A 270,235-nucleotide genomic window follows, 5' to 3' on the forward strand; every position below is an offset into this window, starting at 1 on the left:
GGAGGCTACAGCAGCAAAGGAAGTGGGGAGGCTGCCCTGGCCAGTGCCATCCACGATGGAGCTGAATCAATGCCACCAACAAGCAGCAGCAGCCCTCCAAGAGCAGTGCCCAAACTGCCTGCAGCACCTTTCAGGAGGACCAACACTGCTCAGGCAGTGCTGCTGCTCCACACTGGCAAATCCCAGCTCCCAGTGAGCCACCAGCATCTGTGTGCCACAGCCTGGGGTCAGACTTTGCCAGTGGTTCTACATGTGGCATTGAAACTGAGAAAAGCCAGGATGGGAGCACAGCTGTTCCTGTTCTTGAGGTGCTGCTGTCCCACCTGTCCCTGCCCTGGCCTGGGGCACCCACCATCAACAGCTCAATGCAAGAGCAACACTTGCTCAGTGGACACAGCCAGGGACTCCTGAGCAGATGTGGAGCTGTCCCACTCCAGCCTTCACAGCTGGGATTTGTGGCTTCAGCTCCTTTCCTGAAACCCATGGCAGGACTTGGAATGTGATGAGCACCAGATAATGCAGGAGCAGGCACACAGCTCCAGCTCACTGATGTGTTGATGCAGTTGGGTACAAGCAGAGGTTGGAGCACCACCAGCAGCCACAGATCTTGGTGACAATGACCCACACACTGCCCAGCCCTGGCTCAGCCACCACTCCTGTGATGAGTGGGAGTCCCCCACCTTGGCCTCTGTAGGGCCACAGTCAGCAATACTGGCCAGATGCTGTGCCTGGCCAGCAGGGCCTCTGCCCATCGACTGTCATCGCCAACATACAGTTTGGACATACCTCTCTCCTCCTCCAGCTGGGCTGCCAGGCACCTGGAGGCCACCAGTGTCACTTCAGGCACATACTGCCACCACTCCGCCAGCCTTTGGCTCTGCACCGTCCTGGCAAGCCCGAGGTGGAAGAAGCACATCCATGCCCAGGCATGAGCCAGAACCATGCCCCACAGCCCCCTTGGAGCTCTTGGTGTGGTGGACACTGGGATAAAATTCTCCAAGGAGAGCAGGAGCAAGCAGCTGGACACCAGCCAGCCTTTCTGGGATGCTTGCAATCTTCCACGCTCCCTAGGAGCAAGGCTGGTCTGGGCACAAATCCCCGGCACAAGGTGAGGAAGCAAAGCCCTGGGCAGGGGTACTGGGGAGCCATGGTTTCCCAGAGGCAATGGGGGGACCATGGTTTGGCATTACCACAGATAAAATTCATCTGTGGGCAGAGAGAAATAAGCTGAAATCAGATCTTTGGGAAGAAGAAATTGTAGAATTGAAGGGCAGTTCCACCCCAGGATTTCAGATGCCTTGGCCCAAAACCACATGCCCAAGGAGCAACACAGAGCCCTGGGGCTCTGCAAACCAGCCACCACCCAGGCTTCTCAGCCTGGGCTTGGGTTTTTTTTTTCTCCCTTCCCATTCAGGAACTCAAGCCAGAGCCTACATTGGCTGCAGCTGGGAAACAGCCTGTCCTGGGGCTTTCTGGCAGCGCCTCAAGCACGCTGTTCCCTGGCGACGCCGTTGTCACAACTGCGGCAGCACACTTTAACCTTTACGTTTACCCTGGGAAGGGAGGCTCTGCGGGGCCAAAGCCGGCCCATTCCCGGGAAACCCGACACCCCTGCTAAATCGAGCGGCAGGGAAGGCTGAACAACATCCCCACCTGAATCCCAGCCATGCTGCTGAAACACAAACCAGCCGGGCTATCTGGCTTCACTGCTTCCATCAGAACCAGGGCTTCCACCATCGTGTCATGACAGGTGTCAGCAAGGTGATGGGGAAAGACAAGGAAAAATCCCAACATCATCAACAGAGCATCCAGTGATGTGGCTGCCAGAAGCAGCACCAAGACCTGCCCAGACCCAGGAGTTGCCAGGTTCAGGCCAGGTCACACAATCAGCTGCAAAGGTTTCCCAGTGGAGACAGAAGGGAGAAGCAAAGCTGTGATCTGAGAGCATCATCAAGCCTTTTCATAAGAATTTATTCACCAGATAATTTGATCTTGCAATCAACATGGAAGTCCAGGAAAACATTGGCTGCCTTTAAATTCCAGCTCTAGTCTGTGTTCAGGAAATTATTTTGATAACAAATTGAGTACAGCCCAACTAGCAGAGCAGAGGAAGATTTTGTGCCCAATCTCCTCTCTCCTCCTCCCAATCCTTGCTCTCAAGGCATGCACGTAAGGGTGATGACCTTTGAGTACTGGAATACAAAAATGTGTCTGCAAAATCCACACAGAGAATATAGATTTCACATCAGTTTCTCAACCTACCCTGACTCTAAAGGGAGGTGTTGCAACAGCACTTAGTTAAATCCCAGCCTGTTGCTCCCATCCTGTAAATTTGTTCTCTCCAGCAGAAAAATCACCTGCCACCCTTTTCCTGCTGAAGCATTGGCCAAATCCCATCCTCTCCAACATCCAGCTCCTTCAGGACATGATTTTTATACTTTGTACACTCGAGCAGTTTTCCCACCATGTCACCACTTCCCCCCAATTAAGAGAACAGGTCCCACATCCCAGCCCATGAGAACTTGGTGGGTGACTCCAAGCCCATACGAACACCCCAGAGCCTTGGAGGCACAGCTGCCTGAGGCTCCTGCCCCTGTTTGCAGTGGGGAATACAAGAGCCCATGTCTGGGGGAAGATGTAATGTCTTTTATTAGACCCAAATGATACCATTGGGGAAAAAACACTGCCAAGCTGTCAGGCACACAACCCCTTCCTCAAGGCAGAAGAGGCCATGTAGGGCCATCAGGGAAATCCAGCTGCTTCATCCTTCAGGGCTTAGTGGCTGCTCCAGTTCCACGGCCTCATGATCCTGCTTGCCTTCACATTCTTCAGCAGCTCATCATCATTCCAGCTTCCTCCTGACTCATCATAAATATTTGCTGCTTCTGCTGCCCACACGCTGCCTTCTCCAGAGCTGGCACTCGAGGAAAAAACATCTGAGGTTCTGTGATGTCCCCAGCCAGTAGCAGATCACAGGGAACAGCCCCACCATGACAGAAATGGGGTTAAGGCAGACAGGTCAGATCCACATGGATTTTCATTTTCAAGAAGAGGATGCTGACATGTCCCTTGTGCTCCAGCCACCCTGCAAATTGTCACAGCAGCAGTGACAGCAGTTTTTCTGGCTGTCCTGTAACTCTCAGCTCAGTGACACGGGGCTATCAGCAAAGTCAGAAAAATGTGGCTGAAGGCAGACTGGGTAATTAGATCAAACTTTTGGGCCAACCTCTGCCACAGCTACACAAAGATGCTCAAGAGAAGGGAAGGAAAAGCTGAAACTTGAGCAAAATGGAGCCATGTCTGAGCTCACCAATTCCAAGAACCCACACTGCCATGGGGTCATTCATCCTTTTAGTACTTCCCCAAGGCTCTCATTCTCCAGCTCCTCAGCTCTAGCTACATAAAACCTTTAATTTCTTTGAAGAATCCTTGTATTTCAGTGTGAGTGGCTTTTCCTCTTTTAATCCCAGCACTGAAGTTTGAGGCTGGTACTCTTGAAAACATTCCCATAGAGACCCCAGCTGTTCTGCAATGACTTTTCTTGGGCATCCCACTTTTTAGGAGAATTCCTGCAGAAACATCATCTCTTAGGTCCAATAAACATTCATCTTGGAATTTAGGTCTCTAAGGACTTGCTTCCACTGCTATCTCTCTCAATCTAGGATAAAATAGCAATTCTGTGATGTACTTTGGCAAGAACGAGACAGCATCTCTAAGCACCCCCTTAGGTGGAATCTAACACCTAGTTTGAACTCTCTTTTTCACCCAAAAATCTGAACAAAAAGCTACACATTCTGGGAATACTTCTTCAACAGTATCCCAGTTCAGAAGAAATGAAAGCAAATGTTTTCCATAACCACCAAATAACCAAGTTTGTCCAATTAGGACAAATTAATTCTAAATTTCCATTTCTCCCCCTCTACTAAGCAGCACAACAGTAGCAAGCAGCCCTGCTCATGGGTGTAAGCAGGTATTTCAGCAAAATATAAAAGTAAGAAATCAGAGCACAATATCAAGTAAGAAATAATTATTAAAACTTTAATCTAGATGTGTCCACTCTTCATAATGCCAGCAGTTTTGTCCTCCAACACAATTGAGCACTTGGGCTGTTTAGTTCTGCTTGCTGCCCAAACTAGCCAGAGATGCTGATGGCTCTGTAGCCAAGAGACCTGCACTAGCAGAAGCTGGGGCAGCAGCTCACAGCAAGTCACTTGCCAGATAAATGTCTCCCCAAACAGGGCTTCAGCTATAAAACAGCAAGGTGGTTTAATACTCTAATTTACACAAAGAATTACCTTTAAGCATGGGCAAGATTTATATTTGTGGTCATCTAAACATCAACAAGGAAGGCCAGACCCGCGCTACACTGGCTTGAAGGAACCTCACTTAACACAATTCAAGCTAAATGTAGACTAAAATGCTAAAAAACAAGACACTTGAAAATAGCACTTAGTGTAAAAACATAAGACAGCTGTGCCAGATGCACACATCTGTGTGGCCAGTCTTTATCAAAAACTCTTCTGCAGGAAAGGGCTTCAGCCCACTAGCCAGAGACAGCGAGCAGATTAGGAATTTTTATTTAGTTAGGTATAAAATATCTGTATGCAATATCAAAACCTGGTTTAGTCTCTAGAGAAGATGGGGTCTGTATACACAGCAAGGCCAGGAGGCACTGCTGAAATGCCACAGGCTCAGGTGGAGTTTAACTACTCAGTACAACAATGAAACCAAGCATAGGAGTTCAGACTGAGCAGTCATGGAAAAACAATTGCTCCCTCTCTCCCTACCAAGGGAGTGGAGAGGGATGGGATCTCCCAGCATTTGTCACATGGATGTGGATGCTCATCAGCATCGGAATCTGTCTGAGAAGTTGGGAGACTTTGGCACAGTCAGTGGTTGATGACTGGACTTCACTTCCAGGCTGCGGTATTTGCGTATTGGGTTTGCCTTGTGAACCTGTGGAAAAATAAATATGAGCAAGGGCAAAACAAAGCAAATGGTTGCAGTTATGATGAAGCTGAAATTTGCAGGTGAGCTGTGGATGAAGTGAAGGTAAGCATCTGCCTGAGACCACCACACCACCCTGGGCACTGGAGTGAGGTAGTGGGAAAATGCACAGCACATGCTGGGGTTGTGAGTTTTACTAAGATCATTCTGCTTTGATAACTACACATGTGCAGCTCCAAAACTCAGCCATCTCAGCACAGCTGCCTTCTTTGTTTGCATGGTTTTGTAGGTTTGGTTTTTTTAAACCAGTTGTGAAGTTAGTGAGTCATCAATTTGCAAAAGGGAACCTTGAAAAGGCAGTTTTAGCACAGCTCAACTGTGACATTAGCTCCATAAGGATATTCCCACATTCCTTTGGGTTACTTTATAGCCCTTGCTCACAAACAGCTCACTTACCATTTCTTGTCTTAGCTTAGCAACTTCTTCCTTTTCACGCTCCTCTTGCTCCTGCCTGATCTGCTCCTCATACCTCTCCTTTAAGGCTTCTGCGTCTGCCAATCGCTTTTCAAATTCTTGCCGTTCTCTTGCTCTTCTTTCTGTTGCCAGCTCAAAGCTTTCAGGAACTACAGAACCAGAAAGGCTCTCTAAGTTTAGAAATAGAGGAGATAATATTGGTTCAAAGACAGTCAGGTAAAGCAGAGCAGCACTAATGTCAATGGAAGCCTCCCTTTGGAGAGCTTCCCCTTGGCAAGGGTGGTTAGGAGATACCTCCAGGCTTCAGGAAAAGAGAAAACTTTACTCCCAGACGTGAGCAGTGTTAATGCAGACGTCACCCCATCATGGGTGTTCTCATGGGAGGGAGCAAGCACACAATTGTTAGTACAAACAAGCTTTTGGCTGGTTTTATGCTCTACAAATCTCAGCCTACCCAAGCAGTAAATGCCTTCATCTCACTAGAAACGGGAGGGAAAGAGTGACAGCGCTGCAGAAATGCCAGCTGTCTCTGCAGGGAGCTCCTCACATTCTCAGTACCCTTATCCTGAGCTGGCACACATCAATCATCTGCCAATTGCAGCAGAGCTTCTAAATACAGCTGCCATGCTGGAGCAGGACAGGGGGGTGGAGAGGAAATCCCCCTGCTCCCAAGGGACACAAGCTGTTAGGCAATTAGTTGATTAAATGCAAGGCACTATCGGCTGTGCTGATGAAGAAGAGGCAACAGCCAGAAAAAAACATGACTTAATTGCCTCAGTTCTGAGCTATCAGCCAAACCCGTGCAGCAAGTACTTGCAACTCCACCTGATAGCATCCTATGTTCCTTTTTGGGCACAAAAGGCTCCTGGTAAACGACTGTGTTGGGACGAGCTTTAAAACATGCTGCCTCTTTCTGCCTTTTCAAGTCCTCTTCAAGCTGCAAGAAAAGAGAGCACATCAAGTGCAGGCAGAAAGAGACCATCTCCTCCTGACCCAGACTCCAGCACTCCCTACACTGGAAAAGCCATGCTGACTTAGTCAAATAATTTCCATACAAAATTATACTAAAGCCAAAAATTGGTGTCACTTGTTGCCTGACAGTTGCTTTGCCAAAAAATAGCCTGAAGAAAGTTTCAGGTGTCCACTGCAGACTTCACATGAGAAAATACGTATATTATTTATGTGACAATAAATTCCTGGAGATAGTCAGCAAAGAGATTCAGCTGCACAGAGCTGGTGCTTAGAAAATGCCCCACAGCTGTTCATACAATTGTGGTAAATCCCATAATTTACCACTAAGTGAGAAAAATAAAAACAAACCATTGACCAATCCTTAACCCAATAGCACAAGTCTCATGCCAAGTACAGAAAAATTCCAACTCAGCTACTGATTCACTTCAAGGAGGACAGTTTCTCTAATCAACCACAACTCCAGTTGATTTAGGTCTGGTCATTCCCATTACCCTTTTCATCCTACCTGCTGTTTCCAGCTCTGGAGTTTGGCAGCTCCCCGTTCATCCACCTGCAGATGGAATGGCTCAGGCTGAGTTGCAGTTTTGACCTTCTTTTCTGGCAGTTTAACTTGGTCAAAGTAAGGCAGAGGCAGCGCTTTGAACTTCGGCACCTGAAATAAACAACTCAAAATATTTCTTGTCCTTTCCCCGGAGGTTTAATAGACAACAGCAAATCCTATCACACTCTTTTTACTGAAGGAGTAGAATCCAAGATAGCTTTTGTTTCTTACCTCTTCCTTCTGTAGTTCTTCTATTTTTTTCTCTTTTTGTATTTGTCGCTCTCTGTCCCGGGCATCAAAAGAGAAGGGGCAAACTTCCACGTGCCTCTGCTCTGGCATTTTGGGTTTGAAAGGAACTCCATAATGTGGCATAGGATTAGCTTTGATCACAGCCACCTCCTCTTTTTCCTAAAGGATATTAGCATTAGGATCTGATTTTTTACTTTTGTATAGGCTGCAACTCCTGCCAAGCAAAGCCACAAAGAGTTTTGAATGAGCTCCTTTGATAAGGGGCACAGCAGGGTCACACAAACAGTGGACACTGCAAAAATTAGGAATCCAAGAAGTACCAATTTACTGGCATCCTGAACCACAGGCCCAATTCTTCCTTTTGTGAAACCACTCTCAATTCTAGTACTCATTCAAATTAGACTGTAATTATTTAATATCCCCTTGACAAGAAGGAAAGGAAGAAGGATGTGAAGCTTTCAGAATCCTGCTCCCCACCTCAGGGAGAAGAAAGGTCATGTGTAATATTTGCCTTCAGTGACAGAATAGGGAAGGATGAGAAATCTAAGCAGTTCACCTTCCTCATTTATAGCAGCAACACCTCAGAAACCCTCATCAGTGCCCTAGCATTTAAATTATTTCATTTTTAATGAGAACTTAGTTTCTGTAAAATGAGTAACAATAACCAGATTGTTTCAAGTGAATGGCACAGGCAAAGGTAACCACTGGAGGAACTGCTCACAGGAGGGAAGGAAGGGGCTTCCAGCCCCAGAGCATCCCACCTACATCCAGAGGCACAGCAGGCACTGCAGTGAGAGCTGGGCCTGGCTCCAGCCTCGTCACAACTGTTACCTTTTCCTCCTCTCTGCCAGACACACGGGTCCTGCTTCTCAAGGTAAAGGCTGGAGACTTGGCGACTGTAATAGGAAGTGCTTTCTTCTCTGGAACACCCTGTTCAGAAAAGCCAGTAAGGAGTTACCCAAGGCCAAGTGCCAAGAAAACGCCTCAGAGAAACAACCTGACAGCACAGGATGTACCTACTGTGATTCTTACCTAATGACAGGCACTGTTTACTGAGATCGTTAAACACATAATGCAACATAGCTACAAACATTTTGAAGCTCATTGCCACCAATTCCCAAGCCTGGGTATTATTAAACCTCTTACCACAACATCCTCCAGGATTTTTGTGGGACATGGCCTGGAATGGAATTCGAAGCGCTCTTCCTCCTGCTGCTTCTTACTCTCACGCTCCTGAATCCTTTTTTCTATTTCCAGCTGAAAGCCAATAGGTTGGGTGAGCTTCTTCACAGGGGGTTTCTTGGGCAGGAGTGGCCCACCCTCAAAGATTTTGTGATTGACTTCTCGTGCTTTGAATTTGTACCTATGCAGGAACAATGGAGACAGTCACCAGTCATACACTGTATGTTAGTGTGCAACTACAGTTAGCAATTCTTCCTTTGCCTTCAAAACAGCAAGATTAATAAGGAAAATCTTATGGATTGTTTTCCTAGAAATCCAAACCTTTGCCTACAGGCAAGTTTTGAAGTGCATGCAGGCTGCATTGCTATATTGGGTTTGCTTTACTCATCATATACTGTACTCAACCCAAGATCAGCTCTCCTAAGAGCACATTCTTCAAAATGAATTGTTTATATTTCACTCCCCTACAATCAGAGCTAAAGAATTATGAACAACCTAAAGGAATCTCAATCATTCCCTGGAGGACTAGGGTAAGCCCTTACTTACTGTTGAATTTTCTCTATTTCCTCTGCTTCTAACTCTGCAGCAGGTTTGCAGGTGACAGGTCTCGAGCGCTGCTTCGTTCGCAGCACTGGTGTTTTGGGGTGTGTGGGCCCAGCCTTCACTGGCTTTTTTGAAACTGAGCCTACAAATTCAAGTCACAGAGACCAGCAGTTAATGGCAAGGCCTGCAACAATCACAGGCCATTTGCTCAGAGTAGTCAAAGCATCTCTTGCTCTGGACACAGCCAGGACAACTCACCTTCCTCAGATTTCCTGCTCCTCAAATGGTAACGAGGGGGTGTGCGTTTTTGGAACGCTTCTACCTGTTCAGCAATGGACACATATTCTGTTGTGGGTTCTTCATGTTTTCTTTTGTTTCCCTGGGACAGATTGAAAGGTTTGGGGACAGTGTGCCCCTTTGGCATTCGCACCTGGAGACAGAAAACCACAGTCAGTATTGGCCAGGAGGTTTTGATGACGTTTCCTTTCCCCACTGATGCACAGTATCTGTCCCTTCCTCTCACTGCAAAGAACACCTCACCTCACATTAAGCACAAGTGTTAACAGTCAGAAAATGCACAAGTTATATTGGGAAACTCTATTGAGCAGATTAAAGCACAAAGTGGAATGACTGGAAGATCTGACATTAAAGGGCTCCTTTTTCCACAAGGTTTCTTTGGAGTCTTGTGGCAACACAGAGACACAGGAAGTCTGCAGTCACATTTGCACAACACCTGCCTCCTGTGGTAACCTCTCTGCGGGTATCAGCCCAAGCATTGCACAAGCAGCAGGGAGGTGATGGCAAGAATCAGTGAGCTGAGTGCTGGCAACACTCTGGCTCTCACCGGAGAAGGGGGATGCTTCCTCAGGACTGCTGCAAAATCCAGCTCCTTGTACTCGTTCCCAGGCTGGCTTTCTGCATTCTGTTTAATTCTATTCTCTGTGCAGAAGTGGAAATTAATTGGCTTTGTTACTTGACCAACAGGTTTCTTCACGGGTTGTCCTAGAGAAAAAGAACATGTAAGGACTGGAAGACTTTTGCTGTGGGGTACAATTTGTGGAAATAAAAAAGCATTTAATTTCTAACAACTAGGTAAATTTTTAGAGAACTCATCTTTAACATTTCAAAACATGACATAATCCAAACCCACCTGTTTCCAGGCAGTTTAGGGGCTGATCTACATTAAATGCCTCCTAATAGTTATTGCAAAGTCTGAAATGCTTGTTTTCAAAGGTACTTGCACAGCTCTGTGCAGCACTCTCCAGCTGAGCCCAGTGCAGCTTCATTCAGCAATTCAGGCAGAGCCCACCTGCTCCAGCAATAGCTGCTTTCAGAGACTCCTCGTTCTTCTTCCGCAGCTCCATAACCTCCTGCTGCAACTGCTGCATCTTTTCCAGCTCCTGCTCCTCTGTACTCTTTGCCTTGCTAGAAGGTTTGGTCCTCCTGCATAAAGACATTAAAAACTAAGATATGCCTTTCTGCTTCCCTGGTTATTAGCATGATGTTTGTGCAAGGAATATGCTTATGTCCAGCCTCGCTGTAGGAGCATCACCAGTTATAAAAAGAGATGTGCTTGGGTTTTGTTTGTTCAAGAAATCTCACAGCCAGCTGCTATTCTGCAGACTCATTTGCTGTGTGCATTCTCAACCCATTAGGAAGAACAACTTTTTCCTCAAAAGAAAAGCAAAAGCTTTTCTGTGCAGTGGTTCAGCCAGTGAAGTACATTTCATCCTAATACTGTTGCCTTGACCCAGTGTTTACTAAATGTGATACCATCACATGCTAAGTTGAAGCTGAAAACACACAGCCAGGACTGTCACCTAAATCAACTGTGATTAGCACACAAGTCACAAGAAAGCCACGTACTTCAACATTGTTGGCGTGGAGGGCATGGTCTGTTTGCTTTTCCCTCTCCCTGGAGAGAGGTCAGGATCCTGCAGGGGCTCTTTCTTTGTGGACGTTTCTGTCACCTTCTCTCTGCTACCAGAACTAAGAGAAAAAGTTGTTAGGGCAAACCCCTTGAATTAACTGTGTTCTAAATAAGTTACTACCTGCAGCTCTCACCACCATGCATAACATCCCAACACCTGGTGAGGTCTAAGGTATGCCAGGCTGGCCTTACCTCACCCCAGGCCCAGGTATGGACCATCCAGCTTTCTCTGGTACTCTAAGGCTGCAGAAGGGAAGATGAATTACTGAGTTTTTGGAACTTTTCTGGAAAAGGGATGTACACTGTAGATCACTGAGATACAGCAGTGTTTCAAAGATCACACTTCAATTTCCTGACCTCAAGCTTATCACCATATACTTTAGTGGTTAAGTTAATTTGAGAAATATTTTGGCTGTGACTTGTTCATAGCTAATGACTGCCTGATGACTTCTGGATGGATAAGTTCAGACAAATTTAAAGCTGACAGACACTGAGTAAGAAGGTGAAGAAGCCCATGCTTATTTAATTCACATGTCCATCTCCAAACAGAGCAATGCCTTCAGTATTTACAGCCATTTCTCGTTCATGAAATCAGTATCAGCAACCAGTTCCAGCCACTACCCCCTAACTTTCCTGTAAGAACCATCTCAGACAGGCAAAAACCCTTTCCAAAGAAATAGTTGTAGCCCTTTTCCCAGCCCTAAACAGAAGGACTTGGATGACATACAGTCTCATTTTCTTCAAGGGTGGAACATCTTCCTTATTATCCACGGCATTAGCAATTCTCTCTGCTTTGATTCTGCCTGGCTGCTTGCGCTGCTGGGTCTTCCCCTGCTTTGCAGCCAGTCTCCTGCCTGGTCTAGAGTAGAACAGAAAGTAGAAGTCAGTTTTCCCACAGATCTGAGTACACACCTGACCTGGATAACACATTTATGCCAGTGCATCCCCTAACTCCACCACACAAATTGTGTTTGACACAACAATCCAAATACAGTATGATTTATTAAAGTTTAACAACCCATAAACTAAATATTCCTTTCTATATATGAGCATGCAGAGCCCCTTGCATTCTTATCAAGAATGAGTTCTGCCCAAGTCAGGCAGATATAAACAAAGAAACTTTATAAGCCACCTCAGTTTCAGATATCCACACATTCCAGAAGAGAAGCTCCTGGTGCTGCTGAGTCTCATTTGACAAGTATGTGAGACACTGCATTACATTTCCACCCTAGAGACTGCCCCTCCAACTTAGCCAGCAGATCAGATGTCCCAATGCACCATCTCCATGTTGGAAAACTCCAGCCCCACAGGATGTCCCAAGAACAGCTTAGAACTGCAGATCCTGAGAGCAAGGATCTGCTTAGTTACACCATCATCAATCACTGTACAAACTGAACACAAATATTTCACCTCTGAGGGGCCTCTGCAGGGGCAGCAGCTCTCCAGGTTGCCAGGGACCCGATGATATTCTGAGGGACTGTGTTGTCCTGGGCACATTCTGCTTCACCATCGTTTTCACCTGAGAAAGGGGCAAGTGTCAGCTCATCTATATACACATATACAGAACAACAAGTAAAACCACAGGAGACCTTGTAGATAATGTAGATGTAGAGTTTATGAAGATGGCCCCACAAAAGCCAGACAGAGGCCTTTCCATTTTGTCAGTGAAAAGCAGGTAAAATTTATTCCCTCCCTGCCACACCATGCCAGCTTACTCATTGCTACTTCTTGTGATGGGACAGAAGACAGAATAACATCAGGCTTTGAAAAAGCAGGGCTGCAGTGTGAGACCTTTGCCAGATTTTCTGCAGGAGGGACATTCTCCAGATTGGCTTTTTCATCTGTAAGGAGAGAAAGACTTTCACTATACACACTGTTAGGAGTTGTTAACAATACCCCAGAATATCATTATGAGGTTAACAAAGGCAAGTTACAGATGACAAAATTTAAATACAAAAAAAACAGAACAAAAGAAACCCCATACACGATGAATTAAGCAGTTAACATAATGATTAATTGGCACAGAAGCCAGGCCTAAAACAAGGATCACACCAAGGTGTCACCCAACAAGGAACACCTCAAGGGGTTGGAAGCAACTTACCAAACCAGGAGTCTGCATTGTGCACATCATCCTCATTCAGAGTTGCAAAATCAATGCAGATGTTTGGGACATCAAAAGAATAACGGGATTCTGGCTTAGACATCTTCACAGTCACACTCTCCCCAAGAGTCCTCTGTCTGCACTGCTACAGCCCTTTAGACAACAACAGGGAATCAGTGGAATCATCCCCCACCCCTTTTCCTCTGCAGAGTTGCTAGGGACAGGCACTGGGACAGGCATTGGGACATCCCCCCCTTCTTGCACTTCACACCTTTGGGCAGAACTCCTCATAAGCAATGCAGAGTTTTATCCTACTGCTGATCTGCAAAGCTAAGGATATTTCACCACTGTTGACATTTGCAGGTACAAAACTATCAGAAAGATCAAGTTTTGATGGGATTTTTTCTGTACCTGTGGGTGCCAGAATTGTATTTTTTAAGGAGTAAAGTATAAAGTTTTTCCAGAAAGTGATTGATTACCACTTCCTTCCCTCACCACACACAAAGAAGAGTTCTTACCCTTACAAGATTTACAAACCTGATGAGATACACTCCAGAGCACTGTAATGCACAGCCTCTCTCTCTGAAGGGCTACAAAAAAGTGCTAACAATACAAAGGTGCTCTTCAGTATAATAAATTGATTTTCAAAGCAGGAAGAGGGTTCTCTAGAACACTGTAACTGGGCAAACAGTCAGAAGGAGGGCAGTGTCAAGCCCTCTTGCATTCCTTAGCACTAGCCCAAGGCTGGCCAGGCTATAAACAAACTGAGCACTGTGACCCATGTCAAACAGTCCCTGCAGTTAATTAATGAAGCACTGACAGCAAGAGGAGTCCCTGTGTCAACAGGTGATATTAAACTCAATGGAACAGGAATAAAGCCAGTGACAAAGTTATAAACTCTGAAATTATACAAAACCTTCTTGCAAAGGTGCTTTTGTGATGCCTTAAACAGCTGTGAGGCAAAGCCCACAAGGATGTTATTAAACACTCTCCAAGGAAATCACCTGAACTTTTCTTTGATGAATCCAAGCAATTCCAAAGCAGCATATTCCTAACCCACAGAGCCTCAGCCCTGAGCCACCTGTCTAGGCCAACCACACATGGTTCAAAACCCAGATGGTGTTCCTCAATAAATAAGAAAATGGTCAAGAGTACAGCAAAGCAGTGTTTAGGGGGTACCATGCTGGTCACAAACACTGTGGGTGCACTGAGAAGCCTCCAGCTCCCCAGAGCAGAGCTGTGATAGTTAAAGGCAAGAACGTCATTAGAGAAGCACCAGCTACATGGCTGGGAAGATGTCAAGGTAGGGCCCAAAGAAGGCAAACAGAAGAATTAGAGCCAAAACCAACTGTAACTGAGCTCGAGACTCGGCTGGAATCAAATGCTTTCCTACTGCCCTTAATCAAGATAGAATTTCTGTCAACACTTTAGACTTTTTTAAAAATCAAATGCGTCATCTGCATTCTCCCCTCACCCTCTCCCTCTCCAGTCAGAGTCAGAGCTCTGGGCATCATGTTTCACAGCTACTTGTGCCCACTGCTACATTGCTGCAGTTTGCAGCTTTTTACTGAGTGGAGCCCATATTCCATAGTGTCACCACCCTCATCACCGACCTCATTGCTGACCCCTTTCTCTCTCCCCTCTATCCCAGACAGAAGAGAATAATCAGGAAAAGGATTGTATTACTGCCTGTTTCATACTCTGTTTCTTGAAAGAGACAACAGGGAGATAAAAGTTATTGTGACTGAACTCCAGAAAGTCCATTTCAGTCAGATGAACTCATGGCATGTGCTTCTCAAATCCCTACATATCCTCTAAGTCCTGCCTGGAACAGGACTGATGGTGAAGCAGCAGCTCACTGAGAGGCATCCTGCTCCTCCACCCACCGACTCAGGCTGGGACAGGGATCAGCCAGGAATGCTCCAGTGATTTATCACTCCTGTGCCCACCACCAGGCATCTGCAAACCCAACAGGCTCTGCCAAGCACAGCCCACTCCCTGCAGGCATTTTAAAACACCCCATCATGATTCTGACAGCACAACCACATTTATCTCCATCCAAAATTCTTTCTCTCCACCGCAGCATTCATCCACCGGAAGGGAGGCGTGGAAATTTTCCCTCATTAATAGGGACGTTCCCTAATTAGCAGGCAGCGTGTGCATTTCCCAGGCGTGATTACAGGCACGCTGTAATCCTACACAGCTCGGCGTGGATTTAAAGCATGACCCTGCTCTCCCCCACATCCATCACCTCCCGTGTCGACGCGGGTGTCTGCAGCCAGCCAGGGGAACCCTCACCCCCCTTCTGCAGGATCAGCTTTCACCTGCTTTGCAGAGCTGCCCAGGCAGGAAAGGGGGATCTGATCTTCTCTCCTGCAAAAAGACCCCCCCAATTCTTAACTTAATTAAAAGCTTCATTTGCTTTCTAGGTCTGCTCTCTCACTGACCTAAATGTGCCTCCAGAGCAGCACAGCTGTATCCACAGGGAGGAACGGGCAGTGGGTTCCTCTGGACATCAGGTTTCTTTTGAGTAACTACACTTTGGCACGTTCCAGAAGAGTGCCTTGGCGTGGTTTAGATTAGTTAGCTTTGAAAAAGGATTACACTAAGTTGGAACAAGCACTCCTATCCCAGAATAAGACTGATCCAACAGCAAGTGCAATAGGTATTTTGGAATAACTTCACACCTCTCTCTAATCCAAATTAGCTTTAAAATTCTGACACAATTCCATCACAGATGTGTTCAGTGTCTTTGTCTTAATGTAGTTGGGAATTTTGTGCCAACAGCACAATTTGCCCGGACAAAGAATCCTCCCAGCCATTTAGGCCATGGTGTTGGAGATAGGATGCAGCATTCCAAGATGAGAAATCAAGGACAGAGGGAGAGAAAATGGAGGAGTGTAAGAGAGTAGCAAGGACAGGATAGGGACACAGAAAGGTTGTGATAGGACAAGTGGGAATGGCTTTAAACTAAAAGAGGAGAGATTTAGATTGGATATTAGGCAGAAAATCTTCCCTGTAAGGGTGGTAAGGCTCTGGCAAGGGCTGCCCACAGAGAAGCTGTGGCTGCCCCATCCCTGGAAGTGTTGAAGGCCAGGTTGTACAGGGCTGATCCACTGGAAGGTGTCTCTGCCCAGAATGGTGATGGGGGCTTGGAAAAAGATGAGTTTTAAGGTCCCTTCCAACCCAAACCAGTCTGGATCCTGAGGAAGGCAGAGAGATCTGCACTTTCTGCAATGTAGCTAAGGCCCTGGTGAGCTGGAGATAATGCCTTATCACAACACACCACTGGAGCTTCACAAGTTACAAATGTTACTTATGGCAAATCCTACCAGGGACAGAAAGCCCAATAAACAACAACAGACACACAAGAGGCTACTCTAAGTTACACCGGCAGATAAACACAAAGCCAGCTGATCCACATGCCTCAGAACCCAAGACAGGCAACCAGGAATAAGCAAGAGAAGCTTCCCCAAGGCTGAGGCAGCTGCATGGGAACCTGCTCCAGCAATTCCAGGGCCTTCTGCTGGGCTTCAACCCCAGCTGCCACTTAAACACAGGATGCTCCACTAACCAGGCACCTTTAATTCCACCTGGCAGCTTCTTCATTGCCCTGCAACCCAGAGTTTTCTGTTCTTTTTATTGGGATAATAATCCAAAGGTCCTGGATGCTTTTCAGGGGTTAACATGTAAGTTGGAGCATTAGAAAGGGGTTAATACATAAGTTAGAGCATCTCTGAAGCTACAGTCCTGTCACAACAGCCTGCTGAGAACCATCCCACCACAAAGCCATCACCTGAACTCCCCCTGCATGACACTGGCAGCCTCAGAAAGTCACCTTTCATCCTTGCATTTCCCTGAGCAGGGTTAAGTGAACACTTCCAATGCTCTGGATCTACAGCTTCTCCCTCCTCTCTCAAAGTGCCCCTTACTCAAAGTTCAACTGGGCTTTTCTGCAGCACAGAATCAACAACGGATTCACCATCCCCCAAAACGCTTCTGTTCCATCATTTGATGCTCAAACTGGGAGACAAAGCCTTCAACTACCCCCAGGTGAGAGCTGAGCCCGCAGAAAGCTCCGCAGACCACCCCGAGCGGCAGCCAGGGCAGGGGAAAAGCTCTGGCACAGCCCTTGCTGTGCTAACGGCCCAGACCCGCCCCCATTCCCAAAAATAAACAGCCCTGACATCTCATGCTCCCTAAAAAAGATCCCACAAGTTTCAGAAGACATGAAGATGGGACATTCTAAGAATAGATGTTCAAGGAAAATAAAATTATTTTTAGCTAGCACAGCCTCAACTAATTGTTACATTAAGTTGAAGGTTAAAAAAAAAGCTAGCTTAAAAAAAGCCCCGCATAAAAGTAGCTCCCCTAATGCTTTTTTTTTTTTTGTTATTTGGGCCAGGTTTTGCCAGGTTCGCTTCCCTCCTTTTCCTGGGAAGCGGGATTTGGACTGAGAAGAAGTTACAGAGCTTTCCGTCGTGAAATATAGGGTTTCATCAGATTTCGTGATGGTTTAAAGACTTAAAGCTTTATTTCACTGCCGAGGCACCCACCCCACCGTAAGGCACACGCCCAGCGCTCCAGTACCGGGAACCCCCCGGCCCCGGCGGCTCCTCCCGTTACCGGCCGCAGGCTCCGGGCTCGGCTTCCCCGGGGAACGAGGGCTTCGCAGTCACTCCCCAGGGCTCCGTTACGAGCCCGCCCGCCAGGCGCCGTGATAGCGGCTCCGGCCACGGGCTGAGCGGCCGGAGCCCACCTTCCGCCTCCGTTTCCCAGCCGAGGCCCCGTTATCAATACCTGGGCTCGGAGTAGGCCCGAGGAACAGCCGCGTCGCCACGGCCGGAGCGAACGACCAGATACAGGGAAGGGCTACGGATCAGGGAAAGAGGGGCGAGGCCGGGGGTATCCGACCGGTGGCCCCGCACTCACCTCAGCAGCGCCGCCGCCACTCCGCGCGGGGCCCCTGCCGCCGCCGTTAACGGATTTCAAACAGGGCTCGCCAGTCCGAACCCACCAATCACCGCCTGGCACACGCCCTTTGAGGCGCGATGATTGGCCGGACCGCTTGAGGACCCGGATGAGCAGACGCCGAGCAATGCAGTAGCGCTCTTCCTGCAAAGCCTGGCGGGAAATGTAGTAAGTGCGTGCACAGTGCACAATGAGCGGGAGGGAACCGAACAACAACTCCCATAATGCACTGCGGGACAAAGTAGACCAATCAGAAAAGGCAATTCTTTGAATGTCGTTTCAGGCGGCCTATCAGTGGCTGGTGGGCGGGCCCCCAGAGCCAGTGTCAGCCGGTGCGGCCGTGGGGCCGGACTCTGGTACTGCGGCTGTATCAGTGTCCGCTGCCCGGCTTCCACCCGCTGCTTCTCAGCAGATCAGCCCTTCTGACTGCTGGGCCCAGGGAAGGCGGCTTACACCGCCTGGTAAGACCGGCTAGGTTCCTCGATGCTGTGAGGAGAAAGTGCCCTTTGCGCAGTGTCGTTATCGACCCCAAGTGCTGCATAATCTTCCCCGCGGCCTTGCAGAGGAAGGGGCAGCCAGCTGTTAACGCCGGGGGCAGGACTCGGCTGCCACAGTCGCTTTCTGTGCTCCAGCACTACCCGCATAAACCTCCCCTCACACTCCGCCACGGGCTCCCTGCGCACTATGGAGACACACAACACCCCACATTAGTACCAGACTGCTGTGAGAGCTTTGCGGTCGTGTCAGTGGCAGGGCCGTGCCCGCAGGGCGCGGTGAGAGCGGAGGCCCGAGCTGACCCCGCCATGGCCGGCAGGGGGCGCCCGTACTCCGCCCTCCTCCCGGCACCTTCGCGCCTGCGCACCAGCCCAGCCGGCACGGCGCGTGCGCTCCGTGCCCCCGCGCAGTCCAACCGACGCTCCTCGCCCAGCCTCGAGGCGCCGTGCGCATGCGCAACGCCCCCTTCCTGCCCCCTCCCACCCCACCGCACCCCCCCAGCCGCTCGGCGGGCGATGTGGAAGGAATCCCGGGACTGCTGAGCGGGCCGAGGCCCGTTGGGGCACCCGGCGACCTCCGGCGTTGCTGCCAGCCGGGCCCGCGCGGCAGAGCCGGGAAGGACGCGGACCCTCAGTCGAGCGCTGAGGTGAGGGGCGGGGTAGGGTAAACCTTGAGTGACGGACGGCTCAGCCAAAGGGAGAGGCCGCAGCCGGGCCCCGCCCCTCCTGGCCGCTGATTGGCTGGCGTGTCGGCCGCGCGGGCGCTGTGTCGGCCCTCGTGCGCGGCCCCGCCCCCCAGGTACGGCGACCGGCGGGGCCGTCCGGGGACCTGGGGGGGGCGATCCGGTGCTTGGGGGGGGGTGGTTCGGGGGTCTGGGGGAAGCGGCCCCGTGATTGGGGGGTGCAGTCTGGTGGCCAGGAGGACCGGCTACCCCCTGCGGTGCTCCCGCCTGCCGCTGCCCGGCGTGTCACCGTCCCGGCCACAGCGGCAGCGCGCCGCTAACCGTGACTGGAATCGCTGCCGTAAGGACGCGGGGCCGTGCGGCGGCTCCCGCGGTGACGAGCGCTCGCCGGTTTCAGCGGTTTATCCTCTCCGCCTGCGGGGAGCGAGGAGCTTCGGGGCGGCGGGGGCTGCGGTTACCGTCAAACCGGGCCACCCTGGGGCTGCCGTGATCCCTCGGTAGCGCAGCCCGTCCGCTGCCGCCGCCGCAGCCGTTGGGTAACGCCGGCGGAGGGGGCGGAGGCGCCGGGCCCTTTAACGGGCGGGGCGAGGCGGGGGCGGTGCTGTCGCGTTCCGGGCCGACCCGAAGCTCCAGCAGAACAAGAACCGCCTCCGCCCCGGCCCGCAGCCGGCCTGCTAGGCGCAGCCCGCACCCGGTGAGATCTGGGGTCTGCTCGGAACGAGCCTGGGGGTCCTCGGGGCTCGAGGCTGCTTTCCGGGGGAGGGGGTGTTGTGGTCGGTTCTCTGTGCGGCTTCAATCTGGTGGCCCTGAGCCTCGGCGTAGAGCTGCGGGGTGATCTCAGTATAACGATAAGCTATCGGTGGTAATGGCGCGGGTGCATCTAAGAGCTGTGGCATTAACCGTTTCGGTGCCTCTCTCCTCCTCTGTGCTAAGGTCAGATGCTTCCATCGGTCGCGAGGAAGAGGAGCAGAGTCGGGACCTGCTAAGTGCTGATCTGCTTGTGCTCCGGACCATGGACTCATTGAGGGCGTCCCAGGTGTGAAAATGTACAGCAGTAACCGGGAGTTAGTGATTGACTTTGTTTCCTACAAGCTCTCACAGAAAGGATACAGCTGGAGTCAGCTGGAGGAGGAGGATGAGAACAGGACTGACTTTGCAGGGGAGGAGGACGAGATGGACGGGGTCCTCAACGGGAGCCCCTCCTGGCACGCAGCCACCAGCCACATAGTGAACGGTGCGACTGTGCACCAGAGCAGCCTCGAAGTCCACGAGATCCGTCGAGCGGCCGATGTGAGGCAGGCGCTGAGAGAGGCGGGGGATGAGTTTGAGCTGAGGTACCGGCGGGCGTTCAGCGACCTCACTTCCCAGCTCCACATCACTCCCAGCACGGCGTATCAGAGCTTTGAGCAGGTAGTGAACGAACTGTTCCGCGATGGAGTGAACTGGGGCCGCATCGTGGCTTTCTTCTCTTTCGGAGGAGCCTTGTGCGTGGAGAGCGTTGTTAAGGAGATGAGGGTATTGGTGAAACGCATCGTGTCTTGGATGACCACGTACTTGACCGACCACTTAGATCCCTGGATCCAGGAGAATGGCGGATGGGTAAGAACACCTCTGTGTGCTGGGGTGGCTGCCTGTGCCCTCCCTCGCTCCAGGCTGGCAGTGGGGCCGGTCAAACCGGCAGCTCCCTGCAATGTTTGTGCTAGAGCTTGTCCTACCCCTTGCAGGGAGGATAAAAGGGTGTGTGGTCTTTCCTTCTGTGCTCTAAACACTGTCTCAAGAGGGTCAGCCCACCATGCTCAGATACGTCTTTCTCCATCCCTGCTTTTTCACCTCTCTGGATGTTATGTAAAAGACCTGTTTTTCCAAGAGCCTTTGGAAATCTAATGTCATCCAAGCTTGTTCTTCAAGGAGAGCCCTGGTTCTGGGGCATGTTCCCAGTGTCATTAATAACGGGGAGTGGAGCTTCCTCCTCTCCAAGGCAGTGTTGTGATGGGCTGGCTGGTGGTTTGCAGAGGTAGCAGCTACTTCTTCATTCTGGAAACAGCTTTTGCCTTGCTCATGGTGAAGTGAATCCCTCAGCAGATCTCTGTGGGTGGGTGGGCTTCTGGTACTGTCTGAGCTGGTGTGGTGGGAGCCAGGGCCAAGGTGGAGGCAACCTCTGTGCTGGGGAGCTGCTAAGCCTGCAGCTGCTTTTCCCTTGGCAGGGAGCAGTGCTCCCAGCTGCCCCAGCAGCAAACCCTGGGAGCTCTCAGTGGTGAGGTATTAACATGAATAAGCATTTCTTCAGGAAGCATTCTTGAAATGCCGGGTCCGGCTGTGCGGTGCAGCCTGGGACTGCCGGTGGGAGGTATATGACCTACAGATGTCTGAGTTTTTATTTGGCTTCTGCATCTTAGTGATTCCCTGCTGCTGTAACCTTTACCGGTTCCCACTGGAAAGAGTTCATGCTGTCAGGCATTGGCATCTAAACAGTGGGGAATTGCCTCCTTGCTGGGAGCTGAGGCCTCTCGGCCCCTTCAGCTCGCAATCCATTGGCAGAGCCCAGCATTTTGGAAGGGGACAGGAGCCTTTGAGCCCAACGTTGTGCTCTGCACCCTCCTCGCAGAGAGGAGGTTCTCCCCAGCTCCCAGTGCCTGGCCACCAATGCTGGGTATCCCGGAGAAGAAGGGGAGCTGGTGTACCCAGGGAGAGGGAGCCGGTTCAGGAAGAGTGAAAAAATTCCAGGAATGTGACCGCCCTGGGGCACTGCCTGGGTGGGGCTGCTCAGGCAAGGAGAGGAGCTTGGTTTCGATTAATAGCCCAGGATCTGCTGGCCATTTCATCTGGCTGTATGTGGCCCATTAGCTCTCTCATCCTGCAGATAACCCTGGCCAAATACAGAGTTCCTTCCCCCTCCCTCTGCTTTTGGCTTTTAGAGCCACAGATTAGTTTTGGAATTAAGTGATCAAACTCGGGTTTCCAAGCTAGTGTGGCTGTTGCTGTTAGTGACGGATTGGGCTGTATCCTGGAGACCTAGGCGATAATGCAATCTGATTTTTTGTAAATGAACTCTCTGGGGGATTTAGATTAAATCACTGGTGGAAAATCACTGGTCCCTGCTTGTGGGGAATCAAACACCTCCTCCCTCTGTTCCCCACCCCCAACCATCACGATTCAGACTCTTCAATTTTTTTGTGTCTGTCTCTAAATTAATTGTTTGGAACAAATATTTGTTCAACAGATTGCGGGAGGGTCCGGACTCCTCTCTATCTGACCCGCCCACCAGCTCTCTCTTTGAAAAATGCCGTTTCCCACTCAGGGAACCGCCTTGCTCTCTTGTTCTAACCTTGAACCGGGCTTTTAACTTCCCTGCCCAGGCTGTGCCGCTGCCTGGGCTATGCTGGCAGCTGAATGGAAGCCAGGCAGGGTGGTGAAGGCCAGAGTGTGGGGAGTCCACACCACCAGCCACCAAAAACCTGCTCTGGGCAGTGTTGCTGCTACCAGCCTGTTGCAAACCCTGAGTCCTCATTTGACATCTTGGCTGTAGCTTTCTTCCACTCTCAGCTTTCATTATGTTCCTTCCTGTAGGAAGCCATGCCACTCCACACCAAGGGACAGAGGCCATAAGAGCTCCTGAGTGCCTCACGTGTGGGGTGTGCATGGGGATGCTTTGCTTTCCTTCACTCTCGCAATTCCAGCTGCAGGGAGAAAGCCACTGGCCTTCTGCCAGCTCTCCCTGCAAGAGGAGTGCCACCCTGCCCTGGCTGTGATGGAGCCATCCCTCTCCTGCTGCCCTGTTTGCACAGGGAGTCTGTTTGGTGCATTGGAGCTGTTAGAGCCTGTCCCATTCAAACAAAGCACTCCCGAGAGGTGCAGCAGGCAGATCCTGGTGAGAGAGATGCAAGTTCTGGCAGGCCTGCTTGGCAGGGCCCAGGTGGTTTGTGTTTTGGAGCACTGCAGCACTTCTCTTCCTGGAAAGCCCCTCTAAAAGGGAAGGAGCATGGCTCCATAGCAAGTGCTGCACAGCCCAGTTGTGCAGGAAGCTCTGTTTCATTCCCCACCAGTGGAACAAAGGCAGCATAGGAGGGCCATGGGGTGCAGGTGCCTTTGGAGGTTGCTGTGTGCTGGGCTGTAGCAGTTCTCTTGAGAAATCGAAGTTTTGAGGCAAGGGGAAATAGTAAATCTTGCTCCATAATGTTAACATAGAAGTGTTTTGTCACATTTACTGGCTCTGCCTTGCTTTGCCCTCTGCTCTGCAATCTGGCACTGGGAAAACAAACAAACAAGAGCAACCCAAGGGGAACATTTAATAACCAGCCAGAAGGGAGCTGCTGCCTTGGCAAGCCATCAGATCCAAAAAGGAGGCTTTCCTGGGCTAGTTGCTTTGACCAGGACCAGGTCCCACTAGCTGTGAAGTTGAAATGGTGGTGCCAGTGGGGATTGGGAATTGTGGAGAGAGAAATTTGGTGAGTGGGAAGGAAGGAGGGGGAAGCACAGGGTGAACAGGGAGACAGCCTGGCAGGCAGAGATGTACTGACCGTGCCTAATCTGTTTGAGAAAGGAAAGTGAGCAGTAGTTCCTTCCTGGCTGTGACCCTCCAGTGCGTGACAGCTTTTCCTTCAAGGCTAAATCCACATTCAGACTGAGATTTAAAGAGGGTTTTCTGGATGAGCTTGGAGTTATTTCTGTGGCTATAGAGTCAAGAGGTTTGTGGGGCATATGGTGGGGACCCACATGAAGGGGCTGCATCAGGCTAGAACTGAAAGCACATAGCATCTTTAGCACCAGTCTGTGATGTATATAAATCCCAACAAACTGTACTAGGCTGATGGAGAATGAGCTACTTCCTGCAATAGCTCAGTGCTTCCTGGGCTCTCAGTTGACCCTGGCCACACAGGACTTGGTGTGCTGGGACATGTGTTGTGTCACCCTGCAGAGGACTAAAAGCTTGTGATTTTCTTTGGGGAAAACCCTTTGAGCATGTCAATATAGCAAGCTCATTTTTATCTTTTAAATTTTTTTTCTGAATGATAGGAAATGACTCAGCCTGGGTCATATGACAGCTCACAGCTGGGATTTCGTCCTGTGCTGGCTCCAGGCTCCTCAATGGTTTCAGGTTGAGAGTTAGACTTTGATTCTCAGCTCTTTGAAAATGCTTTTTGGCCTTGTGTCCCAGGTATCCTGCACAAGCTGTCCTTGCCACTACCACATTTCCTGGGAGTGTGGTTTGCCAGAGTTCTGCCCTTCTGAGTGTTACAGGTTGGGTTTTGGGGATGTCCTGGCATTTCTAATCCTGTATGACATCACAGCCATTTGTTCCATGCGGTGGTCAACGTGCATCAGAACTGACTCACTGGAAATTATTGAGCTTAGCCAAGGCCATGCTTTACTGTCTTGAAGATGAATCCTATGGCTTCATCTCAGGCTGAGAGAACTGGGGTTCAGCCAGGAGAAGAGAGGGCTCCCTGACAGTGCCCAAAGAGGCTCCAGCAGAGGTGGAGGGGGACTTTAGACAATGGCATGGAGTGACAGGGCAAGGGGGAATTCCTCCCCACTGACAGAGGGCAGAGTTAGATTGGATATTAGGAAGGTTCTCTGCCCTGTGAGGTTTATGAGATGCTGGCACAGGTTAGTTACCCAAAGACGCTGTGGCTGCCCCATCCCTGGAAATGTTTGTGGTCGGGTGGATGGGGCTTTGAGCAACCTGGTCTGTGGTGCTCAGCTGTACTGTTGCTTTGCACTTTATCCTCGGTAATTATTTTACAGCCTTGATACCTTGCAGCTGAGATGATGGCCCCGTTGTCGTGGGGTGAAAAAAGTACTGTCCTCCTGCCACTGGGGTTCCCCATGTCCCTTCACAGTCCTGGGTGTTCCTCCCTGGCTGTGGGAGGTGCCAGCAGTGTCCTGACTCAGGTTGTCCTGCCTGGAGCAACCAGCCCAGGTAGCTGTATCCTCACTGACAGCTGGAGATCTGGGCTCAGCGTGCAGATCCCTGGCAGCTCCTCACCCAGCCTTCGACCTGGGAGGCTTTTCTGCAGTGCTCTCCAGGAAATGCCATTGGAATGACTTCCACTGCAGCTTCCTGCCCGGCCCACAGCAGCATTCCTGCCGCTAGACCAAGAGCAATGCAGAGGCTGATTTCAGAGCTTTGCTCTTTACCCCCTTTACTCGTTCTCCTTCTTTGGGGCCCTGCCTGTTTTCCTTGCTGCCTCTCGGTGTGTGGTGCAGTTTGATTACGTTCCTTAGATCTGTGATTACAGCAGGCGCCTGGAAAGCCAAACTCCTGCCCGTGGCTGGCTGTGGCTCAGAGCAGCCCACTTAACCCCGGGGTCTTTGAGCGAAAGGGATAGCATTTCCTTCACTCCCAGGGGAGCCACTGGCAACTCTGATTCCTAAAGCACTCCGAGGCTCTTTAATCCGAAGAGCTGAGTGTCATTTAAAAAAAGACCTGTGAAATAATTAACAAACTGTTTCTTGCTGCTCTGTGTTCACAGCTGCTCTCAGTAATGTCATTCCGCCTGCTCATCCTGCTCCTCTCTGACGCTGGAGCCGTGTCCCTGGAGCGCTGCCCGGGGTCTCTCTCTGCTTCAGCAGCAGTGGGGTGTCCCAGCACAGCAGAAAGGGTGGGTGGGAGCTCTCTTTTCCCCAGTGGAAGCTGCAGCTTTCTCTGTGTGTCTGGGCTGCTGTGCCTGATTTCCGTGGAGCTCTGGTGTGGTCTGTGAACATGGTTTCCCCCCGGGAGCAGCAACACGCCTGCAGCACACACTGTGTGCAGCTGAATGGTGGTGTGGTGCTCTGAGACCTTTGCTGAAGCTGAGAAGGTTTGGTTTCCTTTGGTTCTTACCAGGCTGATAGCTGTAAGCACAGTCCTATCTTGACATTACAAGGAGTATTTCTCTAGCAGCTCTTTCCCCACTAGCTGTAAAACCAGAGTATTCCCAGGAGGAGCTGGGGGAAGGGAAGGGATGGATATCAGTTGTAGAAGTGTTGCAGACCTGCTGAACCGAGAGGCGAGGGATTAATGGTGGCTTCTGCTGTGGGAGCAGGAGGGGGCTGAGGGCAGCCATTCTGTTCCCTCTGGGGACCCCAGAGCAGCCAGGATGTTGACCTACCTGCTGATTCAGAGAGAAGTTATTCACTGAGGGTGGCTCTGCCTTGCAGTGGCAGGAGAGCAGCCATTCTCCTCCACCCTCTGCTCTCCTGCTCCACCCTCCCACAAGGGAGGGATGTTGCCCTTAAACACTATTGTTCTGAGCCACTAAAGATTAACGCATAGAGTGGAGACATGAAAGGGAAGCAGAGTCCCTCAGTGCCAGGGCATTCCTTGCTTTATTGCCCTGACCTTGGACAGGGAAACTTCTTCCTCCCTGCTCCTCACCTGGAAGGATGTGCAGGATGGGTTCTTGGTGCAAGATCTCTTTGAAGTCCCGCTCCTAATCATTCTTGAGATGCCAAGAGCTCAAGTTAGGGAACACGCATTCCAGAGGCGTGGGAGAGCTTCTCCCACAGTGCAGCCATGGAGGGGGGCAGCGGGGCAGGCTCAGGGCACGGGCTGGCACCCATCCTGGTCAGGTGGGGAGAAGGGTTACTCTGCCACAGCAGAACAGCCCAGCGGAACGAGGGTGCCGAGGGCTGCTGGGAGGCAGAGCCGTTAGCAGATGGCTCCAGCTGGGCTCACCGGAGAGCAGGTGTGGGTTTCGGGAGCAGCCTTTTAAGAGAGATGTCAGTTTTGAACCCGGGAGGCTCAAGGGGCTGAGCCATAGCTGCCACAACTCGCATGCTGGGGAGCTGTGACCTAGTTGTGCTGTAGAAATGCTCGGTTTATTTTTTTATTTTTAGGTATTTTGCTTATTTTATCCTCATGTTTAATTTAGTTAGCAAAAAAAGAATCGGAGGGCTGAGCAGTGCTGGGAAGGACTGCCTGCAGGCGGGAACGCCCGCTGCAGCTCCGTGCAGCCAGCATCTCTCCAGCCGCCCGTGTCTTCTCTCGGACACGTGCTCACGTGTACCAGCCCAGTGCTGTCTCTCAGGATCTCTTTAATGGGAAACCCAGTGCACTCAGCGCTGCTGCCTGCCTCCGGGGTAGCGAGGGAGGGAGGGAGGAGCGGGATTCAGAGCGTTAGCCAGAGAGGCTCCCGTGGCCACGGGGACTGTTTGAATGTTGTGATGTAACTGGTCTGCCTTCCCTCTGCTGCTGGGAGCAGGAAGCTGGGGGAGTTTGGTGTTTTGGGGGGCTTTGGGCTGGTTACTTTTTCGACTGCTGCTTGCCTCTGCACTGGCACAGCAGGCCCAGGGAAGGGTAATGGGCTGTATCTGCAAAGAGGGAAGTTTCAGGGGGTTGTGCGATTCCCTTGGGGAGAGCTGTTTGAATTTATTGCATTATCCTCCTTCCTGCTCAAGCTTGTGTTTCAGCTGTGTCTGCAGACGTAGCTGCTGATTTAAGTAGATCCAATTAGTAGCTAGCTCCTGGCATCAGTATCCTGCTTGGGGAGATGAGCCCTGGAGATGAGGAGCCTCCAGTGGGAGCAGGGCTGGGCTCAGCCTTTCAGCCCCCGTTCCTGATCTAGGATGGACCCAGAGTTCCCCAGCTCACAGCCCTGCACCTGAGCTCAGAGGGAAACCGAGGCAGGTGTCCTGCTCTGTGCTCTGCCTGGCCAAGAACAAAGAGCAGGCAGGTTCTCCCTGCTTGTACTGCTGCCAGACAGGTGCTCTTAAGAGTGAAATCAAATACTCCAAAACGTGGCAAGCTGGCAGCAGGCAGGGCTTGGAGCAGGAGCTGGAGCTGTTCATGCTGGGACTGTGCAAGGGGCCTATGGGCAGAGCCATGCAGTGCCCTGGCTCCTGGGGTAGGATTCTAAAGGGAGCTGCTGGAGCTGCCTCCTGAAGGAGCATGGAAGCGTTTTCTCCTCTGCTGGAGGATGAAGGGCTCTTTGTGAAGCTCAGAGAAGAGGTCTAGGCTGGCATGGAGCTGGTTTAGTTTAAATGCAGCTAGTGCCATGATCAGGTGGAGCAGGACAGCTGTCTGCATTGCTTCTCTGAACAGTACCAGTGCCATTTGCCCATCTCCCTGGTTTGTGCCACGATGGAAGCTGTGGAAGGCTGGGGACACTGCCTGTGTTGTGCAGGGAGCACGTCTGGTGGCAGTACGTGGCATTACTCTGTGTGTGTGGCTTGTGGTGAGCTGGCTCAGGGTTTGGGCTGGGATGTGGGTGCTGGGTGTGTGTGTGGCCCTGGGTAGTGCCTGGGTGACATATGACTTATATATGGAGAAACTGAGGCGTTGCTACCTGTAAATCAGCCATTATGGAGTGTTGCAAGTGCCTTCATTCTGTACTTGTATGGCTCACCAGTGTATTAAACTTGCTGGAGAGCTAATGTCTTTTAATAGAGCAACTGACCTCATTTAGAAGCTTCCAGTGCACCAGCCAGTGATTATTTCATGCAACAACATGCATGGAGGAGCCCAGGGCAGAGCACAAAGTCTCCCTCTCATGCTGCACTGCTCTCTCTCGCATTTGCTGCATCAGCTGCCTACTGTGCTTCCTGCCCTCAAGTCAGCAAGGATTTTGCTAAAAGGGACTTTGTGGCTTGAATAATTTGAGATTTCATGGAACTAACAGGAAGTGAAAACAGAATGAGCACATCTTCCTCCTCTTCCTGCACCTCCACCCTTTCCCCTTTTTCATTCAAGTGGCATGTAAGAATTACAGCAGCCTCGTGAGGGGCCGGGGCTGAAGTGGGAAGTGGTAAAGCTTGGCTGTAGCTCCTCCAGGATGCTGGTGGACGAGTGGCTGAGGCAGGAGAACCAGGCAGCTCTTCCCCAGGATCTGTCTCCTCTGGGGACCATCCCTGCACCCAGCCTGGCTCCCTTGAGCCCTGGTAACACCAACATTCCCTGTGGGGTGGGTTTGGTGAGGCTCACGGTGCGGGTGAGGGCCAGAAAGAGCTGTCAGCATCGCCCACTCATCCCCTGGCAGGAGGGAACGTGGCTCGGCAGCCGGGCACACGTGAGCATGGCTCGTCTCCCCGGCACAGGTTTCCCCACGGTTACACAAGGGCACGATTGCACAGGAGCTCTGACGTCCAGGAAGAGCAGTGACAAGGTGAAAATTGAGCTCTGTTCCCTGGGTGCCAGTGGCCCTGCTGAGGTGCTGTCCCTCTGCTCCCCGGCAGATAACCGGGACATGAAAGCAGGAGCCTTCCCTGCCCCCCGAGCGTGCCCCTCGCACAAAGGCTGCTCTGCTGCGGGGCTCAGACACCATCTGTCCGGTGGGGAGAAGCATCAGAGAGACCGTCTTTCCTCGGACTATTCCACTTAATGCCCTTTGGAAAACAATCCCATTCCCAGCAGGTGCTAATCTCTTGAGTGGATCCGGCTCAGCCAATGTGTTCTTCGCTGTGCCTTTGTACCAGAGCCGTGTCTCCTGCCATCCTTGCCTGCCCTCCCAGAGCAGCCCGGTGCTGGCCAGGGCTGTGGTACCTTCGGGAGCCCTCAGCCTGGTTAGCTCTGGGAGGAACACTGATGAAAGATGGATGCAAATGGATTAGTCATTCACATCGTCTCCGGCTTTAATACACATGAATGTTTCAGCAGATTTCTGGAACGGAGAGTGCGATTCCCTGCTCTCCATCTCGTGCTGTGCACAGCAGTCTCCCGGGGCAGGGACGGGGGTTACAGCTGTCACCGTAGCCTCTTTCATGTATTTGGAAAACGCTGAAATTGTGCTGAATGGTGTGGGGTTATTGCAGGTTCCCTGGAGCCGGTGATGAAACCAGTTTGACAGAAGGCTGCCGCGGCAAGGATTAGGGCTGGAATGTGCTAGTGAGGGTTTGTTTCTGGTTAGAAAAGAGCTGGCTCTGGCCTGGGCTAGGCTGGAGCCCTGCAGGTCTGTTGGGCTTTGGCCCAAGGGACAGCTTTCCTGCTGGACCCCCAAGCTGCAGTCCCACAGCAAAGCCCGAGTGAGAAGAGAAAGAAGAGGGGGTGTTCTTATTTAATTGACTCTTTTGAATTGATGGCTGCCTCCTTCCCAGTCGCAGGTTTCATTGAATGCCCTGGGATTCTGGGAGGGCCAGCACCCCAGGGTCCACAACACCCCAGCACCAGCTCCAAGGGCAGGAAAGGCAGGAGGGGCAGTGGGTGGGTGGCATTCCCTGCCATTGTCATGGAGATCAGCAGCTGCTTCCCTGGAGGTCACCATTTGCATAACAGTTAGAGCTGAGTCTCTGGAGTATTTGCACCTGCAGCTGCTGTCCCCAGAGCCCCTTCCTCTCTCTGTGTCCCAGAGCCCCTTCCCCACCCCATTCTGAGCCTGCCTGGGGTTGCTGGTGGGGACCAGTGGGGTGAAGCTGCAGATCTTCTGTGCCCATAGAAGGGGAACTGGAATTAGATGATCTTTAAGGTCCCCTCGAACCATTCTAGGATCTATGGGGAATTGTGTGTTTCTGTGGGGAAGGTCAGACCTGCCTTGGATGGCAGGATCCCTTGCCATGCTCCTGAGTCAGGTGCTCACCTTGACCTCCACTGCCCAGCACTGCAGGCAGTCCTGCGACCTCTGCAGTCACACTCTGTCCCTGCTGCCCTCCTTTCAGGGCTGGGAGTGGTGTGGGCCACATGTGGATACAGCATCAGGGGGAGCAGGGCAGAGGGAGAACCTCTAGGATGTCTCTTCCATTCATATCACAAAGGGACCCACAGAGCTGTGTTTACAGGATCCCAGTGGCAGCCTTTGGGAATACTTATGTTTTCTTTTATTCTTAAAGCTCTCAGCTGCCTTTTCTCCCCTGTGCTTCACCTCCAGTTCACATATGCCAGCCCCATGTGGTGAGCTGGCAGCCCAAAGGGGCTCTGGGAGCAGGTTGCTGTCGATGCAGGGCTTTGTTGTGGTCTGTGCTGAGCTGCTGCCTTTCTTTTTCCCTCCTTGTCTTGCTGCTCAGCACAAAACTGTTCCCAGCATCTCATTAACAAATGTCTGGTCATCCAGATGACTCTGCTCCCGGCCAGCAATTGCTGTTAGACCTCTGAGCAGGAACACAGCTGTACTTACGGTGAAGGTAAAACAGAAACAGTCTTGTTTTCAAGGGAAACATTGCCTCGTGATGAGAATGCCTGGGTTGGGAGTCAGATGCTGTGGCTCATGCTGCTGGCTCGCACACAGCTCTGGGAAAGGCACTTAACCTCCCCATAGCTGTTGATCCATCTGGGAGCAATGCTCACTTATCCCACGGGAGGTTCTGGGGAACCAGATCATTTTTGCTCAAACACACCTGGGTCCTTGGGTTGGAAAGGCTGTTGTGCATGCTGAGGTGGGTGCTGGGGGTATCTCTCTTACTGGGCTGTGGCTGGGTATTGGAGCCCTGGGGAAGCTCCAAAGCTTCTGCTGGAGTCCAAGTCTCCATGTCTAAGTTTGACCAAGTTCACCTGGATACTCCCAGTAGAGCCTGAATCTTCTCTGCTGGTTTTCAGAGCTTTGTCCTGGTATCTCAGTGACCTCCATACCCCTCACCCCCTTGTGCAGGGCAAACTTTGAGCCCCAAACTGCCAGAGCCCTCCCCTCTCTGCTCTCCTGCTTCACCACAAGCCAGATGGGAGTTTATTGCCCACATCTGCTTCCTTCACCTGCCCTCATGGCTCAGTGTCACCGAATCCTCTTTCCCCAAGTGCTGGGGCTTATCTTGAAAGAGGAACCTGCTCTGCTCTGCTCACCCTGAATGGGATCCAGCAACTCTTCTCCTCCCGCGCAGGCAGCACTGGTGAATGAAACCAACCAAACAAATGAGAGCCTCAAATTTTTGGTGTTCCCCTTCCCAGGCTAGGATGTGAGTATTGTCTCAGTCAGAAGTTGTGCTTCTTTAGTCTGCTCTCCCACTTGAGACAGAGCACTTCAGGTCAGACCTGCTCCTCCTGCCTTTTTGCCACAGGGTTGTGTGTGGGCACTGGGCAGTGTTTATTTAAACACTGCATCCCCACAGTACTGGGTTGCAGTTTGGGGCTCTGTGAATGTCCAGAGAACTTTTGGCACTGCAGAACCTCCCTGCCACAGCTCTGGGGAGTGGTGGAGCCTGACTCTCCAGGTTTCTCTGCCTCCTGCAAGCAGCATGTGCAGCAGGAGGGAAGCATGCCCTGCCCCAGCTCCTCCAGCAAGTGATGTTTTAGGCTTCAACAAGAAAATGTGCATTCCTTCCCCAACTCTGTGGAGGAAAGGCAAAGGCAGGGGATTGCTTCTTGCATAGGAATAAGATCTCTGCTTACTCATTGCCTGCCCTGGAGCATCCTCCTCTCGGACGTGTCAGTGACCCGGGGTGGGGAAGGGGATGTGACGGCCGTTCTGATGGAACAGCCTGTCCTCTCTGGCCAGGGATTGAGACACTGACGTGCTGTTGCTACCACAGTCCTTGTGATCAGCTCAGGAATTCCAAATATTTCCTCTCAGATAAAGGTGACTGGGGGAGGCCAGAAATATCTGGACGTGTCTGGGCAAGCCTGAGATCCAAACACCAGGCCAGAGAGGTCGGGATCATTCCTGGGAGTGCTGGGCTTCAGGTGCAGAGCGGCCAAGGCCCGGGATGGTGTGGGAACAGAGCAAGCTGCCTTTCCCTAACCTTCAACCCACCCCCAGCATGGGCAGGGAGGACGTTCCCTGCCTGTTTTCCCACTCCCTCTGGTCTGGGATCTGATTCCCAGGGGACACATCTGGGATCAAAGTTGTGCAGAGGCTGAGCTATCACAGCTCCTAGGGTGGTTTCCCTGGGGAAGGGCAAGGCACTCTCCTCAGGTCCCCTATAGCCCCCAGCTGTGGCTCCAGCAGCTGCTGCTCCCTTCCCAAGGGAAGGAGAGGGGCTCAGCTCAGGTCCCTCCCTGCCTGTGCTGGACTCTGGCTGTGCTGCTCTCCGCCTGTAGCACCCGATAGCTCTGCGCTCACTGTGCGCCATTTATCTCTCCTTCAGCAAACACTTCCTTTTCTTGGAAGCAAGGGCTTCTTGGAACTGCCTTTCCCCAAAGGCACCACATGCCATGGAAAAAGCAGCATGGAGAAGCGGCTGCCAGCCCTCCTTGGCTCCCTGCCCTGCTGGGGGGGCCTCTCCTGGTGCCTGCCCCACAGAGAGGCTGGGTGGATGTGTGGCCCTGTCCAGCACTGCAGCCTTGCTGGGCACAGTGGGGACATCCCTGCTGTGGGTCAGGAGGAGCCTGTGGAGATGTGTGGGACTCTCAGTGGGGCAGGTCCTACTGGATTCCTGAGGAAAGCAGATCTTCTGGGGAATACATCACGAAGGTGCAGCCACCTTCGTCCAGCTGAGCATTCTGCATGCAGCCTCAGGTGCTGTGAGCAAGTGGCTGGGATGTGTGTCCAAGGGAAGGACCATCCCAGGAGCGAGGGCCCTGGCACTGAGAGATCAACACATATGCTGAGTTGGAAGGGACCCACTGGATCATCAAGTCCAACTCCTGGCCCTGCACAGGACAGCCCAGCAATGCCACCATGTGCCTGAGAGTGTGGTCCAAATGATCCTTAATGCTGTTTCAGGCTTAGTGCCATCACCACTCCCCTTGGGAGCCAGTTCCAATGTCCAACCAGCCTCCTGCTGAAGAACCTTTTTCTAACATCCAACCTAACTCTCCCCAGACACAAATTATGTAGGGGTGGTGTTTTTTGGACAGGTGCCTTCTGCCCCAGTTCCCTGTGCCCTCCATCCCTGCCAGCCTGCTCTCAGTTTGCTGCCACTGCCATGCCCTGTCACAGCTCCATACTCATCACCACCTATCAGCAGAGAGATTTCCTGTGCCAGAATTTAAAATATCTCCTTCTTGGGTTTGGACTCTGCTCCTTTCCCTCTCCTGCAGCACATCACTCGCTGTTCTCTGGGTGAGTGGACTCACCCTTCTCCCTGGACAGCATCTGCCTGTGAGCTCCATGCTGCCCATTCCTTCAGGGCCAGGACACAGTACAACACCTCCACAGATCCCATGCCAGCTGGCAGGCATGGTGGGAAGTGAGCTGCATTCTGCCACTCTGTGTGGGTGGGAGTCATGGGGATGACTGTCATACCCCTGAAGAGGACTGTAAGTGAGGTGGCAGCAGTGACATGCTCCAGGGTGAGTTAGCAAAGTCCCTGTGTCCCAACACTCTGCATTTGGGTTTGTGAGTACCTCCTCATGGTCATGGGGTGTGGAAGGCAGCTGGGGGAGGTGTCTGGTGGGACACGGAGAAGAGCTTTGGTGGCAGAGGCAGATGCTGAGGTGCACAGCTTATCAAGGACCTGGTCCCCTGTGGTGGGGAGCCCTGTGGCCATGGAGAGGCACACAGCCCAGCTCCCTGGGAGTAAGCATGCAGGTCTGCTGCACACCCTGCTTTGAAAAACTGTCTGAGCTTGGTCATAGGTATGTGGCAAGGTGAGGAGATACCCCACAAGCTGTGACCATCCTGGAGCTGTTTGGTGGGAGCCGGGAGACTTGGCACCACATTCCATGGGAGAGAGGCACCTGGATGCCAGCCATGACCTGGGCACCAAACCCCCGGAGTCCTGCGGGCACAGGCTGTGGGCAGGTGTGGGAGGCAGAGTGCTGGCAGAGCAGGCAGGCAGGAATGCTCCCCCTGCCTGTGCAGAGGCTGTGGTGAGGCGTGACAGCGTCAGCCGGGCTTATCTCTGCTTTCCCAGGGCAGCTGGGTTACTGGAACTGCACTCACTTACCAGGAACCCGGGGATCTTGCTGGAAGATGGGCTTAAGGTGCGACAGCATTGAGCCCCTGCTGACGCTGAGCTGCTGGTGATCCCTGAGCCTGGAACTCACAGCTTCCTCTCCATCCAGCTCTGAGCCTCCTGCTCAGCCCTGATAAAACTGAGAGATCCTGGGCCACGTGTTTCCCTGCTGCCTGCCCTGCCGTGTGCGGCTCAGGGACCCCAACAGCTCTCCTTACCATGGGCTGAGGTCTTCCCAGCTCCTGCTGCTGCTGGAGGCAGCCGGCTCGGACGAGCCGGGCCGGAGTGACTGCATTCCTGGCCAAGCCTCGTGCTTGGCCTGCTCTCCTGAAGCCGTGGGAAGGCAGTAGCTTGGCGACCCAATGTCTGCCTTCGCTGCAGGGATTCGTGAAATCCAGCTCGTGTTGTGGAGTAACCTGTGACGGCCAGGATGTGGGAGTGGGAGGTGGGAGGCTCCGCTGTGGACACAAAATCACTGGGAGGATGCACGGTGTGGGCTCCTGCAGCTGTGGGCACCAGCCCTGCTGCTGCTTCCACAGGCCTCGGCCAGGGAATGGAGCCCAGCGGGTTCCCACTGCAATGATTTCTGTCACACTTGGATGCTAATTTTAGAGAGCCAAGAGCACGTGATGCACCCCCTGCCCTGCCCGCGTGGTGTTCTCCTCACAAATCCTTCCTGGCATCCTCTTCTCTCATGACTATGCTTGTCCCTTTGCCCTGTGTGCATGATTCAGAGCGAGGAAGCACAAGGCATCTGTCATCTGCCTGGTCCCCACCACCACTTTCCTGCCAGCCCTTCCCTCTCTGCTCCACTCACACCCCCGTGCTCACCACTCTCCTCTTTCCACAGGAGCGCTTTGTGGACCTCTATGGGAACGATGCTGCTGCCGAGATGAGAAAAGGCCAGGAGACCTTCAACAAATGGCTCCTGACGGGAGCGACAGTGGCTGGAGTGCTTCTGCTGGGATCCCTGCTGAGCCGCAAGTGAGCGGCCGCCGCCGAGCCCCCGTGGCCGGGACGGCTGCGCCTCCACCGCCACATCCACTACACTCCGCCCCCGAGCACCGGCACCGGGGCAGCCCCTCCATCCCGGCCGAGCACCCTGCTCCATGGAGTTTTCTCCCTCGTGCCGCCAGCTCCTTTTATTGTAGCCCGTCTTATTTACTGTTCTGTTGTGTTTTAAAGGCGCTGAGGCCAATGCAGCACTTCAGCCACCAGCTCCCAGTGCAGCTGGGGGGGGGCACAGGCTAGAAGGTGTTCCAGCCCTGCAGGGTTCTCCAAATAATTTGGAAGAGAATAAACAGACTTATTTTTGCATGTGTGAGTGCGTGCGTGTGTGTAGATGTGTCACTAATATAAAGTTCCCCAGCCAGAGCAAGGGTCAGGCTCTGTGCCCCCGTCTCTGGCACGCACAGGCACCGGGGAGAGGCGGGAGCTTCCCTGCAGCATCCCTATCCTGTCCTTGCTTCTCCAGTCAGAGCTCATCCCTGTGCAGGGGGAGGAAGAGGAGGAGGCAGAGGCCAGAGGTGAGGGGCTCTGCCCTTGGTCAGAATTCCTTTCTCCCCACATTCACAGTTTTTGGGAGCTGTGGCCTATCCCAGGTGAGGATGGTGTGCCAGGCCCAGGGCTGTGCATGGTTTGAAGCGTTCTTTGCCCTCTTCCTCCTCACTCCAAATGTAGATGGCTGTGGGACAGTGCTCATCCCTTCCCGCCTGTTCCTCTGGGCTGGCGAAGGAGGGAGGCAGGAGTGGAGGGGGGAGTGCTTGTCCCTGGCACAAAGGGCTTTGCAGAGAGCTGGGGCTGTGGTGTCCAGGAGTCCAGAGCTGGCGATTGGAAGGGTCAGGGGAAGCACCTTCACTGGGGTGGCAAAGCCCAGGGAGCAGCTGATTCACGAGACGAGCAGGGAAGCAAGCCCAGGGGAGATGGAAGTGAGGGCTGGCACTGGCTGAGAGCCATCTCCACCTCTGGGGAGCCTCTTTGGGGACAAAAGGAGCTGTTGGCCTCTCCACTGCTGTTCCCCATGTTCCCAGTCCCATAGTGCAGGCAGTGCCCATGCGTGGCTGTGATGGCTGCATGCAGTGACTGAGGTGTCTGGCTTCCCTCCCCCTCATTCCCACGCTGCTCCTGCTGCTGCTGGAGCAGGGAACCTCCGGCCTTTGAGCTGAAATTAGCTTCCACAATAAACGCCCTCATTCTTCGAAGCCCACCGCGGGCAGACACAGCTGTCCACAGCTTGTCCGTGTACATACTGCCCGCGCTCTGCTGTACATATACGAGTAGTTTTTAATTCATTTGTGAATACTATTAATGCTATTTTTGTTATCTTGTCTGTCCGTATTTATGTGTGGGACCGTGCTCCCTGCAGAGGCCAAGCTGGGGTGGAGGTGAGGGGAGAACCGGAGATTCCAGGGGGGCTCACTTGGCCACTGAGCACGGACTCGCGCTCCTCATGTCGGAGCCACTGATCCCGCATGGGGAGCACGAGGATTAGCATTAGCCCATTGAACGCTTCGGTTTGCAGGTGGAGGTGAATCCACAAATAAATAAATTTGTCATTCGAGTTGCTGCTGGTGCTGTGGTCTTTGCAATTGTTGGAATTTGAGTGAATTTGGGGCCAAAGGAGTTGGCTTCAGTGGGAGGGATGGATGGATGGGAATGAGGTCCTCTCCCTGCCCAGGGAAGGGTTGGGGTGCTCCAAGGGCAGTTTGCTGTGGTCCAGAGGGATGGTGGTGGGGTGGGGTGGCACTAAGGGGTGATGGGGACAGGAGAGCCCAGGGCAGACTCTTAGCTGGGCTGGGGGTGCTGGTTTTGGGGACATGGGCTCAGCACCTATGAGGAGGGCAGGGGACTCACAGCCTCGCTGGAACCCACAGCCCCCTGCATTCCCGGGGCTACCCTTCAAAGGAGCCCCTTTGTGCGGGGCTCATTCCAGCACGGTTTGGACCACACAAACACTCGGCCTTTTTTGGGATGTCACAAGCATGGGGAACGCCGAGCCGCCCCACATCCCTCCCACGGCAGGACGCGCCCAGCTCAGCCATCCCCAGCCCCCCTCCCCTGTCCTTTCCGGGGGACCCCCGGAGCGGGGGGGCAGCGCCGGGCCCTGGCGTTGGGCTCCGTGGGGCGGCGGGAGCGGCGGGAGCCCGCGGACACGAGCACCATCCCGTGGGCAGCGGGAGAGCTGCGGCCGCAGCGGCTGCGGGGAGCGGCAGCGCGGGGACCCCCGTGACCGACAGAGCCGCGGGGATTGGAGGCACCCCCGGTCCCCGAGGGCCACTCGCGCCGTCCCCACCGCCCGGAGCCTCCCGGAGGGGACGGAGCCAACCACGGCACAGCCAGAGCCCCTCGCAGCAGAGGACGCAGAGATGCCCGGTGGTGGAATCGGGAATGGGAGCGTGGCTGGCAGACAGCGTGGGGGGCTCCCCGAGACACCCCACAGCACACGGGGCTGAGCTACCGCCCGCTTTAATCCCTGCCGAGGGTGGGGGCTGTGGCTCCCGCGCTTGGGCGCTTCGCCAGCCACGGGGGCACGGTGACAACGGGACGGTGATGGGGACAGGACTGGCGGGTTCCCACGAGGCAGGTGGTCTCACGGCTCGTACTGCAGGTCCGTGGCGATGAGCACGAAGCCCTGTAGGGAGTCAGGGTGAGAGAGTGGATGTGGGGGACATGGGGAACCCCGGGGTAAGGGGACAGTGGTGGTACCCACCTGGTGCAGGGAGAGCCGGGGTCTGAGCAGGCTGAGGCCATGTGGGAGAGGCAGGGGGATGCCAGCCTGGAGCCACTCTGCGGGGAGACAGAGTCACAGCAGGGGATGGCCCTGGTGTGGCTGTGGGAGGATGGGGACAGGACAGGGACAGCACTTACTGTTTGCCCGGGGAACCCCAAAAAGCCACAGCCCAAACTTCAGCAAGGTCTCCAGACGCTTCACCTGTGGGACAGGCAGGCCCTGAGCCCAGCTCAGCACAGGCAGAGGGGTCCATGCTGCAGGCACGGCTCAGCCCCCTGCCAGACTTGCCATGCATGGGGTCCACAGCCCCCCAGATCCCCCTCAGGGTGATGTGGAATCCAAGGCTCCCCTTGGCTTCCCTGGCACATCCACTCACCTCCACTGGGCCCACGTTTGATGCCACTTGTGTTATATGGAGCCTGTAGGACAAGATCAGGGTCAGAGCCAGGCACAGCGATGGGAACTGTCCTGGCACAGATATGAACTGGGGGCAGGATGGGGTCTGAGCAGGCAATTCAGGACTCAGGGAGGCAAATGGACAGAGGAGGAGAGTGGGGGAGCTCTTCAGGTATGTCCTAGGGGAGTTCAGGGTCGGGCACTAACCCTGTCAGTCTCACAGTGCCCCCCAGTCTGTTCCTGGTGATTGTCGGCTTCCCTGTCACGTTGGCATCCTGCAGCAGGAAGAGACATTGGGGAGACCAGGGCAGTGCCTGCAACCCAGCATCACCCAGCTGGCCCCAGTATCCCCCAGCATCACCCAGCTGCTCCCAGTATCCCCCAGCATCACCCAGCTGCCCCCAGTACCTCCCAGCATCACCCAGCTGGCCCCAGTATCCCCCAGCATGGCCCACCCCAGGAGCACACCCACACCAGCCCCAGCCAGGTCCTTTGGTGTCCCCTGGCTCCCTGAGCTGTGGCAGCAGCAGCCACTCACGATGTTCAGCAGAAAGGCAGGGACACGGGTGGCGTTGGGCAGCACCACGAAGGCCTCGGCAGAGCTGAGGAGGGTCCCATGCAGGGCATCAGGATGGCAGGAGAGCAGGGGCTGCTGGCGGGCCCAGAGGTGCAGCTCCATGGGCCGGTCTGGATAGCGCTCCTGCAGCTGGGAGGGACAGGGTAGGTGTGGCACAGAGCCATGCTGGCCATGCCCCCATCAGGTCCCCATGTGCCCATCACTGCCCTGCCCACGTCCTTGTCCTGGGGTGTTCCCTTCTGCCCGCATCCCATACTGCCTGTAACACCTGCCATTTCCACTGCACCCCATTCCCTGTCCTGTCCCTCGTGCATCCCATTTGACCTCTGTGCCATCCCATGTTCCATCCCACCTGCAACCTTTCCCTCCTGCATCCCATCCCTTTCTATCCCTCCTGCATCATTTCATTCCCATCCTCCAGCATCCCATCACATCCTCTGTTCCTCCTGCCATCCCATCTTGTGTCCCATGTCCCATCCCACCTGCATCCTGTCCTACTCCATGTCCTGCCTGTGTTCCCTTGTCCCTGTGTCCCATCTCACTCACCTGAGGGGAGAAGACCTCCATGCTCTTGGTCCTCAGCTGGAGCGGGAACCGCCGGGGGAGCTGGAAGGCAGGGAGGGATCAGGGGGCTGGGGCTGAGCAGGGGTGGGCATGGGGACACCCCAGTGGGGACAGCTCTGCTCTCCAGCCACCCCTACCATGTCACTGGAGATGTTCCTGCGCAGGGCCCCAGCTGTGAAGTAGGTGAAGGCGGCTGAGTTGGCAACGAACTCGGTGACAGCCAGCAGCAGCGTGGGCTCGTGTGCCATGGACGGTGGGGTGGGCAGGGGTGTGGGCAAAGCCACAGGCAGTGCCATGGGGAGTGCCACAGGCAGCACCACAGGCAGTGCTGAGGGTCTCTGCTGGTACGTGCCCACCCTGAAGATCTCTCCCTGCACAGACACACAGGGGGATGTGAGGATCAGCCAGGCTCCCCTGTTCCCAAATCTGGCCCAGGGATGCCCAGGATGACATTACCTTGAGGGCAATGTCCCCATACTCCTCTGTGAAGGCTGGCGGTGCCAGGAGGGAGTGGTCGATGGCAGCAATGGTGTCCAGCTGGGTGAACACTGCAGGGACATGGAGGTGGACGGGAGGAGTCAGACCCCCAGCCCCCTCCCACAGCCTGGCTCTGTCAGGATCCAGCCCCACAGTGGGGTCCTGCAGACCCTGCTGGGCACCAGTCCTGTCCACAGCCCCCCAGGACCACCCTGCCTGTCCCCAATCCTGGGGTCCCTTCACCCACCTTTCATGTGCTTCAGGGCAGTGTCCAGTTTGTCAATGCCCCTCTGGAGCACAAGGCAGAGCTGGAAGCAGAGCAGGGTGTCAGAGATGAAGGTCTCTGAGCCTCTCACTGGGCTGGGGGGGACAGGGACACCCCAGGGCACAGGGGCCGAGTACCCACCTGCTTGTTCAGCTGCTGCCTCAGGGTTCTCTGGAGCAGAGGTGCCAGCAGGTTGTAGAGCCAGCTGCAGGGCACAGTGGGGTGCTCAGATCACCTCATGGCCCCCACCCAGCCTCCCCCAGCCCACCCCCCTGGCTGGGCACTAATAGTCCTTGCATGCCAGAGACATGACAGAGCAGAGGGCCTGGCATCACCTGTATCCACGGTGGAACTCCATGTGCAGGTCGGTGCCATGGGTGTCACAGCCGGCGCTCCAAACCGTGGGGTGGCCACTGCCGTCCTCGCTCACCCCCAGCACCGCAGCCACGGCCACGTCCTGCATGCCCAGCTCCACAGAGCCACTGTCCTGGCTGGGGACAGAGCGGGTGAGCACAGGGACAGCGGTGACACTGGGCCACCCGGCTCCGGTCCCTGTCCCCATGGGCACTCACATGGCTCCCAGCTGGGCTGCCCAGTCGGCGCTGAGCTGGACCCGGGCGCGCTGCACCGTCAGCCTCAGCCCCACGTCCTCAGCAAAGTCCAACGTGGATTCGTTCATCTGCAGCTCGTGGATGTGAATCCTGCACAACACAGGCGAGCTGTGCTTGTGGCTGTGGCACAGACAGGGATGGGGACAGGGACAGGGAGCCCACAGGTGGCTCCTACCGTGGCACAGCGTAGGTGAGAGTTCCCAGGAGCGGGGTGTTGTAGGAACCTGTCAGGTTCAGCTCGTGCTCCTTCTGCAGCATCGACTGGAGCAGCTCCAGCCCAAAGCGCCGGCCTGGGGCAAAGGGGGAATTTGGGGTGACACCAAGGAAGGGGCTGGGGTACCTGGGGTGTCAGCAGAGTGATGGTCCTTCCATCCCCCATTCCTGGCAGACTTGCCATCATTCCTGGGGGTACCCACTGGTTCCCTCCATTCCCCATCCTTGGCAGTCTGGGCATCATCTCCCACTGGTCCCCCCCCATCCCTCCCTACTCAGGAGAACAGACTCACCAAACTCCAGTGTCCTCTGGGTCAGCCAGACCTTGATGCCAGGGCTGGTGATGGTGGCAGAGACACAGGCAGGCATCAGGAGCAAGAGGCAGAGCCATACAGTACCTCGAGGCTGGTCCTGGGACCTGGAGGCTGGAGCAGAGGACATGTCTGGGGGACACACAGCAGGTGTAGAGACCCCCTCCCTGTGCACCAGCACAGCCAGGACTTATACTGGGAGCCCTGGGTGACATCAGCACACACGGGGACACCACAGTGCTCCGGCCACCGAAAGCCCAGCCTTGCCCAACCATGACTGAAAGGGGAAGCCCCATCGTGGGAGCAGGGCAACGCAGGGTCCCACACCAGCCCTGCCAGCCCCTACCCTGGGGGTACACAGGAGCCAGGGACACCAGCTGGGGCTCCCCACAGGGACACAGGACATGTGGGGACACACAGAGACCCGGCTGGGCCAAGGCCACAAAGAGCTTCAGCTGTGCCCTGCCTGGGAGCGATGGAGCAGTGGGGGACAAGGACACAATGAGCAGGTCCTGGGGCAGGGGGGCTGCACCAGGGCAAACGGGGCTCAGCCCATTTGCACCAGGGGGCAGCAGCTGTTCCCGCTTTGGGAAGGGCTCTGGGAACCCTGTGTAGGGTTACCTACATTTCAGTGGGGCTCAGGGTGTTCAGGGTGCGGAAGCAGCCCCCAAGGAAGTGATGGAAAAGGGACAGTCAGAGTGAGAGCAGAACTGTGCAATCCCCTCCAAAAACCTCAGCTATGGGGAAGGAGCCTCCCGCAGTGCCAAACCCACCCTCAGAGGGACCGTCCCCTAGCCAGGGTGAGCCCCTCCAGTGCCCTGGGCTATGGATGACTGGGCTCCAGCTGCCCTCCTGGATCTAGCCTGGCAGACCCAGAGGTACCTCTAGAAGGGCCAGGGCCTTATCTCAGCACAAGGGCACATAGAGCCCACGGGCAGCCTCACCTGAGGGACCACAGCCCACATAATGCACCTCATGGAGGTCTTGAAAGCAGCTGCCCCCTGGCCTGGGATGCCCAGTGCCACCAGCCATGGCTGCTGTGGTGACCAGTGCCCCCAGTAGTGACCCAGAGGCCAGCACTGACACTGACCCCCAGCCCAATGCCTACCAAAGCCCGTCCATCCCAGGGTGCCCCTGCCCTGCAGCAGCGCTCACCGTGCCCGGTGGGTGCAGTGCCCCACACCGCAGCTCCTGCCATGTCTCCCGCAGCTCCTGCCATGGCTCCCGGCTCCTCCGTGTCCCGGGGACTGTACGTGGCAGTGAGCAGCAGGGACCAGTTCTGACGCCAATGTCCATCCCGGGTCCTGGTCACACCACAACGTCACCAATTTCCCCCGTCCCTAATCCCTTCCGGGATGAATCAGGTCCCACGAAAACATCGAGGGACCGGTTGGGGCGCAGGTGCCCGCGGGCTGGGCGCTCCCTCGGGCTCTCCGGTGCATCCTGGTGCTGCCGCATCCGGCATCCCGACACGTGCAGGGGCTCGGCCCAGCCAGCCCCGCTGCCAGCCCGGGCTGGCCCCGCAGCCCCTTCCCGTGCCAGGTACCCGGGGGTGCCCACCCCGCGTCCCCTGAGGAGGGGATGGCGGCCAGGGCTGCATGGCGAAGGCTCGGTCGTGGGGCACACAGGGCTTGGACAGGGGTCAGGCAGAGACCTGGGGACACACCTGGACACACACGGAGCCCCTGTCCCCACCGCTCCAGCGGGAGCTTCCACATCAGCGGCAATGAACAGGTAAGGGCGGCACCCGCGAACACGGCACGGGAAGAGCCCCAGCGCCTCCCGCGCTGCCCCCGGCCCGAACGGAGCCCCCAGCCCCGGTTCTCCTGTCCCAGGACCTTCCAGGCTACTCCAGGAGGGCGGCCCGAGCCGTGCAGTGCGAGCGGACACCGGGAGAGGGACCCACCGCCCCGTCCGCGCCGCGCTCGGGGCTGGGAGGAAGGCGGGCGGTGGAGGAGACACCGGGGGGGACCTGGGGGATGATGGAGGGGACCCATCCGAGGATGGACAAGTTCATCCACAGAGACCCAGAGCCCCCGCCCCCCCCCCTTCGTGTCCCCTGCTGCTTTGTCACAGCCAGGACAGGGGTGGACAGCGAGGCAGTGTCTTGATAGCCCAAGTCACCTGTCCCCTGCACAGGCCCTGCCAGGGGCTCGGCTGGGCTGGGAAAGCACGAGTGGACACGCATGGACACACAGCTGTGAGCACACAGACACACACAGAGGCTGTGCAGAGCCTCACACACGCCTGTGCCCGGGGCTGCTCAGCCCCTTCCAACCCCAAATCCCCTGGCTGCAGGACCCTGGGGAGGGGGGGAGCCTAAAGGGTCCCACCAGAGCAACAAGAGCCCCTCCAGGCACCCCAATTGTCCCCTGCCAGGCCCGTAGGGAGGTCTGAACAGATCTGGGACAAGAGGCTGTGAGATCCTCGGGGTGTTTGTGAGTCACAGGGAAGCTCAGGTCAGGGCAGCTGCCCGGGGCACCCCCAGCCCTCAGGGTTGCACAAGCCCTGATGCAATTTCCTTGTCCCAAGCGTTGTGTGTCCCCACAGGCAGGGGTTGCACCAGGAAGAGCAGGAACCACAGGGAGAAGCACCCCAGGATTCGTATCTGCTCTTCCCTGTAAAGGGAACAATTCCTGCATCATCACCCCTGCAATCCCCCAGTCCTGACACAGCAACAATCGTGGGAGCCTCAGAAAGGCTGCTGGGCGCGGGTGGCCCAGCTGGAAAGGAGAGGGAAGGGAATTCCAGGCTGCAAACACACCACTGTCCAGGGAGATGGGGAAACCACACTCCCATGGGGGCACAGAACCCCACAGCTGGCTCACAGCACTGTCCCCTCTGTCATCATCCCATTAGGTGCCTAACCACGGAAAGATGCATCCCCGTGCTGCTGCATTATCCCACCACAGAAGATAGGGTGCCAACCATCTTCCCTCCTGTGTCTGACCCTCAACACCCCACTGAGCCCAGGGAGTGAAAACCCTCAGGAACCACTGGGAGAGGCTCTGTGGGGGCAATGCTGGCACACAGGGAATTGGGACCAGCCCTTGAGAAATCCCTTCCCCAGCACCACCACAGGGTCCCAGACCCTGTATCCCCCAACATACCCACCCAGCCCACAGTGGTCTGCGCAAGTTGCCCTCTGTTAAATTGGGCACAAACTCCCGGAGCAAAACGCACCCAAAACCCTGGGGAGGGGGTGTGAGGAGCAGGAAGAAAACGCGCATGTGGTCATCAGGGCTTGTTTAATAACAAAACTCCAGCTATTGTAGAACAATATTCTCCAGCATCATTGTAATATACAATACGGGGAATGCTCTCAGCAATCTGAGAAGGAAGGATCCGGCCCACAGCACCCCCTGCCCAGGCTGGGGAGCCAGGGATGCGGGTGAGCCGCGGTGCTCGGGGACAGGGTCCCAGGGACGATGTCCATGGTGGGACCGGGATCCCGGGGACGATGTCCGTGGAAGGTCCAGGGCGGTCTCAGCGGCAGAGGATCCGATCGGCAGCGGGAATGCACGGAGCCTACGGGAAAGGGACACGAAGCGGGCGGTCAATACTTGCCAGAGGGTGCCGGAGATGGAAAGGGAGCAGGAGGAAGGGACATCCCCGGGAAGGAGAGGGCGCGGATCGGGGGAAGGAGATTCCAAGGAACGCCGGTGCTGCCCGTCAGGAGCGCGGGTCTGAGCCGGTGCCGTGGGGTCCGCACTCACCTCGGGGGAGTCCCCAGCAGCGGCGGGGCGGGGGGGGCCGCACTGCAGCTCCAGCTGCAGGTCCCAGATGTAGTCGATAACGTGCTGCAGCAGCTCCACCTTGGAGACCCGCCGGTGCCGCGGCAACGTCGGCACCAGCGCCCGAAGCCGCGAGTAGCAGCCCTTCATATCGTACAGCAGCGCGGCGGCCGCCTGTTCCGTCGCCACCGGCGACACCCCCGGGACCGGCCCGCAGCGGGCGGCTTCCCCGGGCCGCACGGCCTTCAGCGGGCCGCCAGCGCCCGCGGGCAGTGGCGAAGAAGCAACAGCGGCGACCTTCATGGCGAGACGCTGCGAGCGCGGAGAGCAGGACGGGGACGCGGCGGGCGGACAAGGAGCCCGCGCCCCGCCGCGCACTTATAGAGCGCCGCCGGTGGGTGGGCGGGGCCGCGGGGAACCCTCGGCCAATGGCAGCGCGGAAAAGGCGGACAGAGCCCCGCCCACTCCATTCAAGCGCCCCAAAGGGCAGCGTCTTAAAGGGGCAATGGCGGAGGGAGTGCCGTGACAGGCTTGGGCTGCGGGGCAGGGAGGTGCGGTGGCTACAGCGGTGCGGAGCGCCCACCGTTCCCGCAGTTAGCGCGGGTCCTTGCCCCGCGGGCTCCCGGTGTCGGGCTCCCCGCAGCCCCGCTCGCCCTTGTCCCCTCCGGGGCTCGGCCCCCCCGCGCTCCCCGCGGCCCCCCCGCCCCGCGGCGGCTCAGACCGTGAGACGCCAGGGTCGTGACGTCACCCATTCATAAAACGCCGCGCGCTGTCAGCGCGGCGCCGGGCGGGCGGTGCCCATGGCGACGGGGGCGGGGCGGGGACACACACCTGCAGCGCCTACGGGGGGCACCAGGACCCCCACGGAGACACCGCCACCCCCACCGGGACACCGGCACTCCCACGGAGACACTGGCATCCTCTCGTGGATACGGGCACGGGGACCTTACAGGCGGCACAGGGACCCCCGGGGGACATCTGCACTCTCAGGGGAACACGGGGGCCCCACGGTGGCACAGACACACGGGCATCCTCACACGGGACAGCTCTGCGCCCCCTCGCCCAAGTTCGGAGTTTCCCGTTCCCCCCCTCTCCCGGGGCTCAAACCTCCGCAGAGCTGCTCGGTGGCGGCTGCCGGGGCGGGGGGCGCCCGGTTTGGGACCACGCGAGGGACGGGCTGGGTGCGTGGGGCACCGCGGGGCTGCGAGCACGGTTCTGCCGCGGGGGAAACCCGTGGAGGTCCCGCCACCGTGCGAGGCAGCCGGTCCTTGCCCCGAAGGGTTTCTGGTCCGGGCTGTAATTAGCGTTCCTGCTAATTACCCCGCACCTGCGGGGAGGGCAGGCAGCGCCCGGGGAGGGCCCCCGAGCGAGACCCCGGCACACCCCGAGCAGCACGAAATGGTGTGGGAAGGGAGGGAGGTAGGGAAAGCTGAGCCTCTGACACTCCCGGGTGTGTGCACAGACAGACACGCAGGGTGGGTGTGCGTGTGCACACAAAGGCGTGGACACACACGTGCTTGCACACACAGATGTGTGTGGGACATACCCAAATATGTGCACAGGAGCGTTCACATGCATACACAACCCTGTGGAGACCAAACACAGCCACAAGTACCCGCACACAACAAAGGCACACACGGATGGACGCACACACAGGTACACACACACACGTGTACAAACATGCACGCTCATGCACACGTACACCCTGCCTTGCACACCAACACGTGTGCCCGAGTGTCAGCACAGCTCTCCCAGCCCTTTATGGGGTTGGGCTGGGGGGGCCAGACCCTGCCGCACGTCCGCAGGCATTCGGGGAGCTGAAGGCCTCCCCTCTTCTTCCTCTTCTGGGGAGGGCAGCAATCTTGGAGATCATGCATGAACTCCAGCCCTGCCAGCCTGGCTGGGGGGAGCTGGATCCCCCTGTCCCTCCCTCTGTCCCTCCTCCTTGTGTCCCCCAGCCTGGTGCGGTGGCGGTTCCCAGGGTGGGCACCGCGCTGGGGTCGCCCCCTCCATTCAGGGCTCGGCGGAGGGCCCGGTGCTGCCCGGTTCCCACCGCGGCTCTCAAAGCTGCTAATTAGCCCCCATCTGGCGGCAGTGGCCGGGCCGCGGCGGGAGGCCGGGGACATTGTGCACAGGAATGTCTTTCAGGGCCGCCGGCCGGCCGCCGCCACCGCCAGCTGCGCCGCCAACAATGCCAGGACGAGCCGGACCCCGCGCCCCTGCCACCGGCCACCCCGAGCGGCGCGGGGACAAGGACGAGGACGGATTTCGTGGTCGTGGTGGGTGTCGTGGCACACATGGCACAGCCGCCCCGGCACAGCCGCTCCAGCCGCCCCAGCCCACTGGATGCCCCGACAGCAGGACACCCTCACCCCATCCCTCTGCATGTTGGGGTGCTGGGGATGGGGTGCGGGGCTCAGGGCTGCCAGCGTGGCACCGGGACGCTGCCTTGGCCACAGCTGGCCGCGGGGTCCTGGCCTGGCACGGCGAGCGGGCCGGCGCAGCAGTGTTGTCCGGCAGAACACAGAGCTTCATTTCCATCTCAATTCTGGGAACGGGGCTCACGGCGCGGTAACAGCAGCCTCGGCCATATGGTGCTGGCGGGGCTCAGCCCGGCCGGGGGGGCAGCCGGGGGGCGGCTGCTTTGCGCTGAGCAGGGGTTGCCCGGCAGCCGAGCACATCAAAGCCCCCGGCCGCCCCCGCCCCGCCGGGACCACACAGGGCACGGCCGGCCAGGCCGCCGAGGGGCTGCCTGTGCTGCTGCGATGGGGGAATGGGGTACAGCCGGCACCCCAGAAGCGGCAGCACCCAGCCCCACACTCCGGCACGCAGGGCTGGAAGGCAGCACGGACACCGCAGGTCAGGCTGCGCCCCCATCAGTGACCAGGACTCCCAAACTGGCTGGGGTTGGGCTCCATCCAGATCCCCTCTCCCGGTGCCATCCGCAGGTCACCCCTGAGGCTACACAGAGCTTCCACCCCCCCATGTCCGCACGACACTGCTGAGCCAGGGTTGCAGATGTGCCGGGGCCGCCGGCACAGCTGGAGCGGGGCCGAGGCCTGAGAAAGCCCCTGCGCATTCCCCTCCCGCCTTCTCCCTTCCCGTTCCCAGCTTCCATCCGCTGCAGCCCAGACCAGCTGGAGCCAGGCAGCCCTTCCTGGGATTTATTCCAGCTTCCTGCCCCTCCTCGCCGGCCGACCGGGACTGGGGCTGCCTTGGGCTGCTTCCTCTCCCTGCTCACAGCCGCCGGCCGGGCGCCACTGTCAGTACCCATCATCACACGGGACCCCAGCTCTCACCACCAGCACCCACCACTCCATGGGACCCCAGAACTCATCACCAGCACCCACCATTACAGCAAAGCACCCCCTATCCTGCATGGTAGAGCATGAGGTACAACTGCAGCACCCATCACCCGTCATCACCCAGCCGAAACCCTGCTGTGGTGGGGAGGCTCCACAGGGCTCTAAAGACAAGCAGCCCTGGTGCGTCCCCCCTCACACCAGGCACCAGCACTCCCCAAACATTAAACCACCCTCCCCTTGCCTGGCGTTTGCACCCTGTGCACCTCCAGTTCAGCCCATCCCACCCCATTGCAATTCCTGGTGGGAGCCTGGCACAAGGGGTATGTGCCCATGAGCTCCCCTGGCCAAGGGGCATCTACACCACTGCCATGAGGTGCTGTGGATGGGTGAAGATCATCCCAAACCCCACATGTGCTGGCAGCAGAACAGGCAGCTCTGGCCCCTGCCCGAGCTGAGCGCAGTGAAGTGGACAGAGGTTTCCTGCTGGAGTCGGCACATCCCTGTTTCCGCAGTCCCCACCGAGCCGGAGGGACCCTGTGGAGAGGGGAAAGTGGCCCAGCAGCGGCGCAGACACAGCGGAGCCGTGTGGCCCCAGCCCGGCCGGGACCGGAGGTGCCACAGGCCCAGGTGCAGCGGGCGAGGGAACCCAGGAGCGCTGAAGTGCCGGCTCCAGCGGCGGCTCCTTGCAGGGCCCAGCACACTTCCTTCCTCCTGGCCGGCCCCGGCTTATCGGCCAGGCAGGGTGAGGGGTGACCCTGCTCTCCCCTTCCCAGGCCTTCCGCTCCCTGCAGCCCTGGGAAAGCTCCCGGCCACGCTTCCACCACACCCTAGAGCAGGCAGGTGCTGCTCAGAGCTCTGCAGGGCAGCAGGGTGATGCTGGCATAGGGGGTACCCTGTGCACCCCCCAGTCTGCTCCTGCACTCTTGGGGCCTCTGGAGGCTGCATGAGGATGCAGCTCCTACCACCCAAAGCCAGGGAGGATGCAGTGCCAGCCTCAAACCAAGGGACACAGCAGGCTGGGGAGTGGGGTCCTGACTCAGGGTAGGGTCCTGCAGCCCACGGCAGAGCCCAAGTCCTTCTCCACGGAACACTGGAGGCTGGTGAAATCACATCTGGAGTCTAGACTCAGTGACTCGGTGGGCTGGGCCTGGCGGCCGCGCTGTACCCAGACCCTGCTGCACACTGTTTGCTTAGCTGGAGGTATTTAATTGGAATTAAAGTGGCCCCTCTTGTTTTTGCGGACAGGGCTGTTGGAAAAGGAGCTGTAAGTCATAGAAAACATCTGTAGGAGCCTGCGAAGGGTCATTAGATGGCAGAATGCGAGGCGCCACTTTTAGTGCTCGCAGCCGGCGCAGGGAATAATGGTTCAATACGGCTTTTGTGGAGGAGCTGCCAAGCCAGCAAACACTTTCTATTTATTCTGGCAGTGGGCATGGCCGAAGGGATGCAGGATCCTCCACATGTGGGCCTCCAGGAGGGGTAGGGAGGACACTGCCAGTGCTGCAGGACACAGGGCAGCTGGTCCCAGTGGAAGCTGCGGTGGATGCTGGAGCTGCCCCTGCCTGCAGCCCCTCCAGCCCCCATGCCTGCACCAGCATTCTCTGCCCATCCCAGCCCTAAAGGGTGCAGGATTGTGCCTGGCTCCCTGCAAGGATGGGGGACAATCCATACTGTCTTCACCCTGCTCCAGGGCTGGGTTTGAGGTTACCCACTCCTACCCCTCCCATTCCTGCTCCTCCAGGCCATGGGGCGTTAGCCTCCACTTACTGAGCACCCCAGCAGCTGAGGCAGAGCACATTCCCATCCTGTGGGGTTCCTACATCCCAATCCCTGATCAGCCACCCTTCTCTGGGGCCAGATCCCAGCTCAAACTCACACAGGGCTCAGTGGCTCCGGCCCTAAATCTGGGTATTGCAGAGCAGGGGCCAGGCTGGGGGAAGGCCCAGTGCCAGAGAAGTGGGAGGGGGAAGGGGACGGTCACTTGGTCACTTGGAAACAGCCAGACAATAGCCACCAGCTCCAGTGGGAGAAGGCGGGTGAGCTGATGCCAATCCCAGTGCTGGCTGAGCAGGGGCATGGCCACACCAGCACTCCTTCCTTCAATATGGTTTAATATGAGAGAAAGCAAATGCACAATACAAAATTTAAAAACCGGCATACATCGATACCCCACCTGGGTGGCTGCTCCGACACACACAACACGATGCTCTTGCACAATTGTTTCGTCGTCTGTCACTTGCAAAGGGTCTTGAAGGGCCCCAGCCCAGCAGCACCGGGCACGGCCCACGGGCAAGGTCACTTCTCCTTCTTGGAGGCTTCTGTTGGCTCTTCTTTGGAAGCCCCTGCTGCCTCCTTGGGGGTTGAGCTCTCCTCGTAGCTGGGGACAAGAGGGACATGAGTGGGGCCAGCTATTCCCTGGGGACAGAGCCCTGTGCCACATGGGGACAGCCCAGCCTGTGGCCTCAGCTTCTGCCCTGCTGCTGTTGAGGACAAGGTGGGCTCCAGCCATCAGCACCCAGCACAGGAAGCCCCATGGGGCAGAGCCCAGGCAGGGAGATGAGGGATGTGTTCCCCCCAGACATCTCCAAGGGTAGGGTGGACCCAGCCAGGGGCCAGCTCTGTGCCCAGGATCTGTCCTTGCTCCCAAGAGCACTATTGGATATCCTGGATAGCACATGCTTTCCTTGGCTGAGCACTGGTGCCAGTGGGGCCGGTTAACAGGGGAACTGCAGCAAGACCAACAGCAGTGTTCCCTCCCAGGGTCTCACTCCTCTGGCTGCAAACCCCCTCCAGCAGTGGCCCCAGGGCTCTGGCTAAGGAAATGGGAATGCTGCTCCAAGCAGAAAGGACAAGGTCTGGGATATCAAATCTTCTTGCCCTTCCCAGACTTCTCTCTCAGAATGGGAGAGAAGCAGACCCACAGCAGCACAGCAACAGCTCCAGCCTCTGCCCACAGAGTGAGGAGAGCTGGGAATAGGGAGAGCTTGGGCCAGGGAGAGCCAGGACCTGTCCCTACCTGGCCAGAGCAACAGACAAGGGGCCCTGGTGGCAGTGCTACATGGCACTGGGGCTCTGCTGCCGGCGTCGGCGGGGACAGGACAGTTTCTGCTGCATGGAATCAGCCAGGCTGGCCGGCGAGCCAGACACCGTGGGGAAGTGGGTAAGTCTTGGTGTGTGAGGCAAGATTTCAGCAGAAGATTCATAGCTGCAGGAGAGAGAGGAAGCAGGAAGGGAAAGACAAGGACAGAAAGGAGGGGGGGGGAGGAGAGAGAGAAAAAGCAGAAGAGTTTTGGAGTGAGAGCACCGAGAATGCACCGCCCTGTGCAGCCCCTTCACCTGCTTGCACCCACTGGCCTCTCCTTGCCTGCAGACTCCAGGACAGGGCTGCAGCATGGAAAAGTGAGCACTGAAACTCAGGGATAAGACAGCTCCCACTGACATAAGCAGAGCCAGGCAGCCAGAACCTAGGGAGAGCAAGCCTGGGCAGTGGGGAGGTGGCAGTGGAGCAGCCCAGGGGCTGGGCAGGTGACAGAGGGATGCAGCAGACCCTGTCCTGCCGCTCAAGGACAGTGTGCCCACAGCAGATGTGGGGAGCAGGATGGGTTCCCAGTGCTGAGGGCGTTTCCTGCCTAGCCTAGGGAGGTTTGGCAAGGCTGAGAGCCATGGAGCTGATCCCAATGTCACCGACCTCTGCTCCACTAGCACACCTTCCCTGGGTCTGCAGCACAGTTCTGCTCACTCCCACCCTGCCGGCAGACCCTCACTGCTGTGAGACACCATGTGCAGACAGAGACCACAGGAACTGACAGCTCTAGGGAGGATCAGGGCACAGCAAAGCATCACAACAGAGCAACCTACACCTGGTGGGATTCCTGCGGTGGGAGCCACTGCCCTCCGGGCATTGGTCCCTCCACATCCCACTTCCTCTGCCTGCAACTGGAGCAACTTCAAGGGAGGTCTGGCCCCCTGGGGCCATCAAGTTTGCAACCTTCCAGCATCCTGCTCTTGCCCTGGCAACACTTTGCTGCTGGAGCAGCTTGTGCTACTGCTCTGGGAGGGCACTAGCCCCTGGCTGCCAGGCTCCCTGCGCTCCTTGCTGCCCAGTGGGCCCGGCCTCACAGCTCATCTCTCCCCAGTTTCCTGGCAGGAGCTGCTGCTGCTGTCAGCTGGTGAGTCAGAGCACTGGGGAAAGCGGCTGCAGGATCCCAGGTGCACAGGAAGGACGATCCCAGGACACTCAGTGCCTGCAGCAGCGATTGTCAGAAGCAAACATCAAAGGAGGGGCAGGTGCGGCAGGGCTGGGGACGGCCCAGCTGAGAGCCAGAGCCGCTGGGAACATGCATACCTGCATCTCCCAGGGGAGGGGAGGGGAGGGGAGGGAGGAGGGAGGACAGCTGGCTTCCCGTTGCGCCCAGTTTCCCTCTGAGGAGGCTGGGAGCTCAGGAACGCTCCCCAGGCTGGGGCACTGGGGAGGCTGGAGGGTACACTGCCCTGCTTTAGGATGTTCCCTTCCTCCTCTGCATCAACCATCATTACTGTGCTGAGCCACCACCAAGTCTCGAGCATGACAGAGAAACAGCTCTCAGGCAGGAGGCCAGAGCTGCCCACTGACAGCCTGGACAGGCTCCAAGAACAGCTGAGCACAACAGCCCAGTCCCCCCTCCTCTGTACCCACAGTCTCTGGGGCAGGAAGACTACTAAAAACCAGGAGATTCTGCCCAATTGGGGAGGTTGGGATGTGCTCCAAGCAGCCTTGGCAGCTCTCACAGCCGGCTCTGGCTCCGTATCTCCCCACCCACAGGCCCTGGGACACAATGACCAAGTATCTCCACACCAGGTGTGCAGTCCCACCCTCCCCTGCCTGCCAGCTCATGGGAAGAGTCTGTCACTGGGGCGTAAGGCAATCCCAGGTGCTGCCTGCTGGTAGCACAGCACAGCTCCCACCCAGCTCCCGGGAGGCGGCTGGAGCCAGGCCCGGCATGTACAAACACAGCTCAGCTCCCTCCACCCACGCACGTGCCGGTGCACACCCAGAGCATGCCCAGATGAACCCGTCCCTCCAGCTGTGCCCAGGCGTGGGAACATCTGCACGCTTCATGGGCTCCAGCGCCGCCGGCAAAACAGCTCCACGGCCAGCTGAGGCTCACCTGAACATTTCGGTTACTTCTCCCTTTGCCAAGGCCACCAGAAGCGGGAATCCAATGCAGGCAGGGACCAGGTACAGCAGTGCAGGCTGTGGGGAAGGAAAACAACAGTTAAACCAAACCACAATCACCCTGAGGGAGGAGTGCAAGGTGAGCTCATGGCCTTGTCCCCTCTGCACCCATGATCCTGCATTCCTTTGGCTACACAGGGAGTTAACACCCCAAAAAGCAGCTCCAAGAGCTAAGTTAGAGCTGCAGCAGCATGAAGCTAGATTGAATATTAGGAGGAAATTCTTTCCCGTGAGGGTGGTGAGATCCTGGCACAAGATGCCCAGAGAAGCTGTGGATGTTCAATCCCTGGAAGTGTTCAAGGCCAGGTTGGAACAGGGCGTGGAGCAGACTGGTCTAGTGGTTGGTGTCTCTGCCCATGGCAGGGGAGTTAGAACAAGATGGTCTCTGAGGTCCCTTCCCAGACCATTCCGAGATTCTGTGAAAATCCTTGTTGTAAGGTCCCAGTGGGCTGTGAACACACTGAGAGCCCCACAATGTATGGGCTCCCAGAGCCCCCTGCAGCACAGCCCTGGTGCTCAGGGCAGCTTGGTTAAAGAGCCAAAAACCACAGGGCCCCTGGCTGAGAGGCTGCTGTTGGAAACAAGGAGCCTTGCCCCAAGCAGGCCTCTGCTCCAGCTGGGCACAGGAGCTTTGGGAAGGGAAAGGCACGGGCAAGCACTGGAAAATCAAAGCCAAGAGAAGGAATAAATCTACTTTTTCCTGGCAGGATGCAGGAACTTTGTGGCCAAGCTGGCCTGACCCACTTGGATGTGCATCCACAGGAGGCAGCAGGGTGGAGCTCACCTGGGCATGCTTGAAGATGTGCATGATGAATATGGTGAGGCCCAGCCCAAAGATGTAGGCCACAAAGCTGGTGTAGAAATACGTGTGCGTGTTCTTCTTCAGGCTGTAGGGAAAGGGAAGAGCTCAATGACCTCTGGTCTGGAATGCCAGTGACCAAAATGGAATTGGCCTGGTACTCTTAGCCATCTCCCACCACAATGGAGTGTGCAGAGCAATGCTCTGCCTGTGCCGCTCCTGGTGTTGTGGGAGCAGTGTGGGACTGAAGGCAGTAATACCCAGGAGAGGGGCTGGAGAAGGGAAGAAGGCAGGTGATACTGCTGCTGGATGGCAACTGGGAAGGGAGGAATTAGGGCTAGGACCCAGGGAGAAGGTCCCATTGTCTTGGTGGGGCCTGTCCCTGGCTCTCAGCAGTTACTATTTTATCCCAGGGCAGGCTGCAGGAACTGGGATTCCCAGCAGGTGCAGACAGGATGTGGGTGGTAACACCTGGAAGAGCTGGCACAGACCAGAGGGTCTGTGCAAGAGCAGTGGGAGTGGGGCCACACCACTACAGTCACAGAGCACCCTGTTCCCCAGAGCCTTTCAGTTTGGGGCAACTGCTGCAGCCCAGCTGTAGGTGCAGCTTCCCTGTGTGGGAAGGAGCTGCTTCCTCCAACATCAGCGGCAACCTGGAGGCAGCCAGCACTGCCAGGCACCCATTTGCATCCACGCGAGCATTCTCAGGTGCCAGCACCTCCTGCTCTTTCCCACACTGTCACTGCTTCCTCTCACTGCCCTCCACTCCTTGGTTCCAGGGAGCTGGTGAGGCTCCGTGGGGCTGCCATCTGCTGCTGCCCTAAGCCCCATCCCTCTGCTGCCCGCCCTTCCTATGCTTGAACTCCACCACTCGCCCCAGTGCTCAGGACGTACCCTGAGCCAGCCCCCTCTTCCAAGAGCTTTTCCTTGCACTGCCTGGTGTGTCTGCACATCCAGCTCCAGAAGGGAGCACACAACTGCACTCCTGGCTCCCCCTTCCCGTTTTTCCTTGACAAAAGCAGCTCAAATATGCTGCAAGATCCAACCTGCCAGAGACCCTTCCCTGCCGCCTGCTCACCTGATATCAAACCGCAGCAGCAAGGCAATGAAGATCCCTGCAGGGAGAAGGAAACAGTGAGGGGCTGGAAGTGGCACAGGAGGGACAGCGAGGGGCCAGAGGAGCAGGGCAGGGACAGCGAGGGGCAGGGCAGGCTGAGGGAGGCAGGGCAGGCCCCGCGGTGCTCGGTGCCGTGCTCGGGGTGACAGTGCCCTCTCGCGGCACGCGGCACCGGGACACTCGGGACCTGCGGGGACGCTCCCAACCCACCGGGACGCTCCCAACCCACCGGGACACCCGCGCGGGGCTGCGCCGGGCCAAGGGCAGAGCCAGGCGCCTGCTCGGCTCCCCGCAGCCCCCTCAAAGGAGACCCCAGTCCCGTCCTCCCCCTTCTGTCCTCACCCGGAATGACAATGTCTCCCAGTCCCAGCATGGCGAAGTTGTCGGCGTCCAGCCCCTTCTCCAGCAGGTCCTGAGGGAAAACCACTGCAGGAGCAGAGCGAGGCACAGTGAGGGGGAGTGTCCCCACTGAGCAGACCCCAGCCCCACCGGGCCTGGCAAACAGGGACCAGAGCCGGACAACCTGTCCCTGCCCTCAGCCCCCTCCTTCCCTGTAGCTTTCCTTGTTCTTTCTGGCACAATTCCAGAACAAGAAACCAGAGACCAAACTACAGCATGCTACACAGCAGCACCAGTTCAGCCCTCCTGCTGTTTTGGGGCTCTGTGGGGTTTTTGGTTTTTTTTTTTGTTTGTTTGGTTTGGTTGTTTTTTCTTTTTTAAATTTGGTATGGACTGTTTCTACAAGCAGGTGGAATTGCACACTCCAAAGGTGCAGAATGACCCAGACAGATCAGGGCACTGCAAACCATCCTTTTCCAGAGACCTGCCTTGGCTTGAGGCTGGCCAGTGACAGGGAGGAGGGGTCACTAGCAGGAAATGCTCCTGCACACATCCCAGCCTGAACCATCTCCCGAGGTGGAGGGTGCATGGGGCAGGGCTTGCAGCAAAAAGGACCCCAGCACACAGGGAAGATCTACTCACGTTTGATTGGGGCCTCAAATGATTTGGCAACTGTCACCATCACGTTGGTGCCAAAGACCTAGAACAGAAGGAGACCAAGGTGACCACAGCTGCACAGGAACACACACACACACAATGCTCAGCTACAGCCTCACCCCAGGGCTAGGAGTGGCTTCAGTGGCAGAAAAGAGCCACTGACCTGCCAAAATGTGGGCACAGGAGCCCTGCAAGCAAGCCCAGGGAGGAGGCATACGGTGGCACTGGGGGAGGTGGCTGCTTCATGGCTGTCCTGCTCTCAGAGCAGCATGGGGACAGCACTCCCATGGCAGAGCTGCTGCCCAACACCCAGCCCTGCACCTCCTCAGTTCAGCTTTAATCAGTCAGCTCCATGTAACATCCAATTGGAGGGCAGGAGCTTCCAGCAGGGACAGGGCAAGTGTCAGATCAGCTGCAGTTTGCTCTGAGGTCATTTACTTGCACGGCCCTATCAGCTGTAAATACTGGCAGCATTTGGGGGGTGGACTGTAAACACTGAGGGCAGCCACTCTGATCTCTGCACCTTTGCCATCTCTAAGCCTCCAGTCCAACAGGCACAAAAACAGGTGTTGGTTAGCACTGGGTGAGCAAGATCCTGGAGCTTTGGATTAAAGAGAAATCTTAAAGCATCAGACTAACTCCCATAAGGTGCAGCAAATTCTGAGCACTGCCATGGAGTGACAGGACATGACACTAGGATCAGGGAAAAGCATCATGTGTACCCCCAAACTATGTGGGGGCAACAGCATCAACCCACTGAGATCTCCTTCCTCCTTGAAACCCTCCTGGGATCTCACTGTGATTGAATCCATGCCAAGATCCAAGTGACCAGTTCCTGCAGGGGTCACAGTACCAGGGCCTCCACTTCAAGGCAGCCCTTCCCTAAGCCTTCAGCAATACTCTGATCCATGGGGAAGCCAAGGTGAGACACAGCCAGCAAGTGGAGAGCAGAGGGGTGCACTCAGTGTCCCCAAAGCACTGGGAAGACACTCACACACTAAGCAGGGCCTGAGGCACCAGGTGTACTAAGGCAGAAGGCTGAGTCCCCTCCAGCTGAGAGCTGCACAGGAAGTGGCCCACAGGCTAAAAAACCACAGAGCCCAGACTGTTAACGAGCCCGGGAAACAGAGGCACCACCAGCCAAGTACAAAACAACCCACAGTAGCCAGGCATAAATATGGAGGGATTACACAGGCAGCTGCAGAGCTGCTGGACAGACCTCAATGTATACAAGGCTCTCAGACATTTGGAAACATGGTGATTCAGAAGGTGAAGGCAGCAGGAAGGACTGGGGAATACGGACATTACAAGGAGAAACATTCTCTCATGCATGGAACAGAGCACACAACCACATTCCTGCCTTCCCTGCCCCCCCTTTCCTCAACAAAAGCAGATGAAATGCACTGCAAGAAATAAGGAAAACCTCAAAATGAAAAAGTTAGGGTGCAGCACTGGCTGAGGAAAAGGGGCTGGAGGCATTCCAGCTTCTGGTCCTCTGTGCAAGAGAACAGAAGGACACTAACAAAACCAGCAGATGACAGAGCCAAGGCACAGCTCATACAAGCAGGCTCAGTGTGCCCCAGAGCAGCCTCCAGCCCACCCAACAGCTGTCAGGCCTTGGGGAGACCGTAATGGGGAATACAGGACCAGATATGACACACACTGAGTACCCCACAATAGCTCTGATGAGGTCCCTGCCAGCCCTGGGCTCACTGAGTGAAAGAATTAAAGAAAACACACTTGATGAGCCACATTCTGCCACTGTGGATTCTGTCATCAACCCTGCCACACCCCTCTGGGCTGAGAAACCGAAAATTCTGACTTCAACTGTGTGTCCAGCCAGCATGGTGCCTCCAGAAAGGCAGAATGCCAGGCACACACTTCCACCAATGGCCTGCAGAATGCTCCTGCTTACCCAGAACACATCGTAGATGAAGAGGCCCCCAAGCAAGATGCAGCCCGTGCTGACGTTGTTCAGGTGCAGCAGCTCCACCCCGTTGAGGGAGAATGCCAGCCCGAAGAGATTGTTGGCAATCCAGTGCTGAGGAGGAGAAAAGGAGATCTGGGTCCTGCTGTACATGGAACCCCCACCCTGCACGGAAATGAGTCAGTGTCTGATCCAGCCCAGTCCCCAGCTGTGCCTCACTTACCTTTCTCAGCAGGTACCAGACCCCCACAACACTGCTCAAGGCCAGGCACACGAGATCCTTGGTGTCAAACTCATAATTCACTATTTCTGTAAGAAAACAGAGAAGTCAGATTTGGGGCAGGCCGGGCAGCTCCCCTTCCCATGCAGGGCTGAGATGAGTGATTCCACATCTGGGGAGCCCACAGCCCAGTGCTCACATCCCAAACAAGGGGACTGTACCCGTGGTGCACACGTGCAAACTGCCTGGGAATGAGCAGTGGGCTCTGCAAAGCTCAGACCTTCTCCTTCAGCCAGACTCTGCACATGGACAGCATCCACGGTCCTGCTGTCAATAAGGAAATTGGATTCAGGCACTGCCTAAGGCAGGGAGAGACAAATCTTCTCCTTCTTCCTGTGCCAGTTAACTCCTGGTGGTATCACCAGAAATACTCCCTTACCAGGAAAGCTACTACAGGGCAGGACTTATCAAAGCAGGATACTTATCAAAGCATCTTCTGCCAGTGCAAAGACCCAGATAAGGCAGCACAAACCAGTCAGGCCTATGCTTTCCAAGGGGCTTAAATAAAAGCTGTGCATTTAATGACAGCCACAGCTCCATCCCCACAGCACTCTGGGAGGTGTTTCTGGGGTCTCCCTGCCAGGCAGAGGCAGCGCAGAGTGCCAGCCCAGCTCTGCAGGGATACATGGGGCTCACAGTGGCTATGGAAGCTCAGTGGGGAGCAAGAGGCAAGCCTTTGAGAAGGTTGTTTCAATGGGCTGAGAGTAATAAGACCAAAAAAGAAAAAAAAAGAAAAAAAAGAAAAAAAAAAAAAAAAAAAAAAAAAAAAAAGGAACAATAAAGGCAGAAAACATTCAGGCTCCCCTGAAAGACTGGAAAGCCAACGTACCCTCCTTGCTCTCCCCGGAGCCCTGGGTGAAGAGGAGCTGGTACTGTTTGTTGGGGAAATTTGCAGGGAAGAATCTGTTCATCATGGGGCTGAAACGAGAGGTGTAGAGAAGGGCAGTTTGACAGAAACCTCACAAGCTGCCCAGCACCTCTGTGTTTAGGGGGCCCCACACCCCCTCCCAAGAGGGGAAACACCATCTGCTCCATCAGGGACTGGCAGGAGCCACAGCAACTCATCCTGCACAGAGATCTGATCTGGCTACACATGACAGTCCCCCAAATACTCCAGGCAAGAAAACAGAGCATCATCCACAAGAAAGGAGGACCCACCCCAGACCCCAGCAAATGCCCTATGCCCCCAGCAACCCTCTGGGTACCCAGCAGTGGCTGGGCCACCACTGACTGGCTCTGCTGCAGAGTCAGGAGCAGAGCAAAGCCCTTGCCCAGCACCAGTCTAGGGAAAGCATCTGGTCCCCAACACCACAGAGCTCATGAAACAGGAACCAGTTCAACTTTTTCAGTTACTGAAACAGCCTGAGCTTTCAACACCTCGTGCCACACACGGCCATGAGAGGCCAGGGACATTACCATGAGCTTCAGCTGCCTGGGTCACCCATCCCAGTAAGGGTGCTGAAGAGCTCTCCCCTCTGCAGGGCAGCAAGGACTGTGCCAAAAGGGGCTTGAGTTGGATATAAAGAAAAGGCTCTTCACCAGAGGGTGGCTGGGCACTGTTACAGACTCCCCAGGGAAGTGGTCATGGCCCTGAGCCTGCCAGATTTCAAGAAGTGTTTGGAAACCACTCTCAGGAACACGGTGGGATTTTTGGAGTTGTCCTGTGGAGGGTCAGAAGTTGGGATTCAATCCTTGCGGATCTCTTGCAACTCAAGATTCTGATTCTGTGATTTTGAGCCAGAGAATCTCCTTAGGGTGAGCTGGCTTTGTCCCAGTACTGGTGTATGGCTTCCCAGGACCCCCAGGGCTTTGGTTCCCACCACCAAGGAACAGCTCCTAATAGGTTGGGCAAATAACCCAAAGACCTGGCTCTGCTTCAGGGCAGTGGTGCTCTAAAAATCTCACCCAGTAAGGGTGCTGAAGAGCTCTCCCCTCTACAGGGCAGCAAGGACTCTGCCAAAAGGGGCTTAAGTTGGATATAAAGAAAAGGCTCAAAAATCTCAAAAATAAAATTAACTGCAGCTTTAGGTAGCCCTGCCCCAGTCACACCCATCCTTGTGCTGTACCTGATAGTGTGGGACAGGGCCAGGATCCCCAGCACAAAGAAATACATGGAAAGCAGAAGATTGATGTACTCTTGAGAGAATATCTGCAAGACAAAACCACAGAGGAGTTAGTAACCACAGCATCCTCCCCATCCTCATGCTCCTCTTGGCAGCTGCTGTGTCAGTGCTCCAGGGAAATAAGAAGAATAGCTAGAATAACCCAAATTCCTGCATGCTGAAGGAGAATATGTTGGAAATAGCCATGTGCTCAAAGAATAAGCACAATGGGCCCGTGAGCTGCTCAGGTCAAAAAATAACTCCAGTGCTGGAGAAAGGAGGCCAGAGCTTCCCCTGCAGAGCAGGGAGAGAGGCACCACTCCCAGGGGCTGCCCGGGCCCAGGGGAGCAGCAGCATCCCCTGCCCTAATTAAGCAGGGCATTATTAAAACTCCTGCCCTCCAAGTCACACGCTCCCTTACTGAATCACACTCCTACAAACCAGTGTGGAGGGATCCTGGGGCCCTCTGTGCCCTCCTGGAAGGGGGATGCTGGAATAGGAGAGCACAGGGCACACAGCCATTGGCAGAGAAGGGACTGAACTGCACCATTCCCAACTCTGCACCTTAACCCTCACCTCCTGGCCAGCCAGGAGCACCCTGGCACCTTGCAGGGATCCCAAAACAGCACAGCTTGGAAGCTGCCATGCCCACAGGACCACTCTGCAGCTCCCCAGACCCCTCTGGGAGCTCAGCCATGTGCCAGACCTGTATGGGCAGCCCAAGGTGCTTGAGGCCAAGACATCTTCTCCACACCACCTAAAGCACGAGCTGCTGAGAGCTTCCATCCATTTCTCAAGTCATCTGACTCTGCTGTGGGCTCTGAACGTCTAAAAGTCTCCACCTGATCACACAGGGGCTCCCCCAGGCCTGCAGCTGAAATGGCTCCAGGAGCACAGCATGGAGCACAACACAGAGCCAGCAGCATTTGCCCCTCAGAGACCCTGGCACCCTCTGGCTCCAGCCTGTGCCCTGCCAGCTTGGCCCACGGAGGCAGGAAGAGCTCAGGGCTATTTGCTCCTCGGCAGCTCTCCAGAAACAACCTGTGCACAAACAGGCTCTGATTTCCCCCAAGCTGTGACAATTCAGGCAAGAACTGACGTCCTCCTGCACGGTGACACCAAAGAGCTCGATCTGTGCGGCTTTCCACACCTTCTGTCCCAACACTAAGGGCCAAAAACAGAGTCACCCTGTTATGGGAGCTCCTGCCAGGCAGGAGGATGTCCTGCCCCAACTCCAGTGCCCCTCACTTACTTTAAAGAAGAGGTAGAGCCCCAGGAGGGTGCAACTGGCAACAATGGGAAAGCGAGCAGCGTCTCGGCTGGTAATGGTCTCTGGCATCTCTGAGGAGTTCTGGGGAGAGAAGGACAGAAGAGGAATGGATCAGCCCCTGCCCTGGCTTCACACCTGAACAAGGGGAGAACAGACACAACACGTAACACTCCACAGTGATTTTGGGAGGGACAAAACACCCACTGGCGCCTGCTATATCTGGAGGTGAGGCTGTGTCAGAGGCAGAGCCTGAGCTGGAAAACACAAACCTTGCACTTGTCCTTCCCAGGGCAGCCAAATTTTACTGCTTTTCTCCTCCTTGAGAAGGAAAAAATCCTTTTCTGGCGTTGCTCTGCTCTCCCCTGCCCACAGGGGAGCTGGGCTCCCTCACCGCTCACGCCCAGCCAGCCCCATCTGTGCCACCATCTGTGATCACCCCGTGCACGAGGCCTCTCTCTAGCCACCTTCTCATCCCTCACCTTGCTCTTGGGACACTTCTCGTGCTCAAAAGCCCCAGAGTTATAAACCCCTTCCAAGACATCTTTGCACCACCTCAACCAGCCCCTTTCAAGCCATTTCCCATGGGAGACCTTCGGCTTTCAGAGGAGGCAGAGGGCTGCCTGTTTTCTGCCTGTTCCCTGCCCGCTCCAGGCCCAGCTGGCTGCTGCTCAGAGATTTAATCTCACTCAGGCAAACACCTGCGGCCAGCACAGATCCAGGGCACCTCAAAAGCCCTCATGCAGCTTATCCTGGGCATGGCAGTTGTCACACTGTGCCCAAATTCCTGCTGCTCCCTGCAGAGTGAGGGATGAGAACCCCCACCCTGAACCATGGCTGGGCTTTGCTCACAGCCCCCCACTGCCTGGGCTGCCAGAAGCCCCCCAAGATCAGCTGAAGCCCCTGATATGAGGCTTAAGGGCACACAAGGAGATTTTAAAAATAGTAATAGATCAGACTGTGTAAACCAGTCCTTCCTCCTGAGCTACAGCAGCCCAGCTGTTGGGATTTAAGTCCTTGCTATGAAATGCAGAGAACAGCGAGAGGAATACCAGGGCAGAACAGGGTGTGCAGACAGGAGAGCAGCCCCGGACCAGCCCCAGTGCCGCGGGGCACAGCCACACACGAGTCCCCCCGCACAGCTCCTCCCGAGGAGGGACAAGGGACGCTTGTGTTTTGCAGCACTTGAATTTATCGGGGCGCTGAGGAGTGGCTGGAAAAGCCCCGGGGGAAAAGCCAACTCTCTCCCCGGGCTTCCCTGCGCCTCCAGACCCAGGGCCGGAGCCGGGGCCATGCAGCTGCCGGTCCTCCCGTGAACGGGGCACCCGGAGGGGACCCTTGGGGAGAGGCGAGGCCCATAGGCCCGGCTGCCCCGAGCCGCGGGGGTACCTTGCTCTTGGCGCAGCTGACGGAGCGCAGCGCCCCGAAGAAGATGGGCAGCAGCGCCATGAGGACGAGGCTGCCGTAGGCCAGCGCCATGCCCTCGGGGGTGGCGGGCGGGCGGGCGGGGGTCCCGGCCCCGGGCGCGGCCCCGGCGGCGCTGCCGTTGTGCGCCGCGGGCTCCTCCATGGCGGCGGCTCCCACCGCGGTCCGCACCGACACGTCCCCTTACCGAGCGGAAGTGCGTCACGCGTAGCGGCGCTGAAGCCGGCCCCGCCCCGGCGGCCCCGGTGCCCGGAGAAGGGCAGAGCCCCGGCCCGGCCCTCGCTGTGTGCAGGGCAGGGAACGCCCCAGGTGGGAAAGGCTCCCAGTTTGCCGCAGCCCCCCGGAGCACCGGCGGGCAGGCGGCAGCTCCTGGTGCCATCGCCCCGAGCAGGTCCGGGGCTCCTGCGCTGCCCGGGGTTTTCCTGCCCTTCACCCTTTCCACGGACCTGCACCCCTGTTCTTGAGGCTGCCCCTGACTGCTCCCAGCCCAGCCGTGAGCAAACAGCCCTTCTGTAAAATTCCCTATAAATGGCAGCAAATTCTGCCCACGCGCTGGACTGGGACCAGGCTCTGCTGGAAAATTGGCCAAAATGTGTGTTTTCCTCACAAATACACTGGCAGCTCGGCTGTGCCACCAAGCCTTCTCCTCCTCTTCCTCGCCAGGATGAAAGTGCTGAGGGGCAAAAATTGGTGAAGACCTGAGTACAGTGAAATGGTGCTGTCCCCAGTTTAGATCTGAGCCATGGGCAGGAGATGGGAGCACAGCAGGGATTAAAACATAAGTCTTTAATTTTCTTTAAAAAATGTCTTTTAAATTTTATATTTTAAATAAAAAGGATCTATTTCAGGAGCGGGGTGATTCATAGTTCCGTGTTTCAGGCGGAGGGCAGATGGGAAAGCCTCCTGGGAGCCCCTCTCTGCGGGCTTGGCCGCCTGCCCGGGATGCTGCCGTCTCCCTGCAGCTGCTGTTCCCAGAGCGGGGCAGCACAAGGCAGCGTGCCCACACATTCCCCCTGCATCCCAGCCTGGCACAACACAGCTTTCTGCCCCTTTCTGAATCCCAGCCTGGCTTGGGAATCCTCACAGAGGGCAGTGTCGCTGTGCAGAGCGAGATGGAGAAATCAAGGGCTGCTGTCCCATGGTTGCCACCGGGGCTGATGGCACCAGGGAGCCCTTGGGACAGGGGGAGACTGTGCTAGGGCTGCTGGGCACCCAGGGATGGATGGCACTGGGAGCGATGGCCACCCAGGGACAGACAGCACTGGAGCCAGGGGCCACCCAGAGGCTGATGGCACTGGGATAGCCCCGAGAGCGCTCGCTGGAGCAGCTGGTGCCGCCGAGACCTGGCACCACCTTCCCCAGGAGCGGGCCCAGATGGGGAGCACAGGCAGCCCCTGGCCCCCTGCCAGCACCTCCTCCTCCCACCCTCTCTCCTCCCACCCTCTCTCCTCCTCCCACTCTCTCTCCGTTTCCCAGCGCCTCACCGTGGCCCCCCTTGGCCTCTCCTCCCACCCTCCAGCACGGCCGCATTTTTCTGGGTTTGAGCTCATTCTTTCCACTCCCCTCTCTGCCGGCTGCCAACTTTCCATGCCGTGGCCCCGCTCCCCCGCCTCCTGCCACAGGGAAACACCGGCTGCAGCTGCGGAGGGAACGGCAGCAGCCAGGAGCCCCCGTCCCTCGGGTGCAGCCCCCAGCCCCGGCGTGGCTGACGCTGTGTGAACCTCAGCATCGCCTCCAGCAGCGCCAGGAACCGCCGAGCCGGGAGCAACAGGGCAGAGCAGCGGGAGCAGAGCAGCAGCAATGCCATGGGCTAAGCAGCACGGGGAAAAAAAAAAAAAAAAATCTGAGCGCCCACCTCCCCATTTATGAGGGCAAAACTTGCACCTCTGGAGAAATTAGTTTCCCATAGGGACAGGGTGCTGGCACATCCCAGTGTCCCATCTGTGCCAGCCACAGCCAGTGGTTCCCCACAGTCTGCCCACAGAGCGAGTGGAAACTCCCGACCCGAGTAGGAGGCACAGCTGATCCTCCCTGGCACCGGGCCTGGGATGCTGAGCAGGTTCCCCCATGGTATCCCAGCTGCTGGATGGCAGCGCAGCCTATAAACAACAGGCAAAGCCCACACAGCTCCAGCATTGCCTCCCTGGGTGCCCGGGGTCATTCCCTGCTTGCTGCAGCCAAGCACGTCCCTTCCTGGCTGTGCCATTCTGCTCCCTGCCCCTTCCTGGAGCCACCAAGCACCCAGATCCCTGCCCAGGCTGCGGCTCCCACGGTGCTCAGGGCTTTAAACCTGCAGCTCAGCAGAGCTCAGCCCTTCCCACAGGCTTTTCCAGAGCTGGGAATGCAGAGGGCTTCACAGAGGACAATGCTAGACCACTGGGTGAGGAACTGGGACCTCCACCAAGGTGGAGGAAGCCCTGGACAGAGGCTCTCCCTGCCCCAAGATGCTCCAGCTAATGGAGGAGCCAGCCAAGGCCTGGCCAGAGCAGGAAGCAGATCCTCAGCCCTGGCATAGGCGAGGAACAGAGCTTCAATCTGACCATGTGGCTCTGGGATGCGGCTCCCCAGGGGAGGGACCCAGCAGAGAACAGCACCTCCCTGATGTGGTTTATTCTGCAGATCAAGGGTTTTCCCATCACACCAGTACAGAGAGAGCACAGAAAGACACTGGTGCCAGTGAGACATGGCACAGAGCCCTGGCACAGCAGAGTCAGGGTGCCACGTGATGCCGCTGGTGCTCCCCTGCCCCCTCTTCCCAGCCAGGCTCCAGGCCATCCAAGGTGGACAATGCCCGGTGCCCTTGCCAGTCCCTGCTGCCCTGCGAAGGACAGCACTGCGAGTGGGACCTGCCACACTCCTGGTAGCCTCCAGCCCAGCTCTGGGGCACAGCCACCCCTCACCTCCGGCTCTGCAGGAGCAGCTGTGATCCAAAACCTCACCACTCCAAGTGCAGGTACCCATCCCATCCTCCACTCCACGGACCTGATCCCACTTATCCCCTCTCCTGGAGGGAATGGCCGGATCCAGAGCACCTTCACATCCCTCAGCACCAGTGAAAACAGCTCCATGTGCTCAGCATCACTGCAGCCCAGTCTGAGCTCTGCACAGAGCCACTGGCCACACTGCTGGCAGAGAGCAGAGTCCCAGCCGGCGCGTGGGGAGGGACAGGAGCGTGGCTCTCAGAGCACAGACAGGTCATGGCAGGACTTGGAGCGGACTTTGAGGGCCACTTTGCTGCTGTTCCTGGCCACCAGCCTGTCGAGGAAGTGCCGGGCTCTGCTGGCGAGGCTCTCCTTGTGCTTCTGGCCGGGCGGGGGGTGCAGGTGGGACTTTTTGCCCCCTTGGCGGAGGCGGATCTGCCGCACCACCCCCTCGAAGAGCTCGTCCACATTGTGCTGCAGAGCTGCCGACGTCTCAATGAACTTGCAGTCAAAGACAGCAGCACAGGCCTGGCCCTCTGCAAGGGAAGGGCAGGGAGAGGGCACAGTCCTGCTGGCACCTCAGGTGCTGTGGGACAGGCACTGCCACATGCACGACAGCAGCTGCACGTCCAGGGACAAGGGGACAGATGCAGGGGAAGCAGCTGGGCACGGAGCCCCCTCAGGAGGTCTCCACCAGAGCCTTCACCCCCTACTCACCTTCCTCAGACACCTCCCGGCAGCGCACCAGGTCGGTTTTGTTCCCCACCAGGATGATGGGGATGTCCTCGGCCTGGCGTGCCCGGCGCAGGTGGATGCGCAGCTCCGAGGCGCTCTCGAAGCTGTCCCGGTCAGTGACAGAGTAAACGATGATGTAGGCATTCCCTATCTGCAGGCAGTGGCTGCGCCGCTGGCTCTCCTCATCCTGTCACCACACGGGGAATGAGATGTCACCAATCTGTGGCCATGACCACTTCCAGGGGACAGCAGAGCACCCTGGCACTGATGGGGCATGCCCCACCGGCCCCCACACTGTGGTGAACAGGTGTGTTACCCTATTAATTAAATGCAGATTAAACGCTCTTGATTTTGAGGGGAGTGTTTGGGAGTTTTCCTCTCTATCAACAACAAACTGGAGCTGTGGGCTCAGCTTTGGTGGAGAGAGGTGAGGCTGAATCCCCTGGGAATGCCCTGGAACAGTGTGGTGGGTGCTGCACCCTGGCAGTGCTGGGCAGTGTGGGAATAAGCCATAGCGGAAAAAAATGGGCCATTGTCGGGGTGTCACAGTGCTGGGGCACCTCTGGGCAGTGCAGGTAAGTGCCAAACAGCTCAGTCCATGTGGGTGCTGCACCCCCGTCCACAGCTTGGGCACTGATGCTGTTCCCGCTCCCGGGTGGCACCTACAGGAATGCAGGGCCCTGGCAGGAAGGGAAGGAGGGAGGTGTTCGGAGGGAGGCAGTGACAGCAGCACTGGTATTTCTGCCCAGGAGATACCTCATGTTCTGGGCATGAGGAATGCCCCATGCCAGGCTCTTGGGTGCACTGTTCTGTCTGTTAAAGTGTTCTGGCTGGCGATACCGACTCGTGGATTTACCCAGTTGGATCTTTCAGCCCCATTCCCAAACATTTCCATGCATTTTGAAGTGGGTTATCACATAAGAACCCACACCAGTGAGAATATGGGGAGCACCCACCGGGAGGGTGGGCACAGAGCTGTGCAGAGATGTGACCCCAGCCTGTCTTGCCCAGTGTGTATCCTGTGCTCCAAGGTGGAGAGCCCCAGAAACGGACAGGGGGGGCCCAGGTTGCCCTTCAAAGAGCTCAGAGGCCCCAAGACAGCACTTGTGCCCATGCAATGTCCCCCGGGCATATCGTGGCTCGCCCAGCTCTCCCCAACACCCAGCCCCGCCGTACCCGCTGCTCTGACTCCCAGGTGTCCAGCACCAGCAGCGTGGTCTCCTCACCATCCACGGTCAGCCTGCGCTCGTACGCGACCCCTGCGGGACACCGGGAGGGAGAGCTCGGTCAGAGCCGCGCTTCCCAGCAGGGTCCGGGGCTCCTCCGTCTCGCACATGGCTTTGTCCCATCATGGGGCCACGGGATGCCCCGCAGGTGACCCTGCAGCAGATCCCCCCAGCAGACACCCACCTCCGTGCTGGTCCAGCGGGTCCCTCTCCTGGACGCCGGCGAAGAGGTTGACCAGGCTGGTCTTCCCCACGCCGGGGTCCCCCAGCAGCACCACTCGATACCGGGGCTCCCTGAGCCTGGGGGAGCCCGCGGAGTCGGGGCACAGGCTGCTGCGGGGGGCCCTGCCGCCCGGCTCGGAGGCGGTGTGGCCGAGCTGAGGGTGAAAGGGCTCACTCCGCGAGGCGGCCCCGGAGCCTCCCGGCCGCGGGAGCGGGGTGCTGGCCCTCCGCCGCAGCGGGCTCCTGCTCCCGGGCTGCGTGTTCAGGGTCATCACCAGCACCGAGGGCAGGGGGGCTGTAGGGTGGGCGGGGGGTGTCGCCCCGAAGGGCACCCGCGCCCGGCAGCCCCGACCGCGCCGCTGCCGCTCCTGGAGCCGCTCCGAGCCGATGGCAACGCGAGCACAACTTTCCCGCACCCCCGTCCGCTCCGGGCTTTAAGCCCCGGGAGGTGGAGCCCCTCGCCGCTCCGACCCCTCCCACGCCGGGCACATCCCCGCCCGCGCTGGCCTCGGTCCGGCCCGGCCGCCCTGTCCCGGTCCCCTCGGTCCCCTCGGGGCTTGCGGTGCCGGGGAAAGGCGAATTCCCCCGGGAGCCGTGCCTCGGTCATGGGGAGAAGGGTTACATCGGGATGCTGCGGGATGCGCCTCCGCGGGCGGGGGCTCCACCACGCTCCGGGCCTGCGTGGAGCTGCATCAACCCGGTTCCTGGCCCTGGTCTCGCCACCCTAGGCTCAGTTCTGTCAAGGAAGGAGCGAGCCGAGCCCGGTCCGGTCCAGTCCTGCCCTGCCCAGGGGAAGATGTGCTTTTTCAGGACCTAGAAGCCCAGAGCCCGGCTGTGCAGCTCAGTCTCCAAGACGCAGTGATCGAGTACAAGGCTGGAGATCTCCTGGCACGGGCAATAGCAGGAGCTGTTTTGATTTGAACCTGTCTGTAGATCCTGGACACTGGCAGCACTGTCGAAAGTGTCCCAGTGTGGGCACTGTTCTGACCCTACACTGGGTCACCAGTCCACCCACACTGGGATATGCTGGCAGAGCCTCATGGCACCAGGGCTGGTCCCAGGACATCCCTCATGATCAGAGCACAGCAACGGGGAGGGCAGGAGTGACAGTGACACCTTTATTGTGCCATAAAACCACATCTGCAAATGCCCAAGGTGCTGAGCAGGACTGGGGGGAAGATGGGCTGAAGGCAATGGAGTCAGCTTGGCATCTCATCCAAGCCTGGCTGCTCCAGGCTCTGGGCTGGCATCAGATGAGTGTCCCTCCTTGGTGGGAGTGCTTGGTACCCAGCACATACCTGAGAGAGAGGAGAGGTAGGAGGGGAAAGCACAGAGGGGAATGAGCCTCTGTGCTTTGGCTGCTTGGGTACAGGAGGAGCAGAAGCAGGAGCAGGTTGGCTGCTCAGATGGACTGTACTCAGAGGTGTCCCATTCCCCGTGTGGCAGTCCTGTCATCAGGGGGCACAATGTGGCTAGAGGGAAGCCAGCCTTGTGTCAGCTGTGCCACCCTCTCTATGTCCCCAGAGTCCTGCACTGACTTTCAGTGGGGTCAGCCCAAATGCTTGTTCTGGGATCCAGGATCATGCAAGCAGCTAGGGGAAGGGAGAAATCCTTTTAAAGCAGGTGAGGGTAGTGCCCAGCTCCTGTTTAGTGTAAACCAGAGCCAAACCTGACCCCCAGTAAACCCAGCAGTATTTTCTCACGCCTCGTGGTCTGCCACAGTCACTGACCTCTCTGCCAACCACCAAAATCGGTTCCAGCCCAAGCCCTGCTCCACCACCCTCAGACCACCCTCTGTAGGGCAGGCTCAGCTCTTGCCAGCCTTCCCAGAGCAGCAGAGCCAGACACAACTCCTGGGCCTCTGAGAGAGAGAAGGAATGAATTCAGCTGCTCTTACTGTCAATCCTGAAAGACAAACAGAAGCAGAGAAAGCCCGTTGGAGCAGCCAGGTACATCTGCTTTCTCGCAGCGGGGACAAGTGCAGCAAGCTGGGCTTGCTCAGAGCTGCCTCATCCATCTCCGTCTTAGCAGAGGACAAACTGTGCATCCAGAGTGTCCCAGCATAGGGCTCAGACCTACCAGCAAAATCCACCCAGGGCCTCTGGAAACAGGAGGATTTTTAAGGAGGGGAAGCTGAAATACAGATGGGAATGGATACAAGGGGGTCACAGCTCTTCTGGGCTCCACATGCTGCCAGCGACACGCAGGGATCCAGGGAGGGCCAGCACGAGCACTGTGCTCCTCTGCACCCTCACATTCCCAGGATGAGCAACTCGTGGCTGAATTTGCTCTTTCAAGATGCAAGTCCAGTGTCCGGAAGCAAAGGGTTAATTAGCAAAACGAAGGGCTGGTGATGTCGTGTGAAAAGTTGCCGGGAGGTCAGTGGGAAAGGGCTGAGGATGGTGGAGAGGGCTCTGGCACAGGCTCCCGCCTGTCAGGGCGGGTAAGCACCAAATGCCTGACTTGTGATGTTACAGAAACTTTCCACTTGCCCTTCCTGCTATTTTTAACTCTTCTCCCATCCACCCTCAGTAACCCCAGTCCCACCAGCTGCTGAGGCTAATTAATTCCCCTTTTTTATCATTTTTTTTTAAACAGAAAAAAAAATTAAATTCCTCTAATCTATCACACAGCCACTCGCCTCCTCCCTCCTGACATGTTCCAGGCTTTTCTCCTCCTTCAGCTTGTGCCTCTATAGCTACAGCCATACCTGTCTTGCAGCTAAAACCCAGATCCTGGTGCAGAGATGCAGTCCCCCTTGACACCCACACCACTGCTGCTCTGTGGGGTGAGTGTCTGCCCAACAGGGTGAGATTTTCATGAAAAATAAGCCTGTGTGCACCCGGGGGGCAGGGGTTGGGATACACCAGCAAGGAATGATGCCGTGAGCAGACCCCCCCTGAGCACAGGTTGCCGTGTGTCACAGGGCTCTCTCCCTCCTGGCAGGCTGGTGGGAAGATCATCCCCACAGAGCAAATGGGATTCATTCTCAGAAATGGAATTGTTTGACATTTATAAGATCAACACAGTGTCTTTAGCCGAGGATGGAAAGCAAAGGTAACATGACTGTATAGACTCATTTCACAGTGATGTGTGCAGCTAGCTTCCCAGATTATTTTCCATTGCTTTTTCTATTTCCTGGAGTTCTGCCCTCTCTGTGTCCAGCCGGTTCTGACAGCAGGTCTGCACCACTGCTTTCATCCTCTGCACAGGGAGAAATGCAATCACTGCTGATTCCTCAGAGCTGGGAAATGTCCCCTTGCACCAACCCTGACCTTACCCTCAGGCGCTGCTGCTTGCACTGGCAGCACGGAGGAATCTGTCACCGTGCCTGGTGCCATTCCACACAGGAGTGGCTCTGCGAAGCAGAGTGGTGTTCCAGCAGCCAGCTGGAGCCAGGGGCAGTATGGAGGAATGGATTTAGTCGGCTATGGCAGGGGTGATACCGCTGCTGGTCTATGGAAACCCCTCCCGGCTCGCTCTTTTGTCCATTTGGCAGCTTCTGTGCCTCCCGGGACACCCCTACATCCCACTGATCCTCACCACCCTCTGCCCTCCGGGGACGCCCGGGCCCCATCGCTCTCCGGGAACCCCTCTTCGCTGAGTCCTCTGGGGATGCCCCGTGTCCCCGTGATCCGAGCCGGTCCCCGCGGCGACAGCGGCCGGGCTCGCGGCGGGCGGGGCCCGGGCTCCCGGGAACGGGCGGAAGGGACGCCCCCTGCCGGCTCCGCCCCAGCACCGCACCGGGACAGGATCACCGGGACGGGATCCACCGGGCGGGGTCTGCGTGTCCGGGATGGAGGCGGCTGTGACAGCCCGAGCAGCCCGGCGGGACTGAGGGGAGGCTGGGGCCGGGAGGGAGCAGAGGAACGGCTGTCGCGGGGAGCCCGGGTAGAGGCGGTCCCGGTGTACGGGACCAACGGGGATGGGCAGCCGCCTCCGGCCCCGCAGAGCTGCTCGACGGCACGGGCGTTCCGCGTTAATGTGCACCCAGCCGGTCCTGCCGGCGCGGTGGCAGCGAACACCGGAGGTGTGTGGGAGCGGCCGAGCAGGTGCTCCGAGCCAGGGCCGTGCGGGTGACCCGTGCCGGGCATGACCTCCGGCTATACCGAGCGGGAACGGCTCGGGGAAGCGCCGCCCGCAGGCAAAGCCGCGGTGGAGAACTGTGCGGTGTTCCCCGCGCAGCGCGGCTCCGGGACGGCGTGGGCAGCGCCCGGGGCTGCGGGCCGGGCCGGCAGGAGGGCAGGCCCCGGTGTCCCGGCTGGCCTCAATGTCGGAGCAGGCGGCAGGGTCGGGACAGGCCACAGTTCCCGCTCAGAGTGCAGGACGGGGACAGCCCGCGGTGCCCGGTGAGCGATGGTGCCCGGTGAGCGGCGGTGCCCGGTGAGCGGCGGTGCCCGGTGAGCCGCGGTGCCCGGTGAGCCGCGGTGCTCGGGCGGGTCGGGCGCGGCCCCGCGCCGTCCCCTGTCACCACAGCAACTGGCGGCGGCGGCGCAGCCAATGGGCGCGGCCCCCGGCGGGCCCGCGCGCGGCAGCGACAGCCAATGGGCGCGGCCCCCGGCGGGCAGCCCGCGGTCTCCGGGGCAACAGCGCCGCCGCCTCTGCCCCATTGGTGCCGCCCAGCGGAGGGGGCGGGGCCCGACCGGGAGGGGCGTGGCCCCACCCGCGGCACCGGGGAGCCGCGTGTCCGCCTCGTGGGCTGCGCGTTCCCCGCCCGGCGCTCCCGTCCCCGCCGGGGGCCGACCCACGGGAAGACACCGCTGGAAGGGGTGGCGGGGACGTGTTCACGAAGGCGTCGGTGTTGCCACAACGCGTGGCGCCGAGCGGTGCCAGCCCTAGTGAGCGGCCCGGGGACTGTTCCGGGCCGGGCCTCTGCCCGGATGACCGGGAGCAGTGGGTGTCTCGGGAGCCCGGTGGGGCAGCAGGGCAGGGTTCAAGCGCAGCATTCCGGGGTGATACTCGGTGTTCCGGCCGGTCACACCCATGCACAGGCTCACGGCGAACCGCGAGGGGTGTGGGTGCTCCCGAGGGTGTGGATGTCAGGCTCACCGGGGACACCGGGGTGCCTAAACCGGGGGAGAAGCGGGTTACTGCCAGGAGCCGGAGCACAGAGAGGTACCGGCGTACCGGGATGCTTGTCTGAAGGTACCGGGTGTCACCGTGGGTTCTGTGCTGCTCGGGTCGGGGTACTGGGGGCTGCCGGGTTGCTGAGGGGGCAGTATCGGGGATCGGTGTGCCCGGTTATCAGGGGGTAGCGGAGAGTGCCGTGTCTAGCGGGGGGTGCCGGGGAGTACTGGGTACCGGGGAGTACTGGGGTACCGGGGCGTGCCGGGTAGCCGGGCGGTACCGGGGGTACCGGGGCGTGCCGCCCTGCCATTCTCTCCAGCAACCCCTCTCGGCGGGCGCCCATTGGCTGAGCGGGATCTGCCCCCCCGCCCTGCAGCCAATGGGCGACGGGGGGCGGGGCCCTCCATTGACAGACCCGGCGCGGCGGTGTTTACCGGGGGCGGCGGGGGCGGAGCGGCCGTGTCTATAAGAGCGGCACCGGGGGGCGTGCGGCTCCCGGGCTGCCCGCACCGCCCCCGCACACCCCCGACCCGCACCTGGACCCGCCGCAACCACCCTACACCATTCCCGACCGAAGCATCTGCCGACTTAACCGGGTGGCATCACCGGGGCGGCGGGGAGAGGAGCAGCCCCGGGGCGGAGCCCTCACGGCGTGCAGCATCCCCGAGCCGCTACAGAGCATCCTCGAACCGGCGCCGAACATCCCCGGGTTGGTGTGGAGCATCCCCGAGACGGTACAGAGCATCCCGGAGCATCCTCAGACCGGTACCGAGCATCCTCGAGGTGCTACAGAGCATCCTCAGACCGGTACCGAGCATCCTCGAGGTGCTACAGAGCATTCCGGAGCATCCTCGGAACGGTGCAGAACATTCCGGGACAGAACCGCTGCAGAGCATCTCCGAGCCGGAGACCACTGGGCCATCCCGGGGCCCTTCCGGAGCATCTCCGCGGCCGCCGCCCCGGCGGAGCCGGCCCCGCCGTGCGCCCCCGGGCCCCGTCGCGGCCGCCTGCGCCCCGCCCCGCCGCCGCCCGCTCCGCACAATGGGGGCGGCGCGGCGCGGCGCGTAGCGGCGGGCGGGGAGGCGGCGGCGGGCAGGGAGGCGACGGCGGGAGGGGAGGAGGAAGAGGCGGAGGCGGCGGCGGGATACCCGGCTCCGGGATGGTGCAGCGCGGCCCGCGGGGCCGGGGCGCGGAGGCTCGGCGGGAGCCGTGCGCCCCGCTGCCCGCCCGTGACACCGAGCCCGCCTGGTGCAAGACGCCGAGCGGGCACATCAAGCGGCCCATGAACGCTTTCATGGTGTGGTCCCAGCACGAGCGCCGCAAGATCATGGACCAGTGGCCCGACATGCACAACGCCGAGATCTCCAAGCGCCTGGGCCGGCGCTGGCAGCTCCTCCACGACTCCGAGAAGATCCCCTTTGTCAGGGAGGCCGAGCGCCTGCGCCTCAAGCACATGGCTGACTACCCCGACTACAAGTACCGGCCTCGGAAAAAGGGCAAGGTGGGCACCGGAGCAGCCCGCCCGCGGCTCCCAGTGAAGATCAAGCCCTCGGTGTTGGGCCGTGTCTCTGCCAGCCGCAGGCAGCCCGCCAAGCTGCCCGCCGGCCCCGACACCCCGCAGGAGCCCGCACCAGAGGTGCTCGCTGAGGACAGCCCTGTGGTGCCTGGCACGGCTGCCTGGCACTCGGCACCCGACGGGGAGCAGAGCCCCCAGGAGCCCCCTGCACCCCTGAGCCCTACCACACCCTGCCCGGAGCCAGGGAGGTCCCCAGAGAGCGGGTCCCCCTCTCCCATGTCGGCTGGGTCCCCTCCCTCTTCCTTCAGCTCCTCTGACGAGGAGCTGGAGGAGGAGCTGCTGGGGATCATGCCCGGGCGGGCGCCTGCCAGTGCCACCTGTGGTGCCCTGGACTGGTCCGTCTTCGACAAGGACCATGACCTCTACCCGCGGGGAGGCTCCTCGCACTTCGAGTTCCCGGACTATTGCACGCCCGAGGTGACGGAGATGATAGCAGGGGACTGGCTCATGTCCAGCATCTCAGACTTGGTTTTTACCTACTGAGTCCCACGCTCTGCAGGTAACACTCATTTTTATTTTCACCCACAATCAGGTCATATCAAAAAACAACCCAGGAAAAAAACCAAACAAACCGAAACCAGCTGTTTACATGCAGGAATCAGGTATTTTGCCTTGAAGCTGCTGGAAGGCAGAGCCCCTGCTCCCCCCACCCCCTGGCACACACCCATTCTCCATCCGTCTGTCTGTCCGGCTCTCGCCTTGTGCCCGCAGGACGCATGGCCGCCCGCTGCGGTTACTTGCCCGTGAAATGCATCTCATCGGGTTTTCATTGTCACACCCGGCCGCTTTCCCCCACGGCCCCGGCGCTGACAGCCATGGCTGCTCCCGGCCGCTCCCATCTGTGCCAGCACCGTGTGCCCTCCCGCTCTCCAGGAAGCAGGAGCATCCACGCCACCCCAGCTCTCGGTGCCCACCCCACCTTCCCCATCCCTCGGAGAATGGCTGATTCCGTTTGGTTTTTGACTGCATTGAACGCATGGCTTCAATTTTCTCCTCTTCCTCTTTGCAGCCGTTGGGGAGGGATGCCGAGCCATGCCAAACTGTCCCTTCCCAACTCCCTGTTTTGTGAGGGGTCCCTGGTTTGGGGGTTCAGTGTCCCACAGCAGCGACTCCTTCCCTGTGGCGTGTGCTCCCCGCCACTCGCTTTGGGAAGAGTGAAGTTGCACACACGTGACGAGCACGTGGGCGCGGGAGGCTGTGTTGTTTCTCTCGCCAGGCAGTTGTGCAGGGAAAGCTGTGCCACCGAGAGAGCCCCTGTCCGGAGTCACCCCAAAACTGTATGGGGACCAGCCCTTCACTAAGCAGCCAGCCCTCATTTTAACCTTGGAGCCTGTGCCCGTGCAGGACCTGCTGTGGGCTGGCTGACCTTGGCCAGCAGAGCCAGGTATCACTGTGCCCAGACGGGTGTCACTGTGCCCAGCCGTGGCACCTGGTGCTGCCGGGATGGCAGGGAGCAGCATGGAGGGGCAGGGTGGCAGCGAAGGGCAGCTGTGGGAAATCTGCCTTAAGCAACCACCCAAACTGGTCCAAGAGCAGCTGCAGCCAGTGCTGGTGGGCGTGTGGGGTGTGGGTGATGCTCTGCCACAGGGCTCCTCCACACAGCACCGCGCTGGGCTCCGCTGCCGGCCACGCCAAGAGCGGGGAGATGCTGGCAGGGAAGATGCTGCTGCAGCGGCTCCTCCAGCTGGGATTTTCCTTGCTTTTCCTAATGGCTCCTTCCTGCGACAGCCGCCTCCTCCCACTGCCGGGAGCACGTGGCTGCAGTGCTGGCTCGGCAGCTGCCGCAGGCTGTGCTTGGGGGGGCAGGGGCTGCGCTCTGGTACAGCTGTGCTGGGTGGGGACCCCACACATCCCTGGGGACGTGGTCATGGCTTGGGCTCGGCAGCAACCGCTGCTTGAAGCAGCCCCTGCAGTCCCCCACGACCTCGATTCCCCAGGGACTCTGGATTTGTGGGGGCCCCTCGGATCCTTCCCTGCCAGTGGGGTGCTGGCAGCAGCAGAGCACCCGCTGCTTGGGGCTCTGCCTCCCTGTTTTGGGGCTGCCGGTTTCCCCCAGTCACAGGCTACCCCGTGCCTGCCCCTTGCTGTCAGGCTGGACTGAGCCGTGACCAGGGGAAGGACATCCCTCCTTCCCATGTGCTGGCATCCCCTGAGGGTGCCTCGGAGTAGGTGCCTGGCCCTGCTGCTGGAGCTGCTGGTGGCCCTGGCTCAGCCGTGGGGATGGGCACTGCAGCGCAGGGAGAGGTGTGTCCCTGGGCCCTTTACAGGGATGCTTGATGTCCCTCAGCCCAGTCCCTGGGGACCCCTCGAGGCCCCCCGCGATGGTCAACCATCAGCAGTGTAGATGTGTCGGTGTGTAGCGGTAGCTGTGCGTGTGTGTTGGCATTAGCCACGGTGTTTCAGTACCCCCGTGCGGGTGCCAGCCTGCGGAGCCAGGCGGGCATCACGCATCAGACACGTGTTCCCTGGATAGAGCGCGTCCTCTTCTCTGCGTCCCCTCCCTCCCCGGCCGTCCCCCACCGGATCCAGTCCCGCCCCCAAAGGTGGAAAAGCCAAATAAGCGCCGGGACAGCCGTGATTCTGGCAGCCTGCTCCCGCCTCACCGCCGCCTCGGGGGGATTTTGCCTTCCCACCCCCTGGGCAGCCCCGCTCCAGGAGCATCTGAAGCCGCCTCCCATGTGTGAGCCGGGTTTGGGGTTCCCGTGGGGTCCGGCGGTCCCAGAGCTCTCTAACACCCACGGATCTCACCCAGCACCTTGGTGCCTTCTTGGGGTGCACAGCCACCCCGTGCTGTGGCCAGGGCTTCTCAGGGAGGGCGCTGAGGCTGACAGTCACCTGCCCTCCATCCCTGTCCATGGGGAAGCCAAAGCCCCCAGGTACCAGCAAGACCTGAGGCCCACACTGAGGGTCTCGCATCACACGTGTGCTTTGCTGACCCTGCAGCTCAGGGCTCAGCTTCCGTTCCTAGGGGGGACACGGGTCCCAGTGGTCCCCTACGTGCTGTGCATCACCCTCGAGCCAGGGTGATCCCTCCACAGACTGTCAGGCGAAATATTTCCTCAGGAGCAGGTTCTGGGTCACTGCCAGAACCGGAGCCAGTGCCGGGGTCTCCTGCCCTGGCCGCAAGCACAACATCATCCGCTTTGTCCCCGTCCTCACCCCTGTCCCCCTCCTCGAGTCTCGCCGGGTGTATTTGTCAGGGAGAACCGTCGTGGACAGTGGTGGATTTTCTGTGCCGTGTGGTTGTAGTGCTTAGAGACCCCCCCCCAGCGTGCGGCCCCTCCCGCTGCGCCCCCGCTGCCCGGTGCTGGCTGGCGTGCGTGTGCGAGCGTGTGTGCGTGCGCGTGCGACATCCCGTCATCACTCCAGACAAAGCGAATAATAATAATAATAATAATAATAGTAATAATAGTAATAATAAATAATAAAAATAAACCAAACCTCTCTCAGGAAGCAGCTGCCCTGGCGGCGGCCGAGTGGGCCGGGGGTACCCGGAGCTGGCGGGGCCCCGGCGCAGCCTGCGGACGGGCGCCAGCGCTCGGGGTCACCTTTGTAGTGTTGTGTTAGTGAAGGGTCCCTGTGTCTGTTATCTTGGAGAAACAGGATTTTAGCCGAGGGGCAATGACGACCCCATCTGGGTCCGTCTTGGGGGTGTGACATGGCTGGCCCCTGCTCTGCAGAACCTCGGCTAACAATGATCCTGACTGTTGTGATTATGGAATAAAGTGTGTTGGTCTGCTCTCCGTGGCTCTGGCTCCTTCTGTGCTGCCTCACTCCTCCCAAGGGAATTTGGGCTATGTGAGGTCTCCAGGGAGATGCGGGATTCCCAATGGCCAGCATCCAGCTCCAAGGCATATCAGTTCCCACCCTGAGCCCCGGTTCCTACGGGCTCTCCTGCCGCGGGGAGGTTCACCCTCATCCATCAGTGTGGGCTGGGCGTCCCTGGGAGCAGTGTGAGCATGTGCACGTATGTGCTGTGCACATGCAGCCCCTCGCCCCACCCGAGTGTGTGTGTGGGCAATCCCGGCGCCGCCCCCGACTCCGTTCAGCCGGGGGAGGGGACCGAGGGTAATCGGGGAGGGGGAACTGGAGAGGGAGGGAACTGTGGGTGCTAATCCAGACCCACAGGGGGGGCCACGGGGTCACGCGCCACTTGCATCACACGCAGACCCCCGCCCCCAGTCTCACCGCAGCTGTTGCCACGGCAACAAGAGGAGCCCAGAGCATCCTCGGGTACTGCCAGCCCCTCCTGCTGCCCTGGCGCTGCTGGGAACCGGGCTGTCCCCGAGGAGGGAGAAGTGCAGGGGTTGCCCATGCCACGGTGGCCCCCCAAGTCTGCAGGCTGCCCCCAGCACCGCCCGGGGCTGGGCGGTACCGACGGGGGCAGCAACGTTCCATTGCAGTGGTGTCACTGCAGCCCCCGGCAATGGGATTCCTCTCTGCACAGGGGCACTGCTGGGAGCAGGGAGGACCATGGGGCAGCCAAAGTCAGAGCTCACTGGCCATCACCACTGCCCCCATCACTCTGGTAAGGTCAGGGCCGCATGGGGCTCTTGTCTAGTGTCCAGCATGGCCCACACAGGCACACGCACACATTGCCACTGGCCTGGTTCTAAGTCACATGAGGCAGAGGCCTCTTGGCTACTCCAAAGGTGCCACATACCTCCTGCCACCACTCTTCCAAAGGGTGTTCCTCCCAAAGGGATTCAAGCACTGTTGAGAAAATGGCTCCTGGAGAAGCCACAGGCAATTAAAATCAGCCAGCAGGGCTGCCAGCCTTGAGCCATCCAGACAAAAGCGCTTCCAGCCTGGCCAAGGTGGCTGCATCACCCCAGCTCAGTGGAGTGTGCCCTGGGAGTTGGGCACCATGCCCAGGATCTCCTCCTGCAGCCGGGCACCCAGCCTGGGGTACAGGGCAGCCTGGCAGGTCAGGCTATTTCCAGCCCACGCTGCTGATGGGGGGGACACCCTGGAGAGCCAGCAGCACACACGAGGCCTGGCACTGGCCCAGAGGGAGGCAGATGGATGGAGAACAGTGACCGGGGCACGCACACACCCTTTGGCTCTGCTCCTGCTCCTCTTCCCACGGGGCTGCTGGGTGTGAGGCCACACTGAGCTGGCCTGGCCATCGCAGGGAAGGTGCCAGTTCTGGGCCCCAGGGTGCCACAAGAGCAGATCTGGCAGCCCTGGTCTGTGGAGGGCAGGAAGTGTGTTTAGTAACTGTTTATTTTACAGTTTTAGGGCTTGTAGAAATCTGCATTTACAGGGGATGTATAAGTCTTTGTACAGAGTAACTGAAGCACCCTGGTCTCCTCCCAGGCCCTTCTCCCCCCACTGGGGACAACACAAGAACTAAAGTGCATCATGGCCAGGGAATGGAGGGGCTGCAGGGGCTCCTCCTGGGGGGCTCCAGCCATCCTCTCCTTCAGCAAGGTGTACAGAGCAGTCCTGGGCCCTCCAGCAGCATTCCCAGGTCACCACACTCTCCTGCACCAATGGTTTCTAAAGTGCTAAGTGACCCAGCCCCCAGTCCTGTTCTGCTGCTCTGGGGGTGCCAAGGGGCCAGGAATGGGCTCTGCCTTCAGCCACACTGCAAGGAGCCCCTGAGCAGCCCCAGGTCTCTCCAAGGCCACTGGCACCATTGAGGAGAGGAGGGAACAGGTCTTGCTGCCTGCCTGGACAAGGGCAGTTTCAGTCACTCCACATTTTACCTGCAGAGGCAAAGGGAACTCCTGCTCAGAGCTTCATGGGAACACAAGTCAGGAATGAAAACTGCCCACCTGCCCTCTGGCCAGAAAGGCACATCCCTTCCATGAGCAAGGGCCCGTGGGGCAAACCAGAACACACCCAGGGCGGTTATGGACCAAGATGGGTGGGAGTGGGGGGTGCTGAGCTTTGCAGGGCATGAGTTTCTTCTTTATCCCAAAATCCCTTCAACCAAAACCTCCTTTTCAGGTATGCAGCCCCTGGGCATGGCACAGATGGCTTTGGGCACAACAGAGCAATGATGGGGCAGCGGGAGGGAGCCGTGAGGGACAGGTAAGGACACTTGAGGGAGATTTAGCAGCTTGGGGGAGAGGTAGAGGCATAGAGTGTCTATTGGCTCTGTCTCAGTGGGACACTGAGCTGTCTAGAAGGATTTGCTGCTTAGCTTGGAGGGCAGGGAGCGCTGGGACTGCCAATGGAGCTGGTGGGGAGATGGGAGATATGCAGGGGTCAGGGTGGCCTTTCTGGGAAACGCTTAGTGTTATTTCCAGAAGTGATGCTGGAGCCTGATCAGCTCGTGGGGGAGGTTTTTGTCACACTTCCTAGTGCAACAACTTCTGTCCTGTGTAAAGTGTTTCACAAGGTGAAGAAAGCCTTTCTCCAAGTGGGCATGGTAATGTCCACTTCCAGAGCTATTAAAGAAATCTGCAATGGGTGTTTACAATGGGACTAAGAATTGTGGTAGCATAACCTGGCACATGACAGTACACACCCTTGGCAGGGTGACTGCACTCTTGCTCACTTCACAGACCCCAGATATGGTCACAGTACTGCCAGCACAGCAGTGGCAGTGCCCGAGAGCTGAGGGGAGCTAAGGTCTGCTCCTGGCCCCTACAAACAGATCAGGCTGCAAAGATGTGGAAACAAAAAGAGCCAGGGAGTGTTACACACTGAAGAGAAGCTGAGAGCATTGTGCTGGCCAGTGTGTGGGAAAGGTTTGGCTCTGCTCAGAGGGTGCCCAGAGGACAGGGAAGAGCTGGAGCACCGGCAAAGCTGAAGGCAGATTGTGGGGCACACTGGAGCAATGAAGAGCCAAAGGGCTGCCCTGTTCCTCAGGAGTGCGATGCCCTCCACCCTTACACACACAAGCACCCAGAACAAACCCTGTTGGACACTCCTCCAGGCAAAGATCTGCTCTCACTTCCACTAGTTTTCCCCAGTGGAGAACACGGGATCATTTGGGCACAGCCCACACACAGCTCTCCCTCTGTCCAGTCACCTGAGCACAGCCTGAACAGCCAAATTTGTCCATACCTCTGGTTCCTCAGGAGACAGCAGGAGTGCCTGTCTGCTCACCCTTGCACAGGGAGAGGGGAACAAGGTGAGCATGGTGTGGGGAACTGTCCTGCTGGGCTGGTTCCCTCAGCCTCTGTCACAAAGGCCAAAAGCGTTACTGGATGCAGTAAGAAAAAAAAATAATCTTCAGACAGGTCGTTTCTGAACACGTCCTTCATCACACATCAGCCCTTCCTGCTGGGGATGGATGCAGTGACAGCAAAGGCCCTTCCTCCGGCTTCAGGGGAAAATCTGCAGCTGAAACTTGGGTGCCCACTCCAGGGCACTCTTCACCATAGCCAGGGCAGCTGCTCCCAGTGCCACCGTCAGCCCCATCACTGCCAGCTTGACAAAGCGGTTGGTCCGGGGCTTTGTCAAGATGGATTTTGTCCTCTCCTCCCCTCGGAGCCGCTCCTCCCCTCGGAGCCGCTCTCTGAAGCGTTGCCTCAACACAGTGTCTGGTCTCTGCTGCACTGACGCCAACTCAAAGTCCTTAAAAGTGGAAGCCGCAGTTCTGCAAGAGAAGGAACAGGTCAAGGAGTGTCCTTGGCTCACCCCTGGGACTAGCCTCCGGTCAGGAAGATCTCCACAGGGAGGCAAGACCTGGCAAGGGGCTGTAGGGAGCACATGGGCTGCCCAGCACTCACCGTTCCGCCTGAGCTGCCTGAGCTGCCTCCTTGGCGAGTTCAGATGGTGGGAACTGGACAAAAAGGTCCCCGGCTTTGCTGATCAGAGACTCATAAGGAAGGTCCTGTGGGATCTGGGACAGGAGGTGGTGGACAGAGGCCATGTCACACTCACAGTCCAGAACTTCCTGCTCCCGGTGCAGCACGATCTGCAGAGGAGTGAGAGGAGGACAGACAAGGAAGTGGGGACAACTCCTTGGCAGATGCTGGCACTTGTTTCAGAGCCAGAAGAAAAAACCACTTTACTTCCAGCTGAAAGACCTTCTTCAAGAGGACACACTGCAGGGAAGAGAAATGCCAAACCCCTTCTAAGACTCTGAGGCCATGGGAAGCCTCTTTCAGGGCAGTAAGGTCTGTCTGCTGAGCAGAGCCTGCTATTGGCAAGTTGGAGATTGGGGCAGAACCTCAGCAGAGTTTGACTTCATGACTTGCCCTCTGCTATAAGAGGATGGGCAGGATGGAGGCATGAAAGGAAACAAAACCACTGTGTCCTGCTGCCTCCACAGCACTGAACTGGTAAAGCCTGCACATTTGGACACCCTCAGGCTGCCCTGATTTCCCCTGGATCCCACCTGCCCTTCACCATCACCAAGGACATCAGTGACTGCATGTGCAGAGTAGGGTACAGCTGGGGACAGCATCAGCACTGGGTTTGCCAGCCTCCCTCTGCAGCCCCAAACTCCTACCACCTCAGAACAGCTCATTTAATCCCTGACCATTCCATCAATACCTACCACAGCTGCAAAATAAATGGGCATCAGTGGGTGGCAAGCCAGGAAGAAGTCATATAATCGCACAACGTGCCTGAAGTCAGACAAAACGTGGCCAAACCAGGTGATCAGCCAGCTGAGAGCAAAGATGGTTCCCACCTCCGCACTACACAGAGAAAGAGCATGAGGTCAGCCTGGAAACAGGGATGAAATGCTCCCAAGCCAGCCCTGTGCTGCACAGCCATGCCTGGGGAAATAGAGCTGGCAGTCAGTGGAGTACTGAACCCACCCAGAGCAGGAACTGCACCTCTGGCAGAAAAAATTGTTTATCCCCTGTGCCAGACCCTGCTGCAAAGTGCTGCCACTACTTGTGTCACATCCAGTGGGGGACATAGCAGAGGCCAAACGCTGCTTTCAGGAGACCCTGAATGTGTCATGTATCATGGCACTGTCTGGCTTGCTGGCCTGAGGGCAACTGAAGTCCTGCAGCACAGACTGATGTTTGGGTTCCTTCCTACCCTGAGGGCTTACTAATTCTGGGAGTTTGCAGTCAGGGTTGGTATCCAAAGACATTCTGGCTGTGAAAAAAACCACACACCTGCCCAAAAAAAGGGCTCTGAACTGACTCTTCCCATTCACCTTCCTGCTTCTGATTTGATCTGCCCAGACACACCTGTGTGTCCCTAATGCAAAACCTGGGAATTATCCCCAGAACTAACAACAAACTACAGCAAGGTCCCACCAGCCACACAAGTGGTCACATGAAGCAGTTGTAGCATTTGTACAACACTGTCCCCAAATCCCCAGCCCTACCAACACAGACTGCAGACAAATGGGTTGAAGATGGCACCATGTAAAACCCCTCCAGACAGGCATCACAGGTTTGAGCCTGCTCAGAAGTGAGTGCCACATGCCTCTGGGTGCCACCATCAGCTGTTGACTCCCTGAGGAAGCCACTGTGGTGCTTGGGATGTGTGGGTGAAAATGGCCCTGTGAACAGTAACCAGGAGAGCCAGGAGGCTCTAAGAGAACATTTGCATACCTCTGCATGAAGTCATGCACCTCAGGGTTCACCTGGTCTATGATGGGCATCAGGTAATTTAAAATGTGCTTGGTATTATCCATCGTTGAGTCCATAAAATCCCTGAGGAAAGATTTAAAAGAAGCTTTGTCAAGCAACAATGTTAGCAAGCTCTCCGTCTAGGGAGGCAGCAGAAGGTGAAGTACATACAATAAACAGCCTTGCTGGCAGGTGGCCCCCAGCCCCAAGGAATTCTGTCCCTTTGGAGCAGCCTCCTTCCAGCTTGTCTGGGACACACAGGGCTGACCTGCACACAGAACCCAGGCCCAGACCATCATGCTGCTGTCAGCTGACACTTCTTATTTTGCTGCAGTGCACACAAGAACTGTAAAGCCTTTCCAGCATCCAAAATCTGACTCCTGCCTGGGAGAGGAGAGATAATCCCTCCAAACCACACTCTCCAGCTGGAAGCTTGCTTTTATTTCAGTGCACAAACAAGAAAGACTCTTCGTGTGGGGTACAGGACACTGATAGTACAGACCATGCTGCCCAGGGCTATGCAAGGACAAATGGGAGGCAGGAGCTGAGCCAGCCCACAGGACTGGAGAGGCCCTGACAGCCACACAACCACGGATAATGCATGTGTGTTGGCTTTTCCAACTCCAAGAGATACTACAAATTAACTGACAGCCTTCAATTATCCCTTCCCCAGGGCACAGCTCTCTGCAAAGCCACGTGCTGTTGTGTGGTCAGGCTGCTCTCAATCACCCTCTGGGTACAGGCATGACAGGCAGCTGCTTTAACCCAAGGCGCTGCCTTCCCAGCTCCCCTTCCAGGCCAGCTCTACCTGCACAGGTGTCCCCACAGCCCGAGGACACGCAGTTGGCTCCTCTCCTCCCACTGAGTACCTGAGATGATGCGTTGAGAGCTTCTCCACCAGTGCAGTGGCCAGCCTGTCCCCCACCACCAGGAGGAAGGTGACCACGATGTCATGGTATCCCTGGTAGTAATGCAGCTGCGGGTTGCGCTGGAGGACGTGGAGGATGATATCAATGAGCTCCTCCTGCAATCCTTCCCTCTGGTCATCTGGCATCCCTGTGGGAGGAACAGCAAAGGTGGCACAGCTGGGTCACCTACCAGTGCCTGCCGTGGTGTGCAAGGAGAGCACCTGTGCATTTACTAACCTGCCTGATCCCAAGGGATGTGCTGTATAAGGGGAGGGTGGTAAAACTGGCAGAAAAAAACTATCCAAAGCCCTAATGCTGTCTCCCAAAACTCTGCAGGACCAGGGGAATCTGGCCAGTTGCTCAGAGGTTTACTCTTTAGATCTGCAGAACCCTTATCTGCAAGGAAGCTACTGTAGAGGACAGGAGCAGGATTTACAGATGTTTGCACAGTGCTGCTGTGAACAGAGAATTGTTCTACACATCCAGCACAGATGAGGACGTTTTAGTAATTTTTAATTTCCCAGGAGTTCTAGAAAAAAAGTCAACAGGGCCCATTTTCACAGAAACTATGCCAACTGTATCAGACTGCGAGGCTTCCACCAGCACAACTTTCTATCAGTCCCCTGCAAACAGCACGTGTTTAGGGACAGGATGTCACAGGGAAAACATTGTTCCTGCCTTGCACAGCTGCAGCCAGTTTCTGGCAGCCCTTGTCAACAGATAAAACACCCAAAGGCCAAGCAGAGAGTCCCAGCAGAGATCCTGCAATGACAAAGTTCTCCTTTTCCTCTGCTTCACTAATGTGGCTAAAAATAGGCAGGAGGCTGCCATTCAAGGGCAAAAAAATCCGTAGGAGCAGAGCCTCCAGGAATCAGGCCTGCACGCAGCATCCATGCCTGCAAGAATCAGAGTGAATCAAGTGTTTATACAAAATAAAAGTGGCAGAAGGGGGAGGCAGATTCTGGCCAGAAATAACGACTGCTCTGCACAGAGAGCTGCTGGATTTAGCATTTTATAAATAACACAAGGCACCAGCCTCCCATCAGAACTAAACAACTGCAAAATCATTTTACTTCTAAATGTTTTTAAGTTCTGTTAAGTTTGGTGCAAGAACCTGATTTTGAGACTGTTTTATACCAGAGGTTGTTCTAAGCACAGCCAAACCTGCCTTCCCTGTCCCTGAGCAAGACCATGGACTAAAGTAAACCGAAGCAAATGGCATGTTTCTTAAGCTTTCCATCTGTCCTAATCTCAACAGGTCATGGTGCACAAGATCCATGCAGGATCCATCCTCTCTCTGCTGCAACTGTCTGCCAGTAGCAGCCTCCTGGCAGAGGGGCACAGTGGGGCAGGGGAAGTGGAACGTTGGAAAAGCCACATCAAAAACCATCTCTGCAGAGACAGATGAAGGAAACTGATGGCTGTAGAAGGGCTTCACTGCAAGAAGCAGCTGCTGGGAGCTCACATGGAAAACGTTTCCTAGAGGTCAGGCCCTTGGAGTAATAATGGAGTGTCACATTCTGCAGTGTCCCAGGGAGGTGTGAGCCAGGAGAGCCCCATGGCAGAGAGGGAAGAGCAGAACCCCCCTCACCTGGCGGGAAGCGGCGCAGGGATCGCCGCACATCCAGTAACACCTGCTGGTAATCCTTATTGTCCTCTCGTAGCTCCTTCCTTGCTGAGGAAAAGAGGAACAGGATTAACATGAAGCACTGCAATAGTACTGGGAAAAGAGTGAGGTGAGGGAGCTGGGAAGATCCCTGCTCAATGTGGACATAAAGTTGCACACACCCCCTACTCCACTGTATATCCCTTTTTTCATTTCACACCTCAGTCCTGTCCCTGCACTTTCACTGCCACACAGTCTGACACTAATAGCAAATGAGACAATTATTTCTTTAGACAACACATGTTAAAATGCTTAAACTGACAGCAGCACTCCCAGTACTCCTAGAAACATCTCCACTCCACAGTTTTTCTGTCAATTCAAAGTGTACTCAGCAGCAGCACTGGAGGAGTGCTGTGGAGACCATAACGAATTATTTATAAAATAGAAACAATTCAGAGGAAAATCTCACCCAGGGTTAGCTAAGACAGTTAAAATAGAAAAGTTCAGTGGGCCAGCAAATTCCTTCTATGTGATCATGTAAAGTTAAACCTTGTCTTCCAGCAGCTCTGGTCACCTCACATCACCCTAATGCTACCTGGCTCTGGACTGAGGTGAGGGGATGCACATTTCCAAACAACCACAGAATCAGGAATAACAACAAAATCTGTCCTGGGTGACTCTAAAGCTACAGGACCTAGAACTCCTGCATTGCTAAGGTTCAAAAACCATGTGGGAAGGTTGCTGTCCCTGTGCCTGTTCTGACCAAAAAACCACATGTACTTCACACAACAAACTGCTGCCTGGGAGAGACACATCAGGAGAATTTTGGCCACACCGGGGCTCAGAACAGCCACCTCTTCATGGGAGCAAAACAAATAAAGTCTGATTCTTTCTGCTGCATGTGAACTTACATATGTCAGCTAATGCTCAGGGCCACGCTGACTGCATCCACAATGAACTGATTCCATGACTATCGCTAAAGAAAACAACAAACGTTGTTTTTAGAAGTCATGTATTGTTTACATACAACACAGTATTGGTGCTGCAGTGAGTCCCCTTTGTACATGAGCTTAGTGGGAAATATAACACACACACAGGGAAAAGACAGGTCAGAAAGCACGTCCCTCCTCTAGGGACAAAGTTCACTGAGCTGTTCCTCCTAAGCAGGTGAGCCCAGGCTGTTCCATACCTGGAAGAGGGGGCAGGTCATCTGTGTTAACACTGAGCAGCTTTGGCCACACTTTGCGCCGGATCTCGTCGGTGAGCAGCCCGCCCTCGCTGATCGCCATCCGCCTCAGCGTTGCCACGTTGATGGGGTCGCTGTTCAGAGCCTGGTAAATCTCTGCCACTTTTCTTTTTTTCTTAGCATCAAAGTCTGCAAAAGGTCACAGAGACATGAGCTGACAGGCAGTGGCAGCACACAGTGGGGGCTAGCAATAGCCACTCACAGTGATGTCACACACACACCCAAGGGAGATGACACAGGACAGTCACCACACTGTCAGGACAGGGATGACTCTGGTGGGGACCCCTCCAGCTGAGTGTCCCCATTTCTGCAGGCTCAGCACTGGGAGGACCTCAAAGGGCATTCTCACTACTTCCCTATCCTGGGGGTCCCACTGCGGGGGGCAAATGCTGCTCCTCCTGATACCGGAGCCACCACCAGTGCCCAGACGGAGCCCTTGGCTCCTGTCCTTCCCAACGGCTCATGGCTCCATACAGGATCAAGACAGCCCTGCAAAGCCATCCTGAAACTCTTTGCTCTCTGATGCAGCTGCCAGCTCAGATGCCACATGTTTCCTAAGACCAGGACTTAGGAAAGTGTTCAAAAAAAGGTTAGGAAAGTGTTCCCAAAACTGTATTCCTACCGACTCCCAGGTGCAGCCGTCCTAGGAAGAAGCCTGAGCATTTCCACTGACAGCAACAGACACAAGAAAGGACATAATTATACCAGAGTTAAAGAATCATAAGCACATTGACTTGTCCTACAACAAACACATACCTGCCAGCCATCAGTACACACACAGCTCAGCCAGTAGGAAATAATTCCCACTGTTTTGAGGAGCACAGAAACTCGGGGCAGGGAGGGAAGGGGTAACACACAAAGCACACAGTGCTCGGGTTAGACACACTTACAGGACACCAGAGAGCTTCCCAGGGAGCGGAGAAGGGACACTACTTCACACCACATGGTGGAATTTGTCACCGCTGCCTCATGTGAGGAAAGAGAGAAGCAGCCGAGAGCCACTCGATATCCCACACTGGAGGAGTTCCCAGTAAGGAGGCTTTGCTGAGCAGCTGTGGGACTGGAGTACAGGATGAGGCCACAAACGCTGCCTTTCCCTAAAGGCTTTTCCCATAGATGCCACAACTTCTGGGATCCAAACAGGATTCGTTCTACAAGGGACGTGTCCAAATAGGATTTGGGGTGGGAGGAATTAAAAGGACTCCGATGGAGAAACAGCTGTTTCCCAAGGCCGCGCCCTCCCGGCAGATAGGGGACCTCGTTCCTCTGCCCACGTGGCACCTCAGCCACTGCCCCGGCCCTGTTCCTGCGAGCTCCTGGCTGGAAGTGCAGCTCTCAGCGAGGTCTGAAGGCAGCCGGCAGGTCGGCAGGCTGTTCACACACAGGGACGCTAAGTAGGTCGAGCAGTGGATGCTGTTCCTTCTCAAAGACCCTTTAAAAACACTTCTTGGATCAAAACAAGCTGTAACAGCCTACGACTGAGTTCCACCTCCCTCCGAATTCCAAGATCCTGGTAACATTAAATCTCCTATCACTCACACAGTGACTACAGTTTCTTTTATTTCCTTTCCGGGCCCTTGTGCAAGCAGAGTTATTTGCACAACAGAAGCCAGCTCTGCTCAGCCGGTTCCCTATTCCCAGCCAGTTCCCTACCCCCAGCTGTTCCTGATCCCCTGCCACACGCACACACTGGGCTGTCACATACCAATGCCTCGGGAAGGAGGAGACAAAGCCTACGGGAGAAAGAACTGTTCACACACAAAGAACTTTAAGCAGTAGTGGCAAGGAAGAAGCACATCTTGCGGGCTCCTCCTCTCAAACTTACTAATAAAGACCGCAATATTTACACTTTTCAAACACACAGGGGACAATAGCTGCGAGTATTACCAAAACCAGTGCATTGCAAAAAATGTTTTATGTAACCACAAGACCTTAACTCGCAGGTTCACCCTAGGAAGAAGAGACACAAACGCAAAGTGAGGGCGGTCTAAAACCCACATGAGTCGGTCGGGGTTTCTGCAGCGCTGCAGGCACCGGGCACCGACACACGGTCTCGCCAGGTCTGGCCAGCCCGGCGCTGCCGCAGAGCCCCCGGTCACTGCCGGGGACCGCCCTCGATTTCCACCCGCCCGAGCCCGCGGCGGCCGCACAGCCGCGGGGTGGGCCGGGCCCTTCGCTCGGTGCTGGGCCCCCCGGGACCCCCGGGATCCCCGGCCGCTCCCGCGGGGCGGCTCCGAGCGCAGCGCCGGCCCCGCCCCGCCGCCAGGGGGCGCCGCCGCGCCCGCAGGGGGCGCTCCAGCCCCCGCCCCCTCAGCGGAACCACCGCCCCCCGCCCGCCGGGCCCGGCCCAGCCCGTACCGTGGCCGCCGACGCCGTTGCGCGGCGGGCTCTGCCGGCCCATGTTCCCGGGCGCTGCGGCGCATTCCGGGCCGGACACCGGACCGGACCGGGCCGGGGCTCCGCGCTCCCCGCGCCGTCCGGTCCCGTCCCTCCCCCGCCCGCTCCCCCGCCCCCCGCCCGCCGGCGCGCGGGCGGGACGTCACGGCGCCGCAGTGCGCAGGCGCGGCGCCGCTAGGCGGGTCACACCGGCGGAGGCAGCCGCGCATGCGTGAAGTGGGGTGCGCGGCCTGGCTGCGTCCGGCCCGAGAGCGCCTCAGGGGCTGCTCAAAAGCAACAAAAACCAACCCCGAACCCTCCCCGATGGCCGCCGGACGGGTCATTCCCAGCGCTGCCGGGGGCGGGTAGCGCACCCACAATGGTGCTGCACACAGGGGCTGCTGCCACCACGCAAAAAAACCCCGAAAACCCTCCGAACGCCCCCGTCAGTGCTTGCAGACAGCGCAGTGGGAGAGCGAGTGCCCGGCACTGCTGTGAGGGCTTGTCAAGGCCACAAAGCTCCTTCCATGCACAGGGGTCCTTGCAGGGGCTGACAGGCACTGGGGCCATCCACCACTCCCAGCTTCCTCTTCCATTCTTATCCTTATGCAAACCTCCCTCGCTTGGAATAACAAAAGAACTGGGTAAAATGTCCTGCATAGCTCAGAACCAGTGCAAACAAGCTGTATTTTGTCATACTGGGTGCTTTTACGGTACAGCACATTGAGGTAACAGTCAACACAGTCCAACTTTCACATCACTTTAGGATATAAAAGATTAAGTACAATGGATTTCCACTGGATGAAGGCATGGAGGAGAAAGCTATCCTGGTGTATGTGAAAAACTTCATCTCCCTGCTGGCAATCCTCACAGAAAGGGGCAGTGTTCCATGTCCCATAAATCAGTTTAATCCAGCCCACATGCCCCATCCTAAAATTAACTAAGCAATGTGGAAGCACATGTCCATCCTCTCCACAGAACAGACGAGGGATGGGTGCCTGGGACAGGCAGGAGCTGCAGGCCAAGGCGTCAGCACCCACTGAGGAACGCGAAGATCTCTCAATGTCCACGGGAACAACTGCTGCAATGGCTTTGGGATGACAGGTCACTGAAAGGGACAGGTGCCATTGTGCCTGCAGCCACACCAGCTGAGCCAGCCTAGCATTAGGTGACTGAAAACAAGTCACAGAAATCCAGTGAGTTGCAACAGGCAAACAACTAATAATTGGTTCATCATCTCAATTCCCCACCATCACGGCTGAGACAGAAGAGGAGGTTTTTTTTGTTATGGCAAAAGATCCTTCTCCCAGGAGATACTTTGGCTTTGTGACATCTGTGTAAGGCTTCTCTGCACTGCTCCCCATGGGTGTGACAGGGACATGGCCTGCCCAGGGCACATGTGGCTGTCACCACTCCTGTGTCAGTGCATGACCACCCCAGGGAGGCCTCTACACAGGGAACTTAAATCTAACCTCGATAAATAAAACCAAATGTTTATTTACACCAAAGAATTCCAACACTGGATCTTTCACATATGAAGGACAAAGTATATATACACAGCAAGGGGTAGCAGGGCTGTAACAAGGGTGCTTTTCAGTTGTCAATGATAATATTTGTCCACAATTACTGATCTACCATTTCAGTTTAAGTTAACGTCTCCTGGCTCCTTCCTCTCAGTGCATATTTACAAGACTGTGAGGTAACTGGTATTCTCACCACATGGCACGTGAGGGAGGGGATGGTGGGTGAAGATGTGGGATCGGACTTGGCGCAGTCTGATTTTTCCAGCTTTTAAGTAGCCACCAGCTCGAAACCTATAGAAACAATTTAAAAACAATATACCCAATAACAAATTAATTCCAGAGATCCAAGCCAAGCAATGGCTGGAAGAACCCTCCACGAGAAAGGGGCTGATGAGAGCAGGGCTTACTCTACAGGAGCACCTGTCTCAGGAGGTGCCAAGGACTCCAACTGGATCAGTAACTTCATTTTTAAGACTAAAATTACATGCAAGGGGTGAGTTAGCATTCTGGTTGACTCCTAAGGAGACATTATCCAATCCAATTAGGGGTTTGGACGCTATCTGCACTTACTCCTTTTAAGCTTATCCCACCTCTCCCTACTGGAATTGTCTCCTCAGTGTACCCTGACTGGGACATATGCAGGACTTGGGGTTCAAGTAAGTGGTACTTTAAGAATCCCCTCCCCTGCCTCATGAAGACTTGGTTTGGTAGTCTCTGGAGAACAGCACAATCCCCCAAGGCTTGTGGAGGAATAATGGTGGGAACATGAAGAGAAGAGATTTCCAGCAGGATGCAAGAGCTTGGAAATGCTGTTGATTCATCTTTGTTATTACATGAAGAGTTGTTTTGTTGGTGTTTTTTTTTTGTTTTGTTTTGGTTTTTTTTTTGGGAGGGGTGGGGGGGGAAGAAAAACTGTCCAAGAAGTATTCCATTTGTAGGTATTTTCAGGGAATCCCCTGAGTTACGAAAAGTTCAAGTAAAAAAAGAAAAATCAGCCTATAATAATTTTGTATATAATGACTGAACTACTATAAATCCACAAGCAACAGTTCAGACACGGTGTCTCCAAAGCGTTCATCCCCTCCCTTCCCCTGCCAGGCACGAGCTGCGTCCTGAGGAGAGGTGGAGGGGGAAACCTCTTCCCCACCTGACTCAGCTCAGGCAGCAGGAGACAGAGCCCGTCACTACTGCTGGGCGCCCGCAGCAGCTGGAACCGGCATCCCCAGGGTGGTGGTGGCAGAGATGACGGGGGAGCCTGCTAGAGGTCCAAGGGGTGAAGGTGTTGGCACTGAAGAAATCCCTGGAAGACAGACAGGTAAGCAGGAGTTAGAGTGAAAACAGCACACTGCTATCCAGGACAGCTTCTGAAGTCAAGCGGGAGCTTTGTGGGTCAGTTACGTTTTCAGAGCTGCCAAAATAATTAAAGAGAGAAAAGATCTGTCACTATTCTCTGCAGCTCTGGGAAGGGCACAGATTTGCACACCCCTCAGTGTAACTGATGGGCAGAGATGTGGCAGGATCACAGAATGGTTTGGATTGGAAGGAACCCTAAAGCTCCTCTTCTCCAACCCCCCTGTCACGGGCAGGGACACCTTCCACTAGACCAGGTTGCCCCAAGCCCTGTTCAACCTGGCCCTTAAACAATTCCAGGGATCTGACAGTCACAGCTTCTCTAGGCAGCCTGTGCCAGTGGACTGTCCTTCAAGCTGCTGCCAGAAAATCAACTGCAAAGAGCTTCTTAAAATGAAACCAGAAAAACAGGTCAGGCTGCCCAAGGCCTTACTTATCAGACTCTCCCACCCACTTTGCAGCTCTTCTTGCCCTTGTCCCCAGTTCTGGGAGATGACCCAACACCGCCCTCCCTGCCTGCTGAACTCTCCCTCCTGAGTCCTCCCACCCAACCCACACATGGAAATGCTTCAGCAGCCCAAGCACCAAGAGAGTTGGCAGAACTGACCTGACATCATGCTCGCACTGCTGACAGGAGTGCTGCCACCCGCCATGTTGGACGAGCCCATCCGAGCCTGGTCTTTCACAATGGGGTCTAGGAAGAGCACACTACCAGTAAGTGCTGTGTTGCCAGAGAGCTGCTGAGGCACACAGACTGCCTGTGGCCTCTGTGCTCAGCCAGTCCTGGCACTCTGCCTGTGCCAAACATTAACCACCATCTATTGAAATACAGACATTTACACCAATGCCAGTGGGAAGCACTCAAGAAGGTACCAAGGTCATGTGATATCAGGGAAAATCAGCTAAATGATGTGATTTGGGGTTCAGCAGGACTATCTGACAGGAAAAGACAAAGGTTATTATGGCAAAGTTGATCTTTCTGTGCTAAGCAACTGTGTAATTGCAGAAAGCCAAACCCAGAATACAGGTGCAGCAAGCAGAAATATTATCATTGATTACAATCATGTGTCATGTCCCTATATACATCTTACATCTCTGTGAGCTGTCAGGTGTGTCACTAGAACCTGTCACCCATGAGATGATCACAACTTACTAACTCTTGATTTTCAGCTGCATGTAAATAAGGCTCTCATCTGAACAGGGACAACTCCTTCCTGCCTCCCAGGCCTTCTGTGTCAGACAAGGGAATTCCAAACTTTGCTGAGCTCAGCACTATGTGTATCTTTTTGTGAACACAAGTTAATGAACTGTTTGTCCAGCTCTCACATTCCAAGCTATTGGCTTCTCTAATGCTCATACTTGAAAAACATTTCCCTGGGATTTTTCCAACAGGTGTAACACAGATCAACAGTCTGTTAATTACACGAGTCCCTTCAGCAGCAGCTAAAAAAACCCCAAAACCAAACTACTCGAGCAAATATTGACATTCTGCCTTGTTGCAGCTGCTTCAAACCCCTAGATATCAATATCTGTGAAAAACAGCAACCACTTAAAAGCATTTACTAGTGAAAGTAACATTTTTGCTTGCAAAATCAAGACCTGAATATAGCAGTAGCTAAGCAATTTAGCAACAGAAGGAGTTAAAACACTTGTTTATCAACAAACCAGAATTCCCTGGGTTTATCCAAACAGAGGAATCCATGCACACCTGCAGAAAGCAACCCCAAATCACATGAGTTAGGTGACTTTCCTTGATATTACTTGCTGATTCATGGGCCTGACACAGGCACCCAACACTGATCTGATTCCTTGGTTGGCAGAGGTGGCACACAGAGACTAGCAGCCTCAGCTCCAGCACAAATATTTGCAGACCAGGCTTATCATTGTTGCCATTCTCAGCTCCCATCTGCACAAGGCATGGGAACAGAGATTTCCCAGAGGCAGAACTCTCAGGACAGCAGCTGATACTTACAGAAGTAGGGGTGTTCCATGGCTTCTCTTGCTGTGAGTCGTGACTGGTGATCATATCGCAGCAGCTTGTCTAAGAAATCCAGAGCTTCTGGACTCACCAGGTGTTGGTTCTCACTGTGGACAAAGCGCTCCCATCGCTTACGGGAGTGTCTGCAGGAAAACAGACCCAAATCAGGCCAGCCAGGGGACAGTGATGCCAAAACTCACTTTCTTAAGGAGCAAGAGCTGTGACAGATGTCCAACCCTGAGGGAGGCCACTGCTCCGTGCAGCAGCCACGGGACTGAGACATTCCAGAAGATGAAGCAGTGTCACTGTGTCTCCACGCGGTGGCACAGCAGTCACAGCCCCAGCACAGCCACCTCGGCCACCTCAGCCCCTGCATGGCCCTGCCATGACCCCAGACAGCAGCAGGACTAATGCATAGAATGGATTACAGGCCTAGAATTGCAGGTTCTGTCATCTCTTCTGCACCCAACATGAGTTCCTTAAATTTTAGTCCTACTATGAGGAGAAAAAAAAATATAAATTCCATCTTTAGCAGCACCTGACTTTCTGCACTCTAATGCTGAGAAACATCATTTTGTTTTTTCCCCTCCAGACTGAAGAGAGCATTTGCCCTTCATGGTTTCTGCTCCAGTAGCTCCTTTATTGCCTGAATGACATTTAAAAATCTTTCCTCAGGTCCATTTCCATATAAAGGACTATGGAAAGCACTGGCAAAAGGGACCAAAGGCACAATGTGTCAGTTCTCCAGAATCCTGGCTCTGATTTCTCCCACAAATTTTTGTTCATTTCAAGGTCTGTTGACAAAGCTGTAACTGTCTGGATCTACCAAAGAGACTCCAGACCTTGGCTCACCTGCCCAAAATGTCATTGAAACGTGGATCCAGCTCAATGTTGTATTTGTCAATGTAGTCATACAGATCTTCTGTCCCCAGAACCTTGGCTATCCTCACCAGCTGGGAACAAACACAAAAACAAGTCACTGCTGTGAAGGTATGATAATACCAGAGCCTGCATGAAGATATAGCAGCACAATCCCATGGGAGCTGGAACCTGATCCCAGCAGTATGAATCAGAGGCCACAGGGTCAGCCTGTGGCTCTGGCTTCCCCAGCCACACAGTCCCAGGCATCAGGAACATGCCTCCACTCACAGCTGGAGCTCAGTACCCCAAGGCAGCCAGGAGGGAGCCACAGACCCTAAAATCTCTAAAACCTGAGACCTTGCAACACTACCTTCCTTAGTAGCACGAAAATATTCAGAACCAACAGAGGGGAAGGCAAGAGTAACTGGTAAAAAAAGAAACTCTGGATCTTGCATGTGAAAGGTGAAGCACCACCCCAGAGAGCTCCAGAATAAAGGTTTGAGAATAGAAGGTCCCTGTTCCAGAATATTTGCATGGCAGTCACATGCTGAGCATGTGATAAAAGTTTAAAAATAAAAATTTTGGCCCAAAGGCAACACATCAAAGATTTCAGAATCTGTATAAAGCTGTACCAAATTCTACCAAGTTTCTATATAGAGTGGGGGGAGAGTGAGTAGTGGCAGGGGCTTTCCACATAACATAACCTCAGGAATAGTCAAACTATGTACTAGAACACACCAGCCTTAATATAACTATTTCTACAGCTTTTCTCAGACACCTACTGAGGAGCTCCTAAGTACAAAGCTCTATAAATCCATTTCTATTTAATTGGTTACATAATCTTGCACACTTGAGAAAAGGAATGTGGCTTCAAACTGAGCTAAGAAGCCATTAGAGAAAGGCTTAAAAATTCTCTGGATGACTCGATAGAAGCCTAAGCAGGAAATCTTCATGGTGCTAAAAGAACAGACATTGTACATGACCAGCTCTCACCTGATCATAGTTGTCATGGCCATGGAAAAATGGCTCCTTTCGGAATATCATACTAGCCAACATGCAACCCAAGCTCCACATATCCAGACTGTAATCATACATCTGTACAAAACCAGAAGGACAATTCAATTTCTAATGAATTAAGCAGAACAGACCTCCAAAACTAACAGGGTTCCCCCACCCCGCCAAGGTGATATGAACACAGCCATGTCATGCTGGAAACAAACTGAACTATCTTCATGTATCTTCATCCCTAAACCACTGTTCAGCTCAGTGTTCCAGTTACTCAAACTGGGATACAGCAATTAGCAGGACAGCAGGTATCCTAATTCCATCCCTGTCTGCCAGGATATTAAAAATCAGAGCTTTCTTCTATTTTCACTGCAGACTCTAATGCTATAAACCACTGAGAAATGTGTGTTGGGAAAGGAAGCATTGGAACAAACAACAAAAGGTGTGGACTCCCCAGGGTCCATGGACAGGTAAGGATGTGTTTTTTTTCCAGAACCAGCATGGTCTGAAAGTCACCAGGAACACTGTGATTTCCATAATGCAAACTGCCATCAGATAAGGGGATGCTTTTATAGCTTAATTTAGAAGTTCATGCAGTACTTGCTGTTCCCACAGGGGCTTTGTTTCATTCCTGTACCTTACTGCAAACACAGCCTTTCTAAAAAAATATTCAACATTTGTATTCCAAGATCCATAATGATAGTTCTGCAGCTCTTCCTCAGGTCCTGAGACTACTCATTTCTTTCATTCAGTGGCTTTATGGCCACTGCTTTCTGCCATACATTTTGGAACAGACTGTCTTTAGCTTCAGCTCTCTAGACATTTGAATTTTGGGTTTATTACCTTGAAATGGCACTGACTTTCCATATCAAAGTCAGTAAGAAGTCCTGGTAACTCTTACCTGATAATCTACAAGAAGTTCGGGTCCTTTGAAATATCTGGAAGCCACTCTGACATTGTACTCCTGGCCAGGGTGATAGAATTCAGCCAAACCCCAGTCTATTAGTCTAAGCTAAAAATGGTAGAAAACAAAGAAAAAAGGCTCAAGGGATGCTCCATCTTACCACTGGCTGAATGACACTGCTGAACTTAGTATGAAGTTAATTTATAAGTCTTCAATTTTCAATTAATTTGATCAGTGTCTGGTTACATATTCTCCCCAAACCCACATCACCAAGCAGACTAAATAAAATACCTCTCCTTACAACCCTGCCTGAGGGTTACATGTGACCAAGTAAAGCCTCAGAAAGCAGCACAATATTCTCATTTTACATTTGTCCACACCATTAGAGCAGAGTCTTCCTCAAAGAGGTCTGCTAGTACCACTACACAGGAGTACCCAAAAGAAAAGCAGGACCCTGCCCTGCCCCCCAGCCACCCCACACTACCTTTCTGTGCTCATGGTCAATCATGACATTGTGAGGTTTGACATCTCTGTGCATGATTCCCATGCTATGGCAGTAATCTAGAGCCTGCAGGTGAAAGGAAACAGATGCTGGAGTCACAAGAATGTGTCAAGTTAACCATATTCAAAAGTATTTCCACACATATCAAGTCTAACTAGATGACAGGACTGTCCAGTGTTAGATCCTGGACTAGACTCACTGATCACAGAAAATGCTTCTAGAGCCCCCTCCCAAAGGGAGGTCCCAGCAGCACAAGTGTCTTTAGTTTACTTCATGTGCTTCCTCATAACAATTGGAATTTCAGAGTCTCTAAGAGCATAGTTACTAGGCACTAATGATCACACAAGCCCCCTTTCTCCAGACTCCTAAGGAGAAATTATTTAGTTCAGAAGAATGGATGAAAACATTTGACTCACATTATATCTGAGCACAAACCCAGCCAGTAACAGCTCACAGTTTTCTTTTTTCAGAGGCTACATGTACTCCTGATTTAGGATTTTAAGGTATCTCAATATAACAAAATGCTGAAAAACAGATACTGACTTGATATTTTTCTGCCCAATTCTTCCATGGATTCTCCTTCCCTTAGTGATATGATGTCACTATCACCAGTGACATGAGAACCATCTCTACAGGATTAGCTGAGAGTAAATACTAGAAAGAAACCAACAAAACAGCGAAACACCAACTTACCTTCAAAATCTCATACATGTAGAATCGAATATCATAATCTGTTAATGTCTGGTATAATTGCTGTGGGACACAAACACATCATGTCAGTGTTCAACATCCAAAAAACCCCTGTTCTGGGCTGCTGGCATTCTCCAAACCCATCTGAAGGTATAAACCAAGTTTCTCAAGTTACTCTGATCCCACACCTGACTCTGTTCCTCTCCCTTTGCAAATCCCATACATAGTTTACTTCCAGCTCTGCTCAGACAGCACATCCTGGCTCCTGTCACTATCTCGCTCTGGTTGTACCCACCCAGCACAAGCACAATGGATGGCATTGTACAGCTTTTCTTCTTCTGAGGCAGGTCAGTATGAAGGGACAAAGAAACATTTAAATCCCCATTCCCAGGAGTATGGAAGGCCACAGAAACAGCTGTCCACATTTAAATAGGTTCCAATAAATAGTTGTACACATAAAAGCCAAATGCCTCAAAAACACAGGCACTGATGGGCCACAAGGTAACAGATTCACTTGCTCCCAAGGTTAAATACCTCTTGGAACCTGCATTCTCATCTTGTAACTTTTGTGGCAAAATGGTACTGATGGGCTAATTACAAAGTTCTGTCCCAAATGCATTTACCTTTAAAAACATTTCCTATGCTGGAAGGAAATGCCCATCCTATGTACTTGCCGTTCCCCAGAAAGTATGGATGGTTTTCAAACACCAAAAAAAAAAGACAAGTCACATCTCACACTGTACCTTAAAGTCTGTGTTGTTTACATGTTCAAAAACCAGAGCGGGTGTTCGAGACTGAAAGAGAAAAAAAGTATTCAGCCATGTTAAGTTATGTTTCCACTTAGGATAATGAATTGCATCTTTTTTTTCTACAAAAACCACACAAAATCCCTCTGCCTTGGACATATTTATGATTCCCCGCAGACAGACAGAGCAGAGCCTAAGCCCACAGCCTCCAGCAGCACTGTTTGCAGAGCGAATTAACTTGTCTCAGCTCGCTGGTATCTCTTCCTCACAGAGTGAGGGGCTGCAGGGACCTGTGGGGGAAGGGCCCTCTAAAAGAAGTTTATCAGATTAAGAGCTGATCTGATCAGTCAATTCAAAAGCAGGATTTAAGAGCAGGGGAAAACAAAAAGCCAGGTCAGAGCTGAAATCAAACAGAGCAACTTCCCCCATAACCCCAGTGTACCCCCTGAGTTTCTCCCTTACTTACCACAGGATCTTTTACTATATCTGCAAGAGTGATTATATTGGGACCGCCTCGCAAGTTCTCTAAGATCTTGATTTCACGCTTGATTTTCTTCTTTTTAACAGGCTGAAGAATAAAAACCCAAAGTGTAAGATAAAGCCCTGCAGTAAAGTGAGGCTAATAGCTCAACAGCCAGATGACAACACCCAGGTGACTGCAGATCAGCAGAACATATTGAAACATTTGCAATTTAACCTGAGTATGCATCACACCAGTAAAGGCTCAAATATCTGCTGTCTCCTTTCTAACCACACAATCCTGACAGCTACAGACAATAACTCCAAGTGAAGGAGAGGCTGGAAGATGGCATTTAAAAAAAAAACAACAACTCTCTGAACATAATCTGATAGACCAAGAGGAAATGGCCTCAAGTAATGCCAGGAAAAAGTTTCTTCACAGAAAGGGTTGTCAATACCTGGAACAGGCTGCTCCAGTGGTGAGGACACCATCCTTGAACAGATTTTAAAGATGTGGCACCTGGGGACATGAATGCTGGGGTGTTGGCTGGACTTGATGATCTTTGAGTGATTTTCCAACCCAAACAGTTCTGTGATACTCCAAGACTTCTTAACTGGCATATGGCAAATGTTTAACTATGAGAAGCCTATGGGCTATTGGAGGGTCACTAAATGAAAGTCAAGGCCATGACAGCCTGCCAGGACACCAGCACTTAGAGAAGCTGAGAATTTTAGTAGTAGTCAGCTGCTGAAATGTTGTTTAGTTCCAAGTAAAAAGGTGTTGCACACCAGGGTTTCTTTAAGACAGAGCCTAATTCCTTACAGGCAGAGATCTGACTTAACTGCAGGGCTTATATCAGGAGGCTCAAACCCATGGCCTGTTTCACTGAGTGACATTCCAAAGCCAGGCTTTAAGGATTTCAGTTTTAGAACATCAAAAAGCCCTTTCTGGCCTCCTGATCACCTCAAGACAGATTTTATCTTTTGCCCAATCCCCAGCTCACCTTGAGAATTTTAACAACTACTTTTTCATTATTTGTAATGTTGATGGCTTCAAATACTTCACTGTATTTGCCTCGGCCTAATTTTCGAACTAGCTGGTAGTCATCTTGATTTCTGTGAAGAGAAAAGGTTAGAGTTCCAAAGGGCTCAGTCATTTCCATCATCATTTATAAACTGCTCCTTAACACTCAATCACTGCCTAACTTCACAGACAAAGGGGATCAACTAGTGCCTTACCTCTCCTGAACTGGATGATTTAAGAACTACAAGAGAAACAGGGAACTTCTATTTGCCAAAGACAGATTCAATCCAACAGTATGGATTGAAAGCCCAACTATGTATTTCAGCATTAGCAAACTTGAACTATCCCTTCTCTCAATATTTGGAAGCTCCATTTTTCCTTGTATAATGCTGGTAAAATTCAACAAAGCCAGTAGGAGGAAAAATCTAAGTGCAAGGTTGTTTAAAAACAGTCTGGGCACAAAGCAGCACTTATGCTCAGATGAATGTGTACATTCCAGAAACTGGGAACTGCACAGCTGAGGGCAGAACTCTGTCTGGGCCCTCCACATCCCAGCAGGAACGCAGAGCTATGAAGCTGCCTCCACTGCTGTCTGATTCTGGGACACTTTAGTCATGAGCTCAATTTGGACACCTCTTTCCTTCAAAGAGAGGCAGCCATGTCTTTTCCAGGCACTTGCAGAGAGCTGAGCAACAAGTCATAAAATAGCATGTACCTATTTAAGTCTGTGGAGTTTCTTCACTTATCCAAGTCAGCAGCAACTTCAGTTTGAAAGTCTTTTCATTTCTTTTCAGCCCTGCACTCAAGGACTGTTTGGATTGTTTCAGAAATAGATTTTCTTCCCTCTGAAAGGGGATGTTTCTCTACTACCTGGCAAAACTTCTTCAAACTTTTAAGGAAGCTGCTATAAATGTTCTCCCACAACTGGGAATTTAAAAGTTTGATAAGAAATATTTTTCTGAAGAGAAGTTGTGATCCTTTCCCTTGCCATCTGCCAAGAAGCATGAAAAAGCCTCACGCAGCATAGTTGCCTGAACTCCCCAAATACCACTAGGCAGGCTCCACAGGGACTGCTCCTGGTGTAGGGACATGCAGAGGCAGCCCAGACTTACCCCCACTCAACCACGTGAGACTCATAGTCCCAGTACTCCCGGGGTCTGTGTGTGTTCACATCCGTGTAAACTCTGGCCCTGCTCGGCACGGGTCCCGACATATCAGACAGCTTGGCAGGCGGAAGCGAGATGTGAAATCAGAGGCGACCTGCTCTGCAGTGCTGACAGAGGAGAAAGGCCTCAGATTCCTCCACCTGCAGACAGAACATCAACCACAGGTTAAATTCTCAAGGTACTTCAAAAGTATTTAAGTTAATCATTAAAAGCTGCTGCAAAGGCTGGAGCCTGCCCAGCCACAGGCCTGGGATTTCTTGAAAGCCATTTGTCTGCTCTCCTTCACACAGGACTGGCCCCTAGCAAACCAATGTGCTGACCTGGTAATTTTCAGCACCTTATTTCCAGCTGCTGGTTGTGGAGGTAACTTTCCAAAAGGAAAGAATGCCATGTGCTCTCTATCTGCAGACAGATCCCTTCCTTTCAACTCCAGACTGAAACCAACAGCTACAGGCTGCAGTCTCACCCCCATCACAAGTCTTGGGCCGTCCAATGTAACAAAATCAATTCTGCTGGGATGGAAACCAGCTTTAGTCACAACTTCCTACAGTCAAAGCATTAAATCTGACTGTCCAAAGGACAGCAGCATCTGTGTTGGATTATGATGCTTTATTCAAGCATGAAAGAAATGCACTGCTGTGAGGGTCTGAAGATGTTCCTTTGCATTCTGCTAGCCCAAAGTACCTTCAATCCTTCCTCCTTCCAAGGCAATTTTTGCAAAGCTTCTGATAAGTTTTATCAGTATTGAGACTGGTCAAAACCACTCAAAACAAAGTTCCTTTGTAAAGTTGTATATCAGTGACAAACACTGTATCTTTATCCTATATGTCTGAATACTTTATCACCCAGATCTGAATATTTAGGATAGCAGTAACTCACTACAGTTCTGTATCAATATTGTCCTACCCAAGATAAATGTGGTGCCTTTACATGTCTCAAATCTTTCACAAGGGGAAGATGTTTAAATACAAGAATCCCCTTGTCAGCTTTTGAAATAACTTACAAGAAAGGGAGCTGTATTGGAGCAGGGAACAGCATTGTTTGGTGTGTAGCAGCACGTGGCAGGGCCATCCAGCCCTGGGTATGTGCTCAAACAGTGGGCAACACTGTTATCTAAACTAATACACTTATTTGCTGTGCCAATCTTATCCCTTCAGAGAAAATGGGCAACTGCCAGCCTGCAGAAGGAAGTAACAGCCCCATTAATCACACATTAATGAGAAAGACCAAGAAATCTGCTCGGAGCAGTTGGCTTAAGCTACTAGGGCACGTCACAAGAGAAGAAAACTCTAGAAGCAAAATCCTGCTCTACAGGTGGAGTCCTGTTGTTTATTTGAGGTCTGCAGCACTTCAGCTCCTGTGAGGACCTAGCAAGACCCACTGGCTGTGAAGGTGGTGGAGGACCTGGGGGACACAAGTCTGATGTCCTTCACTGTGCCACACAACCTGACCAGCAGCTGGTCCTGCTTCCAGAGGCACAAGAGCATGCAAGGGCTCTCTGACATGGACAAAGCCTCCTTGGGTGGGACAGGGCTCAGCACTGGGATATTTTTTGACCTACTGACACACAAATGGTGTTGGTGGCAGCTTCAGGTAGACAGGGTTGCAGTAATCCAGTCCAAAGGGCAAACAGGGACACAGCACTATCCCAAAATCCAATATGGAAAAGTGACTGAGGCCTTAGCCCCATAAAAGAAGGATGAGGCACTTCAGCTGTGTGTCCACCTAATGGAAGAATATGTAGCATTCCTCAAAATATAATAAGTCTATTCCTAGATAAAATGCTAGTCCTCTCACAAAATACAATTTCAGAAGATGAGGCAGCAATCATCTAAGACCTCAAAGCATTTATGTGGCATGACTCAGACACTTAGAAATTAGATGTCCCCAGGCATTACTAGAGCATGAAAGTTTACTAGAACAGTTTAGTACAGTGAAATTTATTAGATTTCAAAGTTCAATCACTGTGTTTGTGTTTCTTCTCACTCCCTGTCCTTCTGGCAGGAGATGCACTGGCCCATTTCCTCTGCCCAATACTCCTTGTGAAGGAATTAACTGAATTTATACATGTCTTAGATGACTTAGCAATTTTAATTTTTAAGCACAATCCAGTATAAATAAAGCACACGTGACTACTCCCCTCACCCAACTTAGCAAGATCAGTTTCAGCACCAAAAAAAAAAAGAAAAATCAATCACATTATCTAAAGATAGATCAAATTTCACAGTGGCTATTTTTTGTCACGTAGCTCTAGCCTAGCTCAAGCAGCACATTGTAACAGGCTGTTCAGAGAAAGCCTTTTTCAGGAAATCATCAACTGCAGCTTCTAAGAATGGCACACAATGTCTATTTACGAGGGTAGGTATTATTGTCTACTATTCTTTACACAGGAAGGGGAGAGAATCTGCACAGATAACTAAATTTTAAAGCAAACAGACTTACAGACATACACAAACTTACCCTGCCTGAAAGCTGCTCACTCTCTGCTCAAAACTGCCAAGGAATTTGTATAGATTTTTGCCTTCAGTGCCCCTGGAGGGGGATTATTTTGCACTGGATCCAAGCTCCTTGGCAGAAGGGAATGACACAAATAAGGACAGATAATGGGGACAGGTGTTGACATGCAAGCATCAGTTAAGCCTGCAGTTTTAAAGCAGAAAAATCTACAGCATGAGCAGCAATTGCACCTAGAGAAGTGCCCTAAGCTTGTTATAAAGGATAAGTTATATTTCTACAGTATCCAAACAAATTTTGTCATTTATTAATTTCTGCATTGATGACAGGATGATAGAATAATTTATATTGGGAGAGTCTGCTCAACATCACCTAATCAAAGCAGATGTGGTGAGATCAGGGTCCAGTGTAGCCTTAAGCATCTCCAGAAACAACATTAAAATTTTAATTGCTCTGGTAGAGAAGTCTTTAACTTGGAAACAACCATGAGCTTTCAGGCAATGTACCAGAGGTCACAAAGAGAGGAAGACAAAGCTCCCAGCCACAGCCTGACATGCTGTTCACTGCCAAGGCCTGCGTGTGCAAGGACACAGAGCAGGGCTCCTCAATCAGCCCCTGTGGTGACACCCCTTGGACAGATAGCACCCAAAAGGGCTCACATGACAGCTACAGCAAAGGAACACCACGCCAAAGTTTCACTGTTGGCTTCTCCCACACAGGCCTGTCCTCAAAAATGCCGTTGGAGTATTAACAAACTGATAATTAGCTGATTTCTTACGCAGCAGCCTTATCAAGAGGAGCCCTGCTCATCCCAGACAAGAACAGAGGCAAACACAGCTCCTGTCCTGCTGACAGACTCCAGGGGACTATCCAGAGCCCCAGCCCAGAGACAAATAATTGTGCTGCCACCATATAGGAATTTTTTAATTGGAAGGCCTACTAATTAAAAAAGATCAGTTCTTAAAAGTTTGAATTCTTCTAACAGTAGCCTGTTGTCTGAACAGCTTGGCAAGCTTAGATATTTTGTGTCTAAAGTTCAATAAAACGGTAAAAAGCCTCTCAGTGTTCTCTTCGACTCTGATTTTTAAAACATTTCAATCTCAACCAGTTACAAATCCCCTCATTTTTAAAAAGGGATGTTATCATCCTTACAATGCGCTCTAATTCTAAAGGCATCCCTATAGGGAATTTGATATTTGGTGAAGGATCCATACTTCCAGCACCTACTCCAATTAGTACAGGAATTTCCTACACCCTCTGTCCTTCCAGATGCATGCACTTAGAGCAAGTAGCAACAAAACACAGTTAAGAAATCCATGCAGATTAGTTTCTGAGAAACACACCTACTTCGCCCCTAGTAAAATTTGCCTTTTTTTTTTCCCCCAGAATAACTGAGATACCGGAATGATTTTTTTTTCCTCCTTTTAAATGGAAATGTTCTTGGCATGGAACTTCTCTCAAGCAATTACTCATTCAGAATTTAAAACCTATGAAGTTGTCCCAGTATGATGCAGCACTTATACAGGCTCCCAGTGAGCTGAAAGCCAAGAGCTTCCCAGAAGACTGGTGTCCCAAGGAATTCACAAGTGCTATCCAAGTGATGACCTTTGTGAATAAGGTTTGGAGTATAAATAATGTACCCAAGAACACAAACACTGCTTGACACTGGCTTCCCTGTGGATTGCTGTTAACAGCATGCCTTGCCCTCAGTGTGAACACTCTATTGCCAGGAAGATCCAAGTTCATCCAGAGAGAGTGGAGTGAGCCCAGAAAACCTTGTTCAACACCACATAAACCTGGTTATTCCCAATGACCCACCTGAACTCTGCTTCAGTGAGCCCACAGCAGTCCCAAAGGAGCAAAACAGGCCCTGAACTGTAGCAAGCTGAACTCAATGAGCCAAGAAAACATTTCTGTAGCTTTATGAATTCCAGAGAAGCTCACCTTCCTCTCAAGGAGAAAGCAAAGTGGACAGATTGGCCAAACAGGTCTAGAGACTTTCCTCTCACTTCTACTTTCCCCACGTAAGCTCATTACAGTGGTGACTGTGCCAGCCTAAGACTGTAAACAGGCTGAGACAGCAGCGGGTTTGTTGTTAGAGAAGAAAAGCTCTGTCAGTGGAGAAGAGCAGAATTACAGCACAGAGTCTGGAATCGAAAGGTTATTCCCCTTTTTTTATCTACAACTGCAAGCAAGATGTTACCTTTCATAGCAGAAAGCTTAAACCCAGCCTCTGAAATCATGAGTGTAAAATGTGATTTGGTAGGGTAAGCAAGAATTACAATTATCAGATAAAATTGTTGATGATTTCCTTCACACAGCCCTGTAATCCTCCCAGGGAAGCGCACTTGCTCCTTCAGAGTTTGGAGAATACCTAATACTGGAAAAACACTGAAATTAAAAAATCAAGACATGCCTAAATATTACAGTACTGCCTGCTGGCAGTCAACATCAATCAACACTCAGCTTACTTTTAAAAGAAATAATAGTAATCAACTCCATTAAAAAATATGCTCTATCTCACAAAAGAAACCTGATTTCTATGTTCTCATGATGCTGAAACTTCAGCAATACAAGTACGGAACAAATGACCTCCAGAAGTCCCTTGCAACCTATATTTTTCTGTGATTTTACAGCTAAAATAGAAACAAGCCTGGATTAAAAAAATTGACATTTTATATCCTTTCCTGAAGATCATTTCCCTACTAAAGGGACAACATAGACAGAAAAGCAGATTTTAAAATTTGAGTTAAAAAAAAAAAGCTTAGGTTCGAAATCAAACTCTTTTCTGGGTATTGTTTTGGAACAGCACAGTCTGATTTAACTGCATTTTCCACTAAAATTATTTTCCAGATTTCTTTTAAATAGCTGGTTGTGTCCGACTGTAGAGAAATAACAAATGATAACGTAATGACCTCAACATTCCCTTAAAAAAGAAACATGAACTGTTGTAATTAATTCAAAACAAGACATGGCCAGTCTGCAAGGAAAGCAGTTGACAGGTTTAGTTATACTGGAAGAAACATCTTGGAGTAATTTTGCATTAGAAACATCCTAAATTTAGATTGGCTCTTCCTACATCAGCTCCACTGATTCCTCTCTGAATTCCTCACGATTCCTGCCAATGAAGAATTCATCCTCTGTAATGAGGATCACAATCTATATGGAAGCCACGGGAATGGTTTTACTGTAACTCCATGTTTTATGATACTCTTCACAGTCTTGGGGCAAACTTCACTGTCCCACTTTCCCACCTCGGGAAGCAGCGTGTAACATGTCTGTCACCCTCCAGGGTGCCCTGGCAGTGGCTCTGGTGCCACACACTCTCCTGGCAGAAGGTCTGTCATGCTTTGTCTTCCTTTTCATTCAGATCTCTAACAGCTGAATTTTAGCAGAGCTCACACAAACCCTCTATGGGTCTCCAGCATCTCAGCCTGGTTGGGCACCTGTCCTTTGCCAAATATCAGTACTGGCAACAGCACATGGACTGGGGCAGAACACTGGGATCACCTCCAGCAGCAGTGACAGGCATTCTATGCAGACAATTCCCCAAGATCATGAACACTATTATTTTCAGAGCTAAGTTAGTCAACAGCACATGGAGCAAAGGGTAAGACCCCAAAACTGACCTTGGATGAGGCCATGTAGCCACAGAGGGCAGCAACATCAGCAAGACACCCAAGCTCTAGCAGCTGAGTGCAGGCTCTGCCTCTTTCCCATGCCTGCAGCTTCTGCCACCGCTCCCAGCACCCATAAACCCAGAGGATATCCTCACTGCCAGTGCCAAGGACTCCTGACACAGCCCGATAAAAATGGCTGCAACATAACCAGGCACTGCCAAACCAACTTGTCTGTACACACACACCAAACAGAAACCAACGACAAAACTCTTCTGCTTGCACCTCTTCCCCAAACTGACAGTTCAGGCTGAGCAGGGAGTGCAGGAAAGGCAGGGGGATTTTCTTTGGAGGAATATCCCTCCAGGTCTGCCCTAAAGCCAAAGCAATATTTCAACAGGAAGCAGTTCCTTTTTCTTCCAAGAGCAGTAACAAAACAATCTCCTACTGCTGGAGCTTTGGACAGGATTCCAGTTACCAAAACTATAGTTTCTGGGACCCCAGCAACATCAGGGAACTCTTCCTGGAGGCTCACAAAGGGGAATGTTTCAGCAGCACTATGGGCTGACATCAGGTTCCACTGGCAGCATCCTCTGGAAAGTTCTACCTCCCTAATTGCTGCTAAGTGACACAGTTGTTTTCCTCATTAATTAGTAGGCACAGAGTACTGCCAGGACAATCATTCAGCTGATTTGGCTCCTATGGGTCATATACAGAGAGGGATTTAGGCAGAACTCAGAAAACTGACCTGTACCGACCATCTGTAAAAGTTACAGAGTTTTAATTGATCTGATCATGCAACTCCTAGAGGCAGGAACAATTACCAGAGCCAAAGGATAGACCAGAGGACACTGCCTGTAACTATTTCTTCAGGAAATCCCTGTGATCAGCTGTTCCATGGAGCAGGCAATGCACTATAAACCATCTCCAACCCTCAGCCAGCATCGAGCAGGCTCAGCAAGAGGCACTCAGTGCAAACCCCTGCCAGCAAGTGAAGCTCTGACATAACTCTCTAAAAATTTATCATTATTAACACAAGATGAAACTAGCTACCACCATTCCAAGAATCAAATGGAAAAAAAACCCCAGCTATTAAACTCCAGCAATCAGCACTCTCCTTCACACCTTACAAGCCCCCAGTAAAGCCATTGTGCCAGAACTTGTAACTTAATTTGTAAGCTCAGTTGAAATTAATCTAAATGCTGCAGAGTGAGGAAAAAGCCCTCTTTTTCCTTCTGGAGTACAACCAAACGTGGAAGAAAGGCTGGAATTCAACAGCACATTGGTAACAGATAGAGAAACCTGTGAAAAGGCTGCAAGAGAAGGAACACTGCAGGAGCTCTTGCTTTTCTAGACTGGAAATTAATTTGTTGTGCGCGTCCACGCTCATCCATTTTCTGAACACTAAAAATAAAGACTTTCTGACAACTCACACGCACATGTGCAAATATGCTCTGAGAAAATGCCTTCTCCAAAGGCTTTGGTAACAACAGGGAGAGGCACCTTTTCAGCTCCCTGGACACACAAGAGGATTTGGGGCCACTTCTTCCCACCACAGGAGGACCTTTCCCACCCAGGGAAAGCAAGTTCTGGCACGTAATGCTGTATTAGCACGCTGGATTCTCCCTGAACTTGGCTTAATTAAAAGAGGACTAATTTAGCCTTTGGTCGTTCCAGAAGGTGCAAGGGCAGAGCCTACTTCTCTGCAAAAACAGAGTGAGTAGCTTCAATTTTCTAGGTCTGCTGTTAACACTTCAGACTATCCACTTCAGACTAACACTGCAGCCAAACTCCTGCCTTGACTCAAAGTTGTTTTCCATCTAGCACAAAATTTATTCACCACTCACATGAAATAAACTGCCACAATATGATGCAGCCATTACATAGGCAGGAGCTGGACAGCCTGCTTTAGAAACCACCTCTCTGTAAATGGTAATATTAATTAAAAAATAGAACTCAGTAAGGAGGACATAACCTAAATCTCAGAACTCAACTCCATGGAAAATTAAAATTATTGAAGTTGTAACCTTCCAAATGTGAGTCGGTGGTGGTACCAAGTCCACAAAGAACTCCAACCTTCCCTTCTGCTTTTCAGCTTCCCAAAGCAGTAGCATGAAATGGTAATAAATGGTAATAAAACCATTTGTCCAGAACAGTGTTAAAACAGGAGCAGATGAGACTTGGGCCAGGCTCATGTTGCTTTTTCTCTACTGGACTCCTAACCAGAAAACATCCATGAACCACTGATCCCATGAGCACATCAACAATCCCACTTCTCATCAATCTTCCCCACCAATATGTAGAGTTTGGCACCTTGATGGAAAAAGGGACCAAAAGCCAGCTTGGAAAAACTCTACGTTCAGCAACAGCACTAACACCAGCTCAAAAAGCTGCAGCCTCCTCTTCCAAGCAGTTTTTTCAGGTTCAAAGGAGAACTCCCTTTCTCCAATTACATTCTGTAAATTCCAGGGAAGTCAGCTCTTGGAAGCCCCTGGAAGGAGATATCCAAGCTTAGAAAAATTATTCAAGAGCTGTCTTGCAACAAATGTTTGTAGCCAGACTAAGTCAAGGCAGTGTTTCCTGATCTTAAAATCTTGGGGTTTTTTCCCCTCTCAAGACCCTTATGGGACAATAAGATCTAAGATGGCAACAATCTCATGCAAAGAGTTCTAAAACAGATATCTTAATGTAAGCAATTCCATAATGGAGGAACGGTGGAGGTGACAGGTCTGGTAACCCAGAAATAAATCCCTGCCTCTTCAGAAATGTGACACTAAATTAATCACACCACCACAATGTCACCCATTTGCTTCTCCTGTCTTCCTTTCCCTTATTCCTCAGAGGACATGAGGAAAGACAAAGAGAAAATTAGTTCTGTAAGGAGAAAATGGAGAAGAACTGAAATGGAAGTGTAAGGACACCCACCGTTTAATAAAATTGGGAAAACCTGGGTACACGTCCCTTTCATCAGAGCAAAAAGTTTCTTTCTCTACAACTCCACAAATCTATAACCACCTTTCAACATCCTTTATACCACGAGATTCCTACTTCCAACACATTTCATGCTGATGAACCTAATCTGCATTACTTGAAAATGCCCCAAATATCAAACTCTAAGTCTTTCCATGTCTCACTGTTAGGAAATGGCATTTTACCAAGTCAATTCCTAATCTCAGGTTTGCATCTTCATTCTCACATCTCACCAACTTTTTTCAAGCAAACAAGTACCATTAACTGCCCCTGCACAAACCTCAGCAACCTTAATGTGATGCAACATCCCATGATCCAATTTCCTCCACGTTTGCTAGAACCTACTGCCAATTTTAGCATCACTTTTCCAAAGAGCCATAATCCCATCATCCAACAAGCCTCACTTTCCCTCCATCTATGAACCCAAGAGCCCTGCCAAACAAAGAAAACCTGTTCTGACCCTCCCACTTGGAAGTGTCTGGTTTCTCCTCCAACATCTCCCTCTCACCACATCTGCCCATGCTCCGTGCCTCATCCCCTCACCCAGGCACACCACCCAGGTCTTCAGCTGCATGAGCTTTTGCTGCTTTGCTGCAGCCAAAGCCAAGACTGTGTTCCCTTCCTTAACCCTGCTGTAGGCAGCAGCTGACTGGCCAAGTTCTCTGCTCTGAGTGCAGGACATGCACACCCAACTCTGCCACCACACACACTGGGAACAAGACAGCAAATTTCACTAACCACAGAAATTATGTTACCAGGTATTGGCATAAATCACTAGAGAAAGGTGAAATAATGGAGACTTCTCCCCATTGGCAAGATGAAAGGAAAGGATCACTGCCTACCACCAAAGATGGACATTCTTCATGCTCAGGGAAAGGTCTGGCCCTCTACAACTACAATTGTACAATGTCTGGCCCTTTACAATTACAATTTACCTTCCCTGTCTAGAGTCATCCAAAGAGAACAGGGATTGCAGCCACAAGGCACAGGCTGAGTGCAGAGCCTGCCCTGCACCTGGGATCAGACATCCCATCCCAATCCCAATTTCCATCCTCCAGTTACAGACACAGTGCCTGTGCTCTAGGAAATGGAACATTACCCTAATCCCAGTTTTAGGGATAATTAAGGAACTCACAAAGCTTCACACTTTCCCCAAATATTGCCTTGAGTCTTCCCAAGCTCACTCTCTCATCTCCTAGCAGAAACTTTGCCCTTTTCTACATCACACCAAACCAGCAACCACAGGATGAGCGACTCCTCTGCCCCAGCTGATGATGCACCCAGAATCCACCCTGGATTGACATCCAACACCCAGGTTGGCTGGCAGGATGGCACAAGCCCCAACTCAGAGTCTGAATAATTTGAGCAATTCTGTTTCAGAAAAGAGAGTGTGTTCAAAGAACAAAGAAATCACTCCCAGCCCCAAGCAGAAATGCTGGGTGTCCACTTGCTCTCCTCTGAACAGCTGCCACTGTGCCCAGTCCCCTCTGGCAGGGGCTCTTCCCAACCCATTTGTGGAGTGCACCCATGATCGAGCCCCCATGAGGAGCCAGGTGAGCACATGGCACAGCCCTCTCCAGGGACACGTGCCCAGTCTCAAAGCCTGGCACCAGGGTCAGTGCAAGAGCAGCTGCCCAAGGCCCCAGCCCAGGGTCAGGTTTGAGCAACACAAATCCCAAATCATGAGACCCCTCTCAGGAGTACCAGGGCTGGAAGTGACCCACAAAGAACATCGAGGCCAACTCCTGGCCCTGCACAGACACCCCAGCAATCCCACCCTGTGCCTAAGAATCATGTCAAAGTGCTCCTTGAACTCTGTCAGGCTTGGGGCCATTACCACTGCCCTGGGGAGCCTGTTTCAGTCTCCATTCACCCTCTGGGTGAAAAACCTTTTCCTAATATCCAACCTAAACCACCTGCACACAGCTCCATGTCAGCCCCCCAGGTCCTGCAACCGATCACCAGAGACCACAGATCAGAGCCTGCCCCTCCACTTTGCTTAATATTCACAATCCAAACTTTATTGGTTTTACCCAAAAACCTCAGTAAGAAAAAAAATTAAGTGATCTGACACACATGGAGTTCCATAATCTTATCTTACCCCTCTCTTACAAACCACATTTTACCAACAGACACGCTGCTCTCGGTCCCAAGGCACAATTAACTAAATTACAGCGAGGGCAAGACTGACCACCATTGCTTCCACAGACTGGTGTGGAAAGCCGTGAGAACGACCTTCCCCTCCACCCAGAAAGGCCCAGAACGGAGTCCCTGCGCAGCTGGGGGTGGCAGCGAGCACTAACAGGCCTTTCCATGCCCCTCCGCATCTCCCCGCTTCTCCGGGCAGGGCGGGGAAGAGGCAAAATCGAGCAATTTAAGTAAATAACACCTACACGGCCCGAAGGTGCGAGCTGGGAGAGCTGGGGGAGGGGACGGCTCCCGTTCCGCGGGGCTCTGCCCTTCCTGCGCGGCCGAGGGCGGCCCCGCACCGGGCTGGGGGCAGGGGGGCGGCCCCTCCACAGCCCCTACCCGCTCCCCCCGGGGACTCGGAGCCCCTCCGAGGGCAGAGGGCGGCGGGCCGTGCCCTTTCCGCCGCACCGGACCCGCCCGCTCTGCCCGCTCCCCCTCAGCGCCGCCGCGGCCCCACTCTCCTAAGGGGCAGCCGCGGCCCCCCGGCCCACACCGCGCCCGCGGCGGGGGGGCGGAGGAGCTCAGGAGGCGCAGCGGCGCCTCCCCCCCGCCGCCCGCTCCGCCCGCCGCCGCCGCGGGACCCCGCTTGGGCGCCGGAGCCGCCGGTACCTGGCGCGGCCGCTACCGCCGCCGCCGCCGCCGCACACAGACAATATGGCGGAGGCACAAGGCTCGGCCGCCGCCGCAGGGACCAGAGCGAGGCGCGCCGGAAACGGAAACCGCGCGGGCCCCGCCACGCGCCGCGGGGGCGTGCGCAGGGAAGGGTGGAGCACGCCGCGGGGGGCTATGGGAGTTGTAGTCCACAGTGGTGGCGGCAGTGTGCGAAGGGCGCGGGTTTGTTCCCGCTGCGTGTCCAGGTGTGTCCCCGTGAACCGCGGGAAGGTGGCGGGGTCCGCGTCGGCCTCCGCAGCGCCGCCGGGAGGCCCGACCGTGAGCGGTGGCCGCTTGGGCCCAGTCCCTCTGCGGGGCTGTGTGCAGGACCCACCGCCAGGGGGCGACTGTAGCCTGCGGAGGTGGCCCGGTACCGGCGCTGCCCCCGGTCCCTCCATCGGCCCCGGTACTGGTCCTTGCCCCGGTCCTTCCCAAGCCCTTCCACGGTCCTGTCCCCGCCGTTCTTCAGCCTTTCTCTAGCCCTTCTATCAGCCCTTTCGCAGCCCTTCCACCGGCCCGGCCCCGGCCCTCCCAGACCCCGGGGCTGCCGCAGAACGCTGGGGTCCCGCCCGGCCTGTGGGCGCTGTTCGTGGAAGGGGCTTATCCCTCTGCTAAGCCGGCAGTCGGGCCAGCAACCAGGCTAAACCTTGACCTAGTCCAGCGCCCCGTGACCTTCTCTCCCTGCCTTTCACCTTTTTAGCCCAGTTTCTTGCCGTGCAGCCCAGGACATCACTTTTTCCCCAAAGGACTGGCTGGAGCGAATGGTCCACCGACCCATCTGGCACAGGCTGAGCTGGGGGAGACCCTGAGGTGGGAGGAAAGGCATCCAGGTTCAACCTGAGGACGAGCAGGAGCCTGGGCTCATGGAACCCGGCCCAGGGCTAGCTGGGGACATGCAGCTCTGGGCTGGTCACCCTACTCCCACCATGTCCAGGCTCTGGCTCGAGCTGTGAGCCAGCCTGGAGGAGAAGGGGTTGTGCTGAGCTATGCCTGCACCCCTTTGACCCCCCCCCCCCCCAGATCTCCCCATGCCCTTCAGAAGGGAGCCAGCCTGGCCCCCCCTCACCTCGACCTCATGGAAAGCCGAGCACGGCCAAGCTTCACCCCCCTTCCCTCCCGGTGTGGGAGTCTCCCCCAGGGGAGGCCGCTGGCCCAAAGCTCGCAGCCCCTCACCCCGGGTCACTCCCATTAGGTAAAGGAGCAGCTCGTCCTGGCGGGGGTATCTCCCTCTCGCGCTTTCCTTGTATTGTATGGGCCTGGGTCATCGAGGAAATCTTACAGGTCCTTCTGCTGCCGAGTGGTCACGGGGGAAGCCCGGCCCCCTTCCCCCCATTGTCAGCGGCAGGGCCGTATCCTCGCTCCGAGCCCCGGCCCCTAAAAATAGCTCTGTGTCAGGCGATTGTTCCGACACCTTCACGGCGGCATTGACGTGGGCCGGAGCGGGAGAGCGGTGGGGTAGGTGGAGGGGAAGGGCTGGAGGTCCCCCCTGGGAGCACTCGGAGGATTTGCCGCTGATAACGGCCCCTGTTGTGGGGAAATGGGCTCCCGGCGCGAGGCACGGTGCCGAAGGCCTTCCCGTGCCGCTGCTGCCCGCTGGTCACCTCTGCCCCAGCTGCCCCAGCCTCCTGCCAGCCCCACACCACCCTGGGGCACCAAGCAGGGGACGGGTCTCCCCAGGGCACAGGGGGGGATGGAGCCCTCCCAAGACCCCAGTTCAGATCCGGCAGGGTGGGGTCAAGCCCTGTCCCTCCCGAACCGGCTCCGTGCGGTCAAGCCCTGTTCACCCCCAAACCAGCTCCCTGGGGTCAAGCCCTGTTCACCCCCAAACCAGCTCCCTGGGGTGTCCCCACCATTGGGGCCAGGTCAGGCAGGGGCAGCCCTGGGGGAGTGGGGTTGTTGGTGTGTGGGATGGCCACATTTTGGAGGGTTTAAGGCCATCCCTGCAGCACTGTTCCTGCCCTGAGCACCTGCAGGCATTCCCTGCAGTGAGACCTTTTCCCACCCCCTCTCAGAGCCCCATCTCCAGCCACAGTGCCTGTTTGATTGAGTGTGGGCCCTGCTGTGGGATCCCAGGGAGGCGGCACCACTGCAGGGCTTGTGCTGGGAAAGGGGCTGTGCAATGGAGACATCCTGGGACAGCCCCCTCCCTTGTCATCCCCTGCCACCCACTGCCAGCTGAAGGTGACGACCCCCCCGGGCCCTCTCCTGCTCAGCCACCCCAGCTGCAGAAATAGGATTTTATTTCCCATGAAGAGGTTTGGATTAAAATAACTTCCTGGCCCAGATCCCTTTTTTTCTGATATGGCTGGAGATGTTTGCCCACAGCCCTGCTGGGTATCCAAGCCTTGACCCTCCAGGCTGCTGTCCCCATGGTGGGGACATGCCTGTGCTCTGCCAGGCCTTCAGGGACGTATCCCTCTCACATCCATGCCCGGCCTCACTGACTCAGAGCCTCTGGCCCTGCTCACCTGCTGTCCACGGGCTGAGCTGAGCCCCCAGGGCCGCTGGCCATGGGGCAGGGCACGGGGCCAGCCCTGCTCTGATTACCCCCAGCGTTTTTTCCTTTTTCTTCCTTAATTTACTGAGGGCTAAATCCAAATATTACAACTTCCCCTCCACGCCGCTGGTTACGCAGGCGGCCCCGGCCGGGCATTGTCTTATTGTTTGCAGAGGGAAGCTCCAGCGGGAGATTAACCTGGCGTTCACCCCGCACCACGGCCTCACACCCTGTCCTTGCTGCGGGGCCCGTGTCCCCAGGGACCCCAGCTGGTACGAGGTCCCAGCAGGGAGAGCAGCTCTGAGGGCTCCTGTGCATGGGGGGGACGTGGTGGGGTGGTGGCAGTCCTGCAGCAGCACCCACTGCACCCTTGGGATATGTGGGACCTTGGGGCACTCTTGCTGTGCATCCCTTGTGATGGTGAGGATCTGGCAGGTGTCTTGGGGGTCTCAGGCAGACCCTTTGCCCATTTTCTTCCCCAGGGACCCTGGAAGGATGCTGGAGGGTCAGTACAGTCTGGGTCTGCTGGCACAGGGAAGCAGGGACTGCCCAGCACCCCCACCTGCAGGACCATCGTGCTGCCCCTTGGTCGTCCCATCCCATCCCATCCCATCCCATCCCATCCCATCCCATCCCATCCCATCCCATCCCATCCCATCCCTCCCTGATCCTTCTCTCCACCCTGCCTTGGGCAGCAGAGATGTGTCACCCTGTCCTCACTCAGTGGCATCTGGACCTGGGGGGTCCCTTTGCCCTTTGCCCCCAGGTCTGACAGGGCTCAGAGTGACCTGTGACACTCAGTTGATGCCTGTCACTGTCACAGGGAGGATTCCCCAGGCAATAAGCAAAGCAATAAGCTTTGCTCTAGGATACTCTGTGGTCTTTATCACGAGCCTCCACTCTGAGAGGAGCCCAGGGAGGGTCAGGCAGCACCCAAAGGTGTTGCCAAAGGACAAGGAATGAGTAGGGCTGAACCCTGGCCCCAAAATCTGTCTTTGTGTCCTCTATCCCTGTCTGGCTCCTCTTGCTCCACTGACTCAGACTCAGACATGGTTTGACTCCCCAGCCCCATCCTGGGGGCGGTGGGTCGGGAAAGCAACGCTGCCCACGGACTGCAGGCTCTGCCTGACCCCTCTGCCCTCTGTCCTCCCACACCCCATGGCCAGACTGACCCTCCTGTGTCCTTGCTTGGCCATGGATCCCTTTCCAGCAGCACAGCAGTGCCAGGGGCTATCAGGGCCTGGCCCCTGTCACAGGGGGTGAGCCCCAGGCTGACCCCTGCCCACGGCTCCAGCAGCTCCTGCCTGGCCAGACCCAGCCTCATCTGTCCCACCAGCAAGGCAGCTCCTGGCACCCGTGGGTGCAGCCCTGCTGCATTCCAGCCTGGCTGGCCAGCCTGCGGGGAGGCTGAAATATTTGGGAGGGGAATGGAGAAGGGAAAGGGGAAAAAAAATAATAAAATAAAAATCTATAAAAAGAAAGTTTAAAAACACAAGTTAAAAAAAAAAAAAAATACCAGGCACGGAGTGCAGCTGCGGTTCTGGTTCCAGTTCCCAGGTGATGTCAGGCCTGGAGCCTCTCCAGCCCTGGCCCCTCAGAGACGGTCTTTGTGGGTTCAGCACTGAGTGTTTTTCCTTCCTGAGACTCGGGGACACCTTCCTGTCTCAGAGAAAACGGCCAAGAGCCTTTCCAAGGGTGTCTGCACGCAGGAAGGGGAGAGGATGGGAGGGGAGCGTGGCTGGGCTCGGCGCGGGGCTGCCGGGGAGCCGGCGGTGGCCACAGCACTCACCCCTCACGGGGCAAAGGGGCACCCGGCTCCCACCAGCCCGGCAGCTCTGAGTCACCGTTTCCCCTCTCATGGTGCTGGGAGGGGCTGGAATGTACTGGGACCCACAGGCTTGTCACTGGGACATGCTGGGAGCTGTGGCCCCAGTGCTGGGACATGCTGGGATCCATAGCCTCAGCAGTGGGATGTGCTGGAATCCACAGCCCCTGCACTGGATGTTATTGGGTGCCCAACTTCTGGACTAGCACATGCTGGCACCCAGGACTGTTACACTGGAGCTTGTCTTGGGGTCATTGTGCCATCCTTGGCGCTGGGGTGCGGTGACATCCATGGCCCTAGCGCTGGGACATGCTGGATCCCACAGCCTTGGCACTGGGATGTACTGGGATGCATTGCCTTTATACTGGAGCTTTCTAGGGCTCCAGTCTCTGGCACTGGGACATACTGGATGCACAGCTTCTGTGCAGGGATTCACTGGGGCTCATGGTCTTCATATTGGAGCTGGCTGAGGCTCCAGTTGCTGGCACTGGGACATCCTGGAACACTGGTGCTCAGCCCTGGGACATACTGGGACCTATACACTCAGTGCTGGGACCTGCTGTGCCCCCAGCACTGGGACCACCAGCCCTTGCTGACCCCCTGGGGGCTCCAGAGCTGCTACTTCACGAGGACGTTCCCCTTTTATGTGCGGGTCGGGATGTTTGCAGAGCACAGCATCCCCCACGGCCCCTGCCCCCCGATAAACCCGGGGGCAGGGATTCTGTGTCCCAGGCTGTTTGGAGAATCTCACGGCTGTTTATTGGGGTCTGGGACACATTAGCCACGCTGAGAACAAACCTCTCCCACCCACCCCGGTCCCTGCTTGGGACCAGCTCTCACAGCTGCAGTGCGCTGTCAGCTCCATAAATCAAACCCGGGGGAGGGAGCCCGGGGCAGGCTCACCTCGGTGAGTGGGGGGCCAAGAGGTGCTGTGGGCTCTCAACAGAGCTCCTGCCCGGGGCAGGCTCCAGCGAGACCCCAGCATGCTCCCCCTGCTCCATGTTGGCTCCAGGACCCTAGGGAGACAGGGCAGCTCCAGTTCTGCAGCCCTTGGGGGGAGCCCCCAGCTGCCCCATCCACAGCTGCCTCTGCTCCGTGGGACACGCCGGCCCCTGGGAGCCGCCAGCCCCGGCACTGCACCATTCCCAGGCTCAGCTATCTGCACTGGCCAGCCAGTCCAGCCCCCTCAAACAGAATCCCATGTGGGGATCTGGCCTGGGAACCCCCCATGTCCCCACCTGACCCCATGCAGGTGCTGCTGCCTGCAGCCTCACTGTACAAGGCTCTGCATGGTCATCATGGTGGCAGTGGCAGTCACAGTGGGGACAGTCATTGTGCTGGTGGCAGCAGTGGTGATGGTGCAAGTGACATTGTGCCAGTCACGATGTACAAGGTGGAGGGCAGGGCACAAAAGCAATTACACCAACCCTGACCCACCACTTGGGCACTCGTGGCTGCAGCACAGGGCTGGCACTGCCATCCCATCCCATGGCATGGCACTGACCCCCTTGGGACTTCTGCAGCCTTTGTGGGGCTAAAGCTGTCATCAGGGCCTGGGGACACAGGGACAGCTCACCCAGGGGTCTTACCCATGCTAATCCCACTGTGGCACAGGGTGGGATGGTTCCACTGTGGGTAGAGCTGGGATGGTCACACTGGTTCCAGCAGCACAGAGCAGCAGTGCAGAGCTGGAGGTCCACAGCCATCTTGGGGATCCCCACCTCACCCCACATGGGGGTGACAGGCAGGCACTGGCCCATCAGAAAAATAAGGCTTTATTTTCCAAGCGGCTGCACGTGCACAACCCCAGGGCCACTGTCCCCCCGGAGCGCCTCCACGCCGGCCGCACACAGGCCCCTTCCAGTCCAGCCCCGGGGCGCGGGGACCCCCTCCCCGGCCCTGCCCCGCGTGGGCAGCCTCGGCCACGGGAGCGTCCTCCCGCCCCCCTGCCGGCTCCAGGGCCAGTGTCGGTGTGCTGCCAGCCTGGGCTCGGCCGCTGCCATCTCAGGTGAGCAGCTCCCTCCCTCCCCGCTGCGGTCTCTGGGCTGGCGTGTGCGGGCTCCGTCTGCCTCCGCCGCTGTGTCAGGTGGGCGCTGCCGGAGCCCGGCTCATCTCCGCGACACTCGCAGGGGCGTCACCCCTCGCACCTTCAGGCAGTTGCCCCCGAGGTCCCTCCTACTGCCCTGCAGAGAGAGGAGGGAGAGCTGCAGGTACCATGGGGTGTCTGGGTGGGGGGCACCCCGCTCCTGCCTGCTGCCCACCACACTGACTCCTCCTTGGGACCCACTGTGAGATGGACAGTGGCTCAGTCCTGGGGTGGCTCTGTGCTGCCTGGAGTGGACAGACAGACAGATGGGGCCATGCCTGACAAGTGGTGGATTGTGTGGCTGAGGTGGGTGCTGTGGTGGAGCCCTACAAGGTGGGTCCCCCTCGGCCTTGTCACCCTGCAGGACACAGCCCCCATGGCTGCTCAGCACCGCAGGGCTCAGACCTGTGGCAAGGGCCAGTCGCACCTCAGGACAGACACACAGCCCTAGACAGATCCACAGCCCTGACAGACAGAGTCCAAACTGGGATGGGGAGACTCAGCTCTGCCTCACAGTTCATGAGAACATCATCAGCCCAGTACTGCCCAGTATAACCCAGCACAGACCAGCACGGTGCAGATTTAGCCCAGAACATTCTGGTATAACTCAGTGCAGATCAGCAGAGCCCAACAGAGCCCAGTCCCAACCCAGCCTATTTCCAGCCTTGCACAGCCAAGCATGGTCCAGTACAGCCCATTTCCAGACCATTTCCAGCACAGCACAACCCATTTCCAGCCCTGCCCATTTCCAGCCCTGTACAGCCCCTTTCCAGCCTCAGGGCTGGGATGCAGAGTCAGATACCAACCCAGCTCCCCCCACTGCCCTCCAGCAGGAGCTTCCCAGCCCCAGTGCCTCCACAGGGTCCCCTGGGGGTCCAGCACTGTGCCAGACCCCTGGCTCCAGCCCCAGGAAGCAGCTCAGAGGATCTCAGCTCTGCCAGGGACCAGGCCTGGAGGACCCCAGGAGGGCTGGAGAGGCTGCTGAGGGGGGCAGCAGGAGCAGGGGAGCAATTAAAAATGGAGCAGCAAAATGTGAAAAAGCTCTGAGGGCTGGACTGTGACCCATGGCTGTACTGCTTGGGGTCACACATGGGACATCTTGAAGGTCTGTGGAGACAGTAGCAAATACAACAGCCCCTGCTCACAGCCCTGCCAAGGGATGTCCAAGAGGTTGGGCAGCTCCCAGCCCCTCACCCTGCACCCCATATCCTACACAGCTATTCCTGGGTCAAGCACACCCTGGCATGAGCAGCAGGGTGGGCTCACCACAGGAAAGGTGTCCCTTGAGCCACAGGGTGCTGGGGGAATCAGCTGGGTGGGCAGGACAGGGGTGCTCTGCCATGGCCCAGCTCAGCCATGTGGGAGCTGTGCCAGAGCTGCCAGCAGACCCTGCATGGGAACACTGGATGGGGAACTGTCTGGGCCCCCTCGGGGGGTGTCTGCTGGGCTCCTCCTGTCCTCATCACATCAGGGAGCTGCTGGAGTAGCCCTGCTGCAGTGCTGGTGGGCTGGCAGGGCTGGGTATGGAGATGGGGATGGGGATGGAGAAGAGGTCAGCCAGCGAACTCTAAGCCCCCCTGGGACAACCAGCGCTGCCAGCTCCGGGGTGACTGTTTAACCCCTGAGACCTCCCAGCCCGGATGGACGTGGGGGAGCAGCCCAGCCCTCTGACGTGAGCAGGAGCTGTAGGCGTGTGGCTACAAGCAGGATTTGGCCAGGAGCAGCCAAAACCTCCAGTGGGAGCTGGAGTCAGAAGCTGTGGTTCTCACTGAGCCATGCCAAGTCTCCTGCCCCGCTCAGCCCAGGCAGGGTCTGCTGCCCCCCATCCCTTGGGCACATGCTGAGCCTCCTGCCTCGCTCAGGCCAGCAAGGGGAGGAAGAACCCTAACCCATCCCAGAGCCCCGCTCACCCCTTTCCGCTGGTTGCTGAGGCAGAAGGTGCAGATGCTGCGGGGCTGTTTGCTGTCCAGGTCGCCCTTGGCGCCATAGATGGCACTGAAACAGGGCTGCCCGTCCTCGCAGCCCTCGCCCAGCAGCAGCACGTTGGCCAGGTGGGAGATGTAGCTGGAGGCCAGGCGGAGCGTCTCGATCTTGGACAGCTTCCGATCCACCGGCTCGGTGGGGATGAGGGTCCGCAGGGCGGTGAAGGCCGTGTTGACGCTCTGGGTCCGGTCCCGCTCCCGCGCGTTCGCCGCCTGCCTCTGCTTCACCATCACCATCGGGCCCGGCTTCCGCGGCAGCTTGCGGCGAGCCTCGGCGCCCTCGCAGCAGCCGAACGACTGGTCCGACGTGTCGCTCTCGCTGCGGTTCTCCTCGTCCTCCGAGAGCATGCTGAGGTCGGGGTAGAGCACGCGGGCGGCCACGGGGCGCAGCATGGTGAAGGCCATGGCGGGGCGCCCGCCCGCACCCCCGGCCCCGCTGGGGGCACCCCCCGTGCTGCGGGGAGCCTTCCCCCGCCGGCACAGCTGCGACGGCGGCTCCGGGCGCCTTCCCGCTGCTGCTCCGCCGCGGCAGCTGAGCAGGGCTGGGACGGCTGTCTGCAGGGGGAATCGGGATTTATACGGCCGGGGAGGGGCTGGCTCCGGAGCCCACCCCCAGCCGGCCCCCGCGAGCTCCGGCCAGCGGCCAGTGGCCAGCGGCCAGCGTCCTCACCCCAGCCCTGGCTCTGGCCACTGGCCTGGCCCCACTGCGGCACGCTGGCCAGGCTGCGGGCACCTTGACCCCGGGTCATGCCCGCGGTGGTAATTGAGCCGTGGCAGTGCCCGGGGCACTGTCTGACAAGTGCTCCCTGTGCCGTGGCCTCTGGCACCTGCAGAGCAATGTCACACACAGCGCACAGGCAGCGTGTCCCCAGCCCCTGCCTGGCTGTCCCTTGCCAGCCCTGGGTCCCACACAGGGTGGCATGAGATGAACCTGGGGCACAGGAGCTGGGATGGGGAAGGCAACCAGGAGCGGGTGGCAGTGGTGCAGTGCCGGGGGTGTTTATCAGAGGAATGCCAGTGGGGGACATGCTGCTGCCCACACCCTGCCATGCCCCCCTGGGACAGGGTCTATGCCCAGGAGGAGCAGTCAGGGCAGGCAGCCTCGCAGGGATGCACTCCTTGCTCCTCTGTTCCCAATGCCTCACCCTGGGAGGTGACAGGGACACATGGAGAGGCAGGGGCAGCACTGCCGGCAGCGCTGCCAGGAGCATTTCCTCCCGCCCAGGAGGAAGGTGTGTGCCGGCAGTGGAAACACAGAGTCTTTTCCTGATAGGGGAGCGATGAGCTGGCAGCAGCGGGAATCACCGGTGTCCTGGGAAGGGCTGGGGGTGCCCCCCAGCCTGACCATTGCTCCTTGTCATTCCTTGGCACTCAATACCACAGACTGTGGCCCTGCTCCTCCTCCTCACCAGAGGGGTCTCTGCGGGTCCCACTCTGCCTTCAACCCCCCAGCCCTGAGCCCAACCCTCCCAGGAGCAGGCAGAGGGATAGCCAGCTGAACCAAGCAGGCAGGAGGCTTCCTGCCTGCCTTCCTCCCCTTCCTCCTCCTCCTCCACGATACTCCAGGCATAATGAAGGTCAAGCGGCAAAAACATGTGGAGGGCAGGACCTGGCTCCTGGCAGATGGCCCCGGGGCTGCTGGGGATGTGGCTGGGAGACTTGGCAGTGCCAGCTGCAGTCCCCACTGTCCAGCAGCTCCACAGCCAGAGAGGGATGCTAGGGGAAATCTTGGAGGCTTGCCAGGGCTGAGACAGTGGCCGTGGGATATCACAAACACCCCAGTGGGGTGCCCTGGGAGCCATGGGATGGGCTGGCATCATGTTCCTCAGTGCCCCATGGGCAAAAGCAGATTGCAGGACTGCAGCTGGTGGTATGGCTCCTGGGGTCTGGGTCCCTCCATGGGCTCTCCTACTGCTTCCAAGGGTTTGTGGCTGCTGGACCATATCAGGGGCAGCTGTGCTGCCTGGCACAGGCACCACTTCACTGCCTCCCATCCTGCTGGCTGTGAGCAAACGGCCCCTCTGCCCCCCGCAGGGCACAGGCAGCCCCTGGCTGGCGGGACCCCCCGCCCTGTTTTCCTTCACCATTTGTCTGCCTGTGCAGAGCCTGTAAATCACGCAGTGGGGGGCAGAGAGATGGGCTGGGGGCTGGTGGCCTTGCTGGGGCTGGGGACATGTAGGGCTACACCAAGGGCCAGGGGTCCCACTGGAGCAGGGGACATGCAGAGCCACACCAGGGGCTGGGGACATGCAGGGCTGAGCAAGAGGACAGGGATCCTCCTGGGGATGAGGATGGGCAGGGGTCTGCACTATGTCTGCACTGGCAGCTCTCACCATGCATCAGTCCCCATGAGGGACCCCAACCTTCTCCTGTAGCATTTGCCCAAGTGCAGACCCCCACAAAAGGGTATGTGCAGCAGTGCCAGGGGCAAAGCTGGGGATGGGCAGGCCCTTGGCATGACAGGCAGGGAGCAGGCAGGGAACAGGCAGGAACAGGCAGGGAACAGGCAGGTGCCTGTACAGAGAGGGGAACCCCCACTCTGCCCTCCTCTCACCCCACAGCCTTGCTGAGCCATGGCTGGGGGTCCACAGCAGCCCCTGGCTCTGACAGGTGGTAAGACGGATGGCAGGGGCTGTGTACTCAGCTGCACGTCCCACACATGGCCACCAGCTGGCAGGGACAGGCTGGGGGGGTCACACAGTCCCCACACCCAGCCAAACTGCCCCAGGGCTTTTCTGGGGGGCATGGCCACGTGTGGGGTGCTGGTGGCCTGTGGGGTCTGGAACATGGCAGGGCACAGGCAGGGAAGGAGCAACAGACAGGAGATGGCTCAGTGTGGGGTGGGGACAGTACACGTGTGTGCCCACGAGTGTGTGTGGGGGTGTGCAGCTGCACACATCTGTACATCCCAGCATGCATGGATGTGTGCACAGGGTGTGCACAGGGATATGTGTGTGTGTATGGGGCTGTTTGCACGTGTGTGTGCAGTGGCACATGGCTGTGTGCCTGTGGGTGCCATGTAAACCCCAAATGCCACCACCTCCTGCTGCAGTGACACCTCTGTGTTGGCACAGATGTGTGCATATGTGACCACCGCCTCGCCAGATGCTGCAGACAGAAGGATGGACGGACAGGAGCTGTCATCCCTGGCTGGGAGAGCGGCAGGAGCCACGGGAAGCAGGGAATGCTGCCGGCTCCCTGCCTGTCCAGCTGCCTGTGCAGGCTGTGGCTGTGGGGCAGGAGGACGTGTGGCAGCAGCCAGGTTTTCCTGTGCTGCCCAGTAGGCATCTGGAACAGGACATGAGCCCCTGTGCCTGCCCCCCCCCCCCCAGCTCCCCCAGCACTGTGGCCTGGGCTCTGACTCAGCTGGGCAGGTGCAGCTGAGGCATCACAAACCTTCTGCCAGCTTGAGTGGGTGCCAGGACATGGTTTGGTTTGGCACCACAGCTGATCCAGCCAACTAACTGACCCCTGGGCAGAGGGCAGCACCAGGCAGTGGCTCAGGCATTCACGGGACCCTGCATGGGACACAGAGCATGGAGGGGACAAGGCAGGGGTTGCAGCCCTGACTCCAGCCCAGCCAGGCATCTCCTGCTTGCCGGGCATCGTGGGGTCAGGGTGCTGGGCACCCTGAGGGCTGGGTCCTGCCTCTGCTGCCAGGGAAATGCCCCCTGCCCCCCACACCAGGGAGTGCTTATCTTCGAGGTGATACTTAAGTGTAAGAAAATAAACAGGGAGCAGATGGGGCAGGGGCCAGGGCTGCCCCCAGCCCCACGGGAACGCTCCAGCCCTGCTGGGAAAACACCACAGCCAGCGAGGCAAATGGATTCCAGACCCAGGGCAGTGCTGGAACATGTGGCCACCAGGACACTGGGCCTGACCCTGCCGAGCCCTGGTGAAGCAGTGCTGGACTGATCCATTCAACTCCACCCCACCCCATCCCATTCCATCCCACCCTGTCCTATCATGTCCCATCCTATCCCATCACAACCCATCCACGCCATCCTGCCCCATCCCATCCTACTCAGTGCCCCAAGTCCACAGCCCCTGACCAGACCTTGGCTCTGGGGGATGTCCAGGACTGGCCCCTCTGCCTGTGGCTGCCCAGTTTCAGGGTGCTCACACCAGTGAAGCCACAGACGTGGGAGCTGCCCCATCCCAAATACACAGTCCTGTCCAGCTGAGCCCAGTGAGGCAGGGGTCTCATCCCAGGGGAGTCTATCCCTGCTCCCCAACACGGAGAGACCAGAGATGGCAAATCTGGGAGCCCCTGGAGCCCCCTGGGTGGGGAGGAGCAGTGAATGCCATGGGGACTGGGCATTGTGAAACATTTGGGGAACAGAAGAGTTTCCCCATTTTCCTGGATCAGGGCTGTATCAGAGTGACCTGGTGGGTCCCCAGGCAGTGTGGGAAGCACCAGCCCCCCCTGCCCCTGGGCTGTACCTGAGGGCTGGGGCTGCTGGTCTGGAAGGCATTACACGCCTGTCGCGCGGGGAAGTCTGTCCCAGTTCCGGAGCTGGGACCCCTCCCCACCCGGCCCGGGCTTGGGGGAGCCCACAAAGCTCCTTTGTTCCTGCCCTGGAACGAATGGATTGGAGGCAGCCGGATCGGCTGTCAGTCGGCGACACCAGAGACCCCGCGGGTCAGGCAGAGGGAAGGGGGACAGGTGGAGCACGGATAGAAGGAGGCAATGCAGAGACCCATTCCTGTGCCAGCCAGGGGCTTGTGGCACCAGCAGCCCCAGCTGGGAGCCAGCTCCCACTGCCCACACCATGCCAGCCCCATGGATGCACCAGTCAGCCCTGGAGATGCTCACACAGCACCTCGGACACAGCTCCAGTGCCAGGGAGCCCTGGGAGTGATGTCAGGACACCCTGGGACTGGCACGGGCCTTTGGCACTGTTTGCAGGGGATGGCAAGCTGGAAAAGCAGATCCTGCAGCAGGCTTCCCAGCTGGAAGAAGCCTCCATGGCTTGCAGGAAAACGAGTTGCAGGATCTGGGCAGCCTCAGTTCATTCCCACTTTGTGGAATTCCCAGTTTTGCTGAGCTGCCTCTTATCCAAGGGATGAGGGGCACAAGCCCGGGAGAGTGGGGCAAACAGCGTTCATATGAGATGCCCAGCAGTGGGGGCACACAGGATATGGGCAGACATCAGTCTCTGCTATGGGACACCCATTTGGGGGCACTCTGGAAATGTCCACATTGCCCCAGGAGCCGCTGCAGGAGCTGCTACCTCCTGCCTCCACCCCCCGCTCTCTAACAAGAGGAAACTTTTTAGCACGCCACAATTCTGAGGAGAAATTTATGGCCCATCAGGGAGCCGCGGGCCAGGGCTGCTCTCGGTGAGTGCTTGCAGGGCTTCCTCCCGGCACACAGCTGCTTTCATGCGGCACATGCAGCTCTGGAGTCTCCCTCCCGTCCCTTCCCCTCGCCCAGCACCCCCAGCCCACCCTGCTCTTCCTCCCCAGTGGATCCCGCGGAAACGTGGAGGCAGCGGGAAATTGTGCCCTGTCCCGTGCCAGCACTGCCAGCTCCTGCCATGCAGAGGAATCGGCCATGCCCTCCTCTCCCAGCCCTAGGGGAAGAGGATCCGCTCAGGAAGGAGCATGGCTGATGGGGCAGAAGTGTCCGGCCGCAGTTTCCCAGTCCTTCTGCTGACTCACGGCGTGGTGAGTGAGTCAGTGGCCTTTCCCCTCCCTGGATGGAGGCTCTCGACTTAAGAGGGATGCTGGGATGCCCAGGGGATGCTCGAGGCGTTTTTTCAGGCTGCACGTGGGGTGACGATGTGGTGCTTGCAGAAATGACAGCATCCCAGCATGGCAGGACCACGAGTCCCCACAGCTGGGCCAGAGCTGACCCTGAATTCAGCTCCGTGGCAGGGTGGGCTGGCAGAACATTGTCCTGTCACAGCATCCATCCCCTCACAGAATATCCATCCCCTTGCAAAGCCTCTGTCCTTGTTCTGTGTGCCCACAGCCACTGCTCTTGCTGGGGCCAGGCCATCATGCTGTGCTATGTTGGACCACTGCATCCCCGCTCCCAACCCCAGCACCCTCTAGCACCATGCCAAGGAGCTGCAGAAGTTTTGATCATCTTTATTCCAGGTGCAGCAGTGGCTGTCCCCACCACAGGATTTTGGAGATGTCCCCCATGGAGACTGGGACACTGGTGTGCCCAGAGTCGCTGAGGGAGGGCTGGGGACTGGCCATGCCAGGTCTCTTCCCTGTGTCCTGATTCTGTTGTGTCCCAGTTCGCCTGTACCCCTTCCCGGTTCAGCTGTGCCCCGAATGAGCTGTGACTTGTCCCAGTTCCAGTGTGCTCCGGTTCCGCCATTCCCGCTTGAGCCATGCCCCGGTTAAACCCATTCGATCCCGGTTCAGCTATTCCCGGTTGAGCCGTGCCCCGGTTTAGCCTGTTCCATCATGGTTCAGCTATTCCCGATTGCGCCATGCTCCCGTTCATCCCTCCCCAACCGGTTCATCCCGTCCCGGTTCATCCCGTCCCGGTTCGTCCCGGTTCCCGGTCGTCCTGGTCCGCGCGGTCGCTCCGGGCGGCGCAGCGCGGCACAACACCGCCACCTGCCGGCCCCGCCGGGCGCCTCCCGGTACCGGTGAGAGGCCCGACCCATCCCGACTGCCGGGACCCGGGGACCCTCCGAGCCTGGGGGACCCTGACCCATCCCGGCTGGAGGAACCATGGGGACTCCCCAGGGCTGGGGACGGCCGACCAAATCTTCATGAAGGGCTCACGGGTCGGAGCCAACAGGGATAGAAGGGGCTGCTGGGCATCCTCAGGGTGCTGGGCTAGCGCAGGTGAGGCGTGGAGGAGCCGAGGTAGGTACGGAGGTCGCTGAGGGTGGAGGGGATGATCTTGGCGGGGATGGTCTCCCGGCGGAGTGCCTGGTGGGCAGCATAGCGGTGGCAGCCCCCGAAGGAGTAGAAGTAATCGCCGCCCTCACTGCCTTTGATCCAGAGCACGTCGATGGGGGGCACCCGCTCGGGATCCTCCTAGGAAGGGGAAGAGACGCCCAAGAGCAACACACCCCGGCACTCCCATCCTGCCCTGACACCCCCCGACTGTGCCAGGGCTTGGGTGCTGACAGCTTCCCCAGCAGTGCCCTCTGAACGGGTGCAGGAGGGGCTGCCTCTGCATCCCGGGGGCTGTGCTCACCTGCAGGGTCTCCATCAGGCTCTGCACCTTTCCCGGCTCCAGCTCTGGCGGGATGGGCCGGATGAGGACCCGCATGGGCACGTTGTGCACGGCCGCGATGTGCTGGGTGTGGATGCTCCTGTCCTCGGCCTCTGCCATGGCTGTGGCTGCCGGCCGGTCTCGGCCGTCCTCTGTCGTGCTCAGCCGAGCCCTCCGCTCTGCCCCGAGCAGTGCAGCGCCCAGCCGTACCCCTCTACTTCCTCCTTGCCCGGCCATCGTCATCGTCACGGCCTCCGCCCCGGTGTTTTGCAGAGTCACAGTGAAGGGGCAGGACAGACTTCCGGGCCGGGTGCCAGAGCCGCTGCCTGCTCCGGGGAGCCTGCGGTCAGGGCTGCCCTCGGCTCCTCCTTCCCCTGGGACACCCATGGGCATGCGGCAGCTGAGGTCCCCACCAGGTGTGCTGGGGGTCCCTGTCCTGCCCCCTGCGGGTCCCACCTGGCCGGGGCGGGGCACTGAGGATCATCCTGCAGCTGAGAGTTGGGATATGACCCCACCTGCCTGGCTGTACCAGGAACATGTCCCCAACCCAGAGCCCCCTCCCTGCTGACACCGATGGGGTCCACAGCAAGGAAGGTGAGGCATGAAATAACTGCAGAGCTGACCGGTGATGCTGGGATGCTCCACAGCTGGGCAGGCACTGAAGAACTTCAGCCCTGAGTCCGTAGCCATGATATTTTCTGAAAAATCCTTTCCTTAAAATTTTTCCTCCTGAGAAGCTGAGAGGCCTCAGGAACAAAATGTAAACAATGATTATCTGCTGCTGTGGAATGCAACAGGTGGATCTGTTATTGGTCTCATGTGGTTGTTTCTAATGAATGGCCAATCACAGTCCAGCTGGCTTGGACTCTCTGTCTGAGACACAAGCCTTTGTTATCATTCCTTTTCTATTTTTAGCTTGCCTTCTGATGAAATCCTTTCTTCTATTCTTTTAGTATAGTTTTAATATCATATATATCATAAAATAATAAATCAAGCCTTCTGAAACATGGAGGCAGATCCTTGTCTCTTCCCTGTTCCTCAGACCCCTGTGAACACGGTCACACTGAGTCTTTCTAGGTCATTTCTTCAGACCAGTGTTCCAAACAGGGAGAGGCTCCCAGGAGGAACTGGGTCTCCCACCCCTCTGGCTGCTTCAACCAGGACACCCTGAATCCACAGCAGGGACACGATGACAGGGGATGGCTGCTCCCAGTGCCCTCACCCTGGCTCCCTGGTGTCATGGAGGGTCCTCAGCCCCAGAGCTGACTTGGAAGCGTGCAGATGATGGTCAGGGATGGTTTTTGTGAGGCTCTGGAATTAGTTTCTTGCAAGGTGAATCTGGTAATGACTTTGTGGGTGAGGGATTGCACTGATGTCACTGGGAGCCCAGGGCTCAGCTAGGTCTGTGCTGACAAGCTGGATGCTAAAAATAATTTGCCTTCCCCCATTGGCACCCACATCTGGGAAAGGATGAGGAGAGAGGGGTGGGGAGCAGGAATGCCTGTCTGCCCCTGGGAGCAGGGGCTCTATTGGGTTGTCATCACCGGTGAGTTCAAACAAAATGTGCTCACAGAATCCTCCCCATCCGGCGCAGCGGCGCCCCGGGGTGTGGGAGCGTTACCGGCGCCCTTGCCGGGCTGCCCGCCGGGCTCTGCGCCGCTGCCGGGATTTCACACGGGATTTACTTCCAGGTCAGCGCCCAGCCGCGCTCGCTGCCCCCGGCGCTCTCAGCAGCAGGGTGGCACCGTAACCCCTCCTTGTCACAGCAGGGGCTGTCTGGCTGCTGCCCGCTGGCTGAGGGGCTGGAATGCCCAGGGTGCCTCAGCCACCCGCTCCCAGCGGGCTGCCAGGACATCACCCCTCTATTTGGGGCAGTTCTCTCCAGGATGCTCCAGCCCAGGAGTGGGCATGGGCACAGGGCACCGTGGGATGGGCAGGGTGGCGGCTCGCCTGCCACCACCCGCCACCGCCGACACAAATCCCCCAAGACACGTGGTTAGTGGCAGAAATCCCTTTTATATCCCTGAATTGCATTACAAGTAATACTGCGGGTGGCCGGATCTCAGTAGACTTGTCATACTGGGGCTGGCGAGTACAAAACCTGGCAGAAAAAATCTATCATGCACGGAAAATTATTGCTGTAGTATCTGCTATTTACAGGAGAGAGGGGCAGCAGCGCAGTGCTCCAAGCCTGCCGGCCTCAGGACACCGTGCTCCGCGGAACGGCGCGGGCATCGCGGGGAAAACCCGGCGGGGCGCCTGCGTGGCCAGGGCGATGCTCATCCCCTCCGTGGGGTGCGGATGTGTGGTCACCGTGCCATGGCAGTGAGGACCATGACAGGGACATCCCCACTCAACCCGTGACCAACACAGGCACCGAGGCAGCGGGAGGAAGACGGTGCAAGGGAGGAAGACGGCGCAGGAAGACGGTGTGGGGGTGCGCGAGTGCGGCCCCGCGGGGCGCCGGGCTGAGTCCCCAAGTGTTGGGGACCGGCACAGGGTGGTGGGGCTGTGGCAACTCGCGGCCCGAGGTAGGAAGCGGAGGCGTGGGTCGGGCCCCGCTCCGGAATGCCGTGCGCGGAGCTTGCTCCGGGGCCGGTGCGGGGGCGCTCCGCCGGGAGGTTGCATAGAGTGGCTGGTTTGTCCCCGCTGGGCTGGCGCGGGGCACGGAGCAAAGCAGGAGCCCGTGGAAGCAAGGAAGACAAAAGAGAAGGGCTTTGCCTTTGTGGGAGGCTTGCAGGACATGCAGCCTGGGCTGCCGGGCCAGCTCGTGCCCTCCTGCCTCCGTGCCCGCCACGCAGTCCGCTCTGGGGTCCTGTCCCCGTCTGTGTCACCGTGGCTGTGTCCTGGGCACGGCAGTTCTGCTGCAGCTCTGCCACCTCCTGCGAGCCAGCGCTGGCATGGCCCGGCCAGTCTTGACAAATAAATAGTGAAAAGCATAAGTTATAAATAATATAAATAAGAACATTTAAATAGACTCACCCAAACTTTACAGCTACTCTGACCCCCTCCTCCTGAGTGCAGGTGGGGGGCAATGGCGAGGGAGCCGGGAGACGGCTGGAGAAGGGGCTGGGGATACGTGGGGGGGTGGTTGGGGGTTTGGGTACTACCTGCCCCAGGGCTGGGTCTCCAGCCCAGCTGCCAGCCCAGCCCTTTGCATGGTGAGGGGAGCTGCACCTGCCTGGGGGGGCTATTCCCCATCACCGAGGCATGGGCCAGTTGTGCCTGGCCAAGCTGGGAGCTGGGAGCCAATGGAGGTCGTGTCCTGTGGATCTCTGCTGGAAGCCCCTGGCTCCTCCCTTGGCTCTTCCCCTGACTCCAGGGCTGTGGATCTGCAGTGCCAGGGTGAACGCTGTGCCACAGGGCAGAGGGGCAGCCGGGTGCCCTGTGTGGTGGGCTGCAGGGACCCGAGGCTTCACGGGTGACTGGCAGCCCTGCCCTCTGTCAGCCTCAGTGGCCATCAGTCCTGCCAAGCTGGCAGTAACACCAGCCTGTGGTCTCATCAAGATTAGGGTCAAGGGGAGGGTTTGCTCCTAGCGGGGAGCAGAAAAGTGTCTTTTCTCCCCCGGGGTCCCCCGGGAAGAGAAGCAGCAGCTCTAAATAAATAATAGTAATAAATTAAATAAATAGAGGTGAAAGTCACAAGCTAGGGGAGGAAAGTCTCTCCTGGGCCAGGAAGAGGTCCCCAGGTGAGTCCCCCGCAGAGAGACCTGCCTGGCTGCGGGGGGGCTCTGGGACCCAGCGGAAAGGAGCTGGGTCCCACCGTGGGGGGGACCCCCTTCCCAGGGAGCAGATGGGGAGTGAGTCTGTGGGGATGTGTCCTCCAGTCTGAGCACAGCAACAAACCAGCTGGCTGCAGCTGCAGGAGTGCTGGCACAGGGACTGGGACCAGGATGGGATGGGGATGGGGACAGGATGGGATGTATAGGGGAATAGGGATGGGCATGGGATGAGATGGGGATGGGGATGGGGGTTGGATAGAAGGATGAGGTTGGGAAACGGGATGTGCCACAGGGCTCGGGGGGCTAGTTCCCTATTGCACAGCTGTGTTCGGAGCCCTTGAAGCAGGCGGACTCGTAGTGCTTGTTGAGGTACGACTTGAGGGCGAAGGTCTTCTCGCACTGCTTGCACTTGTAGTGCTTGAAGGCGGAGTGGGTCTGCATGTGGGCGCGCAGGTTGGAGCGGTCGGCGAAGGCTTTCCCGCAGTGGGAGCAGCCGAAGGGCTTCTCCCCGGTGTGGGAGCGCATGTGGCCCTGCAGCAGCCAGGGCCGGCTGAAGGCTTTGCCGCACACGTCGCACTTGTGCTTGAGGTTGTGGGTGAGGACGTGCATGGCCAGGGCGGGCATGGAGACGTACGCCTTGCCGCAGGTGGGGCATTTCCTCGCCATCTTGCTGTCCAGGCTGCGGTGGGTCTGCTTGTGCCGGCTCAGGTTGGAGGAGGTGGCGTAGGTCTTGCCGCACTCGGGGCAGGAGTGGCGGTGGCTGCCACGGCGCTGGCTCTCGCTGCGCCGGCGCGAGCGCCCGTCCGTGATGAAGAAGGCATCCATGGAATAGCTGTCTGTCACTGCCGCCTCCCCATTGAAGTAGCGGGCGGAAAAGCTGGACTGGGGGCTCTCGGGATCGCTGTACTCCTCGTGGCCGGGTGCGTAGGCCGGGTCTGGTGGCGGTGGTGGCAGGCCTTGCTTCTTGTCAGTGTCATAGCCGGCTGGCGCCAGGCAGTGCTGGAGGTACCCTGTGGGGACAACACAGTGGGGTCATTGTCCCTCCAGAGCAGCCACACCAGGGACAGGAAAAAGCCACAAGCTAAAATTTCCCATAGAAGGTGCAGAATCAGGGTTGTCCCCCTTAAATTAGTTCCTGTCCCAGCTGAGCCACTGAGTACCAGAGCTGCATTGTCCTGCCCTGGCTCCTGTCTGCATCTGTCAGCAGGATGGGTCCCATCCCGCAGGGCTGCCTGAGATGAGAACTGGGGATGGAGCTGCGGAACGTCCAGCTGCGCCTGCCCCGCAGCCCCCAGGGGCTATTAGCTGCCAGACAGCTGTCGGTGCCGGGAGCTCATTGTTCACCGGGGCCGTGCCGGTAATGAGCTACGCTCTGTGGGCAGCCGGGATGAGGGGGATGAGGCTGCTCCAGGTTTTCCTTCCTCAGCAAAGGGGCTAGAAAAGACCCCCACCTCTCTGCTGTCCCCAAAGGGCCTATTCCCTGGAGATGGGACAGCACCAGGAGGGCAGCAGCACCGGGTCCCTGGCCTCCTGCCAAATTGAGCGACCCACAGCCCGCCAGATGTGGAGCCAGGCTCGGGTACCACTCCACTGGCGTCACACACATGTGACATTGGTGCAAGTCAGCTCATGACTTGCTCCGTATGTAGGTCTCCCAACCTGTGTCAGAGCAGGCACTGCGTTGGCATCCCAGTCCCTCTGTGCTGTCACACAAAGGTCACAGCAGGAGCAGCAGTGCAGCCCTCTTCCCATGAGGCCAGCAATCCTGGGGATGTACTGGCACCCCATGACCCCCAAACTGGTCCCAGCAATCCCCTGCCTTGTGCACCCTGGTCCTTGCAAGCTGCTTCAGAGGCCTCATCGCCACTGATACTGACAGAGGGGCTATCGGGGGCCTGGGGTCAGTGCACAGCTGGTCTGACCCATGTACACCATGGGGCAGCAGGGACATCCCACCACAGCTGCAGCTGAGCATCCCCTAAATCCACACAGCCTCTGGCAGCACCCACAGACCTCTTGGCAAGCAAGTGCTGCCGTTTGTCCCGTGGTGGCCAGGGGTGTCTATTGTGGGGAGGGGGCTGTGGGGCAGGGGCAGAGCCGGGCCCCCCCGTCCCCCGCGCCGTGCTGACAGCGCGGGCTGTGCAGAAAGCGCTCTGCTCAGCAATTTCTCACGCTGCCTCCGAGCATGCAGCAAGGTTATTTCCAGGAGAGCAGCGTCGGCAGCTTCTGCCCAGCTGCAGCACATCCCTCCCCCACCAGCTCCTGCTTGATAGGGGGAAGCAGAGGACCCCCAGACCAGACAGGCTTCGTAGCCCAGTCGCTGGCAGGGAATGCCCACCAAGGGCTGGGGGGCACTAGAAAAGAGGGCACAAGCACCGCAGCGGCTTGATGTTAGCTTGTGCATGGATCAGGCCCATTCCCGCATCCTGCTCCGTTTCCCAACCCACGAGCAGCCAGGACTCCCTATCCTATGCAACAGAGCCCCCGACCCACGGCCAGCCCCTCTTTCTGGGCAGGTGCCTGGGCTGTCCCGTTGTGGGGCTGTGCCAAGCTCGGGGAACTCCGAGCCCACCCCAGTGTTCCCCCGCAAGAGGACGGGATTCCAAGGACCACGGGCACCCCAAGTCCAGCCTTTTGCATCTCTCTCGCTGCCGGGGTACCCCCTAGTCTCTCCCCCCCGCTCCCCGTGCCCCGGACGGCGCCGGCTCCCCCCGCGCTCCCAGGGGGGCTCGGGGCACCGCTGCGAACAATGAAACCCTCCGGCACGGCGAGGCTGCCGCCCCCCGCCGCCCCCCGCCGCCCCCGCAGACCGGTTGCTCCTTTACCCCCCCAACTTGCCGTGGGAAGGAGCCCACCTCGGTGTCCCACGGGCGGGGGGCACTCGGGGCTGCCCACGGGGCTGACGCTGTCACGCAGGGGATGTTTCCCCAAGGACCAACTTCGGCAGCGGCCGGTGGCCCGGAGCCGGGGACAAGACGACAGCGAGGGATGACACACCCCACCCCGCACCCCTCGCCCGCCGCGGGACACAACGCGGGGACCCCCTCCCCGTCCTGCCCCGCGTCCCCCCGTGTCTCCCTCCCGGTGCCCCGCCGGGCGCACAGACAATAGAGGCGGGGGGGCCCCTCCGGACCCCCGGCCCCGCACTCACCATCGCCGGCGGCGGGGCCGGGCAGCGTGTAGGGGGGCTCCAGGGGGGCGTAGGGGGGCGCAGGGGCCCCGGCGGCCGGGAACGCCTCCGCTTTCAGCTTCTTCACCAGGAAGGAGCGGGGCATGGCGGGGCCGGGCAGCGCTGGACACCTCCGGTACCGGCACCGCCACCGGCCCCGGCCCCCGCACCGGCCCCGGCCCCCCCCGCCCCGGCCCCGGCGCTCGGCCCCGGCGGTGCGCACGGAGAGGCGCGGGGAGGCGAGTGCGAGGGGCGGGGAGGCGGCAGGGCGGCGAGGAGGAGGAGGAGGAGGAGGAAGAGAAGGAGGTGGGGAAGAGGGGGAGGAGGAGGAGGAGGAAGGCAGGCGGTCGTGGGGGGGAGGGGGCCGCTTCGCCCGGCCGCGCCCGGAGCCCCTCCAGAGCCCCCCGAGCCTCCGGTAGCGCGGGGTGCCCCGGGCATCACGACACTGTGGGGTCCCTGGTCCCTCCCCCTGGTTCCTCCCCCCACCCCGGCCACGGACAATGAGGACACAGGGGGACGGGGGGGGAGACGGGAGGGGGGGGCACATGCCTCTGCCTCCCACCGCCTTTGTCTCCCTGCCGCCAGTCCCCGGGGCCAGGGAAGGACGGGTCTGCCGGGCGGGAGTCCTCATCTCCATCCCTGTCCCCATCCCTGTCCCCTGCCCCATTCCTGTCCCCTGTCCCTTGTCTTGTCTCCATCCCTGTCCCCGTTCCTGCTTCTTGTCCCTTTCTCCTTTCCTTGTCCTTGCTCCCTGTTCCTATCCCTGTTCCCGGTTCTCATTCCCATCCATCTTCCCTGTTCTCATCTCTGTCCACAGACCCTTTCCACTGATCCCTTTCTCTTTCCCTTCTCCTTCCCCTGTATCTTTTTCTCTGTCCTCACCCCTTTCCCCTCTTCCCTGCTCTCATCTCTGTCCCATCTCTGTCCCACCTCTCTCTTGTCCCCATCCCTGCTCGCTGTTCCCATCCCTCTTTTCCCACCTTCTCTCCCCTTCCCATGTCCCTGTCCCACTCCCAGTCCCCAGGAAGCACCGTGACCTTCGGAGCCACAACAATAGCAGGCTCGTGGCAGTTCATTGTTCCCGGCCAGAGCCCCCACTCTTGCTCCCCCCTCGTCTCACTGGAGCCCCCACTCGCACTCCCCCTCCTCTCTGCGCTCCGCTGCAGGCAGCTGCTGCTCCGGGGCTGCCTCTCCTGCAGTGGTGCCATCTGAAGGCTGGACTTGTGCCATCTGAGGGCCAGTGGGTGACACGGGGACCTGGCTGGCAGCTGGCTGTGTTCTCCCTGAGCCTTGTGCAATGCCCAGAGTGTTGCAGCACTTAGTAAGGACGGTCCCTCTGCTGTCACCACAGGCAGAGCGCTGGCATGGCTGGCACAGGGCAGCCCTGGGCACACTAGCTCCTTTGGCCAGGGATGTGGCACTGGGTCTGGGGATCAAAAGCAGCATCCCCACGGGCAGCACCATGGGCCAGCCTGCTCACAGCCATGTCTGCTCCTTCTGTTGTGCCTAGAGCCACATCTGGAGTCTGCATCACAGTGCCCCTGCTCACTGCTTTGTGTGGTACTCCACAGCCCAGGGCATCCCACAGCATCCCACAGGATCCTATAGCCCAGGGCATCTCACAGCCCACATCCTAGAGCATCCCACAGACCACAGCATCCCACAGCATCTGATATCCCACAGTATCCTACAGCATCTGACAGCATTCCACAGCTAAGTGCATCCCATAGCTCACAGCATCCCCCCATCCCACAGCATCCCATATCCACAGCACTCACATCCTACAGGATCCCAGGGCTGCTCCCCATGTGGGCTGGGGTCTCTCCACTTGCTCCCGCAGCCCTTGGCCAGGGACTGCCGGCAGCACCACGAGTCCCATCTGTCCCTGCAGCGCTGCCCTGACGTCAGGGCTCTGCCAAGTTCAAGGTCACCTCTCCCGCAGGGCTGCGGCCCCGAGGGGACATCGCCTGCCGGGCAGCTCGCGGCATCCCCGGCACACACACCGGGCTCCCGGCCTCTCTCTGCTCCCTGATTTATTTATCGGTGCGTGTGCCTGCTCTCTCCTGGAAGGCACGCTTGCAGAACGGGCATTACTTACGCCCTAGTTGGGCCTGCCTGCCCGCTGCCCACTGCCCGCCCGCCCGCTGCCTGCCTGCCCGCTGCCCTGGGATTTTGTCTCTCCAGGCTGCGGTGTAATAAGGGAGGTAATTAAGTGTAAAAGGCAGGAGGAGGGAGGGCTGGGAGGGGGGAGCAGCCCCGGCTCCTTTCGGAGGCAGGGGACTGCGATAATGTATGGTAATAACCGCAGCCAGCCCTGCCGAGCTGATAGCGCTGACGGCAGCGCCTGGGCCCCCCCAAACCTGCCCCCGCCACTGTGGGGAGGGGGAGCAGCGCCAGAAGAAAGGCTCAGCCTTCCTCCACCGGGTTTGTGCCTTCCTGAGCAGCTGTATGGAAATAATTCCCATCGGAGGCAATTGTTTCCCCGGCAAGAGGGAGGGGGCTGCGGGGGTACTGTGGGTGAGGGGTTTTGGGGGCTCTCAAGGGCAGGATCATCCTCTTGGGGGGCAGGAGGAGAGAGGTCAGGTCCCTACTCCAGCTCCCAGTCTACCCACAAGGGACATATTCTGCTACTGGAATGAGACAAGCTGCTCCATGGTGCCCCCACACCTCCCACTGGTCCTCAGCACCCCCATCCTCCTTGGACCCTGGACGCGGGCTCTGGGGTCAGCCAGGATCTGCCCAAGGATGCCCACTAGTGCCAGGAGGCAGAGCCCCCCCTCCTGCCCTCTCTGCTGCCTCAGCTGCAGAACCCCCCCAGTGCCAGCCTGGGGGGCTGCTGGCCATTAGGAATTCCAGTCTCGTTCTTCCCAGAGGCATCCGGGTCGCAGCCAGAGCCCCGAAGTGGCTCCAATCCGTGCTGTGGTGCTGCCGCCGGCGCAGGGAGCAGATGCCAGACAAAGGGCCGGGGACAAAGGCCCGGCTGCCTCGTGCCCCAGGGAAGGGGCGCAGGCGCGTGCAGGGCACGGGTGCTGTCCCATCCCGGGGCTGCACTGCCCTGACCTCCTGTGCCTGCCATGTCCCAGTGTCCACCCTGCTGGCACGGCTGGGGCACAGCTAGGTACCAGGTGAGCCAGCCCTGGCACTGGTGCTGTGCCACCCCTACCATGGGCACTCTGCCTGCACTGCTCTGGTGCAAGGCTCTGCTGCAGCCCCTCTCCAGCTCTGCCCACCTCAAGGTGCAGTAGGGCTGAAATGGGGTGCAGGGGGGCACAGGGCTATAGGGATGGGGCCACAAAGCAGAGGGTAGCAAATATCACACATGTCACTCCAGTCCCACTGTGCCTCAGTTTCCCCAGCTGCTATTGGGGGCCTTGTGAATGCTCCGTGTTCCCCCACCATCCCCCTCCTCATGACCGCCTTTGTCCCCAGTCCCCCCAGCTGGCTGCAAACCCCCTGTCTGGGGGCAGCTGCCACAGCACAGGGCCAGGAACGCCACCGGTGCAGCTGGGGCTGTGCCCACCCACAGAGTCCGGGGGGCTTTAGGGCACGATGCCAAACGGTGCCAGACCCCCCAGGGGACGGGACTGGGCATGGCCCCAGTTGAGAGGTACCCAGGTGGGGGGCACTGGCACAGACAGCCCCCTCAGCATGGGGGGTGCAGGCAGCAGGGAGGCAGAGGGCTGAATAAAATAAAACACCTTCTATTGTTTTCACAGGATTGGAACACCCCGTGTCCCAGCTGGGGACAAAGCCCTGGAGATGCTGCGCCCTGGCAGAGTCCATCAGGGAGCTGTGTCCTGGTCCCAGCGCTGCTTCCCAGCCAGCCAGCCTTGCTGGTTCTGGGAGTTCATGCTGGCAAGAGCAGTGGTCTTGGGGTGTCCACCCCACTCATGCTGGGCACTGCAGGCTGCAGTAGTCAGCAGATTTGAAAAGGCTATAGACGTTGACAAGGGGGAACATGAGCAGTGCCCCCAGGAGGGAGCCCAGCTGCTCCAGCACCCCGTACCACACCAGCGCGCTGCGGCTGCGGCTCCGCAGGATCACCCCAGCCATCACCTTCATGTAGGAGAGCGTCCCGGTGAACAGCACCCAGGAGAGGACCTGGTGGCACAGGTGGAAAAGTGGTCAGGGCCAGGGGTTTCCCATTGTGGGGACACCATGGTGAGGTCAGGTCTGGGTGTGGCGTCAAAGACCTCCCTGAGAGGGACACCGTGACTTACGATGATGACATCGCCCCACTGGGACTGCTGGAGGAGCGGGCAGGGACTCATCACTGCAATGGCCATGTTGTAGGCACCAAAGCCTGTCCCTGCCATAGTGAGGAGGACCATCAAGGTCAGGGACCTGCAAGGGACATGTGAGTGTCACTGGAGAGCACTACCTTTCCCTGGTGAGCAGTACAGACACGCAGCACATTCCGGCTCCTTGCTGGCTCCATCCTCCTTTCCTGGGGTGTCTGCGCTGCCAGGGCATGGGCACACCACAGGCCCTCTCCCACCCAGTGTCTACATCCCCAACCCTTGCAGAGTAGGGGCGACTTCTGGGGCAGAAGCCCCTGGTGTGCACCCTGTTGCAACTCCCAGGGCCCTGCAACTCACCTGCTGGGCAGGAACATGGCCACGATGCAGGCCAGGGGGTTGGCCATGGAGCTGAGTGTGGCTGCCAGGTGGTAGGTGGTGTGTCCGTAGGGCAGGCAGGAGTAGGACTGCACGGATGGCAGGACCCCGTTTGTCAGGGCGCTTACCCAGGCAATGAGGAGGTAGATGAGGGTGAGCTGGGTTAGGGAGTAGGAGACCTTCTGTGGCTGGATGTCCCCAGGTCCCTTGGGATCCTTTGGGCATGAGCAGCCCCTGCTCAGGTGCGAGTCAGCTCCCTCATCAAGGATCTGGTCAAATGAGTTCAGCACAATGTTGCTGGGAAAGAGGTGCTGCTGAGAGAGCTCCCACACCTTGGGCTGCCGGGTGAGGAAGAAGAAGGCCAGCAAGCAGGTCAACATCATTGCAGTCATGAGCAGGAAAAAGATGAGGGTGGAGAAGTTGGGTGGGAGGTAGTGGGTCTCCAGATGGAAGATGGTGCTCTCCACAGTCTCATTGCCAGTAGTGATGTTGACTTCGTAGCTGACATTGGTGCAGCTGGAGATACCAGAGCCCTGGCCCAGGGCAATGAGAGATGGGATCAGCCCACTTAGGCCTTCACCTATGAAGAAGGTGTTCGTGTACTGAGGCTGCAGCTGCATCATGAAGGGCAGGAAGGTGACAGATGAGGTGCAGTCCACCAGGGCCAGGAAGAAGGTAAGGATTAGGAAGGGGATGCTGTGGGATATCCCGGCAATGAGGGACGTGTGGTTCCAGAGGAAAGCCAGGAGCAAGCAGGCCATGACACCCACGGACACGATCACATAGATAACAGCCACCTCCTTCAGCAAGCCAGGCCGAAAGCGATTCATGAGGGTGACGAAGAGCGGTCCCACGTTGGCCATCTGGATGATGATGGTGATGTAGGAGGGGAGGTACCACTGCTCCGGCAGCACCGTCACCAGCAGTGGCACCTCCACCCACAGCCCGTTGATGGCCACCCAGGAGCCCATGCCAAAGGCACAGGCCAGAAGGTGGGTGAGCAGTGCCATGGCTCAGGGCTGGGTGCCTGGGCCTGCGAGTGACGCTGCTGTGCTGTGGGGAGAGACTTTGATTAGTAGTGAGGAGAGATCTGACCCTTCCAGATCCTGGCCCTGTCCTCCCATGACTGCTGCTGGTGTTGGCAGAACAGCTTCCCTCTACGTGCCATGGGGGTGTGGGGTGCACAGCCCAGCCCAGCCCCCTTTGCCCTCTGCAGGCCCTGTGGACCCCTCTGCCCCCTTGAAGTGATGACACTGTGTCCTCCTGCCCTGGGTGTGGATCCTGATGAGCTTCACCTGGTCTCATCCCCGAGGGCTGGGGCTTGGCAGCACCAGGTGCCGTACCCACGAGGGCATTGAACCTGTGCCAGCTCACGTAGCAGCTCCGGGCCGCCTGCAAGGGCTCGGCACAGCCGGGTGCAGGGGGAAGGGGGCTCTCACCTGGGGGCTGAGGGGCCTGGGCAGCTGCTCTGCTGGGAATGGACGCCTCGTACCTCCCACTGCATCTGCAGGGCAGGACGACACAGGGCCCGTCCCCTTCCAGTCAGGACCCGCTCGATTCCGACACGCTCCGGTGGCCGCGGGCGACAGGCCCAGCAGCCCAACCTGCAGCCCAGCCTCTGCTCGTACCGATCAGCTGAGTCAGCCGGGCTCCGCACACATCCCTTGCCCGCTCCCATCCCGCTCCTGGGAGGAACTCTCACGTCCCGTGTCCCTACGCTCCGTGCCTCCCCCCGGTCCCGCGGAGCCGTCTCCAGCCCTGCCCCGGGGCGCTGAGGCCGCCAGAGGAAACTCACGGGGCTGAGCCAGGCGGGAGCCACGACCCAGCCATGGCCCCGGCCCCGTGGGAGGCAGCGGGGCTGCGGCAGGAGCCAGGAAGGAAACGGGCTCCGGTCGGACCGGTCCCTCGGCAATGTCCCAAGGGAAACTCACTGCGCTCTGGGGAACCGGCAGCACCACGCGGGCGGCAGCCAGTCCCGGCTGCCCGAGCAGTGACGTGAGGCGGGCGCGTCACCACCTCCGGATGCGGACCGGTGACAGCCTGGCCCTGCTCTGCTCTTCGTCTTGGTCCCGGCTGGCAAAGTCCCCAGCTCAGGGGGGTTATTATTCTTGGCGGTGTCCTGGACTTTGTCCTTGTCCCCGCCTGAACTGCGTCCCACCTATCACAGACTCTTCTTGCAGGTGCAAGTGTCGCCCGATGACGGTTCCTGTCCCCATCAGGATCTCTGCGGGGTCACGGGGTTGGCATGGGGCGCTGGGGAACCTCCGAATGTGGCAGTTGTCCCACCTCGGGACACTGCGGGGACCAAGCCGCGAGCCAGCGGATGAGCCATTTGCACCGGTCGGGAGGTGACACGGGTGAGGACACGGACCCCTGGTCACCCCCAGCAGCCATCCCCCCTCTCCCAGCCCAGACCCACCGCCCCAGGATGCCTCATGGCGGCTCTTCCCCCAGCACCCACCGGGTGTCGCTGGGAGAGCGGGCTGCAGCCCTGCCAAACCCCGGGCTGCCTTCTCCCGTCTGCTTCCCCGCCTGCTTCCCTGCCCTACCTCTCTGCAGTGCCCGTACCTGTTCCTGTCCCTCCGGGGGACCGCAGTTTGCTCCTCCAGCCTGCCCTGCGCCTGTGGGAGCACCCACGGCAGCCAGGACCGTTGGGTGTAGTGGGGACAAGTCCCCGGGGCTGCCGGGGCACTGGGTGACAGTGGAGGGGGGATGGTCACAGTTTGAGGTGCTGCTGCGATTTAATCCCAGCAGGCAGCTCAGACCCTCTCAGCTGCTCACTCACACACACACCCCCGGTGGGATGGGTTACAAAATGGGGAAAGATAAAATGATAAAATGGACTAAACTGACGGATCAGCTTAATAGAAAAAGCAAGGATGTCCTACAGTCTGGGGTATCCTGGGGTGGTGGGGGGGAAGGGGGAGTGTCAGAGCTGTCCCATCCACGTCCCCTCCCAATTTCTATGTCCCCCCAGCGCTCTTACTCACTGGTGGGGCAGCGGGAGGAGCAGAGAAGTCCTCGGGGCTCTGTGTGCACAGCTCAGCAAGATCAGACACTCCTGGGTCATCAGCACTGCTTTCAGCACAACTCCAAAACAGTCCCGCCCTGGCTCCTATGGGCAAAATGACCTCTATCCCAGTCAAACCAGTACAGGACTCCAGGGAACCTGGAAGGTGGGGAACAGGTGCAAGGTACTGGGGAAACCAGGCGCAGGGAGCTTGGGGTGGGCGCGGGGCAGCTGAGGTCATGGTGTGTCCATGGGTATGGGGACAGGGAGGGGATGGCAATTGTCCTGTGTTTAATTTGTCGGCACAAAGAGGCGGCTCAGCCGGCAGTGAGACCCTTCCCAAGGGCCAATGGCTACAGGGCAGAGGCAGTGGGACCCCCGTGTTGCCCCTTCATGCTCCTCACCCAAATGCACCTGACGCGTGCTGCCCGCCCTGCCTGTGCCTTCTCCGCCCCCTGCCCGCCCCGCAGCTGAACTCCCGGCCCCGGGCCCCTCGCCCCTCCGCAGCCCCAGCAGATGCGAGCCAAGGCCCCGGAGCAGATGGCAACATTTGGTAGCCGAGTGGTCCCTGCCGGCGGGACTTTGCTGGGCTGTGATGACCATCCCTCCAGGAAGCCCCCTCCTCACCCAGCCAGGGCTGGGGAGCCCATCCCAACTGCAATGCCAGGGGGTGCAGAGGGGATCCCAGGCTGGGCACACTGCTCATGCCATGGGGGTGGCAGGGTGGCATGGAAAGATCGGCAGCCCAGGAAAGCAGGGGTCTGTCCTTGAGCTCAGCCCTAGTGAGACCCATCCCCTAATATCTTCTTCCATGTGTGAGGAGTGGGGATGGTCTGCCTGGGCAGAGCGTGGCCACTGCTCCATTGCTGGGGGACAAGGGGACCCCCTCACTGCAGGGTCTGCTGGCCACCCTATTTGAGAGGGTATGACCCCCAGACTTGGGGACCTGCTGGCGGCTCTCAGCCTAGACCCTGGCAGCCCCAGCCCTATTTGCATTCCATTTCCATGTGAAAGGAGCAGGTCAAGTTGAAAGTGGAAAGGCTGGTGGGGGGCAGCAGGGAAGGGGCCGCTGCCGGAGGTGAGACCCCAACAAAAGGGCCGGATCCCCAGGGCCCAGCGCTTGCCTGGCCATGGGCTGCAGCCACGGCCCCACGGCAGCCGCCATCTGTGGGTCTGTGCCGCCGCCACCACCGGCCAGACAAAGGCCTCGTGCCCAGCATGTCCCCATCTGTCACCTCCCTGGCTCCCGGATCCCTGAGCGCAGACCGAGTGTGAGCATCCGGGTGCAGGCAGCATCATTCCCTCTGCCCACAGGGAATGGGGCGATGCTGGGTGCAGCCAGTGCCTCCCCATTCTGTCCCCATGTCCCTACTGGAGCACCTCTGTAGATCTCTTGCTGGGGAAACTGAGTCAGGAGCAGGTGGTGGCTTATCCTCGGTCTGGGCACAGCAATGGGCTGGAATAAAACACTGGGAGTTAACACTCAAGTTGAAGGGGCTGGAGACCTCTCAGCTCTGGGGGTGCCTCTGCATGGGGGTGTCCACACTGCCGAGCCCCAGCCCTGCGGCTTGGCAGGTGTTGCCAGGCACCCGTAGCTGCCTCCACCCATCACTTCCAGGGGGGATTTGGCTGCTGAGTGTGTTTTCTGCTCGTTTGCAGCTTAATTTAGCATCCAGGAGGTCCTGGCAGTGGCACAAGGGTGTCTGTAGAAGGTGAGAGCAAAGGCACTGCCAGCGCCTCGTTGTCCCTGTGCTCACAAACACAGTCCACGTGTTCCTGGGGCAGCAGTGGGGAAGTTGCACCGGGTGCTAGGGGAGCATTCCTGCAGGAGGCTGCCCTCCCAGGGCATGTCCCGGGATGCTCCCGGGGAGGGCGAGGCTTGGGGCGCTGCCTGGATCCAACGCCCTGCTCCAACAGGGCCAGACGTGCCCGAGCAGCTCCTGCACCTCCTGCCTGCGCCTCGGCAGCTGTGGGGGGACGCAGCCTGCGGGCTCTGCCCTCGCCCACCAACTGGGATTTTCTAGCTGAGCCCGTTGTGTGAATCTGGGCTCAGGGCAGCCCTCTGGCTCCCAGACTGTGTGCTTTCCTTGGCCCTCCTCTCTCCACCAGCTCCTTGTCTTGCCCCAGGAGCTGTTTGAACAATGCAGGGCTGTAACTGAGCTCCACAACATGAGCCAAATGCTCATTCCCTCTGTGCAGAGCTGAACAGAGATGCCTGGACCATGGGGCAGGAGCCACCCTGCCTGGGCTGGGTTCAGGCCAGCAGGTCCAGGTGGCTGCAGGCTTGGTGACCGTGTTCCAGTCTGTCACCTCTCCTGCTATCCAGTTTATTTTCCTCTGTTTCGGAGTTTATTGCTGCTGGGTGAATGGGGAAACAAGATGAGATTTCCAAATGAGAGTAGGCCCTGCCAACTGCCCATACCAGTGATATGAGGGAATCTGGGAGCCCACAGCAAGGCTGGGAATTTCCCCTGTATCCCTGAAGCCCTAACCCAGCACCAGCACCCTCTGCCCACAGCGAGCAGTGACATCCAGAAGCATTTTGGATTTGTCACTGTGAGCACCCTGGGCCGTGTGTGCATCCAGGCTGCCCAGCTGGCACCGCGGGCTGAACCGGCACCTGGGACGTCACCGGGCACCGGCGCGCTGCGTGACGCAGCCTGGCACGGAGGAGGAATGCCCTGTGCTTTCCATCCCATGGGAGCGCTGATTTGCCTCGGAGGGCGTCCTCGCCCGGCGCTGACTCAGCGGCAGCAGAACCGCTCCAGCACCCTCCAGCCGCCATCAGCGGGGAGACGGGGAGGACAGGGAGCAGGGGAGGGTGGGGACAGCAGGACACCATCGGGACACCCTCGGAAAGACAGCACGGAGAAGAAGGGTGGCAGCTGATCCGGCCGACGAAGCTCCCACACCACAGGGCCAATCCAGGTGGGTGGCAGAGGTGGCGCTGGTCCCGTGCTGGTCCAGTGCCAGTGGAGTGGGGCTGGGTGAGCCGGTGAAGGGGTCACAACCGTGTGCCTCTGGAGCAGCTCCTCCAGGCTGGAGGTGACCTGGTGTGCCACATGAGCCTGGCTGGACTGCCCACCTCAGGAGGGAGAGGAGCTGGGGCCACACTGGGCAATGCCCAGAGCTCAGATCCCCACACTCCAACTGGGTTTGGGGTAGGGGATTATGTTGCCAAGTTTTTGGGGCTGTTTGGAGGGCGGCTCCGCTCTCTCCGCTTCGCTCAGTGCGGCCCAGCTTGGTGTGGCCGTGCCAGAGCAGTGGCTCAGCTCTGCAGGAATGTGGAACAGCAGGTTGTGCCCGGCCGGGCTGTCCGTGCTGGGGAGGGGTCCCCAAGCTGGCCACTGGTGGCTGTGCTGGGGCTCCTGCGTCCTTGTCCCTGGATTTCGCAGCCATCTCCTCTGTGGCTTGGCTGAGCCTCTGGTACAAAGCTGACCGTCTGGTACAAGCCTGACATGGGGACATTTTCCCACTTTGCCTTGCCTGGGGGACACTTTTGCACCCCTGTGCTGAACCGGGGAGCCCTCCCTGTGCTGGGCACAGGTACAAGGGCAGTGAAGCCCCTGGCCATTGGCACAGGGCTGGGCAGCACTGGACCCGAGGGGTTGGGCAGAGGGGTGCAGAAAGCTGCCCCGGGGAGGAGGCGGGAGGATCTGTGCCCGTGCTGGGACCGTTCCCAGCTGTCACCACGCCTGGCCGCCCCCCTGCAGACATTTTCCAGGTCAGGAGGCAGCATGTGCCCCCAGGCAGGGGATGAGGACGGGGAGAGGGGCAGCCAGCCTTCCCCATGGCCACTCGTCTGTCACAGCGTGTCAGGGGGATGCACTGTGTGCAATCTGGATCCTGCTGGGGTCCACATTCTGGGAATGTGGCACCCATGGGCTGGTAGGGGGTGCAGACATGGCTCAGCTCTGGCTCAGCCACGGCTCGGCGGGGCTGTGGGTACCAGGGCTGGCTCCTACCCCTGGGACAGGCTCTGGGCTGCTCCCAGGAAGTTTGTGCACGCAGGTGAGCAGGGTGACAGTGGCAGCTGCCGGCTCGGGGCTGCCACGGGAGCGAGTGAGGCCACAGCACACCGGCCCTGCCCTGCCCACCTCTGCACCCGGTGAGTGCTGGGGCTTGCTGTCACATCCTCGGGCTCATCAGTGCCCCAAATCGGGACCCTCAGGAGGAATCTCAGAGCAGCTTGGTAAAGGGGTTGGGGTGGGGAAGGGGGTCTGACCCACATATACTCCTGTGTGCCCTGCGGCTGCTGAGCCCCTCTGGGTATTTGGGCTACTCTGGGGGTGTCCACCTCTGGTCAGGGGGCTGCAGAAGGGTGTAGGGTTTGGGTGCCCTCCCCCCCCTTTTCGCTGTGGGCGGGCTGGTGCCTCTGCGCGACCGTTGTGGCGGCTGCGCTTGTTGGGGTTGGCAGGGACCCAAGGACACGGGTGCACAGGGCCTCACGCTGCCCCGAGAACGCCGGGGAAGCACGAGTGGAAACCCCCGTGTACTCCACTTACTTTCCAAGGAGCTCCAGGATGAGAGCAGGGAGCCTGGGAGCAGCCCCGGAGTTTGCGAGAGCTGAGGGAACAGCAGAGGGAGCGGAGCACGGAATCCACCAGCCCGGCAGGGTGGTGGGTGATGGAACCCTGGACATGGGGGATGCACGCCTGCGAGCAGGCAATGCACCCCTGGGCATGGGTGATGCAAGGATGTAGATGAGGCACCCCTGGGAGCAATCAGGGCTCCCCTGGGAGTGGGCGATGCTCGCCTGGGTGAAGGAAATGCCCCCCTGGATGTGGGCAGTGCACCCCTGAGCACGTACGAGGGGCACATACAATGCTCCTCTTGATGCGGGCGATGCACCCCCGGAACCTGCGGCTTGGGCAGAGCATCAGTGAGGGGTGCTCGGCTCTCTCCGCCCCCGCTCTCTCCCCAGGGCGCCCCTCGCCGGGACCGGGGCGCCCTCCCCGGCGGCGCCATTGGCCCCGGTGCGGTTTGAAGCAGGCGTGCGGCGCGGATTGGCCGGGGCATTGTCGGGGAGGCTCGGCGGCGGCGGAGGCGTGGTGACCGCCTTCAAATAGGCAGCCCGGAGCCGGGGGCGCAGCGAGTGCGGTACCGCACAGCCGGGGCTGCCTTTGTCTGCCGTGGGGCCGGGGCGCGGGCAGGGGCAGCATCGCCGCCGCTCTCACTCCGGCCCCGCTCTCACTCCGGCCCCTTTCCGCAGCCGACGGCACCTGAGCCCCTCGCTGCCCGTGGCGGCCGCTCAGCCGTGTCCCGGTGCCGGCACGGAGGATGCCCGTCGAGGCGCTGCAAGCCGGTGACACCATGAAGGGGGTGACGGTGACGGCGCCTTTCACCTCGGCCATGCCCGTCCGTATCCTCCGCAAAGGGCCCGCGTATTTCCGCCGGCACGCCGAGCCGGGGGCCGGGAAACCCAGCGCGGTGGAGAGGCTGGAGGCCGACAAGGCCAAGTACGTGAAGAGCCAGAAGGTCGTCAGCACCAAGCAGGAGCCGGTGAAGCCACTGCTGCTCAAGCAGCCTCTCTTCACCCCCGGGGTGCGCCGGGCTGTGCTCACCCCCAGCCGCAGGGCACCCCCGGGGCCACGCCGCGCCGATGCTGCCAGCCCGAAGACCTCCCTTGACCTGGAGATCCTCAACAACCTCATCAACCTCTGTGACAGCCCCTTCCCTAAGGCCGAGAGCCCGCTGGGCAGGGAGTGCAGGTGGCGGGCGGAAGCGCCAGCGGTGGAGGGGGCTCTCAAGCCACCGGAGAGCCCGGCCACCCCCAAGCCCCCCGGCAATGTGGCCGTGCGGAGGGTGGACGTCCGTCCCTGTGGAGCTCCGCGGAGCCCAGTGACACCGCTGCCTGCATCCCCCATCCCAGGTGGGCTGCCTGTGACCCCGTCCCGGAGCTCACCCGCCCGCCCGGAGAGCGCCCGCCGGCAGCCGCTGCTGCACCGCTCCAAGTCGGACCTGAGCGATCGGCTCTCGCGGGCCACCGCCGACCTGGAGCGCTTCTTCAACTACTGCGGCCTTGACCCCGAGGAGATGCAGGACATGGGGGCCGAGCGCTTCGCCCGCGCCAGCTCTGACATCGTGTCCCTCAAGTTCCACAGCGTGAGCACGGCCAGCTCGGAGGGCGGCCACTCGCCGCCCAGCGCCGCCACGCCAGAGGGGCGGCCGGCCGAGCGTGTGCCCTACGGCATCTCCATCATCGAGCGCAACGCCCGCGTCATCAAGTGGCTCTACGGGCTGCGCCAGGCCAGGGAGCCCCAGCAGGTCTCCGATGTGTAGCAGTGCCGTGGTGGGCACTGGGGATGGGTTGCCCATAAGTGGGCAGTGCTGGATGGGGACAAAGCGCTGGCTGTGCCCTGGGAGGAGCAGGGACGTCTTGGTGGTGACAGGACCCTTGAACTCAGCCTTGTTGTGCCACAGCATCGCTGGCCTGATGTGGCCAGGGATCCATGGTCAGACCCCTGTGCCCAGCACTGGAGACCCAGGTTCCCCAAGCTCATGGGAAGGCAGAGGAGAGGACACATGTCCCTGGGTGTGTGGCTGGTCCTCAACACCCACAGGGCCTCAAGTGTGGCTGCCCTGCCTGTACTGCTGGCAGCTCCTGCCTGTCCTGCTCCTCACCAGCATCCCAGGGTGGGGTGCAAGGGGCTGGGTCCCCCTGCACAGAGCAGGGACACTGCACCTGTGAAGGAGCTGCCCCTTGCAGCCTCCATGGAAGGGGTCCCACTGTCTGGGGTGGCCACATCCTGGTGGTCCCATCTTATTGTTGAAGAAAAGCCTGGTGCTTTGAGGGGTGAGGGGGAAATCTGACCCCCTGCTTCAGGCTGCCCGGGGCTGTGTGTCTGTGTGAGTGTCTGCAGGTGCCTGTGTTCCCCTTCCTGGCTGCCAGTGGGCAAGAAGCCCCCACCATGCTGGGCCTGGTATTTATGAAGACAACAGTTCCTCTTTTCTACTCTTTTCCTTATGTTTGATCTGTAAATAATAATAATTATTATAATGCAGCCAGTTTTATTAAATACCTGTGTTTTGGAGGCTGTGTGTTGTCTCTTGGGGTGATGGATTTTGGGATGGGAGCTGAGGGGATGGGTGCTGGGAGGGAGTCACGGGTTCCATGCTGCAGCGTGCCAGCGCGGGGCCCGGCGGCCACGGCAGGGCGGCGGTTGGGTCTGGCAGGTCCCGGCAGAGCCCCAGCTGCTGGGATTCCCCTCTGTGCCATGCACCCTCCCCTGCCTCCTTCCCTCCCTGCTGCAAAGCTTGGCCAGGTCCCGGCTCTCCAAGAACTGAAGATGGGGGCGGCAATAGCAGAGAGCTCCCAGGTGGGCTGGGATGAAAGCGGGAGCAGAGAGCGCTTTGAAGATGAAAAGCGCCCGTGCTTCTCCCAGGGCAGCCTCACACGGCACCACAGCTCTCCTGGCACCTGTGCCCTGCAGTCACCGTGCTCCTGATGTCCCGTGCAGCCAGGTGTCTGCTGGGGAAGGTGACATCAAAGCCACCAGTGAGCACCTGCACCCAGGGACTCTATCTGGAGCTGGACCTGCTGCTGCCTTCCTTCAGTGGCAGCCCCCCAGCAGCTGCAGGCCAGGGCAGCACCATGGGCCCCTTGACTGGGGCTTCCATCCAGTGCTTGGAGTCCCCAAAAAAGCTGTCATAAAGAAAAATTTACCACCCCAGCTTGATTTCTGCGCTATTGTGTGTCCACACAGATCCCCTGCTTAGGGTGTAAGGATCCACGTGACTCCTGCTGGGTTATTGTCAGGTCCAGCTGCTGGGAATGTGGAGGGCAGGATGTGGTGTCAGGACGTGGTGACAGGACACGAGGATGGCATCTGGCTGTGAGTCAGGCTGATGAAGTGCTCTGGGGAGGACACGCACACCCAGGGGATCCTTAATGATGGCACGTGGGGCACTGGGTGCCTCCTCAGGGAAAACACCCCGGAAACCAGAGGGTGACAGGGACCCTGGGCAATCGCCTGGGGACAGGCTTAGCCCTTGGGGAAATCTCTGAGGGAACCAGATCCTCGCTGGTGGCTGGGACCGGCTGTGCTGCTGGATTCCTCAGTGTGGTGTGTCCCAGGGCTTGGTCTAAATTTGTTGCTATTGCTAAGGAGAAGGGGGGGCCCACCAGTCCCCAGCCAGGCAAAGGCTGAGCAGCCACATGTCCCTCAGGTGCTGCCAGTCCTTGGTGTGGCTCTGGTGTCCCATGCCCTGCATGAATGGGACCTGACATGGCCATCCAAAGCCCTGTGTGCTCATGTGTGCATGCAGGATGTCTGTGTGTCCATGTGCCACACGTGTTTGTGAGCAGTATTTCGATGTGCACACACAGATGCACACACAGCAGCCTCGTTCCCGAACCAGGAGTCTCCATCTGACCCCCACCCATGGGACTGCCAGCATGAAACCCTGGCACAGACACGTTCAGACACACGTGTCCCCCGCCCCCAGAATGCCCCCCCCCCCCCCCCCCCCCATTGCATGTCCCCACTGGGGACAGCAGGACAGCCCCACTCTCCCTATCGCTTTCCCTGGCAGCTGCTTCCCGGTGGCTCCGGTTTCATGGGGAGCACAGCTGAGGCCATCAGTTATTTGCAGGGAGGAGGGACAGCCGGGGAAACGTCCATCACCCTCACCCTGTGTGCTGAGATTCCCCATGGGTGCCCCAGGAGCAGGCAGGAGGTGCAGGCAGACAGCCAGGACAGAAGGAAAACTGGCAGCACCGCCCCCCGTGTTTTCCATTTTTTAATTATTCCCCACTGATGAGCATCTTCTGGAAGCGCCAACAACGTCACGTGCTTTAATCAGCGTTAATTAGCGGGTGCCTCGGGACAGTGATGAGGGCAGGCAGCAGGAGCCCCCCCGCTGCTGCGTGCACAGCCGGTGTCGGTGCCAGCACCCACCACCTCCAACCCACAGCCCCCTCCCCACCCACGACCCCCCAACCCCTTCCTGCCAGTCCTGGGGCCCTGCCAGCCCCTGCCTCTGCAGTGTCTGCTCCCAGCAAGGGCCTTCCAGAACTGGGCCACTGGCCATCCCAGGTCCCCATGGAGGTCCCCAAGCACACCCCTGCTCTTCCTGTCCTTTCTGAGAGCTGGAGAAACCCAGCTCCATCCCGTGAGGAGCAGTGCCTGTCCTGCCATACATGGGGACTGTGGCTTGGGCCATGCTTGGAAGGGGGACAGTCTGTGGCCCTCTGCATTTCTGGATGAAAGGGGAAGGAGGGACCACCAGCCCCCAGGCTTATGAAGATTCCTGTCTCATCCAGCTCCTCTAATCCTGCAGGAAAATGGGGTGGTGGAGGATTTACAATATCCAAAACCAGTGAAAAGGCAAAGCCCCCATCATGTCTGGGGTCTCTCTGAATGCACATGGTCCCAGGGATTCTCAGAGCCCCTTCACTGGGAGTGGGGGGGGCGGGGGGGCGGTTTGGAGCCCTGTCCCCAAGACAAAACCCTGAGGCCCAGCAGAAATTTGTGGAGAGAAGCTGAGGTGAGATCAGGGGGTTTCCATATTCTGGAGCCCACTTTGGCAGGTCTGGCTTTGTCTCACTCCTGCAGCTCCTGCAGCTCCAGCTCCAGCTCCTTCACCCCTGCCCATGGCTCCTCCAGCATGGCCGTGGTGACACTGCAGACTTCTGAAAAATGGGATAAACAAGAGTAAAAAATAAACTCATGGCAAAGGTTCCCTGCAGCAGCTGGGACATCTTAGCCCCAACCATCCCTTGTCCCAGACTTGTCTGTCAGTGCTGGCACTGCCATGGGCACGTCAGAAGCTGGAGGGTCGGATCATCATGCGGGTGCCCTTCAGGGAGTAGCTGGGCCCCTGGAAGTGGTGCCAGCGGATGCCGTTGAGCTTGCGGATGTTGTTCCGGGCGGGGTAGTAGATGCCATTGAGGTTGGAGAGGCCACAGGCATCAAACCACCATCCTGTGGGAAGGGAGAAGGGCAGGGAGGTGGCATCGCAGGCTGGCACCCATGGGTGCCGCATGGGGGTGTCCCCCTGCTCCACTCACCTCCTGACAGCATCTGGGCACACTTGCACAGGCAGTTGTCGTTGTCTGCGTCACGGGTGCTGAACTGGGTGCCCTGCAGTGCCAGCCCACTCTGCTGCCCAGCCGTGCCACTGTAGTCCTGCAGTGACAGCCTGTGCCCACGGGACACAGCCACTGTCACTGCTGGCTGCTGGGGGGTCACAGAGCCCCCAGCACTGCTCAGGGGCTGCCATGAGCTGAACACAGCACAGGGATGTGGACAGAGATCCTGCAGTGCCAGCCTGGCCTCCTGTCCTTGGCCCCCAAGAGTGGGGTTGTGGTATGCTGGGGCAGAGAGGGCCCCCCAAGTCTCCTCCAGTCCTCTTGCTTGGGGTCAGCTCGGTGCATGCATGGGATGGATGCTGCAGGGCATGTCTGGGGTCTGCTTCCACCTCCAGCCCAGCAGTGAAGGCCCTCAGCTGCTTTCTACCCTCCTGCCCATGACCATGGCAAGCTGAGCATTAGGAGCACAGCGTCCCTTCGTGGACATGGACAGCCTCGGGATGCCCAAAATCCATGGGAATGCCTGGTGGCCACAGCTGTGTCACCTCCCTTGCCCAAACAAAGAGCCTCACTGCAAGTGCCCAAGTTGCTTCCACTGGGATGGCAAATCCCACTGCCTTGATGCAATTTTATATATTAAAAATCTACTTCTCAGAAGCCCAGGGAGAGATAAAAGTATCACAGCAATGTGCCTGGCACCTGGCACCATAACTACACCAGGACAACCCAGTGAAGCTCCAGGTGATCCTGCACCTCCCACACCCAGCCCTGCCCCCTGGGCACTGCTGCCCGCAGGGCTTGGGGACAGTCAGAGATGGGGAGTGCTGGGTGGCCGTTCCCACAGGGTTTGGGGACAGTCAGAGATGGGGAATGCTGGGTGGCCGTTCCCACAGTGCCTCTCCCCTACCTGTAGAACTGCCGCTCGCTCCCCAGCTGGAATTTCCCGTAGTGGGCATACACCTGGCCGCCCTCCCAGTCCTGCAGCTCCACCCGCAGGGCGTAGGGCACCCGGCTCGTCAGCAGGTGCACGGCCTCATTCCCCAGCCAGTACTCCCCCGACGCGTCCCCAAAGCCCTGTGGAGCAGCAGGGCGGGTGAGTTCAGGGTGCCTGGGGTGCCCCCAGGGTGTCCCCCTCCCCGGCCAGGCACACACCTGCTTGTACTCCCTCCAGCTCCTCTGGAAGCTGAGGCTGCCGTTGGCACGAAGCTGGATGATGGTCCAGCCCCCTCGATCTGTCTCCATGTCACAGAATGCCTGAAAGGGAGAGAGGGACAGCTGGGGGTGGCTTGGAGTGGGTGTCCAGGTGTATTCCTGCCAGGCTGGGCAGCTCAGCATGGGTGCTCTGTGGGTGCTAGAGCTGCCTGAGGGGCTGACAAGGGTGTGCTGTGCCCGGTGCCCGGCTGAGGGGTCTCTCCTCCCTCCATGGCCATGGACAGGGGCTGGGGTCTGGTGCTTATAGGTCAGGGTGCCTAAAATCAGTTTTATGCCCCCGTTTGGAAGGCTGTGCCAGCCCTGCTTTCATCCTGTGGGTGCTGCCTTCATCCCTGTGCAGCTCCCAAGGCTGGATGAGGATGGGGTGGGGAAACTGCCCTGGGATGTGCCAGGCAACAGGGGGATTGGTGAGGAGCTGGTGTGCTGGGTGGGCAACACTCTGGGGTGGGGCAGGGAAGCCCTCTCTGGGCTGTGCTCACCTTTTTGGGCTCGCTGAGGTTGGCAATGTGCAGGGTGTAGATGCCACTGGCATGGATGCCCGCTCGGCGCACCTCGGCACAGTCCTGGAATTGCTGCTCCTGCCCAGGTGACATGGCTGTGACAGAGGAGACAGTGAGAAGGCAGAAACTGTGATGGCCCTGCAGCCCTGATTTTGCTGCTCTTCCCTCTCCCTTTGGATGCCTTTGTGCTCACTAAGATTATTTGTTTATCTTCTGTGCCATCTCCTGAGGGCTGAGCAAGGCAGCTGTGCCAACAGGGCTGCTACCAGCCTCACCCTTGGGGATTTGCCATGGCTGGGAATGGCATCAGGCTATGGACCCCCCCCTTGGGGCTCCAAGCTGCTCCTTGGTTGCAATGAGTGGATAATTTTCTAGTGGAAGGTGTTCTGCCCATGGCAGGGTGTTGGAATGAGATGAGCTTTAAGATCCCTCCCAAACCCAAACCATTCCACGACTGAACGATTCTATGATTTTTGAGGGGAAGTCACTCAAGCTGAGCAGACCACAGGGGGCACCCTGGCACGCTGCTGGGAGGACACGGAGCTTTCCCAGTGCCCCCACTCTGCCCGCACACCCCGCTCACCTCTGCCCTGGGAGACGAGGCGCACCAGGCTCTGGACAGACTGGAGGAGCTGGAGCTGCTGGCGCTGGAGCAGGCTGGTGTTGGCACTGGCAGCCAGCAGCGTCTTTTCCATCTCCTCGATGGTGCCGCTCTGCCGGCTCAGCAGCCGCTGCAGCTTCTCCTTCTCTGAGTAGGCCCCCGCCAGCTCCGCCTGCTGCTTCGTTTCCATCTCCAGCACCCGCACCTCCAGGATGCTGGGAGTGGGATGCAGCGGTGATGGGGTGGCAGAGCGGTCCCAGCCTGTCTGCAGGGACCCATTGCTGTCCCCATCCCTTGCTGCACCCCCTGAATTGTACCCTCACTTCTGGGATGTGCCCAGCCAGGGGAACCCAAAGCCCAGTGGCCGTGCTGGGGCTGTGCAACCCCCCAGGGACCACAGCCAGCACGTGGAGGGGTTCAAGCCTCCTCAAGGTGCAGTATGAGGTGGGAGAGACCAGCCTCCCTATGGGGTCCAAGGGCTGTGGGAGTCCCTGAGCCACCCCAGCCCCTACTTGTTTCTGTTCTGCAGCTTGTGGATCTCATTGGTCTGCAGCAGCAGCTGCTTCTCCAGCTTGGTAGTGGACAGGGAATTCTCCCGGAGCTGCATCTCGATGCGCCACGTCTGATTCAGCACCTGCCTCGGGAGCAGAGGGGACTCTTGGCATCAAGGGCCACACCACACCCCTGGTGTCACTGGGCCAGCCGGTCTCTGGCACACAGCCCTGGGACCTCCAGCAGGGGTGCATTAAACCCTGGGTCACCTTGGGGCATCGCTTTTATCTGCAGACAAACCGTGCCACCCACCACATTTTGGGGTGGTGGGGATGTGGGCACACATGAGCCATACCTCTCAGGGTGGTGGGGACATGGGGACACATGAGCCATACCTCTCAGGGTGGCAGGGATGTGGGGACACACGAGCTGTACCTCTCAGGGTGGTGGGACATGGGCACACACGTGCTGTACCTCTCAGGGTGGTGGGGACATAGGGACACACGAGCCATACCTCTCAGGGTGGCAGGGACATGGGCACACATGAGCTGTACCTCTCAGGGTGGTGGGGATGTAGGGACACACGAGCCATACCTCTCAGGGTGGCAGGGACATGGGGACACACGAGCTGTACCTCTCAGGGTGGCGGGGACATGGGGACACACCTGTGCCTCCACGTCGGTGAGCTTGCGGCTCTGCTCGGCGCTGCGGTTCAGGAGGGAGCTGCCCATCTCCAGCATGGCCGCCGTCTGGTTCTGCACCGCCGCCTGCTGCAGCTCGGCCACCTCCGGCTTCACGCTGCTCTGGATGTAGCTCTCCAGCTGTGCAGGGAGGTGAGCGTGCAGGGGGTCATTTGGGCACCTCTTTGGGTTCTGTCTCAGCACCCCAGCTGGGCCTGGCACCCTGGGCACAGCCCCCAGGCACAGCCCTGTGTCCCCACAAGGCTTGACCCACCTCGGGGTCCTTGGAATCTTATCAGAGGACAGAGCGAGCTGAGCTGCTGCAGGGGAGGCTCCTCAGGCACTGGCTGCCAAGATTCCTGGGCTGTGGTACCAGCTGGGGCCTGGCATGGGCTTCTGTGTGCCCAGGTGTGCTGGCGAGCCGGGGCTGATGCCCAGCCAGGGTTGCCTGTGCCAAGCAGCCAGGCAGGGAGTGGCTGGCACTGCCATCAGCATCAGCTGCCAGCCCCAACCACCGGGGATACGGAGGGCGAGGGGACACCATCAGCCAGGGAAGGTGGGCGTCCGGCACCCGGTGCTGCTCCACCGCGTGGAAGTGCTCGGGGCTGGGAAGAAGCTGTGGCTGCGAACACAGCTCGGACACAGCTGAGATGACGCTTCCGCTTTCCCAGCCCGCGGGGGAGCCGCCTTTCCCAAAGGCTTTGCTATTTCTGGTGGCCCCGCCATGAGGTTCCCATTGAGCCCCTCCCCAGGGCGATGGCCTCGCTGGGGGCACGGTCCCTCGGCGGGGGCCGCAGGCAGCGGAAGGGGCCGCCCACGCTGGGAAAGCGGCCCCTGAGAGCAGGAGGGACGGGGGCTGCCCCGCTCCCTGCATCCCGCAGATGCTGCTTCCCTGCTCGCCCAGACCCTGCTCCCTGCCTGAGCTCCCCATGGTGCAGGCAGAGCCCCACATCCCCCTGCCATCTTGTGGGGTTGTGGAGCAGAATCAGCAGGGTTGGGATGCTGCTCTCTGGGCAGTGTGGAAAGCAGGCAGTGGTGCCGGGATGTTGTGCACCGTGGTGGGAATGCAGGGCTGCTGGGATGCTTGGCACGGTGGCAGGAAGGCAGCAGTGCTGGGATGTTTGGCACCATGGAATACCAGGCAAGCAGGCAGCAGTGGTGGGATGGATACTCAGCGTGGGAGTGGGGCCGGCAGTGGGCCAGGGCACAGGGCTCTGCACTTGTTTGGCGTGATGAAATCTCACTGCTCCCTCCTCCTCCTCTGCACAGGCAGTGGCAAAACCATCACCCCACGGTGAGCATCCGTGTGGGGCAGGAGGGTCTCGGGGCAGGAAGGTCCCAGGGCTGACCATCCCAGCCAGCACTGCCTGCACCCGTTTCCCTGGGGATTTTCCCTCGCAGGAACGTGCTCTCAGGGAGGAAGCAGGGAAAGGTCGGAAAGCCGCGTCTGGAAAACATTTCCCCGAGCTGAGGGATTGCTGGAGAGTTTCCCTTTAACCACGTCGTTAATCTTGTTGCTTCACAGGGCTTGCGGAGGCCTTTTCTCCCTCTCAATCTTGCTTTTTTTTTTTTTTTTTTTCCTAAATAAACATATCTGTGAGCTGAGGGCAGAACATACCCAGAGAAAAGGTCAAGCTGGCACGGGGAAGGCTGAGAGCCCTGGTGATGGAGCCCTGGATCCTGGCCCCAGCAGCTCCCTGGGAGCTGGAGTGGGGCACAGTGTCCCCAGGCATGTCTGGCGTAGAGAACACAAGTGGGGCAGGCTCTGAGCCAAGGACAGGGAATCTGGGAACCCCCCTCCTTCATCTCATGGGTGCTGATGTGAGCTGGGCTCTCCTGGCCTCAGAGACTCATTTCTGCACCATAAGGGCAGAGCTGCTGTGGAAAGGCTGTGGTGCTGTTTTGGTCACCCCAGGAGGAAACTCAGCCACTCACTGTGTCCATGCTGGGATCCCATTGCCCACAGCTGGATCATCCTGTGCTGCCTTCTTGCAGCCACATCCCTCCCCTATGCCCCAGTTCCTATCCTGTCCTGGCATTTCTAAACATTTCACAAGCACCAGCTCAGGAATCCTTGAATCACAGGTGGGTGGAAAACCCTTCACCTGCTCCCCACACCGCTGCACACATCCCAGGGTGAGCAGCATCAGCCCCTCAGGCACCTCAGAGCTGCCAAAATGCCCCTGACTCACTAGAGACCCCATCCCACCCCGAGTCCCCCCCTAGACCCAGCGGCACCATCAAGTGTTTGTGTTTGAACTAAAATTAATTCCTCCTGAGACAGAAGTGTCCTTGTGTGCTGGGTCCTGGCCATGTCCCCACCCAGGGGTGCTGAGTGCGGAGGGTGCCGTGGATGGGGGTCCTGGGGGAGGCCAGTGCTGGAGATGCCTGAGGGGATCTGGGGAACCTCTTGGGTACCAGGAGATCTCCAATTTCTCAGCACCCTGCAGGGCTCCCCATGCCAGGGCAGAGCAGACGGGGATGCAATGCTGTTTACGAGCTGTCCCTGAACCCAATGCCTCTTTTGAGCCCTCATTTGTTTGTTCAGGACTGGAGTCTGACCAAAACAAGCGTTCTTGGGCAGCTCTGCTGAAATTTGGGAAGCTAAGGAACAACAGCAAAAAACATAGCTGCAAGCTGCCTCTAAAAGGAGAGAGCCACGCTGCGGGATGGGATGGGATGGGATGGGATGGGATGGGATGGGATGGGATGGGATGGATGGATGGGATGGGATGGGATGGGATGGGATAGGATGGGATGGGATGGATAGAACAGGATGGGGAAGGAATGGGGTACTGGCTGCCCAGTGCTCCACTGCCTTGTGCTCCTTGGGGCTGTGGTGAGGGGCATTGCTGCCCACAGCTGCCCAGATGTGCAGTCCCACTTTGCCTGTGGCTGTCTGCACTGGACTGAGCCATGTGCACCTGTGGTGGGACCCTGATCCCCTGCCTTGCCTGGCCATAGAAAAACTGCCCTCATCCTGAGAGGGCACAAAGACACCAGAGCACAGGGACACCAAGGCAGAGAGCTGAGGGCACAGGGACCCCAGGGCTCGTGTGCACCCAGCAGACCCAGCAGGTTCCACAGTGACAGAGATTCAGTGCCACCAGCCAGGTTGTCACTGGCCCTGCTGACCCCTCTGCAACACTCTGGGCTGGCTTCCAGCAGAGCCACGGTTCAGCGTTTTCCCAGCTCTTGAGGAATTTGTTCTCTAGGATGGCTGAGGGGACAAGGGAGAATGTCCTGCACGTCCCTGCCGCCTGCACTGTCCCCCACAGCCAGGGTGGCTACCCAAGCAGCGTGGCTGGCACAGGCCATCCCCAGGACCCCCACTCAGTGTGTTGGCCCCATCCTGATCCCTGAGTGCTGCACGGGGACATCACCCAGGAAATGGGACTGCAGAGGCACACAGGTCCCATTGCAGCCTGGTGGCACAGCACAGGACAGCCATGTGGCTCTGCTGGGTCAGTGACAGCTGGGCACAAGCTGCTTCCCCTCTTATCAGTGCAGGTACCCAGTGTTCCTGGCATGGGCTGTGGGGTTCAGGGCCCCCAGGGACGTGTCCCTTGGGATGAGCTATTCCTGGGTCTGACGCAGGCAGCCACACTCAGCTGGTGGGGGCTCCAGGAAGGAAATGCTGCTTCCTGCCTCAGGCACTGGGGACAGGGCGAGCCAGTGGGGGCTGGGGGTGGCAACCCTGTGGGTACACAGCCCCTCTGGGGTGTCACCCCACTGCTCCCACCGTGGAGCCATGGGTCCCTCACAAAGTCTCACCAAGTGCTGGGAGCTTTTGCAAAGCCTGTAGGAGGGAAAATGATGAAGCTGCAGAGATTTTGGTGGCCCCTGCCCTTGGGACCCTCTCCCTGTCACTGGCCAAACCCCTTCCCAGTCTTCTTGCCCAGAACTTGGAATGCTGATCCCCAAGGGATGCTTGGCACAGCTAACCCAGCCAGGACAATGAGGAGTCCTATGGCAAGAATGGACAGGGAATACAGCCTCAATGGGGATTGCTCTGGGTGAGTGATCTGCAGCACCCAGGAGCTGCAGCACCCGCAGAACCCACAGCAAGCATGCCCTCCATGCAGGCAGTGCTTGATGCCAGCTGCACACCTGCAGAGAAAAGCTGACCTGGATGCTCAGGTGGGCACAGGCCCCAGTGCCCAAGCTGTGCCACAGGGATGCTGCACGAGTGGGTGCTGCACACAGATCCCTGCCCACAGTGCCCCTCTGCTTGTCCCCCCGCACCCCCCATCCTACACCGTACCTTCAGCAGCCACTGGGTGCTGTTCTCCAGGACCCTCTCCAGGTGCCGCAGGCGCTGGGCAGCCCCGGCGCTGCCGGCCGGCGAGTCCCGCTGGAGCAGCACGTTGGCGGGCCCGGGGGCAGGGCCGGGGGCGGCGGGGCAGGGCAGGGGGTCGGCCTCGGGCAGCACGAAGGTGTAGCTGCAGTGGCCGTGCTGCACGCGGTGGTAGCGCCGGCGGCCGCCGCCCTCCAGAGCCCGGCGCTGGGCTCCGGCAGCGCACAGAGCCGTCGTGGCACAGGTCAGGGCCACCAGGCCGAGGCTGAGCCACCGCATGGCCCTCGTGGGGGTCCCCCCGGGGCCGGGGTGACACGGCCGGGGATGCTCCGGCAGCCCGGTCCGTGCCGGGTGGGTCAGTGGGCGCTCGCCGCCGCCTCCGACCGCGGCGATTTCGGCATTTCCTCCCTCTGAGCCGGCGCTGGCCGCCCCGGCCTTTTATCGCCAGCCCTCGCAGGGGGAGAGGGGAGGAAAAAAAAAAAAAAAAAGAAAAACAAAGGAAAAAATCTGTTTAAAAACAATACTTCTATCTTTTTTCTTTCCTCTGGGTCCACTGCGGGGAGATCAAGTTTCACACGTGATCTATAAATGTCTCTCTCTCTCTCTCTCTCACACACACACACACACACACACGCACACACGCACTCACAGTCGCACACGCAGCCCCCGTCCCTCCCCCGAGCGGTCTCTGCACAACTCATCGCACGTCCCGGGGTGGATGGACAGCGCCACGGCAGCACCGAGCCCTCCCAGACCGGCCCTGCACCCCCCGAGTCCCCCCGATCACCACACCCAGGCACCCCCGTCCCAGGCAGCGCGGCTCCCTCCCGAGCCCCGGCTATTTATAATGCCAGCGGGAGCCAGGCCTGCATTTCGCTGCTCTGGCCATGGGATGAGCCCGTGGGGACCAGCAGGAGGGAGGGCTGTCCCAGGCAGGGCTTGGCAGGACACAGCCAGACTGTGCATGGAGCTCGGCGTGCCCAGATCCAGGCTGGGTCTGTCGGGGGCTGATGGCTCCGACCACAACCGGGGGTCACCACGTCTGGCAGCCCAGGGACTGGGATGGGATCTGGGCTGTGTCCCCCAGGAGGAGACAATCCCGGTGGTGGGGACAGGCTGCCAAGGGGATGTCCAAGCATCTTAGCAGAGGGGGATTTTCTCCAACACCCAGAAAAAACCCCTGGTGGTTCCCAATCCTGTGGAATGGCAGTCCCAGTGTCACACTTGCTGCTTCCCCCACTGCTGGCTCAGGCAATGAGCGATGCTCATTAAAAACTTGAACTAAAATCTTTCCCCAGAACCCCAGTGCTGGGGGTGGGGGGCAGGGCAGGGTGTCCCCCCACAGGGACCCGAGCTGCAGAGCTGTGGAATACGGGATTGCACCATGGCCATGGCCAGCATCCCAAACCCCCTCCGGCAGCAACTCGTGGGAACGGGGAAAACAGGGACGCAGGAGCGATGCCGGGGGTTTAATCCATTTATTTGTCATGAAGCGATCGGAGGCGATGCTCCGCGAGCTTTGTGCCGGCTCTGGGGCTGGCTCGGTGCTGACACCCAGCGCTCCCGTCCTGAAGGGTCCGCGCAGCCCCCGCAGCCCCGACACCCCCGGCCAGCCCCGGCCTCCCCCTGCTCCTGCTCAGGGCAGGGACGGGGAGTTCGCACCCCGGCAATCCCCAAACGCGGAGCTGCCTGCGGCTGGACAGCGATTGAAGCACACACACGGTACATATCCCGACAGAGCCCTCTGTGCCTGGGGCACACAGCGCGGCAGGGACGGACAGACTGGCATGCCTGGGCTCGGCACCCCACGGTCACAGCTCCGGTGATGGCTGGGACGGGTTTGCAGCGCTGCTTCCAGCACATCCCGGTTTGGGGACACAGGATGCAGCAGCATCCCTTGCCTGGGCTTGTACTCACACTGTGCCTGTCCCTGTCCTAGACTGAATACAGACACGGTCACCCCAAATTCCTGTGCCCTCATCCAGCTGGGAGAGAAGCTCTTTGAACCTCTCTGTGAGCCTGAGGATGGCAGGATTTGGCCCGTGAGGGTGCTGAGTGCTGGACTGGCATGATCCTAGGAAGGATTTTCAGTCTGGAGGTCCAGCTGCCCTCTGAGCCCCAGGAGAGCAGGATTTGGCCCTTGGTTGTGCCAGTGGGGATGCTGAGGACCCGGCTGGGCTGCTGTGAGCAATGGCACAGTCCCCAATGGGGGCCCAACCCCAGGAGCCCTGCTGCTTCCCATGCCTGTGGCTGAGGATGGGGGACACTATCCAGCGCCTGGAGCAGCTCAGTGATGCACTGTGCCCCCCAGCACTCCCAAAATCTGGACCCCGTGGAGCCAGGGCATCTCCCAGCCCTGGGGAACACTATCGAGGCAGGCATCAGCTTCATTAGCAGGGTCCAACCCCAGTCTAACCCCATCCCACCCGTCTGGAGGAAGGCATGGAGCAGGCTATGGGAGAGGGAAGACCAGAGGAATAAAGGAGCCACCCCCTCCCCAAGCCCTAGGGCTTTGCTTTGGACATTGAAAATTAGATTTTCTGGAAAGGAAATGTTTTACAGGCCATAAATTGTCTCAGAAGAAAAGGGGGATGAGGGGGCAGAGAAAATTGTGCAATTTTTTTCTTTTTTTTTTTTTTTTTTTCCTGTGGATGGAAAATCAGGGGTGATGTGGCTGGAGCACCGCGGCAGGAGTTGGCTGGGAGCTCCTGCCATGGTGCCCCAGCTCCTGTGCTGGTGCCCGCTAGGTGCCCGTGTGCCTTTCTGTCTTCGGCTTCTTCTGTCGCTTTTTGCCTTTATTTTTGGGTTCGGTTTTCTCTGCAACAGAAAAAGGAGAAGAAAAGGAGCGCTCGCTCATTGGCCAGGCAACCTGACCTGACCTGAGCCCCATCCATGGGATGCTGATCCCATATCCTCCCTCAAGGTGTTCGTGCTGGACCCAGGTTCTGATTCTGAGGACCCCAGAGCCCCCTCCCAGGCATGAAACAGCAGTGTGGGTGTGTGGGGGGTCTGGGTGTGCTGATGGCATGGGCATGGGACACTGGCATGTTGTCCCCACATCTCCCATGGCTGGACTCTCAGTCCTGGTACCCCAAAATCCCTAGGAATGGGGTGGGGCAGCTCAACCCAAGAGGAAGCTGCCTGGAGACACCCCAGCTCCTCTCTGAGCAAGGACTGTGGGTGCTGGAGAGGGGCAGTGGCTGCACCAACACCCCACAGCCATGGCACAGCCGTGCTCAGCTCTGCCATGCTTGGGGAACCTGCCCTCCACCATGGGACCCAGACAGCCCCTGGCAGGATTTGGGCTCGCTGGGGAGCAAGGTGGCTTTGGAGTGCATCCTTGCACAGCTGCTAATTCTCTCTCCCTGTGGATGTCCTCCACGTGTGCATGGTCCCCATCCCAGTGGCATGACCAGGTGGAGCCTGGCTGCATCCCAGGTCAACCCACTGCCAGCTTTCCAGGGTCAGGCTGTTGAGATCCAAACCTTTGCTCACCCTGAGAAGCTGCCACACACCCTCCAGCTGGCTGAGGTGTTGGTGCTGAGACACCAAACAAAGAGGGATTCAGGATAAACCCTGCTGTGCCATGGGCTCCACTGGGAGGGGGTGTCCATGCTACGGATCAGAAACTGGGCAGCTTTGTGGGTCCTTGTCCTCTCAACCCACTCCAGTTCGGTGTTGTGAGGGGCACAAGGGACCATGACTGTCCCTGGTGCTGCGTGTGCCAGCACTGTTGTCCCCAGTCCCTTCTGAGGGCTCCAGTTCTTGTCCTGGCTGGCTCTGAAGCCCTGTTTCTCGGCTCTGATCTCCAGACAGCTGCCACCCACAAAGGAGAGGGCACGGCACGCACGCCAAGCGTCTGGAGACAGACACCCAAGGCAGATTTACAGCAGCGCGAGGGGTTTGTGCCACGGCCAAGCGTGGCAGCTTTTCCCTTCCAGCCGCCTGGATGGCTCAGAAGTGGTGGCACAAATCTCTCATCACACGGTCGGGTTCGGCCGCCTGCCCTGGCTCGCCTGGGCTGGGGGTGCCTCAGATGCATCAAGTGAACTCCTCGTCCTCCTCCAGCATCTGGATCCCATAACCCAGCACTTGGCCAGGCGGGCAGGAGCCTGGGAGAGAGGGCAGAGACACGCTCTGCCGTGGCAGGGACTGCAAACAGCCTGCCCAGGAGAGGGGGACATGGAGGGGCTGCTCTCTCCTGAGGGGGTTGCTTGGGCGACACTCATGGGATTCCTTCTGCTAGGCAGGGGACAGGCCTGTCTCTGAAGCTGATCCCAGAGAGCAGCCTGAAGAGTAGAGTCCTGCCAGTCCTTGAGCCCACCACTGTAACCCCACGGCTTCCAGCTTGCAGGAGCACAGGCAGAGGCAGAAGGCCAAGCATTTTTCTGGGGTGCCAGTGCCTTCCCAGTAACTTCACAAGACGAGATGTCCCTGAAACAGAGGCACAGCAGTTCCTGCCAGTGGGACCCACTGTGTGCTAGGCAGGGCAGGGCACGGGCACGGTGCTCCAGGACACAGTGCTCCGGAGCAGCCTGTCCTCCCACACTAAATTTCTTGCATCAAACTGTCACCAGCTCTGCGGGTCTGGGGCTGCCACACACCAGCAGGGAGGAGAACATCCTCAAAATCGAAGCCACCTGGCACCCCAAAGACGTGAGCTGAGACCTGGGTGGGGAAGGGAATCAGCTCCTCTGTACTGTCAGCAGGAAAATATTACTTATGATTGATGCTGCTGAGATGAAACCTCTCTCCTGGCTCCGTGGCCCTCGCCCAGCACACACGTCCTCTGCTGCTGCCCCCCTTCTTCACCCTTTTTCTCTCCCCCCATCCAGTGCTGTCCTCCCTGATCCCTGCCACGCTGGCGGTGCCGGCCAGCTCATCCCAGGGCTCAGCGATCCCGCAGCTCCGAACCGCAACCCTGGCTGGCTCAGATCTGCTGCCAGGCACTTCACTTCGGTATCTCATGCATCCCCCTTTCTGCCAGTTATTAAGTGGAGATTTATTAGGGTAGCTTCAGTCCAGGCGCCTGCATCCAAAAATGACATCAGCCCCGTCCTGGTTCCCACCGCCAGCCCTGCACCCGTGCACGCACCGCCCGGACAGACCCTGCAGCGGGTCTGCTGTGGGAAAGGTGGGGGGATCCCTGAGCCAGGGAGCCCCCAGCCTGGGAATGAGGTGGGGGGAAGTGCAGGAGCATGAGTGAACATCTGGCCAGATGAGCCACAGAGGGGCACTGTGCCCTGGGGTGTCTCCCAAAACTTTGGCCATCAGAAATCCCCTGGGTGATGCCCTCCTGCTCCACGAGCGTTCCAGCTTTTAGGGAACTCAGAGGTTTTTGCAGGAACCTCCCTTGTGTGTCTCAACCCTCCTTACCCACCCACAGCTGCAGCACAGAAAGCCTCCCTTCACGTCGTGGCAGGATGGGAGCTGGAGCTTGGCAGCCTCATCCCACGGCGGTTCGTGCCAGTGCCCAGCCCAGCCCAGTCCAGCATGGAAGGGGACACTGGCTCGTCCCAGGCAGTCTCGGGGACTGCCAGGTGGGAGCAGCCAGCCCTAGGGCTGCTCAGCACATGTGCCTGAGATGACTGCTTTACCCAGAGTTTCAAAATGCTTGGGAGATGACAGCATGGTTCGCCGGCCACTGCCAGAGCCCCGCTGCCACCGTCCTCCTGCAGCGCCCCTCGGGCTCACTTTGGAGGGACGCGAAGCTGTCCCCAGCCCCGGCGGCGCGGTGCTCACCTCCCGGGCAGTGCTTCTTCATGCGGCACCTCCTGGTCTCCAGCAGCGCGGGGCAGGCAGTCCCTTCCTCCCGGGCAGCCTCCGGCACCTCCCGCACCCGCGTCTCCACACCCCACTTGCAGCCGCAGGTGCGGCTCTCGTGGGTGCAGGCGCTCCACTCGCTCCACGGGCCCGGCTCGCACGTCTCTGCAGGGACAGGCACAGCAGGGATCGGTGACCCCTCGGAGCCAGGCACGTCCCCGGGGACGGCGGGCACGGGTGCGAGTGCTGCTTACCTTGGCACTCGCGGGTGCCGGGCTGTGCCGCGGTGCCGGGGGGACACTGCCGGAAGCACTGGCCCTTGTACAGGTAAAACTTGTCCTTGCACTTTATGCAGAAGTCTCTGCTGAAGCAGCTCTCGCAGCTGGGCGACCTGCACTCTGCCGGGAGGGACGGCCGGTCAGCGGCACCGCCCGGGGCACCCCCGGCACCCACCGGGCACCCAAAACCTGCGGGGTCTAGGCTGCGGCTCTGGGCAAAGGAAAAGGGGACGAACCCCCCCAACCCGGCTGCCCCTGGATTCAGCGCCACCAGGAATGCTGTGGGAAATGAAGCCACTGCCCTTCCCGCAGCACTGGGACCCGCAGGGTGCCGAGGGGAGCAGGGGGCACTGGTAGGAGCAGGGGGACCCCGGCTGGATCGGGACGTACTTGTGCATCTGTTGACCTCCAGACCCCGCACACCAAAGTAGCCCGGGGGACAGGTGTGGACGCACATCCCGTACTGGCGGATGCCGTCCCTCCAGATCAGCAGGAAGAGCCGGTGGTGGCAGGTGATGCAGCCGTTGTCCTCAGAGCACAGGACGCAGCCCGTGCAGTTCTCCAGCAGGCCAGCACTCGCTGCGGGGACAAACGGAGGAGAGGGGCTGTGACACAGGTGCTGAGGGGGGCCCCAGCCCCGTGGCTTCTCTCTGACACACCAGGGGGACAGCACTGTCCTGTGTCCCTGCAAATGCCACCCCACCTCTCTCTGCTCCTCAAATCCCCACCTCTGTCCACGCTGCAGCAAAGGGACACGTGGAGCCATCGCTCCCCGCTGGGTCAGCACTGATGGCCTCCAGCACTCCAAGATCCAGACTGAGGGTTTGCCCCGTGCCCAGCACTGCCCATGGGTGACAGTCTGAGCCACACCCCAAGCCAGCCTTGCCCATCCCGTGGGAAGTGGAACAACCACTGGGTCAGCGGGTAGAAATATGATCTGACCTGGATTAATCAGTTGATGCCTCTTGAGTGTCAGAGGACAAAGGGCATTTTGGATGCACTCAAGAGGAGCTGAGAAAAGAATCTGTCTGTTTGCTCAAGAGGCTCTGCTGCCTCCCTGGCTGCCTGTGCTGTACTCCCGGGCTGTGGGAGGGTGACTGACCCCAGGGTGGGTGACTTCTGTTCCCAGGGACAAGGACAGGGTGCCAACATCCACCAGGCCTCAGAGACACCGCCAACTGCTCCTGCTCTCTGAGCCCACAGAAAAACCACAAAAGGGGGCACTGAACTCCTGCATGCAGGCATCCAACACCTTCACCATGACCCTTTGTTTGGAGCTGTTTGGCTCTGGCACCACAGCCTGAGTACCAGTGACCGAGCCAGAAGCCCTGGTACAGCATGCTTAGGACCTGGGCTCTATAGAACCACAGAATCACAGAATGGTTTGGGTTGCAAGAGACCTTCAAGACCATCTTAAGCCCCCTGCCATGGGCAGGGACACCTTCCACTAGACAAGGTTGCTACAAGCCTGAGCCACCTGCTGAGTGCTGCCCAGCACAGACATAGACTCAGCCCTGGCAGCACTGCCTGGCACTGGTCCATCTGACCCCAGAAGCTGCACCAGAAGGGTCCCATGGCTGTGGGGCTGGTGCAGAGGTGCTGGGAAGCTGGGGGGATGCTGGCAGAGGATTCTGTCAGACGATGATGGTGGGCAATGCCTCACCACCTCAGCCCCGTGTGCTGGTCCCTGGCACGAGCCAGTCCACGGTGCTGGGGTGCCATGCAGCTGTCCCCAAGCTGGCTCATGCCAGTCCCTTGCCAGTCCCTTCTCTGGGGCACACTGTCTGGGATGGCAGCACTGCCAGGAGGCCTCATTAGAGCTGCATCTGCTGGGAGCACTAACGAAGCACCTTGGATCCATTAAGTTGTTATGGTCTCCGTTACATATTTACCAAATGCTGACAACATTTGTGTTCCTGGCTGCAGCTGGAGTGGCTTCCCTGGAGACCCGTGGATTTACAAGCCTCTTTCCCTTCCCTAATTCTTTTTGATATTTAGGGGGTTTTTTGCTGCTCTCCTTCCACCTCCAGCCAGGGCAAAGAAGGTGGGGAGCCCTGGATGGGCGCTGGGGTCTCCTTCCTCTCCCTGGTTTTGGAAACAATCACATGGTATGGAGCTGGGAGAAGTGGGGAGTCCTCCTCCACCCCACAGTGCTGCTGGCATGGCACACACGTCTCTGCCACCAAGAGTGACACTGGGAGCCAGCACAGAGAACACCAGAATGTGGCTCACTCCAAAAACATGGGCTTGGGGATTAGGAACAAGAGGGGCTCATCTCCTCCTGTCCAGTGGTGATGGCAGAGAGCAGGGCTGAGCTGGGATGGGCGCTGGGCACGGGGCACAGTGGGTACCTCAGTTTGCTGGACATGAGTGTGACACCCCCCATCTCTGCCCACCCTACGCCCAGTCCTGCTGGGAACCATGAGTCCCTGGGCCACTGGACTGCCCAGACCAGAGCTCCCAGTGGCAGTAGGGAGGCTTTGGGGTGTTCCAGCATCTTTCGTTGCTCCTGGACCCTGTGCTGGCTTTTCTGTGCAGGTTATCCCAGGGTATATAACATGTCTGGGGTGTGAAGCCACAGCCAGACCCCCAGGCTGCCAAGACCTGAGGCCTTTGGAGCATTGTGCTACCCAGCATCAAGCAGTGGTAGCTGGAGCTCCTCATGGTGCTTGGCTGTTTCCCATCAGGGGTGTTTTGGCCACCAGCCTGGCCACCCACATCATCACCCACACCTACTGCCTCCGCATGCCTTTAACATGGAAGGACTTCAAGGGAAGTTGGTCCTGGCAGGTCCTGCCCCTACCCTGGCACATGTTGGCCCCAAAACAAAGGCGTTCCTGGCACAGAGCTGAGAACCAGCCCTGGACCCACTGCACACAGCCAGCTGGCACTGCCTGGCACTGCCCAGTGAGGGGACATGAGCCAGTGCCCAATGGAGGGGGCACATGCCTTGCACAGCCCCAGCACACCCTACCCTTGCCCAGGCACTAGGCAGGGGCTCAGCTGATGCCTCTTCCTGAGGAAAGGATGGGGCAGGGGACAGGCAGTGCCTGCCGTGGCTCTGAGCATCCTTCCAGGTTTTACTCCTAAGGCACTTAGTGTGCTATGCAGAGAAAGGAAATATCAGAAAATCAGCCCATTTTGTGCTATCTCCACTGTGTCTGGCTCTGATGGGGTTTGCAGAGCTGGTCCCAGTGCCAGCCAGTGTCCCTTGTCCCCAAAGGCAGGGCTGGCACCGGGCAGGCAGGGCTATGGGGCTGCACTCTGCATCTTCCTACACTGCCAAGCCAGCCCCGTGCCATACACCCAGAGGGGAGCACAGAGGGTCCCCAGAGGGCTCAAGGTGAGGGGTTGGGGGTGTGCTGGTGGCTGGCACCTCCAGCCCTGGTTCACGGCTCCTTCCTGGCAGGACAGGCAGCCTGGTGCCCCAAAGCCACCCTGCAGGAGCCGAGCAGGACGAGCGCGCTGCGCACACCGTACCTTGCTTCTTCCACCGGTTCTGCGTGAGCATTTCCATGGAGCTGATGAATAACAGCAACATGAATATTATCCACTGCATCTGGGCAGGAGTGGTGTCGGACAGGGGAGGAATCAAATCATCCAAGCGGCTGGAGGGCTCGGCTCCTGCCAGAGCCGGTGAGGGGTGGTGGGAGGGCGACGAGCGGCTCCGGGCTCACACCATCCCAACCCGAGCTTCGGACACACAGCCACACTCCAGGGCAGCTTGAGCCGGCGACAGTGGGGCAGGCTGGGGCTGTCAGGCCCGAGGAGTGCTCATGGTGACGGGGAAGTGCTGGCTGCTCCAGGGAGCTCTGCCTTTATAGTCAGTGTCAGCCCCCTCTCCTCACCCTCCCTTTCAAAATAATAATAATCCTAAAAAAAAAGTAAAAAATCCCCCAGCAGCAACAAAGCGACTGGCAAACGCCCTGGCTGGATCCCCCCGGAGCACTCCAGCCACCACCTCGGCTGGGAACCGTCCCGCCGTCCCGCCGCGGTCCGTCTGTCCCGCTGCCATCCCAGCGCCGGGGTCACAGCGGAGCCCCCTGCGATTTTGGGGGGGTGGAGCCAGGAGGGTGACGCTGCCTGCGCCGGCCCCCCCGGCTCAGCCCCCCACGGCTCAGCCCCCTCAACTCAGCCCCCTCAGCTCAGCCCCCTCAACTCAGCCCCCCCCGGCTCAGCCCCCCCGCTCATCCCCCCGGCTCATCCCCCCGGCTCAGCCCCCCGCTCCGAGCCCCCGCAGGGCTGGGGGGCCCAGGGACAGCCCCCCCCGGGCAGGGCTGAGCCCCCGGTCGCCGGGAGCCGTGGTGGGTCTCCGGCAGCTCCGGCGGCGGCTGCGGGTCTGCCCCGGCTGTCCCCAGGATCGCAGCTGACTCTGATTTTCCGAGCGCTTCTTAACTCACCTCCCTCCGAGCTGCGGGAGCGAAGCTGAGCCGAGCCGAGCTGTGCCGAGCTGTTCCAAGCCAAGACGAGCTCACTGCGCTGTTTTGGGCTCTCATGCGGCTGTCCACACCCCTTGTTGCACGCTGTGCTCCCCAAAACCCACCCTAGGGGCTGTGCTTGAAGTGGGGTGCAGGACAGGAGGGGGACACCTCACTCGCCAGGTACCCAGGTGACCCTACAGGCACAGGTCCCCATCGTGGGAGCCCCACGTGCTCGTGCCATCATTCCAACCCTGTGCCAGGAGCTGTCCCCTGGAACAGCCTGGTGACCTCCCAGCCAGGGCTCCAAGGCCACTGGCCACCAGTGACAGCCCCAGCGACAGCACATTCACTCCTGTCATCACCACGTGCAAACCAGCACATGGTGCCCCTCTCCTCCCCCCAGAGGGGGCATAGAGAGACTTTCTGGGCACACAGGAACCCCCTGAGCACCCTGGGGCAGATCATCATCCACCTGCTCATCCCACACGCCAGAGAGCTGCAGGGCTCCTCTCCACCAGGAATGCTCTGGGCCTGCATTGCCTGGGATGCTCTGGGTCTGCATTGCCTGGCCTGGGGGTGCTGAGAGCCACCAAACTCATTGCACCAGAGGGGACCACCCACAGGGCTGCAGTGGATGTGTCCATCTGTGTCCTGGGGTGTCCAGCCATACCTGGGAGAGTACACTGGGGTTAATCTTCTCTCTACCCTCCAACTTCTCCCTCCTGTTTCGCTTCTCTCCCCCAGCCCCCCCTGAACCTCTCTCCCACCCCTCCCATCCAGCACTGCTGCATTTCATTCCTGAAGGGTTAATGATCAGACAACAAAGGAGCCATTTCAGACCCCTTTGGCCTCACTGTAGGAAACCAGGAGTAATAACTGAGGAAACCAGGAGGAATAATGGTTGGGATCACTTCAGGTTTTTGTTTTGTTGTTTTTGGTTTTTTTTCCTAATTATGAAATAAATTGAAAAATTACACATAAAATGCATAAATTGCAGCATCTGGCTCAGATGAAATTTCCATAAGCAACCAAACCTGCAGCATGGCATCACCATCAGGAGTTTGCAAGGGCTGGGGCCTGTGTGGACATGGGGATGCTGCTGCCATCCCAGCACAGAAGAATAGGGACATGGCAATGGCATTGGGGATACCTGAGTGTCGCCAAGCCCTGGCTGCAGGCAGCTGCATCGGTGTGGATGGCAGTGACTGGGATGAGACGTGGATGCCACAGGGCAAGGAGCTTCCACAGTTCCTGTTGGGTGCCAGCACAGCTGCCCTGGAGCCCATAGGGAATTTCCTTGTCCAGACCTGGAAGGCAAACACTGGGCAAGGGCCAGGGAAGCACCTCATTCCAGGTCACGCTCCCTGGCTGCTGGCACGGGTGAGAGGATGTGGCACAAGCCTTGCCAGGGTGACCCGTCACAGGAGGATGCACTAATTAGACAGCTCTCATTAGTGCTGGATCCTGTGGGCACCACGTGGCCATTGCTCAGCCCATCCCCAGCTGTGTGGGATCACGGGGGATTTTCCAAGGGTGGCAGTGCCCATGCCCCTGCTGCTGTGTGCCAGTTATCCCTGAGAGAGCAGAGAAATCCACGCGTTTCCTTTAATTTGTCTATTTATGACAAATCCTGCTGTCGGCAGGAGGAGAGGTGGTGTCTGCTGTTTAACTGGGCACCTGGCAACCCTCTGGGTTGTGCTGGGGGGGGGTTAGGGGGCTGCGGGGAGGGGCAAGCCCAGCTGATGATGCCGGGGCAGCACCCGCGGTGACTCAGGGGTGATGCCGGGGAGAAGCGAGGCTGAGCCGCGGGTGCCGCCGGCAGCTCCCGGCTCCTCACGCAGCCCCGCTCCACGCCAGCACAGAGGGAATGAAATGTTCCTCCTCCGTCTTCCAAAGCAGAAGGGAGAAAGTGTCCAGAAAGATAATTTGGAAAGTTTGTTTGACACTTGAGCACACTTTCATCTTCGGAAAAATCTTGGTGACCTTCCAAAGCTGCACCGCCTGCTTCCCGGCACGGCAGGCGCCCCAGGGCACACGCCCGTGGCACCATCCCAGTGGCTGCTTTCGGGATGCTCAGGGCTCTGGAGGGGACAGTGTGGTCCCGCCGGGCCCACAGGTCAGCAGGGATGCAGTCACAGAGGTGGTGGCACAGGGATGCAGGTGCAGAGATGCAGGCAAAGAGGTGCAGGTGCAGGGATGCTCCTAGCAAAGGCAATAAAGTGAAAAATAAAGGTCTGGAGCTGGCTAGCAGCCGGAGACGGGAAGGGGCAGGGGGGTGGAGGGAGCCCCTGGATGAGGGCGGGCTTCGCTCCACAGGTGCCATGAGCTCCCAGCAGCCACCAGGGCTGCGAGGGCTCTTCCCCAGTGCATCCCAGGCGATGAATGTGGGTTTGATCAGGGGAGGGTTTGAGCGGATGGTAGCGGATAAGGAAGAAAAATACTTGGCATTCCTCTCCCATCATAACAAGCCCAGATGCTTGGACGGTGGCAGCCCACTTCCCACAGGAATGGAAAGTCACAGCTGCTCTCGCGCCAGTTCGGCAGAGGCCCTTTCCCTGCTCTGAAGAAAAGCCAGCTCCACCTCATGCTGCACCACAGCCCTCGCTGGCATCCCGTGACACTGCTCCCTCCATCACCCGGTCCCTGGGGGTGGCACTGCCCATGACTCCAGGAGAAGCGGAGCTCCGAGCAGGGAAATGTGCTGAGAAAGGCCAAGTACGAGATTTACTGCTCCTTCCCACATGCCAGCACGTTGGGAATACCTGGACTAGCACAGCCCTGCAAAGGAGGAGTGCTCTGGGAAGGCTGATGCCGTGGGAAGCATTAATGGGAAGCAGCTCCTGTCTGGTCAGAGCTGATGGGAGCAGCTCCACTCTCCTGGCAGCCCAATTCACCACCTCCCATGCCAGCACACAGCCAGTGAGGTCCCTCAATGCTGGGGTGCCATCAGCTCTCCCAGATGAGAAGGAAGGCATGAAGGTGCCTGATTTTAGTGCTGACATTGCCAAGTGCAGCCCGCAGCTCGCTCATGGCACATTTGCTCTTCCCTCCTCCTCCTCCTCCTCCTCCTCTTCCTCCTTTTCCTTCTCCTTTTTCTCCTTCTCCTCCTCTTCCTCATGCCACACTTCTGCCATTCCTGGATTTTTGCCACCCGCCATTCCTGCTGTTCTCAGGGAATGTGGCATCCCAAGAGGCTTAAGATTTGCCATAAATCACGTCCTCCATCCCAGAGCAAGCTCTGGAGCTCCATCTCTCTTCTTGGCTCCTCTGGCTTGCTCCAGTCCTGGACGCCAGCATAGCTGCACAGCCTTCAAGGGCTCCAGCTGCCAAAACAGGAGCAAGGCCCAAAGAGGGAATTGGCATCGAGTGGCACTGAAGGCCAAGGGGCAGCAAGAGTAGGAGAGAGAGCCGGGAGGAAAGGGAAGACGAGCAGTGAGATGGGAGGGAAGGCTTGGTGTGGAAACTGAATTCCTTGTCCATGTCAGCAGAGCAGATTTCCAGTGTTTATTTTATCTCTTTACTTGAGCCCCTTTGAGGCAGAATATATTAAGTGGCCTGACTTTATATAATGGAAATAATTGAAACAATACTCCTGCTTCCAGCCGCAACGTGCCGTGATTTCAGCCAAGAGTGGCCAGCCTGCTCGAGGTGGTGGGGACAGCCGCCGCCGCCGCCTCCGGCGCTTGTTCACTGGTTATTGTTGACACATGTCAGCGTCGCCTTCCAATTTCCGTCCAGCTGTCAGAGCGGGGAGAACACCCGCGGCTGGCGCGGGGCGGGCTCAGCGCCGGCAGCACCAACGGGCGCGGGGAAGGACGGTGTCCCCGCACCGGGATCTCCACTCCACGGGGCTGGTGGTTATCCCAAGGAGACATGGTGTTGGGGCAATGTGCTCAGGTAGCCAGATAAGGATGGTGGGATGTGGAGAAGCTTGGGAGGATGGAGGGTGTGCTTGCTCGCTGCATGAACTGTTGAATTGGGATCTCGGTATTCACTGGAGAAGGTGAAAGGAGGAGGTGAACGTGAAGGCTTGGGGTTGTTGGTTTTATCCAACTCTGCCCCAGCAGTCGGTGATGTTGGGGCAGGGAAAGGCCCCCAGCATCCCTGTGGAAAGCACTTGCCCAAGTACCATCCTTGAAGCCAACATCAATCTCCATCCCACGTGAGCCACTGAAACTCTGTCACTGAAAATCTGTCATTGCTCCTTGAGCAGAGTTGAAGGGATGAAATGAGCAAATGGTGGTGAGGAGTCACCAACATTGAGCCAGGCCATAAACCAATTTCCATTTGTGGGCACTGCAGGGTTCCAGGGAAAAGCTGGCAGGAGGTGATAGTAAGAGCAACATCAGGCAAGGTCTTCGAGGAACTGCGACATGGTGTGAAAAGGGCTCCAGAATCTCTTCCCACCATTGCAGCCACTCCTCTGGCTGTGCACAATGGGGCTCAGGGAAGGTTTCTCCAAGGAAAGGCAGGAGAAGGGACTTGCAGTGTAGGACAGGGAGCCTGGGGTTTGGGGCAGCTGGACTGCAGATTCCTTTGCTGCAGGGAGCTGGAATTCCCCAGATGAGTTGGGTGCTGCCACTGTGCTCATCAGGACCCTCAGCCTGGGCAAAGCCTGCTCTCCCAGCAAAGCCAAAGCATCAGAGGCCATGGAGCATCCTCCTCTGGGCCAGATGTGCCTCTGCCTTCTCTGCAATGAAAATCATGTGTTTGTTACTGGAAGGGAGTGAGGCAGCGGTATTTTAGTATCTGGCCCTCTTCTATTCTCCTAAGAACCATATATGCCAAATTCCAATAGATTTTTTTTTTTTTAATATTTGGACTATTTAAGGAAACTATTGAGAAAGACAGATGGAAGCATCAGTCAGATGGATGTTCCTGGCTCCACGTGAGACAGCTCTCAGAAGTCCCATTCTTTTTCAAATAATTTTAATGTGACTACATGGTTCCCTCTTGCACATCATTCCCCAGGAGGGTAAATCCTCTGACTCTGGTGGATGACTCTCACCAGCTGGAATTCAGCAGAAGACAAAGGCTTTGAGCAGGCTGCTGGTTGGGGATGGGGAAATTCCCCCCTGCAGCCACAGAGCCCAGGGAGGGCCGTGGAAGCAGCCACTGCAGTCGTGGCTCTGGTGCCCAAGGCCAGCCCTGCCCATGACCTGCCCATGCCCTGCCACAGCTGCAGCTCCCAGAGCATGTGCTCCCACTCAGGGGACATGGTGAGAGGCTGAGGTGACCCTGGGCAGTGGAAGGCAAGCAAGGTGCCCATCTGTGTGCCCTCAGGGAAGCAAAACTTGGGATATGTGGCTGCACCTGCACCTCAGCTTGTGCCAGGGCTGAGAGCCTGATGTTGGTGCTGGATCACTCAGCTGGGACTTGGCCACCAAAGGCTCTGTTTCAAAGTTTACTTTTAAGCCATTTTGCTGATAATCCAACCCCAGTGTCTCAGCTCTGTGAACTGCCCTGGATCCTCTGGTTGCAGCTGAACGTGGACTTTTGCAGCATCCCAACCCTCATGGACCCTTCTTGGCAGCAGGATGTGATCATTCCGTGACAAAAGCCAGCGGCTCCTCAGCTCCCGCCTGCCCTGGCCAAAGCTGCAGGGATGTGCTCATGCTTTGGACACCAAGCCAGGAGGAAACAGCGTGTCTAGGAGCTTTGTCCTTTGATGGACCCTGCTGTGCTGGCACGGGGTTGGGAAACACCCAATTTAAGTTCATGGTCCACAGGAAATGGAATTTGGGTCTTCCACAGGGACATGGGTCCCTCCTCACCCTCCCAGCCTCAGGATCCATCCTCAGTCCTGCTGACATCCCAACTCCTGGCTCTTCCTTGGGTCTCTAGGGCACTCCCTCCCATCCCTCCCCTCCAGAACAATCCAGGAACGTGGAACAGCAGGGCCAGCCTGGACTTTGGTCACCAGCCCCGCTGTGGCTGCCAGCACCCCAGGGCCGGCGGCCGTGTGCCATGGTGACTTATAAAGGCTTTTTTTCAAAATTAATAACAGGAGAAACACAAACTTTAATATTTCTGAAGTGAAAATGGAGTGATAATTGTATTTAGCCGACATTCAGGAAAATTATTACCACCTGGCAGCCCCATTTGTGGCTGACGTCAAAGAGCACCATAAACCACCGTTAGTTTGGAGAATACCAGGGAAAAAAAAAGGAAAAGAGCAGAAATGGTGACCTTTGTATTAAAAAATACAGGATCAGGAGTATCCTGGGATGCTGGACAGAGCAGGTCCCCAGGGCCTCTTTGTCATCAGAAGTTTGACTAACACTCAGGAGTGTCAGCAGATATGGTCCTCAGAGGTTGAAGGAAAAGACATGGAGAAAAATGTTCCCCTCTTTTTATTTTTTCAGTCTTTTATATCCTGTTTATGCCACAAACAAATTCAATTTTCAGGAGCTGGACTAAAGACAAAGCCTGAGCTGTTTAAAATGGGTTGTGGGCAGCTCCCACTCGAAGCACACAGAGAAGGTTCATCACCCCAGAAAGCACCAAATTGCAGGAGTGGGGAGAAAAGGAGGTTATGGTGGGACAGAGGAGCTGAAGCAGTGATGCAGAGGTGCCAGTTGGGTGCCCTGAGCCTCATGCCCACTTCTGAGCATCCCATGCCCACTTCTGCTGCAGTTGGAGGAGGGATACAGGGACATGGTCTCCAACTGGTCCCCAGTGCCATGGCTGGGCGCAAAGCCGTGGCAGCAGGCTCTGGCTCATGGAAAGAATTCTTCACTTGGGAATTTGAGCAAAAAAGATTAAATGAAGTAAAAAATGCATGTCACACTATGAAAGCAGAAAAAGAACATTTCCAAATATCCCCAGCCTCCTCCGCACCCCGCACGCACTCCAGGCGCTCTCAGCTGCCTCCTCTCCTTCCCACGGCATTTTGGGGGTTCATGGTTCCCCACCACAGGGCAGAGCTCTCTCTCAGCTCTGAGGCAACCACAACATGGAGACATATCATGACCTGGTGCCCTCATCTCTTTCCATCCATTCCCCCTCTTCCCTGTCTCTCTGGGAGGCTCCCAACAGAATCAACCCGGCCATCCATTGCAGTAGGGAGGTTCCAGCACCTTCCTGCAGGCAGAGGATCCCTCCTGCTGAGGTCCCAGCCCTGGCCTAGGGGTGCTCTGGGGTGCAAAGGGTGATTCCAGTCCCGAGGGAACTGATGCTGCTCAGAGTTCCCTGGAGACAGGGAATAAACCTGCATCAGTTCTTTGCTGGAGGAGAGATATTCCTGCGCAGGAACAGGGGTCCCGCAAGGATCACAGCAGTGCTTTCCATGGATGGGGATTTCCGGGGTCCTGGCATAGCAGTGCTTTCCCACTGTAGGGCCTGGAGCAGAGCTGCTTCCAGACATCAGCACTGAGGAAAAATCTCATCATACTGTGGTGAAAGAGTGATGTGTGGCATGGCCTCCCCAGGTGCAAAATGCCTCCTCCCTTAGGAAAGGGGGATAATTAAAGGGTACTGATGTTTTGAGCTGTTTAACAAGGCTGGTTTGTTAATTTGAGCCCTCCTGGAACACCACACAACAATCCCTGTGCTCCCACACTCTCCCGGCCAGCCTGACAGAAGCAGGGCCAGCAAGGTTCCATCAGCCAAACCAGTTCTGGCTCCAGTGCTCCCAGTTCCAGTGGAGCCACTGGGATGGGGATGTCTGTCTATCCCCACATGGGGATGAGCCCCAGCTCTGCCAACAAGGGCAGGGCTGGGAGCACCTGGGCTTGCAGCAGGTTTGCAGTGTCCCTGTCCTTGGCCATCCCAATGGCATCTCACTGAGCCTCAACCAAACAACTGGAGGTCGCTGAGACCACAAACAAACAGCATTTGATTAGATTACTTTTTTTTTTACATTTCTTTTCTCCTGAAAAAACAAAGAGAAGAGGAGAATTCATATTTCCTGTTCTTGTGAAAGGAATTTGCCATTATGTGGCAGGGAAAGCAATGCCGGTGGCCTGGAAAAGTCACCACCTCGTGACTCTAGGGGCAAAGAGGAGCCAGGAGGTGGCTGGCATGGAGAATCCACACCCAGACCCCTGCACTGGGGCACAGGCCGGAGCAGGGAGCTCTTGCCAAGGCTGCAGCTCCCCAACCCTGGGTGCTGGGAAGAGGCAGGATGGCGTGGCAAGGCCCGGCTCAAGCTCCAGCGCTTGCCAGGGTCTGAATGTCTCAGCAAACCAGCAGCGGCGCCCAGCCAAGGCTTCCAAGAAATCCCAGGAAGGAATTTCAGAAAGTGCTTGGTGTGGCCTCTCTTTTCCCAGATCAAAAGCTGGGATCTGCTCAGCAATCCTCCTCCATCGTTTTGCCAAGTTGCCTGGAGGGGTCAGAGGAGCAGAGTGAGGCTGATCTGAGAAGGCCTCAGCACCCTGGGGTTAGGAAGAGATCAGGATCTGCATGGGCAGAGGGATGTGATGGGCAGAGGGATCATGAGATCAGACTTGCATCCCTTCATCCCTTCATCCCCATAAGCCTGAATCTCTGCATCCTTCCATCTCTGAGTCCCTGTGTCATGGTTTGATCCCAAAAAAACTCACTTCCTCTCAAACCACGACACCCTGCATGTCTGCTTCCCCCAAATCCCCACATTCCTGCATCCATACATCCCTCTCTGCCCATATCCCTGCATCCCTGCCTCCCCACAGCCCTGCAGGGCTGTTCTGTTCTCAGCTTATTCAAACATCCTGTCATTCTTCCCAGACAGTCAGCACTGCTGCTTGTCTGGCACATCCTACTGCACTGGACAACTCTGTAGCCCTGGCATCTTGCTCTCAATCAAAGTTATACATCATTGAATTCTTCTATTTCCATATTAATAATGGATAAATCCTGTTGCATAATTATTTTCCACATCATCTCTCTTGCCTGGTGCTGAGAGGCACCAACCACCCTACAGATCCCTGCATAGCTGTGGTAAGGGTTGGGCACCCTGGTGCTGCAAGGGGGAGTCCTTGTCCCTGGTCCCTTGTGGCTGGAGATGCTGCTGGGTTTGAGTTTCCCAGTCCCTGGATGTGTTCAGGGTCAGGTAGAATGGTCTGGTGGACAGTGTTCCTTCCCATGGCAAGAGAGTTGGAACTGGATGATTCTATCATTCCCAAAGCCTCCAGCCCCCTCCTCAGTGCTGCTGAGGCTCCAGAAGCTCTCAAAACACTGGGGGGTCTCAGCCAGACCTTCACCAGACACTGGCACAGCCCCTGCATCCTCCACCAAGCCACCCCTCGGGCCGGCTGCAAAGGGGAAGTGATGTTGGAGAGAGGCAGGATGCAGCATGCCAGGGGTCCTGTGCCAGGCAGGGACATGGACCAAGGTGCAAAAGCCCCTGGGGAACTGGCAGCAGGATGCAGTACCATCTCCATCCCTGGAATGGGCCCTCCTGCTGGTTCTGGGGACAAGAGCGGCTGCGGGCGAAGGGAGCAGCAGTGTCAGTGCACGGCCAGTTCCCAATTTGCACCAGCCTAGAACAATGACAATGACAATGGTAGAAATAAAGAGATGAAAAATGTGTCTGTGATTTGAAGAAGCTGGAAACATCCAGCATAGGGGACAGAGGGCAGGAGGGTGGCTCCCGACTGGCCATTGCCCCATCAGCGAAAGGGGTCCCTAATGCCTCCAAGCTGTGCAGCCCTTCATGGAGGGCAGCCTGGCTTTCCACAGTCACAGCTTGGGAATAATTCAAAGATTTTCTTGTCAGGAATTTCTTGCTGGGAGTGGCTGTGGGCTTTTATGTCTGCACCAAATGACTGTGAGGGGTTGGAAAGGCAGGCAGGGGCTCAGCGGAGCCCCACAGCCTTGTGCAAAGCATCCGTGTCCTGCTCCCATATGGAGAGCAAAGGAAAGGGAAAGGCTGAGTGGTGGCAAAAACCACAATCATCCAGGCCTCAGCAAATGGCAGGTCCCACTCAGGCACCCGTTCTGACGCAGTGGCTGCCACTCTCCCAGCCTGGTTTTCCATCCAGGATGAAGTGGGAGCACGAGGGGGCATCAGTGCCAGACCATCCCCGGTGCCTGCCATGACAGAGGCGGCAGTGGCTGCTCCCAGCACCCTCCCACACTCCCACAGCTCATCCCCAACTTGGGCTCTTCTCCTTTCGTCCCTGGAATTTTGCCCTCCTGGGTTTTTTTTTTTGGTTTTTTTTTTTTTTGTTTTTTTTTTTTGGTTTTTGGTTTTTTGTTTTTTGTTTTGTTTTGTTTTGTTTTGTTTTTTTTTGGTAACATAAATTTTTTCATAGCCTTTTAAACACTGTAAAATTTAATACAAAGGAAATTAAAAAACCCAGAGGAACTATTCTCAAAATAATTTCACAATCCACACACATCCCTCAGCAAATTGAATTTGTAGGAAATAAAGAACAAAATATGACAATAAAGGGCTTCTAAACAAATCCTAATGTGTCACATATGGAAGTGCAAATGCCAGCCTGTGTGCAGGCACTTGGCAGAGGTGGGTGGCATGTGGGTCTGGGGGGCACAGCTCTGCCACCCCCAACACTGCTGGGAGTCCCTGCACTCTTAGGGCAGCTTGAAGGAGCCAGGGGGGTTTTGCTGCCCCAAACTTCACATTATGAACCCTGGCTGAGCATGTCTTTCTTGTGTCCCAGCAGCTCCAGCTCTGGTGGCAATGCTGACAGCATGTCCTGCTTCATCAGCCTGGATTCTGACCAGTTTGTGGCAGTTAATGGGGAAAACTTCAAAGGATCTGAATCAGCTCTGCCAGGGTCCCACAGGGTGAGCCTGGGAACCTCCTGCCTCACAGCAATGCCCACAGCATGGCTTCCCCATGGCCACTCAGCATCCTGGGGGCTTGGTGGTGGGGGGACACGGGTGCTTACTGCATCCCCATCCTCACACCCCCATCCCACACACACACACCCCCAACACCATCCACCCCCAAAAAGCATATCCTTCCCAGATGTTCCTTGTCCAGCTGTGGCCCTGCTTCTCCCCCTTGTTTTTTTCCTCTTCTATTAATAAACCTGGCACCTGAAGAGGAATTTTCCCTGTAAACACCCAGCCTCACACTTTAGTGACTTTTGTTCCGTGTTTTAATTAACGAACTGGAAAAAATGTCAATTGTTACCCACCACGGCACGTGTGTCCTGCAGGCTGCCAGAGACGTGTCCTCCTTGCTCTGTCCCATGCTGTGGTCACAGGGCAGAGCCACTCTGCCCTTTGCCAGAGGGAAAATAGGGATATCTGGAGTGTTATACCCAAATTGCTGCTCCACTGCTGCATCCACACATAGCACTGCTCCAGGGGGATCCAAGTGTTCTCCCTTGCCCAGATGCCCCATCCCAGATGGTCAGGGCTGCTGGTTTACTATGGTGCAGCCCAGCCCACTACGACTGGACCCCTTGCACCCCCTCACCATCCCCAGCCCCACTGGGCAGCATCTTGGACCAGTTTCATCAAGGAATACTCCCCACCAGCCGGGAAGCCAATACTCCCCAAGAACATTGCCTCATCCCAGCCGTGCGTGCCTGGGATGGGGAGAAATGCTGGGGAGCTGCAAAAGGCATCCAAAAATTAATGTACTGTCTGCAGCAGCGCTGGGGCTGCAGCCCTGGGGAAGTGCCTGCCGTGTGGCATGGAAGGAACTGCAGAGGAAAGGGTCTTGTGAGGACAGCGGGAGCTGCGCGGCAGGAGCAGCCTTTGCTCTGCAGCCTTCCCGCAGCTCCAGGATAAGCTTGGCATGGGACTGGCTCTTCCCCCATATGAAATGCCACCTCCTGCTCGCCCCTGCAGAGGGAAGGTGCTGCCAGCCCTGGAATGCTACAGTGGTGTCCCCGCATCCATGCACCCCCACCTTTGGTGCTCTCTGCAGCTGCTGTGACCTCGGACATCTCCCTCGGCACACTCGGAGCAGGGAGCAGCGCTGCATCCCGGCTTTGCTGCTGGGGCTCAGGCAGTGAGCAGAGGCCAAGCCCGTGTGGGCAGTGCAGACAGGCAGCCCATGGGCAGGGCGCTGCCCGTCTGGGGCTGGGACACCCCGGCAGCCAGCTTGGGACACCCCGGCAGCCAGCTGCTCCTGCTTTGATGTGGAGTCCCTCAGGCTCCGCACAATGCAGACTGGGGCGGGATGAAGCAAGGGTGATTGATTGTCTTGTTTTGTTCCTCCAAGGCTGTCCTGGACCGCTCAGATTCACAGCTGAGATCCCCCAAGAGCAGGGGCTGGCAGTGTCCACCCAAGCTGCAGGGATGGGGCTGGTGGGGTGCAGGCTCTGGCTGGAGTCAGTGGGCTGGTGGTCTGAACCCTCTGTGCCTCAGTTTCCCCATCATCACTGCCCTCTTGGAAGCTCTTGGTGTCTCTGGATGTCCGGAAGAAATACATCCCCTGAAACCATCCTCTATTACTCTCAGGTGTGCTGGGCATCCCTGGAATTCAGGTCAACAACAGGAGCATAGGAGCCCTACAAGGGTAAAGCTCATTAGGATTTGAGCATGTTGACCTTCGAAAAATGGAGTTTAGCTCCATCCAGTTGATGAGTCATGACTCTGTTTGTGCGATGCACTCCCTGCAAGCAAGGTTTCCACCGCAGAACTAACAGGCTTTTCTGGGAAGCACAGGGGCTCTGGGTTTCCTAATTATTTTCAAACCCTACTGGCAGCCTCTCTCTGACAGGGATCACGCCTGCTCGAAGCGCAGCACTCAGGCGTGTTTAGAGTCCTGAAGCACTGACTGACTTTAGCTCGGCCTCGCTGCTGAGCGCCGGCTCTCGCAGCCCCAGTCCCTCCTTCTGCCCGAGCCTGCCTGCATGTGGTTTGCATTTCTTCCCCGGAGAAAAAAACCCCTTTCTCCTGCCTCAGTGTCATCTTTCCCTGGAATTGAATTTAGGGGAAATGAAGGGGAGGCCAAATCTTCATGGAATGACTACCTCCCATCTCAAGGCAATGATGGCAGTGAGGGGAAAAGCCCGTTCCAGGAACCCCTGCCCCGGTGCACGTCCCTCGGCACTGGTAATTTCAGTCACAATCAGGTGCCTCCTTCTGAGCCAGTAAGCCCTGAGGCACTGAGCAGATTGTGGAGGAGCTACTCCAGTGCTGCTGGCTCTCCCTGCTATGCAGCAGGGGATCCAATCTTTCCCTCCCACTGAGTGCTAGGAAACTGCTGCCTGCATGGAGCAGGACAGGGATTCTGATAGAAAACATGGCAGTGCCATCCATCACCCTGAGTGATGCATGGGGGGCTTTTCCATCTATGGGAGAGGAGCAGCAGGAAGCTGACCTCGAGGGAAACAGCAGTCTGCAACACCTGAACATCAGTTAGGGACTCTCCATGGCCCCTCTCTGCCTTCTCCTGTGAGACTCTGGGTCATACCCAGCACGAAGAGCACAGCACAGGGGTGAGCCAGCTGCCCTGGCCATGCTGGCTGCCATTCCCAGCACAGAGGGCTCATGGGCTGCCAGCGGGGCGGGCGGTTGGGAAATCTGTTTCCTCTTCTGCTCGTTACGACACCACAGTGGGCGCATGCAATGGGAGCAGTGAGGCAGTGGGAAAGTATGAAGGTCAGGGGAGACTGCGGTTTGTGTGACGGAGGTGACCCCGGCTGATGTAGCCTTTTACCTGCTCCAAGCACCGCCATCCAGCTGGGATAGCTCCAGCTACTGCCTCCCTTGGGACATCACCCCTAGCCATGCTCTGTCAGGGAGCAGATCTCCATAGATCATGTACCTGGCAGAAAGAGGGAGGAAAATGGCCAGGGGCAGCTTCCTTGGTGCAAGAGGTGGGTGTGAATCGTCATGAACACGTGCGAGGCATCGGGGCACTGGCTGCTCTGAGGGCTTTGCTCAGCTCTCACAGCATTGCTCCTGCTCCCAGCTAGGCTCCAGCACTCACAAAAGGACACAGCTGCTCTGACAATGGCACCAGCGTGCCCAGCAGCTGCCCTGACACACTCGCCTTGCAGCACAACTCTGCCAGCTCTGCAATCCTCATCACCTCCTCAGTGACTTGGCTGTTGATTCCAGCCGGGGCCGGGCTCTCCGTACCTCCCACGCAGTTTGCAGGCCCCTAACTCACATTAGGGGGCTGCTTTCATGTGGCCAGTGGTTTTCATCATCACTGAGCCATGGCGTGAGTGAAGCACGGGAGCAGAGGAAGGAGACAACGGGGAGTCAGGCAATGTGGGCCAGCATGGCACCGTGAGTGCTGGAATAACAGCTTTGATGTAGTGGCAGTCAGCCCCAGGGCCACAGCTCAGGTATGGCAGGGCTCTGGCTCCCAGGAGGGTCCTGTGGTGAGGGGATGCATGGAGCCATCCTACTTTCCTCACTGCTGTGCCCATGGAGAGGCTGATCAGGCTGAGGGAGACTTGGCACCAAAAGTCACTTTCCAAGAGTGGTCTGGGGCAGCTGACACAACACAGTGTGGGAAAATAAATCAAGGATGAACATGGAGGTGAGGCCACAGGAGGACAAACTGAGGGCTGGATGGGAGCAGGTAGTGAGGAGTGGGGGGGTGGGGGGGTGGATGGGGGGTGAACAGGGATAGCAGAAGTTTGGATGGGAAATGGAAAGCTTGGCAAGCACTCAGCAGAGCTTTGGTGTGATCCTGCTGAGACACCAATCCTAAATACCCTGTGCTCCTGCACCTGCAGGAACCTGTGCAGCAGCTCTGCAGGAACGCAGAGGGAGTCCAATAGCAGCAGTGGGATACAGGGTTCCAGATCAGGTTTCTGAAGGGAGACCTGTGATTTCAAACTCTGCCTCAGAACTGGGCACTTAAATGGAGTCACTGGTAGCTCCTGGCCCACCCAGGGCCGGGCTGTGCTGGGAAAGTGAAATGTGGATGTCATCAAAGCCTGAAACCGCGGCTGCTGCCCAGGAGTGAGCCGAGCCATGGGGTGGAAATGCTGCTGCTGCTGCTCTGAATCACATCTGAGCGATGGAGAAGCTCCGGCTGAGGCATTTCCTGCTGTTCTCAACTCATCCCCATCCAATGCCTCTCTCATGGAGCTCCTGTGCTGAAATCCTGGCCCTGTGGAAAATCCACAGCAACTTTCCTGATGAGTCCAGCTGTCTTCCCTGAAGAAAGGAGTGACAAAGTATGGCAGGAGGTGTGGTGTCTCCTGGTAGTGATTCCCATGGGACCTGCTGGGCTGTGGTCGGTTGTTCAGCCTCAATGACTTCTTGAGAGGGAAATGGAAAGAGCGAGCAGTGCGAGTTAATTAATTGACGCATAATGAAGTCAAGATGAGCATCCCCCAAGGACCTGAAGCTCATATTAGGAAAGCAGCAGATGATGGTGTTCCCTGGCTTTGTCCCGAGGCCCAGCCTCCTGCCAGCCACACTGAGGACACTGGCTCTGGCCCAGGGGCAAGGAAAAAAAAGCCCCTGAATGCCTTTCAATGGCAATTTTAATAGAATTTAGGTGTTATAAGCACTGTGACCCAGACAAGGAGTTATGGAACGGATGAAATAAACCCATCAATGGCCGTTTGGTGCTTTGATCCCTTTGGTGTCAGCATCCAGGCTTGCTATGGCAGCACAAGCAGACCCAGCATGGACTCAAATGCTTTTCTGATGACAAGAAAGAGCCAGGAGCAGGGAAGTAGGCTCAGAGTGACTAACCGGGAGGTTGCTGGATGGTGTTGGGCAGACACCCTTCACAAGATCATGGAATCTTTTAGGTTAGAAAAGCCCAGTTAGATCACTGAGTCCAGCTATTGCCCTAGCACAACCAAGCCATCACTAACCCTTCTGGCAAAGAAATTTTCCCTAATATCCAAAGTAAACCTCCGCTCGTACAACGTGAGGCCGTTTCCTCTTGTCGTGTCCCTGTTCCCTGGGAGCAGAGCCTGACCCCCACTTGGCTGCTCCCTCCTGTCAGGGAGCTGTAGAGACAAGGTCCCCCCTGAGCCTCCCTTTCTCCAGGTTGAGTCCCCCTGAGCCTCCCTTTCTCCAGGTTGAGTCCCCCCAGATCCCCATGTGCTCCTGGTGCTCCAGACCCTTCCCCAGCTCTGTTCCTTTCTCTGCTCCAACCCCTCAATGTCCTTCTTGTCCTGGGGGCCCAAAACCGACCCCAGAACTCGAAGAGCCTCAGCAGTGCCGAGCACAACAGCACAGGCAACAGCCCCGCGGCCCCAGGCGGCGACTCGGGCCCAGCGCAGCAGACGGGAGCCCTCTAGCGAGGGGCGGTGCAGGCCCGGCTCCGCCCCGGCCGCCGCAGCCATGGTCGGTTTGGAGCCGCTGTACGCCTGGGCAAGGCCCGCCATCTCCCGTCCGCAGGACGCTCTGGTCTGCGGCATCCACTGGGAGCTGATTCGGCACGGCTACCGCTGCCTGGGTGCCGGCGACCAGGTACGGCCCGGGCTGCGGTGCGCCGCCGCAGGGGCCTAGTAGGCCGCGGTGAAGCCTCGGCCTTTCCTAGCGCCGCTCGCCGGCGCCGCGCGGTCGAGCCGGGCGACCGCTGCCTGGGCCAGGGGAACTGGGCGGCGCTGGCGGTGTTGGGGGCACCCGGGCCAGTGCGGGGGCCGAGGGGCCTCAGTATTGCTGTGGAGGGCTGCGGGGCTGGGGGTGTCCCGGTGTTGGGGGGTCCTGGTGCTATAGGGGAGCCCCGCTCTTGGGATAATGGCGGTGCTGAGATGATCCCCTGATGCTGGGGGTGGTCTGAGGGATGTCGCAGGACAGGAGATCCTGATGCAATCAGTATAACTCCGGGAAGCGAGTGGAGCTCAGTGGAGCTTGGTGGTGAGGCAGAAGTCTGTAAGAAAGGGAGGTGTCCAGTCCAGTGCTGAGGAGGAAATGTACTGGGGCAATATCAGAGGGTGGGGCAGTGCTGGACCCAGTGCTAAGATGGGGATCTAGTGAATTGGGATCCTGATGGGTGTTGGGTCAGTGCCTGATGTGGTGTTAGAGGGTAATGGGGAGTGCAGGGCACTGTCACAGCAGAGGACTCTCCCCAGTACCATAGGAGGGGACTGTGTAGGGCAGGGCCCCCCAAGAAGCACTGATGTGGGGCTGGGACAGTCATAATGACAGCCTTCCCCCATGCCCCAGACAGCTCTATATCATGCTGGGGAGGTGAAAGGTGTCTGACAGGGAAGAACATTTTCTCCTGTGTGGGTATTTGTGACTTCCTCCTGCTGGTCATGTCCTTCTCTTCCAGCACAGGGATGCTGTGGGAGGCTGGCAAGCAGGCAGGGCTAGCCTTTAGAAAATCCCTGTTTGTCCTGTCGAAACCTGGAAAGCATTGAGAAATCCCCTCTCAGAGACCTCACTTCCCGCCTGTATCTCCCTGTGCAGCCAAGACAAGAACCCCAGCCCTAGGAGGTCATGCTGGGCTCCTGGGCAGGGTCTCAGCAGCCCATCTGTTCCATTGCAGCCAGGTCCTGATGAAAGGAAGTCAGAGCTGTTGCCTGCTGGCTGGGAAGCCAACAAGGAGGTGTATACACTGCGCTACAAGTCCATGGATGATGCCTATGAGCTGCTGCTGAAGGCCATCATGGTGGAGGACAGTATGATCCTCAATGTCATGGTGAGCACATACGTGGCCCCTGTGGGTTTGAAGTCCTTTGGCTGAAAAGAACACCAGGGCAGTTTCTTAAATGTTGGCTTTTGCTTGTTCTGCCTAGAAAGTGGTGTTTGTCCCTCGGGATAGGGCAGACCCAGGGGGTGTTTTTGTGTCAGATGTGGCCCAGCATGAAGCTGGTCAAACCCTGGCTGTGTCAAGGCAGTGGAACAGTTGGCCTTGAACAGTCCAACACAGGAGCTGCCCTGCTTCTGTCCCTTTCCCAGCTCAGGACTTCTCTGCAGCCCCCAACAAGCACCTGCTCCAGGTGGCTTTGCTCAGTGTTCCACCCTTTGCAGCCTGAACTGGGGAGAGGGAGCAATGAAAATCTTGCTGTACACTAGGGTTTGCTCCTGGGGATTCAGGCACAGCACAGGGATATGGTGGGAAGCAGGTGGACCCCCATTCCTCGTATCCCAAGCCTAGGGCTGTTGTTGTAGCTTCTCAGTTCCTCATTCCCAGCTCTGCCAGGCTGCTCACTCTGCTTTACCTGTGTTTTTCCAGGATCGCAGATCTCAGAAGGTCGCAGATGTGACCTTGGCAGTGGCTGACTACATCAACCCAGAGCACCTGGACGATTTCCACAAGTAATTTCAGTTTCCTGGTATTTTCTGCAGGAGCAAATTTCCTGCTGGCATGGAGAAGGGGGCAGAAATCAGACTGGGAGGAGCTGGAGGACTTACTCCCCAGTTCAAAACCAGGCCAGCCCTGAAATGCAACCAGAACTCTGTTCCCTGCCTTCCTCTGCACTGGCACAAGAGATATAGAGGACAGTGGGATCATGGGTTGGAGCCCAGGGGAAGGCCACCCCACTGGGGAACAGGCCAGGCCAGCACATTTATTTCCAGAGCACTGTGCTGGGTGGACACTGCCCAGGAATGTGACAGCTTCAGCCACATCCACAGTGTCATGTGCTTTCCTCCAGTGCAGACTGGTTGGGTTGGAGCAGAAGGGAGTGGCTGGCTGGCACTGAAATGGGGTTTGGTGTCCTTGTGTGCTGTTACCCCTTCCTGTTCCCTCTGTGCTGCCAGTGGGGGACACGTTTTGTGCCAGGGACAGTTTGGGTTTGTCTGTCCCCTCCTCATGCCTGTTGCAGATTGTCCAGCACCCTGTGTCCTGGTGCCATGGCCACCCCACCCCACCGCCTTCCCTCTCCTTGCTGCAGGGTGTACAAGAACACCGAGGAGCTGAAGACAAGAATCACTTCAGGCATCATTACTCCCCTCGGGCCCCCTGCAGGAAAGGGCAGAAAGGAGCCTGAGTCCAAAGAGGATGTGCCCTGGGATGAGAACCCGCTCCGGCTCCCTCCCCGGCAGCCAATGGGCGCAAGGGCCCCACACAGGTGAGGAAAGAGTGTGTGGCTGCTGAGAGCCCCCTCTTAGAGGGGATGTGGTCCTGGCACTGCTCCCCAAACTACACATCAGGTCCCCATCTCACACGTGTGGGATGGGGAGTGAAAATGATCCAGACCTTTCCCAGCTGGATCAATCTGGACACTTGGGTTTGATTTGGTTGTTGGAGAGGGATGGGCTGTTCTGGAGCTGTGTGCTGGACTGACAGACCCAGGAGGGAACAGGCAGGGACTGGGGCTGGGAGGTGAGGTGTGGGGTGAAGGACAGTGGCCCTGCTCCTGTTGGCTGAGGGACCATCAGGGCTGGCAGAGTAAGGACACCAGTGGGAAGGACAGTGCCATTGTGTGGCTGAGCAGCTTTTGGGAGGGACATCAGAGGTGCACCCAGCACCAGTGTCCCCACACTCCTAGAAGTGGGATTGTGTCTCTGGCTGGGACATGCTGGAGAGCCTGGCCTAGCCCAGCACTGCTTAGGGATCCCCTGAGAGGGAAACTCCTGATATACATGGGCAGCTCCTGCTCCAAGCAGTGGGAGCAGCAGAGGGAACAACAGGGCTCCCTTTATCTCAACAAGCTGCTGCCACACATGTCAGTGTCCTCATCCCTGGAGCAGGAAATGCTCCCAATGGCAGCCCCCTCGTGCAGGGTCCCACAGATCCCAGGGCCCTCCAGGTGCTGCACTGTTTGCCATGGGAGAGCACCAATGGGCACAGATACGTGCAGCTTCTCTGCTCTTCTTGAACATTTTTCTGTGTCCTATGTTTCAGGCCTTCCCCCTTGAGTCCCTTTGCTGTTGGTGGAGAAGACCTGGACCCTTTTAGGTGAGTATGGCTCTTGAAGCACACCCTGCTCTGCCTTTGGGGGATGTGGGGTAGTTGGAGACCACCAAAACAGTATCCAGCCAAGTGTCTCTGAGTGGGGGCAGTTGCTCAGTGCAAATTGTGAGGGACCAATTGACAGTTGCTAAAGCTCAATATGGTTCTAATATCGTAATAAGATCCCATCTCTTGCATAGATGATAGGTTGCAATCTGTGTCTGTTTAATAATCAGCTTGTATTCATTTAACACACAGTAATTCCTGCAGTAAATCAAAGCTGAATACGTCGTTAAGTGAATGTAAGCCTCTAATTTAAACCGTTACCAGCTGCTGTGTCTCCAGCCCAGCAGTCTGCAGAAGGGGAGGCTGAAAGCCGAGTTCACAGATTCTCAAGTCCTGTTTCAAGCCTCCCGGCTGTCTGAAGCACTTGGAGAAAGCCTGGGCAGAGGCTGGGCTGTCTGGGAGACTGAGCTTCACAGATATATCCTTGATATTTGGTTTGGTGAGGCAAGCAGAACCTGTCATCTTCCACTCTAGTTAAAAGCACACAGTCAGACAATAACCAGCTTGTGGTGTCGTCGTGGAGTGTCCTGCAGCCCAGAGGAGACTCCTCTTTGGAACCACTCTCCTGTGGGGATGGCATTTTTTCCCCTCTTGCAAGACTTGTTTCTCCATGGGTTTGGCTAGAAAAGGGACAGCTAAAAATGTTCCTGCTCAGCTGGAAAGAGAGGCCTGGAGCTGGGGGGACTGGAAGGAGAGGGGATTCATTCTGGGGGGAAGGGTGTCCCTGTTTCTCTTGCTGCCTCCAGCGCTTCATCAGAGATTTCTCTGTAAATGACAAAAAAAGATGGTAAATGGAAGCAGATTTGTGTGCTGACACCTGCCAGTGCCGGGACTGGAGACCCAGACTCCTAGGAATATGCTCATGGGACCTGGCTGTCCTGGGGCACTTTGGGCAGCTGTTCTAGCCTAATGGAACTCATTAGCACGGTTGTTAATGACTTGTACGATGGCAGCGGTGTCCAGAGGCTCCAGCCGCATTTGCACAAAGCCGACCATGAGGAATGGCACTCGCAGCGTGGGGCAGCTCCGAGGAGCCGCCGTGGCCAGAAAATGACTTCCAGGCAGTTCTCTGGAAAGGCTTGTGGGAAGCCAGCTGGCTCTTGCAACACCGAGCAGGGCAGGGGGGAAGCATGGATGGAACGTGGGTCTGCAGAGAGGGCAAGCAGGTCTGGTGCTTCTTGAGGGAGCAGCCAGCACCTCTGCTGTGGAGATAGGCTGAGAGAGCTGAGACTGTTCAGCCTGGAGAAGAGAAGGCTTCAGGGACACCTTAGAGCCCCTTGCAGTGCCCAGAGGGGCTCCAAGAGAGCTGTAGAGGGATTTTAGACAAGGACCTGAAGTGACAGAACAAAGGGGAATGGTTCCCACTGAGAGCAGGCCAAGTCAGATTGGATTTTGGCAAGAAAGTCTTCCCTGTAAGGATGATGAGACCCCAGACCTCGTTGTCCAGAGAAGCTGTGGCTGCCCCATCACTGGAAGTGTTCAAGATTGGATGGGGCCTGGAACAACTTGGTCTAGTGGAAGATATCCTGCCTGTGGCTGGGGGTTGGAATGAAATGAGCTTTGAGGTCCCCTCCTACTCAAACAATTCTGGGATTCTCTGCAGGGCTCTCTGTCTTCCTGCCATGGGATGCCTCACTGGCTGGTCTTGGGAGCTTTCCTTCCCACATGCCATGCGTCAGTTAACCCCATGTTCCCATGCTCAGCATTTCTTCAGTTCTCTCCAGTGCCAATCTCATCTCATTCTCTGCCTTTTCTCTCTCCAGAGGTCGGGGTGGGGGAATGATTGTGGATCCTCTCCGCTCTGGCATCCCGCATCCTGGCATTGACCCATCCTCAGGCATCCCAGGCGGGCTTCCCCCAGGAGCTGTTCCACCAGGCGCCAGATTTGACCCCTTTAGCCCCATAGGAGTTGGGCGATCCGGGTAGGTCCTTGGCCATGCTGGTGTTCCAGCCTGCTCTCAGCCTGCCACTGGATCCCAGTGCATCCCTGTTGCTGCAGGCCTGAGCTCTCACTTCTGTTTGCTCTGAATTTCTTTCCAGGCCGGATCCTGACCACCTTCCTCCTCCAGGCTACGATGACATGTTCATGTGAGGAGTCACCACGTGGCTGCTTATGCACAAGTTTTCTGGGAAGCAGGGGCACTTTGCCTCTTCACTCCTCGTCTGATGGATGTGATCTTTCCAGCAGCATTTTCCTTTTCTCCATTTTGGGCCACATTGCCTTGTGTCCCATCAGCTATAAAGGCTTCCCTGTTTGCAGAATGGAAGAGGAGGCAGTAGTAGGTCATTTCTTTCTCTGCTCCTCTGAGGGTGCCTGGCTGTTTGCACCCAGCAAGGTGGGAATGTTTGGTGTGGCTCTCTGGGAACAGCCTGGGTGCTGTGGGATTTCTCTATATCTCTGGGGTGGCAGAACTTGCTGCTGGGGTCCCACAAGTGGTGGGTGTGAGAAGAAGGGAGCTGGCTCCTTGCTGCTCCTCTGCAGGAAACCACAGCAAACTCCTGCAGGGGACAGCTGAAGTAGGCTCCCCACAGAGTGGGGTTCTCACTCTGTATCTGAGCAAGGCACTGACTGAAGGGCTGGAAAGTCCAACCCACAGGGTCTCCACGAGCAGACGCCCAGCAGCAGCTGGGATTATGGCTGTGCCTGCTGGCTTTGAAGAGCAGCACCAGAAAAGCCTTTGATGTGTATGAGAAGAGACATAGATTGAATTCCTGGCTCACCTTGCCCCCTCTCTTCCCTGAAGCCATGGTGATTTTCATTCCTGGGGTGTCTGTGAAGCCTTGCAGGCAGTGTGGTGAGGGGTGCCCACTGGGCACTGCATGGATCTGGAGTAAGAGGGAGGGAGCTGTGCAAAAGAGGTTCCTCAAACATGTTTTCCTACTGCCAGTCTTGCTGCGTGTGGCTCTGCCTGGCTTGGGGTGGATAGGTGAAATCTGCTTGGCTTAGGCTCCTGAGCATTCTAGAAGCCTCCCTTCCCTACAGATTCCCCAGCTCAGTTGATTTGGGCCTGCAGCTCATCTCTCCTGTCAGGGGCTCAAACTGTTTTTCTTCTCATGTTTGATCTCTTGGAAGAATTTTCATAAGACTGAAATAAAAACCTGACAACAGTGTTGTGCTGGTGCATACTGGGGTGGCCCCTCTGTTCCCTACTGTGCAAAGGAAGCCCCAGAGCCCTTCCCGAGGCAGAGGATTCATGTTGGGAACCCGCTTTGTACCTTCCCCTGAGCAGCATCGCTTTTCCAAGAGGATGCAACTGTATTAGGAAAATGAAGTGGAGAGCAGCCCAGCCCTGCTCCTGCAGTAATTGCCTCTCCAGGGCATTGAGTGCTGTTGGAACACTGCACGCAGCTGCGTTGGCAGAAATATAAAGGGGGAAGGGATCCCCCCATCTATCTCTTTTCCCAAAAGACTTTTTCCTTTTAAAACGTCTTTGCCTACAAATGCAGTTAATAAAGCTGTGTTATGGTGTGTGCCACCGTGGGCCCTGCACATGTGGGAGCAGGGAAGACCAGCTGGAGAAATCTGGTGCTGGGAGGAGTCAGAGCAACTCCTGCATCTCCCCAGGGCTCATGCATGGACCCCCATTCGTGGAGGGGCTGGTTCTGAGCCCAGACCCACTGCACAACCCAGAGGTTTTTTGGGGGAAGTCGCAACTGCAGACCCACGGGTGGGCTGTGGGCAATGCCCATGACCAGAGCAGCATGGGAGGGATGGAGAGAGACCCAGGCTGGGTGAGGCCATTACTCTTGCTTGTCCCCTCTATCCATAGCTTCCTTCCAGGAGAAAGAAGCTCCCAACTTGCTGCTGGGATTGAAAGACTGGATGAGGGACAGGAAACAGCTTTGGCCTCATCGAGAGGCCCTCTCTGCAGGGGGCGGCTGTTTTCTGTTCCTGAATTAATCATGTTCTGCGACCTACCAGGAGGGAGAGGCGCAGCCGGCTTTGATGGGGCCAATTAAAGCGAGTCAGCGCGGGGAGAGGCTGCGGCAGAGCGAGGAACCGGCTTTTGTCTGCAGCGCCCGGCCCCGGCGGGTCCGTGGTGTTGTGCAGCTGGGAAACAGGTGGCAGAGGAGGGGAGTGGGTTCCAAAGGGGACAAGTGTCTGCTGCAGGCCTTTGCCTGAGCCTCTGGGCTCCCTGGGCTGAGCCATCCACTCTCCAGAAAGGATGGGTAAAGCGAGGCAAGGATCCTCCTCTCCCTGTCACAGGACTGCTGGGAACAGGAGACCATCCCCACAGCTGGCTTGGGTGCCACCAAAGGAGCTGGAGCATGGCAGAGGTGGCTCCTGAGGACCAGTGATCCCAAGCACATTCCTTATTCCATCTGTAGGGCTTGTGGCCAGCACAAACCCCACTCCCTGAGAATGGCTGGGGGACAGCCGCCCCCATTGTGGGTTTGCTCCACAGTGGCTGCAAGGGCCAGGTCTCCTTTCAGCAGGGAGGGCCAGTTCAGGCCCTCAGCCATGTGTCCCCTGTCCCCAGCACTGCTGTTTGTGCCCTAAGCGACATTAACATGCACGGGAGCACAGTAACACACCCCGCGTTAATTTTTATGGGGAGGCTGTGAGGAGTGGCTGGGGCTGGGTGTGCGGTCTTGGCACAGGCTCAGCCTCCCTCCTCCAGCAGCAGTACTTCCACTACACGTTTGAAGAGAGGCACTGGATTATTGGTAATGGCTCAGGATCCCCAGAGAGTCCTTCAGGCCATCTGCCAGCCCACCCAGCCCACAGCACCTGCCTGCATGCTCCCGATGGGATGGCAGAACCCCCGGCGTTGCTAATTACCCCGCAGCCGGTGCTACATCCCTTGGATCCTGGGTACAGGGAAGCCGTGTGTGTGGCCCAGCAGGAAAACAAAGCAGCCCCCGTTATATGGAACTGGGAAAGGCACTCTGGGCCCTCCCCTGCTTGCTTTGCTCACTCCTGGCACAAAGAAAGACACCCCCAAAACACCAGCACTGGGGGACTGGAGAGCCATTGACCCTCTTTCCACTCAGGCTGCACAGAATCAGCCTTTCCCAGCCAGATTTTTCTCAGCACTTTGAAATATTTTGGATTGCTTCCTACTACTCCCCTGCACATTAAGCACCACATGCTAGTGCCTCTTTCCCAGTGCCTGCCAGAGTGATGAAGGGACAGCCAGGTCAGACAGCTCCATGTCTCTCTGCCACAGCCACCCTACACCTCAGCCGAGGGGAGGTTGGGTACGAGATCACATCCCAACCCTGGAGGTCTCAGTGGGGAATCTTCTTTAATTGTGCTGTTCCTTCACAGTTTGTTCATTGTAAATATATCTCTCTCCATGTAGAGGCTTCCCCCCAGTCCTGCAGGACTCAAGGCACAGTCCAGCAACGTGCTGACAAAGCAATAACAGCCCCTTCCTGCAGTTTCTTGAACAGCCTCATGGCCTAATCCATGGAAGTATTTCTTGTGCTCACATACAGCAGGTGCTTAACAGCTGTAACCTTCACCAGGCTCAGCTTTTCATCCTGAAAACACCCCTTCCATCTTATTTAAAGCAACAAAACAGGGATGAGGTTGATTTCTTCATCTAACGGGTTTATTTTACTAATCCAGAAATGCAGGGCCAGTGCTGAGTTGCAGGAGGGACATCTGCCTTCTCAGGGCAGAGCCTTGCTTGGGAAGATTCAGAGCTCCCCCTTTCTCCCCTTTTTCTCTTCTTCCCTTTCCTCCCCTCTCTTCCCTCCTTCCCACAGCATCACCCCCTCCTCCACCCTAGAGCCCCCCAGTGACAGCCACAATGACATTTGCCCCTCCGTGTTCTCCTTGGACCCTTCATTTGGCCCCTCAGGCTCTGATTAAAGCCATTTGTCCCAAGGCTGTTGGGTACAGGCAGTGTTTGTCTGGGGACAGTGGGGCACAGCCACCCATTTCGCTCCAAGTGTGGTTTCATCCCAGGGAAAGGTGCCTGGGTGCCAGGATTGCAGGTGTGAGGTGATTCAAAGTTGTTCCCTGGGATCCTACAATAAATACAGAGCGTGGCTGGTGATATGGTGACAGGGAGAGAGGCATGTGGCACTTCACAGCAGCAGGAAGAATCATCTGTGAAGCATTTATGGAAACACAGGGCAGAGGACACCATTCCCAGCATACAAGAGACACTGGAAGCCCTGGAATAAAACCCAACCCAGACAACCAGATGTAAAAATCACTTTTTTTGTGTCAGGCTGTCTGGAGGTACTTGTCCCTGCCTGAGAATGTCTGAAGTGGGTAGCTTATGAGATAGATTGAAAACTGGTGGCAGTTCATGATAAACAGCACCTTTTGTGGGTCTGCATTTTCCAGTGGGATAATTATTTCCCTTTCCCAGCACACTGCTCATACCCATTTCTCTTTCCACAGAACATTGTGCTTTAATGACGCTTCACGTTTAATTCCCGAGATGCAATTTTGCCTTCACACCACAGACAATGGCCTTGAATCAGCAGAAAGGCCAGCCTGGGGACGCCCCAGCAGCAGCACTGCCAGGCCAGTGTGGGACACACCACGTCACCTCGAGGCACTGAGAATCATCCACTCTCTTCTGTACAGAGCACCAGGGGTTTGGAAGAGGCCATTCCGGGGCTGCTGGTGGTAGTGGGATGCTTGGCACGGTGCAGGCGTGTCCTGGCCCTCATCCTGCTGTGCGGAATGGAGCTGGTGGGCTGTGAGGGCTGGGGGGTGGCAGGGGGCTGGACCCCGCCCCACAGGTGGTGGGCATGCTTGCTGCCTCCTCTTCTGCCTGGAGCAGTGCAAGCACCAGCGCTCTGCCAGAGTTTTACAGGAAACTATTGCTAAAAATGGTCACTGATGGCAAAAACAGGTCTGTAGGGAAGAGCAGTCAGGTCCTGGCTGTGGGAAGGAGCTCAGCCTCACATCCAGCCCAGGCTGCAACCGACCATGGCACAGAAATCCCATGGCTGCCTTGGTTGTGCCCCTGCCACGATGCTGGTGGCAGGATCCCATCCAGGAAGGTGCTGGGGAGGCAACAGGAGGTCCCAAGGCCATGCTGTCCCAGTGCTGGTGGCGGGGAACAACCCGGCCAGGGCCATGCAGTCTGGTGGAATACCCCAAAGCCTCAATCGTCCGGTGTTGTTGGGCCGGAGCACCATTCAAGAAGGGTTCAAGGAGGTGAGAATGGTAGCTGAAGGCTGGTGTAGGCAAAGTTTCACCCAATGGTATCGGTGTTGGAGTGCAGCAGGGGGACCCCCTTTCTGCCAGTGGCGGGGTGTCCCTGGGGTGCGCACAGCTAGGAGCCGGGCCCCTCGGGGGGCTGGGGTGGGGGGCTCAGCTGGCTCTCGAGCAGCGCCCGCGTCCCTTCAGCTGACACCCTCCGCAGCCGCAGCCGCACCGAGCCATAGGTGCCACCGGTGCGGCGGGCGGCCCGGGCGCGGCGGCGGGCGGCGGCGGCGGCCAGCAGCAGGGCGGCGAGCAGGAGCCCGCCCAGGGCCAGCAGCGCCAGCCCGGCCACGGTGCAGCGGTCGAGGCGGGCGCGGAGCCGGGCTGCCCGAGCCTCCAGCCGCTCCATCTGCCGCGCCGGCACGGCGGGGTCGGGCCGCGCCGCCCGCGGAACGGCCCCCGCCAGCACCACCAGCGCCGCGCCGCCCAGAGCACAGCCCAGCGCCAGAGCCAGCCCCGGGCCCGCCGGTACCGGCCCCCCCGAGCCCGCACCGGCCCCCGCACCCGCCGCCGCCGCCTCGTCCGGGCTCCGCAGCTCCGCCGCCCGCGGGGACGCCATGGAACCGCCGCCGGCCTGCGCGGCCGAAGGTGAGCGGTCGAAGCGGGACGGGATGCTCCTCTGGGTCGGAGACGGGTCCCCGAACCGGGATGCTTCCCCAAAGCAGAGCCGAACCCCGAGGGCGGGATGCTTCCCCTCCCCGGAGTCTCTTCCCCTGTCCGGGCTACCAGCCCCACCCCGCAGGTCTCCGAACCGGGCTGCTCCTCCTCCTGGGATCCCGCTCAGCCGAACCGGGCAACCTTCGCAGCGGAGACCTCGCCCGGACTGTCTCCCTTCCCCGGAACCGACCCCCAGACCAGGCTGCTCTCCTTCCCTGAACCCTCACCTGCCTCTCCGGACCGGGTCGTCCCACCTGGCTCTCCCCCTTCCCACACCAGGCTCCCACCGCGCGACCCACCTTCCCGAATCCGTCTGAAACCCCCTGTGGGGACCTGTGTCCCTGTGACCCCACTAAATTGCCCCTCACGGGATCCTCTTCTCCTGCCGGGGTCTGCCCTCCCGTTCCCCGCTCCCGCACTGGGCTGTGGCCCCGCTCCGCGCACCGGGCTCCGCTCCCGCTTCTCCGCTCGGTCTGCCCTCCCCGCCGGTGCCCGCACCCCGCTGCCCCGCTTCCCCTCCCGGTCCCCCGCGTCGGGCTGCCTACCCCCGCCGCCTCCCCGGCTCCCCGGGCAGGTGCCGGTGCCGCCGCGGGGCGGGCGGTGGGTGCCCCGAGCTGCGGTCGCGCACGGCCGCCGCACGCACACGCACACACACACACGTACGGGGGGCACACACATGCACTCGCATGCACACGCCCGGGTGCACACCGGCACCTGCCGTGCACGTACCCTGTGCGACAGGGACCCTCTGTGCACCCCCTCGGCAGCGCCGGGACCCTCCGTGGGCACCCCGGAGGGCTGCGTGGGGAGGGGTTTTGGAGAGCACAGAGCAGCACGGTGGGTTTTGTGTGGGGTCTGCCTGGAGGACGTGCCCTCCACAACAAGCAGTCCCCTGTGGGACATGAGGTGGAGCAGGGCTGGGGACACTGGGCTTGCAGCGTGAGCATCCCCAGCCCCAGAGACAGCAGGGAGAGGTCCCATATGGACGTTGCCAGACTGTCCCCAAATTCTCAGGAAAAGTGGGTGTTGACCTGGGTTTGGGCCAGGTATGATATGCCCCAGCCTGGGACAGAGGAGTTCTTGACCCCTGCGGTCCCACCACAGTCCCACTGGGCTTAATGCCCCCCCTACACACAAAAACACACACAAACATACACACACACACACACACACACACACACACACACACACACACACACACGTTATTTATTCCATTTTCCCCAGAGCATTCATGTCAGTGCCTGCACTCTTCTTCTCCCTGACCTGGCACCAGAGCCAGGCACGTGCCCCAGCAGTGACCTGCTGGCAGCCACACGCTTTCCCTCATTTGTTAATATGACGTGGTCTATTTCCACATTTGGAGCAGTGCCTGGAGATGTGGATATAAATCCCAAGCAATAGCTGGTGGGCTACTGACAGCTGCTGGGAAGGTTTGTCCATCACTTTGCCATTCCCTTCAACACCTTCACATGCTTCCAGCATCTCCACAAGCACACCTAGTGATGCAGGTGCTGGGTGAGCTCAGTGCTGGGGCTGCAGGGATGATGCTTGTGCCCTGCAACCTGTCCCCATCATGTCCTGAACCCTGTCCCCACACACAGTGTGTTCCTCTGCAGCTACACTGGGCTCTGTGTTATCCATAGTGTCTGGGCACTGCTCTGTGTGATGTCAGATGGGAATTTCTTGCCACCTGTGTCATGACAGGGCAGGAATTTTCTTTGAAGTCTCTGCCAGATACAGCTAAAATGGATAAAAAATGGTCAGAGAGTTTTAGAGCATGCCACACAAATAAAGAGGTGCATTTGTGTTTTCTGAGGGCTGGACAGGTGCAACACCATCCAGGCTCAGCACCTATCCAGGCACAGTGTCTATCCATGATGCTGACTGGAACTCTCTAGACCAACACATGGCACCTCTCAGTCTCTGAGCTGCAGCAGGGGCATGGAGCTGCCATGGCAGGGGGCTTGGAATGAGATGATCTCTAAGGTGACTTCCAACCCAAACCATTCTGTGACTTTGTGACTCTGTGAAACACAGAGGCTTCCCAGCACAGTGTCCTCAGAGATGTAGCCAGAAGTGGGCCGAGAAAGAAGCAGAATTAAAAATAAATGTAAGTGCATCCTGACACGTTAACTACATTTAGAGAGTCTTTAGTACCAACCCACTCCACAGGAAGGCAGGAGATGCTTGGAGACAAGTAGGTCATGGGACACAGATTGTCCCAAATCAGCAAGAAAAGATGGATTTGGAGCAGGCAGGCATATCTCTGTGAACAGATGGGCAGGAGCAGATCTGCTGCCTCACCATCGCCAAATTCCCTGGGAAGACAGAACTGCCACCAGTTTGCTCCTGAGCAGAGCTGTGGTCAAGCCCTCTGTTCTGGAGCACCCAAGCCCTGGGGCTGCCCGTGCACCCAGGGATGCCAAGGCCAGGAGCCTGGCCAGGATGGGGATTTGTGAGGCAGAAGCAGAGGCACTCCTGCTGTGGCTCCCACCTGCCTTCATACAAGGACAGGGCTGAGCCTGCCATGGGGTCAGGGCTCCATGCTGCCCAGGGGCTGCTCCTGCACTCCAATCCCACAGCAATGCTCGAGGGGCCACCTGTGAGGGATGAGGTGGAGGGATGTGTCCTGCAGGCATTGCTGCTTGCACTGTGCTACCCCAGGATCCCAATGCCATTGCTGGATGGGAGCTGGAGGGGACCCCAGGCCTTTGAAGGGGCCTCAGGGTAGCCCAAAATCCTTCCTGATCCTGAGGATGGGGACTGGCAAAGGCCACGCCATCCCCAAGGTGCTGGCACTAAGAGAAGGGGAGGAGAGACTGAGACAGCCAAGATCTATGCTGCCAGTGCAGGAGCAAAGAGAGGAGGGAGACAGCCAAGGTCAGAGGGAGCACTGCCAAAATTCACAATGAAACTGCAGGAGTGCTGGAGGAGAGAGACAGACGACTTGGAAAGAAAAGGAAAGAGGAGGGAGGGAAGCAGTCTGGGAGATGGAACAGGGTGAAGGAGCCAGACGGGGAACCAGGGATGGGAACATGTAACTCCTCAGACAAAATGATTGAACATTGCTCTCAGGACAGCAAATGGGAGCCTCAGGCAGGCAGAAGAGGACAGCAGGAGCAGGAATGTGATGGAGCTAGACAGGACCTGGTTCTATTCCCTAATACAGCCCTGTGCAGCACAGCCCAATTTTGGGGAGTGCACAGCTGTCTGGTGCCCACTGGCAGCGCTGACCCCTATCCAGCCTCACCACCGAGGTGAAGTTTCATTCCTGCCTCCTTAGCATTCACAGCATCCCATGGCAGAGCGAGGACTCGCAGCCAGCACAGCTCAAGGTGACTCAGAGGTCAGGGAAAAAGCAGCCAGGCAATTCAGGAGCTGGCTCTACATCACCGTGAGATCCAGCAATTTGGGAGGACCAGAGATGCCCAGCACATCACAGCCTCCCTGCCTGTCACCGCCAGTCCCTGTGTACCCCAGACATAACATCCCAGGGCTCCCCAGGGATGAGGGGGGGGTTCTGATCCAGCAATCTGCTCCTGGGAGCTGCTGCCACCAGCAAGGTCGGCAGGGCTGGACATGAGCCTTGGTGCTGGAGCTGCACAGTGGGCATCAATGAGGGTGGTTCCCCTCTTGCAGGGCATGGAGTTCTCAGACAGGTTTGGTGCCCTGGATAGGTAGTGGATACCTGCCCTTGGGCTCGTGGGAGGTTCCTGCAAGTCCCCATTGGGATACACCACTCCAAGGATGATTTATAGCAAAAAATCCCTCTCCTTCCCCAAACATCTGAGCCCCAGCCCAAAGGCAGCTGGAGGGATGGAGTCCTGCTTGTCACTATGACCAGATGCAGAGCCGCACTGGGATGAGGCTCAGCACTTTCCTGGTGATAATTAAGATCTCATTATCTTCAGCTAACACCAGGGAGACAGGGAAAACCTCAGGTGCCTTGTGATATGGCAACAGCTGATGCTCCGGGCTGTGCCTGGGAGCAATGGGAGCCTCGCTTGTTCTGCCTGAATATAAAGCAAGGAAAGCATGAAGCAGAGGGTGAAAATCTATTTTTTTCCTGGCTGGTGACACCTAAGTGTGCAAACATGCTGTCTTCTCTCAGGGGTGGCTGGAGCTGACACAAATGGATGGCTGTGCACCTTTTGCCTTTCCCCCCCTGCACAGAGGTCCGACCCGAGGCTCTGTTGTTTTTTGTTTGGCTTTTTTTTGTTTTCTTCTGCTAATTTCTTTCACCAGGGGACTTTTATCAGACGTGTCTGGAGCCACGCAGGAGCTGCTCACCTGCAGAGAAAGAGATGGGGCGGTGTCTGCAAAAGGGCACTTAGAACGTCAAGGGTGACAGGGATTGGCAGGAGAAGGGGAGGGGAAGACATGGAGAGGAGAGTGAGCTCGCTCTCCACTCTCATGAGCCCAAAATGAGGGGTGCGACAATGCGTTCCGGAGCACGCGTGGCTCCTGCTGGCGAGCCCCAGAAGGAGTGGGCCATTGACAGCGGCAGGTCCCTGCGGAGGGCTCCGTGGCTGTGCGGGGCCGTGCCGAATGGACACGGGCCCTGCAGGGGCTCTGAGGGCGGGCCCGCTCTGGGACCCCCCCGCGGCGCCTTCCCGCCCTCGGCCGAGCCGCGGCTGAGGCCTGAGGAGGGTCCGCCCGCCCTGCCGAGCCCCCTCAGCGCCTGTGGATCCCCCTCGACCCCCGGGCTCCTCATCCCCGCAGGGCTCCTCAGCGGCCGGCTGTGCCCATCCATCCCTCAGGATCCCGCTAAGTCCAATACGTCCCCGCCTGGCATTGCTCAGGCCCCCTGTCCCCTCAACGTCTTGGTCACCCCATCCCTTTAGGTCCTGCTAAATCCTCAGGGCCTGGCTGGCTCCCCCTGTCCCCTCAGGCAGCACTAAATCCACCCTGACCCATCCTCTAAGGATCCCGCCAAATCCCCCCTGCCCGCCCTCTGAGGGTCCTGCTAAATCCTTTCATTCCCTCAGTGCTCTCAGGGTTCTCCCACTCCCTCAGCACCCAGCTGGGTGATCCCAGCCCTTCTGGACCCCACTAAATCCTCACATCCCTTCAATATCTGCCTGGGTACCCTGTCCCCTCTGATCCCGTAAATCCGCTTGTCCCCTTCAGTACCTGGTTGTGTCCCCCCATCCCCTCAGATCCCACTAAATTCCCCCTTCCCCACAGCACCTGACTGGTCCCCCATCCCCTCAGATTCCATTAAATCCCTAATCCCACTTGGGGCCAGACCCCAGGACCCATCTCCTTTTGCAAGGGGAAGAGCTCAGGGAATTTTGTCAGGGCTGCCCTGAGACCTTTGGCCAGGCACCATGTTCTACGTCCATTTGCTCATCAACAAGCGGGGGCCGCTGGCCAAAATCTGGCTGGCTGCCCACTGGGAGAAGAAGCTGACCAAGGCACACATCTTTGAGTGCAATTTAGAGACCACTGTCAAAAAAATCCTCTCCCCAAAGGTAGGCTGTGGCATGAGGAGGGATCTCCCACAGAGTCCTGGGGTGGAGGTGTTGGTCTCTTGTAGAGAACTCTGTTACTTCTGTGTAATATTTTAACGTTTTTGCCAAAAATACTAACTCCTGAACAACTTTTGTTTTAAATTTAAATCCTCACAGTTTGCTATAGCTCTGCGAACCTCTGGACACTTACTCCTGGGGGTGGTGCGGATTTACAACAGGAAAGTAAAGTACCTCTTGGCAGACTGCAATGAAGCTCTGACCAAAATGAAGACAGCCTTTCGTCCAGGTATACACAAAATTCAGCATTTTTCATCTGTGTCCTGTACAGCTCTCGTTTTACAAATTAATTTTCTGTTAAATACACATTACTGACCCCAAAGGCAACTGAACATACTAGCATCTACTGCTGGTCTGGCTTAATTTAGTGCCATTTCAGGTCTTTGACTCCCTTAACAGAAGCAGTATCTTAAGTGGGCTTACAAGGAGATGCTTGAGTTCAGCCTCCATTACTAGATAATTAATTTTAATTTCTGATGACACCAACAACATGTCTAACAGTGTCAGTGCCAGACCTGACAGTGTGTTTTGAGCTCTAGCCATGTAGACAGGGAGAAGGGAGCTGAGATGACTGGAGCCTTTTCCAACAGGCTCTGTATTTGTCATACTTAGGCAATAAATGGGAGGCACTGTTGTCTAAAAAAAAAGCCTGAGAACACCAGTGTCTACTGCCAGTTTTAATGTGCTTTGTGACCTGGTCTGTTTGCAAAATAGTCAATAATTACTCTGCATTGTTCTCAAGGATATGATCACAGAATTGTAGAATCACAGAACCATTTAGGCTGGAAAAAAAACCCAGTCCAACTGTTCACCCAGCACTGCCAAGGCCACCACTAAGCCATGTCCCCAAGTACCACATGTCTTTCAAATCCCTCCAGGGATGGTGACTCCAGCATTACCCTGGGCAGCCTGTGCCAGGGCTTGAAAACCCTTTTAGGGAAGAAATTTTCCCTTAATATGCAACTGAAATATGCCAGCCACAACTGGTGGCTATTTTGGAGATAGATCCTATAGCAACTTGGAGAGCACCACACTCAGTGAGCTCAAGAGCACACAACAGTCACCACTGCTGCAACAGAGACTTTACCTAGATAGAAATGGGGAGAAAAATCTCAGCAGAAGTGGTAAAATGCTGAAAGAGGCTGTTCAGGGATGCTGTGAAATTTGCATCAACAGAAATAGACACAAGTGATCTGACTTTGAAATTAACCCTGTTCTGGGTAAAAGGGTGGGTTGGATGACCTTGAGAAATCCCTCTTCATGTGAATTTTTCCAGGATTTCCAAGTAATTGGTAGTCTGAGTACATAATTATTTGATGCTGGAGAACAGTGTTATGGAGACAGAGCAGAGGAAAGGAAAACACAGTGGTTCATTTGCAGTGCTGTGAAAGACTCTGGGCTAGACATCAGCTGGGAGAACCTTCCAGGGACTTAAAGCAGCTGCTCACCAACACAAGTACTTGCATATTTCAAGCCCTGTTGCAGCAGACTCTTTTGTATCTGTCTGTAAAAAATAGATCATCTTAAGGACATGGAAACTGAAATTCCAGTTTTGGGTGCCTAAACTTTACCATTCTGTGATTTAGAATGGCAGCAGTCCCTCCTGACAGGTTTATGGGCTTATTATACCTACCTGGGAGAGAACACTACTTTTATTTTATTGATACTTATTTTGTTATGTTGTCTGCTTATTTCAGGGCTTCTTGACCTTCCAGAAGAGAACTTTGAGGCTGCTTATCAGTCCATTACATTACCTGAAGAATTTCATGATTTTGAAGCACCACTACCAGATGTAAAGTAAATGCTTCCATAGTATTTATTCATTCTTTTAGAATTTTCAGAAGTAAAAGCTATACACTTGCTGTTATCTGATTGAGTCTCAGATTGGATTGTTTTGATTTAGTAACTGAATTCTCCTAAATTCTGAGTTCTACAGCCACAGGCATTGTGCTTTGGTAGTTTTCCTCAATCCTCTAAATCAACAGACCTTCACAATGGAATAATGTCTTGAACTTAGACTTCAGGATTTTAAATTGTCTGAGTGAAGGATGCAAACAGCTTTCTGAACCCCAAGAGAAGAGATAAAAATTAGTAATAATCCTGAAAGATGTGGCCAGTAACCACACAGTGTTGCACTGTTCCACTGGGTAGCTTCATTTTGTTTCTGCTCCACTGCTCTCTGGGGCCGGGGTGTTTTATCAGCAATAGTCAGCCTGGCTCCTGAGAAAAAGCCAGCATATTTCTTATGCTTTTTTGACACAAAGCAGCACTAATGTAGAAAACTGATAAAAACCAGGAGGCTAAGTCATGTTTCTGATGGCTCTGATGCCCCAAAGGTCCAGGACAAGAGATTTCCACTGAGGGTTGCTCTGTACCTCCTCATAAATATGGTTTGATGGGATCAGTAAGGGTTTATTATTTTGTAAGTACAGCTGCAATATAATACACTTTATTCAAGTGCCTCAGTGTGCTGACTCTGTAAAGGTGCCTTTTCCACCTGCCCAAGAGTTGTGTAATTTGATTTAAAAGATGTTTCACTAATTAGTTGCCTTCTGACAAGGGTCTGGTAGGTATCAGGGCTTGGGAACAAAATCACAAAAGCCCAAGTTTACAGGCAAAAGGGAGTGGACAAATGTGGGGGCTTGTGATAAAATGCCAGGATTGAAGGCTGTGCAGAAACAAGTTTTCACATTCCAGCTGAATGCTCAATGTGTTTCAGTTCACTCTATATTTTTATAATATTTTTTTCATCAGGGCCATTGATGTTGCTGAACATTTTACCTTGAATCAGAGCAGAGCTGAAGAAATCACACTTACAGAGGATTATGAAAGCAGTATACTTCTCTGTGATAGAAACTTTGGTGAGAGTAGTTGAGAAAGTGGAAGAATTTCATAAGGGGAAGTGTGTTTTATGTGAGCTCTTTCCATGTGTGAAAAAGCTGTGATTAGAGGTCCATTTGTTTCATGCATTTGCTGATTGGCCTATTATGCTGTTTTAGGATTAAAATTTTGTGTAAGCAATATAATCTGGTGTCAGACACTGAGGACCAAACCAAACATTTCCTGCTTTTACTAAATTAGATAACATTGTTTATTCTTTATTCCATTTGAGGTATGGGATGTCTTGCAACCTTTTAAAAATTACTTGAAAAATTAGGAAACTGATACATCTGAGTTTACAAAACTCACACAGATGAGGGATCAGGAATTGTGTGTTCCTTCAGATGAAGAAGCAGAAGCCCTGAGGAGACAGAGCTTCTTTGAGGGCAGTGTCCTGACGAGCAGTAACAATCTGATGGCCGATCCCAACTCAGCCAGCACCAGCGGAGACAAATCTGTGCTGCACGAAGATGTTTACTGCTTCCAGGATGACCATTTTGGGGATGAGGAGGATGCTGCAGATATGATTGGTAGGGTTTGCCACAGCAAAGAGAATTGGTTCCTTTCCAAATATTTTTATTCTTACAGGAAAACAGTCAAGACAGCAGCAAAGCGATTGTTGTCAAACATAAATTCTATGTTAGTTGTTGTTTTCATACATATATTTTTACTACCTGTCACTAAGTCTATGATCACTTAGACACTGCCAAATCAAATTGGTTTAAAGGCTGTATTTTATTATTTTAGAATTAAAGGCATTACATTTATGCTTAATGTTTAACAGTTAATTTTGTTTTTGAAGGTGAAATAGTGCAGTGTTTTTATCCTTACTGTTGTAATAACAAAGGCAGCAAAGTAGTTTCTGGATCATTATGGCTTAGAGCATTTATGTAAACCTTACAGATTGATACCTGTTAACACTATTAAGCCATATTAAAAAAAAGAAGGGTGGAAATCTCAAACCTGGGACTAATCCCCTCCTTTGTGTGCTGCTGCAGACAGCCACACCACTGCCAGCCATCTGCAGAAGCTGAGCTTGCTTTCTTTGCAGAGTATTAACCTTGACTAACATTGGGCTGTATCAGACTATTTCATGACTACTAAGGCTTAGAATGATTAAAACTATGTGCTTTGTATTTAAGAAATCTTGTTGAGAGATGAGCAAAATGTCCTAGATAAAGACATTCTTGATGTGGAGGAAGCACGTCCTTTGTCACAAGATCTGCCAGAGAACAGCACAGCCAGTGAGTTTGCAGTGTCTGCTCCATCTCACATAAACCCTCTGTTCCTGTGTTAATGCCTAATGTCACTCACATTCAGCTTTTTGTAGTATCCTTTGCCTTTTTCCTTTCTTCATTTATTTTGCCTTTTTTTTTTCCCCTAAACTGCTTCATCCACCATTTTAGGATAATTTTATTTGATTTAGGGATTCCAAATTTGTAACTTAGAAACACCTTGCTTAGAAACACCTTCATGTGACATCCTGTTGGATATGCTGTTGGTCCACCCTGCTGCTCACAGCATGATGTCCCTTTCGAGGGGGAAAGAAACCCAAATAAGGCTGTCCTGTAACAGTGAACTTTCCTAGTGAGAGCTTAAGAGGTCTTTTCCAACAGAAACAATTCTGTGTTTCTATTTCTGGCTTCATATTTCTGCAACAAATGGCACTTAAGTAGCTCATAAAGGTGCTGTTAATCTTCTTTTGGTTTGATGTTGATGAAAGAAATAAAGCTTTGATAACTATTTCTGAGAAATTTTTGCTATCTTAAATCCTTACTCCCCTATCAGAGTGTTAGTTTAAAACAGAGAATTCTGGAACAACTTTAAAGGGATAAAGTGGCTCTTGCCTCTCCTTGCTCTATTGCTGGTGCTGCTTGCTCCTTTTCTGTTGACAGAGATGTCTCCACTGCCATGCACTTGTCTGAAACTGGAAACAGATAGGGATTGAAACTAAACACCTTTGCCCCTGAACCCTCTGTTGTGTGGGGTTTCTCCAGATCTGTCTCTGCTCTGGCCTGGTCATTCTGGGATCAGTGAAGGGAAGTGTAGAGTATTGAGACTATGAGAAGGAACTGGTGAACATAAGTGAGGTTATAAACAAAACCACAGTTTCCTATTTCTCGCTGGTTTTGTCCGGTAGCATTCTCTGTCATGTGATTGAGAAATTAGTCCATATTGTAATTTTTCTTTTTTTTTTTTAATTTGGGTTATTTGCTGGGTTTTCTTGCAGTTGAGTCCAACTGTGCAGACACCATTGTTAAGGATGGAAATCAAACAATGAGTGATACAATCCTTTTGTTCCAGGAAGAAGGATTTGTGCTTGAGCCAGTTGATGATACAGGTCAGAAGTTGATCCGTTTCTGATAAATGTTTGCATTAACTAGATTTGGTTTGCTTCTTAGTAGTGAAAATATTTGCAATATAGATTATTCCCACTTTAGATTTCATCTGCTCCTACTGTCAGAGTTCATTTTTACAGTAAATATTATACAAACCCAGTGTCAGGTTATTTATCTCAACTGCCCAAATTTGTGCTTGCAGTTTCTTCCATGTACCAAGTCAAGTTTTGTTGCTCTTCAGCTCTGGTAGCATTGCAAGCTTGGCCTTGGGGGTGGTACTGAAGATTCACCTGAAAAACTGTAATTGCCAGTCACACATCAATGACTTTTATATTTAAAATCACAATTCTAAAACTTTCAAGCCTTTGGAAAACATTGGTTTGTGAACTTTTAACAGGATCCAAGGTGAAAAGTATTACATTTCCTCTGCAGAGGAAATCTAAATGTCCCCTATCACATAGGTGGTTGTTTATGAATAAGCAAGCTCATGTTGACAGCAATATTTACAATAATGGAATTTTCTGGCCTGCCCAAATAATATCCAGGAAGTTATGACTATATAAGTAATCGTTGCCTTTCTTTTGTGTTTACATCTTGATTAAATTGCTAAAGGATTAAACTGACAAATACAGATATTAATTATGAGGTAATGAAACCTCTTGAGTGCATCAGCAGTTCCTGGAGCATTTAACTTCCTGATGGATTAAAGACAGCTTATTCAGTCTTGTTGCTCTATCGTGTCTTTTCATTATGTTGTCCTGTACCCAGCTCTTTATAAAAAGAGTCATTTGTCTTCCAAAATTAAACATAAGGGAATTTCCAATAAAATAGTCCAAAGAGTGAAAACTTCATAGAAACTTTTGAAGGAACGGCCTGTGCACATATACTTTGATTTCCAAGTCTAGGCAGTGTTCAGAAGGTCGGCAGCCAGGTTGATTCACGGGGCTTTTTTTGTGTGCTTAATGTCCTAGGAATAGACCTTAAGACTTGTTATTAATACTTGCTTTATGTAGGTGTCACCCAGAGGAAGAAAAAACAAAGAAAGAGGAAGCTGCTGGTGGATGTGGAGAAGAACCTGAGCTGCCAAACCATTTACAAGCAGCTCTCCAACTCCACTGACCTCCTGGCCACGCTGGACCTCGCTCCCCCTACCAAGAAAATGATGATGTGGAAGGAGTGGGGAGGTGTGGATAAACTCCTGTCCCATTCTTCACAGCCTATGATTCATGCTCAGCTGCAAAAGGTAAACATCAGTTCCTTGTGGGGTCTGTGCCACTGTGCAGAATCCAGGATTGTTGCAGAGCTGGGATCTGACTGAGAGAGTTTTGCAGACTCTGATCTGAAGTTGGAGCTGGCTGCAGGTGTGCCCTGAGCATTGCTGTGCAGTACAGGTCAGCAGACACCTGATGGTTTGCACACTCACCACTGTTTCATCATCTGTGGGGTCACAGCCTTAACCTTCTGCACTCCAACAAGTGAAAAACTACAAAAGGAACGTGAGAGCTGATGTTTCATTTCACACACTGGTGCCTGACTGAACTTGTACTGAGACACAACTTTTTACTTTTCTGTCTATTTCTTTTATGTTTTCTCCTTTGTTGTATTTTTTCCTGGTTTATTTCCTCTTTGTAATCAATTTGAGATATTTTTTGTTTATATTTATTTAAAGGTACATCAGACATTAGTAGTAGAATATTGCTGATGGATTTGGAAGGGTTCACTGCAGCAGTGCAGCTTCACCACTTAGAGTCCAGCTGCAGAATTACAACTTGCTCTTTAAGAAGATGAAAACTGCAGATGTTTCTTTCTTTCATCCTTCCCTACTGGCTGGCTTCAAGAAAAATGATTCAAGCTGCTCCTAAGATTTTTTTTTCTTTTTCATGGAATTCATGTCAGAGCTGCAGAAAGCTATTGCTTAAAAACAAACAAAAAAATTGCAGATTTTCAGAGTGACCTAATTCAAATACTGAAATTCTGGGTTGCAGTCATTAACATACAGCTCATATTCATATTTTGTGTTGATGTTTGTAAATAATCTGACATGATATTCTGAAAGCAAACAAAAAATAATTATTTTCAGTTCTTTGAAAAATGCTTCAAGACTGACAGATTTAAGATGAGAGCAAATGGAATACGGAGGATGTCTGAAATGAAAGAAATGAGAAAAGAGCAAGACACTACAGGTAATATTTTAATTCTGTTGTGCAGAATTAGGTGTTAGAGAGTATTTTCTATTCTACATAATGTTTGAGAGACACAAGAGGTGTTGTTGTGCACTATTACCCAAATTACTACTTTGCTGTTCTTTTGTTTCTTAGAAATTAAATGAAATCCAAGTTTTTTCTTCCTTGTGGCATAAGAAGATATTTTTTGTTTCATATTTGGTTTCTCTAATTATCTCTGAAACTACAGATTTGGGTAATGTTGCTTGTGGGGTTTTTTCCAATATAATTGAAAAAAATTAGCTTCCCACTTATCCTAAGCTTAATCAAACTTCTCTCCAAAATTCCAAATTAATGTAAAAAGTTCTACTTGTATCTGGAAGATGTGTTTGGTTAATATCAGGCAAGAAGAAGTGTTCCATTTTAGATCTTCTGAGAAGGATGTATCCACTTTCATTCCTTTCCTCTGCTGGGAACCTAACCTGTCTCAAAAATTAATTAACAAACCCACCTCCTGTGAGTCCATAAAGGTCAACTTTCAGAAAAGGAAAACCTGCCTTAGAAGGTTCTTCTTCCATGATTCTGTTGGGAATGATGTTTCTTCAATATTTGCTTATTCTGGCTCTTCCTCTCAAAGACTGTGAACTTCTGTGTGATTTTTGGTTTTCAGTGGGTTTTTTTAAGGATGGTGATTCACAGTAATTTCCTCTTCAACCTTGGTTTTCTATTAATACAGAGATGCTGCCAGTAGAAGAGCCAAGTTACCTGCAGGAGCCAGCTCATTCCGAGACTGGGAGAAAAATTAGATATGATTCCTTTATGTTGACATCACAGAATGACAGAAATGAAACCAATGAGAACTGTGGTGAAATTATAGTGAGCAGTTTTCCTCAGTTTTAGAGACCTAAGTGTGCCTATTGGTTCCACTTTTTGCTAAGTTTCCATTTAAAACATGTTAAGAAATTACTAATGTTTGGAGAGGATGCTAAAAACAGTCAAGAGAGCATTAAGTAGCTTGTGTGATGAAAGTTTCTTTATAATTTGGTGAACTCCCACAATGAATGAATGATTAATTAAAATGTTTATTAATCAGCGTAGATTACAGTTTAATCACTAAGTATACATGAGAGCTTAATATTAAATATGAAATATTGTACTGAAGAGACAAATATAATCTTTATAAAGCAGAAAATTTACATTTTGGGTGTCATATTAAGGCAATATTGAGGAAATACCTAAGAAATATCTCTTCCATCTTCACTTCTGCTAAAGGGCGTTCTTTAGAGAATATGAGGCTCATTAATGCTGAAAAGTGATGAAATTGGAGCTAATGGCAGCAGAAAATGTGTGCTCCATGCCTGAACTCTGCCCATAGGTTTAGTTTCATCTGTAGATAAATCCTACAGCAAGGTCCTTCCCTGTATCAGGGAAGACATGGTAGAAATAGCAGCTTATTAACTTATTTTGAAAAACTTCATTACAATAAATTCTTTGAGAAGAACTGTGTAAAGAGAACTGCACTGTGTGCATAAATGGCCAGGCCTAGTGATTGTCTTCTTCATGTTCACAGGAGGATGGAGCAGCTTTCTCCGAGAGCTCAAAAAATTCCCTGGGCCAGGAGGTTGAAGCACAGCAGGTGGAGGTGCCAGAGGTGTGTGTCCTAGGCTGATGGCCCTGGCTTGTTTCAGGAGATAACCCTGTTTCTTAAAAAAAAAAAAAATAGCATCATGAACTTACAGGGAGTTTTGCTTCCTGTGAGCAGGAAATAATTTCAGCCTTGCTAGCTCTGAGGATGTTCAGGTACTCTGAAACCAGGGCAGTCAGCTGCAGGCTTCAGAGGTTAAACCCAAAATCCCAAGCCAAATATTTGAATATCTCTTATATCTCTTTAAGCCCCTGTCAGTACAAATAGTGTCAGAATTCCAGTCCCACAGAGCAGTACCTGGCTGTGGAGCTGCCTCACTGGGACCTTGTCCATGTTGCACCTGAGCTATCTCTGAGCACAAAGCACACAGGTCCCATTCTTTCCTTTGTTTCACACAGCCTTGTGTGAGCACAGAGGTGTCAGAGGCTCCAGATTCCCTGAGTTTGGCCATCCAGATATCCAGCTCCATCTGGATTTTTAGCCAGCCTGGAACTCTTGTCCTTTTTCTCGTGGTGTGTGACTTTTTACAAACCCTTACCAACTTTCTGTTTACTTCCTCTCAAGGAGCAAACAACGACTGGGAAAGACAATGAAGAAATAAGATGGGGCAAAAGAAGTCTTCGGTTACAAAAAACTTTACAGGTACCAGGACGGGATTTTGTTATTAGATACCAAAACCTGGTGTTGATTTCAGCTGGACCATGTTAGAAAAGCTCTTCCTTCTACTGTCCATTGTGTCTCCCCTTCTCATGTGCAGCATGCACTTTTTTTGGTATTTCTGTGGAAAATCAGGATTCTAGGTGCTTGATGTGTGGTGTTCCTTTGCACAGCTGCTGGAATTACTAGAATTTTCTGAAGGCTCTTTTTTTGTAATATATTTCAAAAGTCTGTGCAAATAGTAAATAAATATTTACACCTAGGTACAGCCTTTAAAAAACAAGAGATAACTGAGCCCAAAGAACTGCTCAATTATATTTATCGTTAGCAATCACAAAGCATGATGGAAGCACTCCACTAGTGTAATGGAATTCTGTGGAATTGTAGATTTTGGTAACACACATAAGTACCAACACTATTATGGCATTAAAATGTCAAGAATCACTTCTTTAAACACAGATGGGAGATAGCCAGAGAGGTTGTGGGCTCCCCATCTCTGGCAGTATTCATGGCCAGGTTAAATCGGGCTTGGAACAACCTTGTCTAGTGGGAGGTATCCAGGGTGGGGGAGTGAGATGGTGTTTAAGGTCCCTTCCAACCCAAACCAGTGTGTGCTTCCATCATTCTAGGGAGATGGGATCCTAGGTGAGGCATTCAGGCAGAGATATTCCCTCTGTGCAGTGCTCTCTGTTGGGACTCCATGGGCTCCAGTTTCACAGGTGGAGAAGCTGACCTGACTGATTTCTCATTTCCCTCACACAGCAACTGAAGAGATCGGGCGTGTGTTCCTTCAGTTTCCGGGAGCTCTGCCAGAGAAACACCCGGAAAGAAGCTGCAGCCACATTTTACATCTTTCTGGTGCTGAGGAAGCAGCAGGTCCTCGAGCTGCAGCAGCCCAAGCCCTTTGCTGACCTCACAGCCACTGCTGGGCCCATGTTTGACAAGATCAGATAAACTGATCAAAATACAGCTTGGGTTGCATTTTCCAGCAAATAGTTTTCCTGGAAAAAGGATGGAATGTCTTGTCAAGCTGTGGGAGAAGAGCAGAGCTCCCTGTCCTCTGTACCACCCAGTCATGGCTGGTGCAGGGGTCCTGCCCCAGGTGATCACTACAGGGTTTATTATTAATATTTATAGTTACATGATGAGTTATATGATAGTTATACAATATGTTAATAAAATATCACTAAAATATATATTCTACGTAAGAGATTTACATTGTGGAGGATTTTATAAAAGTCCTCAAAGGAATTTTATAAAAATCCTCAAAGGAATTTTATAAAAGTCCTTCAAAACCTTTCTCAAAGACTACCTTTGGAGCTTAAATTATTTTTGACAAGGCTCTAATACCATCAGTAAGAGTTATCTGTTTACTCTCTGTAGCAAAAAAATTTAGATTATTTAAAATTTTTCCTGTCAACAAATGTTCACTATTTCATGTTTTAAGATCTAGCAGGGTACTGTCTCCAGTGTTGCTTTTGTGTCTTCAGGCAGACAGAGATTACACTGGCCCTAGAAGAGGCCAGAAGCTGCAGCAAGAAATTCTATTTCCTAGAAATCCTGCATTTTCAGATTTCACAGAGCTTTTTAACTTATTAACACATTTATTCATATGTAGATCTATTTAAAAATGGATGTTAACTGAAATATTATTAATTCTTTGCATTTTTATCTAATTTAGGATTAATTTTATCCCTTTTACTGTTATTTTCTGAAGCTCTTGGTTTCCAGCTGCCTCCCACCTGGAGGAGGAATGGTTGTGCCCCACTCAGCTGCTTTGGTGCTGTGGGGACATCACTGTTCCTTCGTGTGGAATCAATAAATATCAGAAAATGTTTCCTTTGCTTGTTGTTATTTCTTCTGAAGGATCAAATCCTATGGGTTCATCTCAGAGTGAGGGACTTGGTGATTTTACTTTAAATGGGAAAGGATGGGTGCTCCTGTCACCCAACTTCCAGTGGCACTGTTTGTCTGTGCCCACTAATGTGTGTGGTTCCTGTCCCACAGGATTTGGGGTGGTTTGGTTTTCAGGGTCTGTTTAAGGAGTAAAAAGGCTTTAAAAGAGGTGAAGCCCCAGTGTGGGGCATGGGGTGGCCATTGGCTGTGGGGGTGTTCCAGCTGAGAGTCCTTTCTGGACAGGAATATTTCATTAAATAAGTATTGGGCCTGTGCTGCTGTTCTCTGAGGGGTCCATTTTCTGGATGTAAGGAAGGGAAAAGCATCCCTGTATGGTAAAATCCTCTCTGTTTTCTACAAAATAAACGCTATTTTTGGGTGGGAATTAGGAGCAAGGCTCAGGCCAAGGCTGGAACCAAGGGCAGCTCATCTTTTCCTTATGGCAGGCCTGGCACTTCCAGAGCCAGGTGCTCACCTGGGAAAAGGGTTTGGGTTTGGTGAAAACCTCTCCCTCTTTCCCTGCAGCAGGCCCAATCTCCCTGGAGTGGTGCTCCCACTCTTCAGGTCAGAGTATCCTGGGAGACCAAGCACTGCAGACTGCAGAGGGAAGGAGAAACCATTTTTCTTTCCCAAAAGCCATCAGGAATGACTCTGCATCTCACAGCAGAGCTGCTGCCTGTGCCACATGGTCAGAGCTGCTCCAGTGGCAGCAGCTGTGATAACTCATTAATTTTCCTTTCAAGGAGAGAGGCTGTGCGTTGGATTCACCGGGAAAGAGGGAAACAAAAGGCAGCTGGAGGCGGGCAGGAATAAATGGGAGGCAGGGGATATATATACACACTGAAAACAGTCTGTGTGCTGGGATAAATGAGATACAAATCATGCAGGAAATAGTGCTGGAAGAAAGACTGACATGTATTTACCAAACAGGTTTGTCAAAACTCTGGAATAACCATGGGGGCGTGACAAAGGGAGCTGGGAATGTCTGGGAAGCACAATGGGCCCGGGGTCCAGACCCAAACTGGGCGCAGGTTCTACTCTGGCTGTGAATATTTCCCGCATTAACATTTCCCTCCATAAATGCGTATGTGGATCTACCCAGGCTGGATGTTTATAGCACAGGCACATGTGCATCTCTGACGCTCCTGGTCCCCACGGGGGTGTCCGCAGCCGACCCTGGGCGCTCCTGGCCGCGGGCACGGAGCTGCCCAGGAGCCGGTGCCCTGCTGCTCCCCGCGCAGGCTGCGGGATGCGGCGCGGGGGCTCCCGAGACGTTTCCTCCGCAAATAATTTGGGAAGGTTGATCTTGACAGTTACAGCAGGAAGCTGTGGGAAGTGCCATGAGTAACCGGGCTGTGCTGGAGAACGGGACGTGCCGTGCCGTGCCGTGCCAGCCGTCAGCCTCATCTCCCAAAGCCTCCCGGACGCCAGCCACAGCCTGGGAGAGCAGCTCGGGGTGGCTGCTGCTGCTTCTCCACCCCAGCCCCGGCGATTAGGGCCGACCCAGAGGGATTGAAATGGGGCACAGAATTCCGGTTTTTTAATGACTTTACTGTATGAAACTGCGTCACTAATTAGAGGTAGGGATCTCCTCGGAGCTGTACTGCTTAAAATGAAAACTACAACACTGGGGGGACGCCAAGGGCCGGCTGGCTGGCTGCAGCGCGGGGCCGCCCCGGCTCCCACCCTTTCCCTTCCTCCTCCTCCTCCTCCGGGGTTACGCGGGGCGAGGAGCCCAAGGCCACCGGGCACAGGGCACACCCGGCCCGCGGGGTTTCGCAGACAGGGAGGGACCCCAAAACCCGGCTGGTTTCTTGTTTTGAGGTGGCTGCGCCGCTCCGGCAGAGGGGAGTTGCCATAGAAACGGGGGGAAACCCGGCGGGGGGGGGGGAGGGCGGGGGGAGGCACCCGCGGCGCCGTCGCTTTAAGATCGCAGAGGAGGGAGCAAATTACGCAGCTGCACGGCTCATCCCTCCCTCCCTCCCTTTTCCATCCATCCTTCCCTCCCTCCCTTCGCCATCCCTCCCTCCTCCATCCCTCCCTCATCCCTCCCTCATCCCTCCAGCGCTCCCGGCCGCCCCGCCGCACCCATGGAGGCCGGCGCAGGTGATGGAGGCGGGGGAGGGCGCGGGGCGCGGGCTGGGGCGGGGGGCACCGCACCGGGCACCGCACCGGGCACCCCACCGGGCCCCGCGCCGCCGCCGCCGCTCACCGTCCGCTCTCTCCCTTCCCCGGCAGGTCGCTGAGCCCCCCACCCCGGCGCTGCCGCCCCCGACATCGGCGGGGCCCCGCGCAGGTGAGCGGTGCGGGGCGCGGTGCGGGGGGCGCGGTGCGGGGCCGCCGTGACTCATCCCTTTCTGGCTGCAGTCCGGGCTGGGGGGAGGCGGGGGGCGCAACCGGGTCTGCCAGCGCCGCTCCGCATCGGGGGGCGGGAGCGGGGGGGGTTCCCGGGGCACAGGGTGCTCGGGCGGGTCACGCATCGGGCCCGCAGCACACCCGCATTGCGTGTGCCAGACCCCCGCGGCACACAGCAGAGCCGTGCTGCTGCACCAGAGCCCACGGCGTGCGCTGGACCCCCGAGGCACGCACTGCGCCCATGTCTGACTTGCCAGACCCATCTCTTATGTACCCTGACCCGCACTGCAAACCCACCTGGACCCCCACCACACCCACCGGTCCTGCTGCACAGCCCTGGAGCCGTGTGACATGCACTAGACCCACACAGCAGCACCAGCCATGCGTTGCACTCACCAAACCTGCACTGCGCTCGCCAGACCCACATCTCATGCACCTGACCCACTTCACGTGCACCAGACCCTTCCTGCACACCCCAGACCCACATTACCTGCACCAGACCCTCCCTGCATGCCCCAGTCCCTCACTGCACACCCCAGACCCACATCTCACACCAGACCCACATCTCATTGCACCAGCTCCTTGTCACACGCATCAGACCCTCCCTGCAAGCACCAGACCCTCACTGCACACCCCAGACCCACATCTCATGTACCAGACCCTCCCTGCATCCACCAACCCCATGTCACATGGACCAGACCCACATCACGTGCACCAGACCATCCCTGCACACCCCAAACCCACATCTCATGCACCAGACTCTCCCTTCAAGCACCAACCCCATGTCTGCTGCTTGTGCAGCATCCCTAAGTGTCTCCGGCACCATGGCGTGTTGCAGGAGCTGGGGCTGCTCTGCAGTTGACATTTTATTATTTAATGGCTTCATGCTCCATCTCCAAGGGACACAGGAACACCCCAGCGGGTTGGTGAGCCGGGTGTTCTGTTCTCTCCTCCCCACAAGGTCAGAGCTGTGGCTGTCACACAGAACCCACTGCTGGGTGCCTGTTCTGCTTATAAAATCCGTGTTCCCACCCTTTCTGGGCAACAGGCACGTTGTGCTATGACCGTGTGCCAGAAGATGCAAATCCTGGTGTCTGGGGGGTCCCAGGGTGGGGGTCAGAGGGGCAGTGCCCGTGCTCCCATCTCAGAGGTGCTGCGGCAGGCAGGAGATGTGGTGTGTGGTTAAAGTAGGCCATTCCAGCCGTGTGGAGAGCAGGGCTAATCCCCCGGCACCGCCGTCATTCCCAGCCCTCGCTCAAGGTGGATGGATGGTGGTTAGGGGAGACCTGCTTCCGCCGAGGCTCGGAGGGGAGGCGGAGCTGTTGCACTGGAAGCTGGGTTTGTCTTCCAGGTTTTTGCCTTTGTACCTCAAAGGAGTGGGCTGTTCCTTGTGCTTCACACAGCTCGGCTCGGCTCCTGCCAGAGCACCTCTGCAGGATGGGCTGTGCAGTGGGATGTCACCTCCATCCCATCCTGCTGACCTTCCTGGCCTGGGGTGAGAGCACGGGGTCTGCATCCTGGGTGTCCCACTCCTGCTCTCGTGCTGCTACAGCACTTGCCATGGAGCTCTTTTCCCATTTCCCTTTGGCTCCAGAGTCCCCAGGGAGAGCCCAGCCTTTGCCCTCTGGTCAAGCACCTTATTTTAGCTAATGAGAGCTGGGAATTGCCACCTCCCCATTTGGAGTTGCAGCCAGGTCAGCTGGAAAAGTGATGAGCTGCATAACCCGAGCTTTCCAAATGGTGTCTGTTTTCCTGTAATCTCTGGATGTCAAGTCAGCATTTTACAACAAACAGGAGAATAAAAGGAGATGCTCCTGCCTTTTGGAATGGGATACAGCCACTCTTAGCAACATTGATTTTTCTGGTGCTGTTGCATAAACACCCCATGGGGTTTGTCTCTGCTCTGAGCTGGATTTAGCAGTGGCTTGGGCAGTGCTGGGTTAGCAGTTGGATTTGAAGGTATTAAAGGTATTTTCCTACCTAAATGGGTCTGTGATTCCATGATCTCCCTCTGCCTGGGACCCAGGTGAAGTTTTGGGATGAACCCATCTACACCAGAGCAGAGGCTCCCAGCCTCTGGAGATATTGCCACATCCTTGTAATCTTCTTGGAGCAAAAGCAAAGCAATCCCTGTATCCCAAAAATCCCCCATGGCAGGAAGAGGACACAGTCATGGATGTTTGCCCCCAGCTGCCCAGGTGGTGGCCCCAGTGCTGACCCCCTCCTGCACCAGGATTTCTGCCAGCCCTGGCTACTGGATCCTGCTCTTGCCCATTGCAACCCAGCTGTATCCCAGTCCCTTTTCCAGTGCAAGCAGCCCTGGCATTGCCACTGTCCAGGAGCAAGGGCATTGCCCCACATCACCTGCTTCTTGTTGGCCACATCCAGCACTTTGCTTATTTTTAGAGCGTAGAAAAGCAGAGCCGGTGTCAGGAAGGCAGGGTAGGGTGCTTGGGAGCCCTTTTTGTCCCCTGGAAAAACAAAGCTGTGGTTTCCCTCTCCATGTTCCCTCTGCTTTTAATCTTGCTCATCCTGGGAGGCTGAAGATGTCCCAGGGGACCCATGGGGACACCACGGTTCTCTCCCAGGTCTCTGCAGTGGGTGAAGCTGCTCTCAGACGCTCGGGCTCAGTGCCACCATTGCAAAAGATTCCTCACACAGGATGTGCCAAGGGAAACACAGGAATCCAGCAGCAGGCAGCATGATGGGAGCCTCGACAAAGGAAGCAGTGAGCGAGAAATCCAGGGAAATGTGGCAGCTGCTGGCACAGCAGTGTTGTGCTGAGGGTTGACACTGGCAGTGAGCTGCAGGCTGTCACACCTCTCTGTTCCCTGTGGGCATGGGGTGAGCTGGCAGCAGCTGGATCCCTCTGAATCCCACAGAAGCTGAGCTTTGGGGGCTGATGGGAGCAAACTCTTGAGCCTGCAGCCATGAAACCCTCAGAGGAACAAGCTAAGGAACCATCAGAGGCTTCACTGAGCCAGTGATGAGGGTCTCTCCAGGGGTCTTGTGTCCCTGTTTCCCATGTGAGAAGCATCTAGGAAGGGCCATACCTGCCCAGCCTGGTTTGTCCATCACTGGCACAACCAGGGGATCCAGCAAGGAGTGGGGAAGTGTCAGGATTTGGGGCAAAGAAGCATCTCTGTGGGGCAGTGTTCCAGCTGAGCCTGGGGAAATCTTCCTGTGGGGCACCAGGGTGAGCCCCCACTCTGTGCCTGCTCTGCCATCCATCACTGTCACAGTGTGATCAGTAGTTCAGCAGGAGCTGGGGACCCACCAGAAGATGAGTGTCACCCCCCCCAGGACAGTTGCAGTGTGGGGGACTTGTCCTGATTCTGCATCCCAGCCCTCTGTGGGGGATCCTCTTTCTCATGCTGTAGCTCCAGCTGTTTCCTTATCAAGGCCCATTGCTTTTACTGATCAGGAATTCTCCAGGCTGATTCCACTGCATGGAACAAACCCTGGTTTGTGCTGTTGTTTGTAAAAGCTCTGCCCTTCTGCTCCACACGTCCTGGAGCCTCACAGGGAGTGTTGCTGTCAGCAGCACCAGCAGCACGCTGGTCTTTGCAGTGGGCAGTGCCCACCCTGCCCAGCCCTCAAGCTGCATTTTAGGGGATTTGCAGGGTGCTGGAGCACAGGCAGGTGGTTTGCAGGACAGCCTCTGGGTTTGGTGTAAGCTGGAGTGTTGGACCCTGGCCCATGCTGGCATTCCCAGGCAGGAAGGGCAGACACAGGGGTGCTGTGCTGAGCAGGGCCCTACTGCTCCCCCAGAATGGAGACAATCCAGTGCCCCCAAGTCACCTTGGTCTTGGTCCATGAATTGCCCTGACCACCCCTGCTGTGGAGACAGGCTGGGAGAGCTGGTGGAGCTCTGATGAGACCTTAAGAGCCTCTTCCACTGCCTAAAGGGGTTCCAAGAGAAATGCAAAGAGACTTTGGACAAGGACATGGAGTGGCAGGACAAGGGAATGGCTTCCCACTGCTAGAGGGCAGTCAGATGGGATATTTGGAAAAAATTATTCCTTGTGAGGGTGGTGAGGCCCTGGCACAGGTTGCCCAGAGAAGCAGTGGATGCCCCACCCTTGGAAATGTTCAAGGCCAGGTTGACAGGGCTTGGGGCATCCTGCGATAGTGGAAGATTTCCCTGCCCATGGCAGAGGGTTGGAATGAGATGATCCTTAGGGTCCCTTCCAACCCAAACCATTCTGTCTTTTTAACCCCCTGCTATGGGCAGGGATGCCACCCAAGACCAGGGTTAATCCTGGATTTCCCCTTGCTTTCCTGGTGGGGCTGCATTGGTGCTGCAACTACTCATCCTGGTCCATCTGAGGGGGTTATTCTGAGTGCAGATCTGTAATTTCCTCTGCCTATAGTAGCCACATACCAGATGGGAAGGTGTGTGTTCAGCTTTGGTGCTGAATCTGCCCACCCTGCCTGTCCTGGGCAGCCTCTGGGCACAGTAAGGCTCCTGGGGAGACTGAAGTGGTGAAGTGGCCCATTGATCCTTTGGGAATAATGACAATTTATTATCACAGATTAAATTCCAGACAACCTGGGTGCTGTGGGAGGCATCAAGCCTTGGTGTGGGCACCAGGCAAGTCTGCAGCAGTGGGAAGAGGAGGAAATGAGGTCCTCAGACATGAGGCCAAATCCAGGTGTCCCCACAGAGCCATTCCAGGCTGTTGTGCTGGCAGCAGGTGCCTGGGGTGTGGTGTGGGGTGCTCTCAGGAGCCCCATTTGCTGGTCACACATGTGCCATCTGCAGTGCTGGCACTTGCTGATGTCAGTGGGGCACAGAGGGACCCCTGCACAGAGCAGTGTGCCATGAGGGTGACCTTGACATGAGTGGGGAAGATCCAGGTCCAGCTGAGCTGATGATGGGCACCCCTGGGATTATACCAGATACCACTGGACTGCAGGGAGAGGGTGAGGAATCAACCCTCTCAAATCTCCCTAAATCCCTGCTGGAGAGCTGTGCTGCTGGAGGGTGACAGAGAATCCTGGAGGATGCTCCTGCCAGCCTGAGGCCATGCACAGCTCTTGGTGGATGCTGATTCACGCTGCTGCAGTAGCAGAGCTTGCTGCCCACTTGGGAGCAGTGATCCAGCAGGACAGAACACTGCCTTTCCCAGCCCAGGTCATCTCCAGGCATATCCATCCCAGGTGGGAGCAGCAGGATCCCCAAATCCTTCTTGCAGTGTCCCAGGGGTGCTGGCACCCCTCTGCATGGGGCACTGTGCCTGCTGGGACTTGGGACTTCACAGCACCAGTGCTCTGGGATTTTTGGTGCCCTCGTTTGGGGATCAGGGAGCAGCAAATCCTGGACAGAGGAGGGACCTGAGCTGGCCAGGGTGGGTCTTGAGGTATCCTGGAAAAAAACAGAAAAATCACCTGGGGTTGCAGATGTGGAAGGCTGCACTAGGGTGAGCTGGATGTGCCCCCCTTCCTGTGCTGCCTCCCCTGTTGTCCCACCCCTCACACTCCCCTGGAGCAGGGCCAGCAGCATGGAGTGTTTCCTGTCACCCATCGATTGTCTGTTGGCAGGTCCCATCTCCTGCACTGCTCTGCCAAAATCTGAGATAAATGCTGGCATTGGGAATAAGTCTGGGGGGGCCCCCGTGCTGCCCCCATCCCCATCAGTCTCTGGCAGTCTGGGAGCACAGTGGGAATCCCAGCAGTGCCATGGGGTGCTCAGCAGGATGTGGGTGCTGAGCAGATGCTTCCCTCATTCCCTCACGTCCTGCGTGTGCCCGAGGTGCTGCAAGCCTCTGGATCTGGCCTATTTATTTACAGGAAAGGAGGCTCTGTGTTTCCCTAGGGATTAGCAGCTGCTGCCTCATCATGCAGGGATCTGTTCTTCCTCACCTGATTTCACTGCTGAATGGGGGATTTGCACTTAATTAAGGAAAAGCAGGCACCCAGCCCACTGCAGGGAGAGCTGCCTGCCCGGGGAGCTCCATGGCTGGGTCAGAGCCCTGGTACCATCTCTGCCCCCAGTAATGCCCCCACTGCAGGCACTCTGTGTCCCTGTGGCATTGCCCTGCTTCCTGACAGGGATGGGGATCTGGGAGCAGGGGGAAGTTTGTCCCATGATGGGAAAGGGGCTCCAGACCATGGGCAGGCTTCTGCTCTGCTTCTGATCTGCCTTTTAAATTAAGAACACCCTTGCCCTGTGCCCACAGGATCCCGGTGGGACCACAGGCATGCAGCATTCTGGCATTTCTGGGCTACGGGAGACAAGTGGGAAGCCCAGCCCTGATGTTCAGGGCATGCTGTCCTCACGTGTCCCTGTACTGGTGGCCCTGGGGACTGTACTGATGCCCTGGTGCCAGGGCTCACCCCACAGGGGCCCCATCTCATCAGGGCCACTTTCCTGCCTTCACCTGCTCTCTCTGTTGCCTTTGCCTGCAGTTCCCTGTGCCCAGGAGCCGTGGCACTGTGGCCATGTCCGTGCCGGGGAGCAGACGCGCGTCCACGGGATCACGAAGGTGAATATGCTTCAGCCTCTGGCCTCGGGACTGGACTCCAGCGCCTGCAGCCGGGATGAGACGCTCCCCACGATCCCCACACCTCCACCACCAGCTGCCACTTCGCAGCACCAGCCCCCAGCCCAGCTTTCGGGGGTTTGCATGGCACTGCCCGCTGCACAGCACTTCCCTGTCCGTGCATGCAGCTCCCCGAGTGCTGCACGCCCTGTCCCTCTGTCCGTCTGTGCCACAGCCAGGACCGACCCCTCCGTCCGTCCAGGCGAAGGCAGGCAGTGGTGGAGAGCACTGGGTTGGGGCAATGAAACTGGGAGGTATGTTAGCCCTTGGAAAATGTCTCCTTGAGCTGAGTGGTAAAGAGAGAAAAAGAGGGAAAAAGCTTTTGTTCCCCTGCCAATGTCTCCATGACCTGGACTGCCCTTATGGAGGTGCAGGCTCAGCGTGGGCAGGGAGAGCAGGCAGAGCTGCCCACGTCTAGGTGATGCTCTGGCAGATGTGGCTGGAGCTATGCTGGGACCTGCTCCCAGGGGACTCTTATGGGGCTTCCAAGGGGATCCCAGGGGCTCCCAAGATCCTCAGGGTGCGAGGATGCTGTGCCAGCATCCATGGGCTGCCAGGCCAGGGAAGGGGGAGCGGGTGGAGGACATCCCCCCCAGCCCTGCCTTTGTGCCCGTCGCCATGTCCGTGCGATTTTGATCCCTGCTGTTTGTTTTGTCCTTTTGTCTTGTGTGTTCTCGGTGTGGTGGTTGGCAGTCGCGGGGTTTATGGACGGAGTGGCTTTGCCTCCTTCTTTAAGTCTTCAGCGCCCTCAGCCACTCGGCCTGAGACACAGCCTCTTCTCCCTGCCTCCAGGCGCCCCTCGCCCCCCGGGAGGGACACCTACGGCACCTCCTCGCTGAGCAGCAGCAGCAATTCTGGCTCCTGCAAGGGCAGCGACAGCAGCCCCACCCCAAGGTAACCCATCGCCCGTGGCCCCAGGGCGGCTGCTGGGTGCCCCCGGGCAGGGGGAGCAGTCCCCCCGTGCTGCCGGTGCCGGTGCCAGCGGGGACAGGAGCGCAGGGGCCGCTGCAGCGAGGCTGTGCGCTTGGTGGCCGGGGGAGCCGGAGCTGCCGGAGCTGCTGGTGTCTCCACAGACCCTCACCACCCTCCTCCTCCAAACCTCTCCGCCGCCGTTGTTGTGTCGTCTCCCTCCCTGTCCCCCCGCCTGCCACCCAGGGATCCCCCGTCCTCTTCCCTCCGTCCTGCTGTGGCTGTGGCTTGCACGCTGCACGCTCCCTCCCGCCACTCCCGCCTTCCAAGGAGCACCCGGATCCTTCCAGGCTAAAGGCACGAGGGCAAGAGCTTCGCTTCCATCCCCTTGTGTTGCCCGGCAAAGGTTTGGCAAGAGCTGGTGGCCCCCTGGCTTCTCAGCAGGGAGCTCCGGGTGTGTTCGGGGCACAAGCAGCCAGCACTGAGCACCAGCCCCAGCCCTGCAGGCACAGCAGCCCGTGGTGCCCTGCTCATCACCTGCCTGCCCCCTGCCAGCTCCCAGAGGTGGAATCATTCTGGGAGGATCTGAGGGGCCCGAGTGTGACATGGTGAGCAGGTCCCATGCGTGCTGCAGCCAGGGGCAGTGGCCCTCCCGCTGCCATGGGGCATTCCAAGGCATGGATGCTTCTCACACAATGCTTCTGGACATGGCTAAAGGCTGCTGGGCTGATGGACATCATGCAGGGGTGCTTTGGGACGCCTCCTTTCCATTCATAGGGAGTTTGGTCCCCCCACTGCCATGCCAGAGCCACTCATGCAGCTCCCACCTCTCCACGTGCCTCCCAGCTTGGCCATGGAGCCCTGGCCAGCCCCTGTTCTCTGCACTGTCCCAGGCTTTGGCCCAGAGATGTCACTTCATCTCCCCCAGTGCCAATGGTGGCATAAGGAGGGTCCAGACTGCTGCTGGCCCAGCCCAGAGCAGATGCTGGATTTCCTGGCTTGCTCCCCATGGGCAGGACAGCCACTATCTCCAGACCGACTCTATCCCAAACCTTTCCATTCCCCATCTTGTGCCTCCATCTCTGGTGGGGCCCATCCCACCCTGGGGTCTCCATCCACATCAGTTGTTTACAGGAAGGTCTCTCTGGGCACACAGAGACCTTGGTGGCCCTGGTTTTGCTCATGGCCCAGCGAAGTCCCCAGCACCACAGAGCACTCAGCACCTGACAGCAGCACTGGTGTGTCCAGGAGCTGCACCCACCCTCCTGCCAGGGCACAGCACAGCACTGAAGACACCCACCCAGTCTGTCCTGCCAGAGGCACAGCACACAAGACACCCACCCTGCCCCTCTCACCAGGGCACAGCACCCTCATGCACCCACCCTGTCCCTCCCTCTCTCAGAGCTCCTTTGGGGTGTATTATGGGGCTGCACCCCAAGAGCAGGCCTTAGAACACCTGGGTCAAGCCTGTGCTGACCCTGGCACTGGCAGTGGGTGACATCTGTGTCCCTGCAGGCGCTCGTCCAAGTACAACCTGTGCAGTGACAACCATGGGATAAAGCCCCCGACGCCGGAGCAGTACCTGACGCCCCTGCAGCAGAAGGAGGTCTGCATCCGGCACCTGAAGGCTCGCCTGAAGGACACACAGGAGCGGCTGCAGGACAGGTGAGCTGTGGGAAGGGTGCCAGCACCAGCCATTGCCACCCACTGTGGCAGCTCCTGTCTGGGACTGCTCCTTCTGGGTTCTCAGTTCCCAGCATGGCACCTTGTCCTCGTGCTCGTGCCCAGGGACCGAGGGCACAGCTGTACCAGAGCATTGCTGGCACCTGGGATCTGGCACTGCTGGCATGTGGGATCTGGCACTGCTTCCTGTCCCACCTGGGAGCTGCAGATGTGGGAGCCCCATGTCCCACCTGCAGTGGCTGCCTTCTCCCCTCATCCTAAGTCCCTGCCATGCTTTTGCTGAATTTCAGCGTCAGAGGGTGGCTAATCCCCATCTGCTCCTCTCAGGCTTAGGCACGGCCCCGCTGCCGTGCCAGCTGCCACGCGCCTGCCCGGGGCACCTGCCCACCCCCACGCAGCCCTCAGGGGACCTGGGCACTGCAGCCTCTCAGGGAGAAGGCTGAGCATCACTTGCAGGGATCCCTGAGCTCCCACTGCTCCAAACAGTGCTGCCAGGGGGCCCTGAGCATCAGTCCTGAGGGTTCCCGAGCATAAATCCTAAAAGTCCCTGAGTATCATTCCTGAGGGTCCCTAAGCATCCATCCTTGGGGTCCCTGAGTATCACTCCTAAGGGTCCCTAAGCATCCATCCTTGGGGTCCCTAAATGTGTCACTCCTGAGGGTCCCTAAGCATCACTCCTGAGGGTCCCTAAACCACTGGATCCATCCCTTGTTCCCAGTTGGGAGTGTCACTGGGTGATCTGGTTGCAGCCCAGCGCTGGGCACAGAGGGCAGGGCTGTCCCCGCAGCCCCCTCAGCGCCGCGGTGGTGCCCTCCCGTCTCCGCAGGGATGCTGAGATCGAGGACCTGAAGACGCAGCTGTCACGGATGCAGGAGGACTGGATCGAGGAGGAGTGCCACCGCGTGGAGGCCCAGCTGGCGCTCAAAGAGGCTCGCAAGGAGATCAAGCAGCTGAAGCAGGTCATCGACACAGTGAAGAACAACCTACTGGAGAAGGACAAAGGCCTCCAGAAGTATTTTGTGGACATTAACATCCAGAACAAGAAGCTGGAGACGCTGCTGCACAGCATGGAGGTGGCACAGAACGGGGCGCTGAAGGAGGAGGGCGCCGGCGAGTCGGCCGGGGGGTCCCCGGCGCGATCCCTCACCCGCAGCTCCACCTACACCAAGCTGAGCGACCAGGGAGCCGGGGACCGGAACGTGGGCGGCTCGCAGACCATCTCGCTGGACGAGGGTGCCGACAGTGGCTTCGTGGGGATGGAGGAGGCTCCGGGCCACACGGACCCGCTGGAGGTGGGGGGCGAGCCCGGCACCCGCCTGCCCCCCAGCAACACCTACGAGAAGGTGCTGGGACTGCGGAGCAGCGTGGAGGCAGGGGTGCAGGCCAGCTGCATGCAGGAGCGGGCCATCCAGACGGACTTCGTGCCCTGCCAGCCCGACCTGGACACCATCCTAGAGAAGGTGATGAAGTCCCAGGCTTGCAGCTTGGGCAGCCCCACCTCCGCCTGGGTCTCTGAAATGGAAGACACGATGCCCGTCCCCGAGCTCGCCAACCCCACCGGGACCACGGACCTGATGGTGGCCGAGCCCGACGCCGCGACGGCGGCTGCCAGTGCCGAGGGGGGTGTCCCCTGCAACCCGGCGGTGCGGCAGCCCCCCAGCGCCAGCCCCTCGGTGGCCATCGCCTGCGTGGCGGAGGAGGAGCTGATGGAGGTGACCGGCTGCGAGACCAACCCTTCCAAGAGCTACTGGAGCCGCCACTTCATCGTGGATCTGCTGGCGGTGGTGGTGCCGGCGGTGCCCACGGTGGCCTGGCTGTGCCGCTCGCAGCGGCGGCAGGGCCAGCCCATCTACAACATCAGCTCGCTGCTGCGGGGCTGCTGCACCGTCGCCCTGCACTCCATCCGCAGGATGGGCTGTCGCCCCGTCGCCAGCCCCGGCCCCGGAGGCGCTGCCCAGCCCTGACCCCTCCGGCGCCCTCCACCCGCCCCCACGGACCCGACTGCTGATTGTAAAGCCCCGGCGTGGCACTGGCGGGTGGGAAGGGGCCGAGGGGTCTGTGGGTGCATCGAGGTGTGCTGCCTCCCCCCCCAGCTCCTGGAGGAGGGAAAGAACCGTTGTTGGAAGAGGGGCACCCAGCGTCAGCCCCCGCCGATGGACACCCCTGCCTGTGCCTCTGGCTGCGGGGCGCCGTGGGGCTGCACCCGCCAGGGGGGCTCTCCCTCCATCGCACTTGCTTTTTGTTTGTCGCCAGGGTTATCCCCGGGGCCAGCCGTGCCACGGGCGGGTGATGGCGAGGAGCCGCTGGCAGCGTGGAGCGCTGGGGATGCAGCGGCTCCTGGCTCCAGGTGCGGTGTCTGTCTGTGGGCAGGGGGATGGGGGGTTCCTGACCACACACAGGGATCAGCTCCGGAGCGGGTCGGGCCAGCCCCCCATTCCCTAGGAGATGCCTCTCCACACTGGGATGGAACTGGGCTGCAGATCACGCACGGAGCCCTCCGAGGAAGCCGTGGGCTCTCCCTCCCTTTGCTTTGCACTATATTCACTTTTTTTTGGGTACAGACTGAAGCCCGGCTCTTGGGACTCTGGCTGCCGGGCAGCGGGACCGGGGGCTCCTGCAGTTCTGCCCGCCGCGATGCTGGTGATCCCAGCACCTGCTGGAGCTCGGATGCCTTTGCTGGGGTGCGGGCAGTGCCGTGCAGGCAGAGCCAAGCCCTTTGCCGCCCCGGCCCGCCCAAACCCCCGCTTTGCTGGCGACCTCCGGAAAAATGCCTTTTTTGTTGTTGTTGTTGAAACACAAAGACAGCAAGGATTGCTCAGCGGGGCTGTTGGGGCGCGGGACTTGGGGCTCCCCCGGGCGTGCCGCACCCCCACCCCACGAATGTCTGTGGTTTCTTCGTGACTTGAACTAACAGTGTTTCCCCCCAACCCCGACCCAGTCCCGCTCCCCCACCCACGGGTGCCACTGGCCAGGTGCCCTGGCAGCCGGTGACGCTCCACACGCCGGCGTCCAGCGGTCCCCAGAGGGGCACATGCCACATCCTGTGTGCCCCACACTTCCCTGCATCCCCCTTCTGCCAGCTCTGCCCGTGCTGGGGGGCAGTGGGGACAGCAGCTCTGCCACCAGCACAGCAGCAGGTGCTGGGGGAAGGATCTGGGGAGCAGCAGTGTCCAGGGCAGATGTAAGTGGAGCTGGGATATTCGCCTCTCGTGCAATGTATTTGTGGATCTGTGTACACGTCTGTTAGGCTATCCAAAGCTTTGCCAAGAAATAAATGTAACGACTATATTTGAAAGACAAATCTATATAATATATTTTTTAAATACAGAACTGAAAAAGCTGTAACCCCCCTCTTCTTGTTTCCCCTGTCCTGTACTCGCTGTCTGTGGTGGATGTAATAAATGTCACTGGGTCTGTGTCTGCTTCGGCTGGAGCCAGCCCTTGGCATCTGCCCTGAGGGGGTGGCCCAAGCAGGGACATGGTGACAGTGGGACCCTGGTACAGGACATCTGCCCCATCCTTGCTGAGGAGAGGAGGAACCACCCAGCAGCCACCAGACTCTGATGGGATAAGGAGTTTTGTGCTAGAATAGCTCCTTTGGAGGTGCTCTGGGATCCACTCAGCAGGCCCTGGGCTTCCAGCATCAGCTCCAGAACAGCAGCAATGGTGTCACAGGTCAGGGATGGAGTGGTCCATGGATGACTTCACCAGCCCTGATGAGAGCCTGAGCAGAGGGAAGGGAGGTCAGTGGGGGGAGCCCGGGGGTCTCTGTGGGGTGTGGGGGTCCCTGCAGCCCCACGTTCTCACCGTTTGACCATGTGCTCGTAGATCACAGTGGGGATGATGGTCAGTGTCACCACGTTCCCAGCCCCTGCCAGCACCTCCATGAGCTGCTTATCCTGCAGGAGAGAGAGAGGGGGAGGTCCATGGGGTGCCCAGCTTTGCTCAGTATCCCCCTCCCTCCTGGATTCTCTGGCCACATCCTGCACCCCCAGGGCACAGCCCTACCTTCATGCCGATGACGTTCTGGCCGTTCACCTCGCAGATGCAGTGGTGGGTGAGGAGCCCGTTGCGGGCGGCCGAGCTGTCCTTGGCCAGCGACACAATCTTCCCCTTCTTCACCACGATGCCGACGTGGCCGGTGCTGTCCTTGTGCACGGTCACGGTGCGCTGGAAAGGCCTGTGGGGGGAGCACCATCAGTGCTGCCACCGGCACTGCCACCCCCACCGGTGCCACCAGGCACTCACCTGTCCCTCACCACCATGACGATTTTTTCTGGGTTGGCCTTCTTCAGGGCGCGCTGTGCCTTGTCACTGCTCCAGCCCGCGCAGTTCTTGCCGTCGATCTGCAGCACCTGGTCCCCGAAGCGCAGCCCCACCAGCGCTGCTGGCGAGTTGGCCTTCACCAGCTGCACGAAGATGCCCTGGGGACGCAGTGGAGTGGTGGCACAGGGCTGGCACAGGCACCAGTGGCCGTGCCGTGCACCATGGTATGCCATGCCGTGCCATCTGCACCCTGCTGTGCTGTGGCACGCTGTGACATTTAACGCCCCACGCTGCTGTGTTGTGATAACGCTGCCACGTCATGCTGCGCTCTACTGTCATGCTTATGCCATGTCACATCATGCCATGACAGTCCTGTGCCATGACACAGCCCCGTGCCAGCCCAGCCCCTCACCTGGTCGACGTTCTTCAGCTGCAGCCCCGTCTTGCCCCGCTCGTCCTTGCACAGGTGGATCTCCCGCACGCCCGGTTTGATCTCTGCCCGCCGCAGCCCCGCGCTGTTCCCGCTCAGGGGAGCCACCAGCTGGCCTGGGGAGGGCCCGGCGGGGGTCAGTGCCTGCGGGGGAGCTGCGGGTCAGTGGGGACAGGGGGGACACAGGGCCCTGTGCACCTCAGCCCTTGGGAGTGCTGCATCCCTTTCTCGGGCAGGATGAGAAAGCAGAGGGAGCCCCGTTCAGGCACGGGGAGCCACGAGGGGCAGGGAGCTGCCAGCCCAGACACCTACGGTGCTGTCCTCCGTGCCAAGGTTCTTCTGGATCTCCTCGCTGGAGAGTGCCAGCCCCATGTAGTTCTCCAGCTCGGCCAGGTTGGGGTACAGCACAGGAGGCTCTGAGGGACATACCGAGGGTGGTCTCAGCTCCTGGGGCCCCCAACCCACAGCCAATGCCCCCTCCATCCCAGGAGCCCCCTCAGACAATGGGCCAGCAAAAAGAGACCCCAAAATCCCATCCCCAACCCATGCACTGAGTTGTGGGGGGATCTCAGCTGAGCCCCCCAAAAACTGAGCATCATTGCTCACCCAGAGAGCCCCTGCACAGGGGGAGCTGATCATGTCCCACCTTACCAGTGCCCGAGGTGAGCTTTGGCTTCTCTGTGGCCACTGTGGTGGCAGGGGTCCTCACCCCAGCTGCTGCCTGTGCCTGCCAAGAGACAGCGTGCTCAATGCTGTGCCCCCCACCCTGGGCACCCTCTGAGGCGAGACCCCACAGGGACCCATGGGGCTCTGCTCACCCCCTGTAACGCTGCTGAGCTGGCACTGACCTGCAGGACCTGGTGGCCCTTCATGTCCTCCAGGGAGGGGTAGAGTGTTGCCATCGCTGCTGCTGCTGTCTGGGGACAGGGATGGGGTGGTTCAAGGACTGGGCTGCCTCTCTCCAAGCATCCCTCCCAGCCCGTGTACCGGATATGGGCTGTCACCTGGTGTCTCCAGTGTGACTCAAGGCTATGTCACCAGGGTCACCATCACTTCCTGGTGGCTGGGACACGGATGGCTGTGTGCTGGGCAGGTCCTGCTCCCCACGTCCACCTGCCCCACAGAGCCATCCCAACACCACCCAGACAGGGGAGGGGGATTTTCCATGGGAATGGCTCCTTTGCCCCTCATCAGACCCCTCTGGTCCCCATGTCCAGCTGGCCAGTGGGGCCGTTCCAGCATTACCCAGACACAGCAGTGAGATGTCCCATGGGAACAGCCCTCGTACACACCAGCAGCCCCCTCTGCATTTCATGTTGTGCCCAAGGCTGTGTCTCCCAAACCTACTCTATGGCATCTTGTGCCCCAAAAAGCATAATCCAAAACTCATTGTGTAGGGCCAAATCCAGACCCAGCTCTGAGCCCTGTGGGAACCAGGCAAGATCCCACCTGCAGCCCAGGGATAGCAGCAGCATCCAACAGACAAGACCCCCAAGTCCAACCCTAGCACCCCTGGACTCACCTGCCAACAGCTCCCAGATCCTTGTGACACCCTCTGCCTGGCCCCTGGGTTTTATAGCCAGGCCCAGCCCTGGGAGGGGCCAGACAAGCTCAGCTGATTGCACCCCTGCTAGGTAGGGCACAGGTGAGGAAGAGGAAGAGGAAGATGAAGGCAACAATGCACAGAGCCGTGGCACTGCAGGGCTGGGACAGGGATTGGATTAGGGACAGGGATGGCTTTCTGTATGTTCAGGCATCCTGGGGGAGTAGGGATGGGACTGTACCCCCCCATGGTGCCCCCCTGGCCCCACTGCATCACCTCTCCTGCCACCCCCAGCACGTGGCTTGGCCCCCCAGCTCCCCCCCCCGCCACTGTCCTTCCTGGGCTCCCCAGGCCCTGCTGGGGGGTGAGGGGGTCCCCTCTGCAATCCCCTGTGTGGGCAGTGCCTCCTGCTGACACCTCTCTGCCCTGGCGCGTGGGGCTGACGCGGCCGTGACCGGGATCCCGTGTCCCACACCCATCCCCACGTCACCTGGGACACGTGCCAGCTGTGGGAGTCCCATGCTGCAGGTGGAGAAACTGAGCCAGCGCCGAGCTCAGCATGGGGGGGCCATGGCATCCTGCTGCCGTGGGCCATCACCATGTCACCTGGGGATCCAGCCCTCCAGCAGTGACATTCTGCTGTCGGCATTGAGGGTGCCCAGAGGCCGGGCAGGAGGTGCTGAGGGCACTCACGCAGGCCTGGACCTGGTGGCACCAGCCCAGAGCTCCCTGGCACGGGGCCAGTCCCACTGTGGAGCCACAGCCAGGCCTGTCCTAGCTCCCTGTGCCTCCGCTCCAGCGTGCCAGGCCAGGAGGAAGTGTTTTATTTACTGCTGTTATTTTTAGCTGGATGGTGCCCAGCTGCCTTGACCAGCCCAGGACAAGAACAGCCTGAGTGCCAGAAGCAGAGAGAGTCCTACACAGACAGAGAGGATTGTTTCCTGGAGTCTGTTCATTTCCTAAACCCTCATCCCCACAAAACCACAGCTGTAAGGACTCACACCCCACCTGCACTCATGGATGCTTCAGGAGCTGTGCAGGGGCTGAGGGCCCAAGGCCAGGGGGCTTCCCTCAATCTCCCTCCTGCCCTGGCTTAGCCCCAGCCAGAAGCCATGGCACTGCCTGGCACTGGTTAATAATTAAAGCAAAAAGCTTTGCAGGAAGAGACACACAAACTGGCCTCAAGCTTCCACCCAGAAACGGCCACAGCAAAGGACAGAGCAGGGTGCTGGTGCCCCCACGCTCCTGTTCTGCTTAACTGAGCCACAGTTAAGGGCAGTGCTAATTCCTGCAGGGCCCTGTGCAGGCACTGGTGCTCCTGGATGCATCCCAATGGCTGAGCTGCTCCTGCCCAGGGCCACTGCTCCCTCCAGGACCCATTACACACAAACTCTGCTTGGCAGCTGGGACAGGCTGTGTTATTGATCGTGGCTGTGTTATCAGTTGTGGCACACTGATCAAAGGTTGTCAGCAGAGGAACAAGGCACTGGTGCCTGAGCAGGTCCTACACACACAACACCCACAGCTACAGCAGCAAATCCCAAAGCAGGTGATGTGCTGTGCCCCATGTGCCATGTGCAGCTTTCAAAAACGACTGAAATAAATCCAGAAAGGTGCAAGGAAAGGCTTCCCTGGAGCTGCAAGGACCATGGGAACATGCACCCATCTATCCTTCATGCTTCCAGTCCAGGCTGAGTCACAGCCACAAGGGCATGAGGCTGTAAGGGCAATGCTTAACAGGTTATGGTGAGGCAATTAATTATGCAAATTCCAGCAGGCCACCATCACCTCCCCACAGAGCACAGGAGCCCCAGGCACCCTATTGTGCTCCCCAGCACCTGAGCCTCACACTAAGGCACAGCAGCACAACCCTCAGCACCCCATGAGCCTGGCACTGCACCCTGCGACTCTGGCACAGCACCCAAAGCACCCCATGAGCCTGGCACTGCACCCTGCGACCCTGGCACAGCACCCAAAGCACCCCATGAGCCTGGCACAGCACCCAAAGCACCCCATGAGCCTGGCACTGCACCCTGTGACTCTGGCACAGCACCCAAAGCACCCCATGAGCCTGGCACAGCACCCCACGAGCCCAGAACAGCACTCAGAGCACCCCACACAGCACCCCTGAGCCCAGCCCAGCCCCTGCTGTGCTGAGCGACAGACGAGCGAGGGAAGAACCTCCAGACACAGGGCTGAGAAAAGCCAGCATAAAGCGTTTTTATTGCGATAATAAACTGGATACCTTTGTGCGGCGGAGAAGGAAGTGACTGGTGGGAATTTCTGTTACCAAGGGACTGGGCAGGGCAGAGGGAGGGGCACAGGGGACAGCTATGCGTCCTGTGAGACCAGGCAAGCAGCGATGACCAGCATCAGGTGGCAGGAGAGAATGGGCAGGTGTGCTCAGAGCAGGGACAACGGGGGGCTGATGGTTCCTTTCCATGGGGAAGAAGGAGGACAGAGGCGTTTTTGTTGAGTTGAGCCCCTGCCACCTCCCCTGCAGACAGCACCTTCCCTTTGTCCAGTTTTCCTTTTTCTTTAAAGAAAGCTCCATGCTACAGGATTTTCAGGGTGTGGTGGAGCTCTGGTGGAAACCCAACTCCCTAAATCCAAAAGTGGTCTGGAGGGGAAGGCAGGCCCACCATGAGATGGCAGGGTGAAGCAGGGGCAGGGCAGCCCTCCTTTCCCAGAGCAAGGCCTGCAGTGATGCTCCCCAGGGAGCAGGGAAAGGCCAGGCTCCCTCGCTGTCCCTCTCCAGGCAGAATTCCTATAAACAATCCTAGTGCTACCTTGCTCTCTGCATCCCTTCAGCCTCAACAACCTCACTCTGCTATGGCTTTTGCAGCAGCAGCAATTTCTGGTTTGGAAACACCATAAATCTGCACCAAAACAAGTAACTAACAGGATTCCTTTTGTTCAAGTGACTCCTATCTAAGGTCAGCCCATCTGCGTGCTACTGGGAAAACGTAGTCTACACCTGGAACAAAAATAAGATTAAGAACTTGACCCAAAAAGAGTTGAGGTTTACGGTGTATAGTTTAAAAAGACATAAAAACACGATACAAGGAGGAAGAGTCAGACGCAAAGCTTAGTGACCAAAGGCATTCAATCAAGGTGTAAGGTTATACAATGAGTGTAGTGGACTATCAGGAAAAGCTCCGTACAAAGTCATGTGCACTCTTCTTGAAGCTGAGATTCTGGATTCCTCCATGTGCCAAACCTGTGTGGAGAGAGGAGAGGCAGTGTGACAGAGCTGCCTGCTGGACAAGGAGGGAATGTGCCCAGGGCACAGCAGCCTCCACACAAACCACACTGGGCCCTCAGAGCAGCAGTCAAGCCTTGATCGCAGGGGGGAGCACAGCCCCAACCCTGCCCAGCCCGTGGGGACCCCACACCCCAGGGCAGAGCCCCACAGAATCACAGAATGGGCTGGGTTGGAAGGAACCTTAAAGACCCATCTTGTTTCAGCCTCCTGGCACAGGTAGGCACACTGTGCACTAGTTGCTCCAAGCCCCATCCAACCTGGCCTTGGACACTTCCAGGGACGAAGCAGCTGTAATTTCTCTGGACAGCCAGTGCCAGGGCTCCTCCAGCCACACAGGGAAGAATTTCTCCCTAATATCTGATGTAACCTTGCCCTCTGTCAGGGTGAAGCTGTTCTGCCTTGCCCTGTCACTTCAGGCCCTTGTGCAAAGTCCCTCTCCAGCTCTTCTGGAGCCTCTTCAGGCTCTGGAAGGTGCTCCAAGGTTTCCCCAGAGCATTCTCTTCTCCAGGCTGAGCAACTCCAGCTCTCAGCCTGTCTCCATAGCAGAAGTGCTCCAACCCTTGGGTCATAGTCACTGCCTCCTGCCCACACCATCAGCCCCATGTCCTGGCAGCATGAGAGGCAGGAGGGGGTGTGGCAGCTGAGCCCCCTTGGTGCAACAACACTCAGAACCCAAGACACAAAGAACTATTGTGAACCTGCTCTGCCAGGCTGGGAACATTGCATGTAGCACTGCAGTGATCTGAACCCCAGCTCACCAGACTCCCAAGAGCAACTTCTATCGACAGCCAGAGACCTGCCCTGTCCTTATATTCCCCACTTAATCCCACTCCCCCCTTGCCTCCATCCCACCTCCCCACACTGTCCCAAGATCAAACACAGGGGCCTTGAGCTGTCCTCAACCCACACAGTCCCTGACAGAAGTTGCCCCTCCTTACCCGAGGACAGGGTGCTGGGATGGGTCATTCCAATTTCATGAGCTCCACGTCAAAAATTAGAGTGGCGTTTGGTGGGATGATCCCTGGGTGGCCAGTGGAGCCGTAGGCGTAGTCTGGGGAGATGGTCATCTTTGCCCGCTGACCAACGCTCATCTGGGGCAGGGACAGAAACACAGGGACATCAGGAGATGGGCACAACTGCCAGGTGAGTGACAGAGGAGGGACAAACACACCTGTCCCCATGGCTTTCCCTACACTGGGCAAGAGTACAGACTCAAAGCAGAGGAACAGGAAGAATGTCAGAGGGAAAAGGCAGGCAGCATGGGCTGGAAAAGGAGCAGGGCTTGAGATGTCCTTCACAGGAGGACAGGCAGGGAATGCCAGGCCATTCCCTCCAGCCACCAGCACCCTTGCGTTTGTGCTGCCAGCACGGCACAGAGCGAGCAGTGTCACACGGGCAGAAGCTGAAGCTGTGCTGTGCCCACAGCGTGGGATCACAGCCTGGAGCTGTGCTGTGCCCACCAGCCCTCCCTGTGCGTGGGCTCTGGAGCCCGGGAGGCCTGAGCGCTGCCGCCGTGCTCCTCCAGAGCAGAAATGTCACCGCTGAGTCACCGACGTGCCGTAGGTGTTGCTGGGGCCTGGCCCGGCTCCATTCCTGCCAGCTGGCAGGTGGCAATGCAGAAGGTGATATTCACACCCACACCTCCCAGCGCTGAGGGGGTGGAACAGGGGAATAAAATAAAGAAATAATAAAAGAGGGAATGAGCTGCATGCACACTGATTGCTGCCCACGCTGCAGCTCCCGGCGCGGCGCAGCCCGGCACGGGGAGCGCGAGGCAGAGGAGCTCCAGGCACCTGAGCGACTCCTTCCTCCCAGCCACGGATCACCTCCTGCTTGCCCATCACAAACTTGAACGGCTTGTTCCTGTCGCGGGAGGAATCAAACTTCTTCCCATCCTCCAGCATACCTGGGGAGACAGAGGGAGATGGTGATACAGGGACAGAGCCACGCACGCCAGCGCGAGATGCTGTGACCTGGCAGCCCGAGCAGGTGACAGGCACATGGCTCTGAGTCAAAGATATGTCTCAGCTTGTCCTCCTTTTCCCTGGGAAACACCTGTACAGGAGGGGAAACCCCTGTGGCATCACCCATCCTGGGGCAGGGAAGGATGACACTACTTAACTGTTTCACCAAGTGCTCCTCTGGCCAGGACCAAGGACTGACAGGGGAGCAGACGGATGGGGGAAGAAAATCTTGCCCACCTTGCAGCACCACCAACAGTCATTTATCATCAGACAGCAGGATCCAACCTTGTACTTCCCATCCCACCAGCAAACACACCTTTCACTCACCAGGCTTCTATCTTCAGGCACCCAAAACACTGATGACACTCCAGTGCCCCATCTGGAGGGCTGTGATTGGCCTCCAGCCCTGCCTGGGCCCAGCTGATCTAAACCAAACCCTCCTGGACCCAGGAATGTCGATGGGGAGAGGCAGCACCAAGTGCTGGATGCATGTGCCTGGGGCAGCCCTCATTCCCCAGCACAGGCTGAGCCAGGCTGATATCCCCAGAGCTAAATATAACTCCCCAACATGAGCTAAGGAGGAATTTCCTCCCCTCCCTTGCTCCCTGCCTGACCTTCTTGGGGAATCTTGGAGCTGGCGCTGCCTTATAGGAGCAGTAACTCCACCAGTCAACTCCTGTAAGGCAGCTCCAGCTCTACATTAACACAGCCAGTGCCCTGTACAATAAGCCCTGTGTGATAAGAGCACAATTAAGCTCCCTTCAACACTTCACTTCCCAAAACAGCCTGAAAATCCAGTTATCCTGACTGAAAACTGCTCTACAGTCTTGAAAAACCAAAGTTCCTCGGGATGGCATGGGGCAGATTGACTTCCTTTTGCCAGGGCATGTGTGCAAGGGAAAATGTGTCTGTGAAAAAGATGGGATGGGGGAGCTCAGCCCCTGCTTGCACAGTGACCAGAGGGAATGGCACACAGGGACCAGCAGCCACAGTGATGGGCAATGTTGTATGGAAAGAAGGGAATGGGAAAAAATACATCACTTTTGCAGGGGCAACAAGCACAAAGACCTGCGGGCTCCTCTCAGGGAGCAGAATTAAGTTTTTAATTTAACGGACAGCAAAAATCCCTCGTCCAGTCTGTCGAGCATCAGCTCAGCCGGTCACGCTGCAGCCCTGGACTTTGGAATAGCAAATCTGGAGTTCTCTCATTTCCTCCTTCCAGGATAAACCTCTTGTTGCTGAACCTGCTTCCAGCCTGCCTGGCACCGCTCCTCGCTCCCGCCTGGCAGCAGGGACAGGGCAGCCCATGCTGGCTGGCACCAGCAGCGCTGCCTGCCTGCGGCCCCAGCTGACCCCGACTCCGAGCCCTCCAGTGCAGCACTGGGCCGAGGAGGCTGAGGAGGGACAGAGAGGACAGCTCTGTGCCACCCTTCTCCCTGCACATCCACCAAGGAAAAACCCCAGGGGCCACACAGCACAAGCCCCTGCTTGTCGCAGCAAGCAGGGACTACTGGGATGCTCCCAGGGCATCTGCAGCCTGCAGAAGGTGCATCCCGTTCGATGTCCAGAGGCATCAGCAGCAGTGCAGGAGATGCTGCCAACCTTGCACAGGAGTGGATGGCACTGCCCGACTCCACTGCCAAGCTCACCTGTCCCAATCCAGCCTCAGGAAGTGTTTCAGAGCTGGCAGCTCCCTGGCTGCAGAAGAGAGGGAATGGTGGACTATGCTTGGTTGCAGCAGCCTGAGGGATCGATCACTCAGCTCTCCTGAACCAGGATGGAGAAGGTCATATGTGGGAGCCTGGCCATGCTCCCCCACCATGCCAGAGGGGAAAACAAAGAGGCTCCAATTCTTCAGAGACTGCATCCTCATCTCAGGCACTTCATCTGCCCACAAGCCTCCTGGGAGACTTCTCCAGCCCTGGACAAGTATGAGCAACCATTTCCTCATCCCTGCCATCCCTGAGCAAGGAGATAACGAGATCTTAAAGCTATTATGGAGGAAAAGCATCCTCTGGCAAAAGCAGCTACCCCAGCAGAGCCCAGGAGCAGCAGACAGCCCCTGGCACATGCCAGCTTATCCAAACCCCTGACAGGGCTCCGTGCTTGTCACCCCCGGTCCTGCAAGAAGGGCAGAGCTCATACAAGTGGATTATAGAGACCCACTTGCCCTGGCTCCCACCCAGAAAAATTTGAGCCCCAGAGATCCCAGCTGGTCTATACAGACCCCAAAGGGTCTCAGGGAATCACAGCGAGGAAAAACAGAGAGCCCTACAGCTCAGCCATGGGATGGAGTGGGGGCTCTGGAGCACAGCCCCAGCCCCAGTGGGGCAGTGTGGCCCTGCCAGGTCTCTGCCACACTTGGCAGGCAGGAGCTGGGAGACGCCGGCTGCAATGTGCGACTTGGCTCCGGGCCCCCCTGGGCGGGCAGAGGCGGCCGGGAGCGGTGCTGGAGCAGGCACAGCCAGCCCTGGGACAAACCTGCCGGGTCGGGTTCTGCCGGGGGAGCCCCACCCGCACCCCCTCCATCCCCTCCTCGGTGCTGATCCCTGGCACGGCCATTGCCCAGGGGCTCCGGCACAGAGCCAGCCTCCCAAGGAGAGGCAGGAAGAGACCAGAGCAGTGGGGCAGGCACCTCTGCTCCACCTGGGACAGGATGGAAAACCCTTCCCAGAAGCCCTGGAATACCCAGCATGCTCCAAACCCCCGCTCAGGGCAGGGATGCCTGGATGAGGTTCAATCCTGTCTCCACCAGCACTCCCCATCACTGAAGCCCACCCCATTAACACCCACGGCTGGGTGGGGAGAGGGCTCTGCCCACCATTCTTGAGGCCTGGCAGGACAGAGGACCCCAGCACAGGCAGGGAAGGGGCTGCAGGAGACGGCACTGAGCTCCCAGAGTTGCCGCAACCCATGGACCGGCAGTCGCAGGCCTTGGGGGGAAACACCTCCTGACCACAGGATGTTTGCTGAGCAGCAGGAGAGCATCGAGGGCAGCGCCCAGAGCAGCCAGGGGAGCACCACTGCCCCAGGGACTATGCACAGGCAGGGAGGACAGTGGTCCCCTCAGTGCTATCCTGCTGGAGAAAGGCAGGTTCTTCCAGTATCTGTCTCTGCTCCAAGCTCAACTCCCTCAGAAACCCCACACGCTGAGTGTGCTTTGCCACTCAGGCAAAGCAGTTTGGCCATTCTATGTCAGACTTGTTCCTGTCCTGGCACTCCCCAGAATGACTACAGCCCCCCACTTCCCCTCCTGAAGCACAGGGGGTGCCCACAGCCTCCCCACACAGCCAGTCCCCCCTGGCAGCAGCACTGCAGGACCCCCAGCTGCACAGCAGCCCCACTCTGCTCCCTGCTCTGACTCAGGGGGGCTTAGCTCTGTTGGCCCCCAATCCACATCGTCTCCGCACTGATTCACTCCCACACTCCATTCCATTCCATGCCAGTTGCTGCAAGCAAAGTGTGCTGAACACACTGGGTGCATCAGGGAACTTGATTTAGTCCCTTTAAGAGCCCTACGTAGCAGATTTCACATCAAAGGCTCTCCACAAAAAGACCCAAGACCTGGAAGGAAGGAGGGGGAACAAGTTCAATTTCACCAGCTCTCCCCATACATTTCCATCTCTGCAACCCCAGCATAAGCAACTGGCATCTCCAAGGAGGTTGCTGCTCTCTCCACCTCTTTCCTCTGCACTGCCCTCCTGCACCAGGGCTGTCTGTCCATTCTGGGATGCTCTTAGCAGGACCATGTCCCATGGAGCAGGAGCCTGGGCACAGGCAGAAGCAGCACCAGCTGCTGGCTGACCAAGCTGGCTCCCCACAGTCCCTCACCCTTGGATCACCGTTTTTTTTTTCCCCCAAATGGTTTTTACCCAAACCACGGTGCATCCATAACCCAGCACAGGGAGAGCTGCCTCCTGCACACCACAGGCTGGATCTCCCCAGCACTGGAGCAAAGGGCAGCTGGGGATGGAGCCAAGGCAGGCTCTGGAAGGAGTCCTGGAGCTCAGCACCTCCAGCACTGCACTCTGCCACCATCCCTGATGCTGCCCTGGGATCAGGAGTGCTGCAACCGGGCCGGGAATCAAAGGTTTGTAAGGTTTCCCGAGAGCCAAGCCCCGCTCCCGTCTCTGGCAGAGCCAGCTGCAGGAACTGCGCTGCCGACGCAGGGAAATGGCATCAGGGCCTGGAGGTGTTTGATTCCTGCTGCCTGCCCAGGCGGGGGGGCAGGAGCTGCCTGCAGATGGAACGGGAGTGGGGATAAAGGACAAATGGAGACAATAATAACAAAAAAACAAAATAAAGGAAATTAGAGAACGTCTCCCAGGCGCAGCACATCACTGCTGCTGGGGAGGGTTCGTTGTGAGCAAGTCACCACGTAGCACTTTGCCTGAAGAACCATGACGTGGGGACAGGATGCTAGTGACCCTCAAACAGCTCTGCCAGGGTAGGGGACAGGGCTGGGGAGAGCAGCCAAGCTCCAGCAGCGCCGTAGGAGGGGAGAGCCGGCACAGGGAGCCGGAGGGTTGGGAGTCGGAAGGGCTGGCAGGCAGCAGGACTGGCCCACCGGGAGCCACTTGACTGCCTGCCAGCCTCTCTTTGTTCTTCCACCGGCGGAGGAAACGGGGCGGCCGGGCAGACCAAGCTGCTTCCTCTCCCTGCTGACGAGGGAACGGGAAGGACGGGGGAGATGGAGGAGCAGCAGATGGGCTGGATGCCCGCCGAGCCCTCCCAGCAGGCCAGGCCCCGTTCTGCAGAGAGGAGCAACCCCAGCCCCCCAAGGGGAGCAAGGGGAGGCGGAAAACGCTGGGGCGGGAAGGGGAATTGGTTATTAGCAAAAACAGTCACAAATGAGTCATTAACTCGTTTTCACCACGCCGTTGAGCCAACGCTGTACAAAAGGTAACCCAGGGGGACAAGAGCCCCAGTGTGATCCCCAAAGCATTTTTGGGGTCCTAAGATTGGTTTCTTTCCCCACCCAGCTTGCAGAAGACTGCTGGAGGACATGACCCTCGCTGGCTTTGGGGCAGCCCCTCATCAAAGCACTACCTCGACCACTCAACAGCGCCCTGATTACCCGCACAGGGGTCCCCCAAAAAACCCAAGGATGCAGGTCTGGGGTGGCCCCACAGGTAGCCCTGGTGTCACCCCACAATGGCTAAGGGACTGGAGCAGGACTGGGGCGGGGGACTGCACTCCTGCAGGGAGCTGTGGCAGCAGGGACCCCGCTCTGAAGAAGCAGACCCCAAAGCTCCCGGGGAGCCCATAAGGGCTTCGTGGAGCCCATAAGGGCTCCGGGCCCGGCCGCCCCACAGCCCACGGGTCCCGGCTGCCCTGGGACCCCCGGGACTCCACCCAGGGTGCCCCTGCCTGCGCCCCGGGTCCCCTCTGGGTCGTTCCCCGGTGCACCCCCGAAAGAAGGCTGGATACGTGTGGGAAAGGCCCCTCCATTGAAAAGGCTGCGGGAAAGACGGGGACAAGGGGGCCTCCCCACGGCCACGGGGCACCGACAAGACCTCCATCCCCCGCCCGGGGGCTCATCCGCGCCCCCCGGGAAAGGCCCCCGAGGCGGCCCGGACCCCCCTCCTCCCCACGGAGCGCCGCGGCCCATCCGAGCCGCCGCGCCCGGGGTCCCTGCAGGCAGCCGAGGGCGGGGGGGCTGGCCGGCCCCGCTCCGCCGGTGTCCGGGCCGGTCCGACCCTCCCGCCCCTCCGCTCCCGGGCTCGCCCCGCACTCACCCGTGTAGTGCACCACGCAGGTCTGGCCGCGCTTGGGGAACGTCCGCCCTGCAGAGAGACACGCGCCATCACCCCGCGGCACCGGGACCCGCACCGGGAGCCGCGGGGAGGGCAGAGAGAAGGGGTGGGGGGGAGCGGGCTCGCCGTGGCTCACCGTCGCCGGGGGCGATGGTCTCCACATGCACGCCCATGCCGGTGCCGGTGCCGCTCGCACCCGCAGCGCCCGCAGCCCGACGGAGGAGGGGCCGCGTGTGCGCAGCCGCGGCGGTCACCGCCATAGAGCCCGCCCGTCACTTCCATAGATCCCGCCCGGCCTTCCACAGATCCCGCCCGGCGGTGCCGCCCTGGCCGCCGCCATCTTCCGCCCCCCCGCCCCGCCGCCATCTCGGCACCGCGCGGTTGCCGGGGGAACGCGGGCCCGGCCATGAGGGACCCTCGGGGCGCGGCGGCCCTGCGCGCTTCGCCCCCGTATCGGCATTTCCAGCCTGCACAGCCCCGGGGTGCCTGCACACCACAGAATAAGTGAGGTTGGAAATGGCCTCTGAGATCTGCGAGTTCAGCCTCTGACCCAACACCACCATGTCAGCTACAGCAGGGCACTGAGCGCCATGTCCAGCCTTTCCTTAAACACCTCCAGGGACGGTGACTCCATCACCTGTCTGGGTAGCCCATTCCAAAGTCTGATCACCCTTCTTGTGAAGGAATGTCACCTAATGTCCAACGTAAACCTCCCCTGGTGCATCTCAAAACCATGTCCTCTCATCCTGCAGCCAGGTGGGGGTCAGGCTCTGCTCCTAGGGACAAGGGACACAACAAGAAAAAATGGCTCAAGTTGTGCCAGAGGAGGTTTAGATTGGATATTGAGGAAAATTTGTTGAAAAGGATGATCAGACACTGGCACAGGCTGTGCAGGGCAGTGGAGTCGCCATCCCTGAAGGAATTTAAAAGACGTGTGGATGTGGCACCTGGGGACATGGTTTAGTGTTGGCCTTGGTCATGCTGGGACCTGATGACCTTAAATATCTTTTCCAAACATAATGATTCTGTGATTAATGCTGCTCCCCACTGTGCAGATGGAGGTCAGTGCTGGCCCCGCATTGCTGGGACAGGCTCAGCAGAAGATATGCAGGTTTGAACAATCCCACACTCAAAAGGACTTTTTTTCTGGTACAGCAGCAACTATTTTGGTCAAAAAAAGAATCACTCCAGGCACAGGATTTTTACCTCAAAGTGTCCTATTTCTTTACTTCAAGGAGGTGAACTTGAGCCTCCACAAGGGAACAGAGAATTTCCAAGGACAGCCAAGAGACTAATAAAAAGCCAGGATTCTCAGCAAGTGCATTAAAATGGGACACAAGAGGAGGAGGCTCTTAAAATAACAGATAATAGCATGAAGCAAGTTGTAATTGCTTGTGTCCCTTGCTTGTATCTTTTAAATACTGAAATACCAAGGGTGGGGGTTTTTTCTTGTTTGATGCCATAGCATTATGTTTTACATTAAAGCTCCAACACACTGAAAGTGCCAGTGGTCCCTGACTTTCCACATAAGGAGGGCAGATATGTGAGGCTGTGAGTCAAGGTGAAAAAAAAACAGGGTATAAAAAGGGGCATGTTCTCATCCCTACTTAGTAATGCTGTCTTTGCCGAGAGCTGGGCCTGCTCTCTCTACAAGAACTAGTGATAAACAAGGACCTGAAAGGGGAAAATGCTGCTGGATGTAAGCCCATGCTGGAGCCCTTGCCTCCCTGGCACAGGCATGCTTGCACACGTCAGGCACAACAGCTCTTGCTCTGGGTGGAGTGTTTTGGTTCAGTTTTGGGTTTTTTTCAGTCTCTGGCATAACCTGCTCATCTTACCAGCAGCAAGGTCACTGCAACAAGCAGTGTTTCAATGGGGGCAAGGAGCTCAGCCAGGTTTGACCAGCCCCTCCCTGCTCAGGGTCCAGCTGATCAGACCCAGGACCGGTCCAGGTCACATTCTGGTGCCTAAACTCTTTAGAAAGCACAAAGGCTTAAAAACTAGTGAATTCTGCCTCAATCATTCCCTGCCCTCAGGATCAGCCGCTGACAGAACTCACAAAGTCAGAAATGCCAGAAATGTCAGAAAGAGGGACAAGCGTGACCATTGAGATTTAATACTGTAAAAAATAAAAGGGACATTATTTGAGCTACAGAAACACCACCCCAGGCAGCAGTGGGCTGGCAGGCACCACACACACCAGCAGCTGCGGATTTGCTGGAGGGAAGGATGGATCCACAGATGGATCTGGGCAGGCTGAATCGATGGTCCAAGGCCAAAGGTATGAGATTCAACAAGGACAAGTGCCAGGTCCTGCCCTCAGGTCACAGCAACCACACACAGTGCTCCAGATTTGGGACAAAGTGGCTGGAAATCTGGGAAGAGATCTGAGGGTGCTGAACAGCAGCAGCTGAACATGAGCTTGTGTATGCTAGGGTGGACAAGAAGGGCAATGGCACCTGGATGAGCAATAGTGTGGCCAGCAGGACCAGGGCACTGACCCTGCTCCTGTACTGTTCCTAAACCCAGAGGCAGCCAGACTGGAAGTGAGGCAGTGGCAGAGTGCAGTGCATCCCAACACCTGACCAGGCTGAGCCAGGTGTTGAGCCAAGGAAGAGCCTTCACTCTCCAGAAAACTAAACAACAATAAAGGAAAAAAAAAATGAGGTTCTTTGTGCATCAGAGAAATGGTTTTGAAGCAGGGCTGCTGTGACCATCCTGACACTGCTCTCAAACACCATCACCCCCCTGATTGCAGTGCTGCACCATGAGACTTAAGGCTTTGCATTAATTCATCGCACAACTGGGGAGCAATTTGCTCAAATCCTGCCAGTGTGCACCAGACTGGAGAGCTGCAAGGTCACCCGACGGTCAGATCCAGCTCCAGCCCTAAAAATAACCAGCCTCCCTCTCTGGCTGTGCACAAGGCTGAGCCCAGCCCTGCAGCACAGCCCCAGGATGGCTGATTTCCCCCCTCTCCCCCCACTGCCCCCTCACTGTTGCCAGGAGAGATGTGGGGGTGCCAGCAGCTCTTGAAGATGCTGCTGTGGGAGATGTAGCTATGGGCTACGATTTAAAAGTTCAGCCCTTCTTGAAATTCATTTGACACTTCTTCCATAACCTCCCAACCTGTCAAAACCCAGGACAAGCTGCCAACCCCTCCCAGCTGCTGACCGGAGGCAGTACAGCCCATTCTCTCCTGTTTTCCCAGAAGAGACTCAGGTGACATGGCCCAGGCAGGTGGACAGAGCTGACTCCCACCCCCCTGCTGCCAGGTGTTGTTTCTGCTCATGCTTTAACCCACTGCTGGCTTCAACTTCACCTTTGTTCGAAGAAATTCTAAACCTTTCCCCATGAAAGGGCAGTCTGAGCACAAAGACGTCCACTATCTCAACAGTATTTTCCCTAAAAACTGATCAAAAATAGTTTCCTCTCAAAACCAACTTCTGTGTTGCTTGTGTTCCCACAGGCTAAGTGACACCTCCACACCCTGATGTCTCAGTGCTGCTCTGGGGCTGGTGGGGGCCCTTCCTCCCAGCACTGCAGCCTAAAGGAAACCATAGATCTGCCTTGCCCAGATCTGTCAGGACCTGCCAGGCCAACCCCTGGAAGAAGCTCTGGTGAGGTGGCAGGATGGGGGCTGCAGCAGGACCCCCTCCAGCTGGGAGAGGGAGGGGTTTGGGACACAAAGCAGGCCTTTGGGACAGGGAACAGGGAGCAACAGGAAGCAATGACTTTCCCCCACAGCAGCACATCCTGACAGAGCAGCAAATCCGTGTCTGGATGAGCTCAGCCTCTCTAGCCCGAGTTTATTCCCAGCTGCCACACTCTACCTGACGTGGGTTAACAGGAACCCAAGCACTCATGAAACCTGGTGAGAAGCCAGGCAGGGGTAGGACGATGGGCAATGGCTTCAAACTGCATCCATCCCTCCCAGAACCCAGCTGCAGCTCTCACAGGCTCTGTTCCAGGTCCCTTCCCGGGGAGGCTGGGACTCCCCAGCTGGCTGTGCCCCATCCCTTGCAGCACAGGATGGTGTGTGAGACAGTCAGCCCCAGGCACCATGCTCCTGCAGTCTGGGAGGAGCTGTACCTGAACAGGTGCTACAGGAATGTCAGGGAGGCAGGGTAGGGATCACACCATGCTGTAGCATGGACCTGGACAGCACAGAGCTTGGAGCAGCCCTGAGGAGGAAGCACAGAGCTGGGCAGATGGGACCCTCAGATAAGGTGGTCACACTGCTCCTTGCACAAGCTGAGCTACCCAGTACAGCCTCTTCCCCAACCTCCAAACCACAGCCCAGATACTGTGAGATCAAGGTCTGTGAGAGGAAGCAGTAACATCTGAGAGAAAACCTAATGTCGAGTTTCTAACATCTCTTATTTTCTTGCTTAACTGCTTCAAGTCCTTGCCCTGAAGCAGAGCCCTGGGGCAGCAGTGACCCTCTGCATGCCTCCAGCCCCCAGTTAGAGCCTGGAGAAGAGCTGCTGGCACAATTGACTCTCTATGTCCCACCATGCTGGCTTCTCAGAGCACTGAATCCCTCAAAAACTTCAGCTCCCAGTGGAGTGTCCCAGCTGCCTCCCTGTGCTACCACTCAAGGAATTTAAACACGGCAAAGACCCTCCTGAGGTATCTTCATGGACATTCACCATGGGACCAGCTTTTTGCTGTATTTTCTCCTTGGGCTCTTGCTGACCAGGAAGTCAGTAGCAGACTGCACCCCAGTGTCTTCCAAGGAAAATGATCAAAGAGATGTGGAATGGCTCCAGCTGGGAGGGGGGAAAGGGAAACAACAGTTTGAAAGGGAAAGAAGTCCTGGGGGAAGGCTGTGAGCAGCAGCATGATGCAGCTTGTTCCAGTCAGTGTTTCATCTGCTTTCCCTGGACACCCCTCCAAGTGTTGAAATGGCCCAGAAACATCTCCACCACCAATATTTACAATCATGTGATTCTGATCCAGTTTGAATGCATTCCTGATGGCTTTCAGCTACCTATCAAACTCCACCTTTGCCCCAGACTGCTGAGCCCCTCTGCAGGTAACCCAATCTTGTGTGGACACTCACCTGCACAACATCCAGCAGGAAGAAAAACCACAGGGCATTGCCTGTCATCTGGTGGGGAATGGCCCAGCAACAGAGCAAACCTTTGTGCAGAGAGCAGCCCTGGCTTCTCCTGCAGCTGAGACTCCAGGGAACAATCCCCCCTTAGAAATGACATACACCTCTGGCTGACAGCTAAACTACAGCTGCTGCTTCTCTCTGAGGCTGATCTAACCCCAAGTGATGTCATGGCCCCCCAGGACAAGCATACCTGTCCTTGGCTGGACATTGCTCCACCTGACAGCCACACACAAGCTGCTCATGGCACTTGAGGTGCTGTGGGGCACTTCCCCAGCTGCTGGAATCTCGCTGGTCAGCGTGCAGGGCTTCCAACACACAACCCTCCCTTGGGCCAGCCTGGATCCCCAGGTCCTGCTCAGTGGTGTTCCACGATCTTTAGCCTTCTGAGTCTCTTGCACAGCAAATTTAAGGAATCAGGCACACTGGCAGCCTCTTTTCCTGCTCCAACTCGGTGTTGGAGGGTGGTGAGGCACTGGCACAGAGATGTTGTTGATGCCCCATCCCTGGAATTTTTCAAGGCCAGGTTGGGTGGGGTTTGGCACAGTCTGGTCTGATGGAAGGTGTCCCTGCCCGTGGCAGCAGTTGGAATGAGATAAGCATTAATGTCTGTTTCAAACCAAACCTTTCTCTGATCCCACACCCACTCCTCCACTAGCCAGAGCTCCAAGGCAAAAGCTGATCAGTGAGCATCTGTGTCATTTGCTCCTCTTGGGCTTGTCTTGTCAACAGGGTCACATCTCTGGTGTTTCCCCTGATTCTCCTCAAGGCATATTTGCAGGAGATGAGAGGCTGCTAACAAATGAGACACTGATCTAATTGAGGCACAGTGCTCTGCTGAGCTCTGACATTGTCCTTTCCTGTTCTATTGAACCACGATCTAGTGCCTCAACTTCTGTAACATTAAAAAGTATAAATTGCATCAGGCTTAAAGTGACTGTAATGTAGGCAGTGAGGAGAGAGACTGCAAAGACCAAAGCCCAGGGGATTTCTACAGATCTGCAAGGGAAGCACAAGGAATGTTTCAGCAAGCAGGAAAAGGGCTGATGGCAAAAGCTCTCTTTTATTTGGATGTGGTTAACTTCAGTAAACACCACATGGATCCTCAAGTATCTGGCAAGTTCCCAGAGGCAACTTACAGCACTGACTTCCCCCTAGCCCCAAACTGAATTTGCTATCTAGTGTGATACACCTCAGCATCAAACAAGACCAGGAGTATCCTGTGGGATTCAGGCTAAGGCCACATTGAGAGTGGACAGCTCATCCAGGCTCGGCTGGAGCAGTGTGTGGCCTTGGTGACACTTGCTCTCCTACAAGCAGACCTGTCCTGAGGCCATTCTGTCAGGACAGTGCAGACCAGGGCTGAGCTCCCCTCTCAGCACAGGCCACCCTGGATGATACTCAGGGCTGACAGGCTCGTGAGCACCTCGGGTTCTTGGTCACACCACGTTTCAGCTTTCCTGATCCCTGAGCAGCTCCAGTGCAGCAGGTGGGCTCTGTCCTGCACTCAGAAAATCCACAGCACCTTTTGAAGGACACAGAAGGCTTCCTTGCCCTGTGGGGCACACAGCCATCTCAGGCACCAGGCCTGGTTCAGAGAGAGCTGTAAAAGGCTGTGAGCTCCTCCAGAAGAGCCCTGCAGAGAGTGAGGAGGGATGAACCCTGGGCACAGGGCTGTGCAAGAGGCTGGGCTGAAGGACAGGCTGCAGCATCACATGGACAGCTGGAGAACCAGGAAACTGAGTCAAGGAATGCCTCAAATTCCCACTTCTCTCATCTCTTTTAAGGTTAAGGGGCAAACTGCCAGCTCACTGGCCTTGTTGGTCTGGGGCCAGTTTGGTGTGCCATTAACATCAGTCAAAGTAACATCTATCCTTGAGGGATGACAGACCCTCATTGTAATGGTACTAGGGAGCAGTGTACAAAATCAGGGGCACAATCCCAAAAAAAGCAGCATTCCAGAAGGCACTGAATGAGTTTCCCTCACGCAGCAATTAGCAATAACTCCTCCACAGCCCCTGCCGTGGAAAAAGCACTGATGCTGCTCTGCCCACCAGGCTGGAGGGCCCAGCTTCTCCCCGCACACCCAGGGGAGCAGAGTGTCAGCCTTCCTGTGCCAGCCTGTTCCTGCCTCTCAGTTTTTGGTCCCAGTTTATTTTCTGCCTTTTACAGCCCACAGCAAGAGTCAGGTCCCTTGTATTCCAAACTGCAGGCATGCAATCTCAAAAGCCTTGTCCCGCGGGGAAGGCTGAGGCATTAGGCTTGCACCGCCAAGGAGCACTTACTCATACAACATCTTATTTCCACAGCAGTTGTATTTCTAAAATTACAAAGGCATTTCTCAGGGCTGCACGGTTTTGTGGTAGCTTTTGTTCCCTTGATGCTCTCAGCAGGTAGGACAGCGCTCTGCACGGCTCTGCCCATTTCACTTGAAAGTCAGCAACAACACCACAACGCAGAGCTTTGCTTTAACAATGTGTTCTCGAGCCTGAGTCATAAACACTTCAAACCACCCCCACAGCCTGCGGCTCGAGCTGGGCAGGCTCCGCGTGGGCGAGCGCACTCGAGAGGGTGAGCTGCACGTGTGAAATGCGCCTCTGCATGTGAGAAAGCAGCACCCAGGGACGCTGCTCTTACCTCTCTGCAGACCACTCTCCTCTCTGGGAGAGCTCCTTGGGCTGAGCTGTGCAGCTCAGCACTTTCACAATGCCCAGAAGTGGGATGGCTGCATCCTGCACATGGCAGGGAGGCAGAGCCTTCCTTGGCCAGGGTGAGGAAGACTCTGCCTTGCACATCAAGTAGCTGCTGCAAATGCAGATCTGAGCTGGTTGGGGATTTGACAAGTGAAGGTACAGCATCTGTGAGGCTCCAGGGGGAGCTGATATGGGGGAAATTACCTGCCCTGCAGGAAGAGTGTGGCCTGACCCTGCCCACAGAGGGTCACAGAGCCCTGTCAGGGCTCACAGTGCAGCACGTACTTGGGGCAGTGGTTCCCAGGCTTTCTGCAGCCAAGTGGAGAAATCTACTGCTCCTCAAAGGTCAAGCTGTGTCCAGCATTTGTTCCCCATCCCAAGCTGCTCCCACAATGTGATCTCAGGGAGGTGTGGAAGAAGGCCTTTGCCTGAGCTCCAGAGCACCACAGGAGCATGCTGGAGCCAGCCCAGCACTCCTGCACCAGCAACCACCAGCTGCAAAGAACCAGCATGTGAAACCCAGGGCAGGCAGGCAGAGTGGCAGCAATGGGCAGGGAGAGGGCAATGGGAGCAGGCAGGTCCCTGCCACAGGTCACTCCGCAACAAAAGCCCCTCTCTCCCAAAGAAGACCTGGAACCCAGCTTGGACCCCTTATTCACAGAATTACAGAATGCTTTGGGTTGGAAGAGACCTCATTTTGTTCCAACACCCTGCCATGGGCAGGGACACCTTCCACTAGACCAAGTTGCTCCCAAGCCCCATCCAGCCTGGCCTTGGACACTTCCAGGGATGGGGCAGCCACAGCTTCTCCGGGCACCCTGTGCCAGAGACTCACCACCCTCACAAGGAGGAATTTTTTCCTAATATCCCATCTGACTGCCCTCTGTCAGTGTGAAGCCGTTACCCCTTGTCCTGTCACTCCAGGCCCTTGTGCAAAGTCCCAGGACAAGGTCAGTGAGCATGGGAAGCGTGGATACATCCATGTGGATACATCCATGTGGATACATGGCTCCGTTTTTCCTTTATATTGGAAGATCTGCAATTTCCAGCCTCCTTCAGCCTGTGAGCTCCCAAGAGATCTCCCCTAGCAGTTCAGTGTTTTAACCTGGTGACAAGAAAGGTGCAGTCCAGTTCCTTTTCACAGTCCTTTTGTAGCCCAGAGCATCCACCAGTCTCAGCATCACAAAGCAGAAATTGCTCCTGCACAAGGAGCGGTGGGAGCGCAGTTCCTTGGCGCTGGCTGTGTGGGAGCAGCGGCGTTCCCAAGGCAGCCGTGCTCACAGCTCACAGCCAGCCCTGCTGCAAGTGCTGGGCACAGCAAAGCACAGGGAGAAATTGGCTCCAGAGGACAGAAGGCACTGGAAAAGGCTGGCAGGGAGGGATGGCACCACCACTCTGCCTGCTAATTGTCTGTTTGGCACATCTTGTCCCATCAGGCTGCTCTTTAAAAGGAGATCCTGCCTCAGACCCTGGGACTGGACTTATCTGCAGCAGCCAAGGCAGAAGAACAGGGGCAAAACCCTCTCCCTGCTCCCAGTGGAAGCATTAAATTTGTGTTAGTGTCTCTGTACCACATCCTGTATCCAGGGGGAAATGAGCACCCTCTCTGCAAGGTTCATTGCAATGTGCCATCTTCAGCTCAGCCTTGCCTTGTCCAGTGGGGGTTAATCTAAACCACCTGAATTTCACAGGCTGACTCAGAACTTGGTTAATAAGGCACAGTACAAGTGAGTCAGTGGCATCTCTCCTCACTGCTGTTTTACTGACATCCCAGATAACAAATATCACTCACGCTGGACCGCAGCCAGTGCGGTGGGATCCAAATCCCCATCTCCCACCAGTGTATCTTGGCATACATCTCTGTAAGAAAGCAAAATACATCTCTCCCCATTCAAGAGGAAAGGGGAAACTCAAAAGGAAATATTAATTCTTGATTTATTTTTTTTCCAAGGCCATTTTCTACCCACACACCACACAATTACATTTGGACAGACACAAGGTACTTTGGAAATTGTACTCAGCACTTAATCCTCTCCCTCTTTGGCACTCATTTACTCCCCAGGTGCACAGAGCTGCATTTGCTGCTCACAGACTACAAAGCAAAGAGCTGACCAGCAGTTACCTCTCCAAGTAGCTGAGTAGCTCTTGCTTCCTGGCTAAGTCAGTGCACAATTATCCCCAGACACAGGGAACCTTTATTCCTGCCCTGCTCAGCTCCTCCCAAAGCCTCTGTCGTGCCCTCAGTGCCTCACAGGAGGCAGCGTCACCCACTGGAGCTCGACAGGATGTCACGATTGCTAGAGCAGCATGGGGAGCTCTCAGCCCGCCTCTGTGAGACAGCAGGGCTCAGCTTGGTGCTGAAAAGGCAGATTTTGGTGAAAAGCACCAGTCCCGGTGTTGATTGCTGCTGTACACTGGGTGACGCTGCAAGCAGTGAGCTCTCCAGTAACACTCTGTGCCAAGGCCTGGAACCTCACCAAGGGGCTGGAATGAAAGGATGATGCCTCTTCCATCACTAACTGATCTTTTTCTATCAGTTGCTTAAAAATATATTTTGAAAGAAAATGGAAATACACATGAACACAGCAGCTACACCTCATGTTCTGTGGCAGATATTCAGCAAAATGCTCAGAGAAACCTGAAGCTCTGCAGCTTGAGACACAAAGCCCTGTTAGATTTACTGACTGCAAAGGAACTTCCCCAGAACCCCCTTTTCCACTGCAGAGCCATCAGATCCCTGTACAGTCAGCCCAGGCCCCAGGAATGTGTGATACCAACAGCTTCCACCCAAGCCACACTGGCTGAACAAGGCTTTCTCAGGGCACTGTGACCTAGAGATGGGCTGCTCAGGCAAGGAAGCCCCACTGAAAACAAATAAAGTAAAACACAGCCTAAAGCCAGAAAATGGGGATTTTTTTTTTTTTGTGGCACAGCAGCAAGTGGCAGCATTTGGATGTGTTCCACCAACCAGTCCTCCAAAGGTTTACCTCTCCTTCACTGCTGTAGAGCAGTGGCTCTTGGGTTCCCCTTAGCACAGCTGCCTTCTCGTGGTGGAACAGGAGCCAGGACTTAAAAGCCACCAAGATGGATGAGGCAGGAGAGAACTTGCTGCCACCATAGGCCCCATAAGCCATTAAAGAGTCAACTTAAGGAGGAGTCATGAAATGTACCTGAGTAAATAAGAACATCTGGAATCTATTTAGGAACTCCCAGGGCTGGGATTGATGGGTTCAGGACAGACAACACAGAACAGTAAATAAGATAAGTGTTTAGGAATGTTGTAAATAAGTCACAAAATGATAAATTAGTAAATTGAGAGGTGCTTGACACTGGAGCTGTTCAACTGCCAAAGATGGGGGCCCGTGGCATCATTAGTATTGTACTGTTCTCTGTACACCTGTGTAATTGGGAAACATGGGACTCGTTGGGAAAAACTGCTCTCAGGTAACTAGAAAGGATTTCACCTCCCATTTCTGTGGAATCCTGCAGGATTCTGGCAGCCCCATCACCTGGCCTGCACCTGCAGTGAGCTGCTCCCCTGATGTGTGTTTGTTTAGCTGCCCATCAGTGCTGCTCCAGGAGCCCACTGAGCACTCTGGAAGCCATGGAAGTCCCCAGGTGACCTGCAGTGACACTGCACCAGCTCCCAGGGCCATTGTGCCAGCCATGTGTGGTCATGGCATGTGGCACAGCACCTGCACCACTTACCTGAGCGAGGAGCAGACTTGCAGCTGAACTCTCAGCAGACACCAAATAATTTTAGTCTTTTTTCCTTCCTGAGGTAAAATCAAAGTGCCTAAAGCACACCATAAATGTGGCAGGGCAGTGGGACCTCGTTCACAAGGATGTGGGTGAGGAGACCCAGCTCTGCAGGTGCCTGTGTGCCATGGGTGATTCTCCTCACAGCAGGCAGAGCAGTGATGTGTTTGTGTACCTGTGCCTGCAGGCACAGAAACACACAGCTTGGAGAGGTCTGCTCTGAGTCTCCATGGGACAGCTCCTCTCATGCTCCCATTTCCTGACAGCATGAGAGGAGCTGTCAGGCTTTTCTTTCATGGGGATGCAGCTGGGATGCCAGGAAAGCCCTCCTGGCAGCAGGCAGAGCTGAGAACTGTGGGCTCCAGCTCCCAGCCCTGCCTGGAGTGGCTGTCAGACACCCTGCCTTAGAGGATGCCACATTTACCACACAAGCACCAATGGAAACTCACAACTCTGTAAGTAAAGCAACTTCATTCTTAATTAAATCTCTCATTTAAGAGTACCAGTCTCTATCTGGTTCACCCACAAAGCCATTCACAAGCAGTAAGGGGCTGGCCCTCTTCCTTTCACAACCCAGCAATCCTTCATGCAAGTACCTTGAACAGCAAACTCCTGCACAGACAGCAGCTCCTGCCCAAGGATTAACACAGGTGTCACAGCTCCTCCCCTCGTGGTGCTGGGCTTTGAAGAACCCCACAGCATCTTGTTTTATGTGACTCTGACATCAATCCCCTGAGCACATTTTCCAGTCTAACTACAGGATTGGAAGAAATCTCAATTCAAGGTCCTTTATCTTGGTAACAAAGGATCTGTAAAGCAGAGTTGTTTTCAAAAGAAAACCTCCTGACTGAACTTCTAGATAACATCCCAGGAGCAAACTGACATCTTTTTAATCACTCCTCTAAGTCAAGACACAGGGAGCTGAAGACCTGTTCAAGAAGCAGAAGGTCACTTTTTCTTTCTGGAAGGATGGAGGGTTGTCCAACAATGAGAAGCAAAGACTAAATTGAATATACCTGATTATAACAAAAAGCAACAAGACAAAAAAAAGGCCTAAATTCCCAGTCATCCTCTAGCAGTGCTGCTGTGCCCACTGGGACTTTTCCTCCATATCTTTTATGCTGTTTCTACTTATCTGCCAGCTGAGCTAATCAAGTATGGGGCCAAAACAAGCCAATCAAAACTTGTTGCTTCATGTTATTAATTTTGTTTTACCTGAAAAGGCAGCTGAAGGTACAGCTAGAAATGGGTACTCCTACAGGAGGATCACTGAAAAACTACGTGGCCCTGGGATAGCAGAACTTCCTGAGGCAAGCAGAGCACTGAGCATGTAAGAAACACAGACCAGGAAACATCCTACAGCAAAAGCAGCAGCACAGAGGGGGAGGCAAAGTTCCCAGGAAATGGTGTGAAATGCTATCAGAAAACACAGGATCTAAACCTTAGCAACGAGGATGTGAAAGGAAAGAAGAGGAAACAAAGAACTGCATACAAAGGAAAAAAAATCCCAGGAAGTTCTACAATTACCCAAGTGAGGAAAACTGTTAAAATGCAGCATTTGGAGAAAACAGTTGGATACAGCAAAAGACATCAGCTCCAGATGGAACAACACAGTCCTGAAATTGAGCTGTATCTAACCCAGAAGTTGAAAAGAAGTTGAGTTTTCATGTCAGATGTGGAGCACTGCTTAACACTGGGGTGTGAAAGGCCAGGAATACAGGCACAACCTCCTTGTGGGAGAATGATCAATGAAGAAAAAAAAGGAAAATTTTGCAGGGAAACACTTCTCAGGCAAAGAAGGAGAAAAAAAAGACTTTTTTTGTGACCATAAATATCAGTTTTGGAAAAGCCTAGTCTTGGCCTATGACTTTGTTAGAACACAGAAATGTAATGACAAAGGCAAGAGATTTTACTAGAGAGGAAGTCAAACTCACTAATAATCGAAAGTTACACGAGTGTCAGAAATAAGAATTTGTCTATTGCAGTGGCACACCACCAAATAGAATAATGGAATCAAGGAGTGGTTTGGGTTGGAAGGGATGTTAAAGCTCATCTTGTTCCAACCCCCTGCCACAGGCAGGGACACTTTCCACTAGGTCAGGTTGCTTCAAGCCCTGTCCAACCTGACCTTGAAATCTTCCAGGGATGTGACTGTGTGGTGTCTCTTTCCTTCTCTCTTTTTTTCCTGTTCTGGTGTATTAACCCTTCTCATTAATTAGCTTATCATTTTTGCTTTATAGCTTATTTTATTTTTATAGTGAAACACTTCACCAGCTCACAGAAGGAAACAGTTTAATATAGGACATTGCATGTGTGTCACTTCCAGTTGGTTCCACAGGCTCTTTTGTCAGGTTTGGAAGAAGACAGGTCTAAATTGGTCACTGATCCCACCTCAGCACTCCCTCGGGCAGTGGGGCAGAGCTGACCTGCTCACCAGGAGACAAGCACTGTTTATTACTTACAAAAACCAAGGAGAGAATCAGAGGCAGGAGGAGCTGGCAGCGGTGTCCCAGAGGTGCTCACGGACACAGCGCAGCACAAGGTGCAGCTCCCAGCAGGAGTCGGCAGAGCTCCTCAAAGAAGCCTTCGAGGAGGAGTGGCTTTTCTGCAGCACTGCCACCCTCCGGCTCCAGGGAAAATTCTCTCTTCCCGGCAGAGAAAAATCCCTGAGCCCCTGGGTTTATCCCCTTTCCCTCCCACCGGCAAAGAGAGAGCTGGCAGCAAAGCTGGAAGGGAAAGTTCCCATCGGTAAGCAGAGTCTGCACAGCAAACCCTTGGGATCAGCAGCTTGGAGGAGTTGATGTTTGGCTGCCAACACTCCCTGAATTTGGGGGCACCAACGTGGCCAGCTCATCCAAACACCCCAGAGAGCAGCTGGGCAGCACCTCAGTGCTCCAATGCCCCTGGCTAACAAATGCAGAAGCAGGAGACAAGTAACTTGCACCCTTTCTGTTAGATAAACTTTATTTCTGGGTCTAGGGGTGCATCCTGTCCAGCACTCTGGAAGATGCTGTCCCAAGTCCCCAGAATGGCACATGTGAAGATCAGGATTCAAGAACTCCACAAGGCACTTGTGACTCTATTTAACTCCAAGTGAAATTCCCTTTCTTAATTCTCCCTGCTGGTTATCACACATCACCAGTAAGTGATGCACAGGCAGGTGAACCCCAGGCTCTCCTGTCACAAAAAATAATCTTTAAAAATGCTGCTGAGAGGTTGAATCTCATTTAGTAGAAGACAGCTCAGCAAAGGAAGTCTGCTCACAGAGCAACCCAAAGAAGAGACACCCTCAATGAGCATGATCCAAAATCTGAGACAGATGGCAGCTGTTATTAGAAAGGGTCAAACACTGTTTTCCTGTTTGTGGGCTTTTAATGACAATTTTCACAATAATTTACAAATTGGTTGTTACGCACACTTATGTCCATTTAGTAATGAAAACTGTGAGTTAATTCAGCTCTCAGTTGAGAAACTGCTGTAAAAATGCCCTTGCTGAGGGCTGCTCTCTGGTTTGTGTTCTACAGGCAGCCAAGCGAGTTCCTCATGCCCAACCTGCCCAACCTGCCCGCCCTCCCCAGGCTGCTCCCGAGCTCCCTCTGCTCGCACCAAGGGGAGGACCTGGAAGTTTCCAAGCGCTGAGGGGGGGGGAGTGACAGCTCAACGGCCGCGAGGCTCAGGTGTGCCTAAGGCAGGATGGGGAGGGAGCATCCCAGCCCTCAGCAGGGCAGCCGTGCAGCCTTTCCCAAGGATCCCCCTCCCAAGGAGCCGGCGGCTGCAGCCCACGACTCAGCACAGCCCTGGGCTCTGCTCAGAAGCCCAGAACAAAGACAGAAGTAGCTGAGGGGCAGTGCAAAGTGCCCTGGCACAACACTCCATACAGCTATGCCAGCCTTACCAGTGCCTCCTGTCTGGGCATCAGGAATTCACCCACTGGATACTGTTCAAAGGAGGGAAAGAGATGGAGACCTGAGCCCAAAACACAAACAGAACAGATCAACGCTGGAGAATTCCAAGAGTTCAGCTATGTTAGTCCTCAGCAGAGGAGAGGAAATACATCAAAGGGTACTACAGCCTTGAGTTTTCCCACCCAAGCTGTTGCAATCATCTCAATAATTCACCTCAGGAGAGAACTTGCTTTCCAGTAAGAGACTCGGTTTGCCTTTTACTTCCAGTTACTTCAAGCTGATTCAGCTTTGTGCCTTCTTGGAAAGAAGAAGTCAGCAGCAGTTTCTCAGAGAAATGCAATACAGCAATTTAAACCTGCAGCCAGTCTGGCCTGTCAGAAAAAGTGAAGGCAGAGCAGGTGGGGACTGCAATGAATGCCCCAAGAGTTCTGCTGAAGGAAGGAAAGTCAGGGATTTCTCTCCAGAAAAGCATGGGAAGTGTTAAACCTTGCACCTCACATATGTCGGAGTTTTCCCCACACTGAGCTCTTTCACAAAGACGTCCCCCACAATGCTTTTACAGGAGTGGAACCATTATCATGACAATCAGATCACCCATTCTCAGATAACTTATATTTAATGTGTGAAAATAAAGGGAGTACTTCACAGCAGTCCCTGGAGAGAAGAGAAAGGACTGTGGTGAGCAGTCCACTGACAGAAACTGCTCCCTGAAGTTCCCTTCCCCCTTGCCTTCCTCCCCTCTCTGAGTACAGTAACTCAATCCACAAGATAACTGAACTCTCCTGGGGGAATCTGGGGCACAAGAGGCTGCAGCTCCTTTCCAAACGAATTAGTTTCATTTCTTTATTTTAAAGTCCACTGATCATCATCATCATCATCATCATCATCATCACAAAAAAACCCCATGGGAAATGCAACTAAAGAGAAAAAGTCCAACCAAGACCTAAGAACCCAGAGCTAGGAGCAGATGTGGGCCTGCGTGGCACGGCGCCGGCGCACGCACGGGAGGAGACGACCCCGCACGCCGCAGTTGTGTGGCCAGAGCTGGGGTCCTTTATGTCAACCTCTGGACAATGACAGCGTTGAGCAGGTTGGCTTCCTTCAGGGTCTGGTTCTCATCAGTCAGCTCTTTATTGGGGAAGGTGGTCATGAGGACGAAACTGGTGGCCGCCATGGCTGGCCGAGCATCCACTATGAAGAGCCGGATGTCACGGATCCTGGGCAAAGGGATCAAACACAAGGGTGATGCTGTTACTGCACAGCCAGGACAAGGGACTGCTCTGCCCACAGTGTGCAGCTCTGCATCTGTAGGGCTCTCACCACAGGCCACACCAGGCTATTCTGATTCAACCTGCTCCCGTTTAGTGAAATAGCAGCAGCTGCTTTCTGGGCTACAGGTTCAGCTCAGTGATCTCTATGTTGTCAGGGGTTTATCTGAAACTGAAAGCCTCCAGACCCTTTGCTATGAACAATTAACAAACTGACACTTTCTGAGCTTGTCACACACAGCAGAACCCAGAGGATTTCAGCTCCTGTGAGCAGCCACACAGTGACACAGGATCCATTTCCAGAACTCAGTCACAGGCAGAGGTTTTTGTAACATTTTGCCCTGAGCTTGACCCTGATAGAAACTGGAGGAATGAGTATAAATTACAAGATCAGGAAGGTGAGAAGGATTTAGAGATTTTGAGTGAAGCAGAGGCATACCTAAGTCAACTTTGCTTGTCTAAAGAACAGAATTGTGGTAAGAGCATCCCTTGGTGCTCCATTCAGCACAGGGAACAGCCTCATAGAAAAGACTAAATTGAGTCAGAGTAACTGAACCAGGTTCCTAATTATCTGCCAGTTTCCAAAGCCTTTAGAAGAGAATCAGTTTTTTACAGGTGACATCAAGGAAAGTTCTGCTGGTAACACTTATGCTCCCAGGTCTCATGTCACTGGCTATAATCTATCCCAATTTGGGAAGTAAATCCTACCCAACAGTTAGCAACTGTCTTAAAAACACCACAACTTTATTCCCTTTCACTTGTATAGAAGGATGCCCAGAGCTCCTTCTGGCAGGCTGTCCAGGATTTTAGCACTTGCTCCCTGCCTTGCAGGGCCATCTACGCCTGGCTTGTGTTCCCTGTTGTGCTCGTACCTGTGACTGTGGTTGAACTTCTGGACCAGGCGCCCGCCGTCCGCGAGCCGGATCTGGATGTTGGTGATGGGCTCTGACTCATCGATCACGATGGCAGAACTGGCTTTGGCCTCGTTCTCTGCCTGCTGGGCTGGAGAGCTGGTGCCCATCACCTGGGGCGCGGTGCTGCCAACAGGGAGACGCAAGGTGAGCTGTTAGAAACCAAACTCACCTGGCCACAGGGTACCAGATCAGGCAGCAAGTTCACTGTCTGCCAGGCCCAACTACCAGGGCTCCTCCACAAGCAAGCTGCAAGTCAGAATTCTGGAGTCAGCCAAGCAGGAACTTGTCTAGAAGTTCAACTCTACCATCCCCTTTGGTGCCACACGTCCTCACATCCACAAGCTAACAGGGGAAGTGTGAATTGGAAACACTGCTCCAATGCAACACACCATGCAGGTTGCAAACCAGGGATCTGGCTCCTGGCAGGGAGAGGCTGGGCCACCTCACAGTACACGTCAGTGAGCCTTGTTTCCTTAGAGGAACACCTCCCATCCCATAGGCACCCAGTGCCTTTATTTCAGAAGGATGAATCAGAAGGCTCCACCTTGCAAGGCTTGAGTGACTCTCACATTACATGTAGTAGACCAGTGTCACCATTTTCTCACCTGCCCAGCTTCTGTCCTTCTCCAGTAAAAGCTCTGAAGACACTTTTAGGTTTCACATACTCCTCATCACGGTGATCTTCCATGTCCAGGTTCACCTGTCCGCCCCGTGCTAACCTGCGCAGCTCAGCTGGGACTTCCCTGCAAAGAGAGTGTTCTAAGGCAGCTGCCTGAGGCAGCAAGGCAGGACTGTGTGGACAAAAAGCCCAAGATCTGTGGAATTTCAGGAATCACAGAGAGCCTTTTCTTAACTGACAGGGCAGATGCACACCTCCCCACTGACAGACACAAATTAAATTTTACTTATCCCAGGCCCTCACCTGCCGTGACACAATGCATCAGAAATTCTCAACACAAATATCAACATGTTTGTTTACTTCAACTCTCAAGGCCCCACATAAACCAAATCCACTCCCTGTTTACCTGAACCAAATGTTCCATATTAAGAGTAACTAATTTCTTGCAAGAAAGCTCAGGTGAAATGTGCCATGGATTCAGAAGCCTGGATTCCACAAACACTCGTGTTTCAGGGAACAGCTGTCCCTTTTCTCCCCTCTCACTACGTACCCTCTGCGAATATCATCGAGGAACTGGGCATTGGACGGATCCTGGTAGCTCCTCAGCTCTCCACTATCCAGACTAAATCCACTCTTCCAGAGCTTCAGTACAACATGCACCTGCAGCAGCCCCAAAAGAACAATCAGCCTCACTGAGCTTCTTGGTGACAACAAAAACTGAAGCAAAGTGAAAAGTTTCAGATGGGCAGAGGAGCTCCAAGGTGCAAAAACATTCCAGCAGGTTTCTGTGAGCTAAGGGAAAAACCCAAAGCACTGGCTTTTATGTAATGCTCAGGTGTCAATTCCTAGAAGGTGGCACCATGGTCCCCTTTTGGATCAATATGGCTGAAGAGGTAGGAATGTGCTGGGTGAGGAGCCTAAACCAGACTCCCACCACAGCCACGACCTTGTCTGGTCACAAACCAAGCACAAGGGAATCTTGAACTGATGCTGTCAGCTCCCATCTATGGATATATATTGGATGTATATAATAATGGATAAAGCAGAGTTGATTTCCCAATGCTCTTTGCACACTATTTTTCCTGATCTGCACTTCTAAAAAAAGCTCAGATTCTTAATTAAAAGATCACCAGAAAACTGCTTACCCAAGACCTAATCATCTATTATTCTCTACTTGGAAATCCCACAGGAAGCAGGATTTACCATATTTCTGTCCTTGTGAATTTCTATCAAGCTTTGTATCTCTCGGGGCTGGCAAGCTCAGTAGCTGGAGCAGAGAAATCCCTGGAGTGACAGCTACAAACCCAAGCAGAGATACTCACATCCTGAGAAGAGCTCGGTCTCCTCTCTCCTGCCACATAAGCTGACTCCTCCTCTGGAGTAGCCCCAAGGCGATACCCTCCCCCTGCAAAAGGCTGTGAGAGAGAAGCAGGCACAGGGTTACAGAACCACACAGACCCAAAGAGCTGCTTCCCTGTTCCCACCACCCCTGTGGGTGAACAGGGACTTCATGGCATCAGCAACATCTCCTGCCCTGCAGGCAGTGACAGCTTCAGCAAGTCAATAAATGTGGCACAACAGAACGGCTTTTCTTGCTGTGACACACAAAATGGAGCTGCACTAAGAGAGGAGTCCAGACTTAGCTGCTGAGGTAATTCCAGGACTCCTCAGTACCAAAGAGCTGGCAAGGTGGAACCTTAACTGAACCAGGGAACAGAAGGAAGAACTCCCTCCTCACCTTTGGCTTGCTTGTCTCGCCACCACTCTTGGCCGTCCGATCGACGGCCACAGCGCCGTGCTCCTTGGCTCCCTTGAACAGATCCTCCACCAGCTCGTTGGGACTCTTCTTCCTCGGAGGACCCACGATCTGCTGCCCACTCCTCTCTGAGCCACCGGCATAAAACCTGACAGAAAGCACCCAGCTCCTGGTCAGCCCTGCCTGCTGCCTCAGCAGGAGCCTCGGGCTGGATCAGGGCTCACTTGTTGGTGCATCTCAGGGAAACCCCCTGGATCTGCAAACACTGCCTACCACCAGCCATGTGCTTGCTCAGCTAGCTCCTGTGCTGCAAAGACTTCCTTTTTATGTCAATTCCTGTAAATCACCCATGGATCAATAGCAATAAAGTGGTAACAATGCTCAGAGCTGGGAGGAGGAACAGCCCAGAGGGACAAGCCCAGTTTTAAACACCAGTACCAGCTCGATTACCCAGCTGAGCAAAGCTTCCAGCAAATCTCTGACCTGCCAGAGCAACATCCAGCTGGAATTCTGAGGGAAGGCACACGTTGATGCCACACAAAGGATGGATCTCAACTGGAAGCAATGGATGCACAGTCAGTGAAGTGCAATTAAGCACTTCTGGAAGATTGGGTTTATTAGCTTCCAGATGGCTTGTAACACACAGAGTGAGCTCCCAGCTGCCTACAGACCATGGCCCATCCAGGCTGAGCCACCCCTTCAGATACATCAGTTCCATTCCATTTACCTTGCCTGTCAACCTTAAGGGTATTTAACTACTTAGAGCTGACAATGTAGGAGACTCTCCTACTAATATTCCATGTTCCCCCTGGAAAGGGTCCCTACTTTTTTATTTCTGACTCCATACTCCATTACTTTACCCTTAAGCAACACTTAAAAAAAAGAACACAAAACCAAAACCCCCACCAAAATAAACCCCCAAAACCCCAAGCAGTAAGAAAACCAATCCCTGCATAATTCCCACATTTCCTGTGGACACAAATGAAGATCTGGGCTGTTTTCCATTCTCAAACCAGGCCTTCCACATCCCACTTTAGGCTTTCTCTGAGTGCTGAGAGCTGGTGCTTACACAGCTGAGCACCAGGCTTTGCACTGACAACAAACCTGCCCTGTCAAACCTCAAATGTTTCATAACAGGAACTTCATATCCATGTAAACCTGTTTTTTTCAAAGAAGCTGTACACAAGCAGCAAGTCCTCCCAGAAGGGATAAACACCCAGCATTGGAGTCTTCAGCTGCAAACTCACCGCTGTCCCTCCTCCTCTTCATCGTCCTCCTCCTGAGCATGCACAAGGTCTCTGAATGAGGTTACTCGGTGGTCACTGCAAAAATCCAGCAAGAAGGATGTCAGCCTCCAGACACATTCCCAGCTGGAACATTCCACACTGCAACAGGCTCCTTCTGCAAGGTGGGCTCTGTTCACCAGCACCTGACCCGAGAGAACTTTCCCTTAGTGACAAAGACATCAGCTCCTCTTTGGGACTGGACAGCATTCCTTTACTGCAAAGGGATTTGGTAAGGTAAAATTCATTTTTTTGTTTTGTAAAATGCTCAGCTTGATCAGCTCAGGTGTCACACAAAATGAGAAAATATTCTACCTAAACACAGAGCTACTCCTCCTGAAAATTAACACAGTGCTTTAGAGAGTGTGTGTGCTTTGGCAGCTTTCCAGTATGGAGCTGAAGCTGCCTCCTCACCTGGCTCCAGTGCCTCTGGATATGGAGCTGGGCGTGGGCTGGGGAAGGGTCAGGATGTCCTCGTCACCCCCATCCTCATAGAAACTGGCAAGCGCAATCTGGAAAGGAAAACCACCAAAGCTCCTCAGGAAAAACACATACAAACAGCCCAGCTGAAGCATCTGTCACGCTGGACCTCCTGAGAGACATGACACTAAAGACACTTCATGTCATTCCCCCTGTTGCAGGTCCTGGCAGAGACGAGGCCTCAGCAGGTTTGCTATTTGGCTGTGTCATGGCAGGACACTCAGTGCTGCAGGGATGTCACCCTCCCTGTCAGGGAATATCAGGGCCCTTCTTCTGCAGCACTTACACGGGAGTTATGCCAAAATTAGTGCTGTGAAACAGCAGCTTTTGTGCCATCATGAGCAGACTCAGAATTTAACACAGCCAGTTTGAGGAGGAGCAGGGAGAGGAGCAGGTCAGAATGGTGGCTGACTCCCCTTCAGATTGTTTGCTGACAGCACCAACAGCTCAGCACTGACAGCCTCACCCGCATTCCACGAAAACCTACAGAACCCCGGCAAACCCCGGGCCCACCATCCCTCACCTCGCGCTACAAAGTGAACGACAGAACCAGGAGGGGCCTCAGTCTCAGCCAGCCCACGGCACCGCCGCCAGGGCTGAGCGCGGCGACGGACGGGGGCGAGGCCTGAGCCTGCGGGACACCGACCTCCGGCCCAGCGCTGCCCCCCGTCAGCGCCACGGCCTCCTGAGCCGCGGCCCCGCCGATCCCCGCGCCGGGCCGAGGAGGGCGGAGGGCAGCGGCAAAGGTACCTGGAGGTCCCAGCCGGCGGACTCGAGGAAGAACCGCGCTCGCTCCTCCTCGGCGCCGGTCACGGCCACGAACTCCCTCAACGCCTCCTCCCTGTCGGCCATCTTGCCGTGGTGCAGCGCCCAAACCCCGCCGGGCCGCCCCGCACCGCCCCCGCGTGCGCCGCCAAACCCGCCCGGCCGGAAACACCCGGGGCGACGCGAGGCGCCCGGCCCGCAAACAGCGGCCCCTGCCGGTCAGGAGGTGGCACTGCACCGCAACCGGCCCCGGAGCGAGCACCGGGCACCGGGCACGGGGCACAGGGCACAGGGCACCGGGCACGGGGCACAGGGTACAGGGCACCGGGCATGGGGTACCGAGCACCGGGCACT

General features: G+C 56.3%; 23 protein-coding genes across 35 annotated transcripts; 6 read left to right on the plus strand and 17 right to left on the minus strand.

Moving 5' to 3' along the window:
- Window positions 1-4,012: 4,012 nt before the first annotated feature.
- TPX2 (TPX2 microtubule nucleation factor) lies at window positions 4,013-17,933 on the minus strand. 2 transcript variants are annotated; one of them, XM_036395615.1, is made up of 17 exons: window positions 17,872-17,933; window positions 12,940-13,092; window positions 12,554-12,679; window positions 12,249-12,357; window positions 11,566-11,697; window positions 10,775-10,897; window positions 10,218-10,351; window positions 9,753-9,910; window positions 9,167-9,338; window positions 8,912-9,050; window positions 8,330-8,546; window positions 8,015-8,113; window positions 7,166-7,342; window positions 6,899-7,045; window positions 6,247-6,358; window positions 5,404-5,570; window positions 4,013-4,956 (listed from the first exon to the last, which is right to left on the minus strand). In XM_036395615.1, the coding sequence occupies exons 2-17, from the start codon at window positions 13,040-13,042 to the stop codon at window positions 4,846-4,848; spliced, it is 2,226 nt and encodes a 741-aa protein (XP_036251508.1). In that variant the 5' UTR covers window positions 13,043-13,092; window positions 17,872-17,933; the 3' UTR covers window positions 4,013-4,845. The 2 variants fall into 2 exon arrangements, with proteins under 2 accessions (XP_036251508.1, XP_054372619.1); XM_054516644.1 differs by having other exon boundaries at window positions 5,404-5,591.
- A 982-nt stretch (window positions 17,934-18,915) lies between these two features.
- Window positions 18,916-37,322, plus strand: BCL2L1 (BCL2 like 1). 4 transcript variants are annotated; one of them, XM_036395567.2, is made up of 3 exons: window positions 18,916-19,051; window positions 20,021-20,686; window positions 35,613-37,322. In XM_036395567.2, exons 2-3 carry the CDS (start codon window positions 20,132-20,134, stop codon window positions 35,748-35,750), a joined length of 693 nt encoding a protein of 230 aa, XP_036251460.1. In that variant the 5' UTR covers window positions 18,916-19,051; window positions 20,021-20,131; the 3' UTR covers window positions 35,751-37,322. The 4 variants fall into 4 exon arrangements, with proteins under 4 accessions (XP_036251460.1, XP_036251462.1, XP_036251459.1 ...); XM_036395569.2 differs by having other exon boundaries at window positions 20,026-20,686; XM_036395566.2 differs by lacking the exon at window positions 18,916-19,051 and adding an exon at window positions 19,316-19,781.
- A 968-nt stretch (window positions 37,323-38,290) lies between these two features.
- On the minus strand, window positions 38,291-42,036 carry LOC118694767 (bactericidal permeability-increasing protein-like). The gene is made up of 15 exons (XM_036395999.1): window positions 41,889-42,036; window positions 41,558-41,672; window positions 41,344-41,472; window positions 41,107-41,262; window positions 40,913-40,976; window positions 40,754-40,814; window positions 40,486-40,577; window positions 40,167-40,400; window positions 40,012-40,071; window positions 39,427-39,594; window positions 39,096-39,163; window positions 38,869-38,911; window positions 38,630-38,693; window positions 38,472-38,548; window positions 38,291-38,393 (listed from the first exon to the last, which is right to left on the minus strand). Exons 1-15 carry the CDS (start codon window positions 42,034-42,036, stop codon window positions 38,352-38,354), a joined length of 1,521 nt encoding a protein of 506 aa, XP_036251892.1. The 3' UTR covers window positions 38,291-38,351.
- Window positions 42,037-45,137: 3,101 nt separating this feature from the next.
- On the minus strand, window positions 45,138-46,215 carry ID1 (inhibitor of DNA binding 1). The gene is made up of 2 exons (XM_036395653.2): window positions 45,623-46,215; window positions 45,138-45,434 (listed from the first exon to the last, which is right to left on the minus strand). The coding sequence occupies exons 1-2, from the start codon at window positions 45,941-45,943 to the stop codon at window positions 45,393-45,395; spliced, it is 363 nt and encodes a 120-aa protein (XP_036251546.1). The 5' UTR covers window positions 45,944-46,215; the 3' UTR covers window positions 45,138-45,392.
- A 4,824-nt stretch (window positions 46,216-51,039) lies between these two features.
- HM13 (histocompatibility minor 13) lies at window positions 51,040-64,242 on the minus strand. 2 transcript variants are annotated; one of them, XM_036395895.2, is made up of 13 exons: window positions 64,038-64,241; window positions 62,634-62,732; window positions 61,346-61,428; window positions 60,109-60,197; window positions 59,223-59,308; window positions 58,988-59,113; window positions 57,058-57,115; window positions 56,419-56,502; window positions 56,038-56,074; window positions 54,945-55,047; window positions 54,093-54,178; window positions 51,962-52,150; window positions 51,040-51,322 (listed from the first exon to the last, which is right to left on the minus strand). In XM_036395895.2, the coding sequence occupies exons 1-12, from the start codon at window positions 64,215-64,217 to the stop codon at window positions 52,000-52,002; spliced, it is 1,182 nt and encodes a 393-aa protein (XP_036251788.1). In that variant the 5' UTR covers window positions 64,218-64,241; the 3' UTR covers window positions 51,040-51,322; window positions 51,962-51,999. The 2 variants fall into 2 exon arrangements, with proteins under 2 accessions (XP_036251788.1, XP_036251789.1); XM_036395896.2 differs by lacking the exon at window positions 51,962-52,150 and having other exon boundaries at window positions 64,038-64,242.
- Window positions 64,243-66,668: 2,426 nt separating this feature from the next.
- REM1 (RRAD and GEM like GTPase 1) lies at window positions 66,669-69,521 on the minus strand. The gene is made up of 4 exons (XM_036395438.1): window positions 69,140-69,521; window positions 68,906-68,988; window positions 67,712-67,916; window positions 66,669-67,530 (listed from the first exon to the last, which is right to left on the minus strand). Exons 1-4 carry the CDS (start codon window positions 69,447-69,449, stop codon window positions 67,253-67,255), a joined length of 876 nt encoding a protein of 291 aa, XP_036251331.1. The 5' UTR covers window positions 69,450-69,521; the 3' UTR covers window positions 66,669-67,252.
- Window positions 69,522-73,280: 3,759 nt separating this feature from the next.
- LOC118694699 (cuticle collagen 2C) lies at window positions 73,281-73,787 on the minus strand. Its single transcript, XM_036395882.1, has one exon. The coding sequence runs from the start codon at window positions 73,785-73,787 to the stop codon at window positions 73,281-73,283; it is 507 nt and encodes a 168-aa protein (XP_036251775.1).
- A 1,537-nt stretch (window positions 73,788-75,324) lies between these two features.
- Window positions 75,325-79,561, plus strand: SOX12 (SRY-box transcription factor 12). Its single transcript, XM_036395573.2, has one exon. The coding sequence runs from the start codon at window positions 75,404-75,406 to the stop codon at window positions 76,301-76,303; it is 900 nt and encodes a 299-aa protein (XP_036251466.1). The 5' UTR covers window positions 75,325-75,403; the 3' UTR covers window positions 76,304-79,561.
- Window positions 79,562-81,028: 1,467 nt separating this feature from the next.
- TBC1D20 (TBC1 domain family member 20) lies at window positions 81,029-91,566 on the minus strand. 2 transcript variants are annotated; one of them, XM_036395572.2, is made up of 8 exons: window positions 91,436-91,566; window positions 89,021-89,206; window positions 87,817-87,900; window positions 86,187-86,373; window positions 85,300-85,401; window positions 84,282-84,423; window positions 83,509-83,696; window positions 81,029-83,375 (listed from the first exon to the last, which is right to left on the minus strand). In XM_036395572.2, exons 1-8 carry the CDS (start codon window positions 91,476-91,478, stop codon window positions 83,102-83,104), a joined length of 1,206 nt encoding a protein of 401 aa, XP_036251465.1. In that variant the 5' UTR covers window positions 91,479-91,566; the 3' UTR covers window positions 81,029-83,101. The 2 variants fall into 2 exon arrangements, with proteins under 2 accessions (XP_036251465.1, XP_036251464.1); XM_036395571.1 differs by lacking the exon at window positions 91,436-91,566 and adding an exon at window positions 89,968-91,119.
- Window positions 91,567-92,926: 1,360 nt separating this feature from the next.
- On the minus strand, window positions 92,927-115,587 carry CSNK2A1 (casein kinase 2 alpha 1). 2 transcript variants are annotated; one of them, XM_036395581.2, is made up of 13 exons: window positions 115,502-115,587; window positions 103,608-103,801; window positions 102,476-102,587; window positions 101,479-101,580; window positions 101,010-101,060; window positions 100,270-100,329; window positions 99,559-99,642; window positions 99,072-99,182; window positions 98,159-98,260; window positions 97,157-97,257; window positions 96,299-96,447; window positions 94,934-95,020; window positions 92,927-94,276 (listed from the first exon to the last, which is right to left on the minus strand). In XM_036395581.2, exons 2-13 carry the CDS (start codon window positions 103,706-103,708, stop codon window positions 94,161-94,163), a joined length of 1,176 nt encoding a protein of 391 aa, XP_036251474.1. In that variant the 5' UTR covers window positions 103,709-103,801; window positions 115,502-115,587; the 3' UTR covers window positions 92,927-94,160. The 2 variants fall into 2 exon arrangements, with proteins under 2 accessions (XP_036251474.1, XP_036251475.1); XM_036395582.2 differs by lacking the exon at window positions 115,502-115,587 and having other exon boundaries at window positions 92,927-93,267; window positions 94,124-94,276.
- Window positions 115,588-121,849: 6,262 nt separating this feature from the next.
- TCF15 (transcription factor 15) lies at window positions 121,850-124,338 on the minus strand. Of its 2 annotated transcripts, none has more exons than XM_036395659.2 (2): window positions 123,862-124,338; window positions 121,850-122,040 (listed from the first exon to the last, which is right to left on the minus strand). In XM_036395659.2, exons 1-2 carry the CDS (start codon window positions 124,336-124,338, stop codon window positions 121,948-121,950), a joined length of 570 nt encoding a protein of 189 aa, XP_036251552.1. In that variant the 3' UTR covers window positions 121,850-121,947. The 2 variants fall into 2 exon arrangements, with proteins under 2 accessions (XP_036251552.1, XP_036251553.1); XM_036395660.2 differs by having other exon boundaries at window positions 121,850-122,048.
- Window positions 124,339-130,009: 5,671 nt separating this feature from the next.
- On the minus strand, window positions 130,010-133,750 carry SRXN1 (sulfiredoxin 1). Its single transcript, XM_036395883.2, has 4 exons — window positions 133,500-133,750; window positions 132,694-132,781; window positions 131,105-131,578; window positions 130,010-130,941 (listed from the first exon to the last, which is right to left on the minus strand). The coding sequence occupies exons 1-4, from the start codon at window positions 133,748-133,750 to the stop codon at window positions 130,738-130,740; spliced, it is 1,017 nt and encodes a 338-aa protein (XP_036251776.2). The 3' UTR covers window positions 130,010-130,737.
- SCRT2 (scratch family transcriptional repressor 2) lies at window positions 133,119-138,227 on the minus strand. Its single transcript, XM_036396029.2, has 2 exons — window positions 137,996-138,227; window positions 133,119-135,854 (listed from the first exon to the last, which is right to left on the minus strand). Exons 1-2 carry the CDS (start codon window positions 138,117-138,119, stop codon window positions 135,148-135,150), a joined length of 831 nt encoding a protein of 276 aa, XP_036251922.1. The 5' UTR covers window positions 138,120-138,227; the 3' UTR covers window positions 133,119-135,147.
- Window positions 138,228-141,901: 3,674 nt separating this feature from the next.
- SLC52A3 (solute carrier family 52 member 3) lies at window positions 141,902-143,639 on the minus strand. Its single transcript, XM_036395727.1, has 3 exons — window positions 142,612-143,639; window positions 142,234-142,357; window positions 141,902-142,114 (listed from the first exon to the last, which is right to left on the minus strand). The coding sequence occupies exons 1-3, from the start codon at window positions 143,637-143,639 to the stop codon at window positions 141,902-141,904; spliced, it is 1,365 nt and encodes a 454-aa protein (XP_036251620.1).
- A 7,263-nt stretch (window positions 143,640-150,902) lies between these two features.
- Window positions 150,903-152,023, plus strand: FAM110A (family with sequence similarity 110 member A). Its single transcript, XM_036395739.1, has one exon. The coding sequence runs from the start codon at window positions 150,920-150,922 to the stop codon at window positions 151,919-151,921; it is 1,002 nt and encodes a 333-aa protein (XP_036251632.1). The 5' UTR covers window positions 150,903-150,919; the 3' UTR covers window positions 151,922-152,023.
- Window positions 152,024-154,588: 2,565 nt separating this feature from the next.
- Window positions 154,589-163,820, minus strand: ANGPT4 (angiopoietin 4). Of its 2 annotated transcripts, XM_036396043.2 has the most exons (10): window positions 163,422-163,820; window positions 159,143-159,298; window positions 158,498-158,619; window positions 157,968-158,200; window positions 157,364-157,479; window positions 156,825-156,926; window positions 156,580-156,746; window positions 155,652-155,782; window positions 155,372-155,565; window positions 154,589-155,273 (listed from the first exon to the last, which is right to left on the minus strand). In XM_036396043.2, the coding sequence occupies exons 1-9, from the start codon at window positions 163,731-163,733 to the stop codon at window positions 155,405-155,407; spliced, it is 1,500 nt and encodes a 499-aa protein (XP_036251936.1). In that variant the 5' UTR covers window positions 163,734-163,820; the 3' UTR covers window positions 154,589-155,273; window positions 155,372-155,404. The 2 variants fall into 2 exon arrangements, with proteins under 2 accessions (XP_036251936.1, XP_036251935.1); XM_036396042.2 differs by having other exon boundaries at window positions 154,589-155,565.
- A 1,755-nt stretch (window positions 163,821-165,575) lies between these two features.
- Window positions 165,576-173,198, minus strand: RSPO4 (R-spondin 4). The gene is made up of 5 exons (XM_036395717.2): window positions 172,976-173,198; window positions 169,886-170,074; window positions 169,472-169,615; window positions 169,197-169,382; window positions 165,576-166,271 (listed from the first exon to the last, which is right to left on the minus strand). Exons 1-5 carry the CDS (start codon window positions 173,052-173,054, stop codon window positions 166,198-166,200), a joined length of 672 nt encoding a protein of 223 aa, XP_036251610.1. The 5' UTR covers window positions 173,055-173,198; the 3' UTR covers window positions 165,576-166,197.
- A 16,876-nt stretch (window positions 173,199-190,074) lies between these two features.
- On the plus strand, window positions 190,075-196,784 carry PSMF1 (proteasome inhibitor subunit 1). The gene is made up of 7 exons (XM_036395977.2): window positions 190,075-190,218; window positions 191,243-191,395; window positions 191,933-192,015; window positions 192,594-192,770; window positions 193,547-193,600; window positions 195,424-195,582; window positions 195,701-196,784. The coding sequence occupies exons 1-7, from the start codon at window positions 190,090-190,092 to the stop codon at window positions 195,750-195,752; spliced, it is 807 nt and encodes a 268-aa protein (XP_036251870.1). The 5' UTR covers window positions 190,075-190,089; the 3' UTR covers window positions 195,753-196,784.
- A 10,025-nt stretch (window positions 196,785-206,809) lies between these two features.
- RAD21L1 (RAD21 cohesin complex component like 1) lies at window positions 206,810-218,545 on the plus strand. The gene is made up of 13 exons (XM_036395847.2): window positions 206,810-206,968; window positions 207,125-207,254; window positions 208,723-208,822; window positions 209,780-209,886; window positions 210,250-210,435; window positions 211,048-211,149; window positions 212,136-212,246; window positions 213,258-213,487; window positions 214,325-214,427; window positions 215,143-215,282; window positions 215,977-216,057; window positions 216,616-216,693; window positions 217,471-218,545. Exons 1-13 carry the CDS (start codon window positions 206,825-206,827, stop codon window positions 217,660-217,662), a joined length of 1,704 nt encoding a protein of 567 aa, XP_036251740.1. The 5' UTR covers window positions 206,810-206,824; the 3' UTR covers window positions 217,663-218,545.
- Window positions 218,546-220,581: 2,036 nt separating this feature from the next.
- SNPH (syntaphilin) lies at window positions 220,582-233,519 on the plus strand. Of its 2 annotated transcripts, none has more exons than XM_036395833.2 (6): window positions 220,582-220,710; window positions 220,843-220,900; window positions 227,371-227,758; window positions 228,198-228,398; window positions 229,929-230,078; window positions 230,923-233,519. In XM_036395833.2, exons 3-6 carry the CDS (start codon window positions 227,454-227,456, stop codon window positions 232,058-232,060), a joined length of 1,794 nt encoding a protein of 597 aa, XP_036251726.1. In that variant the 5' UTR covers window positions 220,582-220,710; window positions 220,843-220,900; window positions 227,371-227,453; the 3' UTR covers window positions 232,061-233,519. The 2 variants fall into 2 exon arrangements, with proteins under 2 accessions (XP_036251726.1, XP_036251727.1); XM_036395834.2 differs by having other exon boundaries at window positions 227,371-227,447.
- Window positions 233,520-233,765: 246 nt separating this feature from the next.
- Window positions 233,766-235,694, minus strand: SDCBP2 (syndecan binding protein 2). 3 transcript variants are annotated; one of them, XM_036395843.2, is made up of 8 exons: window positions 235,641-235,694; window positions 235,444-235,519; window positions 235,105-235,208; window positions 234,775-234,936; window positions 234,345-234,520; window positions 234,105-234,276; window positions 233,904-233,995; window positions 233,766-233,820 (listed from the first exon to the last, which is right to left on the minus strand). In XM_036395843.2, exons 1-8 carry the CDS (start codon window positions 235,692-235,694, stop codon window positions 233,766-233,768), a joined length of 891 nt encoding a protein of 296 aa, XP_036251736.1. The 3 variants fall into 3 exon arrangements, with proteins under 3 accessions (XP_036251736.1, XP_054372602.1, XP_036251735.1); XM_054516627.1 differs by having other exon boundaries at window positions 235,105-235,239; window positions 235,439-235,519; XM_036395842.2 differs by lacking the exon at window positions 235,444-235,519 and having other exon boundaries at window positions 235,105-235,239; window positions 235,611-235,694.
- A 2,837-nt stretch (window positions 235,695-238,531) lies between these two features.
- Window positions 238,532-247,572, minus strand: FKBP1A (FKBP prolyl isomerase 1A). Its single transcript, XM_036395846.2, has 5 exons — window positions 247,457-247,572; window positions 247,303-247,350; window positions 241,394-241,506; window positions 240,539-240,691; window positions 238,532-239,555 (listed from the first exon to the last, which is right to left on the minus strand). The coding sequence occupies exons 1-4, from the start codon at window positions 247,491-247,493 to the stop codon at window positions 240,563-240,565; spliced, it is 327 nt and encodes a 108-aa protein (XP_036251739.1). The 5' UTR covers window positions 247,494-247,572; the 3' UTR covers window positions 238,532-239,555; window positions 240,539-240,562.
- A 14,671-nt stretch (window positions 247,573-262,243) lies between these two features.
- On the minus strand, window positions 262,244-269,986 carry NSFL1C (NSFL1 cofactor). Its single transcript, XM_036395841.2, has 9 exons — window positions 269,867-269,986; window positions 269,051-269,148; window positions 268,601-268,675; window positions 267,336-267,501; window positions 266,920-267,012; window positions 266,148-266,257; window positions 265,584-265,721; window positions 264,937-265,101; window positions 262,244-264,013 (listed from the first exon to the last, which is right to left on the minus strand). Exons 1-9 carry the CDS (start codon window positions 269,966-269,968, stop codon window positions 263,851-263,853), a joined length of 1,110 nt encoding a protein of 369 aa, XP_036251734.1. The 5' UTR covers window positions 269,969-269,986; the 3' UTR covers window positions 262,244-263,850.
- Between the last annotated feature and the right edge of the window lie 249 nt (window positions 269,987-270,235).

This window comes from Molothrus ater, chromosome 17 (genome assembly GCF_012460135.2).
Source record: "Molothrus ater isolate BHLD 08-10-18 breed brown headed cowbird chromosome 17, BPBGC_Mater_1.1, whole genome shotgun sequence".
NCBI lineage: Eukaryota > Metazoa > Chordata > Aves > Passeriformes > Icteridae > Molothrus > Molothrus ater.

Coding starts and splice junctions, on each gene's coding strand:
- TPX2 (XM_054516644.1), bottom strand. CDS start 13,042: ATGTCTAAGCCAGAATCCCGTTATTCTTTTGATGTCCCAAACATCTGC. Junction 11,698..12,248: donor CCTGCAGAGGCCCCTCAGAG/GTGAAATATTTG, acceptor GTTCTACTCTAG/ACCAGGCAGGAGACTGGCTG. Junction 8,547..8,911: donor GAAATAGAGAAAATTCAACA/GTAAGTAAGGGC, acceptor GTTCCTGCATAG/GTACAAATTCAAAGCACGAG.
- BCL2L1 (XM_036395567.2), top strand. CDS start 20,132: ATGTACAGCAGTAACCGGGAGTTAGTGATTGACTTTGTTTCCTACAAG. Junction 20,687..35,612: donor TCCAGGAGAATGGCGGATGG/GTAAGAACACCT, acceptor CTCTTTCCACAG/GAGCGCTTTGTGGACCTCTA.
- LOC118694767 (XM_036395999.1), bottom strand. CDS start 42,036: ATGTCCTCTGCTCCAGCCTCCAGGTCCCAGGACCAGCCTCGAGGTACT. Junction 40,578..40,753: donor TGCCCTGAAGCACATGAAAG/GTGGGTGAAGGG, acceptor ATGTCCCTGCAG/TGTTCACCCAGCTGGACACC. Junction 39,164..39,426: donor CTGCCTTTCTGCTGAACATC/GTGAGTGGCTGC, acceptor TTCCTGCTGCAG/GATGCCAACGTGACAGGGAA.
- ID1 (XM_036395653.2), bottom strand. CDS start 45,943: ATGAAGGTCGCCGCTGTTGCTTCTTCGCCACTGCCCGCGGGCGCTGGC. Junction 45,435..45,622: donor CTGCTGGGGACTCCCCCGAG/GTGAGTGCGGAC, acceptor CCTTTCCCGTAG/GCTCCGTGCATTCCCGCTGC.
- HM13 (XM_036395895.2), bottom strand. CDS start 64,217: ATGGAGGAGCCCGCGGCGCACAACGGCAGCGCCGCCGGGGCCGCGCCC. Junction 57,116..58,987: donor TCATCTACGATGTGTTCTGG/GTAAGCAGGAGC, acceptor CTTCTGTTCTAG/GTCTTTGGCACCAACGTGAT. Junction 56,503..57,057: donor ATTTGAGGCCCCAATCAAAC/GTGAGTAGATCT, acceptor CTGCTCCTGCAG/TGGTTTTCCCTCAGGACCTG.
- REM1 (XM_036395438.1), bottom strand. CDS start 69,449: ATGACCCTGAACACGCAGCCCGGGAGCAGGAGCCCGCTGCGGCGGAGG. Junction 68,989..69,139: donor CCCGCTGGACCAGCACGGAG/GTGGGTGTCTGC, acceptor GGTGTCCCGCAG/GGGTCGCGTACGAGCGCAGG. Junction 67,917..68,905: donor CCTGGGAGTCAGAGCAGCGG/GTACGGCGGGGC, acceptor GTGTGGTGACAG/GATGAGGAGAGCCAGCGGCG.
- LOC118694699 (XM_036395882.1), bottom strand. CDS start 73,787: ATGGGGCAGAGGCGGCGGCGCTGTTGCCCCGGAGACCGCGGGCTGCCC.
- SOX12 (XM_036395573.2), top strand. CDS start 75,404: ATGGTGCAGCGCGGCCCGCGGGGCCGGGGCGCGGAGGCTCGGCGGGAG.
- TBC1D20 (XM_036395571.1), bottom strand. CDS start 90,022: ATGTGGTGTGAAGTAGTGTCCCTTCTCCGCTCCCTGGGAAGCTCTCTG. Junction 87,901..89,020: donor TGACCTGCCCCCTCTTCCAG/GTATGGAACAGC, acceptor TCTTTTCCTCAG/CAAGGAAGGAGCTACGAGAG. Junction 86,374..87,816: donor CCTGCGCCGCTTCCCGCCAG/GTGAGGGGGGTT, acceptor TTCCTCCCACAG/GGATGCCAGATGACCAGAGG.
- CSNK2A1 (XM_036395581.2), bottom strand. CDS start 103,708: ATGTCGGGACCCGTGCCGAGCAGGGCCAGAGTTTACACGGATGTGAAC. Junction 98,261..99,071: donor AACTTCTTGTAGATTATCAG/GTAAGAGTTACC, acceptor GGTTTTGTACAG/ATGTATGATTACAGTCTGGA. Junction 97,258..98,158: donor GCCATGACAACTATGATCAG/GTGAGAGCTGGT, acceptor GTTTGTTCCCAG/CTGGTGAGGATAGCCAAGGT.
- TCF15 (XM_036395659.2), bottom strand. CDS start 124,338: ATGGCCTTCACCATGCTGCGCCCCGTGGCCGCCCGCGTGCTCTACCCC. Junction 122,041..123,861: donor TCAGCAACCAGCGGAAAGGG/GTGAGCGGGGCT, acceptor GCAGGGCAGTAG/GAGGGACCTCGGGGGCAACT.
- SRXN1 (XM_036395883.2), bottom strand. CDS start 133,750: ATGCAACCTCCCGGCGGAGCGCCCCCGCACCGGCCCCGGAGCAAGCTC. Junction 132,782..133,499: donor GTCTTCCTCCCGCTGCCTCG/GTGCCTGTGTTG, acceptor AAATCCCGGCAG/CGGCGCAGAGCCCGGCGGGC. Junction 130,942..131,104: donor GCCTGATGGAGACCCTGCAG/GTGAGCACAGCC, acceptor TCCCCTTCCTAG/GAGGATCCCGAGCGGGTGCC.
- SCRT2 (XM_036396029.2), bottom strand. CDS start 138,119: ATGCCCCGCTCCTTCCTGGTGAAGAAGCTGAAAGCGGAGGCGTTCCCG. Junction 135,855..137,995: donor CGGCCCCGCCGCCGGCGATG/GTGAGTGCGGGG, acceptor TTGTCCCCACAG/GGTACCTCCAGCACTGCCTG.
- SLC52A3 (XM_036395727.1), bottom strand. CDS start 143,639: ATGGCACTGCTCACCCACCTTCTGGCCTGTGCCTTTGGCATGGGCTCC. Junction 142,358..142,611: donor GCCATGTTCCTGCCCAGCAG/GTGAGTTGCAGG, acceptor TGTCCCTTGCAG/GTCCCTGACCTTGATGGTCC. Junction 142,115..142,233: donor AGTGGGGCGATGTCATCATC/GTAAGTCACGGT, acceptor CTGTGCCACCAG/GTCCTCTCCTGGGTGCTGTT.
- FAM110A (XM_036395739.1), top strand. CDS start 150,920: ATGCCCGTCGAGGCGCTGCAAGCCGGTGACACCATGAAGGGGGTGACG.
- ANGPT4 (XM_036396043.2), bottom strand. CDS start 163,733: ATGCGGTGGCTCAGCCTCGGCCTGGTGGCCCTGACCTGTGCCACGACG. Junction 156,927..157,363: donor ACCTCAGCGAGCCCAAAAAG/GTGAGCACAGCC, acceptor TCTCCCTTTCAG/GCATTCTGTGACATGGAGAC. Junction 155,566..155,651: donor TGCCCAGATGCTGTCAGGAG/GTGAGTGGAGCA, acceptor CCCTTCCCACAG/GATGGTGGTTTGATGCCTGT.
- RSPO4 (XM_036395717.2), bottom strand. CDS start 173,054: ATGCAGTGGATAATATTCATGTTGCTGTTATTCATCAGCTCCATGGAA. Junction 170,075..172,975: donor GAACCGGTGGAAGAAGCAAG/GTACGGTGTGCG, acceptor TTGTCCCCGCAG/CGAGTGCTGGCCTGCTGGAG. Junction 166,272..169,196: donor GAAGAAGCACTGCCCGGGAG/GTGAGCACCGCG, acceptor TTTCTGTTGCAG/AGAAAACCGAACCCAAAAAT.
- PSMF1 (XM_036395977.2), top strand. CDS start 190,090: ATGGTCGGTTTGGAGCCGCTGTACGCCTGGGCAAGGCCCGCCATCTCC. Junction 190,219..191,242: donor GCCTGGGTGCCGGCGACCAG/GTACGGCCCGGG, acceptor GTTCCATTGCAG/CCAGGTCCTGATGAAAGGAA. Junction 192,016..192,593: donor CACCTGGACGATTTCCACAA/GTAATTTCAGTT, acceptor TCCTTGCTGCAG/GGTGTACAAGAACACCGAGG.
- RAD21L1 (XM_036395847.2), top strand. CDS start 206,825: ATGTTCTACGTCCATTTGCTCATCAACAAGCGGGGGCCGCTGGCCAAA. Junction 206,969..207,124: donor AAAAAATCCTCTCCCCAAAG/GTAGGCTGTGGC, acceptor AAATCCTCACAG/TTTGCTATAGCTCTGCGAAC. Junction 209,887..210,249: donor TCTCTGTGATAGAAACTTTG/GTGAGAGTAGTT, acceptor GTGTTCCTTCAG/ATGAAGAAGCAGAAGCCCTG.
- SNPH (XM_036395833.2), top strand. CDS start 227,454: ATGCTTCAGCCTCTGGCCTCGGGACTGGACTCCAGCGCCTGCAGCCGG. Junction 227,759..228,197: donor TGGGGCAATGAAACTGGGAG/GTATGTTAGCCC, acceptor GGTGGTTGGCAG/TCGCGGGGTTTATGGACGGA. Junction 230,079..230,922: donor CAGGAGCGGCTGCAGGACAG/GTGAGCTGTGGG, acceptor CCGTCTCCGCAG/GGATGCTGAGATCGAGGACC.
- SDCBP2 (XM_054516627.1), bottom strand. CDS start 235,694: ATGGCAACACTCTACCCCTCCCTGGAGGACATGAAGGGCCACCAGGTC. Junction 235,240..235,438: donor TCACCTCGGGCACTGGTAAG/GTGGGACATGAT, acceptor TGGGGGCCCCAG/GAGCTGAGACCACCCTCGGT. Junction 234,277..234,344: donor GTCATGGTGGTGAGGGACAG/GTGAGTGCCTGG, acceptor CTCCCCCCACAG/GCCTTTCCAGCGCACCGTGA.
- FKBP1A (XM_036395846.2), bottom strand. CDS start 247,493: ATGGGCGTGCATGTGGAGACCATCGCCCCCGGCGACG. Junction 241,507..247,302: donor CTGCGTGGTGCACTACACGG/GTGAGTGCGGGG, acceptor CTGTCTCCCCAG/GTATGCTGGAGGATGGGAAG. Junction 240,692..241,393: donor GGGAGGAAGGAGTCGCTCAG/GTGCCTGGAGCT, acceptor TCCCTGCCCCAG/ATGAGCGTTGGTCAGCGGGC.
- NSFL1C (XM_036395841.2), bottom strand. CDS start 269,968: ATGGCCGACAGGGAGGAGGCGTTGAGGGAGTTCGTGGCCGTGACCGGC. Junction 269,149..269,866: donor CCGCCGGCTGGGACCTCCAG/GTACCTTTGCCG, acceptor TTTCCTTTCCAG/ATTGCGCTTGCCAGTTTCTA. Junction 265,722..266,147: donor CTCGATGATATTCGCAGAGG/GTACGTAGTGAG, acceptor CTCTCTTTGCAG/GGAAGTCCCAGCTGAGCTGC.